The sequence below is a fragment of the Vulpes vulpes genome, unplaced genomic scaffold (assembly GCF_048418805.1).
Source record: "Vulpes vulpes isolate BD-2025 unplaced genomic scaffold, VulVul3 u000000703, whole genome shotgun sequence".
NCBI lineage: Eukaryota > Metazoa > Chordata > Mammalia > Carnivora > Canidae > Vulpes > Vulpes vulpes.
In genome coordinates this window covers 1,008,311-1,279,217 of record NW_027325743.1, presented here as the reverse complement: position 1 = coordinate 1,279,217, position 270,907 = coordinate 1,008,311, and the positions used below count along the sequence as shown (strand labels likewise).

Genomic DNA, 270,907 nt, shown 5'->3' with positions numbered 1-270,907 from the left:
GGGCTCAGAGGGGGCCTCGGGGCGCACGCCCTCCGTGGGGCTCTGGCTCTTGCAGGAGGTGGGCTACTGCCAGGGCATGAGCGAGATCGCGGCCGTCCTCCTCATGTTCCTGCCCGAGGAGGACGCCTTCTGGGCGCTGGCCCAGCTGATGGTGGGCGACCGGCACTCCATGCACGGTAGGGGCCCGCCGGGGAGCTCAGGAGGGCCTCCCCGCAGGCTGCTGCACCGGGGGGCAGGCGGGGACCCCCCAGCTCGCCCCCCCACGGGCAAGGGCCCCGCCTCCCCGGTGGCCTCGGGGTCCCGGAGCCACGGCCACCCGCCCCACCGTCTGCAGGCCAGGCACGCACTCCCGTTGCTCCCCCAGCCTCCCGCCGGGCTGCCGGCTTGTCCCCCAGGCCCCCCTGCCAGCCCACGGCCACACGGGGCCCAGGGGGCAGCGTCTCCCCCTCCCGGGGGCCCCCAGCCTCACTCCCAAGCCCCACAGCAGAGGGCCGTGCACGCCCATCACCCTCCCCTTGGCCTGCACCCGCTGCCCCTCGGGGCTGGGGACCCGCCTGTCCCCGCGGCGGCCCCGCAGGAGAGAGGGTGCTGGGTCAGCCGGGCCCGGTCCTCAGCCCCCAGCCCACGCCCCGCGGGGTCTCTGTGAGGACGAGGGTCCCCGGGCCCCGCGCCCCCGGCCTGGGAGGCAGGCCCTGCCCTCTGGGAAGAGCGGATCCAGCCAGGGCTCCGAGGGCGGTGGGCACACGGGGGTCAGGGCGTGGCGGGGAGGCCCCTGCCCCGACACCCCCCACCCCGCCTGGTGCAGGAGGAGGCCCTGACCGTGGGGGCCTGGGGCCTTCTCAGGCTTCTTCGTCCCGGGCTTCCCGAAGCTCCTCAGGTTCCAGAGACATCACGAGCGGGTCCTCCAAAGAGCTCTCCCGGACCTGAGGAAGCACATGGCGAGTGGGGGCGAGTGGGAGCTCCTGAGGCTCCGTCCCCGGAGCCCGGGGCAGGGGGTGGGGGGCATGGCCCTCCCTCCGAGCTGCCCAGAGTTGGGGTCACGTTCCTCCCCCTGGGGCCCGGGGGCGCCCTCGGGGCTGGGCTGGGCTGCGGGGAGCGCGTCCACCCGGCTCCAGGGGCCGCGGCGTGGGGCCTGAGCACCCCCTGCCCTCCCGCCAGGACGAGGAGCAGATGTCCACCGGCATCTACAGCCCCAAATGGTTTCTCCAGTGCTTCCTCGGCCGGGTGAGGCCCCCCCCCGGGACCCCCGCTCCCGGACCTGCCCCCTGCCCCCGGGGAGGGCCCAGCTCAGCCCCACCCTCCAGACGAGCCAGGCCCGACCCCGGGGTCCTGAGGCTGAGGCTGAGGCTCGCAGCCCAGCCCGTCCTGGAGAAGCCCAGAGGGTCCCTGGACGAGGTCCCGGGGGGCGGCCCGTCTCTGCCTCAGCTTCCCCGGGGGAGGCCGGGTCAGCCCGGGGTGTGGACGGGCCCTCGGCCCATCAGGCGGCCAGCCTGGGGTCCTCTCGAGGCGTGGTGTCTGTCGTCAAGTGCGGGCAGAGTCTGTGCCCCCAGGGGTGCGGGAGGTGCTGGCCGGGGTCGGAACCCGGAGCGGCCGGGAGTCCCTGATCTCCCTGGGAGGAGGGCACGCACGGGGAGGCGGGGGGCGGGGGGGGGCGCTGCGGGGCCTCGTCGCAGGCAGCCGGGGGCCAGATGGCAGGCCTAGCCTAGCCCCAGCCGAGCCCCCCAGGGGCCCTGCTCAGGCCGCTCCTCCCACCCCGCCGTCCCCCTAGACCCCCTTCTCGCTCACCCTGAAGCTGTGGGATGCCTACGTGTTGGATGGGGAGAGGGTGCTCACGGCCATGGCCTATACCATCCTCAAGGTGCACAGGAGTAAGTGAGCCCCCGGGAGCCCAGGTGTGCCGGGGGCGGGGGGCAGGGGCGGTGACCCTGGGCTCTGAGCAGCACCCAGACCTGGGGCGGGGGGACGGCGGGGCAGGCGGGTGCAGCGGGGCTCCCCGAGTGGAGCAGCGGGCAGGGGCCACCCCGGCCAGCGCACTGCCCGCGGCGCTCCTGGGCACAGCGGGACCCCAGCCGCTGGCCTGGGGGCCCCGGGGGCCCCAGGGCGGGGCCCTCTGGGTCTGACTCTCGCCCACCGCCCAGAGCGCCTCCTGAAGCTGCCCCTGGAAGGGCTCCGGGAGTTCCTCCAGGACTCTCTGGCCCAGCCCTGGGCCCTGGAGGACGAGGCCGTGCTGAGACACCTTCGGGCCTCCATGACCCAGCTCCGCAGGATGCGGTGCGACCTGCCCCCGCCAGGTGGGCTCAGGGCCCCGGCCCCTCCCGACTCGGCCTGCTGGGGCCGCCCACAGGGGACAGAGCCCCCGGGGCCCCCGTCCTCATCTCTGGGGCTCTCCTCTTCTGCTCCAGCCTCGGGGACCCCAGGCCAGGGCTGGGCGGGCGGGTACCCACTGCAGGGCCCGGGCAGCAGTGTGGGGGGCTGAGCACAGGGTCAGGCCGGGGGGGGGTCACGCGGGAGCCGTGAGGACCCCCGGGGCCCCCAGCGGGGGACACACAGCCTGCTGGAGACGCTGACCCCGTCGGCCTCTTTCCAGCGGGACCTGAGGAGTTCCCCACGAGGCCCCTGGGCCTGGAGCCAGTGTCCCCGGCGCCCGGGCCTCTCCTCCCTTCTCCGGCCTCTGAGCCACCGCCCAGGCTGGAGGAGCCGGCCTCCCCGGGCCCAGCCGCCCGGCCTGAGCCGCCCGGACCCCCTCCCGGCCAGGCCATCGTCCAACTTGCCCCCCAGCCCCGGCGGTGGAACTCCCTCCCCACCCTCCCGGGGCAACAAGGCGGTGCAGGCAGGCGGCCCCGGGACACGGCGGGCTTCAAGACAGAAAACGGGGTCTCCTTCCATTTGGCACCTGCCTGGGCCACCCCAGAGGCCCCGCGACGGACCGGGCCCTGGAGCACCCCCGGGACTCCCATCACGCGGTCCCCCCAGCCCCCTAGGGATGACGCTGTCGGGCCCAGGACACCCTTCCTGCCCCGCGGCCACTGCAGCTCGTGCCCCTCGCTGGGCAGTGACGGGCACAGCCAGGGCAGAGCCAGGGCGGCGCTGAGCCCGCTGCCCCGAGGCCCCGCACAGGCCCGGGACCCTCTGCCCCCCGCGTCCACGGGGCAGCTCGATGCTCGCGGGCCTCGGGGGCAGAGCGTGGCGGTGAGGGCGGGGGCCCGGAGGCTCCGGCCCGCCGTCACCGTGCCCTGCCTCGTCTCGCTGTGCCTCCCGGAGGGCGGCACCGCCCGCACGGGACACCAGCCCCTGACCCAGAGGGACCTGGGCTGGCCTGGCCCCGGGCTCTGTGGGGGCAGGGGCGACTCGAGCGCCTGCCCCAGGCCCAGCGCTAATGGGATCCAGCGCCCCGGGGCCCTGGCCAGGCCTGCGTTCTGGCCCCGGGCCGAGCGAGCCCTCTCACAGCAGGATGTGGCCTCCTGGGCCCTGGGCGTGCCCCACAGACCCAGGTCGCTGACCTAGGGCAGCCCTGGGGATCCCGGGACACCCCAGGGCAGGGCAGCGGGGGCAGGCCCGTGGGCCCCACCCACACCCCCACCCCCACCCCCACCCACACCAGGAGGCAGGCTCCTCCACGCGCTGGGGCTCCAGCAGTCAGTCACCCGGTCCCAGGGGGCCCGAGGCCGGGGTCCAGCTGCCCTGCGGGGACCCAGCGCAGGAGCCCATGGGCCGCAGGTCCACGTCAGCCCTGCCGCCCCCAGAACCGCCTCTCACCGCCCCGACCTCAGGACACGCGCCCCCACCCGGAGTCGAGTCCGCACAGGCTCCCAGGCGGGGGACTCCAGCACCCGCACCCCTGCGGGATTCCCGCTTTCCTCTAAGGACAGGAAGGTCTCCCAGGGGAAGGCGCGCACCCTCGGCTCTGAGCCCCTGTTTGCTGTTGCAAGTTCAATAAAGTGTTGTTGTGTGAGAGGGCACGGCCGGCTCGTTTCTGCGTCTCCCGGAGCTCTGTGCACGGGGTGCGGAGACACCCCCAGAGAGGAGGAGGGGGCGCCGCCCAGGCCCCGACCAGCCCCTGCGGGGGCGCCGCCAGGCACACACGGCTGACGTCCCCACGTGCCTTCCCGGGGCGGCCAGACGCCAGGGTCAGGACCCCGCAGACTCTACTGCGACTCAGCCTGCGCCCGCGGCCAGGACGGGCCTGGGACAGAGTGACAGCCGGGGAGCCTCAGGTCACCAGGGTCTGTGCTAAGCGCCCTGGGAGGTCTGTGCCCCCTCTGTCCAGGGGGCCTGGGCTGCCCGGGCTCCGGGGCGCTTCCTCCCCTCCCCGCCCCGGGCCTGTGCGCCTGGGGCACAGAGGGCCCGCGGGGCGGTCAGCGTGGCCCCGGAGCGGACGTCAGGACAGCAGGCCCTTGCAGCTCTCACACCTGGGCCACCCTCACCGGGCGGGCTCAGCGTGCACACCCGGTGCTGCTGGATCCCTCGCACCAGAGTGTGGAGGGCACCCTGCACGCCCTGGAGAGTAGGGGCTGGGTGAGCGCGGGGCTCGGCCTGGGGGCAGGCAGCGCAGGGGACCGAGGGACCCCGGCCCCGTCCCCACCCCGACTCCCACACCCACACACACACACAGGCAGCCCCAGGGCTCCCCCCACGGGCAGCCGGCCCCTCAGGAGCTCCCCCCAGGGCGGCCCCGAGGTCTGGCTCCCCGCTGGAGAGGCATCGGGGAGAAGAGAAGCGGCCGGCGCTCGGCGGGGACCCGCTGCCACCCACGGGAATGTGGCCGAGCCGGACCTTCCAGCTCAGCTGACCCCCCGGCGGGACGGGACGGCACGGGACGGCACGGGACGGCACGAGGGGGCCCGGGTCGGCCGGGAGAACCCAGCTAGCCGCCCAGCGCCAGCACCGGAAATGATGGTGCTTCTTCAACCGTTTCGGCGTCAGGACGACGCGGCCCGAGGATCAGATCGCGGCACGGCGACAGACAGGCACACACCCCAAACCCAACAAACGTCGGAATCCCCCGACTGTTGTCAGACAGCAGCCGGACGGTTACAGACGTGACGCTGGGGTCCCCGGTAGGACACACGGAGGACGCTCCAGACCACGGCTGCAGAGGCGCTGGAGGCCCGGGGATGCGCCTGCGGGTGCCCACGGGGAGCGCGGGGCGGCGGGAAGCACCCTACAGAGGGGGGCCCCTCCTGGGAAAGGACGCCGGGTCCCCGCGAAGGCTCCCGATGCTGACAGCTGTCCCCCTCTCCTTCAGCTTCTGGTTCCCCCCCGCCCCATTTTGCTCTTCCTGATTCTCCGTCGGCCTCCGCCCTGCATCCGAGCCACTGACCACACGGGCTTCTTTAGGACGTCGGGTCCCAAAAGGAGGCCGAGCTCTGGCTCCCGGGATCGGGAAGGACCATCGCCGAGGTTTATGCTGATCCCCCCGAGCTCGTGCCTTCCCGGCTCTTCTGTCCTGCAGAACGAGGGGAGGCACGGGCCTTACGGGGAAGGAGGCCCACTCCCACTCGGGCGGGACCGTCCCTCGTGGGGGACCCCGTCATCTGGGCCCGGGAGAGCGAGCGGGGCCATCAAGAACAGGTCGCAGGCTAGACATGGTCCGCTCTGAGGTTTGTCCTGAAGCGAGCACTCCCCTTCCACGTCACGCTGTCTTAGTTCATCCATTTATTATTTGTTAAAGGTTTTACGTTTATGTCCTCTCTACACCCAACACGGAGTTCCAGCTCACAGTCCTGACATCAAGGTCCCCCGACCAGGCCGGCCAGGCACCCCAGGGCCATGTTTCTCATCTCTTTGCTGGCTCGCCTATCTCTGCACCCAGCTGGGACATCGAGTCCACGACGGGGGAGCTTTAGCTACCTCCGAACCCGCAAGAACCCGGAACGTTCTCGCTGTGTCCCCATCCTAGAACGACCTTCGCCGTCGAACAGCAACTCAAATAAATCGGCAGCCAGCCCAATGACTCCTGGTCAAGGAAACGGCCAACTTGTCACGTGTGTGGGCCCCGCTCCCTGGGCTCCCGGGGCTCCCGGGGAGGCTCCGCTTTCTTTAACATCGACCAAGGTCCCAATGACTCCACCGCACCTCGACGCCGGGGCTCAGTTTCTGCCCTGACACGACACAGGCAGCACGTCGGCTTCAGTTACTCCCTGTCAATCAATCAAAGGGAGCCTGGCCGCTCTCGGGGTGGTTGGGGTGGTTGGTAAGAACACGCGACTCTTGTTCTTGGGGCGGAGAGTTCAAGCCCCATGTGGGTGTAGAGATGACAGAAAAATAAAATCTTAAAAAGAAAATCAGTCAGTCGGTCTGGGGGAGACACAGCCCCGGATCCCACAGGGGCAGGGAGCCAGCTGACGGGTCTACGCACACTATTAGAAGCAGCAGAGCACAAAGTCAGAACTTCCAGAAGTCTGCTAGAGGGGGGGACACGCCGGCCTCGACGGTGCTCGGGAGGCGAAGTGGGGGGCGGCCCCTGGAGCGACAGGGTGGGCTCAGGGTCCCCGGGGTCCCAAGGACGGTGGCGCCAACGGTTCCCAGGCCCAGGAGCGGGGACCCCGGCCGAGGGCCGCGGGACTAGGGCCAGCTGTCTGCCCTGTGTGGCCACAAACTGCAAACCCCTGTGCGGTCACGGGGCCGCGTCCCTGGGCCGGGCCAGCAAAGGCCAGAAGTGGGAGGAGACCCTCCCGGGCGGGAGGAGCACGGGTCTCTCCCAGGGCAGCCCCTAAAACTTGGAGGTTTGAAACTCAGTCACTTGTCCGAGATAAAAAGAAAAAAAACAAAACAAAACAAAACTCGGACACAGGCAGGGTGAACGCAGGGTTCTGACAGACAGAAACGGTGGAGACAAGAGGGCTTGATGGCACATCAGAAACTATATGCCAATAGGACAACCTACAAGAAATGGACACCATGACACTATATATAGAAAACTACAAAAATGAACAAACAAAAAAATGTTAGAACCGGTAAATGAATTCAGTAAAGTCACAGGATACATAATTAATGCACAGAATTCTGTTGCATGCCTATACCTCAGTAAGAAGGTAAGAAAAAGAGAAACTAAGACATTAATAAAAATAAATTTAAAATGAAACAAAAAATAATATTATACTTAAGAAAAAACCTAAGGAAACAGCTATAAAAACTTACTCTGAAGACGATGATGGAAAGAAATCGATGACACAAAGAAACGGGAAGAGACACTCCACACTCGTGGACTGAAAGGGTACGAAGTGTCTTCACAACCGAGAGCAGCCCAGACATTCCTATAAACCCTATCAAAATGCCCCCAGCATTTCTCACAGAGCTAAGATAAATGATCTTCAACTTTGCATGGAACCTCAAAAGACCCCAGACAGGCGAAGCAGCCTTGCAAAAGAAAAGCCAAGTAGGAAGCTTCACATCGCTAGATTTCCAGTTATGTCACAAAACTGTTGTGATGAAGACAGTACGGTCCTGGCACGACAACGGACACACAGACCAAGAGAACAGAGCAGACCTCCCAGAAATGAACCCACAACTATGTCGTCGTTTAATCCTTGATAAAGCTGGAAAGAATATCCAGTGGGGAAAAAAAATCTACAAATGGTGTTGGAAAAACTGGATAGACACAAGCCAAAGAATGAAATTTCTAGTTTTTGATTTTACTTTTGTGTGTGGCTAAATTCCTAGAAAATATATAACCTACCAAAACTGACACATAGAGAAATAGAAAATTTGAATAGACCAATTCTCAGCGAAGCTGTTGAGTAATAGAAAAAAAATTCCCAAAACGCAGAAGTCCACGACCAGATGGTTTCATGAGTGAATTCTATGAAACATTTAAAGAAGTATTAAAGCCTAGAAAGAGTATTATGCTAAGCACAATATGCCAACCCTAACCCTGACCCTGACCCTGACCCTGACCCTGACCCTAACCCTGACCCGGAAGCCTCCCCGCGGGTCCTGAGGAGGCCGGGCCCCTGTGGGCGTGGACGCGACCCCCACACGGCTGTTTCCCGTCTGTTGACTACGTGGGACTCCCAGCGCTGAGAGGGCACCTCCGTGGCTTGTTCCTGCTCTCGGGGGAGACGATTTCAGGTCGTCACCCTCGGGGATGACGTCAGCTGCGGGCCTTCCTACGCGGCCTCTCCTCTGTTGACAGACCTTTCCTAAAACCCCCTGTGCTTTTCATGCTTTGTTCTGTCAAATGCGTTTTCTGCGACTCTTGAGGGGATCGTCTCCTTCCTCTTTGTTTTTGTTGTTTTTTTAAAGATTTTATTTATATATCCTTGAGAGACACCGAGAGACGAGAGAGAGAGAGAGAGAGAGAGAGAGAGAGAGAGAGGCAGAGACACGGGCAGAGGGAGAAGAAGGCTCCGTGCAGGGAGCCCGATGTGGGACTCGATCCCGGGACTCCAGGATCACGCCCTGGGCCGAAGGGAAGGCAGGCGCTGAAGCGCTGAGCCCCGCCGCCCCCCTCCGCCCCGGGCCGCCCCATGTCCTTTCTCTGGTTAACGGGATGGATCGTGCTGAGTGATCAGAGGGGCCGCGGGGGGCAGGTGGGCAACGTGGATGAACAAATAGGGAAAGCTACAAGCGTGTGGTTCTAAATAAAGGAATCCCGGAAATTTAGAAAGTACGGCCTGGCAATAGAGTCAGGACCGTGGGGACAACTCGGTACGGGGACAGACGGTGACGCCGCTTCTCGCGGGGAGAGCTGAGCGAGGCACAGAATTGTCAAGTCGCCAGCTGTAGCCCTGAAACTACTGTCCCCTTGGGTGTCGACGGCACTTCAACAGATACCAAGGAAAAGGGGTTTCCGGTGGGAATCCCGGTGGGTCCGTGAAAGGCATTTACACGGTCGTGACGCACACGAAGGCGCCTCTGCAGAGGGGATCCAGATGCTCACGTGTCTTCATGTTAATGTTTAGAAGATGTACTTGGGAGACGGTGCGGGGGGCAGGGGCGGAGGGACAGGGGGAACCTGGAGCGGACTCCTCACCCACCGGAGACCGAGCCCCACCCGAGGCTCCACACCACAACCTGGAGATCCTGGCTTGAGCCAAACTCAAGAGTCGACGTGGAACCGACGGACGGAACCACCCAGGAGCCCCTCAAATGCTCCTAACTGCAACCCCACGCTGTGAACCCTGGGGGGCGGGGGGGGGCATCTGTGACCCCCAGTCTGCCTTGAAGGGCGGGAGGCCTGCAGGGCCCGAGGATGGGAACTGAGGATGCGGGAGGCTGCCTGCATCGCCTTCCCGCCCGGCGTGGGGACAGGACCCTCCCCCGGGACCCTCGGCCACCAGGGTGAGGGCTGAGTGCTGATTGGACCCCGCCTGCCCACAGTGATGATGCGGGACCCCGCTCTGGGCGGAACTGTGGTGCCCCCGGGTTCCACCGCTGCCTGGTGCCCACTCTGCGTCCGCAGACCTTCGGAGGCACCGGTGCTCCGGATCTGGCTCGCAGCGACCCGACTCTCCTGCTCTCCCCAGTAGCCCAGGACTCGTCTCTCCTCAGTACCCCCACGCTCCCACTCTCCCCAGTACCCCGCTACTCCCACTCTCCCCAGTACCCCGCTACTCCCACTCTCCCCAGTACCCCCACCCTCCCACTCTCCCCAGTACCCCCACCCTCCCACTCTCCCCAGTACCCCCACCCTCCCACTCTCCCCAGTACCCCCACCCTCCCACACTCCCCAGTACCCCAGTGCATAAAGAGGAGGCGCCCACACAGCGACAGGTCACAGGTGAGTGGCAGCTGATCCCTGATCCCCGCGGGCCACAGTGGGGCCTGTGGATCCGCGTGGGGGCACAGGCCTCCCGCGCTGGGGTCCACAACACCCCGACCCCCATGCGATGACCGTGAGCAGCTCCCACAGCCCTTCCACAGCCCCACGGGGTGAGAGCGGCCACCCTGCTGCCCCCGTCCAGGGAAGGAGGCTGCAGTCGGAACTCAGGCAGCTCCCCCGGGACCCCCGCTCCCCTGTAAGCCCTCTGCTGTGCAGGCAGCCAAGCCATGACCTTTCCAGCCTGTCCTAGACGCATGGACCCCGACAGGGGTGACTGTCACCCCCCCATCCCGCCCTGCGCCCGCTGGGTCCCCCTGGCCCGTGAGCAGGCTTGCTCTTCAGGCTCCAAAGAACGTGGAGTCCCTCGTGCTCCCCCAGGGCCCCCCTCAGGCTATTCACACATCGCTGCCCTCAGGGTGGGGAGTTCGGTCGCACTCTTGCTGGCATCAGGTTTTAATTTTGATGAAGTCCAGTCCGTCGCTTTCTCCCCTTGGTCGTGTGCTTGTGGAATCTCGGAGAAACCTTCCATTCCCGCCCCCCCCCCCCCAAGCCCGCAGGGACACTCGCTGGCCGGCCCACCCACCACCATCTCTGCGCCGGCCCCGGGCTGGGAGACGTCACCCCCGAGCATCAGGTGGGCAGTTCCCCGGAGCCCCTGGGTCCCCCGCCCGTGTGCTCCTGATACCGGGGTGGGAGCGCTCTGTGACCCCAGCGTGACGGCGTGCCCTGGGACAGTGGCTGGGAAGGTGGACTGTCGGTGGGCGACGGACAGACAGACAGGCAGCGAGGGCCCGTGTGTGATGCCTGTGCCCCTCGGGGCTACGGGGTTGTCTCCGGCTCCGGTCAGACAGAGGGGCGCCCGCCCACGGGGAGCACCCGGACGCATGTGTCCTCGGAAGGTTCTCACGCGCCGTCATCCTTGGATGTGTTTGGATTGCAGCACGATGCAGGAGGACCCGGAGACCCTGCTGGCCTTGCAAAGGGCCAATATCGTGGCCCAGTACCATCAGGTGAGGCCCAGAAGGGACCATAGACACTACACACCCACGACAGGGGGGACCGTACCTGCAAGAGCAGGTGAGGCTCAAGAGGGGATCAGAGCCAAGGATGAGCCAGGTCAGCCCAGGCAAGGACCACAGTCACCAGGAACAAGTGAGACCCTGGGGACGGTCCCGGTGTCAGTAGCAACTAAGGGTCCATCCTGGATCCTCGTCATTGGTAGCGGAGGAGCCCAGGCACCAGGTACAGGTGAGGCCCGGGTGGGGACCAGAGTCACCAGGTCCAGATGAAGACCACAGCTACCAGGTCCAGGTGAGCCCAGGTGGGGACCAGAGTCACCAGGTTCAGGTGAGGCCAAGGTGGGGACCACAGTCGCAGATCCACATGAGGCTCAGGTGGAGACCAGAGTCACCTGGGTGAAGCCCAGTTGGGGACTAGAGTCACCAGGCCTGGGTGAGGGCCAGGTAGGGATCAGAGTCACCAGGTCAAGTGAGGCCCAGGTGGGGACCACAGTCGCCGGGTTCGGGTGAGGCCCAGGGGGGGATCGTCACTGATAGACAGAAGCAGGGGAGGCTGCCAGGCTGCGCCCACTCTGGCGCCCGGCCAATCTCAGAGGGTCGGCGCTCCCTCAGGATCCAGGGGAGGGAGGAGCCCTTCTGCTCCCTCCTGTCTCTGTCCCCACTCCCCTGCTCTGATCGGTCCCCACCACGGAGCCCCCTCTGTTGCAGGCGCCCCAAGCAGGGTCTCCGCAGGACCTGTCACTGTGCAAGGTCGCCGACCACCAGGGCTTTCTGCAGTGAGTCCCCTGGACACCCCTCATCCATCCCAGGGCGGGTGGCCTTTGCAGGAACACCTCTCTGGAGGCTGACCCCCCCGCCCCCAGGTCGGGACCTGGTCCCCTGGAGCCCTCTGAGGGCCATGTCTGCGCTGGGTTGCAGCTGAGACACCCCGGAGGCCGACCCGGGACGTGGGCAGGAAGGGAGCTGGGCCCGGGGGAGGCCCCTGGACACTCAGAGGAGGGGCCCCCACGCCTGCTTTGGGCAGGCCCAGGTGTCAGCCTGCTGCATCCGGGGGTGGTGGTGGGGTGGGGTGTCCAGTCCCTTCAGCAGGGGATCCCGCCCGTGAGGGGCTCTGGGGCCGGGGCGTGCTCTCCGTAGGGGGACGGCCTGGTCTGGGCCGAGTCCGCAGGGGTGCTCTCGCCCACACCCGAAGGCTTTTGCGGGGCTGCAGGTGGATGCCGGGGACCAGGCCAGCGCAGGGAGGGGGGGGGGCCGCAGAGGGAGGCCCCGACCAGGCAGGAGGAGGCAAGAGGAGGAGGGGGCTGCCCTGGGCGGGAAGGAGGGAGGGGACAGCCCAGTGGCCTAGGTCGCAGGGGACGAGGCTGATGGGTCAACAGCCCCACGAGAACCTGACGGACGCTGGAGACCCCAGGTGGGGCCCCCTCGGCCCTGCTCACGGCCCAGTGTCTGCTGGGATGGCTCAGGGGTGGTCGTGCTCAGGGGCTCCGACAGGACGGGAGGTGAAATGGGCCAGGGTGGCAGAGGGGACAGCAGAGAGGGGAGCCCGGGGACAGCAGGGGGACGGCCAGGGGGCAGGGGGAGGCCGGCTGGACGCTGGGCAGTCAGGCCCTGGGGAGGCGGGGGGACCTCAGCGGGACGGTCACGGGGCACCCGGGCCACGCTGACAGCTCTCGGGCTGGTCCATCGAGGAGGGGGGCAGGTCACCCCCTGGGGGCGCCGAGGGGTCCCCGCCCAGCCCACCACCGGCAAACACCCTCCTCAGACCCCCCAGACGCCGCCCCCGCCCGCCCTCAGGCCGCTGGCAGCCCCTGCCCTCCCCGGGGGAGCCCTGCCCTCCCCAGGACGCTGGGTGCAGACGGGGTGTGTGTGTGTGTGTGTGGCTGTGGGGCCCGGGCCTCAGGGCTCTGCGTCTCCTGCCTTCCAGGGACAGGGAGCTGCCCGACCCCAGCCCCCGCGAGGCCAAGGTGAGAGCCCGTCCTGGGCCCCGGGCAGGACGTGGGGGGGAGCTGGGGCCAGCTGTCTGCACCGCGTCCCCCAGGACATCCCCGGGCGTCTCCCCAGTCCCCCGTCCCAGCGCTGCACGGGCCGCCGGGAACGCACCCGAGACCCGGAGCCGCGGTCCGCGGGGGGCCCTGTGCCTTCCTGGCTCCTCCGGGTCCCGCGGGGCACTGGACGCGGCCCGAGCGCCCACCTCCCGCGGCGGGAGCCTCACCTGCGGCCCCCGCCTGTCCTCTCCCAGAAACTCCGCCAGGAGACCCGGCGCGCGGACAAATGGATAAAAATGCTCAAGCGATGGGACCACTACCTCCCCAGCGAGAAGGTGGGGCGCTGGGTGCCCCCGAGGGCTCTCCGTCCTGACGGGGCTGGGGGGCCGCCCTCAGTGTCCTCCTGCCCCGTCCTCGGGGGAGCCCCCTGCCTGGGGAGAGTCTGCTGGGAGCCCGGGCCTCCCTCCCCAGGCCCCGGGACGGCGGTGGGGGAGCGTCAGGTCGGGGCCAGGGTCCCTGCTCCTCGCGGGGGACGGGGGTGGGGGGGGGCCCAGATCCAGGGAGACCCAGCCTCTCTGCAGACACCCTGGAGCCGACGCCGGAACCTTCTAGATGCCTCGTGTTCCCTGGGCTCCAAGGGGCCGCCCTGGGCCCCTCTCACCAGCACTGCCTTCCTCCCCGCAGCTGCGACGCCGGGTCTACAAGGGGGTCCCGCCCCAGGTGCGGGGACAGGTGTGGCTGCGATTGCTGAACGTCGACCAGGTTAAGGCCAGCAATGCCGGGAAATACCAGGTGGGACCCGACCCGTCTACTCCCCGTGGACCCTCGGTCCCCTCCCTGCCCAGGGCTGACCCTCCGTGACCCCTCCCCACCCGGGGCTGAACTCCCGTGTCCCCTCCCCACCCGGGCTGATCCTCCACGTCCCCTCCCTGTCCAGGGCTGACCCTCAGTCCCCTCCCCGCCCACGACAGCTGGGCACAGGCCCTCACGCAGGCCCCGCGGGCACGGTGGGCACTCCCGCCGTCCCCGGCCTCCCAGGGGAAGGGTGGAGGTTCCTGCAGGACACACTCCCGTGGTGGCCCCGGGGCTCCCTGCCCAGGACGGCAGCTGCTGACAGGTCGGGGTCTGTGTCCCTGACGCCGGCTCCTCCTCCCGGGGTCTCCCCGCAGGCAATGAAGGAGGCGGCCCTGGTCTCCTCCCGGGACATCGTGCAGATCGACCTGGACGTCAACCGCACGTTCCGCAGTCACACCATGTTCTGGGACCGCTACGGGGTCGGGTGAGGCTGCTGGGCCAGCGGGGTTCGGGGGTCGGGGGCCCGGCCTGGGAGAGGCCCGGGGGCTTCTGTGCTGGGGACACGGGGTCTCCGAGGCCGGGGGGAGCGACGGCAGCAAACAACACACTGCCACGTGGTAGGGTGCTGGGGATGACCCCCGTGCCCCCAACCCCAGGGTCTCGGGGATGGGGAGGCCGCAGGACGGGGCCTCCAGGGGTCACCGTCTGAGCTGAACCCCAAGGGGGTGAGGGGCGGCCCCGTGAAGAGCAGGGGGCCGGGGTGGGGGCGTGGGGGGCACGAAGGGGACCTGGGGCCAGGGTGCATGGCCGCGGCTGGACCGGGACACGTGGACCCGACGAGGGTCGGACAGGTCAGGGTGACACCCACCCTCCGGTGCTTTATGTACTTCTGAATTCTGGGCATTTTGTTTTAGACAACTTGCACTTGGTGAGCACACACGGCATGACGCCCCCCCCCCCCCCCCCCGACGCCGCCCCGGTCCAGGCAGGCCCTGCGCGGAGCACACGGGGTCCCAGGGGCAGGGGCAGGGGTCACAGCAAACCCCAGACTGGGGTCGCCTTTATCTGTAGACGTCTCCGTGTGCACCTTAGAGAAGGGGGTGCCCTGTGTCCGCAGCCCCCCACGCCATCCCCCTGCATCACCCCCCACACCATCCCCCACAACCCCAGACCCCCACCCCTACACTATCGGTCCCGCCCCCACCGCCACCCCACCCCACCCCCACGAGGACGCGGTGCAGCTGCCCCCTGTGGGACATGCTCAGCCTCCCCGGCCACCTTGGGGTTCTCTGGACGGCCTGCTCCCGTCAGAAGCCCGGGTGTCCCGCAGAGTCCCCAGGGGCCGCGGGGAGGTGGGGAAGGCAGGGAGCCCCCCGACAGGGGCTTGCAGGTGGGTGGAGCATAGGGTGCAGCTACCTGTGTGTGCAGCGGGCGGGGTGTGTGGGAGCCCGGGACCCCAGGGGTGACCTGCAGGGGCGCCAGGGGCGGGGCTGGGGAGACGCCAGGCATGGGTGGCTGGGCTTCCCGGGCGGGCCGCTCGGACCGTCTCCCCACGAGAACTCGGTGCTCCTCCCTGCAGGGAACCTGCTGCCCCCCGGGGCCCCCGCGGCCCTCAGAGCGCGGCCGGGTCAGGCTGACCTGTGACCCCTGGCCCGGGGGGAGCCGGCCTCCAGCAGCCCGGGCCCGGGGGCCGCGGAGCCGGGGTGCAGACTCAGGCCGCCGTGCGGGGGGCATCGGGCGGCTCCTGGCAGCGCTGAGGGGGCCGCACCCCGTACCCCCCCGTGCTCAGATAGTGACCCCAGGGGTTCGCAGCCTGTATCGGGGTCACACCTGCACGACGTTCCCTGCTCTCCTCACGGCGGCTCAGACCTGGAGCCCCGAGATGCTCTGGGATGGGCGGGCCCGGGGTGCCCCCCACAGAGTCCAGCCCAGGGACACCTGGGAAGACCTGGGGGTGCGCTCAGGGCCACGGATGCCCCGGCTGCGTGGGCTCGGGGCAGGGGTCACGTGGGGCTGGTGGTGTTCCCGGGACACGGGGCCGGGCCAGGCCAGGGCAGCGGAGGAGAGGCGTCAGGGGCTGCGGGGACCGGGGCAGGGGGAGCGCTGGCTCCCATGGGGTCGTGCGGGGGGGGGGGGGGGCCGCTCCAGGGCTGCAGGCCCGGGGCGCTGGCGGCGCTGGGGGAACCCGGAGCTGCACACCCCACGGCGGGAGCCGCTCGGAGGCGTCGGACACCCCAGGGTGCACTGAACCCCCGGCACGCTGCACGTGTGAGGTCGCCGCCTGTCCCCGTGCGCAGACCTGACCCCGGAGATCGGCCCCCGCGGAGGGGCCCTGCGGGCCGCGGGGCCTGCGGGGCCGGTGTCGGCACCTCGGCGGCCTCGCTGGGCGGGGGCTGACTGAGCAGAGCCCCCCGCTGTCCCCCCTCCTAGGCAGCGAGCCCTGTTCTGCGTACTGGCAGCGTACTCGGTGTACGACACGGTGAGTGTCCCTGCCCCCGCCTCCTGCCCCGCGGGCGGCCTTGTCCTGAGTGGTGGTGACCAGCGGGACTCACAGTGATGGCCCCGGCTCCACGGCCCCCGAGATGCCGGGGAGGGTCTCTCTCCTCCGGGACGGGCAGGGGGCGGGGTGCAGACCTCCCAGGGGAGGCAGGGCCTGCGTGCCCGAGGGCCGGGGCTGCCCGGGGCCCCCGCGTGCACCGCGGCCGTCCTAGAGCTCGGGTCTGGACCCTGACAGACAGCACTACCGACGAGAGCCCGGGCGGGGAAGGCTCCCACTCCCCCGAAGGGAACGAGGCCGAGGCGCCCAGGAGGCCGCCCCCTTCCACGGCGCATTCCAGAAGGGTCCCCGAGGACCCCAGCTCACACGCTCCCCGGCCCCGCGGGGTGTCCTGGCCCAGCTCCCCTCGTGGGACCTGCCAGGGGCCACAGTCAGGCCCCCCCACCCCCCCGCCGACCTGCCCTCTGGGGGGTCTCCAGACCTGGCGGGTCCCCTACAGCCTGGCACAGCTCACGGAGGCCCCTCCTGCTGGCCTGAGGACGGGGGTCCTGGCACGGCGGCCGCAGGGCTCGGTAGCGGGGCCCGGGGTGCTCGCGCCCCAGCTGGTCCGGGTGGCCCTCACCTGCTCCCCCGCCCTCTGGGAGCCCCCTCCGGGAGCCCGGGCTGGGAGGGAGCCGGGGGAGCCTGACGCCCGCGGGGAGGGCTCAGAGGGGGCCTCGGGGCGCACGCCCTCCGTGGGGCTCTGGCTCTTGCAGGAGGTGGGCTACTGCCAGGGCATGAGCGAGATCGCGGCCGTCCTCCTCATGTTCCTGCCCGAGGAGGACGCCTTCTGGGCGCTGGCCCAGCTGATGGTGGGCGACCGGCACTCCATGCACGGTAGGGGCCCGCCGGGGAGCTCAGGAGGGCCTCCCCGCAGGCTGCTGCACCGGGGGGCAGGCGGGGACCCCCCAGCTCGCCCCCCCACGGGCAAGGGCCCCGCCTCCCCGGTGGCCTCGGGGTCCCGGAGCCACGGCCACCCGCCCCACCGTCTGCAGGCCAGGCACGCACTCCCGTTGCTCCCCCAGCCTCCCGCCGGGCTGCCGGCTTGTCCCCCAGGCCCCCCTGCCAGCCCACGGCCACACGGGGCCCAGGGGGCAGCGTCTCCCCCTCCCGGGGGCCCCCAGCCTCACTCCCAAGCCCCACAGCAGAGGGCCGTGCACGCCCATCACCCTCCCCTTGGCCTGCACCCGCTGCCCCTCGGGGCTGGGGACCCGCCTGTCCCCGCGGCGGCCCCCGCAGGAGAGAGGGTGCTGGGTCAGCCGGGCCCGGTCCTCAGCCCCCAGCCCACGCCCCGCGGGGTCTCTGTGAGGACGAGGGTCCCCGGGCCCCGCGCCCCCGGCCTGGGAGGCAGGCCCTGCCCTCTGGGAAGAGCGGATCCAGCCAGGGCTCCGAGGGCGGTGGGCACACGGGGGTCAGGGCGTGGCGGGGAGGCCCCTGCCCCGACACCCCCCACCCCGCCTGGTGCAGGAGGAGGCCCTGACCGTGGGGGCCTGGGGCCTTCTCAGGCTTCTTCGTCCCGGGCTTCCCGAAGCTCCTCAGGTTCCAGAGACATCACGAGCGGGTCCTCCAAAGAGCTCTCCCGGACCTGAGGAAGCACATGGCGAGTGGGGGCGAGTGGGAGCTCCTGAGGCTCCGTCCCCGGAGCCCGGGGCAGGGGGTGGGGGGCATGGCCCTCCCTCCGAGCTGCCCAGAGTTGGGGTCACGTTCCTCCCCCTGGGGCCCGGGGGCGCCCTCGGGGCTGGGCTGGGCTGCGGGGAGCGCGTCCACCCGGCTCCAGGGGCCGCGGCGTGGGGCCTGAGCACCCCCTGCCCTCCCGCCAGGACGAGGAGCAGATGTCCACCGGCATCTACAGCCCCAAATGGTTTCTCCAGTGCTTCCTCGGCCGGGTGAGGCCCCCCCCCGGGACCCCCGCTCCCGGACCTGCCCCCTGCCCCCGGGGAGGGCCCAGCTCAGCCCCACCCTCCAGACGAGCCAGGCCCGACCCCGGGGTCCTGAGGCTGAGGCTGAGGCTCGCAGCCCAGCCCGTCCTGGAGAAGCCCAGAGGGTCCCTGGACGAGGTCCCGGGGGGCGGCCCGTCTCTGCCTCAGCTTCCCCGGGGGAGGCCGGGTCAGCCCGGGGTGTGGACGGGCCCTCGGCCCATCGGGCGGCCAGCCTGGGGTCCTCTCGAGGCGTGGTGTCTGTCGTCAAGTGCGGGCAGAGTCTGTGCCCCCAGGGGTGCGGGAGGTGCTGGCCGGGGTCGGAACCCGGAGCGGCCGGGAGTCCCTGATCTCCCTGGGAGGAGGGCACGCACGGGGAGGCGGGGGGCGGGGGGGGGGGCGCTGCGGGGCCTCGTCGCAGGCAGCCGGGGGCCAGATGGCAGGCCTAGCCTAGCCCCAGCCGAGCCCCCCAGGGGCCCTGCTCAGGCCGCTCCTCCCACCCCGCCGTCCCCCTAGACCCCCTTCTCGCTCACCCTGAAGCTGTGGGATGCCTACGTGTTGGATGGGGAGAGGGTGCTCACGGCCATGGCCTATACCATCCTCAAGGTGCACAGGAGTAAGTGAGCCCCCGGGAGCCCAGGTGTGCTGGGGGCGGGGGGCAGGGGCGGTGACCCTGGGCTCTGAGCAGCACCCAGACCTGGGGCGGGGGGACGGCGGGGCAGGCGGGTGCAGCGGGGCTCCCCGAGTGGAGCAGCGGGCAGGGGCCACCCCGGCCAGCGCACTGCCCGCGGCGCTCCTGGGCACAGCGGGACCCCAGCCGCTGGCCTGGGGGCCCCGGGGGCCCCAGGGCGGGGCCCTCTGGGTCTGACTCTCGCCCACCGCCCAGAGCGCCTCCTGAAGCTGCCCCTGGAAGGGCTCCGGGAGTTCCTCCAGGACTCTCTGGCCCAGCCCTGGGCCCTGGAGGACGAGGCCGTGCTGAGACACCTTCGGGCCTCCATGACCCAGCTCCGCAGGATGCGGTGCGACCTGCCCCCGCCAGGTGGGCTCAGGGCCCCGGCCCCTCCCGACTCGGCCTGCTGGGGCCGCCCACAGGGGACAGAGCCCCCGGGGCCCCCGTCCTCATCTCTGGGGCTCTCCTCTTCTGCTCCAGCCTCGGGGACCCCAGGCCAGGGCTGGGCGGGCGGGTACCCACTGCAGGGCCCGGGCAGCAGTGTGGGGGGCTGAGCACAGGGTCAGGCCGGGGGGGGGTCACGCGGGAGCCGTGAGGACCCCCGGGGCCCCCAGCGGGGGACACACAGCCTGCTGGAGACGCTGACCCCGTCGGCCTCTTTCCAGCGGGACCTGAGGAGTTCCCCACGAGGCCCCTGGGCCTGGAGCCAGTGTCCCCGGCGCCCGGGCCTCTCCTCCCTTCTCCGGCCTCTGAGCCACCGCCCAGGCTGGAGGAGCCGGCCTCCCCGGGCCCAGCCGCCCGGCCTGAGCCGCCCGGACCCCCTCCCGGCCAGGCCATCGTCCAACTTGCCCCCCAGCCCCGGCGGTGGAACTCCCTCCCCACCCTCCCGGGGCAACAAGGCGGTGCAGGCAGGCGGCCCCGGGACACGGCGGGCTTCAAGACAGAAAACGGGGTCTCCTTCCATTTGGCACCTGCCTGGGCCACCCCAGAGGCCCCGCGACGGACCGGGCCCTGGAGCACCCCCGGGACTCCCATCACGCGGTCCCCCCAGCCCCCTAGGGATGACGCTGTCGGGCCCAGGACACCCTTCCTGCCCCGCGGCCACTGCAGCTCGTGCCCCTCGCTGGGCAGTGACGGGCACAGCCAGGGCAGAGCCAGGGCGGCGCTGAGCCCGCTGCCCCGAGGCCCCGCACAGGCCCGGGACCCTCTGCCCCCCGCGTCCACGGGGCAGCTCGATGCTCGCGGGCCTCGGGGGCAGAGCGTGGCGGTGAGGGCGGGGGCCCGGAGGCTCCGGCCCGCCGTCACCGTGCCCTGCCTCGTCTCGCTGTGCCTCCCGGAGGGCGGCACCGCCCGCACGGGACACCAGCCCCTGACCCAGAGGGACCTGGGCTGGCCTGGCCCCGGGCTCTGTGGGGGCAGGGGCGACTCGAGCGCCTGCCCCAGGCCCAGCGCTAATGGGATCCAGCGCCCCGGGGCCCTGGCCAGGCCTGCGTTCTGGCCCCGGGCCGAGCGAGCCCTCTCACAGCAGGATGTGGCCTCCTGGGCCCTGGGCGTGCCCCACAGACCCAGGTCGCTGACCTAGGGCAGCCCTGGGGATCCCGGGACACCCCAGGGCAGGGCAGCGGGGGCAGGCCCGTGGGCCCCACCCACACCCCCACCCCCACCCCCACCCCCACCCACACCCACACCAGGAGGCAGGCTCCTCCACGCGCTGGGGCTCCAGCAGTCAGTCACCCGGTCCCAGGGGGCCCGAGGCCGGGGTCCAGCTGCCCTGCGGGGACCCAGCGCAGGAGCCCATGGGCCGCAGGTCCACGTCAGCCCTGCCGCCCCCAGAACCGCCTCTCACCGCCCCGACCTCAGGACACGCGCCCCCACCCGGAGTCGAGTCCGCACAGGCTCCCAGGCGGGGGACGACTCCAGCACCCGCACCCCTGTGGGATTCCCGCTTTCCTCTAAGGACAGGAAGGTCTCCCAGGGGAAGGCGCGCACCCTCGGCTCTGAGCCCCTGTTTGCTGTTGCAAGTTCAATAAAGTGTTGTTGTGTGAGAGGGCACGGCCGGCTCGTTTCTGCGTCTCCCGGAGCTCTGTGCACGGGGTGCGGAGACACCCCCAGAGAGGAGGAGGGGGCGCCGCCCAGGCCCCGACCAGCCCCTGCGGGGGCGCCGCCAGGCACACACGGCTGACGTCCCCACGTGCCTTCCCGGGGCGGCCAGACGCCAGGGTCAGGACCCCGCAGACTCTACTGCGACTCAGCCTGCGCCCGCGGCCAGGACGGGCCTGGGACAGAGTGACAGCCGGGGAGCCTCAGGTCACCAGGGTCTGTGCTAAGCGCCCTGGGAGGTCTGTGCCCCCTCTGTCCAGGGGGCCTGGGCTGCCCGGGCTCCGGGGCGCTTCCTCCCCTCCCCGCCCCGGGCCTGTGCGCCTGGGGCACAGAGGGCCCGCGGGGCGGTCAGCGTGGCCCCGGAGCGGACGTCAGGACAGCAGGCCCTTGCAGCTCTCACACCTGGGCCACCCTCACCGGGCGGGCTCAGCGTGCACACCCGGTGCTGCTGGATCCCTCGCACCAGAGTGTGGAGGGCACCCTGCACGCCCTGGAGAGTAGGGGCTGGGTGAGCGCGGGGCTCGGCCTGGGGGCAGGCAGCGCAGGGGACCGAGGGACCCCGGCCCCGTCCCCACCCCGACTCCCACACCCACACACACACACAGGCAGCCCCAGGGCTCCCCCCACGGGCAGCCGGCCCCTCAGGAGCTCCCCCCAGGGCGGCCCCGAGGTCTGGCTCCCCGCTGGAGAGGCATCGGGGAGAAGAGAAGCGGCCGGCGCTCGGCGGGGACCCGCTGCCACCCACGGGAATGTGGCCGAGCCGGACCTTCCAGCTCAGCTGACCCCCCGGCGGGACGGGACGGCACGGGACGGCACGGGACGGCACGAGGGGGCCCGGGTCGGCCGGGAGAACCCAGCTAGCCGCCCAGCGCCAGCACCGGAAATGATGGTGCTTCTTCAACCGTTTCGGCGTCAGGACGACGCGGCCCGAGGATCAGATCGCGGCACGGCGACAGACAGGCACACACCCCAAACCCAACAAACGTCGGAATCCCCCGACTGTTGTCAGACAGCAGCCGGACGGTTACAGACGTGACGCTGGGGTCCCCGGTAGGACACACGGAGGACGCTCCAGACCACGGCTGCAGAGGCGCTGGAGGCCCGGGGATGCGCCTGCGGGTGCCCACGGGGAGCGCGGGGCGGCGGGAAGCACCCTACAGAGGGGGGCCCCTCCTGGGAAAGGACGCCGGGTCCCCGCGAAGGCTCCCGATGCTGACAGCTGTCCCCCTCTCCTTCAGCTTCTGGTTCCCCCCCGCCCCATTTTGCTCTTCCTGATTCTCCGTCGGCCTCCGCCCTGCATCCGAGCCACTGACCACACGGGCTTCTTTAGGACGTCGGGTCCCAAAAGGAGGCCGAGCTCTGGCTCCCGGGATCGGGAAGGACCATCGCCGAGGTTTATGCTGATCCCCCCGAGCTCGTGCCTTCCCGGCTCTTCTGTCCTGCAGAACGAGGGGAGGCACGGGCCTTACGGGGAAGGAGGCCCACTCCCACTCGGGCGGGACCGTCCCTCGTGGGGGACCCCGTCATCTGGGCCCGGGAGAGCGAGCGGGGCCATCAAGAACAGGTCGCAGGCTAGACATGGTCCGCTCTGAGGTTTGTCCTGAAGCGAGCACTCCCCTTCCACGTCACGCTGTCTTAGTTCATCCATTTATTATTTGTTAAAGGTTTTACGTTTATGTCCTCTCTACACCCAACACGGAGTTCCAGCTCACAGTCCTGACATCAAGGTCCCCCGACCAGGCCGGCCAGGCACCCCAGGGCCATGTTTCTCATCTCTTTGCTGGCTCGCCTATCTCTGCACCCAGCTGGGACATCGAGTCCACGACGGGGGAGCTTTAGCTACCTCCGAACCCGCAAGAACCCGGAACGTTCTCGCTGTGTCCCCATCCTAGAACGACCTTCGCCGTCGAACAGCAACTCAAATAAATCGGCAGCCAGCCCAATGACTCCTGGTCAAGGAAACGGCCAACTTGTCACGTGTGTGGGCCCCGCTCCCTGGGCTCCCGGGGCTCCCGGGGAGGCTCCGCTTTCTTTAACATCGACCAAGGTCCCAATGACTCCACCGCACCTCGACGCCGGGGCTCAGTTTCTGCCCTGACCCGACACAGGCAGCATGTCGGCTTCAGTTACTCCCTGTCAATCAATCAAAGGGAGCCTGGCCGCTCTCGGGGTGGTTGGGGTGGTTGGTAAGAACACGCGACTCTTGTTCTTGGGGCGGAGAGTTCAAGCCCCATGTGGGTGTAGAGATGACAGAAAATTAAAATCTTAAAAAGAAAATCAGTCAGTCGGTCTGGGGGAGACACAGCCCCGGATCCCACAGGGGCAGGGAGCCAGCTGACGGGTCTACGCACACTATTAGAAGCAGCAGAGCACAAAGTCAGAACTTCCAGAAGTCTGCTAGAGGGGGGGACACGCCGGCCTCGACGGTGCTCGGGAGGCGAAGTGGGGGGCGGCCCCTGGAGCGACAGGGTGGGCTCAGGGTCCCCGGGGTCCCAAGGACGGTGGCGCCAACGGTTCCCAGGCCCAGGAGCGGGGACCCCGGCCGAGGGCCGCGGGACTAGGGCCAGCTGTCTGCCCTGTGTGGCCACAAACTGCAAACCCCTGTGCGGTCACGGGGCCGCGTCCCTGGGCCGGGCCAGCAAAGGCCAGAAGTGGGAGGAGACCCTCCCGGGCGGGAGGAGCACGGGTCTCTCCCAGGGCAGCCCCTAAAACTTGGAGGTTTGAAACTCAGTCACTTGTCCGAGATAAAAAGAAAAAAAACAAAACAAAACAAAACTCGGACACAGGCAGGGTGAACGCAGGGTTCTGACAGACAGAAACGGTGGAGACAAGAGGGCTTGATGGCACATCAGAAACTATATGCCAATAGGACAACCTACAAGAAATGGACACCATGACACTATATATAGAAAACTACAAAAATGAACAAACAAAAAAATGTTAGAACCGGTAAATGAATTCAGTAAAGTCACAGGATACATAATTAATGCACAGAATTCTGTTGCATGCCTATACCTCAGTAAGAAGGTAAGAAAAAGAGAAACTAAGACATTAATAAAAATAAATTTAAAATGAAACAAAAAATAATATTATACTTAAGAAAAAACCTAAGGAAACAGCTATAAAAACTTACTCTGAAGACGATGATGGAAAGAAATCGATGACACAAAGAAACGGGAAGAGACACTCCACACTCGTGGACTGAAAGGGTACGAAGTGTCTTCACAACCGAGAGCAGCCCAGACATTCCTATAAACCCTATCAAAATGCCCCCAGCATTTCTCACAGAGCTAAGATAAATGATCTTCAACTTTGCATGGAACCTCAAAAGACCCCAGACAGGCGAAGCAGCCTTGCAAAAGAAAAGCCAAGTAGGAAGCTTCACATCGCTAGATTTCCAGTTATGTCACAAAACTGTTGTGATGAAGACAGTACGGTCCTGGCACGACAACGGACACACAGACCAAGAGAACAGAGCAGACCTCCCAGAAATGAACCCACAACTATGTCGTCGTTTAATCCTTGATAAAGCTGGAAAGAATATCCAGTGGGGAAAAAAAATCTACAAATGGTGTTGGAAAAACTGGATAGACACAAGCCAAAGAATGAAATTTCTAGTTTTTGATTTTACTTTTGTGTGTGGCTAAATTCCTAGAAAATATATAACCTACCAAAACTGACACATAGAGAAATAGAAAATTTGAATAGACCAATTCTCAGCGAAGCTGTTGAGTAATAGAAAAAAAATTCCCAAAACGCAGAAGTCCACGACCAGATGGTTTCATGAGTGAATTCTATGAAACATTTAAAGAAGTATTAAAGCCTAGAAAGAGTATTATGCTAAGCACAATATGCCAACCCTAACCCTAACCCTAACCCTGACCCTGACCCTGACCCTAACCCTGACCCGGAAGCCTCCCCGCGGGTCCTGAGGAGGCCGGGCCCCTGTGGGCGTGGACGCGACCCCCACACGGCTGTTTCCCGTCTGTTGACTACGTGGGACTCCCAGCGCTGAGAGGGCACCTCCGTGGCTCGTTCCTGCTCTCGGGGGAGACGATTTCAGGTCGTCACCCTCGGGGATGACGTCAGCTGCGGGCCTTCCTACGCGGCCTCTCCTCTGTTGACAGACCTTTCCTAAAACCCCCTGTGCTTTTCATGCTTTGTTCTGTCAAATGCGTTTTCTGCGACTCTTGAGGGGATCGTCTCCTTCCTCTTTGTTTTTGTTGTTTTTTTAAAGATTTTATTTATATATCCTTGAGAGACACCGAGAGACGAGAGAGAGAGAGAGAGAGAGAGAGAGAGAGAGAGAGAGGCAGAGACACGGGCAGAGGGAGAAGAAGGCTCCGTGCAGGGAGCCCGATGTGGGACTCGATCCCGGGACTCCAGGATCACGCCCTGGGCCGAAGGGAAGGCAGGCGCTGAAGCGCTGAGCCCCGCCGCCCCCCTCCGCCCCGGGCCGCCCCATGTCCTTTCTCTGGTTAACGGGATGGATCGTGCTGAGTGATCAGAGGGGCCGCGGGGGGCAGGTGGGCAACGTGGATGAACAAATAGGGAAAGCTACAAGCGTGTGGTTCTAAATAAAGGAATCCCGGAAATTTAGAAAGTACGGCCTGGCAATAGAGTCAGGACCGTGGGGACAACTCGGTACGGGGACAGACGGTGACGCCGCTTCTCGCGGGGAGAGCTGAGCGAGGCACAGAATTGTCAAGTCGCCAGCTGTAGCCCTGAAACTACTGTCCCCTTGGGTGTCGACGGCACTTCAACAGATACCAAGGAAAAGGGGTTTCCGGTGGGAATCCCGGTGGGTCCGTGAAAGGCATTTACACGGTCGTGACGCACACGAAGGCGCCTCTGCAGAGGGGATCCAGATGCTCACGTGTCTTCATGTTAATGTTTAGAAGATGTACTTGGGAGACGGTGCGGGGGGCAGGGGCGGAGGGACAGGGGGAACCTGGAGCGGACTCCTCACCCACCGGAGACCGAGCCCCACCCGAGGCTCCACGCCACAACCTGGAGATCCTGGCTTGAGCCAAACTCAAGAGTCGACGTGGAACCGACGGACGGAACCACCCAGGAGCCCCTCAAATGCTCCTAACTGCAACCCCACGCTGTGAACCCTGGGGGGCGGGGGGGGGCATCTGTGACCCCCAGTCTGCCTTGAAGGGCGGGAGGCCTGCAGGGCCCGAGGATGGGAACTGAGGATGCGGGAGGCTGCCTGCATCGCCTTCCCGCCCGGCGTGGGGACAGGACCCTCCCCCGGGACCCTCGGCCACCAGGGTGAGGGCTGAGTGCTGATTGGACCCCGCCTGCCCACAGTGATGATGCGGGACCCCGCTCTGGGCGGAACTGTGGTGCCCCCGGGTTCCACCGCTGCCTGGTGCCCACTCTGCGTCCGCAGACCTTCGGAGGCACCGGTGCTCCGGATCTGGCTCGCAGCGACCCGACTCTCCTGCTCTCCCCAGTAGCCCAGGACTCGTCTCTCCTCAGTACCCCCACGCTCCCACTCTCCCCAGTACCCCGCTACTCCCACTCTCCCCAGTACCCCGCTACTCCCACTCTCCCCAGTACCCCCACCCTCCCACTCTCCCCAGTACCCCCACCCTCCCACTCTCCCCAGTACCCCCACCCTCCCACTCTCCCCAGTACCCCCACCCTCCCACACTCCCCAGTACCCCAGTGCATAAAGAGGAGGCGCCCACACAGCGACAGGTCACAGGTGAGTGGCAGCTGATCCCTGATCCCCGCGGGCCACAGTGGGGCCTGTGGATCCGCGTGGGGGCACAGGCCTCCCGTGCTGGGGTCCACAACACCCCGACCCCCATGCGATGACCGTGAGCAGCTCCCACAGCCCTTCCACAGCCCCACGGGGTGAGAGCGGCCACCCTGCTGCCCCCGTCCAGGGAAGGAGGCTGCAGTCGGAACTCAGGCAGCTCCCCCGGGACCCCCGCTCCCCTGTAAGCCCTCTGCTGTGCAGGCAGCCAAGCCATGACCTTTCCAGCCTGTCCTAGACGCATGGACCCCGACAGGGGTGACTGTCACCCCCCCATCCCGCCCTGCGCCCGCTGGGTCCCCCTGGCCCGTGAGCAGGCTTGCTCTTCAGGCTCCAAAGAACGTGGAGTCCCTCGTGCTCCCCCAGGGCCCCCCTCAGGCTATTCACACATCGCTGCCCTCAGGGTGGGGAGTTCGGTCGCACTCTTGCTGGCATCAGGTTTTAATTTTGATGAAGTCCAGTCCGTCGCTTTCTCCCCTTGGTCGTGTGCTTGTGGAATCTCGGAGAAACCTTCCATTCCCGCCCCCCCCCCCCCAAGCCCGCAGGGACACTCGCTGGCCGGCCCACCCACCACCATCTCTGCGCCGGCCCCGGGCTGGGAGACGTCACCCCCGAGCATCAGGTGGGCAGTTCCCCGGAGCCCCTGGGTCCCCCGCCCGTGTGCTCCTGATACCGGGGTGGGAGCGCTCTGTGACCCCAGCGTGACGGCGTGCCCTGGGACAGTGGCTGGGAAGGTGGACTGTCGGTGGGCGACGGACAGACAGACAGGCAGCGAGGGCCCGTGTGTGATGCCTGTGCCCCTCGGGGCTACGGGGTTGTCTCCGGCTCCGGTCAGACAGAGGGGCGCCCGCCCACGGGGAGCACCCGGACGCATGTGTCCTCGGAAGGTTCTCACGCGCCGTCATCCTTGGATGTGTTTGGATTGCAGCACGATGCAGGAGGACCCGGAGACCCTGCTGGCCTTGCAAAGGGCCAATATCGTGGCCCAGTACCATCAGGTGAGGCCCAGAAGGGACCATAGACACTACACACCCACGACAGGGGGGACCGTACCTGCAAGAGCAGGTGAGGCTCAAGAGGGGATCAGAGCCAAGGATGAGCCAGGTCAGCCCAGGCAAGGACCACAGTCACCAGGAACAAGTGAGACCCTGGGGACGGTCCCGGTGTCAGTAGCAACTAAGGGTCCATCCTGGATCCTCGTCATTGGTAGCGGAGGAGCCCAGGCACCAGGTACAGGTGAGGCCCGGGTGGGGACCAGAGTCACCAGGTCCAGATGAAGACCACAGCTACCAGGTCCAGGTGAGCCCAGGTGGGGACCAGAGTCACCAGGTTCAGGTGAGGCCAAGGTGGGGACCACAGTCGCAGATCCACATGAGGCTCAGGTGGAGACCAGAGTCACCTGGGTGAAGCCCAGTTGGGGACTAGAGTCACCAGGCCTGGGTGAGGGCCAGGTAGGGATCAGAGTCACCAGGTCAAGTGAGGCCCAGGTGGGGACCACAGTCGCCGGGTCCGGGTGAGGCCCAGGGGGGGATCGTCACTGATAGACAGAAGCAGGTGAGGCTGCCAGGCTGCGCCCACTCTGGCGCCCGGCCAATCTCAGAGGGTCGGCGCTCCCTCAGGATCCAGGGGAGGGAGGAGCCCTTCTGCTCCCTCCTGTCTCTGTCCCCACTCCCCTGCTCTGATCGGTCCCCACCACGGAGCCCCCCTCTGTTGCAGGCGCCCCAAGCAGGGTCTCCGCAGGACCTGTCACTGTGCAAGGTCGCCGACCACCAGGGCTTTCTGCAGTGAGTCCCCTGGACACCCCTCATCCATCCCAGGGCGGGTGGCCTTTGCAGGAACACCTCTCTGGAGGCTGACCCCCCCGCCCCCAGGTCGGGACCTGGTCCCCTGGAGCCCTCTGAGGGCCATGTCTGCGCTGGGTTGCAGCTGAGACACCCCGGAGGCCGACCCGGGACGTGGGCAGGAAGGGAGCTGGGCCCGGGGGAGGCCCCTGGACACTCAGAGGAGGGGCCCCCACGCCTGCTTTGGGCAGGCCCAGGTGTCAGCCTGCTGCATCCGGGGGTGGTGGTGGGGTGGGGTGTCCAGTCCCTTCAGCAGGGGATCCCGCCCGTGAGGGGCTCTGGGGCCGGGGCGTGCTCTCCGTAGGGGGACGGCCTGGTCTGGGCCGAGTCCGCAGGGGTGCTCTCGCCCACACCCGAAGGCTTTTGCGGGGCTGCAGGTGGATGCCGGGGACCAGGCCAGCGCAGGGAGGGGGGGGGGGCCGCAGAGGGAGGCCCCGACCAGGCAGGAGGAGGCAAGAGGAGGAGGGGGCTGCCCTGGGCGGGAAGGAGGGAGGGGACAGCCCAGTGGCCTAGGTCGCAGGGGACGAGGCTGATGGGTCAACAGCCCCACGAGAACCTGACGGACGCTGGAGACCCCAGGTGGGGCCCCCTCGGCCCTGCTCACGGCCCAGTGTCTGCTGGGATGGCTCAGGGGTGGTCGTGCTCAGGGGCTCCGACAGGACGGGAGGTGAAATGGGCCAGGGTGGCAGAGGGGACAGCAGAGAGGGGAGCCCGGGGACAGCAGGGGGACGGCCAGGGGGCAGGGGGAGGCCGGCTGGACGCTGGGCAGTCAGGCCCTGGGGAGGCGGGGGGACCTCAGCGGGACGGTCACGGGGCACCCGGGCCACGCTGACAGCTCTCGGGCTGGTCCATCGAGGAGGGGGGCAGGTCACCCCCTGGGGGCGCCGAGGGGTCCCCGCCCAGCCCACCACCGGCAAACACCCTCCTCAGACCCCCCAGACGCCGCCCCCGCCCGCCCTCAGGCCGCTGGCAGCCCCTGCCCTCCCCGGGGGAGCCCTGCCCTCCCCAGGACGCTGGGTGCAGACGGGGTGTGTGTGTGTGTGTGTGTGGCTGTGGGGCCCGGGCCTCAGGGCTCTGCGTCTCCTGCCTTCCAGGGACAGGGAGCTGCCCGACCCCAGCCCCCGCGAGGCCAAGGTGAGAGCCCGTCCTGGGCCCCGGGCAGGACGTGGGGGGGAGCTGGGGCCAGCTGTCTGCACCGCGTCCCCCAGGACATCCCCGGGCGTCTCCCCAGTCCCCCGTCCCAGCGCTGCACGGGCCGCCGGGAACGCACCCGAGACCCGGAGCCGCGGTCCGCGGGGGGCCCTGTGCCTTCCTGGCTCCTCCGGGTCCCGCGGGGCACTGGACGCGGCCCGAGCGCCCACCTCCCGCGGCGGGAGCCTCACCTGCGGCCCCCGCCTGTCCTCTCCCAGAAACTCCGCCAGGAGACCCGGCGCGCGGACAAATGGATAAAAATGCTCAAGCGATGGGACCACTACCTCCCCAGCGAGAAGGTGGGGCGCTGGGTGCCCCCGAGGGCTCTCCGTCCCGACGGGGCTGGGGGGCCGCCCTCAGTGTCCTCCTGCCCCGTCCTCGGGGGAGCCCCCTGCCTGGGGAGAGTCTGCTGGGAGCCCGGGCCTCCCTCCCCAGGCCCCGGGACGGCGGTGGGGGAGCGTCAGGTCGGGGCCAGGGTCCCTGCTCCTCGCGGGGGACGGGGGTGGGGGGGGGCCCAGATCCAGGGAGACCCAGCCTCTCTGCAGACACCCTGGAGCCGACGCCGGAACCTTCTAGATGCCTCGTGTTCCCTGGGCTCCAAGGGGCCGCCCTGGGCCCCTCTCACCAGCACTGCCTTCCTCCCCGCAGCTGCGACGCCGGGTGTACAAGGGGGTCCCGCCCCAGGTGCGGGGACAGGTGTGGCTGCGATTGCTGAACGTCGACCAGGTTAAGGCCAGCAATGCCGGGAAATACCAGGTGGGACCCGACCCGTCTACTCCCCGTGGACCCTCGGTCCCCTCCCTGCCCAGGGCTGACCCTCCGTGACCCCTCCCCACCCGGGGCTGAACTCCCGTGTCCCCTCCCCACCCGGGCTGATCCTCCACGTCCCCTCCCTGTCCAGGGCTGACCCTCAGTCCCCTCCCCGCCCACGACAGCTGGGCACAGGCCCTCACGCAGGCCCCGCGGGCACGGTGGGCACTCCCGCCGTCCCCGGCCTCCCAGGGGAAGGGTGGAGGTTCCTGCAGGACACACTCCCGTGGTGGCCCCGGGGCTCCCTGCCCAGGACGGCAGCTGCTGACAGGTCGGGGTCTGTGTCCCTGACGCCGGCTCCTCCTCCCGGGGTCTCCCCGCAGGCAATGAAGGAGGCGGCCCTGGTCTCCTCCCGGGACATCGTGCAGATCGACCTGGACGTCAACCGCACGTTCCGCAGTCACACCATGTTCTGGGACCGCTACGGGGTCGGGTGAGGCTGCTGGGCCAGCGGGGTTCGGGGGTCGGGGGCCCGGCCTGGGAGAGGCCCGGGGGCTTCTGTGCTGGGGACACGGGGTCTCCGAGGCCGGGGGGAGCGACGGCAGCAAACAACACACTGCCACGTGGTAGGGTGCTGGGGATGACCCCCGTGCCCCCAACCCCAGGGTCTCGGGGATGGGGAGGCCGCAGGACGGGGCCTCCAGGGGTCACCGTCTGAGCTGAACCCCAAGGGGGTGAGGGGCGGCCCCGTGAAGAGCAGGGGGCCGGGGTGGGGGCGTGGGGGGCACGAAGGGGACCTGGGGCCAGGGTGCATGGCCGCGGCTGGACCGGGACACGTGGACCCGACGAGGGTCGGACAGGTCAGGGTGACACCCACCCTCCGGTGCTTTATGTACTTCTGAATTCTGGGCATTTTGTTTTAGACAATTTGCACTTGGTGAGCACACACGGCATGACGCCCCCCCCCCCCCCCGACGCCGCCCCGGTCCAGGCAGGCCCTGCGCGGAGCACACGGGGCCCCAGGGGCAGGGGCAGGGGTCACAGCAAACCCCAGACTGGGGTCGCCTTTATCTGTAGACGTCTCCGTGTGCACCTTAGAGAAGGGGGTGCCCTGTGTCCGCAGCCCCCCACGCCATCCCCCTGCATCACCCCCCACACCATCCCCCACAACCCCAGACCCCCACCCCTACACTATCGGTCCCGCCCCCACCGCCACCCCACCCCACCCCCACGAGGACGCGGTGCAGCTGCCCCCTGTGGGACATGCTCAGCCTCCCCGGCCACCTTGGGGTTCTCTGGACGGCCTGCTCCCGTCAGAAGCCCGGGTGTCCCGCAGAGTCCCCAGGGGCCGCGGGGAGGTGGGGAAGGCAGGGAGCCCCCCGACAGGGGCTTGCAGGTGGGTGGAGCATAGGGTGCAGCTACCTGTGTGTGCAGCGGGCGGGGTGTGTGGGAGCCCGGGACCCCAGGGGTGACCTGCAGGGGCGCCAGGGGCGGGGCTGGGGAGACGCCAGGCATGGGTGGCTGGGCTTCCCGGGCGGGCCGCTCGGACCGTCTCCCCACGAGAACTCGGTGCTCCTCCCTGCAGGGAACCTGCTGCCCCCTGGGGCCCCCGCGGCCCTCAGAGCGCGGCCGGGTCAGGCTGACCTGTGACCCCCGGCCCGGGGGGAGCCGGCCTCCAGCAGCCCGGGCCCGGGGGCCGCGGAGCCGGGGTGCAGACTCAGGCCGCCGTGCGGGGGGCATCGGGCGGCTCCTGGCAGCGCTGAGGGGGCCGCACCCCGTACCCCCCCGTGCTCAGATAGTGACCCCAGGGGTTCGCAGCCTGTATCGGGGTCACACCTGCACGACGTTCCCTGCTCTCCTCACGGCGGCTCAGACCTGGAGCCCCGAGATTGCTCTGGGATGGGCGGGCCCGGGGTGCCCCCCACAGAGTCCAGCCCAGGGACACCTGGGAAGACCTGGGGTGCGCTCAGGGCCACGGATGCCCCGGCTGCGTGGGCTCGGGGCAGGGGTCACGTGGGGCTGGTGGTGTTCCCGGGACACGGGGCCGGGCCAGGCCAGGGCAGCGGAGGAGAGGCGTCAGGGGCTGCGGGGACCGGGGCAGGGGGAGCGCTGGCTCCCATGGGGGCGTGCGGGGGGGGGGGGGGGGGGGCCGCTCCAGGGCTGGAGGCCCGGGGCGCTGGCGGCGCTGGGGGAGCCCGGAGCTGCACACCCCACGGCGGGAGCCGCTCGGAGGCGTCGGACACCCCAGGGTGCACTGAACCCCCGGCACGCTGCACGTGTGAGGTCGCCGCCTGTCCCCGTGCGCAGACCTGACCCCGGAGATCGGCCCCCGCGGAGGGGCCCTGCGGGCCGCGGGGCCTGCGGGGCCGGTGTCGGCACCTCGGCGGCCTCGCTGGGCGGGGGCTGACTGAGCAGAGCCCCCCGCTGTCCCCCCTCCTAGGCAGCGAGCCCTGTTCTGCGTACTGGCAGCGTACTCGGTGTACGACACGGTGAGTGTCCCTGCCCCCGCCTCCTGCCCCGCGGGCGGCCTTGTCCTGAGTGGTGGTGACCAGCGGGACTCACAGTTATGGCCCCGGCTCCACGGCCCCCGAGATGCCGGGGAGGGTCTCTCTCCTCCGGGACGGGCAGGGGGCGGGGTGCAGACCTCCCAGGGGAGGCAGGGCCTGCGTGCCCGAGGGCCGGGGCTGCCCGGGGCCCCCGCGTGCACCGCGGCCGTCCTAGAGCTCGGGTCTGGACCCTGACAGACGGCACTACCGACGAGAGCCCGGGCGGGGAAGGCTCCCACTCCCCCGAAGGGAACGAGGCCGAGGCGCCCAGGAGGCCGCCCCCTTCCACGGCGCATTCCAGAAGGGTCCCCGAGGACCCCAGCTCACACGCTCCCCGGCCCCGCGGGGTGTCCTGGCCCAGCTCCCCTCGTGGGACCTGCCAGGGGCCACAGTCAGGCCCCCCCACCCCCCCGCCGACCTGCCCTCTGGGGGGTCTCCAGACCTGGCGGGTCCCCTACAGCCTGGCACAGCTCACGGAGGCCCCTCCTGCTGGCCTGAGGACGGGGGTCCTGGCACGGCGGCCGCAGGGCTCGGTAGCGGGGCCCGGGGTGCTCGCGCCCCAGCTGGTCCGGGTGGCCCTCACCTGCTCCCCCGCCCTCTGGGAGCCCCCTCCGGGAGCCCGGGCTGGGAGGGAGCCGGGGGAGCCTGACGCCCGCGGGGAGGGCTCAGAGGGGGCCTCGGGGCGCACGCCCTCCGTGGGGCTCTGGCTCTTGCAGGAGGTGGGCTACTGCCAGGGCATGAGCGAGATCGCGGCCGTCCTCCTCATGTTCCTGCCCGAGGAGGACGCCTTCTGGGCGCTGGCCCAGCTGATGGTGGGCGACCGGCACTCCATGCACGGTAGGGGCCCGCCGGGGAGCTCAGGAGGGCCTCCCCGCAGGCTGCTGCACCGGGGGGCAGGCGGGGACCCCCCAGCTCGCCCCCCCACGGGCAAGGGCCCCGCCTCCCCGGTGGCCTCGGGGTCCCGGAGCCACGGCCACCCGCCCCACCGTCTGCAGGCCAGGCACGCACTCCCGTTGCTCCCCCAGCCTCCCGCCGGGCTGCCGGCTTGTCCCCCAGGCCCCCCTGCCAGCCCACGGCCACACGGGGCCCAGGGGGCAGCGTCTCCCCCTCCCGGGGGCCCCCAGCCTCACTCCCAAGCCCCACAGCAGAGGGCCGTGCACGCCCATCACCCTCCCCTTGGCCTGCACCCGCTGCCCCTCGGGGCTGGGGACCCGCCTGTCCCCGCGGCGGCCCCCGCAGGAGAGAGGGTGCTGGGTCAGCCGGGCCCGGTCCTCAGCCCCCAGCCCACGCCCCGCGGGGTCTCTGTGAGGACGAGGGTCCCCGGGCCCCGCGCCCCCGGCCTGGGAGGCAGGCCCTGCCCTCTGGGAAGAGCGGATCCAGCCAGGGCTCCGAGGGCGGTGGGCACACGGGGGTCAGGGCGTGGCGGGGAGGCCCCTGCCCCGACACCCCCCACCCCGCCTGGTGCAGGAGGAGGCCCTGACCGTGGGGGCCTGGGGACTTCTCAGGCTTCTTCGTCCCGGGCTTCCCGAAGCTCCTCAGGTTCCAGAGACATCACGAGCGGGTCCTCCAAAGAGCTCTCCCGGACCTGAGGAAGCACATGGCGAGTGGGGGCGAGTGGGAGCTCCTGAGGCTCCGTCCCCGGAGCCCGGGGCAGGGGGTGGGGGGCATGGCCCTCCCTCCGAGCTGCCCAGAGTTGGGGTCACGTTCCTCCCCCTGGGGCCCGGGGGCGCCCTCGGGGCTGGGCTGGGCTGCGGGGAGCGCGTCCACCCGGCTCCAGGGGCCGCGGCGTGGGGCCTGAGCACCCCCTGCCCTCCCGCCAGGACGAGGAGCAGATGTCCACCGGCATCTACAGCCCCAAATGGTTTCTCCAGTGCTTCCTCGGCCGGGTGAGGCCCCCCCCCGGGACCCCCGCTCCCGGACCTGCCCCCTGCCCCCGGGGAGGGCCCAGCTCAGCCCCACCCTCCAGACGAGCCAGGCCCGACCCCGGGGTCCTGAGGCTGAGGCTGAGGCTCGCAGCCCAGCCCGTCCTGGAGAAGCCCAGAGGGTCCCTGGACGAGGTCCCGGGGGGCGGCCCGTCTCTGCCTCAGCTTCCCCGGGGGAGGCCGGGTCAGCCCGGGGTGTGGACGGGCCCTCGGCCCATCGGGCGGCCAGCCTGGGGTCCTCTCGAGGCGTGGTGTCTGTCGTCAAGTGCGGGCAGAGTCTGTGCCCCCAGGGGTGCGGGAGGTGCTGGCCGGGGTCGGAACCCGGAGCGGCCGGGAGTCCCTGATCTCCCTGGGAGGAGGGCACGCACGGGGAGGCGGGGGGCGGGGGGGGGCGCTGCGGGGCCTCGTCGCAGGCAGCCGGGGGCCAGATGGCAGGCCTAGCCTAGCCCCAGCCGAGCCCCCCAGGGGCCCTGCTCAGGCCGCTCCTCCCACCCCGCCGTCCCCCTAGACCCCCTTCTCGCTCACCCTGAAGCTGTGGGATGCCTACGTGTTGGATGGGGAGAGGGTGCTCACGGCCATGGCCTATACCATCCTCAAGGTGCACAGGAGTAAGTGAGCCCCCGGGAGCCCAGGTGTGCCGGGGGCGGGGGGCAGGGGCAGTGACCCTGGGCTCTGAGCAGCACCCAGACCTGGGGCGGGGGGACGGCGGGGCAGGCGGGTGCAGCGGGGCTCCCCGAGTGGAGCAGCGGGCAGGGGCCACCCCGGCCAGCGCACTGCCCGCGGCGCTCCTGGGCACAGCGGGACCCCAGCCGCTGGCCTGGGGGCCCCGGGGGCCCCAGGGCGGGGCCCTCTGGGTCTGACTCTCGCCCACCGCCCAGAGCGCCTCCTGAAGCTGCCCCTGGAAGGGCTCCGGGAGTTCCTCCAGGACTCTCTGGCCCAGCCCTGGGCCCTGGAGGACGAGGCCGTGCTGAGACACCTTCGGGCCTCCATGACCCAGCTCCGCAGGATGCGGTGCGACCTGCCCCCGCCAGGTGGGCTCAGGGCCCCGGCCCCTCCCGACTCGGCCTGCTGGGGCCGCCCACAGGGGACAGAGCCCCCGGGGCCCCCGTCCTCATCTCTGGGGCTCTCCTCTTCTGCTCCAGCCTCGGGGACCCCAGGCCAGGGCTGGGCGGGCGGGTACCCACTGCAGGGCCCGGGCAGCAGTGTGGGGGGCTGAGCACAGGGTCAGGCCGGGGGGGGGTCACGCGGGAGCCGTGAGGACCCCCGGGGCCCCCAGCGGGGGACACACAGCCTGCTGGAGACGCTGACCCCGTCGGCCTCTTTCCAGCGGGACCTGAGGAGTTCCCCACGAGGCCCCTGGGCCTGGAGCCAGTGTCCCCGGCGCCCGGGCCTCTCCTCCCTTCTCCGGCCTCTGAGCCACCGCCCAGGCTGGAGGAGCCGGCCTCCCCGGGCCCAGCCGCCCGGCCTGAGCCGCCCGGACCCCCTCCCGGCCAGGCCATCGTCCAACTTGCCCCCCAGCCCCGGCGGTGGAACTCCCTCCCCACCCTCCCGGGGCAACAAGGCGGTGCAGGCAGGCGGCCCCGGGACACGGCGGGCTTCGAGACAGAAAACGGGGTCTCCTTCCATTTGGCACCTGCCTGGGCCACCCCAGAGGCCCCGCGACGGACCGGGCCCTGGAGCACCCCCGGGACTCCCATCACGCGGTCCCCCCAGCCCCCTAGGGATGACGCTGTCGGGCCCAGGACACCCTTCCTGCCCCGCGGCCACTGCAGCTCGTGCCCCTCGCTGGGCAGTGACGGGCACAGCCAGGGCAGAGCCAGGGCGGCGCTGAGCCCGCTGCCCCGAGGCCCCGCACAGGCCCGGGACCCTCTGCCCCCCGCGTCCACGGGGCAGCTCGATGCTCGCGGGCCTCGGGGGCAGAGCGTGGCGGTGAGGGCGGGGGCCCGGAGGCTCCGGCCCGCCGTCACCGTGCCCTGCCTCGTCTCGCTGTGCCTCCCGGAGGGCGGCACCGCCCGCACGGGACACCAGCCCCTGACCCAGAGGGACCTGGGCTGGCCTGGCCCCGGGCTCTGTGGGGGCAGGGGCGACTCGAGCGCCTGCCCCAGGCCCAGCGCTAATGGGATCCAGCGCCCCGGGGCCCTGGCCAGGCCTGCATTCTGGCCCCGGGCCGAGCGAGCCCTCTCACAGCAGGATGTGGCCTCCTGGGCCCTGGGCGTGCCCCACAGACCCAGGTCGCTGACCTAGGGCAGCCCTGGGGATCCCGGGACACCCCAGGGCAGGGCAGCGGGGGCAGGCCCGTGGGCCCCACCCACACCCCCACCCCCACCCCCACCCACACCCACACGAGGAGGCAGGCTCCTCCACGCGCTGGGGCTCCAGCAGTCAGTCACCCGGTCCCAGGGGGCCCGAGGCCGGGGTCCAGCTGCCCTGCGGGGACCCAGCGCAGGAGCCCATGGGCCGCAGGTCCACGTCAGCCCTGCCGCCCCCAGAACCACCTCTCACCGCCCCGACCTCAGGACACGCGCCCCCACCCGGAGTCGAGTCCGCACAGGCTCCCAGGCGGGGGACGACTCCAGCACCCGCACCCCTGTGGGATTCCCGCTTTCCTCTAAGGACAGGAAGGTCTCCCAGGGGAAGGCGCGCACCCTCGGCTCTGAGCCCCTGTTTGCTGTTGCAAGTTCAATAAAGTGTTGTTGTGTGAGAGGGCACGGCCGGCTCGTTTCTGCGTCTCCCGGAGCTCTGTGCACGGGGTGCGGAGACACCCCCAGAGAGGAGGAGGGGGCGCCGCCCAGGCCCCGACCAGCCCCTGCGGGGGCGCCGCCAGGCACACACGGCTGACGTCCCCACGTGCCTTCCCGGGGCGGCCAGACGCCAGGGTCAGGACCCCGCAGACTCTACTGCGACTCAGCCTGCGCCCGCGGCCAGGACGGGCCTGGGACAGAGTGACAGCCGGGGAGCCTCAGGTCACCAGGGTCTGTGCTAAGCGCCCTGGGAGGTCTGTGCCCCCTCTGTCCAGGGGGCCTGGGCTGCCCGGGCTCCGGGGCGCTTCCTCCCCTCCCCGCCCCGGGCCTGTGCGCCTGGGGCACAGAGGGCCCGCGGGGCGGTCAGCGTGGCCCCGGAGCGGACGTCAGGACAGCAGGCCCTTGCAGCTCTCACACCTGGGCCACCCTCACCGGGCGGGCTCAGCGTGCACACCCGGTGCTGCTGGATCCCTCGCACCAGAGTGTGGAGGGCACCCTGCACGCCCTGGAGAGTAGGGGCTGGGTGAGCGCGGGGCTCGGCCTGGGGGCAGGCAGCGCAGGGGACCGAGGGACCCCGGCCCCGTCCCCACCCCGACTCCCACACACACACACACACACAGGCAGCCCCAGGGCTCCCCCCACGGGCAGCCGGCCCCTCAGGAGCTCCCCCCAGGGCGGCCCCGAGGTCTGGCTCCCCGCTGGAGAGGCATCGGGGAGAAGAGAAGCGGCCGGCGCTCGGCGGGGACCCGCTGCCACCCACGGGAATGTGGCCGAGCCGGACCTTCCAGCTCAGCTGACCCCCCGGCGGGACGGGACGGCACGGGACGGCACGGGACGGCACGAGGGGGCCCGGGTCGGCCGGGAGAACCCAGCTAGCCGCCCAGCGCCAGCACCGGAAATGATGGTGCTTCTTCAACCGTTTCGGCGTCAGGACGACGCGGCCCGAGGATCAGATCGCGGCACGGCGACAGACAGGCACACACCCCAAACCCAACAAACGTCGGAATCCCCCGACTGTTGTCAGACAGCAGCCGGACGGTTACAGACGTGACGCTGGGGTCCCCGGTAGGACACACGGAGGACGCTCCAGACCACGGCTGCAGAGGCGCTGGAGGCCCGGGGATGCGCCTGCGGGTGCCCACGGGGAGCGCGGGGCGGCGGGAAGCACCCTACAGAGGGGGGCCCCTCCTGGGAAAGGACGCCGGGTCCCCGCGAAGGCTCCCGATGCTGACAGCTGTCCCCCTCTCCTTCAGCTTCTGGTTCCCCCCCGCCCCATTTTGCTCTTCCTGATTCTCCGTCGGCCTCCGCCCTGCATCCGAGCCACTGACCACACGGGCTTCTTTAGGACGTCGGGTCCCAAAAGGAGGCCGAGCTCTGGCTCCCGGGATCGGGAAGGACCATCGCCGAGGTTTATGCTGATCCCCCCCGAGCTCGTGCCTTCCCGGCTCTTCTGTCCTGCAGAACGAGGGGAGGCACGGGCCTTACGGGGAAGGAGGCCCACTCCCACTCGGGCGGGACCGTCCCTCGTGGGGGACCCCGTCATCTGGGCCCGGGAGAGCGAGCGGGGCCATCAAGAACAGGTCGCAGGCTAGACATGGTCCGCTCTGAGGTTTGTCCTGAAGCGAGCACTCCCCTTCCACGTCACGCTGTCTTAGTTCATCCATTTATTATTTGTTAAAGGTTTTACGTTTATGTCCTCTCTACACCCAACACGGAGTTCCAGCTCACAGTCCTGACATCAAGGTCCCCCGACCAGGCCGGCCAGGCACCCCAGGGCCATGTTTCTCATCTCTTTGCTGGCTCGCCTATCTCTGCACCCAGCTGGGACATCGAGTCCACGACGGGGGAGCTTTAGCTACCTCCGAACCCGCAAGAACCCGGAACGTTCTCGCTGTGTCCCCATCCTAGAACGACCTTCGCCGTCGAACAGCAACTCAAATAAATCGGCAGCCAGCCCAATGACTCCTGGTCAAGGAAACGGCCAACTTGTCACGTGTGTGGGCCCCGCTCCCTGGGCTCCCGGGGCTCCCGGGGAGGCTCCGCTTTCTTTAACATCGACCAAGGTCCCAATGACTCCACCGCACCTCGACGCCGGGGCTCAGTTTCTGCCCTGACACGACACAGGCAGCACGTCGGCTTCAGTTACTCCCTGTCAATCAATCAAAGGGAGCCTGGCCGCTCTCGGGGTGGTTGGGGTGGTTGGTAAGAACACGCGACTCTTGTTCTTGGGGCGGAGAGTTCAAGCCCCATGTGGGTGTAGAGATGACAGAAAAATAAAATCTTAAAAAGAAAATCAGTCAGTCGGTCTGGGGGAGACACAGCCCCGGATCCCACAGGGGCAGGGAGCCAGCTGACGGGTCTACGCACACTATTAGAAGCAGCAGAGCACAAAGTCAGAACTTCCAGAAGTCTGCTAGAGGGGGGGACACGCCGGCCTCGACGGTGCTCGGGAGGCGAAGTGGGGGGCGGCCCCTGGAGCGACAGGGTGGGCTCAGGGTCCCCGGGGTCCCAAGGACGGTGGCGCCAACGGTTCCCAGGCCCAGGAGCGGGGACCCCGGCCGAGGGCCGCGGGACTAGGGCCAGCTGTCTGCCCTGTGTGGCCACAAACTGCAAACCCCTGTGCGGTCACGGGGCCGTGTCCCTGGGCTGGGCTAGCAAAGGCCAGAAGTCGGAGGAGACCCTCCTGGGCGGGAGGAGCACAGGTCTCCCCCAGGGTAGCCCCTAAAACTTGGAGGTGTGAAACTCAGTCACTTGTCTGAGATAAAAAGAAAAAAAACAAAAAAACAAAACTCAGACAGGCAGGGTTAATGCAGGGTCTGTAGAAGCGGTGGAGGCCCGGGGCCCGGGGGCTCCTCTGTGGAGGCCCCTGCAGACCGGGGCGCGGATGCTCAGCCCCCGGCCCAGGGGACTTGGCGCCCCCACCCACATCCCGCTCTCAGGCTCGGGGGCAGTACAGCACTGCCCGTGGGAGGCAGACCCCGCCTCTGACCCGCAGGTGCATTGCTCCGGAGGCAGGTGCTTCGCCCCCGAGGCAGCTGCGCACCTGACATCAGCGCCGAGGCTCGAGGAGTAGCATGGCGCTGCCCGCGGGAGGCCAGACCCTGCCTCTGATCCGCAGGTGCATCGTCCCCGAGGCAGGTGCGCACCTGAAGTCAGTGCGGCGGCCCCGCCTCCAGACCCCGACTGGACCTCTGGCTGCTGCCAGATTGAGGTACCGCAGAGGCCGCAGAGCTCCAGCTCCGGAAGGAGAGCGGGGTCGAGCTTCCTCTGTACTTTGGGCTTGCTTTATTTTCATTTCTTTTCTTCAATTCTTTTTTATTAATTGCTTGATTTTAGTTTTTATGTATATACCTTACATATTACTTTTGTTTACTTTCATTGTACTTTGAGCTGAAAAAGGACAGCAACAAAGCCTAAAGCCTGCAGCAGAAGGGAAATAATAAAGATGAGAGCAGAAATAGACAATACAGAAACAACAAAACAGTAGAATGGAATAGCGAAACTAAGAGCCGGTTCTTCAAATACTTAATAAAATGGATCAAGCCCTAGCCAGCCTCATCAACAAGAAAAGAGAAGGGACCTTCTCTAAATAAAATCACAAATGAGAGAGGAGAGATCACAATCAACACCAGAAAAATAAGACAATTATAAGGGAATACTATGAAAGATTATATGCTAACAAACTGGGAGACCTGGAAGAAATGGACAAATCCCTAGAAATGTGCAAACGAGCAAAACTGAAATAGGAAGAAATAGAAAATGTGAACAGACCCATAACTAGCAAAGGAATTGAATCAGCAAGGCACCTGGGTGCCTCGGTGGTTGAGCAATTGCTTTGGCTCCAGTCAGGATCCCGGGGTCCTAGGGGATTGAGTCCCACATCAGGCTCCCCACATGGAGCCTGATTTTCTCTCTGCATGTGTCTCTTCCTCTCTCTGTGTCTTTCATGAAAAAATAAATACAATCTTTTTTAAAAAAAGGAAAGAGGACCCAAATAAAATCACAAATAAGAGAAATAACAACAAACACCACAGAAATACCAACGATTATAAGAGAACATTATGAAAAATTATATGCCAACAACTTAGAACCTGGAAGAAATAGATCAATTCCTAGAATTGGATAACATAGCAGAAATGAAAAAGGAAGAAATAAGAAACTGGAACAGACAGATAACCAGCAAAGAAATTGAATCAGCAACCAAAAATCTCCCAAGAAACAAAGTCCAGGACCAGATGGCCTTCCCGGGGCAATTCTACCGGATATCTAAAGAAGAGTTAATATCCATTCTTCTCAAATTATGCTCAAAGCAATCTATACATTTAATGTGATCCCCATCAACATAGCAATGGTATTTTTCACAGAACTGGAACAAATGATCCTAAAATTTGTATAGAACCACGGAAGATGGGCTGCCCTGGATCTCTGCCCCTCTCTCTCTCTCTCTCCCTCTCTCTCTCTCTCTCTCTCTCTCTGTCCCTTCTCTGTGTATTCTCATGAATAAATAAATAAAATCTTTAACAAAACAAAAACAAACCACGGAAGATTGAAAATAGCCAAAGCAGTGTTGAAACAAAACCAAAAAAAAAAAAAAAAAAAAAAAAACCAAAGCTGGGGTTCCAGATTTCAAGTTATATCACCGAGCTCTAGCGATCCAAAGAGTATGGTGCGGGCACAAGAAAGAGAGCCTTAGATCAATAGAATAGAATGGAAAACCGGAACAAGACACACACCTGTAACTCTATGATCAATTAATCTTCAACAAAGCAGGAAAGAATATCCAACAGCAAAAAGTCTCTTCAACAAACGGTGTTGGGAAAACTAGGCAGTCACGTGCAGAAGAATGAAACAGGACCACTTTCTTACACCATGTATGTAAAAAATAAATTCAAAATGGATTAGGGACCTAAATGTGAGACCTAAAACCATAAAAAGAAGAAAAGATAGGCAGCAATGTCTTGGACATGGGCCATTGGATCTTCTTTCAAGACACGCCTCTGAGGCGAGGGAAACAAAAGCAAAAATAAACTATTGGGACTTCATCAAGTTGAAAAGGTTCCGCACAGTGGAGGAAACAACCGTAGTGAAAAGGCAACGTACAAAATGAGAGGAGATATTTGTAAACGACGCATCCGATAAAGAGTTAGTGTCCAAAATAGATAAAGCAAATATAAATCTCAGCATCCTAAACACAAATTACCAACCGAAAATGGGCAGAAAACATGAATGGACATTGTCTCTGACAGGACATCCAGATGGCCACCAGACACACGGAAAGTCACTCAGCATCACTCATCACCAGGGAAATGCAGACCCAAACCACAATGAGATGTCACCTGACAGCCGTCAGAATGGCTAAAATTCACAACACGAGAAACAACAGGTGTTGGTGAGGCTGGGGAGAAGGGGGAGCCCCCTTGCACTCCTGGTGGGAATGCGAACAGGTGCGGCCACTGTGGAGAACGGTGCGGAGGGACCTCAAGAAGTTAAAAGTAGAGCGACCCTACGATCCTGGAATTGCGCAGCAAGGTACTTGCCCCGAGGATACAGAAGTACAGATCCTAAGGGGGACGTGCAGCCCAGTGTCTGCAGCAGCGTCATCAACAGCAGCCGAACAGCGGACCGGGCCCAGGCGTCCACCGACAGATGAGTGGGCACAGACGATGGGGGAAATACAGTCACTGCGACGTCACTCGGTCATCAGAAGGGATGGAATGAAGCCATTGACAACGATGTGGGAGAACCGGAAAGGACTGATGCTAAATGAACTAAGTCAGTCAGAGAAAGACAAATACCATACGATTGCGTTCACGTGTGGATTTTAAGAAACCAATCAAACTGCAAAGGGGCGGGGGGCGGGGGGAGACGAGAGAAGCAAACCAAGAAACACATTTAACCATACAGAATAAAGTAATAAATACCAGAGGAATGGGGGGGGGGGTGGATAGGGAAATGGGATGGGGATGACGGAGGGCACCTGTGACGAGTACCAGGCATTGTAGCCAATGGCTGAATCACTATGTGGTACACTGAAACTATGTTATACTGTGTTAACAAACCAAAACAAGCCTGAAAAAATATGGTCTACATCCTCTATCATTAGGAAGTTACCAATGAGAACAGCAGCGAGATAGTGCTACACACCATTTAGAGATGCTAAAGTCCAAAAAAAAGGATCCCAGTTGCTGGAGGGTTGTATATGACAGGAATGCTCCTTTATGCTGGGGATGTGCATACGGTTGCTTTGGAAGACAGTTTAGCAGTTTTTTCCAAGGCTAAATAAATCTCTCCTGAGGGCCCAACATTCATACTTCTAGTATTTAGACAATTGTTTTGAAAAAACTGTTTCCACGCAAAAACTAGCATGCGAGTATGCGCGGTAGCTCTATTCATCGTAGCTAAAACCTTAAAGAGATCAGGATGTCCTTCAGTACATGAACCCATAAGCAAACTGCGGTGCATCCAAGTGAAGGGTGCCAGGAAGGCCACACCAGCCTGCGAGAAGGGTGCACATGGGGCCGGCTGGGCCCGTGCACACAGTCCTGTATGAATCCATGCGTGTCCCCCGAGTGCCCTCACCGGTCAGGGCTGTGCTGGTCCCTGGAGCCGCCCGGGCAGAATGGGGCCAGGAGCACTCTTCCCAGGTGGGGCAGTGGAAAGAACAATACATAACCTCTGACACCCTCCACAAGCCTTGACTGGGGTTGGGTTGGATTTGAAACAGTAAGTGACCAGGTAAACACTTCATTCTTCTATTAGAGCCTCTATTAGAGGACCAAAGGGCAGAAAACCAATGCTTCAGCTCAAGTCTGGACTCACATGTGACCCTGGGCAAGTCCTGTCCACCCTGGGGGCCCAGGCAGATGGAGGAGAGGAAGAGAGCCAGTTATGTTTAAACTTAACTCTGACCCTGACCCCGACCCCAAACCCCTAACCCCAGACTTTGACCCTAAGCCCAAACCTGAATCTATACCTTATTTCCTAACTACATACCAGAACCATCTGACCTGCATTATCCTACTACGCCATAAGCTGAGCATGCAGCCCTTTGTAATAAGCTGTAATTGTGACAAGCTGCCTTACTTTCTCTGGTGTGGGAGATACCTAGTTCTTGGGTGTTGGCCTTTTTGCCCCCTTCTTTCTTTTTTTTTTTAAGATTTTATTTGTTTACTTGAAACAGGGAGCACAAGTGGACAGAGTGGGAGGCAGAGGGAGAGGGAGAAGCAGGCTTTCCACTGAGCACACAGGCTTTCCATGCAGGGCTCAGTCCCAGGACCCTGCGTTCATGTCCTGAGCCGAAGGCAGATGCTTCACCAACTGAGTCACCCAGGTGCCCCTGCCCCCTTCTTCTTTCACTCTTCAATTCAAACCTCAAGTCATCTATATGTTCAACAGTTCTCAGGACAATAATATTTCTGGTGTTTTGAGATCTTGTATATTTCTTAGTGTTTCTTCTTCATCTTAAATGTTGGTAAAAAATTATTGCAAATTTGAACACATTTCTGAATTTATATGAGAATATTAATAATTCTACTTTTAAAATTAAATATGACATATTTCTGACACACAAAGTATAGAGCACAATTTAATAAGCACACACATTTCATCACTTTGCTTAGAGCTAAGGTTACCTTACACAAAAAAAGTAACCACTACCCTTTTGTAGGTTTATTGATTTCTATAATTGTATGATAATGTTTCCAATATTATAAAACATTCTACATTACATACCTGTTGCTATTTTATAAAGTTTAAAACTTATATACATGGTATCATAATCTAAACCTTACATTTAATCTTTAAAATGTTTTTTAAACATTTTAAACAATAATTTGTAAACATTTGAAAACAATAATTTAATTACAGTTCTTTGGATTGTTAACTCAGTTCAATGGGGACGATAAATGTAACTCATGTCATCGATAAGCATGTTAATCTATATTCATACAAATGACTCCTGTGGTGCAGAAGAATGCTAAAGAGTGTTCTATGATCAATGAATTTTCTTTAAGAAGAGAAAAATCTTTTTGGGGGTTTCATGAAATTTATTCTATTTTCATTTTTAATTAGAAAGAAAGAACAGATAGTTGGGTAACATGATGAAAAAAAGTTATTAAATTTCTCCAGTTGCTCCTTTTTCTTACTTGTATAAACTAAATAAACAGTAAGAAAGGTGTTGGTCCAGTAAAAGAAAACAAAGCAGCTCACCAGTATGAGAATGACGTGAGTAGCCTTGTTTTCAGGAGAGCGTGAAGACTGGATGGTACTGCGAACATTCTGAGCTGCTCTGTGATGTCTGTAAAGGATATTCACCATGTAGATGCTACTACATGTCATCAGAGAGAGAAAGGACAAATCTCGAAGGAATACCGTACTTAGAAATATTGATGATATCTGGCCATCATGTGCACTGCTTTTACAATAAGCAATCTGATACCCAAGTCTATCATCGGTGATATTCCTGTTGGCCACAGTTCGTAAAAGGACCACAGAATAGATGGCCATGTTGATCATCCAGAAGAAAAGTAAGGAGGGTTGAAGGAATGCAGGGATTTTGTATTTGAGCCAGGCCCATTTATGACTACTTGGAGTAATAGTCACTGCCTGAAATGTACTCTGGAGGGCGGTTGTGCACAGAGAAATGCTCCGGGTAACTCTCTGAATATAGAGCACTGTTTTACATCCAGTATCGCCCATCTCCACTCTAATTCCAAAAGATGTAATTATATTTGGAATCCCTCTGAATATGAGCGTCAGAGCATTAGCCAAAGTTAAGTGGGCAAGAATCATATCTACAGGCTTCTTCTTATGAGGAAAAATTAAACATGTGTACATATATAATGTAAATAACAAAGAATTCCCCATGAAACCAATACAAGTTTGAAAGATAAAGAAAATCCCCCAAATTATGTCACTGGAAATCATTGTCTTTCAGTCTCTCTTAGATCTTCAAACCAAGTCCAGTACATCCTATAGACAAATAATTTAATTATGAATATAAATAGTAAAGGTAATTGAGACTGAGGGCTAAGCTATCAAGTTTCAGGGAGTCTTCCTGCAGAATTGGCAACTACGTAGCTATACGAGGGATCATCCAGGTTCTTAAAGAACAGAACTGTCAAGGAACAGAATTCAATTTTTATGAAGACAGAGTATCATATGTTCTGTGCCAATTAATAAAAGTAAAAGCTCATGCTTTCTCTAAAATAAATTAAAATTTTTTAAAAAGAAATGTGTTGTTCAATTTATTTATTAAGTTTTTATTTAAATTCCAGTTAGTTAATATAGAGTGTAGTATTAGTTTCAGGTATACAACACAGTAACCCAACACTTCCATACATCATCCAGTGCACAACATGACAAGTGCACTCCCTAATATTTATTCTGTATTTTACCCATCCTCCTCACCCACCTCTGATAACCATCACTTTGTTCTCTATAGTTAAGAGTTTGTTTCTTGATTTACCTACCTCTCTCCCTTTTTTCCCTTTAGCTTGTTTGTTTTGTTTCTTAAATTCCACATATGAGTGAAATTGTATGGTATTTGTCTTTCTCTGACTTATCTCACTTAGCATAATACTCTCTAGCTCCATCCAGGGCATTGCAACTGGCAAGATTTCATTCTTTTTCTATAACTGAGAAATACATAAATATGAATATGAATGTGAATATATATGCCACTTCTTTATCCATTCATGAGTCAATGAACACTTGGACTGTTATAAACAATGCTGCTGGAAGCATCAGGGTGCATTGTGTCCCTTTGAATCAGTATTTTTGTATCCTTTGGGCAAATACCTAGTAGTGCAATTGCTTGATCGTAGGCAGTTTCATTTTTAACTTTTTGAGGGAACACAACTGGCTCCACAGGTTTGTATTCTCACCAAAATACAAGAGGTTCCCCTTATCTTCACATCCTCACCTATTGTTTCTTGTGTTCTTGATTTTAGACATTCAGACAGATGTGAGATAATGTCTCGTAGTTTTTTTTTTTTAATTTTTATTTACTTATGATAGGGACACAGTAAGAGAGAGAGAGAGAGAGGCAGAGACACAGGCAGAGGGAGAAGCAGGCTCCATGCACTGGGAGCCCGACGTGGGACTCGATCCCGGGTCTCCAGGATCGCGCCCTGGGCCAAAGGCAGGCGCCAAACCGCTGCGCCACCCAGGGATCCCTGTCTCGTAGTTTTGATATGAATTTCCCTGATGATCAGTGACATTGAGCATCTTTTCATGTGTCATGTTGATGAATTCATTTATCAGTTCTAACTCTGAGCATTTTCTGAATTTTATCTTTGGCCTATTGGTTGTTTTATAATATATTGTTTATTTTGCTTAAAATTTGAAATTTATCACTGTAAATGTTCATATTTAAAAGGAAGATAGAACACAACACAATAATATCGTTTTATATATAAAGACACTAGAAAAAGAGGAGCAAATTTACCCTAAGTAGCAGAAGGAAAATGATAATAAAGATTAGGACAGAGAAACAAAACAGAGAGTAAGAATACAATAAATTCTGTAAAACAAAATGTTTGTTCCTTTCAAAGATTGACAAAATTGACTAATCTTAGATGGATTAAGAAAAAAAGAAGATTCAAAGCACTAAAATCAGAAAAGTGGGCACATGACTAACAATATTACAGAAAAAAATATTATGTAAGAATATTATGAAGTTTTATATCAGCAAACTAGATAACTTAGATGAAATTGACAAATTCCTAAAAACATAAAATTTACCAAACCTACTCAAGAAAATATAGAAAATATGGATTCCTGGGTGGCTCAGCAGTTTGGCGCCTGCCTTTGGCCCAGGGTGCCATCCTGGAGTCCCAGGATCGAGTCCCACGTCAGGCTTCCGGCATGGAGCCTGCCTCTCCCTCTGCCTGTGTCTCTGCCTCTCTCTCTCCCTATGTCTATCATAAATAAATAAAATCTTTAAAAAAAGAAAACATAGAAAATAAATCTAAACAGCCCTAAACAAATATAGAGCTTAAATTAGTAGTCAAGAACCTTTCCCTTCAAAAGAGCTCAGGATCACGTGGCTTAACTAGTGAATTTCCAATAAAAAATTTATCCTAATGCCTCTCAAATTCTTCCAAAGAATAGGAGGGAACAGTGCCTAACATATTCCATGAAGTCAGCATTATACTGATATCATAGCCAGACAAAGGCATCACAAGGAAAATAAAAGGGGGGGAACAAAATCCCTTATGAACATAAATGCATAATTCCCCAACAAAATACTAGCAAACTAAATCCAGTATCATATTAAAAGGAGGACATACTATGATCAAGTGAAATTTATCCTAGGAATGCAACGGTGGTTCAACATATAAAATCAAATACTGTAATACAGCACATTAATGGAATAAGGGGAAAATCCATACCATCATTTCAGTGCATTTGGGAGGGAAAAAAAGCATCCTTTCATGATAAAAAAAAAAAAACTCAATATTCTAGGAATAGAGGGTAACTTCCTCAACATGAGAAAGGGCATATATGAAAACCCCAAAAGTAGCACCATACTAAATGGTGCCTGAAAGACTGAAAGCTCCCCTCCTAAGATCAAGCACAAGACAAAGATGCCTGCTTTCACTGCTTCCCTTCGGTATTATCCTGGAATTTTCAATCATAGCAATTAGTTTTAAAAAAAAAAAAATCCTCAAAATGGGCAGGAAAAAGTAAAATTATCATATGGTTTCACTCACATGCCAAATATAAGAAATAGTGCAAGGGACTGTATGGGAAGAAGGGGAAACTGAATGGGGAAAAATTAGAGAGGAAGACAAACCATGAGAGACTCATGTCTGGGAAACAAACCGAGGGTTGCTGGAGGTGGGTGGTGAAGGGGTAACTGGGTGATGGGCATTAAGGATACCCGTGATGGAATGAGCACTGGGTGTTATACACAACTGATGAATTATTGAAAACTCCATCTGAAACTAATGATATACTATATGTCAGGAAATTGAATTTAAATTAAAAAAATAAATTAGTAAAAAAAAAATCAAATAAGTCAATAAAATTAACTATATTCACAACTTAAACTATGACTACCTCAATACTTGTATCAAAATTCCTTGATAAAATTCAAAGTGCATTCAAAATTAAAACAAATGGTAGGAAACCAAGAACAAAATGGTACATGCTTAACTTAGGAAAATAATTATTATCTGGGCCTGTGATCATCCTGCAAAATGACTAAATACTGCAACCTCTCTTTGAACGGGAAAATACCAGGTTGACTCACCATTTTTTGTACCAGAGGAGATGATCTACAAGCTAAGGCAAGAAAATGACTAGTACACATTTTGGAAAGGAAAGAAACCCCACAATTTTCTCATTAGACGGTATCATTTTCTAAGTATAAACTGCAAAGAATCTAGAGTTTAAAAATTACAAATAAGAATTTTACAAGGTAAATGGATAAAAATATCACTATACTATAACCATTTGCATTTATATACCAGAAACAAACTCCTTCTATAAAATAAAGTTTAAGGTTGAGATACTACCTAAACAGTATAAAAATATCAAGTAAGTATAAATAAAAACAAAAGACATGTGAAAGCAGTAAGAGAAAAAGCATATAATTTTTCATGTTCAAAGCCTCAAAGATATAATATGCAAATAACGTCCATGTTTCCACAATGATGCATAAGTATTATAGAATCCAGGTCTGATTCTCAAGATGATTTTTTCACCTGTACAAATGTCTATGATACTCACAATGTCAAAAATAATCAAAGCAATTTTAAAGGAAGAAAAGAATGTAAAGAATTTTTCCATGAAGTATCAAGGTAAATCAGTATGAAGCTACATCATTAAGATATGATGGGTTTGGTGCCAGGAGCACCTTATGAAACAAATTAGAGTTCCCAGCAGTCAATCAACACAGTTTTTTAGTCCCGATACATGTGATCAAGTAAAGAAGTATGGTTTACAACCGTACTGTAGGTTCTTTTCTAAGTATGACCTGAGATATTTCTGATATCATGTCACATAAAATATCATTTTCATATGCACTGAACACCTAATTGTAGAAACAAATCTATTAAATATTTTATAGAATAATTATCTTCAAGAGATTAGACCCAATATATTTTTCTTGAATTTTTTAAAAGCCCAAGTGTAAATAAAAATATTAAAAGATTTTTATGTCTCTAAAATTAAGACATAAAGTGAGTGTGCTAACAAGCCCTAGGGAGGAGGAGTTCTTTGCCACAAACATAACCGCAAATTCTGGTATGCAGAATGTATTTGGATATGTGCATTGTACTCAGGCTAGAAGAAGGAATATTGACTATAAGAGAAACAAAGGAAAAGGGGAAGAAATGCAAAAGGACAACAAATGTACTTCTGGAAATAGGGTATGGTAGTGAAGATCTTGGAAACAGCAGAAATACCGTGATTATTAACAGAAAGGGAGAGTGACAGGGTTGCAGAAGCAGATAAATGGAATAATGAGAAAAATTACATAAAATACTAACCTGGGGGAAAACGATTAGGTACATAATTAAAAGAAATAAAAGACTGTAGAGTATCTTTAAAAACGGCTTAAAAACAAGTGCATACAGGGCACCTGGGTGGTGCAGTTGGTTAAGTGTCCAACTCTTGGTTTTGGCTCAGATCATAACCTCATGGGTCCTGAGTTGGAGCCGGGTCCTGCTCCACACTCAAAGCAGAGTCTACTTAAGACTCTCTTTCCTTCTCCCCCTGCCCCTCTCACACCCCACACTTGCTCACACTCTCTCTCTCTCAAATAAATAAATAAATCCTTAAAAACAACAAAAAGTGCATAAAAGCTGAAGAGAAAGTGCAACCAATAAAAGAAAGCAAGAAATGGGAATAGAAGTAGTAAGTTGGATGAGCTCCAAAGTGTGAAGGACCAGGAAGGAATACGGAGGAAAGGCAAAGACTAGGCTACGCAATCAGTACATGGTATATGTCAATCTATCATCAAGTATACGTAAGACCATGTGCACTAATAATGTTATCTCAATTAAACGTAGAGATTTTTTTTTAATACATGCAATTAAAGAAGAAAGATGGAGATAGCCAGGAAAGCCAAAGGAGAAATTTAAGAATTTAATGAGTGGGGAATTAACTAATATAACAGCAAAAGAAAATAATAGAACAATTTTTAAAAAGTGATATAGTAGGGGCACCTGGGTGGCTCAGCATTTGAGCATCCGCCTTCAGCTCAGGTCGTGATCCCCAAGTCCCTGGATTGAGTCCTGCATCGGGGACCCTGCTCCATGGGGAGCCTGCCTGTCCCTCTGCCTCCCTCTCTCTGTGTCTCATGAGTAAATAGATAAAATCTTTTTTATAAAGTGGTATAGCAAAACCAAAATGCTTATCATACCATAAAAAATTAATACAAAGAAGAAATAAAGGGGAAATTTTAAGAGATAGAAGATCAAGTTTAGATTTGAAAAGAAGAGAATAAAATGAGTAGCAGAGTTCAGGAAAGGACTTAGTATCTCCTTTGCAGCCCTGAGACCCCAGTCACAGCAGCATCCTTACCAAAGCCCGTCTCTGTGGCTCCAGGGCAGGAGGACAACGCTCATGGGCCGTGCTGAAGAGCAATGGCAGGATGTCAGGGTTATGGGGAAGGGGCCGTGTGACTTCATCTCCCCCCTGGGCACTAACTGCTTTGTTATCCAAAATGGAATTGGCCTTGTGTACAGGGACTCAGCCCGGCATGTACAACATGTACACAGGAGCCTGAGCGGGACTCGGTGGTGCCGGGTGTCTCCTGTTAGGGTCATTAAGAGTGTCAGTCACAAGTGCACAATTACCTTCTGATGTAACAGACGGCTCCCAGGTTGGCCTAGTTGTAAATTATTCCTCAGGGTTCCAGAGTAATGATGGGATGCTAATCAGAAGTTCAGTTCTCTCAGCGGACCAAACTATGCGGACACTGGCCACAGTGCAGCATCCCTGAGGCTGGGGTGGTGACTATTCAGAGTTGAATTTCAGGTTTCTGAAATTTCCATATAAAACAAGCATATTGCTTTGTCTTGTTCAGTGACCAAATCAATCCAGTTTTTATTTTAATTCTCAATACAGGGTCAGTGATATAATGTACACAACTTTAAATACAGGAAAAAATCTCTTTTATTTAAATGTTTCTTTTTGAAATAATTATAGATTCACAGGAGGTTATCAGGGCAGAAAAGTCATATTAACCCTTCACCAAGTTTCCCCTAATGATTATTATATCTTTCACAATAGGGTACGATATAGAACAATTTGATGATGATGCAATGTATATGTACAGTATTTGGCTCATGTGTAGGTTCATGTAACCGCTACCTCCCTCAAGATACAAAACTATTCCACCCAGAGATGCCTGAGTGGCTCAGTGGTTGAGTGTCTGCCTTCAGCTCAGGGTGTGACCCCAGGGTTCTGGGATCGAGCCCCACATCGGGCTCCCCGCAGGAGCCTGCTTCTCCCCCTGCCTGTGTCTCTGCCTCTCTCTGTGTGCCTCTCATGAATAAATAAAAATAATAAAAATCTTTACAAAAAAACCTATTCCATCTACATAAATGTTCCCTCTTGCTACTTCTTCATACTCACATTCACCCCACCACCACATATCTGTTTTCCATCACTTTATTTTTGCTATTTCTAGATTGCTATATAAATATCATGTAATTATACAGCATATAATCTTCTGGGATTTGGTTTTTATCACTGAGCATTAGTCTCTGGATCCATCCACGTTGTGCAGGCATCAGTAGCTAAATTCTTTTCACTGTGGAATAAAATTCCTGATATCAGTGGCCCACAGTTCATTTAACGTTTGCCTACTGACAAACTCTATAGTTGTTTTGCAGTATGGCTACCACAAACAGACAACAGTTTTGCATTACTCTGAACAACTGTATACGAATCTTTGTGTAAACATAAGTTTCCATTTCTCCGAAACAAAGCCCAGAAGCACAACTGATGTACTGTGTGATACAGGTATATTCAATGTTTAAAGTAACTGCGAAACTGTTTTCCAGAGTGGCTGGGACATTTACAACCCTACCACAGTGTAGGAGCAATCCAGTTGCTGTACATCCTCCCCAATATTTAGTATGTGGTTATCTTCTTAAAAATTGTGGTACACTACAAATAATGTAAAATCTACCATCTTCACTGTTTATAAGCATATAGCTCAGAGGTGTTAAGTATATTCATGTTGTTGTGCAATGGATCTCCAGAACTTTTCCATCTTTCAAATCTGAAATTCTATGCCCATTAACCAATGCCCTCCTTCTCCCCTTAATCCCAACCATTCTTTCTATTGCTATGAATTTGGCTACTTAAGATACCTCATTAACTGGAATCATATAGTATTTGTCATATTGTGACTGGTTCATAGTACTAGGCTTAATGTCCATTCTGTAGTGTGTGACAGGATTGCCGTTTAAGGTTGAATGACATGCCAGTAGATGTATATACCACACTCTGTATATTCTTCCATCCATTCATGGATTTCTTGTGTTTACCTTTTTTTTTAAAAAAAGATTTTATTTGTTTATTCATGAAAGACATAGAGAGAGAGAGAGGCTGAGCCACAGGCAGAGGGAGAAGCAGGCTCCATGCCAGAAGCCCGACGCGAGACTCGATCCTGGGACTCCAGGATCGCGCCCTGGGCCAAAGGCAGGCGCTAAACTGCTGAGCCACTCAGGGATCCCCTTGTGTTCACCTTTTGTGAATAATGCTGCTATGAACAGGGGTGTGGAAATATCTCAAGACCTGCTTTCAATTCTTTTGGATTATACCCAGAAATGAAATTGATAAATTACATGGTAGTTCTACTTTTGCTTTTTTTGAGGAACTGCCACACGGTTTCCCATAGTGGTTTTCCAGAGCTTCTCATTTTTCCACATCCTTGTCAACACTTGTTGTTTTCTGATCTTTTGATAGTACTCTTCCTAATGGGTGTGGAGTGATATTTAACTGTGGTTTTGATTTGCATTTCTCTAATGATTAGTGATGTTGAGCATCTTTTTGTAAACTTGTTGGTCATTTGTATATCTTCTTTGGAGAAAGGTCTGTTCATATTGTTGGATCATTTTTAAACCAACTTACTTGATTTTTTCCTGTTGAGTTGTAGGAGTTGTCTACATATTCCTTATATTATTAATCCCTTATCACTTTAATGATTTACAAATCTTTTCTCCCATTCTATAGACTTTTTTCACTCTGTCCATTGTGCCCTTTGATGCATGAGTGTTTTAAAGTTTGATGTAGTCCCATTTGTCTTTGCTATTATTGCCTATGCTTTTGGTGTCACGTCCCAGAAATCACTGCCAAATCCAATGTTACGAAGCTTTCCCCTGTGTTTCCTGCTAGGAATTTTGGAGTTTGGGATCTTATATTTAGGTCTTTAATCCAGTTTGAGGTAACTTGCATATGCCATTATCTTATATTTTAGCTATTTTGATAGCTGTGTAGTGATACCTTATCATGGTCTCAATACTTTACTAAAGGGTAGTGACGTTGAACATCTTTTCATGTGCTTATCTGTCATTTGTATATCTTATTCAGTGAAATTTCTCTTTGTGTCTTTCTTTTTGGGTGTCCATTTTATAATTAGATTGTTTTTTAAACATTGAGTTCTCAGGCTTCTTCACATAATCTAGATAGGACTCCTTTGTCAAATAATATAGCATGTAAATATTCTCTCTCAGGATGTAGCTTGTCTTTTTATCTTTTTAACAGAATCTTTCAGAGAAAAAATGATTTTAATTTTTATGAAGTCCAATTTTTCCTATTACAGATCATGCTTTTGGTGCCCTGGGATTTTTCATTTGTTTTGTTTTTAAAGATTTATTTATTTGAGAGAGATGGGGGGGGGGGGTTTGCAAAGGGAGAGAGAGAATCCTCAAGCAGACTCCCAGCTCAGCACAGAGCCTCACACAGGGCTCAATCCCAAGACCCTGAGATCATGACCTGGGCCAAAGTCCAAGGCTTCGCTAACTGAGCCGCCCAGCTGCCCCATTTTTTGTCATGTTTAAGAACTCTTTACCAAGACCCAGGGCACAAGGAATTCCTCCTATTTTATCTTCTAAGAGTTTTATAGTTTTACAGTATACATATGCTTGATATCCATTTTGAGCTTTTTAATAATGTGGGGGGCTTAGGTGGAGTTCTTAGACAGATGGATTACACAAATCTTCATTTCTGAAGTGTGGGGATCATTAATACTCCTGCCTGAATTGGATCAGTGTAGTTTTCCATCAGCTTTAATCACAGAAACTGGTAGTAGTAAAAGTCATCCTAAAGGCTCGCTTGTATTTCAGACACCCTTGGCCTTACTTCCACTGTGTAGTAGCAGCCCAATTTCCCCTTGCTAATTGAGATAAATGATCCCACCCAGTACAGTAGCTCCCAAAAATATCTTCATGTTTACTGAACACTCAAAGGTCTATCCACATTTCTCCTCCCCACACCTCTTTGTCACCAATTTTCTAATCATATTCCTTCCAAATTGCTAACCATCCAGCTAAACCGTTGGCCACAGCCCAAAACCTTGTATATACCCATACTTCTGACTACTTCTTCCAAAGCAAAATGAACAATTAGCTGCACCTGATTGTTCCCACTCAGAAGATTTCCTTTCACCACTGTCCTTCATGGATGTCCCAGAAAGGGACTGTGGTGCCACATTTGTCCACTTTTGAATGGTGCGTGCATATTATCTGTAAACCAGGCTTGAGCTTTCACTTTCCTAGTCAACTAATAGTGCAGACATCCCTAGGAGGCCACAGATGCAGGCTAGGAGAGAGAAGGTAATGTAGCAGGAGTGAGGTCCGTGGGTTTTTGGGTTATGTCTTCGTGTAATTTCCTTGTGCCTTCAGGGCATGTACAAGCCTAATCTTGTATGGACCGCTTCCATTCAACAATGGAATACTGCAGTGCATGCCCGACCCTATGGCTTTATTGGTCAGACGATGTCTAGCTTAATACTGGAAGCTTAGGCTGCATAGTAACTTGGTGGCCCATGGTAGCATTCAGTCTCTACCAAGGCCCAGTAGCAAGCCAAAAGCTGTTCCCCAAAGAGAGATGATAGGGTTTTTGGAGGATAATAGGACTTTCCTCACAAATACTAGGTGTCCACATTGTGACTCACATCCAGAAGGCCTCTACCTACCACTGCTGCTTTGAGAACTACTGGATCTGCTGCATCATACAGCCCAAGTAGCAGAGCAGCTTGCATGACAGCCTGGACCTATTGCAGAGCCTTCTCTCATTTTGAGTCCCACCCAAAACTAGCAGCTTTTCAAGGTCACTCAGTAAATGGACCCAAATGAGGAATATGTTGTCTCCAAAATCCAAGGAGGCCCACTAGGCATTCTGCCTCTTTTTTGCCCTTTAGAAGGAATATCTTGACATGCCTGGTGCCAAGGGACCTCTGAAATTTCACTGAGGAGAAAGGCCTTTGAATTTATCATATTTAGTTCTCACCCTCTGACATGCCAATGTGTTGCCAATAACTCTGGAGTATTTGCTACTTCTTACTCACTAGGTCAATCAATATAATGCCATCAGGACCCATGTGGTGTCCTGTGGAAGGGAAAGGCAATCAAGATCCCTGTGGACCAAATTATGATACATAGTTAGAGAGCAGATATACCTCTGAGGTAGGACAGGGAACGTGTACTTCTGGTCTCGCCAGCTAAAGGAAAAATATTCTGTTGGTCTTTACTAATAGATGTCAAGGTGTGGTAAAGGCATTTTCCAGATCAAAAGCTGCATACCCAGGTATGGGGGATGTGTTAATTTGCTCAGCAATAAAACCACATCTGGAACAACACTTACAATTGGAGATACCATCTAGTTAAGCTTACTAGAATTTACCATCATTTTACAAGATCCTTCTGTTTTCTGCACAGGCCAGATATGTGAATTGAATAACCTAAGAGAGATTCACCACCCACCCCCCAATTTTCCAAGTCCTTTCAAGTCCTTCATGGTGGCATTAATCTCTTCCAGAATGTGGAATTTCTGTTGGTTTACTATTTTCCTAAGTAGAAAGAGTTCTAGTGAATTCTACCCCTCTTCCTTCCCACCGGTATAGCGCTATTCCAGCAGCCAGGGAAGCAACGCGGTTCGGCCAGTTACTGAGTATGTGAATTCAATAAATGTAATTCCGTTACACAAGATCGCTCTGGAAACATACCAGGTGCGCTCGGAGATGCCCTGGCACCAAACTGCCTTGCTCACCTGGTCTCCCTAAGCCCCCGTGCTGACTTGTGGACCACAGTGACATTTTAGGTCTCCTGAAATTAGTGTCAGTTTAGAACCAATGTCCAGTAATCTCCAAATTGGAAATGCTGGAAAACAAAGAACAGATGGAACACATTTTTTTTTGAAAGAGAGTACAAGCAGGGTGGGAGGGGCAGAAGGAGATCAAGAGAGAAAATCCTGGGGATCCCTGGGTGGCTCAGCGGTTTGGTGCCTGCCTTTGGCCCAGGGCGCGATCCTGGAGTCCCGGGATCAAGTCCCACGCCGGGCTCCCTCCTCCTGCTTCTCCCTCCTCCTGTGTCTCTGCCTCTCTCTTTCTCTCTCCGTTTCTATCACAAATAAATAAATGAATCTTAATTTGCATTTCCCTGATGGCAAGTGATGCGGAGCATTTTCTCATGTGCATGTTGGCCATGTCTATGTCTTCCTCTGTGAGATTTCTGTTCGTGTCTTTTGCCCATTTCATGATTGGATTGTTTGTTTCTTTGGTGTTGAGTTTAATAAGTTCTTTATAGATCTTGGAAACTAGCCCTTTATCTGATAGGTCATTTGCAAATATCTTCTCCCATTCTGTAGGTTGTCTTTTAGTTTTGTTGACTGTATCACCTCACACAAGGCAGGAAACCACAAATGCTGGAGAGGATGTGGAGAAAAGGGAACCCTCTTACACTGTTGGTGGGAATGTGAACTGGTGCAGCCACTCTGGAAAACTGTGTGGAGGTTCCTCAAAGGGTTAAAATTAGATCTGCCCTACGACCCAGCAATTGCACTGTTGAGGATTTACCCCAAAGATACAGATGCAATGAAACTCTGGGACACCTGCACCCCGATGTTTCTAGCAGCAATGTCCACAAGAGCCAAACTAGAAGGAGCCTCGGTGTCCATCGAAAGATGATGGATAAAGAAGATGTGGTTTATGTATACAATGGAATATTACTCAGCCATTAGAAATGACAAATACCCACCCTTTGCTTCAACGTGGATGGAACTGGAGGGTATTATGCTGAGTGAAGTAAGTCAATCAGAGAAGGACAAACATTATATGTTCTCATTCATTTGGGGAATATAAATAATAGTGAAAGGGAATATAAGGGAAGGGAGAGGAAATGTGTGGGAGATATCAGAAAGGGAGACAGAACATAAAGACTCCTAACTCTGGGAAATGAACTAGGGGTGGTGGAAGGGGAGGAGGGCGGGGGGTGGGGGTGAATGGGTGACGGGCACTGAGGGGGGCACTTGATGGGATGAGCACTGGGTGTTATTCTGCATGTTGGCAAATTGAACATCAATAAAAAATAAATTTATTATAAAAAAATAAAAATAAAAAATAAATGAATCTTAAAAGAGAGAGAGAGAGAGAGAGAGAGAGAGAGAGAATCCCAAGCAAACTCCATGCGGGGCTCACTCTAACGACCCCGAGGCCATGACCTGAGCTGAAATCAAGAGTCAGACCCTTAGCTGATGGAGTCTACCCAGGCACCTCTGGAACAAATTTTCAGAAAGGCAAGGATTACAGTAACTGTGAATGGTCTTAGAATGATGTTAGAGAAGGTGGCAAAGCAGGCAGCTCCAGGAAAACATCTCCCATTCTAGACAAAAATTGTACTTATTCTGGGGTCTTTTCAAAGGCTTGCAGCCTTCAGGGGAAAGACTGGGCAGCACACTGTGGTTTCTCTCCACTCTCAGCATGTGGTGGCCACTCAATCCTCATCTTCGGCCACATGGCAGACATCCATGTCTGCGTCCCTGACATGTCATGAATGTGATTTTGGGGGGCTAATGTAGACAATATGGATCTTTCCCGACAAGTATCAGGGATTTATATTGTGATTGCTGCTTCTGATCTTGGAGGTACAAGCAGGGAGGTAGACTGCCATTGTTGCAAACCTACTGGCTAAAGAAGCCGCCGGGGAAATTAAGAGACAGGGTTTTATTCCAGCCCCCTTTATTTTTCCTTCTTCTCCCTCTGGGAACTGGACATTTGAGGACTAGGACATTCAGAATGAATTACATATATTATGGCATTTAGGAAATCACCACAAATCCCCAGTGCAACACTGGCTCAGGGACTCTCTGTTTGAATCTCCCACCTGCCAAAGGAGGGAGCATTTAGCTTTCTCACCAACTCACCCAGACATGGGACAAAAGGAAAGAGGAAAGTGAGGCTCGGAGGCTGCCAGCACTCCAAAGTCAAAAACTGAGTTGGGGGCACCTGGGTGGCTCAGTGGTTGAGCGTCTGGTCTGCCTTTGGCTGATGGTGTGATCCTGGGATCCTGGGATCGAGTCCCACATTGGGCTCCCCGTAGGGAGCCTGCTTCACCCTCTGCCTGTGTTTCTGCCACTCTCTGCGTCTCTCATGCATAAATAAAATCTTTTTTTAAAATGAGTCCAACTCTTAATCTTTCATCAAGCAGGCAAGTTTCAGCTATGTTCATGTAAATATTGCTCTCTTCACTACCCACCCTGAGGTCACTCCCCTCAGGGCTGACCGTCTGACCTGCTGTCGGGGACTCAGCCCTCCTCGCCCTTCCCTCAAGTTCCACCCCCTCACCCATGTGCAGGCACATCCTCTCCTCTCCCACAGTGAGAAGCGCTGCTTACAAGCAAGAGAAATTCACTCTAACCACCAAAGCAATGGGGATATACTGAGAGGTGAAGTCATTCCTCATTGTGCCAAAGGGAGAGACAGACACCTGGGAAGACGGAGTCCCGGCTGCTGTGGGAACAGTGGGTGCCACCTCCATGTCCTCTTGTGGCTGCCTTTGGTCACCGCTCAAGACCTGAGTTCCAGGAAGAGAGAAACTGATGGGCCCCGCAGAGGCAGCGGGTCTGCTCCTCGACCCAGTGACTGTGCCCCGGGGCTGGGGTCCTCATACTGGCTCTGGCCTACTGCGGTGAAAAAGATGGGGAAATCATTAGAACGAATGTTCGAGGCACTATCCTCGGAAGGGTGTGTGAGGGCCATGAGGTTCAGAGCAGCCAAGTAAAATGCCCAAGGTCACACAACAAGGAAATGGTGATGTATTATTCTTTCTATGGGTTGCTCCATCAATTTGCCAATATTTTGTTGAGGACTTTTCTGTTCATGGGGGGACACTGGTTTGCAATTTTCTTTTCTTATTAATATCCTTGTCTGGTTTGGCATCACTGGTATCCTGGGTCCATGAGATGATCTCAGAAGTATTCCTGCCTCTATTTTCTAAAAGATTTTCTATAATATTGAATTAAATTATTCCTTAGGTTTTTGATAGAATTTACCAAATGAAAGCCAGCCAGGCCTGGAGTTTTCTTAGTGGGAAAGCTATAAATTCAATTTGTTTCTTATAATTTTGAAATAATCACAAACTGAGAGAAAATCTAGACATACATTTGTGAGAAAGTTGCAAAACTGACACCACATCACCCCTGAAGATTTTGGCATGTATTTCCTACAAACAAGGACTTTTCCCCACACACAAATGCAGTGCATCCTTGAAAATGAGGGAGCTGTCACGGATGTAGAGCTGATACCTGGCCTTCTGGCTTGTACTCAAGTCTCATCTATAATAACACCCTGCAGAGTAAAAGGTACTCCGTGTCTCCTCTCCAGTCCCTGCGTACTTTCCAACACCACAGCCAGCTGTTTGCAGAACATGGAAGGCCCCTCATCTGGATCATCTGACATGTCCTCATGCATAGATTAAAGTCGTGTGTCTTTGGCAAAACATCTTGAGGTAATGCTGTGCCTATGTCCTTGTAGGAGGCACACAAGTTCTCCTTGTACTACTGACAATCACGCACTGAAGCTGGGATCTCCCACAGTCTCCACCGTGATGATACTCTTTCTCCTTTGAAATTACTAAGCATTTTGTAGGGAAACACTTTCCAACTATATAAATACCCCCTTCATCTAGAATTTTCGATGTAATCACTTATGTATCTATATCTGTAATATGATTTCCTATTTTACTGAGTTAGTCCGTTCTCTCACTGTTTCTCTTGACATTCAAACCATCTCAGACTTGACCAACAGGAGGCCCTCCAGGATGGCTCCTGTATCCCTGTAACATGCCTCCACTCTGTGAGCCCCTCCTTGCTTTTTTGGCACAAGATGCTCCAGGCTTCACCTTGTAATTTTCCTAACATGGCCCTGGAATCATGGAGCTCTGGTTCATTTGTAGAAGCCAAGACTGGGATCATTGTTATTGGATGTTATAGAAAGAGACTATCTATCTATTATCTATCTATCATCTATCTATCTATCTATCATCTATCTTCATCATCATGTATTATTTATTATATACCTTATTATACCTTATTGTATACCTCAGTACCAATTTCTAGATAAATGTTGTTGTGGGCAGAAAACAGAGAGTATGAGGCTCACTTCTCTGCAGAACTCCAGACTCCTGTCTCCCCAGGTGCTAGAACTCACTGCTTATCATTTGCTTCCGATCAGCCCCATTCTGCCCAATTTCTCAGCCCTGAAACAGCAGGCACTCTGAGGGGAAGCAGCAGGAAGTCAGACTCACTGAAGTCTTGGGATTCAGGCCCCTCGTTTATTTGTTTTTGTGTGTAAAGCATTTTTATTTAAACTCTTAATATAACAAGGACAACAAAAGAGCAAATGAGGGAGTTTATAGTTTGGGAGTTGATGCTGGTTCATATCAGGGGAAAGTCAGCCAACTGTGGGCACAGGTTTTGAAAATTCTTCAGACCTTGAGACTCAGACACTATGCCCTTTTCATGTCCACTGGAGCCACATAGCTAAAGTGCTGTATGTTCCGTCTTTGTTTCCTTCAGATGCCTCTTCCTATCATATTCCTTGGCTCCATGACAAGCAGGTCCTGCATCCCTCCCGCCTGGGTTATTATTTCTTTTTTTTTAAGATTTATTTATTTATTTGAGAAACAGAGATTGTATCCACAAATAGGGGGTAGGCAGAGGCAGAGGGAGAGAATTTTCAAGCAGATTCCCTACTGAGTGTGGGGCTAGACTCGGGACTCGATCTCAGGACCCCAAGATCATGACCTGAGCCAAAATCACCAGTTGGACACTGAATCGACTGATGGACATTGAATCAGGCTGGAAGCACCCCTCCTGGGTCACTTTCTAACCAAAAACTCCAGGCTGGGTAACTTTGCCATGCGTCAAAATAACACAAACTTATATCCATTTATCCAGAGAAAGGGAAGGAGAGAACATTTCCAATTCAATATCTGAGGCTAGCAAACCTTGATACAAAAGCTTCACAGAGGCATTAAATAAAAGGGAAATGAAAGTCAAATCTATAATCACTAAAGAAAACATTACAAAACTATATGATATAAAATGCTATCAAAGTACCAAACAGTATTAAAGGGTAGTACAGTGTGATCAAACAGACTTATTCTAGAAAAGCAAGATTGATTTAGCATTCAAAAATCTACTTAAGTAACCATATCTATAGAACATATGATCATGTCAGTGGAGGAAGAAACATTACTGTATAAAATTAAAAATCCATTCATGATAAAAAGAAAAAACTATGAATAGAAGTAAATTTCCTTAACCTGTTGATGTGTCTTCAAAACACTCAAACCAAACATCATGCTTAATGGTGAAGTCTAAAAAATCCTTCTCCTTGAGGTTTGGAGCAAAATAAAAATGGCTGCTCACACCATCCCCATTCAATGATGGGCTGGAGATGCCACCCAGACTCAATAAGACAAGAAAGAGAAAAGTAATGAGACTGGAAAGGAGTAAAGATGTCATTAGTTATTGATTACATCATATGAACACTAAAAAAATCCATAGAAGTCTATGAGAAACTACTATGATTAATAATCAGAGTTATTGGACACAATTTTATATTTCTAAACAACAGCAACAATTGGAAACCTAATTATTAAATGACACCATTTATAATTGCTTCAAAAATACCAAACACTTAGGAAAAGATCTAATAAAGTATATGCAAAAATAAAAACCTAAGTGTTTGGAGTGCCTAGGTGGCTCAGTCAGTTAAGTGTCCAACTCTTGATTTTGACTCAGGTCATTGATCTCAGGGTTGTGAGATGAAGCCCCATGTCAGGTTCCCTGCTCAGCACAGAGTCTGCCTAAGATTCTCACTCTCACTCTCCCTCTGCCCCTCCCTCCATCCGCACCCTCTCTCTAAAACAAATAAATAAATGGATAGATGATTGTAAAACATTATTGAGAGACATAAAGAAGACCAAAATAAAGACAGATATGCCTTATCCATGGATTAGAAGACTCTATTATAGGGGCAGCCCGGGTGGCTCAGTGGTTAAATGCCACCTTCAGCCCAGGGTGTGCTCCTGGAGACCCGGGATCAAGTCCCACATCAGGCTCCCTGCATAGAGCCTGCTTCTCCCTCTGCCTGTGTCTATGCCTCTTCCTCTCTCTGTGTCTCTCATGAATAAATAAATAAAATCTTTTAAAAACAAAAGACTCTATTATAAAATGTGAATTCTTCCCCCAAATTATCTATAGAATCTAACAATCCCATTCAAAATTCCAGCAGGTATTGTGGAAGTCAAGTTAATTCAAAAATTTATATGGAAATGCAAGACTAAAATAGCAAATACAATATCAAAGAAGAATAAGAAAGAAGATTTACATTACCAGATATTAAGACTTACTAATTAAAAGCTACAGAAACTCAGACAGTATGATATGAGCATATGATTAAACAAATAAATCAACAAAACAGAATAGTGTTTGGTGAGTACAACCACTTTGGAAAATTATTTAGCAGAATCAGGTAAAACTGATCATATGCAGATTCTACGCTCCACAAGTCCCCCCCTCCTGAGCATGTAACTGTGGCAGGTGGAATGATGGCACCTCAAAGATGGCCACCTAATCCCCAGCATCTGTTTATATATTCTGCTACATGCAAAAAATAATTAAGGTTACAGATAGAATTAAGGTTACCTTATCAGTTGACCTTGAAATGGGGAAATTATCTGGAATTACTCAAGTGGCTCCAATCTAATGAGATGAGTCCATAGAGAAGGAAAGCAGAAGAGTCTGTGAGAAGCACTGGACTCACCATTGCTGGCACTGAAGATAGAGGAAGGTGTCACAAATCAAGACATGTGAGTGGCCTCTGGAGCTGGGAATGGGGGCACCTGGGTGGCACAGTCAGTTGAGCATCTGACTCTTGGCTTTGGCTCAGGTCATGATCTCAGGGTCATGAGGTCAAACTCCGCATTAGGCTCCACACTCAACACAGAGTCTGCTTTGGATTCTCTCTTCCTCTCCATCTGCCCTTCCTACTTATTCTAACAAATAAATAGATGAAGAAGGAAGAAGGAGGAAGGAGAAGAGAAGAAGAAGAAGAAGAGAAGAGAGAAAGGAGAAGAAGAAGAAGAAGAAGAAAGAAAAAGGGGGAGGAAGAAAGAAGGAAGAAGGAGGAGGAGGGAGAAAGAAGGAGGAGGAGGAAGGAAGAAGAAAGAAGAATAAAGAAGAAGGAAGAAGAAGGAAGAAGGAAGAAGAAGAAAAAGAAGAAAAGAAGAAGGGAATGGCCCTCAGCTCATAATCAGCAAGGAGATGGGACCTCAGTCCGACAACTTGTTGAATCCTGCCAACAAGCTGAATGAATAGGAAACAGCTTCTCCCCTGGAGCCTCCAGAAAGAAATACAGCCCTGCTAACCACCTTAAGTCTAGCCTGGTGAAACCTGTATTAAACCTCTGACTCCTTACAGAACTCTAAGAGAACACATCTGTGTTGTTTTAAGCCACCAAGAAATTTGTTACAACAGCCACTGACAATTAATACAACAGAGCAAGCAAAAAACATTACATATTCAACCACAGTCCACCCCTCGGTTCCCGAGTATGCATGCAGATTTGCATATACATGTACACACACCCTTTCCCTAACTAATTATTCCAAAGACTGCACTTCTCATAATGCAACAATCCTTCTTTCAATCACAAAAAACTCATCTTCCTTTGGAAGATGGCTCAGGACTGGATCCAAGTAGATCATACTGCAACAAGATGAAAACCTGGAGGTGCTGTACATGCATCATGGAAGGTGAAAATGTTCAGTTTCATGATCTTGCAACCATGGATTTAACAGTTACCCAGACATCTAACCTAATCAAGTAGGGAAAATAGAGCAATCAGAATAAAAACTCTCTTTCAGAAAAGGAAATGTAAATCCAGTCATCAGTGGTCTGAATAACACATCACGCCCCTCTGGATAGGGAGAAAGTGACGTCCTGCTCAATGGACAGCTTGTCTGGCTGGGTTCCCCCTGCACGGAAGACTTGGCTTCTGCTCCCTTCTGTTCTCTGTGGCCCTACTAAAAGGGTTATTGCCTGGGGACAGCATTCTGAGGGTGGAGGTAACTATCCTGGAGGTGGCCTGGGGACTGAACAGTAAGAGGCTCCTGCGCCAGGGCACCCTTCGCTGACACTGTCCCAAACACTATTTTGATGCCAATTGATTGATTTCCTGAGTCCTGCCATGACTATTGGTCCTATCCCTTTAGTCAGTGGCTTCTGGCCCAGCCTTCTCTCTGCCTCCAAAGCAGTGGGAACAAAGAACTGGGATGGCCAGGTGGCCCCAACCAGTCCGAGGACACTTCTCAGTCCCCAGGCCACCATCCCACCCAGATTTATGGTAGAGCCAGAGGCACAGAGGCCTTCAGCAGCAGCAGGCATACCAAGAGTGGTTTGGGGGGCAGGATCCCCCGATCCTCCAGCCTATCACATCCCGGCTTCCGGAATACCACAGTTTGATGATCCCATCCCTAACGCTGCCATGGGCCAAATAATTCAGCTTTTGCAATTCAAGAAGGTAGACAATTGCTGAATTGTAAGTGGCCCTGGTCCTCTGCACTCTTAAATCTCAGGAGACTTTCCAGCTGGCAACTTCCTGCTGTCCAATCTGCAGGACTGAAACGAAATGCGTCAGTTGTGCACTGCCTCACTGATGGCCTCAGCCATCACGCTAGCCAGCACGCTAACAATGTTGGCTCCTCCCCACAGGTGCTAGGCACCAAGACCCAGTGCCCTTGCTAACAATGAGCAGAGCATGTCCAATCATACAATGAAACACACACCCTGGTTCTTTTAGGAAGCCTATACGGTATAAGCCTATACCCTTTATCCAATTAATTATTACCAAGTTTTCCTTGTTGTAAAGTCCAAAGGGTCCAGTTTAATACTCACATTATCCACATCATCTGTTTTTTAAATGCAGAGAAAAAACACTAGAGGACAGCATGGACAGGGAAATTAGGCAATACCATTGAAACTCAAGTGGTTCTAGGAATAAAGATGCCACTGAATTAGCAGAAGTCTTAAAAGTCTTTTTTTGAGAAAAGATTGTAAAAGACTTAGAGACCACTTTTTCAGCCCCCATTACATTAGAGATAAAGAGGCTGTGGCGCATGGATCCCTGAACCTGCAGCACTGGCCCTTAAGTCCCAGGCTATGAAATGTATTCCCAGATTTTGTTGGAAATGGCCTCTGCATCACCCGGGAAGAGAAGGAAGAGGGAGAGGAACCCAGGAAGAAGCGCGGTCTCTGTGGCACCACCATGACTCTCTTACTTGTCAGGGGGGTCTCCAGCTATGGATGTGGAGGGACTGCAAAGGCGCTGCTGGGGGGATGGGCAGGAAACGCTTCCCTTCCTCCACCTTCAGCCGGGGCCCTAGACCCCTCCGACTGCAGTTCACAGTTGGCCGGGTGCTCTTCTGACGTCTGCAAACACTTGGGGGTAAGCTGCTCTCAGGACTGGGCTCCGTGTTTCTGCCTCCACTCCTCGAATCAACTTCATTAAATTCAAGGAAGGGGTCTGACGTGCAAAGGAAAACACAGAGATGCCTATCACGCCTCCTGGAGAATGTACAGTCGGTCCCTAATGTATCGTATTACCGGTGTTTTTTAAGTGCCCTTGATTATTTTCATTCTATGATCAGTTAAAATAAAAGCACTCCTATGTCATCCCCATACCCGAGGGGTGCGAAGCCTACTCTTCAGGAGCCTGAGGCACCTGGACCATCACACACACAGCGGGCACAAATGGGGGAGCAGCTCCTGGGCACACGCACACTCACACGAACACGCACTCGCACAGGCCCCCGCTTGGGTGCTCTGGCTCCACCAGCAGCCACCGAAGAGCGGGGTACACCCTGCCGGTCGGTGTCCCATAACCACCTAAGAGCTGGGGTACACCCTGCCGGGAGTGTCCCTAACCACCGAGGAGTGGGGTACACCCTGCCGGGAGGTGTCCCTAACCCGCAGAGCCCGGGAGACCCACAGAGCCCGGCTGGCCTCCACAGGCTTCAGAGCGCTTCCCCAGGGACGCAGAGACCCGGAGCAGCCTCCAGGGGCGCAGGGTTCCTTCCCAGCACCTGGAGGCAGGTTTGTGAGAAATTTCCAAAGCCTCCAGAAGTACCGATCCTAATTCTGCATAAAATGCCGCGATCAAGGCCATGTACAAAATGGCAAATGGCCCATGACACCATGTGTGAAATGTCCAGAATAGCTAATCCAGAAAGTAGATGGGTAGTTGCAAGGGAGTGGGAGAGGGGAGGCGACTGCTACCAGGTGAAGGGTTTCCCTGGCCTGATGGAAAAGTTCTGGAACCAGATAGCAGCGATGGTTATACAGCATCCAGAGTATACTTAATGCCACTGAATGGTTAAAATGGTAACATTTATGGTGTGTGTATTTTACCATGTTTTTATGGTAAATTTTTATGATATATATGTATATATCATAAAACTTCCTGGTAGGGGCATAGGTATCCCAGAACCAGCTCATCAGAAGTTATTTTTCCAGGGCATGGAAACCAGTCATCACTGGTTAATTGAAAAAGATGTTTAAAATGGGGCGAGGGGTCCCTAAGAGTGTTACATGTACTGAAAATTGTATTTCTTTTTTTTTTTCAAGGGTAAAAAACATCAGCATATACCAATTTGCCCATTTTGTTCTGCTGATTCAAATCCAGGTGTTGGTGACATCATCCTGCCCTACAAACCTCCTCAGGGCTCTGTTTCAAAGCAGTTTGTGAAGATTTAACAAACGAATCTACCCAAAGTCCTTTGAACTTAGTTACATCCTCCAGTGCCCTAATTTTTTTAAATGTAAAATGAAATCGTCCACATTTCCACATAATACAGTGATGGGACACACAAACTAACGTTGTCAGCAAACCACACGAGGATGGCACAGGTTCTGCACCATGGCATCTGTGTTGTCATTGATCCCCAGGCAACCTAAGAGGTGGAGACTTCTGTTATCCTCCGGGTTCGGGCCGAGTCACCAAAGCTGGGTGGTGAGGGGGCTGCCCAACAGAGACCTGGCCCCTCTCTGTGGCTTGTTCAAAGGGGCTGGGATCCGGCTGGAGAAGACCAGGGCAGACCTCGTGGGATAGGGTCCCCCGGTTAGCAGGCTCCAAGGAGCCTTACAGGGTGGAAGTGGGGGTTGAGCTATTGAGCCCCTCCTCACCCGCTTGGCTGGCTTGTCCCATTTGGGGCCATTATGAATGAAGTGCTATAAATAGTCCCCTGCAGACACATGTTTTCATTTCACTCCAGTGGGTAGATAGGAATGGAATTACTAGGTCATGTTGAAAGTTAAAAAAAAAAGAAAAGAGACAAAGTTTTCCACTAATGGCAATTTCAGTTACTCTAAATCCCCTCCAACACTTGGGTGTCAATCTTCTGAATTTTGGCCATTTTAATATATGTATACAAGTAATTTACTTTAATTTGCATTTTTCTGATGAATTATGATGGTGCCTATGATCTTACATGCTTTTTGGTCATTAGCATATTTTCTTTTTTTAAAGATTGATTTATTTATTTATGATAGACATAGAAGAGAGAGAGAGAGAGGCAGAGACACAGGAGGAGGGAGAAGCAGGCTCCATGCCGAGAGCCCGACGCGGGACTCGATCCCAGAACTCCAGGATCGCGCCCTGGGCCAAAGGCAGGTGCTAAACCACTGAGCCACCCAGGGATCCCCGCATATTCTCTTTAATGAGGTATCTATTCAAATTATTTGCCCACTTCTAATTGGTTAGTGAAAGTCCTTCAGGTATTCTGGATACAATTCCTTTCTCAGCTACATGTACTGCAGGTATTGTTTCCCATTCTGTGGCCTGCCTTTTCGGTTTTTTAATTTTGGTGAAGTCCAGTTCATCAATCTTTTTCTGCTACGGTTAGTGATTTTGGTGTCCCATCTAAGGCATCTTTGCATATTGCAGGGTCAAAGATTTTCTCCTCTCAATGTCTGTAGGATCTAGAACTATCTCCCTTTTTTCCTTGCTGTTGGTAATGTGCATTTTCTTTTTGGCGGGAACTGATTAGCTGGATGATTAACAATTTCGTTGATATTTTCAGTTTTTGGTTCATTTAGCTCCTCCATTTTCTGTTTTACTGTTCTGCTTTAACTTGATTATTTCCTTTCCTTCTACATGCTTTGGGCTTAGTTTACTCTTGTGTTTCTAGCTTCTTAAGGAGGCAATTCAGATCATTGACTGTAAAACTTCCTCCTTTACTTATATAAGATTATAATCTTCCTTCTACACAATCCTTTAACTGTACCCCACAAATTTTGGCATGTTGTCTTTCATTACCACTTAGAAATGTTTTTATTTTCCCTGTGATTTCTTCTTTGGCCCATGAGTTATTTTAAAATGTATTGATTTTCATATATTTGAGGATTTTTCAGATATGCTTTAATTATTGATTCATAAATATCATTATGGTCTGAGAATATACTCTATGATAAATGATTAAATGATTTGAATCTATTTAAATGTACTAAGACTTGTTTTATGGTCTCCCGTGGTGAATTTTTGCATGTGCATGAAAAGAATCTATACTCTGCAGTCGTTGGGTACTGTTTTATAAATGTCAATCATACCAAGTTAGAGGATAGTGCTCATGTCTTGTATGTCCTTGATTTTCTAGCAATCTGTCCTATTAGTTACTGAGAGAATAGCGCAGAAGACCCCAACTCCAGTTAATGGATTCGCCTGTCTCTCCTGGCAGTTACGTCAGTTCTTGCTTCACATATTTGAAACTCTGTTATTAAATGCATATATGATTGGTATGACCTTTTTAATATTATGAAAATATCTTTCTCTTTGGTGAGTCTTCTTTGTCAGCACCTCCAGATTTCCTATGTCTAATGTGTACATAGTATGTCTTTTTTCAATCTTTTCACTTTAATCTGTGTCTTTACCTTTTAACTGGGTTTCTTCCAGACACCATGTATCAGGTCAGTCTGATATCCTCTGTTTACATTTTTGTCACTATCAATAGGGTTAAGTCTGCCATCTTGCTGTTTTCTCTTTGTTCCTTATGTTCTTTGTTATTTTTCCTCTTTTCCTTACTTCCTTTGGATTTCACTCTTCTTTAGTATCTCATGTTTCTCCTCTAATAAGTACAGATTAGCTGTACTTCTGTTTTATTTTTTCAGTGGTTGCCATAAGGCATAAAGTGCACATCTTAACTTATTACTGTCTACTTTCAAATAATATTGTACTACTTCATGGACGACATAAGCACCTCACAACAATGTAATTCCACTTCCCATCCTTTGTGCTATTGTTTTCACAAATTCTACTTCTACATATGTTGCAAACCCCATGATGCAATACTGTTTTTATTTACACAATTACCATTTAAGTAAAATCATTACATTTTTTATTGTCTACAACATTGTTCATTCATTCGTGGAGACCCACATTTCTCCCTAGTGCCATTTTTCTTCAGCTTGAAGAAATTTCTTTAATATTTTTGTAGCTCAAATCTGGAGATACAATCTTTGAATTTTTGTCTGAAAATTTCTTTAATTTGCCCTCATTTTGAAGGATCATTTCTCCAGATACGAGATTCTGGGTTAACAGCTTCCTTCTTTTGGAACATTAAAGATATCACCCTGTTGTGTTTTGGTTTGCATTTTTTCTGACAAGAAGTCATTTATTCTGTCTTTATTTGTCTGTATGAAATGGGTCTTTATTCCTTCGGCTCTCCCCATCCCTGGTTTTTAACAATGTAATTATGATGTACATTGGTCTGGGGTGTGCATGGGTGTGTGCATGCAGAGAAAGAAAGAGAGTATACATGTAGATGTATGTTAATGTGTGTGTGTGTGTTTGTGTGTGTGTAGGCTCAATTCTTAACTATAATTTCTTAAATGGAGTTTCAGCCTTTTCGGTGTTAATTGTGGTATGGAGATTTACTTATTTAAAATTTATGTATGGATGTCGGGGCCTCTGGGTGGCTCAGCAGCTGGGCACTTGCCTTCAGCCCTGGGCGTGACCCCGGGATCCTGGGATCGAGTCCCACATTGGGCTCCCCGCAGGGAGCTTGCTTCTCCCTCTCCCTGTGTCTCTGCCTCTGTGTCTCTCATGAATAAGTAAATAAAATATTTTTTAAAAATGGTTGCAAACATGTCAGGCTACCAGAAAGTTGGGAGGGGATGGCCAGTCCTGGGCCCCTAGTGCCTTGAGGGCCACCAGGTCTCGCATGTGCACAGTATGAATAGGGCCCACCGGCCAGGAGGGCAGTGAGGACAGAACCCGAACCCGAAGGACAAGGGTCCCTGCCTCCAAGCACCAGGACCTGGGACCAGATGGCGTCCGGCATGGCCTGGGGGCCCTGCAGGTGACTCGGGTGAAGGTACAGAGGGAGGTAGAGAATGATTGCTGCTCTCTCCCTGCCAAGTCCTGAGCCACAGCCTCCAGAGGAGTCAAATGAAACCCTTCAAAGCAGCACCGGGACCGTCGGAATCCAGAGCTGAGCAAACTGACCACCTTGCTGCCCTTCCCCGAGGACGTGCAGCCTGGCTTGACAAGCTCTGCATCCTCAGGCTGGTCGTGGGCTACCCGAAGGCGAAGAGCTGCTTTGCAGGTAAGCGGCCGCATGGCTCCAGATCAAGTTACGAGAGGAGCTTGCCCACAAGCTCTAAGCGTTGACCTGTGAGGGAGAAGCGGCACCGCAGTGTTTGGGTCCTGGACACAGGAAGAAGGCCCCACGCTCAGCTCAGGTACAATAGGTGACCCAGACCGCAGGTGTGTCTCTCTGCCCAGCCTGTCATATGGACCCTGGGCTCTGTTCTCTGTGGAAGGAGACGAGCACGGGCTTCCCACCAGGCTCACAGAATGGCAGGTGCAGGGGAGAGGTCCTAGTGGATGGTCTAACTTCTTTCCTTCCTTTGTGATAAATTAAATGTTCCTCCACCTTCCAGAGCTTTGGCTCAGAACAAAGGGCTCATTTTTCTGAAGCTATGAACTGGGCTATTTCTTATCATCTCCCGGAGCACTTGTTCTCCTAAACTTCCTTACCATGTAACGGGCACAGTCTACTCTTCCGTGTCCTACCTGCTAATCCACTGTGTCATTGCTGAGAGCTAGTCCTAACCCATTCCTGTGCTTGGGACCTGTACGCAGTAAACTGGGTGATGCAGCTGAGCACATCCCCTCCATAGCTAGTAAGCAGCCGCACAGGAAGATGGCCCAAGGAAGACTCTGGGCCTGAACAACACGGGACAGACGGTTACAGCTGCTCGAAAAGAAACTCAAAGATGAAATGGGTCTAGTGAACCTTGAAAATACACTGAGAACTATGAAATTACCCAGCTGCAGGGGTAACTGCAAAGCAGCAGCACCTGTGGAGTCTCGTACAGCAGTGCTGTGGACTGTCCATGCAGGGGTCCACTGTGACCCTAGGGGATGGGGTCAGGGCATCGGGGAGGGCTGCTAAATGGGCACCGGCTTTCCTTTTGGGGGTGTGGACAGTATCTTGGATGGAGAGAGAGGTGGTGGTTTCTCAGTTTAAAATGGTTAATTCTGGGCTACGTGAATCCCACAGGGGCTGGGATCCTTTGCGGGGAGGGAGGCAGGGGTCCTTTGCAGGCCTGTCAGCCCTCGAAGACCCTGAATAGGTCCTCTGCTTGCCTCTGCCATTGTCTCCAAGCAGCCTGCCCACGTGTCGCTAGTTCGGGCCTGTCCCCACCTACTGAGCTGTGCTGCAGGCCACTGACAGTGGTAGAGACCTCAGACCCTTGCCCTCACTCTGACCCCCTGCCCAGGATGGCCCAAGCGAAGGGGCACACATGGGCCCTGGGCTGCCCTGGAGAGCAGCCGTCTACCAGTTGTGTGCTGTGAACTGCTTTCGTGGAGAACACCTTGATCCTCAGTTGGTCCCGGCCCTGGTCTGGGCAGAGCTGGGGGCCTGAGTCCTCTCGTAGTACATTAAGAAGATAATTCACCATGACCAAGTGGGATTTATCCCCAGGATGCAAGGTTGGCTCAACACTCGTAAAACAATCAACATGATAGATCATATCAACGAGAAAAAACAAGAGCCATGTGATCCTCTCAATAGATGCAGAGAAAGTATTTGACAAAATACAGCATCCATTCCTGATCGAAACTCTTCAGAGTGTAGGGATAGAGGGAACATTCCTCAGCATCTTAAAAACCATCTACAAAAAGCCCACAGCAAATATCATTCTCAATGGGGAAACACTGGGAGCCTTTCCCCTAAGATCAGGAACACGACAGAGATGTCCACTCTCACCACTGCTATTCGACATAGTACTAGAAGTCCTAGCCTCAACAATCAGGTAACAAAAAGGAATAAAAGGCATTCAAATTGGCAAAGATGTCGTCAGACTCTCCCTCTTTGCAGATGACATGATACTGTACATAGAAAACCCAAAAGACTCCACCCCAAGATTGCCAGAACTCATACAGCAATTTGGCAGTGTGGCAGGATACAAAATCAATGCCCGGAAATCAGTGGCATTTCTATACACTAAGAATGAGACTGAAGAAACAGAAATTAAGGAGTCAACCCCAATTACAATTGCACCCAAAAGTGTAAGATACCTAGGAATAAACCTAACCAAAGAGGTAAAGGATCTATACCCTAAAAATTACAGAACACTTAAAGAAATTGAGGAAGACACCAGGAGATGGAAAAATATTCCATGTTCATGGATTGGAAAAATTAATATGATGAAAATGTCTATGCTATCCATGGCAATTTTCAGGTTCAATGCAATCCCTATCAAAATGCCATGGACTTTCTTCAGAGAGTTAGAACAAATTATTTTAAGATTTATGTGGAATCAGAAAAGACCCCGAATAGCCAGGGGAATATTGAAAAAGAAAACCAGAGTCGGGGGCATCACAATGCCAGATTTCAGGTTGTACTACAAAGCTGTGGTCATCAAGACAGTGTGGTACTGGCACAAAAACAGACACACAGATCAATGGAACAGAATAGAGAACCCAGAAGTGGACCCTCAACTCTATGGTCAACTAATACTCGACAAAACAGGAAAGACTATCCACTGGAAGAAGGACAGTCTCTTCAATAAATGGTGCTGGGAAAATTGGACATACACACGCAGAATAATGAAACTAGACCATTCTCTTACACCAGACACAAAGATAAACTCAAAATGGATAAAAGATCTAAATGTGAGACACGATCCCATCAAAATCCTAGAGGAGGGATCCCTGGGTGGCGCAGCGGTTTGGCGCCTGCCTTTGGCCCAGGGCGCGATCCTGGAGACCCGGGATCGAATCCCACGTTGGGCTCCCGGTGCATGGAGCCTGCTTCTCCCTCTGCCTGTGTCTCTGCCTCTCTTTCTCTCTCTCTGTGACTATCATAAATAAATAAAAATAAAAAAAAAAACAAAAAAAACAAAAACAAAAAAAAAATCCTAGAGGAGAACACAGGCAACACCCTTTTTGAACTTGGCCACAGCAACTTCTTGCAAGATACATCTATGAATGTATCTTGTTGCAAAGGAAACAAAAGCAAAAATGAATTATTGGAACTTAACCAATATAAAAAGCTTCTGCACAGCAAAAGAAATAGGCAACAAAACCAAAAGACAATCTACAGAATGGGAGAAGATATTTGCAAGTGACATAATCAGACAAAGGGCTCATATCCAAGATCTATGAAGAACTTATTAAACTCAACACCCAAGAAACAAACAATCCAATCATGAAATGGGCAGGAGACATGAACAGAAATTTCACCAAAGACACACACATGGCCAACAAGCACATGAGAAAATGCTCCACATCACTTGCCATCAGGAAAATACAAATCAAAACCACAATGAGATCCCACCTCACACCCGTGAGCATGGGGAAAATCAACAAGATAGGAAACAAATGTTGGAGAGGATGTGGAGAAAGGGGAACCCTCTTGCACTGTTGGTGGGAATGTGAACTGGTGCAGCCTCTCTGGAAAACTGTGTGGAGGTTCCTCAAAGAGTTAAGAATAGAACTGCCCTACGACCCACCAATTGCACTGCTGGGGATTTACCCCAAAGATACAGATGCAGTGAAATGCCGGGACACCTGCACCCCGATGTTTATAGCAGCAATGTCCACAATAGCCAAACTGTGGAAGGAGCCTCGGTGTCCGTCGACAGATGAATGGATAAAGGAGATGTGGTCTATGTATACAATGGGATATTCCTCAGCCATTAGAAGGATGAATACCCACCATCTGCTTCAACGTGGACGGAACTGGAGGGTATTATGCTGAGTGAAGTAAGTCAATCAGAGGACAATCATCATATGGTTCCACTCATACGGAGAATATAAAAAATAGTGAAAGGGATTATAGGGGAAAGAGGAGAAAATGAGTGGGAAATATCAGATAGGGTGATGAAACATGAGAGACTCCTAACTCTGGGAAGCGGACAGGGGTAGTGGAAGGGGAGGTGGGCGGGGGGACGGGGTGACTGAGTGATGGGCGCTGAGGGGGGGGCACTTGATGGGATGAGCACTGGATGTTATGCTATATGTTGGCAAATCAAACTCCAATAAAAAAAATATACCAAAAAAAGAGCTAAGCCAAACAGGAACATTAAACATTTGCTTTCAATGACATTTTCTCTTCCTCAGCCACCCTAAAGGACAGCAGGCTGCCCAGCTGACCGACCCATGAATCCAGGAGGAAGTGAGCATGCCTCTCCACAGGTCAATCTAGAACTGTTTTCTGAAGGAGACTTGCTTCTTCGGGTACGGTATGACATTTTCCAAATCTATCTCCTGTCAGTGGTTATGATAATAGCAGAATCGGGGCCTCAGAGATTTTCAAAAAACACTTCATTTCAAATCTTGTTGAATTTGTGCTCCCTTCGGCAGCACATATACAAGTCTTGTTGAATTTATCTTTAATTATCAAGTCAATTTTCTGGTTGGATAAAGTATTCTGTATCTATTCCTTCCATTTTTCAGACAATTCTATAACCAAAGTGCCATGTGGGTGAGAGTCACACAGGGCAGACTCAGAAACCCTTGATGTCCATCCCTGACAGCCACCTGCTAGTTAAAGAGCAGCCACCTCTCCCCACAAGGGTGATGCTGCACGTGTCCTATCTGTTTCAGGAGGTGTGAGACTCAGGGGGAGGGGTGTATGTGTAAATCATACCGTTAGCCATCAAACACAAGAAAGGAAACAAACATACAAAGGAAAAATATCTTTTGTGTATATGGAAATATTAGCAATATTAGCATACCATATTTCACTTTTACTACCTTCGGGCACTTGAACATTTTCTTTCTCTGAAATTTTCTATCTAAATATGATATCTTGGGTAGCCTGGTGGCTCAGCGGTGGAGCGCCGCCTTCAGCCCAGGGCCTGATCCTGGAGACCTGGGATGGAGTCCCACGTCGGGCTCCCTGCATGGAGCCTGCTTCTCCCTCTGCCTGTGTCTCTGCCTCTCTCTTTCTCATGAATAAATAAATTAAATATTTAAATAAATAAGTAAGTAAGTAAGATATATTGCTGGTACCTTAGCAAGGAATCCAGGTTCTGGGTGGCTCAAATGTAACAGATCTTCACCTCCCAAACCAGAAGTACAAAACTTCCACGGACAGTTCAGGAGGAACATGCATCACCACTGGGTGAGTGGCCACAGAAGAGGCTGGGTCTGTTCTTGAGGAAAGAAGGGGTGGCATGATAGATCACTGCAGCTTTATTTGTGTGGTCAGGGCTTATTTATCTATTGAGACAAATCATCACTTTTCTCAGAGTAACTTAAAAGTCAATCTGTGATCTCTCCCCACTCTCAAGCTGAAATAACTACATTTTTAATGCTTCAGATCTTTAAAAAAGAAAGAAAGAAAGGAAGAAAGAAAGAAAAAAGAGGAAAGAAAAGAAAAGAAAAGAAAAGAAAAGAAAAGAAAAGAAAAGAAAAGAAAAGAAAAGAAAAGAAAAGAAAAAAGAAAACAACAACTCCAAAAGGAGTTTTCCAGGGCGAAAAATCCTGATCACTGCTGTGGGCATGAAGAGCCCGGCTCCGAACGCTTGGCAGGAACCGGAGAAACAAAGATACCAGTGACTTTGTCTAGGAAATAAACACGATCCTGGGGTGGGGGTAAGGACACGAGAGAGCCGCGTGGGGCCAGGAGAAAGCAGTGAACTGTGGGCGGAGGCTCCACCTTCCGGCAACTCGGCCGCCGGGCACGAAGCCAGGCACCGCCGCGGGCCTCGCCAGGACCCGCCGCACGCGCTGAACCAAGGACAGAGCATCTCCGAGAAGCGCTAACCTCGGGGCTTCCCTGTTCCAACAGAACAATTACTTACGCCCCCTCTGCACGGGCCAAACCTTGTGCACATCCTGAAGGACGCCTCATCCCCCAGGGCAGTCTCGGGTCCAGGCTCCCAGGCTGTTCCGGGGGCTCCCACGAGGCTCGCAGGGCGGGGGCAGAACCGACACGGCCGCGGCCGCTCCGCGGAGCACAGGACCGGGCGGAGGCCTCCGCGGGGCCTCGGCAGGACGGAGGAGCGGAGCCCTCGGCGTCCGCGGAGCACGTGGGGCCCAGAACCACGGAGCCGGGGGGGGGGGGGGGCGCCTCCGCAGCAGGCGCAGTGGGTCCCGATGCCGCCGCTCTCGTGCCCCAGCTGCACCCCGAGGGGGCCCCGACTTGCGCGGCCGAAGACGGCGTCTGCGCTGGTTCCGCGTCCCGGTAACCGGAGCGACGCCCCCGCACAAGCCGCCGAGCCCACGGGCCGCCCTCGCGCTCCAAGCCCTGCCGGCGGCAGAGGAGACCCGCAGGGCCTGTCCGCAACAGGCGGCCGCGACCCCCACACCCGAACCCCAACACCCGCAGCACGTGGGACCTGCGCTGGAGGGAAACCGGCCCCGGAGGACAGGAATGGAAGGAAAGTCGAGGCGGCCCGCGGGGGTCGGGGCTGTCGGGGGGGGGGGGGGGGGGGGGGCGCCCGCCGGGGACCAGCGCGGACCCGGCACGGACACGCCGGCGTGTGCTCCCGAGAGCTCCGGGTCCCGAGGACGGGGACGGGGACGGGGCGGGAGGACGGGCCGGGCACACCCCTGCGGGAGCGGGGAGAGGCCGGGGCAGCCGCGGGGACAAGCGCGCGGCCTGGCCGGGTGGGGCGCAGGGAGCCGCGGGCGGGGCGCGCCTGCACGGCGGCGGGGGGGGGCCTCACCCCTGCGTCCCCGAGGCCGAGGCCAGGGCTTCCCCCGAGGGCCCGGCTCCAGGGGCGCGCGGCGGCGCCGGCTCAGGCTCCACTCGCGGGGCTGCAGGCCGCGGGGCGCAGGCAGGGCCTCGGCGGGGCGCTCGGGGTCGCACCGCCCGGGGTCTCCTGAGGGCGCTGATCCCGGCGACGCGCCCGCCCTCGGCCCCCGCCCCCGGCTCCAGGCCCGTGTTTCGCAGCGAGGACACGCGCCGCCCCACAGGGACGCGGAGCACGACGCAGAGCCACGGCTCGACCCCCGGGGCGCCCCGGCGCCGAGGAGCGTGGAGGTCGCGGCGGCTTCGGCCTACCTGCAGGCGCGGTCGGCACCGCCACGTCCGGGTCACGCGGGGCCACGCGGGGGGCAGGGCCGGGCCGAGGCCACGGGCGGGCACAGGGGGTCATCCAGGAGGCCGGAGGCAGACGGAGCCGCGGGACGGGCGCGCCACGCGCTCGGGGCCCAGGTGCCGCCACCCGCCAAGCTCGAGGGGAGGCCGCGTGCTCCCTCGCGCCGCCCCCGCGGCGAGGCCTCCGAGCTGCTCCGCCCCGGCCGGAAGCCAGGGCTCCACGGGGCCTCCGGCGCCTCCCCTGCTGCTGCCCCGGAACCGGAACCGGGCAGAGGAGACCTCGCGGGAACTGCCGTCGGGACAGCCTCAGGGGGAAAGGCGGCCTCGCCCGGCCCAGGGCAGCAGGAAGCGCCGAGACTTCCGGGCGGGCCGCCGCCACGCTCAGCCAATGAGAAGCCGCCGCCATCCCCTGCAGCCAATGAGAAGCCGCCGCCACACGCAGCCAGCGAGAAGCCGCCTCCGCCCTCCAATGGGCTTTCCTTCCATACAGCCCCGCCCACCCCCTTCCATATAAAAGAGTTTCCCGCCCGCTGCTGCTCCTGGAGAAACCCGGTTTGCTGGTAAAATAACCGCTTTATCTCGCAAGGTCAACGCTTTCCTGTGAATCCTGCAGCCCTGCCTGGGAAGCGGAGAGCCCAGCTCGGGGACCTTATCTTACCCCTCACGGATCCAGGTGGCGCCTCGCCGCGGAGGCCTGAACACTGTGACCTGCCCTAGGTCACTAAGATCCATCTGTGTGGGCTGCGGGGCCCGGAAGCAGCCAGTGAGGAATTTTGTTCTTCGAAGCCCGTTTCCTGTTTGCTCAGAAGCCAGTTTCCATCAGACGTTGACTTGGGCGTCGCAGACGGTGACCGTCCCGTAGCCGACGCGTGTCCCCAGGAGTGGCCCGGCCGGCCCCGGGCGCTCCCTCCACTGAGCTGCCCGCGTCAGGTGGTGCTTGAGGGAAGTGCAGGTCGTTTCGGGTATTTTCTGCGGAGTTTCATGAATATGCTCTTGCGACGACCTAATGTGAGTCTTCTGTGATCTGCCGGTCACCGTAATGTGTGATCGTGCTACATTACCAGGCCTGTAAAATGTACGGACTAGAAGGAAGAAATCCTGAAAAGATGCCAGACTAATGCTATGTTCATGCATTTTTACTGAAAAGTTGCACTGGCTCATCATTCCATGGTTGAATGGAGGCATCGTTCAAACTTATGACTATTCACGACTCAGAGTATTTTCTGGCAAGAAAAACAATCATTCATTCAACAAGTATTAGTGTTGGAGGTGGTAGGTGCATCACTGAAATCCTGCCCTGCGGAGGCCTCTGTCCTAGAGCAGGTGGGGATGCAGAAGGAACAGCTGGCTTGTTGACGAGACCACCGAGGAAGCGGACGACTTCTATCTACAGAGGAAGTATAAGGTGCACTTGGAAGATGCTGAAAAGAATTTCAACAATGCAGTTTTACCAACACAAATTCAAATTGTTGTGTAAGATTTTTTATATGGAAAATCAGCATAATGTTTTAATAGGCTTATCTATATTTATATATGTAAACATGCAAATTCTTAATATTTAATAGGTTTATTTATTGTGTACTTTTATTGATGAAAACATCTACACATACACAGAATAGAGCAGTGGACTTCACACATGTCACCCAGCTTTGGCAATCATTAGCATTTTGCCGTACTTGTTTCACTGATCTTCAGTTTTCTTTTTGCTGGAGTAATTTCAAAGAAAACCCTAAACACGTCATTTCACCTGGAAAACCATCAGTCACATCTCAAATAAAAAAGGCATTTTCCGGGACTCCTGGGTGATTGTCTGACTCTTGGTTTCAGCTCAGGTCATGGTCTCAGGGTCTTTGGATTGAGGTCAGACTCTGCCCTCAGCAGGGAGTCTGCTTGTCCTTCTCCATGCCCTTCCCCATGCTCTCTCTTGCTCGCTCACTCGCTCTGGCTGTGTCTCAAATAAAATCTTTTAAAAGAAAAGACATTTTCTTTATTTTTTTTTAATTTTTATTTATTTATGATAGTCACAGAGAGAGAGAGAGAGAGGCAGAGACACAGGCAGAGGGAGAAGCAGGCTCCATGCACTGGGAGCCCGACGTGGGACTCGATCCCAGGTCTCCAGGATCGCGCCCTGGGCCAAAGGCAGGCGCCAAACCGCTGTGCCACCCAGGGATCCCTTATTTATTTATTTATTTATTTATTTATTTAAATTTGAAAAGACATTTTACTTGTGGCATTTTCACACCTATGAAAATTCACCATGATTTCTTTCTTTTTTTTTTTTTTTAAAGATTTATTTATTTATTTATTTATTTATTTATTTATTTATTTATTTATGAGAGAGAGAGAGACAGAGGCAGAGACACAGGAGGAGGGAGAAACAGGCTCCATGCTGGGAGCCCGACTCGGGACTCGATCCCAGGACTCCAGGATCGTGCCCTGGGCCAAAGGCAGGCGCTAAACCGCTGAGCCACCCAGGGATCCCCTCACCATGATTTCTTAACGTCAGTTTGTGCCTATTTCAAATTTAAATTTGCCATTTCTGAAAAAGAAAATGTTCTTCCACAGTTGGGTTTTTTTTTTTTTAGTTTATTTATTCATGAGAGACACAGAGAGAGGCAGAAATCCAGGCAGAGGGAGAGGCAGACTTCCTGCGGGGAACCTGATGTGGGACTTGATCCCAGGGCCCCGGGATCATGTGCTGAGCCAAAGGCAGATGCTCAACTACTAAGCCACCCAGGGGTCCCTTGACGGTTGGTTTTATTCCCATCAGGACTCAAACGTGGTGCACACACTGTATTTTGTTCCTGTGCCTCCTAGACCTCTCTCTCAGCCCACCCTCTTCGAGTGGAGGCAGGATCTGTGCTGTCACTGCCACAAGTGACTGAGCGGTGTATCCGTCCCCCAGAATTCCCCAGTTGGGACCTGGCGTCTGTGGACTGCTGTTTCACTAGACCTTCTACCTGCAGAGTAGAAGTTAGCTCTAAATGTTTGACTAGATGCAGGATCCTTTTCAAAAATATTTTAAAAACCAAATATATATTTTTTTAAATGAATGACACGTGATGGTTAATTTTGTGCCAACTTGGCTAGGCCTGTTTAGTCAAACATTGTTCTAGATTTCTCTGTGAAGGTATGTTCTAGATGTGATTAACATTCAGATCATTAGACTTTGAGTAAAGCAGATGCGGCTCTCCAGTGTGATGAGCCTCATGCAGTCGGTTGAAGGTCTTAGTAGAGATGAGACTGACCTCCCTGAGAAAAGGGATTCTGATGGCAGACGACCTTCGGACTCAAGCTGCAGCATGACGTCTCCTGGGTCTCCAGCCTGCGGGAGAGAGGCACGATCCACATATACAGATAGTGATGAAGGATAAAGATAGAGACGCTGTAGATCGAGAGAGATGACATGGGTAGCGCACGTAAATCCTATTGGTTCTGCTTCTCGGGAGAACCCTGACAAGACAGTACTTCTTAAGGGAGAATATTTCAGGAAATACAGCTCCCCAAAATATAAAAAGGGCAACATGAAATGTCAAATTAACAAAAAGTAATGCTGAAAATATTGAAGTTATGCTTGCCTCCAGTTTCTCTCTTCTGTGTTCAAACTGAACTTTGATGAATTTCAGAGGTGAGCTGTTGTTCTTGGATGGAAAAGAGTAGATTGTGGCCGGCTACAGCCAATTTTCCTAGTTAGTTAGTTTACACATCATTTAATATTAATTATGTTCTAGCACATTAAAAACAAACATATTTATTCCTGATAGGGCCCCCACTCAACCTCCACTTTTATGTATTTTTTAATATGTAACCCATTTCTTTTTTGTAAAATTGCACTAATACCTATTTTGGGATGCTGCATAAAGTCTGGCCCAAAATAGCAATAAATGTCAATGGTCATTATCACCAGCATCACCACCGTTTGCTTTGCTCTGAGTCCACATGGAGCTCCTCGCTCCTCGCACGGCAGAGAATGTATTTGCTTCCAGGGTGAGTTTATGAAATGACATTTTAAAAATGGAACTCATTTCCCAGGCCTCACTTAACAGTACTCCCAGCTGATACAGCCCGTCTCCCCCAAAAGCCGACCCTTTGCTTCCCCCGCATTATTCACGGCCCTCTGGGCTGTGTGCAGTGGAGCAGAACAGCTCAAATGAGGTTCGTGCATTAGGGAGAAAGCTGCAGGGCAGTGAAGAAGCCTGTCCACCCCTGGCCCTTCCCAACCCACAAGGGGCCTTCTTTTAACACACCTGAAGTCACCATCCAGTGCTTGTCACAACACATGGTCACGCCAGCACCTGCCTGGCAGCTGCATGACCTTGGGGAAACCTCTTAACCTCTTCAAGTTCCTTTTATTAGTCTGTAAAAGAGGGACACTGTGATTTCGGGGCTCTGTGAGCATCTGCATGCATGAGCGTGAATGAAAGCTCAATAAAGGCAATAAATAGACAGACGGATGGATGGATAGATGGCTGGCTGACTGGAGTGTGTCTCTTGCAGATCCCAACACAGTTCCATATACCTGATCCTGGCCACATCCTTGTGATGTGAGCAGGGAAAGTAAAGTCCCCTTGACAATGAGGCAAACGACGCAAGACCTTGGCAGGATGGAAGTGGGTGTCAGTTTTCACAGTAAAGTGCAGTTTATCCTGGCTACCTCTCACCACAGTGTGAAGTTGAGGACAGGTGTCTTGTGTCAGGTCACTATTTCCTGCACAAATAACATATGGACAATTTCTAAAGAAAAAAATTTCTATCCCACTATGTCAACCTAAATTATCATATACCTTAAATATAGGTTAGTGTAAACTCCAAGCAAATGCATAAACTATCTATAGAGCCCTATGCCGGTGCCTCCAGCTGCCACCAGCGCCCGTGGCAGGGCTCCAGGGGGGACTCGCCCCGCCGGCGGCCCCCCACCCCTTGCTCAGTCCAGGCCAGGCTCCAGGCTCCACTTGCTACTTTCTGTATTTCCTGTGGAAGCAGAGCGGCCAGGGAGACCAGCTGGGGGTGGGACGCAGCAGCCATCCCAGGGGGCTTCTCTCCAAGCAAGGTGCTGAGCTTCGGCTCCCCAGGGGCGGCAAGCAGACGGACCGGGGCAGCCCAGCACCCAGGTGCCCGGCGCATCCGGGCCGAGCCTTGGCTCCCTCCCGCCATCTGCTCACTGCCCTCCCCGCTGCTGGGATGGCGGCCCGGTGTGTGCCCAGGGCAGGGGCGCCTGCAGGCCTCTCGGGGCGCAGCAGCGGGGACAGGGCCGGGAGGCTGCAGGGCAGCGGGCCTGGCCCAGGTGCCACACCCCTCTCCCGGCCCCCCGCAGGCTCCCCGGGACGCACCGGCCTCATCCCCCCTCGGTCTCCCGCTCCCGCAGTGCCTGCCACGTGCCGGACCCCGTGTTGGCTTCAGGGGGGAAGGCTGGGAACCGCTCAGAACCCGGGCTGGCCGGGCTGTGGTGGCCGGAGGCCAGAGGCCAGAGGCTGGAGGCTGGAGGCTGGAGGCCGGAGGCCGGAGGCTGGAGCCTACCCTCGAGGGCTCCGACGCCACAGCAGGGGCAGCAGGCCGTGCTGCACACCCATGAGTCGCCCCCACCCAGTCTGGGCCCTGGGCACTGCCACACATGGGCACAACACGCTTTGTAAAAAACCAGACATGCAGGTCAGTCGAGGTCTTCCTGTTGCAACGATGACCTTGCCTGAGCTTCCAGGTCCACCACGAGGTCAGCTCCGGGGTGCAGAGGGCGAGGGGTCAGGCCAGGGGTCGGCCTGGGGCTGCTCCCCCCACCCCCCCACAGCGGGGGCAGCCCCGGTGAGCAGATACCCCTAAAGCCACACCACCCCGAGCACAGGCCAGCTGCCAGGCCTCCAAGGGGCGCCGGGATGGGGGCTGGTAAGCTCATGGCCCTGTGAGCAGCGCGGGGTGGGGCTGTGCCACAGGAGTGCCAGGCGCCCCCACAGGTGCCCCTGACATGCCTGTGCCCCCCCATCATTCAGGTGCCCCCGACATGCCCTGCAGCCTCATTCAGGAACCCCTGACATCCCCAGAGGCCCGCTCCGCAGTGGGGGTTCCATCGCAGCACGGGGATGTCGGGGGTCACAGCAGGGCCCTGCAGTGTGACTGCATTGCAGATCGGGGCCCTAAGGACATGGGTCAAATGAGGCCGCCGAGGTGCAGCTGTGTCCTCGGAGGCCCTGCTTCCTCCCGTGGCGGCTGCCTGAGGGGACGAGGAGGCACAAGTGGCCGAAGCATCGGGGCCAAGCGAGCAACATGCAACACGGCTGCCCGAGCCGATCCCGGCGACATGGTGGCCTCCGCGTCATCCGACAGCATGACGCACATTCAAGTCCTTGTGACCTCAGGGGAGTGAGATCACTCAGGTCGTCCTCTGAGCACAGGGACATTCAGCTAGAGATTAATAAGAAAAAATACCTAGAAAATTCCACCTTTGGAAATTAAGCCACAATTTCTAAATAGCCCTGGGACAGCAGGAGAACTCATAATGGGAATTAGAAATACTTGGACCCGGGAGATACTGAAAATAAATCAAAACATGCTGTTGCCGCCGCAGCAGCTCTGGAGGAGAAAGCGAGGGTGCGGGCAGCAGGAGAGGACAGAAGCTGCAACTCCACCGCCGGAGCAGCCACCCCCGGGGACGCGAATCCCGAGCCCGCCCTGACGGCCTGGGAGAAACCGAGGCTGGGGGAGCTGAGCTGTGCGCCAGGGCGACCGACGGAGCCGGAAACGGAGAGCAGATTCCTTCCACCGGACGCAGCAAGTGTATCCTTAAGGAAAATAATGTCGAATCGGACAAAATAAAACTTAGGAACTTCTGTTTATCAAAATAGAGAGAAGACTAAGCCACGGAGCAGGTGTTCGCAGAACAAGCCTATGAAGGGCTTCGAGCCGGCCCCGCCAAGGACGCCGACGCTGAGGGCCCTGGCTCCCGGGAGCCCCACGGCAGCTGTGCACCCAAGGGGAACGCGCGGGCCCACACGCACCACCCGCCGCACCTGCCAGGGCCGGGCCGGGAGGCCACCCGCTGGCCACCCGCTGACCACCGGCGGGGCAGGACGCGGCGGGAACCCGCGGCAAACACGGGGTCGGGGCTCACAGGTGCCCATGAGCTGAGCGACGCCCACAGCGAGGGACACAGCCCGGATGGCACTGGCCCGGCGGCTTCAACGGCCCGGGGGCTGGACATGCCTCAGTGAGGGACAGGGCCTGGATGGCACCGGCCCGGAGGCTTTAACGGCCCTGGGGGCTGGACGTGCCCCAGCCCGGCGGCCTCCCCCCTGGGACCTGGAGACCCGGCCCGGTCCCCAGGCAGCCGCCTTCTGCGGGGCTCTCCCCTGGAAGGGCGCGAGTCCATCCCAGGGGCCCCCTCGAGGCCTAAGCACCTCCCAAACACCTGCCCCTAATGGCCCCCCCGCCGGGAGCCTCAGCCTAGGAGTGTGGGCGGCACAAGCTTCGGGCTCCAGAAGCGGCCTGTGTGCCCCACCGGCCCCAGGAAGCTGCGCGTCACCGGGGGCACCACCCTCGGAGGCACTGCGTGCCGGGCACTTGGGGCGGCCGCTCGCGGCTGACGGTCTCGGTCCAGTGCTTGTTCCAGGAGATGCGCACCTGCACGCCCGTCACTCACGCGGTGGGGACATACCGTTCATTCTGCAATGTAAAGTCAACTAAAAGTCAAAGCAGTACACACCAAAAGACGTAGACCTGGACCTACAGGCAGGGACGCTCCTTCACACCAGGGGAGAAAGGCTACAAAGCAGCACACGCGGTAGGACCCCGCGCTTGCCGACACAGCACACGCGCACGGAAACACGCCAACACTCATTTCTTTAAAAATATTTATTGAGTATGTGCTCTGCGCCAACACATAATTTACGTGGAAGACATCTCTACGACTGTACTATCCATGCAGAGTCCCGTCACATGCATCGCCGCCTCCAGGCCCTGCACGGCTTTGGGGCGCCCACCTCCACACGACAGGGAGGGGCCCGGGCAGCAAGGACACATGACACATGATGCGTGAACAGCCACTTTCACAGGAGTACAAGGTGATGCGCGTGCGCCCTGCGAGTTGAGATCTAGACCTAGCTTAGGGACACGGTGCCACCGACTCGGCCACGAGCCAGACTGTGGACACCTGGGGACACAGCCTACTTCTAGAGCACAGACACGGGCAGTGACAGGGGTGAGGGGTCCCCGCCGAGCCCCACGCGGTGCCTGTGGAGGCCCGAGGAAGGGAGCGCGCACGCACACGGGTGTCCCGCCGCCGGGCAGGGGAGCTCGCGGGCCACAGGAACGCGGGCTCACATCCAAGCGCGTCTCCGCCCGGGCTCGTTCCTGCAGCACCTGCTTCCCACAGCTTCGACCGTCGTCTCCAGATGGGAAAGACCTTCTCTCCCACCTGGAAACAGACCAAGCAAATCAGTCATAATAAACCGCTTGAGTGTGACTCACACGCAGCACCTCCTGATGACGACTCAGGATCGCACCCAAGAGCTTCAGGCGGAGAAGTTTCTTAATGACCAACATTAAGACTTTGACATAAAATTAGCACAAAGCAGGTAGGAGACCAGAGGAGAACCGTCCTGTCCCCTCTGCCGTCCTGCACCAGGTGTGGGAACGGCGGCCCGGCCCGCTCTCCACCGGGGCCTCCTGGACACGGGAAGGGTGGCCCTGGGCTGGGCCCCTGCCCTCAGACTCACCTTCCTGCCCCCGTTTCCTGTTCTACCAATAACAGCACCAACTGCCCGCGAGGAGGATGAGAAAGCAGCGCAGGCGCGTGAGGCCGAGGCCGTGGCACCGCGACCGCCACGCCCGTCTCCCAGCACCAGCGCCCACCCGCCCTGCGGCACGAGCCTTACTTTCTGCGATGTGGGGTCTTGTGTGGAAGTGACGGACCAGCTGAGCGCCACGGACATGTGCCTCCTCCACACGGGGTTTCTCTGCAGCACAACCGAGCCTGTGACCACATCTCCCGAGAGCACGGACACGGGCTCGTCCATCATAAACAGCACCTGCCTCCAGTGGGTGGTTCTGCAAGACACGGGGCACGCGTCACCTCTGTGGGGCGGACCCCCAGGCTCTCCCGCGGGGCAGACGCACCAGGCCCACGGCGAGGCCTCTGTGGGCGCCAGGGACTGGGCCACAGCCCAGCGAGCACGCGGCTCTAGGTGCTCCCAGGGCCCAGCACCCTGGCACGGGGCGTCTACCGCATCCCTGCCCGGTCCCTAGGCTGCCAATGCCGAGTTCTAGTTTCCGCAGCGCAGGAAGGTCACTGCCCCTGGGAGTCGGGCTGGAGGGTGAGTGGCAAGTGCGACATCTGGGACAAACGGTCACGCTCCGCACTCTCTGGGTTCTGCAGGCCCTGAGGACACGGCTCCACGGCCTCGGGGTCACGCTCAGCCCTCACGTCCCTCCGGCCCCAGTCGCCGTGAGGGCCCCTGTCCCCGCGTCCCAGAGCGCTGCCCGGGCTCGGCACCTGCCTGCCCCATCCCACGGTGTGCGGGCGCACGACCCCAGGGGCCTGAGTTCCCGCCCTCGACTGGTGACAGCTCGCATCTGTGCGCCGGGACTGGGAAGGGCGGCCGGAGGCCTGGCCCCGCCAGCTCCACGGACGCTCCGGCCAACAGCCTGGCTCCTGTGGTGCAGACAGACGCGAGGCCCCGAGGACCCCCGCTGCAGCCAGTGTTGACCCGAGCAGCGCAGCTGCCCGCCCCGTCCCCGGGCACCTACCGCACAGGCCCGCGGAGGTCCCAGGAAGGCAGCGCTGCCGGGCTGCTGGGTCCAGCTCCGAGGCGGACCGCAGCGCCCGGCTCACCGGAGCAGCGAGCAGCATCAAGATGCTACTGCACAGAAGTGTCCCGGGGGTGGCTGGGGGCTCGGTCCGGGGAGCATATGCCTTGGCTCAGGGATGACCCCGGGGCCTGGGATCGAGTCCCGCATCGGGCTCCCTGCTCAGTGGGGCATCTGCCTCCCCCTCCCCTGCCCCCGCCTCTGCTCATGTGCTCTCTCGCCCACTCTCTCCCTCAAATAAAATCTTTAAAAAAAATTTGTCTCAAGAAACACTGACCTTCCCCAAGAAAGTCTTGGGGAGTTAAAAGCCCCTAAAATTCCATGGGTTGTGCTTGTATTAGACCATGGGAAGCTGAAGCAGCGTCCAGGGCAACTGGGGCAGGCAAAGTGCGCTCCGCCCGTTCATGCAGGGGTCAGAGGGCAGGCAGGGCAGCCCAGGGCAGGGGGGGGTGGGGCACGGTCCGGGTCCCCCGCCCACCGCCCGCACACGCCGCTGCCTCCGCGACGGCCTCGCAGCAGGGGACCTGCACCTGCTCCTCCCGGGGCAGCGGAGCCCCTGCGGGTGCTGCACACTCACGGGTGAAACGGGCCTGTGCTCAGCACCAGCTGCGGCTCGTCCTCCTGCAGGCTCTGGAACCGGACACTGAACCAGGCAGTGAATCCATGCAGCGCGCCGGCCTTCCTGATCTCAAAGTGCAGCTCGCCGCTCGTGGTCTGTTCAGGCAACGATAAGGAAGGGACGCGGCTGCCGTGAGCGCGTGACAGCAGGCGGGAGGGCTCCGGGCAGGAACTAGCAGCTGTCCCCCGCCAGCCCCGCTCAATGCCGCTGCACTGCCGGGCCCACGTCTAGACCAGTAACTGTGGATGCAACTTGCTAGTGTAGCCAAACACAGCAAACCTGCTCCTCGGGAAAGAACCACTAAAGCTGGCAGCACAAATTCACATGCGGCAGATAATCAGAAAAGGTTTCAAGCAACGTGGGCCTCACTCGCCTCATTTTCTGGTCCCATATTTGAGTGGAATCCTATTTCTTCTCATTCTTGGCATAAAGAACCGGGCCTCTCTATACTGCGAAACTAAGTGCAGAGCCAACAGCTTAGCTCCCGGCTGAGCTCCAGGGGGTTCCAGGGACCCGCTCCCAAGCTTTGCACCTCTGAACACACCCTGAAAATGAGCCGCTCCTGAATGCACACGCGCCACCTCGTGGCAACAGGGGGAATGTAAGAGTAAGAATTAAGAATTTTGTCATCCACGGCAGCACAACTTAGAAAAAAAATTTTTAACTTGAAATCCTTGAAGAAACTAGATATAATTTATTAGAATCTCAAGATGCTGAAAATATTAAACATAAATATAAAAATTACTGATGGTGTTAAAGAGGTACATGAAAAAATAATGTAAAAATATAAAATCAGAGCATAAAAAAGACAAGACTCAGAAAATCAAAGGCAAGTTTCCTCAACCTGTTTATTCGCACAGAGTCTGGCACGTGCGCCGTCCACTTAGCCTCCGGGGCTCTCACCTCCAGGTCAGCGATCTGCACGGTTCTCGTGTCCAGCTGCAGGATGGTGCACGGTTCAGACAGACAGTCTTCTGGCTTCAAAATGTGGTTGTACTTGGGCTTCGAAAAAAACTCCTTAATTGCTGAAGATCTAGGGAAAAAGTCAAAGGAGTTGCTCAGAGGCGTGAATCAACAGCTCAGGTTCTGACACACACACTCGCTTTGTCTCCAGCGTGAGCAGGAATTCCACGCCACCGTGTGCGGCACGAGGGCCCCAAGGCAGGGCCGGGGTCCCTGGGGCGGCCCGCTGAGTGTGCGCCGTGTGCGAGGACACCTACGCCCTGCTCGTGGGGCCTGACCACACCAACACCCTTCCCACGGAGGCTGCTCTGTCCACCCCACCGCTGTGGCTCCGGTCACCGCGGCCCCCTCCCGACACGCAGACAGGAGGTCCGTGGGAGCCGAGCGCCGGGTCACCGCACAGACACTTGGTCGTCTCACGGCACAAGCAGGGTGAGGATGGTGACATGTGCACACACGGCCCTGTCTAGGTGGCTCCGGAAGAAATGCTCTGAATTGGCAGGACTGCGGGCCACGGGCCTGATCGGAGCAGCCCCGGCCCTCCGCCCGGCATCCTGCTGCCGTCACCTGCACTGCCGAGGGCTGCACCTGGGTGCAGACGGGGGGGGGGGGGCTGGGGGGCCGGGGCCTCAGGGCTCTGCGTCTCTTGCCTTCCAGGGACAAGGAGCTGCCCGGCCCCAGCCCCCGCGAGGCCAATGTGAGAGCCCGTCCTGGGCCCCGGGCAGGACATGGGGGGGGCTGGGGCCAGCTGTCTGCACCGCGTCCCCCAGGACATCCCCGGGTGTCTCCCCAGTCCCCCGTCCCAGCGCTGCACGGGCTGCCAGGAACGCACCCCAGACCCAGAGCCGCGGTCCGCGGGGGCGCCTTGTGCCTTCCTGGCTCCTCCAGGTCCCATGGGACAGGGTCAGCCCGGGGTGTGGACGGGCCCTCGGCCCATCGGGCGGCCAGCCTGGGGTCCTCTCGAGGCGTGGTGTCGTCAAGTGCAGGCAGAGTCTGTGCCCCCAGGGGTGCGGGAGGTGCTGGCCGGGGTCGGAACCCGGAGCGGCCGGGAGTCCCTGATCTCCCTGGGAGGAGGGCACGCACGGGGAGGCGGGGGGCGGGGGGCGGGGGGCGGGGGGGGGGCGCTGCGGGGCCTCGTCGCAGGCAGCCGGGGGCCAGATGGCAGGCCTAGCCTAGCCCTAGCCGAGCCCCCCAGGGGCCCTGCTCAGGCCGCTCCTCCCACCCCGCCGTCCCCCTAGACCCCCTTCTCGCTCACCCTGAAGCTGTGGGATGCCTACGTGTTGGATGGGGAGAGGGTGCTCACGGCCATGGCCTACACCATCCTCAAGGTGCACAGGAGTAAGTGAGCCCCCGGGAGCCCAGGTGTGCCGGGGGCGGGGGGCAGGGGCGGTGACCCTGGGCTCTGAGCAGCACCCAGACCTGGGGCGGGGGGACGGCGGGGCAGGCGGGTGCAGCGGGGCTCCCCGAGTGGAGCAGCGGGCAGGGGCCACCCCGGCCAGCGCACTGCCCGCGGCGCTCCTGGGCACAGCGGGACCCCAGCCGCTGGCCTGGGGGCCCCGGGGGCCCCAGGGCGGGGCCCTCTGGGTCTGACTCTCGCCCACCACCCAGAGCGCCTCCTGAAGCTGCCCCTGGAAGGGCTCCGGGAGTTCCTCCAGGACTCTCTGGCCCAGCCCTGGGCCCTGGAGGACGAGGCCGTGCTGAGACACCTTCGGGCCTCCATGACCCAGCTCCGCAGGATGCGGTGCGACCTGCCCCCGCCAGGTGGGCTCAGGGCCCCGGCCCCTCCCGACTCGGCCTGCTGGGGCCGCCCACAGGGGACAGAGCCCCCGGGGCCCCCGTCCTCATCTCTGGGGCTCTCCTCTTCTGCTCCAGCCTCGGGGACCCCAGGCCAGGGCTGGGCGGGCGGGTACCCACTGCAGGGCCCGGGCAGCAGTGTGGGGGGCTGAGCACAGGGTCAGGCCGGGGGGCCACGCGGGAGCTGTGAGGACCCCCGGGGCCCCCAGCGGGGGACACACAGCCTGCTGGAGACGCTGACCCCGTCGGCCTCTTTCCAGCGGGACCTGAGGAGTTCCCCACGAGGCCCCTGGGCCTGGAGCCAGTGTCCCCGGCGCCCGGGCCTCTCCTCCCTTCTCCGGCCTCTGAGCCACCGCCCAGGGTGGAGGAGCCAGCCTCCCCGGGCCCAGTCACCCAGCCTGAGCCACCCGGACCCCCTCCCGGCCAGGCCATCGTCAAACCTCCCCCCCAGCGATGGAACTCCCTCCCCACCCTCCCGGTGCAACGTGTCCAGCTGCAGGATGGTGCACGGTTCAGACGTGCAGGCAGGTGCCACCCCAGACATGGTGGGCTTGAAGACAAAAAATGGGGTACAAAAAACCGTATCCTAACTCATACCCTAACCCATACCCTAACCTGTACCCTCACCCTACCCTAACCTCTAACCCGTACCCTAACCTGTACCATAAACCCGTATCCTAACCCGTACCCTAATCCATACCATAACCAGTACCCCAACCCATTCCCTAACCCATACCCTAACCCTAACCTGAACCAGAACTGGAACCCTAACCTGAACCGGAACCCGAACCCTAACCCTAAACCCTATCCCAAACCTGGACCCAAGCCTTATCCTGAAACCGAACCCTAAACCCTAAACCCTATCCCGAACTCAAACCCTATCCCGAACCCTATCTCGAACTCTAACCGTAACCCTAACCCCAAACCCTGAACCCAAACCCGAACCCAAATTCTAAACTGAACTGGAACCCAAACCCGAACTCTAACCGAAACCCGAACCCCTAACCCGACCCCTAACCCCGAACCCAAACTCAAACCCCTAACCCCAACCCTGAACCCGAACCTGAACCCTAACCGAACCCTAACCTGAATCTGAACCCTAAACCAAGCCCGAACCTGAACCCAATCCTGAACCCTAATCCCAAACCGGAACCAGAACCCTAACCCGAGCCCCAATCCGAACCTGAACCCGAACCCTAACCCCGAACCCCTAACCCCTTCCTCTAAGCCTAACCACCACCCTTACCCTCACCACAAATTTCCAAAACTGCGATATGAGATGACAGAGAACCTTAACGGACCAATATCCAGGTTAGAACGTGATGCAGTCATCATCAAACTCCGGAGACATAAAAGACAGGGACAACTGGCTTCTCAGGCGAATTCTATCAAAAGTTTAAAAAAGAAATAATACCTATTCTAGTGAAGCTGTTTTGAAGGTATAAAGAGCATGAACACCTCCAATCTTAAGAGGCCGGCATTACCTTATCTCAAAATTAGACAAAGACCCCACCATAGAGGAGAATTACAGACCAGCATCCCTGATGAACCCGGATGCAAAAATTCTCACCAAGATGGTAGTCAATAGGGTCAACAGTATATTGAGTGGATTATTCACCACAACCAAATGGGATTTATCCCCAGGATGCAAGGTTGGTCCAACATTGATAAAACAATCAACGTGATAGATCACAGCAATAAGAGAAGAAACAAGAACCTTATGATCCTAAAACAAAACAAAACAAAACAAAACCTTATGATCCTCTCAAGGGATGCAGAGAAAGCGTTTGACAAAATACAGCATCCATTCCTGATCAAAACTCTTCAGAGTGTAGGGATAGAGGGAACATTCCTCAACATCTTAAAAGCCATAGCGAAAAGCCCACAGCAAACATCATTCTCAATGGGGAAGCACTGGGAGCCTTTCCCCTAAGATCAGGAACAAGACAGGGATGTCCACTCTCACCACTGCTATTCAACATTGTACTAGAAGTACGAGCCTCAGCAATCAGGCAACAAAAAGAAATAAAAGAAAAAAAAAAGAAATAAAAGGCATTCAAATTGGCAAATAAGAAGTCAAACTCTCCCTCTTCACAGATGACATGACACTGTCCATAGAAAACCCAAAAGACTCCACCCCAGGAATTGCTAGAACTCATACAGCAATTCGGCAGTGTGGCAGGATACACAATCAATGCCCAGAAGTCAGTGGCATTTCTCTACCCTGAGACAATGAGAGTGAAGAAAGGGAAATTAAGGAGTCAATCCCATGTAAAATTGCACCCAAAAGCATAAGATACCTAGGAATAAACCTAACCAAAGAGGTAAAGGATCTGTACCCTAACAACTATAGAATACTTGTGAAAGAAATTGAGGAAGACACAAAGAGATGGAAAAACATTCCGTGCTCATGGATTGGACAAATTAATATTGTGAAAGTGTCAATGCTACCCCGGCAATTAACTCATTTAATTCAATCCCAATCAAAATACCATGGACTTTCTGTTGCATGCGCTGCAGCAACACGATCAGGGTCCTGAGGATAAGGGGATGAGGAAAACAAAAGTAAAGAGATGGGGACAGGAGGGACACTGTGGATGATGTCCAAGCAGTTCCAGCTTTATTCAAGGTTTTACAACATTTTATAGCATGAGCAAAACAAAGCCAAGAAGGTGTTTATTTTTAGCAGGTTTGTGAAACCCTCCAAAGTTCCCCTTTCTCAGCATGCAAGACAGACTCCCAGGTGCCAGAAGACCTTGGTAAATAGATAAGCTTGTTGCTCCAGATGTGCATACTTCAAAGGAATATTAGGTTTGGTAAACAGACCAGCAAGGACAGACAGACCCTTATTTACATTTATGACCAGGTCAGTATAAGTTGTATCTATTGTGTAATGTGGGCGATCACGTACAAGCGAGCCCTGAGAACCATTTCTCAAGCCCTGTCTCAAGCGTCTACCAACTATTTACCCTTTAGGCTCCCGAGCCTTTTGAGTGAATGAGGGACGCAAGTCCGGGCCTGGTTTGGTTCAGTTACTCCAGCTAGTCCGCGGTCGCCCACAATTTTCTTTCTTTTTTTTTAAAGATTTTATTTATTTATTCATGATAAACATAGAGAGAGAGAGGCAGAGACACAGGCAGAGGGAGAAGCAGGCTCCATGCAGGGAGCCCGACACAGGACTTGATCCTGGGACTCCAGGATCACACCCTGGGCCAAAGGCAGGCGCTAAGCCGCTGAGCCACCCAGGGATCCCTACCGTGGACTTTCTTCAGAGCTGAAACAAATCATCTTAAGATTTGTATGGGGGAGCCCTAGTGGCTCAATGGTTTAGCACCATCTTCGGCCCAGGGCATGATCCTGAAGACCTGGGATTGAGTCCCACGTCGCTCCCTGCATGGAGCCTGCTTCTCCCTCTGCCTGTGTCTCTGCCTCTCTCTCTGTCTCTCTCTCACTTTCTCATGAATAAATAAACAAAATCTTAAAAAAATATTTGTGTGGAATCGGAAAGACCCCGAATAGCCAGGGAAATATTGAAAAAGAAAACCAGAGCTGGGGGCATCAGAATGCCAGATTTCAAGTTGTACTACAAAGCTGTGATCACCAAGACACTGCGGTACTGGCACAAAAACAGACAAATAGATCAATGGAACAGAAAAGAGAATCCAGAAATGGGCCTTGATCTCTATGGTCAACTAATATTCAACAAAGTAGGAAAGAATATACACTGGAAAAAGGATAGTCTCTTCAATAAATGGTGCTGGGAAAATTGGACAGCCACGTGCAGAAGAATGAAACTGGACCATTCTCTTACACCAGACACAAAGGTGAACTCAAAATGGATGAAAGATCTAAATGTGAGAGAAGAATCCATTAATATCATAGAGGAGAACACAAGCTAAACAGACTCTTTCAGACCTAAGGACAATTCCAGCCTGAAAACGAAGGGGTGGAGCCTCCTTTACCTTCCAAATGGTCTCAAAAGACAGCTGGGGTAGCAATCCTAATATCAGATAAATTAGGGTTTATACCAAAGACTCTAGTAACAGATGAAGAGGGACACTATATCGTACTTAAAGGATCTGTTCCACAAGAAGAACTAAAAATTATGAATATTTATGCCCCTAATGTGGGACCCGCCAAGTCCGTCAATCAATTAATAACCAAAGTAAAGAGATACTTTATAATAATACACTAATAGTAGACTTCCACATGGCACTCTCAGCCAATGAGGGATATTCTAAGCAGAACATCAACACGGAAACCAGGGCTTTAAATGATACACTGGACCAGATGAATTTCACAGATATATACAGAACGTTCCATCCGAACCCAACTGAATACACATTCTTCCCAAGGGCACATGGAACTTTCTCCAGAATAGACCACATACTGGGTCACAAATCAGGTCTCAATTGATACCATAAGATTGGGATTGTGCCCTGCATATTTTCAGACCACAATGCTTTGAAACTACAACTCAATCAGAAGAAGAAATTTGGAAGAAACTCAGTGTTTGGGCATCCCACTAAAGGAAGAGGGTCAACCAGCAAATTAGACAATTAAAAAAGACTCATGGAAACTAATGAAAATGAAAATACATGATAGTTACCAATATATTTGCAAGAGGAGCAGAATTCATCCTTTCCCCCAATAAACGTGCTTCTTTAAAAACCCTAATTTGCAGAATTTATAGCAATGGAAAAATAAATATAAGATGATTCCGTGATTAACAAAACCTTTGCTTCTCCTGATTTAGAAGAGGAAATAGCCCCTGTCTCCCCTTTCTCTTAGGCTGCCAGGAAGCTAAGAGCCAAGTTCTAATTTGAACATAAGCCAAGTGGCACCTAACGCCTTGGACTATGTTCTCCTCTGTCAAGGTTTTCACTCTCACTCTGTGTTTTCACCAATCCTGATTTTTTAGATCTATAAACCAAACTGCTGTCAGCGTTTGGTTCTGAGAACTGTGCCCTCGCACAGTGTATGAGGGAGTTTGGACGGTAGCGCCGCATTCACTCTGGGATCTGGGTGCCCAGCACCAGACCCCGCCCCCGGCTTTCCCTCTCGGCCCCGCCCCCGGCCCCGCCCCCGCCCCGCCCCCAGCTCCGCCCCGCCCCGCCCCGCGGTCTGCCCCGCCCCTAGCCTCTGCCCCGCCCCTGCGCTCCACCTAGGTCTGCCCCGCCCCTAGCTCCAGCCCCGCCTCTAGGCTCCACCTAGCTCCGTCCCGCCCCTAGGTCCGTCCCAAAGCTAGCCCCGCCCTTGGACTCCCCCAGCTCCAGCTCCGACGCTAGGCTCCGCCCCTAGCCCCGCCCCACCCTGGCCCCGCTCTTAGCCCCGCCCCCGGGCCCCGGCCACGCCCCTCTCCGCAGCCTTCATCCCGCGGGAGCGCCGCCTCTTCTCGCGGGACCGGCGCCGGCGGCACGGCCGTTGCTAGGATGCGGCGAGCATCAGAGAAAGCGGCGGGGCCCGTGCGGACGCGGCTCCCCCGAAACCTCAGCGACCCGGTGGCTGCGTCCCTCGGTCAGGTGGGAGGACAGGTTCTGGCTGCCTCTCCTGGCCCCTCCGCAGACCGGCCTGGCCGCGGGGTCGGGGCTGCCTGGCCGCGGGACGAAGCTCCACCTTCGCTTCAGTCCGTGCAAAGCTCTGTTGTCCGTCTCTGGCTGTTTCTGCGATGTGGGGCTCGGAGCGGCAGCGTGCGGTGGGCGGGGCCGGGAAGGGCTGTGGGCGGGGCCGTGGGCGGGGCCTGGGCGGGGGGCGGAGCCGGGGCGCAGACTCAGGCCGCCGTGCGGGGGGCATCGGGCGGCTCCTGGCAGCGCTGAGGGGGCCGCACCCCGTACCCCGCGTGCTCAGATAGTGACCGCAGGGGTTCGCAGCCTGTATCGGGGTCACACCTGCACGACGTTCCCTGCTCTCCTCACGGCGGCTCAGACCTGGAGCCCCGAGATGCTCTGGGATGGGCGGGGCCGGGGAGAGTTGTGGGCGGGGCCGTGGGCGGGGCCGTGGGCGGGGCCGCGACGGCGGGAGGGCTGTGGGCGGGGCCGGGGCGGGCTGTGGGCGGGGCCGGGGCGGGCTGTGGGCGGGGCCGCGACGGCGGGAGGGCTGTGGGCGGGGCCGGGCGGGGCCGTGGCGCCTCGTCTCCCGGCGCCCCGAGTCTGCCGGGTGGTGGGAAGGAAGCCGCACGCGTGCTGACCCGGTCGGGCGGCAGGACACCGCGGGCGCCCAGGGCGACGGCCCCGGGTGGCAAATGGGCGGCTTCAGAACAGCGTCCTCCGTGGCACCCTCCGCTCCCCACGCTCGTGTCCGAGCCTCCTAAAAAACTTAAAGATGCAACAGGTTTGTTTGGCCCCAGGCAGGACTGGGTCCCCCGGAGCAGTGACGCCGGCCTCGTAGGCCCGTCGGGGACCGTGCCTGGGAGGTGAAGGGGCAGGGCCGTGTGGTCATCACCGGGGCTGTCTTCCCTGCTGAGCAACTCTTAAAGTCTCAGGCGTCCACGTCTGAACGGTCCACGGAAGGATGATGCCACCCGGAGCGGCGGCGCAGTGAGCAGCGAAGCCCCGGGGCCCCCGGCCCAGCCCCGGCCCAGCCCCGGCTCAGCCCGCCCTCCCCCTCCCCCTCCCCCTCCGCGCCGCGCCCGGGGGCTCCTGCTGGCGGAGGCGCCGCGTTGGCGGTGACCGGGCCGCTGCGGGCGGGCGGGGAGCCCTCGCGTACGGGGCTGAGCCGCAGGGTCGGCCGTCGGCCCCTTCCTGTCTCCTAGTAGTGGGTCGTGCCTCCACCGAGGAACATTTGTTTGCAGGGTTCGAGACTGAGCACAGGGGCTTCGTGTACTTTCGCAAGCAAATTCGGTGTGAACGTAGCTCTTCACCGCATCAGGGCACACAGACTGCCAGGTGACGTGTGTGTGACTCCACAGGAAAACGGACACTTACTTCAGACGCTGGCCCGGTTGCCGCTTCCGCCTTCCCGGTGTGAGCCCCCGCGTCTTCCACTACCAGCCCCGATGCGGTTGGGACGGTCCAGTCCCTACGGACGTGCCGCCACAGTCGCGTTTCTATCACAGCTGCGGGTACTGAGCACCTCTTCCTGCGCCTGTTCTCGGCTCAGGGCTGGACGGAGGCGGCTGAGGCGACTGCCCCGGGTGGTCAGGGGCGGTTCTCTTCAGGCGCGCCTCGAGCCTGGCCCGGCGCAGGTGCCGCACCGCTCTCGTGCCTCTCCAGGCTGTGTATGCTCCTTGTTGACTCACTTGTTAAATATTCTACTCGTTTTTATTTTTATTTTTTTAAGATTTTGTTTATTTATTCATGAGAGACAGAGACAGAGAGAGAGGCAGAGACACAGGCAGAGGGAGAGGTGGGCCCGATGCAGGACTTGATGCCAGGACTCCCGGGGTCACGCCCTGGGCCCGAGGCAGACGCTCAACCACTGAGCCACCGGGTGCCCCTGTTTTACTCATTTCTAGTAAAACTCATTTCATTTTCTCACTGAAATTTGAGAGTTTCCTGTATATTCCAGGTACAAGTCCTTGATCAGATACGAGCTTCGCAAAAAATTGTCTACCAGGCTGTGGTTTGTCTTTTTATTCTTCTACTCATGTTGTTTGAAGAGCAGACATTCTTGATTTTGTTGCTGTTTTAGAAGATGACATCTTGGCCGTTGTGCAGGGAAGGTGACCCACCAGAGAGAAACAAAAGCGTTACCTCAGCCTCTCCGGGGGGGGGGGGGGGGGGGGGGGAGGAGCATGTTGCTGGGAGTCCGGGCTTCTTTATGATACTCTCTCTCTAATCAGGCCATTAAGCCCTGTTAATGGGAGAAAATAACCAAAAGGAAAATTTCGGGTGTGTGAGAACCTAAAGAAGTTTCTTGAACTTTTTAAAAATTGAGTTTTTATTCAGTTTTTTTTTCTCATCTCACATTTTTTTTTTTTTTTTTATTGTTTTGGAAGTGTAGAACTTTATTTCAGTTTTTCAATTGGCCGTACTAGAAATTCAGCTATGCTTTTAATTTAACAAAGTCTAGGGTTAAGTATCCTATCCCTCAATTTTGTAAAAAGTATAAGAATTTGACAACAGTTCACTCTGATCTTTCCCTTCCCAGTCATATATTCTTATTGTCTAATACTTCAATTTTCTACTACTATTCTGTTGACAGTATTTGTTCGGGTTAACCCGTATGCTTATAATTTATTTGTTTACCTTTTCTTTTGCACTTCAAAGTTCTGTTGACCCCATTTTCCTCTTCCTTCAAGTATATCCTTTAGAACTTTCTTTAGAGCAGATATCTTTGTGGTAACTATGTATAAATATTTCTATTTTCTATCTTGAAAGAGAATTTTGCTCTATGCACAATTCTAGGTTGATAGCTATCATCTTTTAATTAGTTCATTGTTACCTTGGCTTCTATATTTCGGATGAGAAATCTGCAGTGATTTTGCTTTTCTTTCCTTTGTATTAATATTAGCAATTAATCCAAAGCAGTAGGTGGTATGTCCTTTTTCACTGTGTGCTTTCCAGACCTTCTCTTTGTTATTCTGTAATGTAATTACAGTCATATGGGTTTGATTTATTTATACTTATACCATTGGGTGTATGTTTATGTTATGCTTCTTGGATCTTTGGATCCATACTTTTCATCAGTTTTGTAAAATTCTTGTGCTCGCTTTGGCAGCACATATACTAAAAAAGACTTTTGTAAAATTCTCAACCGTTACTTTAAAAATATTTTCTCTCACTTATCTTTTTGTTTCCTCTGTGATTCAGATTTGACATCTATTAATTAGATCAGGGGCTGACAGACTTTTTCTGGAAAGGGCTTCTCAGGCCACATACAGTCTCTGCTGCATATTCATTGTTATTTTTTTATTTTAAAAGTATAAAACCATTCCGAGCTCACAGAAAGATATACTTAGCAATAGATATGCTAGACTTTTTCTCTTTTGCATGGCCCTTAATCTCTCATATTTTTCATATCCTTATCTGTTTGCTGCATTGTATATCAAATCATTTTATTTATCTTTTAGTTTCCCAATTCTCTCTTCAATTATAGTGCTATATTCATTGAATTCAACAAATATATATTCTTATTCCAGATATTCCATATTTGAGGAAAGCTAGAGAACTTCACTAAGGTTTTTTTTTTTTTCTATGTAAAGATTTGTGCTTAATGTGTTAGCCCCAAACACAGCTTTCCCACTTCACTACTGTTCCAAATTTTAATCCGCCCTGCTCTTGCCACAGAAATACACCTCCAGGCCACTTCCATCCTCCCTTGCTGGCTGCCAGTTTCTACAGGTAGGCTCCCTGATGTACTGGCTCCTCAGAGCTCTGATCCCGCTGCTACCCTTGCAGCCTGGCCCTTGGCTGCCCGAGCCCACTCGGGCCCCAGGTCCTGGGTGCTGTCACAGTCTCCCAAGCCAGAGCTCTAGATTGCTGTACCTCGGGCCCTAGTCAGCTCCAAAATCAACCCACACTTGATTGTTGTGGGAAACAAAAGTCATTGGAGACTTGCTACAGTTTGTGAGAACAAACCTACTACAAAGAGTGCGTACCATCCAGGGTGTGGTTGCTGGGTCGCTGGCAGATCCCTTACAGCTTCTGATCGGTTGTAATACCAGAAATAAAAGTCCTGTGTTAGTCTGTATTCAAAAAGAAAGCTTTTCAAATAAGCCCTTTCACAAGGCATTGTTCATTGGATAGGGAAGCGGTGACAATATATTTTAAAATATTTTTCAATATATTCTTGACAGTAGATTTTTCTCAAATTTATTGTGTTTTGAGGTTCTCGTTTAATGATATTTTTACTTTTCATGGTGTTTTTATTAAAAATTCCCCGGTGCTTTTACCTAATGCCATTACTAAAATAATCAGTATTTAAAAGAAAGTAGTGAGCAACATTGCAGTATGTTATGAACATCACTGTACACCAGCACTGAATTTGATATTTGGTGTAAGAATTTTTTATGTCTAATAAATACATATATTTTTTTGGTTCAGAAAAATGTCTGATCGGGAAGAAGAATTTGGTGCTCAGAATGCTGTTACTGCGTCAGAAGAAAATGATGATGCTTTTGAGACTATCAATGTTCCAGTTTCCTCGGAGGAGCTTCCAGAGTCAGGTCAAGCAGAAGGCAGTGAATCTGAAGTCACACCATCCAGTGAAGGCCACACAACACATGTTAAAGAGGAAAATGACCAGAGCTTCTTGAACAAGGAGCCAGAAGATGAAGAACAACTCATGGAAGAAGTTTTGTTCCCCAAACGAGTTTCATACTCTCGAAGAAATTCTGTAAAGCACAAGTTCACTAAACATGACAATGCAGTGCAGTCAGCCAAACAGTTTTCACATGCTGGATCTCTGGCATTTCTGGATAAGATAAAGGCGATAAAGGAATCTCTGAAAGCATCGATGAAAGATCCTTTAGCAACAGGTATTACTTAGGGAAGACAGGAATCTCTTTTCCTCGTTTTGAAGAATGGTTGCTTTTTCAAATTTATTTTGCTTGAAGATTTGTTTTATATTTGATATTGCGTACTTTTCCTTCCCTTCACCCACCAAACCTCTGTAGCCACTACCACTTAATCTCTTAATTAAGTGTGAAGGTACTCTATTCTATAGTATCTGTTTTCCCTGAATAGATGAACACCATTACATTTTAAGTTGATATTGATCCATCTTTCCTAAATAAAGTAGGTTTTTAAAATGTTTAGGGACCTGGTAAAATGGGCAAATTCTTGAGTACAATTGTCGTTCTTTTGCATACCTCTTTGGAATTACTTGTTCGTAGCTAGATAGAGTTGGAAGGGAACTTGACTCCAGATTTCTTAGTTTCATATCCAGAGTTCATTCCTCATATCTTGTTACTTATATATATTTCCACAATTTTTCTTAGTGTTAACTTTATATTTAGCTTCAGAAAAATTGTTGTCTTGAATTGTTGTTTATTTTATTTTATTTTTATATTGTTTAATTTTAAAGGCATAAGATTCATGGCGTGTAGGAGTTACCACTACATTGTTGATAAAAAAGCCAAAGTGGAGCAGCAAGAAAGTGGTTACATCTAGAACCAGCTTAGTTGGCTGATTAACGGACTGCTACTTCTCTCTCTTGTCCATAAGTTTTGAAATTTTTCATCCATAGGGTGGTGAATATGGGGCCATCTTTTAACAATAATAACAGCAGCTTGTTTGGCTGATGAAATGTAGCTTTTGAATCCAGTGGAGTAGTTTACCATTGTGTGGTGTATCCATACAAGAGAAGAATGAGAAGGAAGGAGAAGAAATTAATTAAGCCCTATTATACCTAACTGAAGCTGTTATCCCTTGTTTTCACTATTCACTATAAATTTGGTCTCCATTTGTTTATTTGTTTTTTAAAGTAACCTCTGTACCCAACATGGGGCTCAAACTCACAACCCCGAGATCAAGAATCACATGCTGTACTGACTGAGCCAGCCAGGCGCCCGTGGGCTCCATTTTTTGGTATTTCTGTGATTGCCGGATAGTAGTTTATAACAAATACTTAGGGATTAGAATAAAGTTGTCTTAGTCCTGTACTTTTTGAGGCTCACAAATTCATACACCTCCCTTTCCCAGAGCTTAGGAAGTCACTGTTATGAAAATGTTAAAATATATTAACCATAGAATTTTGAATCCATAAAACAACTAGAATAGCCTTCTGATGACTTAACATCTATGAAAGTGTTTTCTTTGTTGATAGCTGTGAAAGTAAATTTTAACAATCTCAAAGAACCTTAGCATCAACAGTGCCTGGTTAAATTTCATTCTGAGATTATTGATAAAAGTCTCATTTAGCTTTATGGAAATTGTTATGTGTCAGGCATCTAGAAATATATAAAACTTTTTCAGCCTACAGTTTGTACTCTGCCCTCCATCTTACTTATTGATCTTCTCCATTAAAACTTAAAGTCAGTAGATGTAAGAGAAGAAAGTTTACCCCATTATATTAAACTTTTGAAAAGTTTTTATTATTAATATGTAAGTGTCTTGAATTGCTATTTTATAGAATGGCTAGTGAGCCACGTAATGCCTATTTTTGTGAAAAGTAGATTAGTGTGTAGTTATTCTAAATATTTGTAATTAAGAGTGTTTTTTCTGTTTCTCATTTTAGTAACTGTAGACATAAATCAATTATGGAAAGAAGAATGGATTTAGAGATCTTTTACTTTGAAAATTTCTCTATTGGATTTTCTTTTTTTTTTTTTTTAAAAAAAGACTGTATTTATTTATTCATGAGAGAGAGAGAGAGAGAGAGAGAGAGACAGAGACACAGGCAGAGGGAGAGCAGGCTCCCTGCAGGGAGCCTGATATGGGACTTGATCCCAGGACCCCAGGATCATACCCCAGGCCGAAGGCAGGCACTAAACCACTGAGCCACCCAGGAATCCCCCTCTATTGGATTTTCTTAACTTGATGAGTATGCACTGATTTACTGATGCATGCTATCGATATGTAACCAAAGTGTGCACATCATAAGTTCAGGGACACCTTGTAGGTCTCAGGGTCTCCTGTTCCAGTACTCAGTACACAAAAATGCTTGATTTTCTGAGCTGTTCCCGTATTTATATCTGAGAATATAATACTAGATGCCAATACCAGATTAGTACCAATTAACACCAAATATTGGGAATCTTTAAAAGCAGTTTAGTTTTCCTATTTCTTGTGCTATTCTGACTGAAGAGTTAATTCTAAATGTGCACTGATACCCATAGCAGAGAATGGAAAAAGGATCTGAACTTTAAGCTGGAGTTGGGGTGCAGGTGTTGACCACTGATGCTAATTATTGAGATTCTGGATTAATCTGCAAAATAAAATCTGAATGTCATTTCCTGTAGATATTAAAATGTAACTCTTATCATGGAGGTGCAGTAGGGGAACATGGCAGGGGCAATCTGCCTTCAATATTATTAAAAATTGTCCCATAATTCTCTGTTTATGGACTGTAGGTTGCTGACCCTTGCTTTTGACTATGATTCTTTTCTCTTTTTATCTACAGTAAAAGTTGTGCTTTTTCCTGTGGGCCAGGAAATTATAATGCCTTTTAAAATAGACACCATTGTAAAATACCTCAAGGATCATTTTTCATACCAATTACTTATTCCATCCAATATACTGCAGATAAGATATGCAGGTAAGTTTGGAAGCTAACAAAACCTACCAAGACTTCTTTAGCTTTACCAGTAAATAATCAAGATCTTTGATTTGTTAAAATATATTGTTATCTTCTGTTGGAACATTATATTGTGATTCTGCATTCATTTGACACATTTTTATTGAGGCTATATATATATTTTATTTATTCATGAGAGACAGAGAGGCAGAGACACAGGCAGAGGGAGAAGCAGGCTCCATGCAGGGCCTGACATGGGACTCATTCCCAGGACCCCGGGGTCACGCCCTGGGCTGAAGGCAGCGCCAAACCACTGAGCCACCCGGGCTGCCCCCTATTGAGTATATATTTGTTCTAAATACTTAGCTAAGAACTGAAGATGTAAAGAAACATGAAACAAAATCTTTGTTCTCAAATTGTTTATAGACTAGTCAGAAAGACAATGTATGCAATAGTTACCACATAATGTGTAAATGTTTTTTAATGGAGATAAGCACAAAACACTCTGAGAACAGAGAGGAAGGAAAGTGGGAGATTCTAAAAAGCTTCATTTAATGAAAGTGATAATGCTTGTGCTTAGTCCCAAAGGGGTGAGAAAATCTGGAACTTTGGGGAAGTGATAAGTTTAGAGTGGCTAGAAGTAGATTCTCTGTGAGGACTGGGAGGCAATGAGGTTGAGAGAAGTAGATGAGGAATGAGAATAAGAAGAGGACTAAAAATGGTTTATCTGTCAGACTTTATACACTAAGGTCAATTCACAATCCTATGATGTTCAAGTTTATTTATATTTTGTGGGCAATACTGAGTAACCCACTTTATTGTAGCCTTATGTCATGAGAGGACTTGGTATTTGTAACTGTGATAGAGGGAGTGAGAGCAACATGGCTAAATAAATGTTTCTATAGAATATGTCTGCACAGAGGCTAATATTTTAGTTTAAAAAGTTTTGCTCTTAACTTATAAAATGCCACACACAAAAAAGGTTTCCATGGAGATAACAATACTTTTTTGTGGGAAAATCCTAAACACTAAAAAGAGGGTAAGCCTTACCTATTAAATTCCTCATCAAATCAAAGAAAAAACAATAAGTTCAATTTCAAAATTATTTTTAAAAAACTATTATAATGAATGTGCTACAAATTAAGATGCTCATGCATTCAAACAACTGACTATTAAAGCTTGGATAGGGAAACAACACGAACATTTAAATAATTACTAGTAATAACAATCACGATGGTTAATTTATTAAGACTTACCATGTGCTAGTCCATCTACAAGATATTTTGCGTCATTATCACATTATCATTCAGTCCACACAATAACCCTTTGAGGTAGGTATTTTATTAACTTTTTTTTTGAAGGAAGGAAACTGAAGCTTGAGAAAGTTGTACAAATTCACGCAGCTAATGAGTGACAGGGTCTGAACTTAAATATACGTATGACTCCAAAAAGGATATTTGAAACTGCTTGGCATTAACTATAAGATGAAGTTCCAAATTGGAGAAGAAAGAGCACTTTGAGAATGGAGTAACTAGCCAGTGGTATCTGAGACTGTTCTTTGTACTTCATGACCTTCATTCGCTGTATTGTAAGTGGCGGCATCTCCACTGGGTACCGGGCTTACGTGAGCCACGACAGTAAAAGAGCGGATTCTGTGTCAGCTTCCCTCTAACATAGGTGCTTTCTTCTCGTCCGCGAATTGGAGTTCAAATTTGGTGGGACTAAGCCTACTACACAAGCCAGAGGAGTGAAGAGGGTTCTGGGCGTCTGTATTAGTTTCCTGTGGCTGTTGTAAAAATTAACCACAAGTGTAGTAACGCGTGATTCCTCTTAGAGTCCCGAGTGCCGGCAATTGTAGGCCAGTTTCACTCAAATGAAGCCAACCTGTGGGCAGGGCTGTTCCTCCTCTGGGGGTCCTGGGGAGAATCTGCTCCTTGTCTTCTCCAGCTCCTAGAGTTGTACACCTTGCATGGCCCCTTCCCCCATCTGTAAAGCAAGCAGCAGAGCATCTTCAAATCTCTCTCTGCTTCTGGTTTATCATCTTCTCCTCTGTAGTCAAATCTCCCTTCCATCCTATCTAAGGGCATTTGGAATAAGTTCTGGGGATTAGGACATGGATATATTCTGGAGCCATTATTCAACCTATCACAAAGTCCATATAATATTCATATTAATTTTTTAAGTTAAGAATTTGGGATGTGAAATTGAAACTCAAGGAACTTTGTGCTTTCTTAAACATAGCTAAAGTAGGCTGCGGTATCTGATATTATTTCTAAGAAGGAGGGTAACAAAACCTTTGCTATGTTTAAATTCTTAATTGTAATTTAGGAAGACCATGCATTGGAAGAGTGATATAGATTCTATCAAAACAGCAGCCATTAGCATTATGCATATTTTTTATTCCTTAAAATAGAGAAGTAAAATTTGGGTCAATTTATAGAATAAACCAATAAAAGGAGATAGAACTAAAAAAAGACAAAAAATAACATAAAAATAGAGTGATGTACACTTTTTCCAGCACAGACCTGAGGCTTAACCCCACTTTTTCATGAATTTCTTTATATGAGTTTCTGACTATAGGAACAGAAGGGGAACGATGCAACTCTGAGTATATGCTTTTCTGTACTGGAGAGAGGGATGGGTATGAAAATCAAATTTTCCCTGATAAAGATACGTCCTGTGTTTACATATAACACACAGATTTTTTGGAGAGTCAATGTCTAGAATATGATTTTGCTCATAGAATATGGGTTTTTTTTTGTTTTTGTTTTTAAATAGTTACGGAGTTTCATGGTTATTATGTATTTGTATTTCTGATGAGAAATCCTACGAGAGTTGTAGCTTATAATGCTGAATTCTTGCATCTTAACTTTTCCCATTGTGGAGTTTTCTGTACTAACATTACAGCAAGGAATGAACATCATCAATATTCTATTCAGTACTTAAACTATATGTGTTTATTATATAATCATCTTTGACATTTTCCATCCCCTTGAAATTAGTATGTATAGTTATTTCTTTGCCATACTTCTACGAATGCTTCTTCTTCTAATTTCATGTCATTTTTAGGAAGGATTCTTAAAAATAATGAGACTCTACTGCAATATGGAGCTAAGCCACAGGATATTGTACAGGTAGAAATCTTTTCTACAGATCCGGATCAATTTCCAATCAAAAGAATACATGGATTAACTGATGCCTCTCAAATCATAACTGTCAAAGTACAAACTGGTTAGTTATTTGATGTCTTTTAGATAAAGTATTTTAGAGTCCCTTTGTAGGTGAACTTTCATTCAATCTTGGTTTTACCTCCTTAGGCATTGCTCAGTACCAGGAGGTACCTGTTGAGATTATTAAATCTGACTTTCACAAACCATTTCTTGGTGGATTCAGACATAAAATAACAGGAATAGAATATCATAATGCTGGAACACAAACTGTACCTAAAAAGATTCCTGAAAAAGACAATGTATTTTGTAGAGATACCCAGGTAATATTTTTATTTTTCTATGTAGGTTTTTCAAACTGCAAATCAACAAATGTTCTGTGTACCTCTCTAAAATGGAAATTTTCCCCATTTGCAATGATTTGGATGGTGCTAGAGCATATTAGCTAAGCAAAATAAGCCAGTCAGAGAAAGACAAATACCATTCATTCTTTTTTTAAAAAAATTATGTATTTATTCAGAGAGAGAGAGAGGCAGAGACACAGGAGGAGGGAGAAGCAGGCTCCCTGCAGGAAGCCCGATGTGGGACTCAGGACTCGATTTGGGGTCTCCAGGATCACACCCCAGGCTGCAGGCGGCTAAACCACTGCGCCACCGGGGCTGCCCAATACCATTCATTCTTATGTAGATTTCATTCCTATGTAGAATTTAGGAAACAAAAGAGAGAGACAGAGAAAGAGGCAAATCAAAAAAACAGACTTAACTATAAAGAACAAATTGACAATTTGGGAAGGGAGTGAAGGGAATAGGTAAATAGGTGATTGAGATTACAGAGTACACTTGTCATGATGAGCACCTTGTCATGATGAGCACCGGGTCATGTATAAAAGTGTTCATTCACTATATTGTACACCTGAAACTAATATTACACTGTATGTTAACTAACTGGAATTCAAATAAAAACTTAAAAAAATAAATTAAAATCTTCCAAGGAATTATATGGTAATTCATATAATAACAGAAAATTAAGAACACAGGAAAATGTACTCTTTACTCACTGATATGTCTATATTGTGGATATTTAAATAAATGTTTATGTTTTTATTTTAGACAGTTTTTCTGAGAAAAAAGCTCCAACAAACTACAAATACAACATCCACACAGATGACTAAAATTGGTGTGTATGTATCAAATATGACTGATAAACTGGTGATACCAGGAAAATATTTTTCAGCAGCAGAATACCACGCTCAAAGATTACAGGTGGTAAGAGAATGTTTATTATGAGTAAATACTAAAAATGAAATAAATGAGCCAGTTGTTCTGTGCGTGTCTACATGTGTTTTCTTAAGCCACACCAGCTTATAAAACAACCCACATGAGTGTTCTTAAAGAAAAAATTATTCATAACACATGTTAAAGATGATAAGGAAGACTTTATTTAAGAGGGGCTAGTACAGTGGAGTTTTGTGGAAGGGAAGAGAGATTGGGTTCAACTCTAAATATAAGGAAAAGTGGGAATTTATAGCCAAGGGGTAGGGTACGGGTCAATGGTGGAAAATTACTAAAACATCAGGAGTAAGGGGAGAGTAAAGCATTCTAACAGGGTCTTTCACTGAGTGGTTAGGCATCATCTGGGGGGATATGTTTTAAGATGAGGAACCTGATCAAATGAGGGAGGGATTCTCCTTAAACTTGACTTAGCAGGACTTGGGGAAAATCAAACAATGCGGAGATGATCACAGAAGCCAAGAGTTGAAGCCTAATTGAGAAACTGCTCAGAGGAGCTTGATCAGAGTTTGGTCAAGGAGAGAGTCTTTATCAGTGTGAGTTATGTTTCACAGGTATTAAAGGCAGGTTTTATCTCCATTTTCCCCTCAGTAAAAGGAACCAGAACTCTAAATGCTCCTAGTCCTTTCCTTATGCTTGCAGAGCCCCAGGGATTTGTGTGTTACCTCTGGCCATTATTAGCTTTGTCTTCTCTTTACCTTGGCCTTAATCCTTGGTATAGTAGAGTCACCTACGGAGCTTTCCAGAGTAATTGAGAGCAACAGGATACTAAAGTCTGCTTTCTTTGATATATATTAATATATAGCTCCTCCAACTTCTTTATGTTATTGTTTGCATGGTCTTTTTCTATCCTTTTACTTTCAACCTATTTTGAGTCTTAATCTAGAATGTGTGTTTTATAGACAGCGTATAATTGGATCTTATCTTTTTATGCAGTCTAATAATCTCTACTTTGTGATTGGAATGTCTAATACATTTGTTTTAATGTTATTATTGATAAGATTGGATGGTATCAAACACTTGCTACTTGTTTTCTCTATGTCAGATGTCTCTCTCATCCTCTCTTTTTCCTTTACTGTCTTCTTTTATGTTACATAGGTATTTTCTAATGTACCATTTTAATTCTTTTGTTTTTATTCCATTTAAAACTTTTATTTTCAATAAAATATATGCTTTTTTAAAAAGTATACAATTTAATGATTTTTTTTTTTTACTATAGAAACAGTTACACAACATTTTAGAACATTGTCATCATCCCCAGAAAAAATTCCTGGACCCACCAGCAGTCAGTCCCTATTTCCATCCAATGTTTTCTGCCTTGGGAGACCACTAATCCACTTTCTGCCTCTATCAGTTTAACTATTCTGGATATTTCATATACGTGGAATCATACAATATGTAGTTTTTTGTGATAGGCTTTTAAAAATATATATTTTTGGGGATCCCTGGGTGGCTCAGCAGTTTAGCGCCTGCCTTTGGCCCAGGGCGCGATCCTGGAGTCCCGGGATCGAGTCCCATGTCGGGCTCCCGGCATGGAGCCTGCCTCTCCCTCTCCCTCTGCCTGTGCCTCTGCCTCTCTCTATGTCTATCATAAATAAATAAAATCTTTTAAAAAATAATAAAAATAAAAATAAATATTTTTAAACATAGCATAATGTTTTCAAGACTCATCCGTGTTGTGACATGTATCAATACTTCATTCTATTATATTGCAGAATAATATTCCATTGAATATACTCAATTAGGTATATATTGTATCCATGCCAATGCATATACTGTATGTTGTCTGTTTATGGGTTGATGGACATTTTCATGTGGACATATGTTTTCATTTCTCTTGAGACCATTTTAAAGAACTACCAGACTGTTTTCCAGAGCAGCTGCACCATTTTATGTCCCACGAGCAGGATATGAGGATTCCAGTATCTTCACATCCTCATCAATACTTGTTATTTCTGTGTTTTTCATTATAGCTCTCCTAGTGAGTGTGAAGGGTCGTCTCATTGTGGTTTTGATTTCTATACCCTGATGGCTAATGATATTGAATATCTTTTCATGTGCTTAATAGCAACATTTACATTGGTGCAGACATTTTTGATTATGATGACTTGGGGGAGGTGCTACTGTACTTTAATGAGTAGAGGACAAGGATGCTGCCAAACATCCTGTAAGCATAAAAACTCCACCCCCACTGCAACAGATGATTATCTGGTCCAAAGTATCAACAGTGTCATTGCTGAAATCTGCTTTAGAGAGTCTGTCTCTAGCACAGAAGGTAGCCATTGATGTCTCCACTCAATTTTTTTTTTTTTTTTTTTTTTTTTTTGGTTGTTGTCTTCCTATTCGTAAGTCTGGCTTCCTAAGGGTTGTCCCTGGTTTAGCAAAGCATAATGGTTAGGTAGTGACTGATCAGAGGCTGTGTTCAAGTCCCTTGATCTAGTAAAGCTTCCACTTTTGCTAATGGACTCATGTGTGGATTGGAGGATGCATTCAAAGTTCAGACAAGTTGAGTTTCTGTTCATCTTGGCTTTTACTTTCTGCTGGGTTTTCTTGTATTTGTTCTGCACAAGGCCTCACGGTTAGCCTGGGATATTGAAGGGGGGGCCTTTTCTGCTTGCTCCTAGTATGTGTTTACCCTGTACCTGTGTTCCGCCCAGGCTACCAGGCATGCTGGGGAGGTTATGGTGGCTCCCTACGGCTGTCTCACTTTCCTGATGTCCCTGATTAATTTCTGGCCACTCACCTGTCTGTTGCTTGCTCTGGAAGACCCTTACGGCTGAGTTGCTGGCCATTTTTTTGTTGTTGTTGTTTCTTTTTGGTTTTTTGGATTGAGTTTACTGTTGTTTGTGACATTGCTCAGGGAATATGGAGTTTTTTCCTTGCCTTACCTTAAATCAATTTAGCGGCCTGAAAGTAGACACAGATGAAGCCAGGGATTAGGGGAAGGAGGCTATGAGAGCAACCCTAAGTTGAAATGCCACAGACTGTCAGTGTTCCTACTTGAAGTTTAGTAATTTTTTTCAATAAACATTTATTTGATGTGTGGCTTTGGTCAATTTCCAGAATCCTGAAATGGCTATTTTTTAAATACAATTTTGTCCAGTTTTATCATTCTGGACAGAGTGTTTGCTGAGACTTTGACTTTTCTGATCTGGTAGTCCTGTCCCCAGGCCCAGATAGAATTTTCAAGGACTTATTTTGACAGGACATGACAGGATTTTTACAATTGGAATAAGATTTACAGGCATTCCCTGTCCATTTCGTGTGTGATGCTTGGAAAGTCAGCTGAACACCGCAGCTAGTGCAGGCGTTAAGGGTCTGGAGGAGGTAGGCTGGGCTGGTAGTTTGGAGGTCAAGGAGCCCAAGAACACGAAGGCTTCCCTCCATGCCCCAGTTCATTTGTTACGAGATCACGCATATAACAACTACCGTACTTTCACCACCTGCCAAGATCACTCTCAGCAGCCCTGTGCTTTGACTTGATTGTGTCCTGAGGAACCTGCCTCCGTGAGGAAGCCAGAGAAACCACAACCCATGCAACAGGACTCATTAACTTGAAGGAGGGGAAACCAACCAGGACAATTTGGTTAAGGGTGAAGTTGAAACAGAAATTTGATAAAAAGTAATGCTCTCATATTATTGGACTGGCTGGCATATTTCCTCTCATTTTCCCACACGTATAGAGCACAGTTGAGAGCATGCCATGTGTCAAATTGTGTGTCTTGAATTCTTTACTGAATAGCTTCTGGATTGGGTTAAGCTTAAAGAATACCTACTTAGTTTCTTCCTACCCGAAGGTGCTCAACTGAATTGCGTAGTTTTAACACTTGGCAGTTGAAATGGAAAAGACCGCTTATTAGTGAAGAAAGAAGTAGCGCTGACTAGCAATCCTCCTTCTTCCGTGCTGGGTGTTTCTGGCTGATTCAGACTCAGTGTTAAGGGTCCTCTTGGATTATGACTCAGCTTTGCTGGGTCTCTAGCTCAGGGCATCATTTGAACAGAAGCAGCCCTTGATGATGACAAAGACTCAAGCCTTTTAGGCTAGTGCAACACAAGTACAAGTGTATGAAAAGTTACGGAATCTGTGCCAGACTATGTCAATGCAGTGCTCCTCTCATTGAAAAGTCTTCCTGTGAGAAAAAAAGTAACCAGATTAAATAATGTGATTTACATTGTGGTGCAGGGTTCCTGAGGACAATTGTATCCTGTTAAAAAGGTAAGAAGCAGTCTAGGCCAACAGTAGAATTGTAGGCCACATTATGAGTACCACTGTGAGAATTTAGTTTTTTAAAAAGATTTTATTTATTTATTTGAGAGACAGAGAGCACGAGCAGAAGAACAGGAGGAGAGGGAGAAGCAGACTCCCCCCCCGCCAAGCAGGGAGCCCAACATGGGGCTCCATCTAAAGATCCCAGGATCAGGACCTGAGCCGAAGGCAGATGCTTAGCTGACTGAGAGAGCCACCCAGGCACCCGCCACTATGAGACTTTTAGACAGATTCCTCCCCACTCGATGTCTCTCTAGTGGTGATGGCTGTTAAATCACAAGATGTCCATTGCTCTTTACTACTTTCTTTTTGAGACTCTGAAGAAGCATCTGATTATTAGGGCCAAAGTTTGACTAATATTCAAGATACTAAAATTCTTTGAATTACTGTCTTACCAACTCAAAATTGTCCAGTACACCATATATTTCATGTTATTTATTTTTTCAAAATTAAACAATTTTTATTGAGCTATAATTGATACATAACAGTATTTTTTTTCAGGTATACAATTTGATATTTGTAGTACATGTGAAATGATCATCACAGTAAATCTAGTTACCATCTGTCCCCATACAAGGTTAACTTTTAGGATTTATTCTCATGACAACTTACAGGCATGCTTCATAATATAATTAACTATAGTCACCATGCTGCACGTTACATACCCATTTATTTTATAACCGGAAGATTTTACCTCTTGACTCCATTCATTTCACCTGTGCCCTAACCTTCTTCCCCTCTGGCAACCACCATTCTGTTCTTGACATCTATGATTTTTGTTTGTTCATTTGCTTTGTTTTTAGATCCCACATATTAACTGAAATCACATGGTATTTGTCTTTGACTTATTTTACTTATCAAAATTCCCTATAAGGTCCATCTATATTTTTACAAATGGCAAGATTTCATTCTTTATTATGGCTGAGTAGTATTCCATAGTGTGTATAGATATATTTATAGATATATAGATGTATAGATGTATATCTCGCATCCTTTTTATCCACTCATCCACCAATAGACACTTAGGTTGTTTCCATAGCTTGGCTATTCTAAATAATGTTGCAGTGAACATGGGGGTTCGTGTATCTTTTTGAATTAGTGTTTCTTTCTTTTTCTTTTCTTTTCTTTTTTTTTTTTTTTTTTGGCCAAATACCCAGAGGTGGGGCTGCTGGGTCAAATGGTAGTTTTGTTTTTAATTTTTTGAGAAACCTCTATACTGTTTTCCATTGTGACTATATCAATTTACATTCTCACTACAGGGCACAAGGGTTCCCTTTCCTCCACATTCTCACCAACGCTTGTTACTTCTTATCTTCTTGATAATAGCCATTCTAACAGGTGTGAGGTGATATCTTACTGTAGTTTTGATTTGCATTTTCTAGATGATGAGTGATGTTCAGCATCTTGTCATGTGTCTGTTGGCCATCTATATGCATCTGGGGAAATGTCTATTTGAATCCTCTGTCCATTTTTAAATTAGATTGTTTTCTTGCTTTTGAGTTTTAGGAGTTGTTTATGTATTTTGGATATTAACTGCTTCTCAGATATATGATTGCAAATATTTTCTCCCATTCAGGAGGTTGTCTTTTCATTTTGTTGATGGTTTCCTTTGCTGTGCAGAAGCTTTTTAGTTTGATATAGTCCCACTTGTTTATTTTTGGTTTTGTTACCTTTGCATTTAGAGTCAGATTAAAAAAAAAATCATTGCCAAGACTGATGTCAAGTAGCTTACCACCTATGTTTCCTCCTAGGAGTTTTGTTTGTTTTGGGTCTTACATTCAAGTCTTTAATCCATTTTGAGTTAATTTGTGTGTGTGGTATGAGATAATACCTAGTTTCATTCTTTTGCATTTCAGTTTCCCCATTGTATATTCTTGCCTTCTCTGTCATAAATTAATTGACCATATATGTGGGGGTTTATTTCTGGGTTCTCTATTCTGTCCATTGATCTATATGTCTGTTTTTATGCCAATAGCATACTGTTTTGATTACTCTAGATTTGTAATGTAGTTTGAAATCAGGGAGCATGGTACCTCCAGCTTTGTCCCTTTGGTAACAAAGTTAAGAGGGATGTAGAATGTCTCTTCTTTGAAATTTAGCACGTTGGTTGTAAATCAAGGCTGGTTTTCTCTATCAACGTGACATACGTCCCCCTTGCAAGAATGGTATGTTTCATTCTTAGTTATCTAATTTGAAATAACAAAGTTTCTGGTAGATTATGATTTTAGAGAACTAGATTTCTCAGTAAGTAAGAAAATAGCAGTGACTCCAAGGAGGGGATTGTCAGGATATTTTATAGCTGCAGAATGTCCTTGAAAGAAATATTGTTTCCCATTAACTTCATAACTGACTTTATTAGGGCCTGTTATTCCATCCTGATAGGTTTTTATGTTCTCCGTCCAAACTAATTTTTGCTTTTTTACTGTACAGGGTTTGGATGGTGGCTCTGTGATGTCATATAATTTTTTAATAAGGAAGTAGGGAAAATGGATTAGGTGAGGAGGTGGAAATCTCTACAACACTTTCCAAACTCCAATACAATGATTTTAGAGGAATAAAAAAATATACAGGAACAAAGAATACATGAGAAAAGAGAAGAGTAAATGCCAGTCTATTATTTTAAAGTTGTAAAGAAGACAGAGAAATGTTAGCTTGACTTACTTAAACTGAGGAAGCGAAAATCTAAATGCCTGCCAAGGGGGATGGCATCAGGAACCAAACAGATTTGCCCCATGGAATCCTGGAACATGAATAGGAGGTTCAGAGGGGGTCGAAGTGGGATGTGAGGTGTAAACAGAGCGATTGATTAAAAGCCAGTATAAGGAGTAAATTTCCATTTAATAAGTTCTTCTTTTGCCCACTGATTCCTTTCTACTTGTATTATATTTATTTTATTCTTGGGCTTTTTATAAACATTTTATTTATTCAGAGGGACAGAAGAAGAAAGAGAGAGACAGCATGAGTGGAGGGAGGGGCACAGGGAGAGGGAGAGAGAGAATCTTAAGCAGACTCTGTGTGGAGCGCTGAGCCCAATGCAGGGTTTGATCCCAGGATCCCGAGATCACAACCTGAGTGGAAATCAAGAGTTGGTTGCTCAACCAGCTGTGCCACCCAGGCACCCCTCGAGCTTCTTGATTTCAGTACTTAGTACTTACTTTAAATCTTTTTTGTTTTAACAAGGTTGTATTATGTATGACTATTGATATTTTTGTACTCATTCCTACCATCTCATTTTGGTTTTTATTTGTTCTTCATATCTTGTTTATTTATTCTTTTACTAACCTTTCTTTATCTTTGTTAGTTTGACTGAACTTTTTCGTTCTTTTTTTGTTCTTTCATAATCCAGAAGCAGGTGCCATATTTATTTCTCTTTTTCTAATGGTGCCTCATAAAAAGTTTTAAATTTTTTTATTTCCTAATTTTTTTTAATACCTAAAGCATATTTATTCAGGTTCTATCTTTTCCATGAATAAATCAAGGACTTTAGCAGGCTTTTCTGTTTTTCATTTCTTTGTCCTCCTCCCTCATTCCTCCTATCCAGTGATGATCTGCAATTACAATTATATATATAATTTGCTATATACTTACATTTTCTACATAATTATAACTGCTTACTGTTATATGTGTTTATATTGATATATATGATATTTTTACAAATAAGATATATTTAGCTTGATAACTCTCTTGGAAATTTTTGCTCAATCTTTAAATTTTTCCCTTTTAACTTTTTTAATAAAGATTTTATTTATTTATTCATGAGAGACACACAGAGAGAGGCAGAGACACAGGCAGAGGGAGAAGCAGGCTCCACGGAAGGAGCCTGATGTGGGACTCGATCCCTGATTCCGGAATCAGGCCCTGAGCCAAAGGCAGATGCTCAACTGCTGAGCCACCCAGGCATCCCTTAACTTATTTTTCTTGCTAGAACACATTGTCTAATAATTCTTTTAGAGATTATGCATGGGAGATAAACTATCTTAGTCTTGTTGAATCAACCTCATTCTTGAAGTTTAATTTGTGTGTAGACAGATTTAAACTTATTTTCAAAATTATTTTTCTTTATAACTTTGAAGCTCTATTTGTTTAAAAGTCTGATGCCAATTTCTCATTTCTTTGTTTTCTCTTTCTGGAAGCTTTTAGGATTTTTACTTTACCCTTAGTAATCTTATTGTGATATGCTTGGGATTTGTTCATGAACCCTTTCTATCTGAGTGCTCATGTCTTTCTTTAGTTTGAGGACATGCTCTTTTATTATATTCTGAGTAATTTCTCTAATCAACTTTCTTCATTCTGTCTAGAAATTATATCAGACATATTTTGGAATGTCTGCATTTATCTTCCATGTCTCTTAATTTTCTTTCATTCATTCTCATTTTTATGACTTTTTACTCTTCATTCTAAAAGACTTTCTCACCTAAGTTTCTTGCTTACTAATTTCCTCTTAGGCTCTGCACATTCATGCAGGTCATTTTATAGTCAACTACTTGCTCTCCACCAATATCTATTCTTCTCATTGTGATAAAGCTTTAGCTGGACACCTGGCTGCCCCATTGCAGACTATGTTTCAAAATCTCTTTCGTATATTGGTAATGCCAAATAACTAAGGCCTGAAAATGAAATGTAAAGGGAAGTGATGTATGCCACTTTTTAAAGTCACTGGGTTGCAATTCTTTTTTCTCCCTGTCTACTTTTCAGAAGATGATGAGAAATAGATCAGCCACTAGGGCAGAAGAGTGGGAAGCCATTTGTTGAATATAATAGAGCTTCCTACCAGCCCTAAACTGCTTGCTAATCCCTGGATTATGATGTAAAAGGGTAAAATTTATATATTATTTAAAAGACTGTGATTTGGTGTCATTATTTAATAAGTTTAACAAGTTTATTTATTTATTTTAATTTTATTTATTTATTTATGATAGTCACAGAGATAGAGAGAGAGAGAGAGAGAGGCAGAGACGTAGGCAGGGGGAGAAGCAGGCTCCATGCACCGGGAGCCCGACGTGGGATTCGATCCCGGGTCTCCAGGATCGCGCCCTGGGCCAAAGGCAGGCGCCAAACCGCTGTGCCACCCAGGGATCCCAGTTTAACAAGTTTAATAGCACCCAAGTTAAATGCATTCTAATTGATTTTTTAAAATAAAAAAATTGTTTTTTAAATAGTGATTCAATATCCTTTTCTTTTCCTCCATCTGAAAATGTTAATTCTAGTCTGGTCTTGGCTTTTGTTTTGTTTTGTTTTACTCTAGTACAGTGGTTCTAAACTTTAGCAGACATCAGAAACTTGTAAGATACAGAATCTGTGCCCCACCCAGGATTTCTGATTCAGTAGCTCTGGGGTGGAGCTTGAAAATTTGCATTTCTAACAGTTCTCCAGATGATACTAATAGTGCTGAGTTGACCATCACTCTTTGAGAACCACTATTCTAGTAATTCTGTTTCACACAAAAGTAAACTTTTTTTTGTTGTTGTTGAATGAGGAGCCTTATATTTTGTGGGCTCTTCCCAAATGTTTGGTTATTCTTGGGTGTGTAGGCAGGGTATTGAGATCCCTGATGTCCAGTGTGCTACCCATATTTATTTACTATAGCCTTACGGCAGTGGTTTTAGGAATGGCTAAGCCTTGATTCTGGAAGAGAGCTAGTTTTCTGAAGAAGGAGCTTCTATTCATCCAGGGGGTTGCCAGGGACTCTAACTGTTCTTGCCCAGAGGCAAATACTTCTGTTACTGTTTACCTGAATTGTTTTAGAGATGTCTGTCCCTTTTGTATTTCTCACAGGATGCACTGGTTTGGGGCTTGAAGCAGTCTCACAGACCCTTGTGTGTTTTCTAGTTTACCTTTCCCATGCAGGATAGGCATAGATTCCTTCTCCAATATATTCTTCCTGCCTCCTTTCTTGAGGGAATTCTTCATAGTGTCTGTTCTTTGGAGGACTCCTTTAGTATGATCCAGTATCATTATTGATTTCTGCTTATATGATTTTATATAATTACCAGGGATTAGGATACAGTACAGAGATGTGTCAGTGTATTCCCTGTCCTCAGTTTTGATCTAGCCTCTCCATATTTTATTTTTATTTATGTGTTTGGTAAATAAAAATGTAAACTCAGCTACATTGCAAGTTTCTTGAGGACCTAATACTATACTATAACCTCAGACATATTTATATCTCTCACAATTTAATACATACTTGTCTGCTTGAGTCTCTCTTCTATCCAGCCTGCCTTTGATGGTTTCTACATATAACCCTATCTACTTTGTGTTTAGATAATGAAAGTTTTAAATATGAGCCTAAGCTAATGATGGTTAAAGACAATATTCATAACAATAATATATTCATTGAGGATTTGTAAGGGTGAAGCTAAACTTTATATGCAAAATAAACCAAAATCAAAAAACAAATGAGTAACAGAGGCAAAATCTAGACTAAATTTTACTCCAGAGACTATGCTTTTAAGCATTGTACCTACTGCCTCCTAGGAAGGCATATTTGCTAGATTTCAAAGTCAAATTGCTGATGTGCATTATCCACAGCTTATATGTTCTAATGGGTTTGAGAATCTCTGGCATAGAGCTAAACCTAGACTCGGTACTTTATAAAAGTTACTACATTGGAATAGAAATAATCACCATTGCTTTTTGTTATTATCTGATATAGTTGATGATAAACACTTTTGATTTCCTTTTAATTGAACTATAGGTAATAGTGTTACAGACTTACTATAGACAATGGCATGCTAAAGTCGTAGTAAAGGATTTAAAAAGACAGAAAATGTTAAGGTTGAAGTGGGAAGCAGAGGAAGAACTAAGGAAGATAAGAGAAAAAGAAGAATGGATTAAATTGGACTATTACCGGAGGCATAATCCTCAAACAAAAGAAGATTTTGAAGTTCTTTATAATGCACTGGAACGTAAGTTTGAAACAGCCTTTGTGTACAATAATAATTTTATAATTTTTCACTAGTAGAAAAAAACAGGTTTACTAAAGACAAAAGGAAGATATTATTTCAGGATGATGTCATTTTGGATTAGAGAATTTAAAGAGATGAATAATGTTTTATATTCGGGACAGGAATTAAGGCAGGAATGAAATTGGGAATGCCTTTATATTAACAATGGATAAATAAAATGTGCATACTGCTCTGTAAATTCTGTGGTTTTAGTGTGTTATCTCACTTGATCATCCCTGTGAGGTAAAAAGAAAAAGTATTGTCCAATCTGGGTCTCTGATGGTCTTGGGAAATTGTGAATTCAGAGTTGAACCATTTGGAATCCCTCAGTTCAGCATCCTGTCTCTGATTCTGCTCTTTAGGGAGGGTACGGGTAATATCTTTTAATTACCACCCATTAATGATCAATATAAATGTATATTCTCAACGCAAGTGACTTTTATGCTTTGTTTCTCCCACGAGATGTGTACTAGTAATTGGCACAATTAAAAACTTCAGTTACTTGACCGATCAAGCACTCCCTACTCAGGGCAGTAGATACACTTTTCTTGCAGCCTTTTCCCATTGCCCCCTTCCAATCTCAGCTTAAATGTCACTTACTCAGAGGCTTCTGTGACTAACAGGAGAACTTGGATTCTCCCCAAAGTTTTCATTTATGTCATCACCACAATTTGTAATACATCTTTTTAACATTAATTTTCCCCACTGGACTGTAGGCTCCATGACACAATAACTTTTTCTTTTTTTTGGATGATCTCTCTTTTTCTGTGCTCAGCTCACATGCTCAACAAATACTGATAGAATGAATGATTGTCGATGAAGTGGAAACCCAAAGATGTTGTAATGCAGCATCTCTAGCTTGAGTAACAGAACATATCATTGAATATAATTTTAGGTGTCCGATACTGGGTCTGTTCATATAGCTATACGGTAACATGCTATTTACCAAAAGATGATTCAGTCAAACACTAGGTCTAACAAGCAATATTAATAAATTTATCTCTTTGTAACAAGCAAAATCGAGTGGCTTTAGGAATGTGGCACAGCTGGAGGTGACAGCCCGCTCCCTTGGCTTTGCCTCCACTTTCTCCTAATTGTTGGCCTCTGCAGATACTTTCTGTTTTACTTTAAACTTCACTTCTATTTTCATTTTCTCTCAGAAGAAAACAAAATTTGTTTCTAAGTGTTAAGAGTTAGAACTGTTGGCAAGGTATCTATGAGAGGCCTTGTTCACAAGTATAAAACTACAGTTCTGTTATAGCAGAACTCTACTCAGATAATATTTCAAATTCACATGAACAAACTAAAGGATAATGTTACTTTGTTCGGTTGACAGGTGGTTGTGCAAAACAACAGAAAGTTTGCTGAATGAGGTCCCACCTTTCCTACTTATTGGTGGCTATTAACTTGGACAGGTCACTCACTTCTAAGCTCCAGGTTCTTCATCTACAAAAAGACTTAATGATCTCTGGCAGATTTACCTCACAGGACTTTATAAAAAGAAAATAAGTACTGCATTTATGAAAGTACTTTTTTATAAGTTTTTTTTTAAGAGATTTTATTTATTTATTCATGAGAGACACTGGGAGAGAGGCAGAGACACAGGCAGAGGGAGAAGCAGGCTCCATGCAGGGAGCCCGACGTGGGACTCGATCCCGGGACCTGGGGCCACAACCTGAGCCGAAGGCAGACGCTCAACCACCAAGCCCCCCAGGCGCCCCTATGAATGTACTTTATTTATTTTTTTGAATGTACTTTAAAAGTGCAAAGACTTGTGCATATATGTTACTATTATGTGATAAATAATTTTATACAGATTTTCTATATTAAAATAGAACACATAGTTTGTATGTATAGACATGATTTATGTGGAAGAAAAGGAAATTTCTTACATAAAAGAGGCATTTTTTAAGTTTTCTTCCAGCCCTAAAATTCTAAATTAAAAGTCTCAGAGTAATAATTTTTAGGTTGTTTTGTTGTAGTCTTTGAAACTGCTGCCCTCCTGTGGCTCATGGTGACAATTGCATAGTTTGAATTCTAACTCCTAACAGGAAGTTTAGCTTTTCCTCTGGGTTCTGTCCCTCGTAATAAAGGCAAAATATATCACTTTAGGAAAATGAATTTAACTATGTAAGATAATATAATGTATCAAAGTCAAAGCCGTTTCCAGGAACACTATTTTATTTTCATGTGTGTTTTTTTTTTCCTTTCCTTATGAGAGCAGTATGTTGAAGGTGACTCCTTTCATTGATCCGAATTGTCACTCTTACTTCAGGTTCAGCATAGGAGTCATCGTCTTCAGGAAACTTCTCTTGACAGCATGAATTGGGCCCAGAGCCTCTTTTCCTTGTCCTTGATTCTCTGTAAACATTGCTTCTTGTGATCCCGGGGGGCTCAGCGGGTTAGCGCCTGCCTTGGGCCCAGGTCGTGACCCGGGTCCCGGGATCGAGTCCCACGTCGGGCTCCCCGCATGGAGCCTGCTTCTCCCTCTGCCTGTGTCTCTGCCTCTCTCTCTCTGTGTCTCATGGATAAATAAATAAAATCTTTAAAAAGAAACATTACTTCTTTAACTGTCTACATTTGTGCCAAGGATCCCTGATAAGAGCGAGCCCTGCTCATTATATCTAGTGAGTATCTGTTGAATTGAATCTGCTAACCCTCTGCCTTGTTTTGACTTGTGCTGATGGCAGCTTCCGACTCTTCTCTAATTATTACTTCGTGATCTCAGGGGAGTCCACTGTCATAATCTGGCTCTGGGGATTCGGCCCGAATCTTCCTTGGTTCTCTCCATTCAGGCTTTCAGTCCATGAACGAGAATTTTAAAAAGCATATGCATATAAACTATAGTGGTGGACAAAATCTTGTATGTTTTGCTCTTTCTTTTTTGGAAATTGCAAGTTTATATCTCAGAAATTTTAGAATGTATATAGACTTTAGGACTAGTGCTATCCTTTCACTTTATAGTTGAACTTCAGACCCTGGAAATTGGATGATTTGTCCAAGAAGATAAGTTAAGGAGACAGAATAAATATATTCTTTCAAATGCACTAATCCCTTTAAGATCTTTTTCTTTAAAAATATTGGTGGCTATTGACATCTGTAATGGGCTGATGGCTCCTTCAAAATTCATATATTGAAGTCCTGACCCCAGTACCTCAAAATATGACTGAGTTTGGAGACAGGACCTGTGAAAAAGTAATTCAGAAAAAAAATAAGGTCCTACGTATGAGCCCTAACCAACATAGCTGATGTCCTTAGGAGAGGAGATTAGGACACATACACACAGAAGGTCACGTAAAGACCCTGGAGGATGGTGGCCCTTTAGGCACTGGGAGGGAGGCCCTCAGAAGAACCTGACCCTACCATCACCTTCATCTGGAACTTCTCTCTTCCAGAAGTGTGAGGAGATAGATTCCTGTTGTTTAAGCCTCCCAGTCTATGGCACTTTGTCATGGCAGTCCTAGAAAACTAATTCAGTATTCCAGGGTTTTGTTGTTTTTTTTATTAACATCATCCATGTTTTATGAAAGGGGTCAGAGTCTCTTGTTTTCTTCAATGTCTTTTCTGTATAGGCCTAGAAAGTGTTAATTCAGATAAAAAATAAGTTTTGTCCATCTACTCCTGATTCCTGTGTGTTTCCATTCCTTATCCGTAGTTGGAACGTGGTATTTCTCCGATACCGCATTCCATTCCTTACCATAGATTTACAGGGAGGTTGTTCATCTAATGGAGAATTTTACTGGAATTGAAGCCCATTATTTTCATTTCTAATTAGCTTCGCTGGATTTTTCCCTTTTTAAAAACCATGCTAATAACTTAAGCAAAATGTAAAGTCTGAATATACATGAATATAAGTGAATTTGAGTGCATATATCTCCAGATTCACCCAGGACTTAAGTATTAATCTAGGAGAGCAGTATATTGCTATTTGAGTTTGGCAGGATAGCTTAAGTAATATCCTAGTGGCCTAAATTTATTACTGGTCCCAAAGGCTTCTAATGTAAAACTGGAAGTAAAATAGGTTTACTTACTTATATCATTCAATTTTTATTTGCTTTCTGGGAGCATCTATATAATCCCATGAGATAAATATTCTCAGTTATTATTTCCAGAAGCAAGCAATTTTTCTCTTCTTTCATATAGTGCCTTTGGATATGTGGATTTTGTCCAATTTTTAAAAGTTCTTTGGGTTGAGAAAACTAAAGGATGAACTCATCAATCATAGATTTCCTGGACTTTCATAACATAATTTAGCCCTTAAATTTACAACCCCTTTGCTGGAGACAATTTAGCTTTTAAATTTAAAAATCTTCTTTTCGAATAGACCAAGCTGTACAGTGCCTGAATAATGTATTCCCGGTAAGGGACAGAGTGGATTCTTGTAAAGAATATCACTGACATGTCCTTGGCCTGATCAAGATGATTTCAAATTGATTCAAGTTGAGAGGAGGGAGAAGTAGTTTGATAAAACTGTAAAACTAAATATCATAAAAGTCAGCGGTTATAGCAGAAGAAGGCCAGAAACAACAGAGAGAACACGAGCAAGTGGAAAGGGCGGAAGGAGAGGGAGAGAGAGAATCTCAAGCTGACTCCCCACTGAGCGTGGAGCCCCACACAGGGCTGGATCCCAGGACCCTGAGATTGTGAACTGAGCTGAGATCAAGAGTCAGCCACTCAACTGACTGAGCCACCCAGGTCCCCTAAAATAAATATTATTAATTTTTAAAGATTTTATTTATTTATTCATGAGAGATATCGAGAGAGATGCAGAGACATAGGCAGAGGGAGAAGCAGGCTCCCTGCCAGGGAGCCTGAGGCAGGACTCGATTCTAGGACCCTGGAATCAAGACCTAACCCAAAGGCAGACAGAGCCACACAGGTTCTCTATAGTTAAGAATCTGTTTCCTGGTTTGTCCCCCCCAGTCCTGTTTTTTTCTTTTGTTTCTTAAACTCCACAGGAGTAAGATTATATGGTATTTATCTTTCTCTGACTGACTTCTTTTGCTTAGGTGGCAAAAGCAGCTATTCTCTTGATAGGAGATCAGAGTAGTATGTGTTCATGGCTGCTACAAACCCAAACCATATATTTTTTAATACTGGGGAGAACACGTGCTTACTTGGAGGCTTAATTTATCATCATTTTGGCTGATTTCCTTTGGTTTCTCTTTGTTTGACTCTAATTTTATTGCTTTAAGTTTCTCAGCTTCCATTTTATCCTATTTTTTCATATGTCAGGTGTACAATATGAATGCTTCTATTCATGTTTAATTTTATTTAAATTGACATAAAAATAAAATACTATTTGTTGGGATATGATGGTAAAAATTTTTCTGGAAAGATGTGGGATTTTAAAAACTCAAGTCTTTCATGTTATTCCTCTAGTCTGGAGGCAAGAAGAATTTGCACGCATTAACCAGTCTTTCACTGGAGCTGAAAGGAAAGCTGCTTTGTGTGAACTTCTGGAAAAAGAGACCCAGATAATTGCTTCCATTGGGAGACATAGATATATTGCAAATATGGCAAACCGGGAAGCATTGATACAAACCTTTTTGGATAAGGTTAGTAAAGTAACAATTATTTAAATAAGAATGTACCCTGAGTTTAAAAATGTAGAATAATGAGCTGAAGAAGAGACTTACATTGTACGAATTTGCATGTTTAAATTTTTTCTAATACAGTGTTAGACTTTTAACTGTGGCGTAGACTAACAGTTAACAATTAACATGAAATTAATATGTTCTTAGCTACAAGGTTTCAGGCCATGAAGGAAAAAAAAAAAAAAATACCCCTCCCCTGACCTGCTTTGTGGTATATTAAAAAAGAAAAAAAAAAAAAAGAAAAAAAAAAAAAAAAGCTTTAGCTTTAGGTTGGCTATGGAAGTTCGATGACTTGCAAATCCTGATGAAATGGACAGCTACTGAAGTCACAAAATGTCTGGGCTTGGGATGCCTCATAGTAAAGCAACCTGGGGAAAAGAGCTATCGACTAGTGTTTTTGCTTTTGCTCACCAGGTCATTAACTGACTGGGACTTTCTGACCAAAAGCATATATGATTATTGAAAACCATGAAAACATACAATTAATGGAAAAACTAATTATCTTTTCATGTTGAAACTGCCTGTTTGATACTGATTGCGTAGCCTGTTTCCATAGTGACCAATCTCCTATAAACCTGATCTTTCCAAACAAAAGCCAATCCAGACACAAGACGAAGAGTTCTTCAAGATCTTTGCCTTTAGTGATTCTAGTTGTATGGTTCTTGTTACTTGAGAACATTCATTCTTAAAAACCATATTTTTTGGTACCATAAGTGCCCTACTTTCATTTTACTAATACACCCTCCTGTTTGAATCTCAGATTTTCTTGTGGCTTTAACTACTACCTACAGCCTGGAACTTCCTGCAGGTCCAAGTCAGACCTGTCTTAGGAGCTTCCAGATCACATATCCACTTGCCTATTATTTTTATTGCTCTTTGGGTGTCCCAAGAGTACACCTTAAATTGACATGTAAACATTGAAATTACATCATCTCACCATTCTCTGCCTCCTCATCTCCAAACTGATCCTGTTTTGTAGCACTCACATAATTTATCTTTATGAATGTTTTTATCATCTATCCAGTTGCTTCAGGCAGACACTTGGGCATTATTCTTGACATTCCATCCAGCCACCAGACAGTTTGTTCTTGCTTTACTAATCGTCTCAATTATTTATTTCTTCCTTTTCAAGCCCACTACTATTGCATATTAGGGAAATGGCTCTGCCATAGCACACTTGCACGTATCCAAACAGGCCAGGAAGGCAAAGACTTCAACCACAGCTTATCTGAATCTTGGTGGAATGCCTTATGATCCTACTGGAAAATGAAAGGCTGAGAGGCTTCTGAAGAGGTGTTATGGAGCAGTTCCTTTCTTTTGCTTCCCTGTCCCCTGGGAGGCTGTCATGAGACGGCTCTTGTCTTGTGTGTGTGAGCTTGACAGTGATTTAGTTGAATGTGGATTTCCTTCTCATTTGGATGACTTTACATCTCCAAATTAGGCGCTCAGCCTCCAGTCTCACTTCACAGTTCCCTCCTCTGTCATCCATACCACGGCCATAGTGACCTCCCTACGCACAGCTCTACTCTTGCCCCTCCTTACTGCCCTCAGTAAGGGAGTAGGGATTTCTGATTTCCATAATCAATTCTCCACACACCTCACCTGTCCTGCTGATGTCTCACTGTCATCTCCTCTTGCATACGGTAGCCACACTATGCCGGCTATGCTTGGTTACTTGCATGTCCTCAGAAATCCACGTGCTTTCCATGCCTTTGTATCCAGTGTTGCTTATACATGGAGCATCCTCTCCCTGTTTCCTTACTAGCTAACAATGTACCCTTCAATACAAGCTCAGATGCCCCTTCTTCCAGAAAAGATCTGGTGATCATCGTACTTTAGCCTATACTATATACTCTCATGAGACCTTATTTCACTTCTGCCTTAGTACATAGCGGTCAGTTTTTATTATATCTGTTTACATATGTGAATCATTCCTAGATACTGAGCTTCTTAAGCAAGAGCTATCTTTTATCTCTGTATCCTCATATGCTAGCACAGTGCTTATCACAGAGTGTTACTATATGCCTATGGAAGAAGGCAGGGAGGAAAACAAAGGGACAGAGATAATGGTATGTAATTTCATATTTCAGGTGTTATCAAGAAATTGGACAATGTAGATATTGTCATTTCAAATTCCTGAATATCTTCATTCTAGGAAAGATGAAGGCATAATATTCATACTTCTCCAGAGTCCTATTTCAAACTAAACTTAATCTGTTAGCAAATTTCTTTATCTTGAATCCAGCTTCACCACTGGGAACTGTATTCCTTATGTGTTGGATAGTTAAACTTACCAAGGAGGACGGCATGGACTCAGGGCAGCAGGGACCCAGGGTGAAGGAGCTGAGGGCCTCTGAGGTGCAGGGGACAAGCAAGATGAGTGGCACCTTCCTTATTTGAGGCTGGAACTTCTACAGGAATTTCTACTTAGGCTTTCTCTGATGCTTTGTTTCCTATAAACTATTTTAAATTCTTATTGTAAATATATGGTATCTATTCTTTTTATGCCTTTATGCCCCCCTCCTGCCCTACCACCCCCAGGCCTCATGTTTATCTAACATTGTATCTAAACCTGTTATGAATTATAAAGAGTTCAAAAGTAGATAAAGTCCCAACATATAATATTGACTCTGAAGCCAGCTGATGACCATTGCTCTTTCTCATGAAGTGTAGCACTCTACAAAGGTCTTGAAATCTCATCAAGAAAAGATAAGATGGAGAAATTTTGTTCACAAAAATTTTCGTGAAGAAGAAAGATGAGGTCTTTTTTTGTTTTTGTTTTTGTTTTGTTTTGTAAAAATTGTTAAGTTGTTTAGGTAGAAACTGAGGACCCGAAGGATCCTGGATGTAGGAAGAATTGCCAGGAAGATGGAAATCTTTTGATTTCGTTGCCAGGAGAGAAAAAGATAAAGTAGAATGAGGAGACAGTTGGAAGGCAATGGGGCACAGTGTGGCTCCTTGTGACTTTTTACTTAAATTCCTAAATAAACGAAGTATTAAGGGCAAGATTATTATTTGTTTGGCAAGAGGAGAGGGAACACAAGAAATGATTGGGCCTTAGTGTCCACACTGATTTAGGACAGCACACAAGGGTACAAGACCAGAAGACTGAAGGAAAGAGGGAAAAATTAGCCACAAGAACTTGTAGAAATCAAGGGAAAGGCTTTTTGTGGGTCATAGGTTTTAGAATTTGAGTTCTAAATCCACAGTCACCTTAGCTGATCCTAATCTATTACATAGCCTAATTAGTCTAGTCTTTAAAAATATTGACTAACAGTGACTCTGGCCTACTTTTAATCTGTTATAGTAAGGACGCCTGGGTGGCTCAGCGGTTAAGCATCTGCCTTTGGCTGAGGCGGTGATCCTGGAGTCCTGTCCTGAGCCGGAATTCCTGCAGGGAGCCTGCTTCTCCCTCTGCCTGTGTCTCTGCCTCTCTCTCTGTGTATCTCTCATGAATAAATGAAATCTTTAAAAAAAAAATGAATGAAAGAAAGAAAGAAAGAAAGAAGAAAGAAGAAAGAAAAGAAAGAAAGAAAGAAAGAAAGAAAGAAAGAAAGAAAGAAAGAAAAGAAAAGAAAGAAAAGAAAAGAAAGAAAGAATCCTGAATGGAGAAGCAAGTCTAAAAAACAATAATAATCTGTTATAGTAAATGATCAAATCTTTGTTATTTTAATGCAGATTCATTTAAATCACCTTTTTGTATAGGATGCCATGTGAAGCATCATAGAAAACAACTGAGATAGATTGTATAGTCTTTCTTTGCAAATACTTCTACAATATCTATTCATTTAGGCCTACCTACCTCTGCTCCCCCATACCAGCATTGTCTCTAATATTCAGGAGGAGACAGTGCTGATTTCATAAAACTTGAAGTAACTTTGTTTTGTTTTGTTTTTGATTACTAAGAAAAAGTAGCTTATAATTAATCCCTGAAACTAGACGAGGTCAGAGTTTTTTTTTTTCAAATGTCAAAACTAGCAACCAGAGCTGCTGGTTTATTATGTGGTTTATTGAACTAATATTTTATTTTTTAATCTTCTTATTCCTGATCATAATATTTTCCTGAGTAATAAATGATATTATTTCCAGTTAGTCCAATCAAGGAATTAAACTAATCAGCTATTATGGATTCTATACTAAACCTTCATTCTCCATAAAAGGCTTAACCTAAAGATTTTTTGAAGTATTAGTTAAATAGTTTGTAATTTTAACACATCAAATGTTGCCCTCGGCAGGTTATCAAATGTTAAAAACCCACAAGCTGACCGAGGTGAAAAAAGCAGGTCAAGAAATTTGAATAAAAAACTGTCAGCCAGTTTCTAATGCATCTTGAGTTCTCTTCACCCAAGCTGTGTTCAAGAGACAATTTGAATTTCTGCAAGAGATTTTCCCTAGATTCAAGACCGTTTATTTCTTTGATTCACATACCACTTCTCACAGTCCTTGTTAGCTGTGTCATTTAAATGTTATTTTCTCCCCCATACTCTGGTGGCCAACACCTAATGGGATAGAAAAATGCAACCGATTTTTGCTTCTCTCTGAGCACCATAGTGCACAGGGGTGTCCTCTGTATATGAACAAAACCTCTTTTCTGTGTCAAAGAAAACTTGATCACTACACAGTAGCTTTTGGGGGGTTGGGGTTATTCTTAATTTGTGCCCTTGGGGACCTGAGTATTAATTTAGGAGGAAGAAAGCCCTCTTCTCCCAATGCAGTCATTTCTTCTCTTTTGTGGAAGCCTGCTGCTCTCCAGGTTTTTGTTATCTCTGCACCTTCCCCTCCTTGAAACGTGTCTTCCTGCTGTTCTTCTGTTTCTCTCCTCCGGAGACTGCCCTGTCTCATTTGTTGGCAGCTTAATGGAATTTATTACGCTCCCGTTTTCTGAAGCAATTTAAGAACATGATTGTTGTATATCTCTTATTACAGCCAAAGCATTCAAAGAAAAAAGGAGATAGGAAAGAGAAATAAGCAAAGTTGACACATTTTCCTGTGTCAGAGTAAAAAATAAAATAAAATAAAATAAAATAAAATAAAATAAAATAAAATAAAATAAAAATACCTTAAAGCCTGAAATCAAAGCAGCTTAAACTTGAATGAAGACCAAGTTATCAGTGTTGGCAGAAATACATCCAAGTATTAAAAACAGCTTTGTCAAACAGATTTTAAAATATATCTTTGAGTGCTAGCTAGGGAAACTCAAACTTCAAATCCAGAATTATTTGATTATATCACTCAGTTCACTTTACTCTGGCTAATTCCTGGTTATTCTTCAGGTTTCACCTTAGATACGATTTTCTTTTCATAGCAACCTTTTCATTTACCTGCAGTCATCAAGCATAATCACCCTTTATTTTAGTTACTTATTTTCTTTTCTTTACATGTTATTAGATTTGAGAATTCTTGAAATCAGTATATATATTTACTCTGCCTGGTACACTGACTAATATATAGTAAACATAACAAATATTTGTTGAATGAATGAATGCATACCCTAGGCCCTATCACATATACAGAACTATATGAGCAATTTATTTCTTATAATCTTTCAGGAGAAATAAAATTAACAAACAAAATAACTATATAACAATTTGTATTTAGATTTCATTGCCCTGAGTGATTGAAATAGAGACACTGCATACTCGTGTGTGTTTGTGTTACAAGTACAATAGGACTTCAGGTACTAGCAATTTCCATGGTTCAAAACATAGTGGTTAGGAATTTTTGTGGAAAAGGTAGGGTTTGAGTTAAAAATTGGAGGGTGGGGAGGATTTGACTGTTGAATATATTTGGAAAAAACCCAAGAGATTACTATATCATAGTACATTAGATGGGGTTAAAAACTTGGAGGGGAGGTGGAGTTAAATCAGTCTGTCAGCTAAAATACAATTTAGTAGATGAACTAGGCATTTCATTAAAAGGTAATTATACTTAGATTACTACAAATAAAGTTACCGCCTGCAGAGCAAAAGGTATAGTCCATATTACTGGAAGAAAGGAAATCACATTTGGTAGAACCACCCTGAAGAAAATTGCATGGGAAGATTAAGATATTAGTTAGACTTTAAAATATCACAATATGAAACAGCCTAACATTGCTTATTCCTTAAAACTTTTAAAAGGAGCTTGGAAACAAATATTGAACTTTAGTACACACAGAGGCCCATCCCAAAGGAAGCTATATCGATTTAAAACAATACGTATATTTTTATTTCTAAGTGATAATAATTAAATTACATAATATTTTCCTTTTTTTTTTTTAAGGATTTTATTTATTTAGTTGAGAAGAGTGCAAGAGAGAGAGAGAGAGAGAGAGAGCAAGCACGTGCAGGAGCAAGGGAAGAGGCAGAGGGAGAGGGAGAAGCAGACTCCCTGCTGAGGAGGGGCTAGATCCAAGATCCAAGGACCCTGGGATCAGGACCTGAGCTGCTTAACTGTCTGAGCCACCCAGGGACCCTGACAAGATATTTTCATTGAGCTATTTCCCTTTTATAATCCTTAATAAATTTGAGTTAATTCTACTGGTGTGCTCATTAGCAGTGCATTATTTAATATTAGATTTATGTCTTAAGAATATAAATTAATTATAGGATTGCAGCCTCTCATTTGCTGGATTAAAGCTAGAACTGAGAATCTAAAGTTTCTGATAAAAACTCCTAGCTCTGAACAGCACTTATTTTGTCTTTGATCAGAAAAATGCTACCATTACTTTGAAAGCATATCAAGTATAGTTGTTTTTAGGTGGTAATTTTCAGTTTTTAGTGTAATTAGCTAATATGAAATGTAAAAAAAAATTAATTTAAGGCTGCAACTAAAAGTTCCTCATAAATACTGTCAGTCTAAATACAGCCTTATATTATTTCTCTCTTTGGCTAGTCTGCATTTCTGATGATTTGTTCCCATACATGGGCTTCTGTTTAAACTTTATATCAAATCTAAGATTTAAGTGGCTGCAAGTATGGCATAAATTGGGACTACAGGTCTCCAAAGCAGTTACCATTCAGCTTATTAAAAAAATCCAACATTTGGACAGTTAATAGTTGTGATCAAAATAGCCTTGTTCTAATAGATTAAAAACACAGAAAGGCATCAAGCAGTTTTATACCATGAAGGAGAAGAGAAAATAGTGAGTTTTCACTGGGAAATTTCTAGGTGAATGCATCTTTTCTTAAAATCTCGGTAAGGAAGAGGAGGAGCCCTGTCAAACAGGCTTAATCTTCATTAAAGGTTGCAGTGGTGTCTCTGGTGTGTCACTCGAGCTCTGTCTCCTGGACTCTTAGCCCAGGAGCCCACGGAGGAGCTGCAGGGCCAGTGCGCGCCAGGGTTAACCTTCAGTCCGTGGGGGGCGGCTAGGTTGGGGGGCTCCACGCCAGATTTGAAAACAGGGAGTGAGAGTCTTGGCGTGTCTAGCTTAGATGGGGATCACGGCGCTGCTAAGAGCCAAGGAAAGTCGTCCGACTACGGGCACCTGCTTTGTGAGCAACTGTGAGCCTGTTAGAGATTATGTTGATGGGAAACAAAACCCTGAGTGGCGGATCTCGTGTCGCTCTGTGTGCAGGTCCAGTGCCCTGAGGATTAGAACAGTCGGTTCGCAAACGTCTTCAAGTGGCAAAGCATGATCCAGGCACATTTCTCTAAATCCGTGTAATGGAACCAGCAGATCATGTTTGCCGTCCCCCAAGGACTCATCCGAATGCTCATTAAGTCATTCAGCATCCTAGTTAGTCCAGATTAGTAGCGATTAGTAGCGATTTCTGAGTCCTGTAGAAATGTTTGCACTTCCACAGACTAAAGAGCTCTTCCCTGTTTTTTTCCTATACTGTTTTGCTTTCCCAAGGTCTACAAGTTCTTCAATTAATTTCCTCATGTTTTAGTGATACTTTTATTCGTAATGTACATGATATTAAGTTAGTCTTCAGTAGAAGTAGCAAAGTTATTTTTTAACCTTCAATTAACTGATAATCATAAACATAATATTATTTTTAAGTGTTCAGCTCCAAAGGTATGGAGAACATTTAGTGGCAAAATAATTGAGATGGATACACAGTTCACCATCAGAGCCAGAGAGTTGCAGAACATCTATAAATGCATTATGCTGAAAAATCTCTCTCAAGATGAAAGGCTGGATGTACTACTAACGCTTAAACATACTGTGAAGGTACATTAATTTTCTCGTCATTTGAGATATCACTATCACTATTAATAAAAAAATGAATACTAAAATAAGCTTTATTAATTATAAAGATGATTAATCAATGTTTACATATATGAACTTATTTTGTCAACAGCTATATTATTTTGGTATAATTTGGGGACAATGTGGTTTATGCATTAATATTTATCTAAAAGTTCTCAAAACTATATATTATGATACATAGTAAATATAAATATAGCATAATGAATATTCTAAACATAAATATACCCATATCTATGCAATGGATGCAAATATATAGCATGGGATTAATACTCAGTTTGATAAAACAGCAATTGTCTATATATTTTGACACTTTTCAGTGAAAATTTTATTTTTAGCAGTTTTAAAGCAGCAGTAGGGTATTTTAATTTTTTCTTTATTTTTTGATTTAAGATACTTTTAGTTGAGTAAATGATTCTTGTTGAGAGGTAAGTCTCCATAGATCTCTTGTGTTTCTCCCCATCTTGAGAACAGAGGCATTGACCCAATTAGGCATTGACTGCCTTTGTTTTAAATTGCCGTTTTAAAGATATTTGTGCAGTGACTAACCCTGGAAGATAGAGATAGTTAGGATGAAAGGGAGAAGCAGTAGGTCCAGAGGTCAGAAATAAGCATGATGTCCATGGTGGGCAGTAAAAAGGCTGGACTGGAAAAAAAGAGAGTGCAGGTAGGAAATTCAGTAGAAATCTTCCTAATTGACATATTTAGGAACATTAGCTGGTTAATAATAATAATAATAATAATAATAATAATAAACAAAGGATAGGCTTATAAAAATAAATTGTGCATATCTTAATATGTTTAACCAAGTATATTTACATGTACATTTATTTAATAATATTTTGATGGAGGATTAAGGCCTTTAAGCATGACTCAAATTCTGGATCTATTCACTATGGCTGCATAATCTTAGATAAGTTATTTAATATTTCTGAAAATCAGTTTCATTATTTGTAAAATTAGTTGGGGGATATAGTTGTGTGCATATATATATGTATCTATAAAATACAAGTAAGTATAATTTATATATCTCAGCCCTTAATGAATAATAGGTATTACTTTGATGACAATTACTAAGAGACACCAGTGAACCTTAAACCTCAGTACACATTAGAATTGTCTGTAGAGTTTGAAAGAGAGTGAGATTCACAGAGACAGAGTGAAAGAGAGTATGAGAATAAATGAATAAGGATGATAGCCCCCATTTCAGAGAAATTAAATTAGATCCCCCCATTTCAGAGAAATTAAATTAGATCCCCAAGTGTGAGGGCTATGTTAAAACCTTTAAAAATCCCCCCCCTCCCGTCATTCTAATATGCCTTCAGGGTCAAGGACCCCTGATAGAGATTCTTGCATAAGTTATACCAAATACATATTAAAAAGTACAGGAGAACATTATTTTACGGTCACATTGACTTTGCATTCTGACTCCTTCATTCAAACTGTGTTTCTTTTCACCCTCTCTTGAGCAGTTGGAGCAACTTACTTCTATTTTACTATTCATAAATCCTACCTTAATCACTTAATTCCTAATTGGGGCTTTCTTACTCAACCACACTCATTTTTGTGAGTTTATTTAAAAAGCATTATGAATTATACAAATTTGCAGAAAAAGTATATAAAATATACATATATGTACAATTTAACAGATATGAAATTATCAACCACGTAACCTGTCTCTGACCCAAAATCAGGACATTGCCAACATTGCCAGTATCTGCCTTTATCTTTGTAATGCCAGTTCACCCTCTCATCCCCTAGAAAGAACTACCATGTTGACTTTCACAGTAGTCATTTCCTTGATTTTCTTTATAGTTTTACCAATATATATATATAAATATATATATATTTAATATGGTTTAGTGTTGTTTATTTTTAGATTTTATTTAAATGGAATATACAGTATTATTTCGTGCCTTGCTGCTTTTGCTCAGCAACAGTAATGTGTTAGATTTAAGCTTTTACTATTTATAGCTATAGTTTATTCATTTCCATACATTTGATAATATTCTATCAATATATGTGTTGTATGAATAAGCCATCACTTATTTATGTCATCAATTTATTTATGGGTATTTTGTTGTTTCTAATCTTGAACTGCTGTGAAAAATGATTCTATATGCACATTTCTCTAAAGCACTTTATGGTTAGAATTGGTGGGTTTTAGATTACCCATATCTGAAGCTCTACTAGATAATGTCAAAGTTTTTTCCAAATTAGTTGTGCCAATTTGTATTCCTACCAATTTCTTTTGGAATCTAGTTTTCAGGTTGTTTGGTGATAATTTTGAAAACTAACTTAGTGATGTTAAAAATTCTGTACTGAATATGTTTGTGTTTTATATAGGAACATGAATGTAAACTGACTCAGGAAATTCTAGAATTGATTGACAGAGAAGTTGACCTTATGATGAGAGGGGTCAAACATCATAATCTTGAAGGACTCAGAAAAAGAATTGCAACACTCTTTTTTCATTATATCAAAACACCTCTGTTTAATCCAGAAGTTGCAAGACATCTTAAGGTAATCGACATATTTTTTCTTGTATTCCTTTCTCAGAATTCTAAGATTTGCAACGATCAATTGAAGAACCTTCAAATTTTGCTTTAATGCTTTCCTTGGGGTCCATGTGGAGGACCATCTTATTGGTGAAATCTCTTCTGAATGATTATTATGTCAATAAATTAAACTTGGTCGTTTAACTTCTCTGAACCAAACTGAATATTGCACTGTGTGGAGCGCATGATGATCTCTCACACTCCGTGCTCTTGAATGTTGTTACTTCCACCTGCAATGCTGTCCCCTAACTCCTCAGCTAACTCCTGGTCATTTTCAGACATTTGATTCATGAGTCCCCTCCTTCTAAGGCCTCAGAGAGAGTTAAACTCTTCATTTCTGAGATTCTGCATGTACCTAGTTTGTATTCCCTGACAATACTTCTTGTTTAGTCATGGTTGTTACTGAACAGATCTATGTAGATATCCTGAGAGAACTTCAGATGTAACATGTATTTGAATTAAACTACCTTTTCCAAATCCAACATGTTTAGGCTTCTATGAGGATTTTGCTGTCTAGAGTCAAAATAAGTATCTTACTGTCTTTTTATTAGGCAGAACTATTTAAAACACTTTTAGTAAAGTTTGGGAGTGGTTTACTAAAGAATTCTAAATAGTGTTTTATTTTAATGATTGTATTTAGAGTTATAATTTGTTAAGAAGCTGGTTAAACATCTATTTTGCTTTTTTGATATTAGGTCTCAATATTGGGGCACCTGAGTGGACCAATTGGTTAAGCGTCTGCCTTTGGCTCAGGTCATGATCCTGGGGTCCTGGGATCGAGCCACGCATCAGACTCCCTGCTCAGCAGGAGCCTGCTTCTCCATCTGCCGCCTGCTCATGCTTTCTCTCACTTTCTCTCTCTTGCTATCTCTCTTTCTCTCAAATAGATAAATAAAATCTTTTTTTTTAATCTCAATATTTAGTCAAAACTTTTAGAAAAATATAATTTTTATGTTTTCTTTTTAATAGATTTTTCTTTTTTCTTATTATTTCTTAAAGATTTGCTTACTTTTAGAGAGAGAGAGAGAGAAAGAGAGAGAGTGCATGTGTGCAAGCGAGGGAAGGGACAGAGAAGAGGGAGAGAGAGAATCCCAAGCAGACTCCCCACTGAGCCTAGAGCCTGATGTGGGGCTTCATCTTATGATCCTGAGATCATAACCTGAGCAGAAACCAGGAGTCAGATGCTCAACTGACAGAGCCACCCAGGTGCCCCTCTAATGGATTTTTGAAACTTAATTGTATTGCAAGAGAATATAACAGAAAGTCAGCGGTGCCTGGCTGTCTTAGTCGGTAGAACATGTGACTCTTGATCTCAAGGTTGTAAGTACGAGCTCCACATTGGGTGTAGAGATTGCTTAAAAATAAAATCTTAAAAAAAAAAAAATCTTAAAAAAATAAATATAACAAAAGTCCAAGAGAAAAGTTGCCCATTATATTATTGCTTATTCAAATTGGTGTTTTATTTGCCCAAGCTACCTTCTGGTCCTCTATAGACTTAACTCAACTTTTATATGTTTACGGTAGTAGAATCTAATATTTTACATGTTCACATAATGTGTCATTTTATTCAGTTTTTAAATTTACCTTTGGTAAAATTCACCATTGGGGGTCAGGTTTGACAAATGCAGTCATGTGATCAATAGCACAATCAAGTTAAAGAATAATCTTGCCTCCTTCCTCCAAGTTCCCTCAGGCTGCCACTTTGTAATCAGCACTTCCGGCTCCCTAACCCTTGGCAGTCACTGGTCATATGGTTATACCTAACCCAGTGTGTCATGTAATTGGAATCCTACTATATGTAGCTTTTTGAGACTGGCTTCCTTCATTTAGCATATTGTATTTGATGTTCACCCATGTTTTTGAATGTATTGTTAATTTGTTATAACTGAGTAATATTTTTGTTGTCTGGATATACCAGAGCTTGTTTATCCATTTGTAGTTACAGGACATTGGATTGTTTGTTAGTTTTGGGCTTTTGTGAGTAAAAGCACTATATTAATTGTGAATTTTTGCGTAAATTTATCGTTTGGGGTTAAATAACTAGAAATAAGGATTTTTGAGTCATTTGGTAAATGCATATTTACCATTATAAGACATGGCCAAACTTTTTTTCTGCACTGGCTGTACCATGTTTCATCCCCATCTGTAATGTGTGACACTTCCCATAGTTCTGCATCCTTGAGAGCAGCTGGTATTGCCAGTCTTTAATTTTGGAATTCTAATGAATGTGCAGTAGCATCCCATTATATTTTAATCTGTGATTTCCTAATGAATATAATTTTAAGCATCTTTTCATGCATCTTTTCTGCCAGCCATATGACTTTTTGATGAAGTATATGCACATATCTTTTACCACCACCCCCCTTCTTAACATTGAGTTATTTTCTCATTACTGAATTTTGTAAGATATGTGATTTGCAAATATTTTCCCTCAGTCTTTAGCTTGTCTTCTCATTCTCTTAATGGTATCTTTAACAGAGCAGATGTTTGTTTGTTTTTTATTTCAATGAAGGTAAATTTATACATTTTTGAAATGGATCATGCTTTTGGCATTTATTTTGTACTTAAGAAATCTTTTTGGAAGAATTAATATTGTTAAAATGTTCATACTACCCAAAGTTATCTATACATTTAAAACAATCCCTATCAAATTCCAATGGCATTTTTCACAGAAATAGAAAAAAAAATCCTAAAATTTGTATGGAACCACAAAAGATCCCGTATAGCCAAAGTAATCAAGAGAAAGAACAAAGCTGGAGGCATCATGCTTCCTGATTTCAAACTATATTCCAAAGCTTGAACAGTATGGCACTAGCATAAAAACAAACACATAGATCAATGCCACAAAATAGAAAGCCCAGAAATAAACTCACAAAGGAGCTAAGAACATGCAATGGGGAAAGGATAGTTTCTTTACTAACTGGGTTGAAAATTGGATAGCCACATGGAAAAAAAAAAAAAAAAAAAGATCAACCTTTATCTCACACCACATACAAAAATCAACTCAAAATAGGTTAAAGATGTAAATATAAGGCCTTAATACTACTAGAAGGAAATATAGGGAAAATCTTATTGACATTGACCTTAGCAATAATTTTTTGGTTATGATATCAAAAGCAAAGCTGACAGAAGCAAAAATAGACAAATGGGATTGTATCAAACTGAAAACCTTCTGCACAGAGAAGAAACAATCAACAAAATGAAAGGCAACCTACAGAATGGGAAAAAAATATTTGCAAATCATACATGTGGTGAGTTAATATCCAAAAAAAAGGAACTTATACAACTCCATAGCAAAATAATTTTAACCCAATTTAAAAATGGAAAAAAGACCAAAATAGACGTTTTCTCAAAGAAGACATACAAATGGCCAACATGTACTTGAAAAAATGCTCCACATCACTAATCATCGGGGAAATGCAAATCAATACCACGGTGAGATATCCTCTTACACCCGTCAGAATGACTAGTATCAAAAAGACAAGAAATAACAAGTGTTGGCAAGGATGCGGAGAAGAGGGAACCCTTGTGCTCTGTTCCCTGAAATTTAAATTGGTACAGTCGTTATAGAAAACAGTGTGGCAGTTCCTCAAAAAATTAAAAATAGAACTACTATATGATGCAGTTTCAAGTTTTGCCATTGATCATTGAGCCAATCCAAATTTAGTGTTAAGATAAATGAAATGAGGAAAACACTTAGTCATGTGAATCTAGCTATTGCCTGTGACATGAATGTAGCAAAACACCAAAGATCTCAATTCTTTTAAAAAATAAGGCAGATTTCTTAACATTGTGCCAGGGTAAATGAATGCTGCTTGAATTTGAATTTTGTGTAGAATAGGAAGTTAAGGGAAAACAGGACTTTACAAATAAACCAACTTTTTATCTCATTCTAAGGTAAGTTAGCCCTAGTGCCTCCCGTGGTTGGTGTATTTGGTCTGACTTTTATGGTTTTCTTAACTTCTGTTGTTGTTTTCTACTCTTTAGGTCCCTCAAGACCCGCTGATGTTTTCTAAGAAGGTGGACTTCTGCCGCAGCTGCCGGCTCTACCTGCCCCGCACGGAGTTCGCGGCCTCGGCCGGGCCCGGGCCTCCACCCCACGGGCGCCCGTGTCGCCGCTGCTCCGCCCTGGGCCAGGAGGCCCGGCAGCGACAGTCCTTCCTGAAGCTCAAGTGCTTACTCCGGCGGCTGCACTCTGCAGAAGCCCGTTACGAAGATGACCCCAAAATTGCTTTCCTGATGCAGGTAGGAGCAGTCGGGGTACCAGTCGGGGCAGAGTTTACTGGAAGGTTCCTGCTTTTCCACAGAAGCCTTTGAATATAAGGCTCCTTTTGTTTATGCCTATACCTTGCGAAGCTTGCCCCTCCAGCAGTTTTAGGTTTGTGTATGCAGACCTCATGCTAAAAAGTCACTCCTAGAGTTTTAGCTACTGTGATTTAAATTTAATAAGTTTTTAAGCGGTTACTTCATTTCCCCCATTTCCTTTCTTTTTTCATTAAAAGGACAAATCTTTTTAATAACACTAAGCAAATTGCTTAATCTTTATCAAATATCAATTTCTTCATTTGTAAAAGGATATAAATGACCTACAGTCACCCTGAGATTGAGGGTTAGGATGAAGATAAAGACAGTGTAAATGCATTTGAAAAGCACTGAATACCAGACAGGGAAGGTAAGATTAGCAAATGGGAGGAACCCTGGGAGCTGAAGATGCCCTCGTGACTGCGAAACTGCTCCTGCAGCTGGGCGCAGGGGGCAGAGATTTGGTGAAAAATAAGCTAGAAGAAGCATTGAAAGCTTCACGAATAATGTTCCTCTTTTAAAAAACAAACTAAATTATCTCCCCAAATAATAATCTTAAAGAAATATTATATTTAGAAAAAAAACATTTTTTTTTTCAAACTTGTTTTGACATGTAGCTACAAGACATTCAGTACCTGGTAGAGAACATCTGGGCTTCCCAGTCAGTGCTCAGCGCCTGGAATGATCTCAATGATCTGGTCCTGGTCAGGTGGGATCGGTCTTTGGAATGGTCCCCCTGGAACTGCATTCTTCTTACCAAAGACGAAGGTGTTGCTCATCTCAAGCTAACAAGTATTGAGGAGGTAAGAGAGTGGGACTTTATCTGAGGAAATAATTTAATCCTTGAAAATATTAGAGGGTAACTTTACTGCCTTTTACTGCATTCCATGCATAACTTAAATACTTCCATTGGATTAAGAAACAACATGAATAATAGTAACAAAATCTGTGGATGGTATGTGTGGCTGAGATTAAGATTAAAAAACACAGAAAAGGACAAGATAGGAGATCTGAACATCTTACAGGTATCTAAACTTGATACCACCCTCTGCTAATAACAGCAAGTTCAAGCATGTCATTCCACGGCAAATTCCACGAAGGCGAGGATTTTATTTAGCTTACACCTGTCTGTATATACCACATCAGTGCATGTCACAGACTAGGGGTTTAATAAGTATTTGTTGAATGAATAAATGAAATACCAGATATATATTAATAATCTAGAATCTGCCCTTCTTTGATTAGCCATCATGAGTCTGCCTAGCACACTAAATTCTCAAATTTTGTTGAGAATCGTGTGCATTAAATGACAATCATACTGATGGAGTATGATTCTGAGGCCTGAGGCTCCATTTTTCATTTTCTCTCAACTGACTAGAAGTGGGGAAAGGACTATAAAAATTCAATACCATTTAATTTTAGTAACTTACAAGATGAAATCTGTAAAACATTTTGATGAGCAGAATTGAGTTCATCAGAGAGTTTCACTTACACTGAGCAAGCTTGGGATCCCAAAAGCTGAAGCTGATTCTCTGCCTTCTACTGATTAAATTTCTCAACTATTAATTTCATGCAAAATGTCATTTAAGAGAAAATAAAGAAATGACTTCAAATATAATAGTCATTTTGAATGTTGCTATTTCCTGCTTGTCTTTTTATTGGGGAATGAGAAGGTATAAAAGAGGAGAAACTAGTTAAAATTTTAGCTTTTTAAAATAATTTTCCAGTAGAAGCCAGGCTTAGAAAAATTTCACTCTAGGGATCGAAAGAAAAAGCAGCATGAAATTGAAACTGTGTTAAATATTATATTTAGTAAACTAAGCTGCTTCATAAATATTTAATCACTGGAAGCATAGCCAACACTACAATATTATTTCATCCAGGACCCATAGTGGGATTGCAGTTCATTCCCAAAGCTGATACTCTACTGCTTCAATTAATCCACACACTCCCTTTGTGTATTTAATCAAATTACTGCAGTATCAAATTAAATGTTCTATTCACATGCATTTCTAATTTCAGGCTGCCGATCTTACTGAATTTCTATAAATAGAGCTAAGGTTCTCAACCAGATAATCTAAAAAAATACTGTCTTTTTATTATTTTGGACTAGTATAATCCCTTAAGTATCAATATTCAGCCTCGTTAAAGAATAGGTTATGTCTTGCCACAAGTTAAAACATTTCTAGAGTTTCCTTAATGCACAGAGATATTTGCTTTCTCAGTAAGTAAAAAAATATTCAAATTTTAAAATAATCTTGGCTCCCTGCAGTCATGACACAAGTTATAGGAAAAGCATGGGAAAAGACTGCTGTTCTCTGAACTGGAAATGAGGCAGAGCAGGTTCCTGTGGTGTGCACACTGGTCACAGTAGGAAAACAGTGGATTTAAAGTAAGGAGACCCGACCCAGTATGTCCCCATCTCTGTCACTAACCATCTTGGCTTCATAAATTTGTATAACGGTTAGCTAAAAACATGGAATCAATACAGAGGATCGGAGCAGCCCTGGTTTAATTCTGGCTCTGTTACTTATGAGCTGGGATAAGTTGAGCAAATTTGCAAGTGTCTCAGTGCTCTGATTTTCTCATCTGTAAAAAGAGGATAATAGGAAAAGGGGATAATACGTATTGGATATCTTTCCATATTATTCTTTAAAAGTTGAGGATTGTTCCTTTGCCTTATGTACCATAATGTGCTTGTCTTACCTTTAATGATTAATTTGCTATTCTATAAAGGTGCTTTGAAAACCTATAAAGTTCTGTACATGTAGAATTTACTGTTGCATAACAGAAATATGTCCTTTTTTTTTTTTTTTTTTTTTTTTAGTGAAATGTGGCCTAAGGAGTGGTAGGACATAGATAGTGCAAAGGATGAGTATTTTGACTTAGTAAATATGTCTGTAGAAAGGAAACTTAAGATAAGCCTGAATACTCCTACCTGATACTCTCTGCCAGAGTATCGTTTGCTTTGGCTCCTTTTCTCTTGTTTACCTTTGTTTTGACACTGGAGGGACCTTTAGTGAGGGGTGCCTTCCCTTTAGAAAACTAGTTTTAGGAGAAGGTACGAGTCATGTTTGTGATTTGGTTGAAAAGAAGGGTCAATTAAGATTAATAAAGGAAATAGATGGTATTTATTAATTCAACCAGAATATTTTTTTTTTTTTTTTTTAATGTGCCACATACTGTGCTAAGTGCTTGGAGAAAAACAAGGACGTGTAATGGACACAATTCTTCAGTTTCAGTTGTATTCAAGTTTGGTTGCAAATAACAGACTAAACAACTTATAATGACTTAATCAAATGTGAAGATAGTTTCCATATCAAGCAGGAAGTCCAGATGGTGGCAGTCTGGGGTCTGGATGGTAGTTCCACAGTGCTCCCAGAAACCCAGGCCCTCCGACTTTTTCTTCATCTGTATTTAACTTTTGACTTTCATTCTCATGCTTGTGGACTCTTAGAGATAAAATGGCTGCATCAACTCCTATATTCTCTTAAAAAGCTTTCTTGTAAGCTTTGTCCAATGCTTTCTGTTATATATGCATGTGTGTATAATGGCCTGAAGCTTGTCACATGCTACCCCTAGCTAGAATAAAGGCGGGAAAGCTGAGCACATCACAAAATACAAATTCAGGCCCTTGTGCAAAATCAGGCCTCTACATACCAATGGTAGAGAGAATGAGTATTGGGCTGGCAGCCAGCAGTCTGCCACTCTCATTAGAAAACACGTGGTCTATACCGTGGCAATGCTACATAACAGAAAAAGATCAAGTACTGTTCTAGCTGTGTAGGGACAAGAAGCCTAAACATTAAGAATAGAATTGGAGGGACACCTGGGTGGTCCAGTGGTTGATTATCTGCCTTCAGCCCAGGGCATGACCCCAGGGTCCTGGATCGAGTCCCAGGTAGGGATCCCTGCACGGAGCCTGCTGCTCCCTCTGCCTGGGTTCAGCCTCTCTCTCTCTCTCTGTGTCTCTCATGAATAAATAAATAAAATCTTTAAAAATAAAGAATAAAAATGGAAAGATACAGAGTCTTGATAAAGGCAGAAAGGTTATTTTCTATTTAGAAGACTAGAATGAACTCCTGAGGTGGGAATCTAGGGTGGTAGGAGGAGGAGCAAAGGAAGGTTTATACTGTCAGAATGCCGTCATGATCTTTGTTTTGGACCGTGGAGATAGTACTCATTATAGAAAAAATAACTCAGTCAAAAGTTGGTAATTGTATCAGTGTTAAAGTAGATTTAAAGAGGGAACCAAAGTGACAAGATCATTCATTCAAAAATTTTGTTTTTTGATGGTGTTGACAGATGCTTACATGAAAAAGACTCAGTTTGGGGGGGGGGGGCCTCAGTGGTTGAGCGCCGCCTTCAGCCCAGGGTGTGACCCCGGGGTCCTGGGATCGAGTCCCAGGTCGCTCCCTGCATGGAGCCTGCTGCTCCCTCTGCCTGTGTCTCTGCCTCTCTCTCTCTCTCTGTGTCTCTCATGAATAATAATAATAATAAAGGCTCAGTTTGAACCTTCAAAGGAGTATTCCTTATAATGGAGACACTTTCAAGCAGATAGTGAAATTGAAGGCTGAACGAATTAAATATTACAATTAAAATTCATAAAAGTACTTGCAAGTAAGTAAGGAAGGAGGAATTAATTTGTGTTCAGAGGTCAGAAAGAAAGTCAGGAAAGGCCTCGGGTTTGTAGTGTCCTAGGAGCAGAGCCCTGAAAGATGATGGAGTAGTAGCAGTGTTCTGGGCTGAAAGAATGGGTAAGCAAAGGCTTTCTGGGATAAGAAAGTGTGCATGCAAAAAAAAAAAAAAAAGAAAGTGTGCATGCGTGTGTGTGTGTGTGTGTGTGTGTGTGTTAACCTGGTAAAGTATATCTATGACATTTAATAGAATTTGATTTTTCTTTTCTTTTCAGGGATATGAACCCTTGTTTATTCACAAGATCAAACACAAACATATCCTGGCTAAGAACTACTTTTCTCACATTCCAGTGCTGGCTTCATTTATACTTGATGATGGTGAAATAGATGAGATCAGAAAAAAATATCACTCAGAAACAACTCCTAAGATTATAGTGGCCCAGAGGCCCAGTCCCTAGAAGATCCAGGAGTATCTGAGGATCAGCATTTTTATCCACTGCTAACAGAGGAATACAGAGGCTATACATTATGGAAATAGAATTTTATCTTTTAATTGATTTTAATTGTTTTTTGTTTCTCATGGTATCATAAGTGGTATGAAGACAAAACATCCATATGTAATGCTTTATTGTTAGATAATTAGTGAAAATTGAAATACTGTTTTGTTCCTGAATTATATTTTAAGGTAAAGAGAATATTTTATTTTCCATATTTTCACACTAAAATTTTTAAGAATTTCAAGTGCCCACTATAAAACCAGCAAACAAAAGCTGGTTTAGCTTTTGGCTCAAGTAATTTATTTTAGGTTAAATGTAGTTATAGAAGAATAGTCAGTATGTGGATGAGAGGAAACATAAAATTTTCTTTTTTAAAAATCTATACAGGTAGGATAAAAGATGCTGTTTTTTTTTTTAAGATGCTATGTTTTAATATAGCAGTTTGAATCCTCACTTTTTATTTTCTACTTTTACCTTCAATCCTTCCTAAAATCCTGGTAAAACAACTGGGGTTATTTATAAACAAACAAATGCATTCTATGCTGGAAAACAGGGTAAACAGTAGAATTATCTTCTATCTAGGAGGAAAAACTCTCAGTGAGGCAATGATGACATTCTGTAGGAAGGATAAACTTGGTTAGGCAAACTGTAACAGTCCCTTTCCCCAATAAGCTGAAGGAATTACCTTGACCACATGCATGTCAGAGACCTACAGTGATGAGCGCAGTGTGTGAGTCCATCTGAACAGGGAGTTGATGGCACATTCAAATTAGGAAAATTCAAGAACAGTGTATTTACAAAGGGACTTACTATAAAGTGAGGACAGTATTTAAGGAAACTAAAGGAATAATACAGCAACGCAGGGCCAATATGAGATAAGCTGTTTCTACCTCTAGTCTCAAATAAACCTGGGGAGGGAGAGGTCTGAGAATGCTCAGTGTAAGGGAGATAACTGAGGATCAGAAACCAACTGTCAAGGGATAGTCAACCCTAGGTGGTCTCATGAACTGGAGAAATAAATACTTCATAATTTTACACTCTCCCTTTCTCCAGTCTCCTGCTTGCATTTTCCATTGATAGAACCCAGAAGGAAAGTAGGAGAAATAGAATTTTGTTTTCATAATTCATGCAGTTTCAGGGCAAAGAGTGGAGTAGACAGTGGTGATAGTGGATCTGGATGGCTAAATAGAAGATATTTTGCTAGAAAGAAAGAATTTAAAGTGAAACTCTATAACTCAAGGGGTAGTATTTCTCACCCACGCAACATAATTCGAGAGAGAGAGAGGGGGAGGTGAGGTAATTTTTCTCCTAATTCCAATCAGTAATTAATGAGCTGTTTTCTTCAGTTTTGGGTTTAAGGAATTCAATCTCAGTAATAATATTGGTTCTATATCAATATTTGCCAATATTTCAACAACATCTTTTCTAGGATATCTACAATTATTTTTTATTTAGCAAAAGCATGGCACTTGGTGGTTATTTTTAAAGGAAATAAACATAAAGGAGGGAAGTGGTATGGTGCTGTTATTTTCAGATTTTCATAGACAATTTAGACATTCTGGGACCCTTCTAAATAGTAACTTACCAATAGGGTTACATTGGGGAGCATTCCAATCACTAATGAACAGGTAACAATTTAACACAGACAACAGTGGGTTTGCCCTGGAATGTAAGTGATTTTCACAAAGCAGTTTAGGAGAATGTCCTTGGAGAAGGAAGAGCTGGGGAGGCAAGCTTCAAGGTAGAAATTTTCAGATAGGGACCAATAACGGTCTGTGAGAATTCCTCTATGTACCCTAGGGATGAAGCAACTGACTAGACAGCATTTGCTCCTAGTATGGAAGATTGTGGAATGCAGCTAAGGGGGGTGGACCAGCTAGAGCAATTGAATTCATGTATGGAAAGGGGCAGTACCTTCAGCACTAGGAGAATAACCACTTAGGGGGCAAACAGCTCAACAGCACACAGACTTTCCCCCATATTCTGGGAAATGCCTTTCAGTCCTTCTGGAACTACAGTTCTCATTTTATACAACTATCTAAAAATCCACAGCAGAAGGGGCTAGAAGATGTATCTGGCTACAGGGACATCTGTGGGGGAAAAGTCAGGTTGCTACTCAATAAAGTCCTAACTCTAGCCATCTGGCGAGCAACAGCTTGTTTAGCAGTTGGTTCTCCTGCCTCTGTAGTATCCTCATTCTTCGAGTTTATAACCTGATGACCGTACTTCCCTTGGCCCACTAACAAATGAAGCTATAGAAAGTGTTTCCAGGGCAGCCCCGGTGGCTCAGCGGTTTAGTGTCACCTGCAACCCAGGGCCTGATCCTGGAGACCTGATCGATGGAGTCCTACGTTGGGCTCCCTGCAGGGAGGGAGCCTGCTTCTCCCTCTGCCTGGGTCTTTGCCTCTCTGTGTGTCTCTCATGAATAGATAAGTAAAATCTTTAAAAAAATAAAAATAAAAAAGAGAACGTGTTTCCTTCTTTCACCTTTATGAGGACTGTATTATACAGATAGACACCTAAGCAATACATATAATAGGACAAAATTTTATATCTTCAAATTATAAAAATAAGCTGATAAATAGTCGGTAGATAGAGTTTCAGAAATAAAAAAAAGACCCTTCTGAGGAATGAGAACAAATAGTCACTTATCAAATTTATTGATTCATGTTAAGGATATTTGATAGCACTTTTCATCCTTTGGAAAAAAAATACTGGGAAGAATTGCTATTATACAAGATAAACAATTGCTAAACTACCAAAAGCAATGCATAAATAGCAACAAACAGCAGATTTGGGGCTTTAAAGATGAAGCTAGGGATCTCTGGGTGGCGCAGCGGTTTAGTGCCTGCCTTTGGCCCAGGGTGCGATCCTGGAGACCCGGGATCGAATCCCACGTCGGGCTCCCAGTGCATGGAGCCTGCTTCTCCCTCTGCCTGTGTCTTTGCCTCTTCCTCTCTCTCTCTCTCTCTGTGACTATCATAAATAAATAAAAATTAAAAAAAAAAAAAGATGAAGCTAATCCAGAGATTTGATGGATTAGCTCAAGATTGCTCCCTAGAACTTAGAGGAAAAGGACAAATTAATGAAGTAGGTGACCAAAAATAATGTTTAATAATTTTAATCTGTCAACACTAGAAATAACATGAGTCTGGAATGGAGTAGAAAAGGAGAAACAATTGGTAAAGAGAGATTTAAAGCCAGTTTTCCTAAGCTAGGAAGATATATAACCTTAGTTGTGTAAAGAATCTACCAAGTGCTGGGAAATTTATATAGAGACACATATAGACACAATTTCATGGTATTTCTGGTTAAATGTAGTTATAGAAATTAGTCTGTTCAATACTCAAGAATATTGGACAAATTCTATAAGCATTCAAGTTGGAGAGGAAAAGTTAGCCACAAGAAAATAAAATCAATAGCAACATCATAGATTTATCTTCCCCAAAACTAAATGTCAGAAGGGAGGAACATTTCTATTGAAGGATTTTGAATTTTGCGGGTAAAAAAAAATGACCTAAGAATTTTACTGTGAGGCAAATATTTGTGAAGACATCATAAAGACGTTATTAAACAGAAAGCATATCATGAATTTCTGTGTACCCATTCTGTCCTCCAGCCAATCTTAAAACTGTGGAAATAGGTAAGGGGTTGATATAGGAGAAATAACAGCACTACAGCCTCAAGATCCTTTGCAAATGATCATTTGTATGGTTATGAAACAATGTAATGAAAAAAAATAATTCCTCAAATGAAAATCTACACTGCAAAAAAAAAATCAATCTACAAAAATAATACCCTAGCTACTCCAATAAAATGTCTACTATAGGAAGGTTCAGAGGGATAGAAGTATCCAAGTCTTTTTAATGGAAGAAGGGACAACAGGTAGGCAGGAAAATGGGTATCTAAATATATAGTTTAAAAATTTAAAGGCAACTGCTAGTAGAATGAAGATGGAATTATAAACGCATTTCAGAGAGAAAAGGGGAATGACAAATGAGAACTATTGTGAGATAAAGGGTTTGGGTTTTTGTTTTCTAAGGTTAGCAGAAGGAAGAAGCACATGTAAGAGAAAAACCAGGTTAAAAATATCACAGTGCTTCAATTCAGATAGTTCTCTAGCAAAAGATAGTTATTTTCATGTTGTATCAAGAGTGAACTAAATGCTGTGTACCAGATATACACCCCAAATGAAATGACCTATAGAGTGTTAAAAGTATGATAATTTATAAAATTGTAATAGTCAAATATAAGCAGATAACAAAAAGTGTTGGTGATATTAATTTCAAGGGAGTTACTTTATATTGATAAATTATTATTCACAATATAAATGAATAATTTATCTCTGTTAGATACAAAAATAAGTTTAAAAAAAAAAGTCACTTGAAAAACAATTCTTAGGTTTCTTGAACTTCTACATGTCTTTTGAGCAGAAATGGTAGTTCTTTTTTTCAGACTTATTTTGAAGGTTGTTTGTATAGCAAGCAGTCTTGGAAGATAGGGATAGTATTTAGTGTTCACTATAAATAATTCAGAGTCTCTAAGCCCAGGATTTCCACCCTGCAAAGAATCTCACTGCATGTGCCTATGTCATCCAGACTTTGTATCACCCGGGGGGAATTAGGGCAAAATACTGATATTTTGCCTGCTGCTTTTTCTGTGAACAATAAATTGTGCTTCATCTCTGACCCAGGAGTCTCATGTCTTCCTCTGTTCTCTATGAAATTCTGACAGGCAAATTTGTTAACTTGTAATTGGGTAGCATCTTGGACCCTTCGTAGTTGTTGACCTAGATAACTTTAAAAATGAGAAAAAGAGAAGTCAGTCAAGAGGTAGAAAATGTTTCTTTTCTCCTTCCAGGAGCACTGGGTGACTGATTGCAATTCTTCACCGTCTTGAAATGAGGCAGGATTATGTGACATGCTTTGCCCAATGGATAATGCGGGTACAATTGTCTTGTGTCACAACTGAGCATTGAAAGTACAGAGATTTCTAATTCTATAGATAGTCTTCTAAGGAATAGAAAAAGAGTGAGTACTCCCCAATTCTTGAAGTCAAGACATCCTTGACATCAAAATTTGACAAGGACAGTATGAGAAAGAGGCCGACTTCACAATGATTATAGATGCAAAAATCCTAAACAAAATATTAGCAAATAAAATTTTAAGATATATTAAAAGATTAAAAAATGGCTTTTGCTGGATAGTCTTCGTTTGCTTCTTCAGATCTGCCTTCCACCCTTCTCTGCTTTGCGCCCCGAGAGTCTGCTCTTTAGGCAGAGCATCAATGAATAACATCCTCCAGGTGCATTCGGTCACTGGGAAGCATCAGCAGGCCATTTGAGGTCTGAAAGACAGACCGAGGTTGGGTGTTTATTCCCCTGACTTCTCCAGGGGAAGAAATGATATGCTTTCTGCTTCACGTAGATGTTTTTGATCTATTATTGTCAGTGACTGCATGTATCTGCCTAAGACCGTATGTCTGGTTGTATGGTCAGGCCTTCTACTCTGTAGCTCTCTTTGAATTCTGAGATTCATTCCTTCTCTTGTCTCCTTCAGCTGATGGGTGAATTGCTTTCTTTTATAGCTAGGTTCAAGGTGCTTCATTTTTTCATTTTGATTTCCTTAAACAGTGCCCTTTGCTTTGTAAACAACCCTTTTCTAAATACTTCTCAAATTAACCACTTTGAGTGTGCCTGATAGACTCTGAAAAAACAGTAATTGGTACCAGGAACGATCCAAGCAAACAGACTTTAAAATGGATACTAGGCTTGGGCTGCTCACATATTTGAAGAACATATGGATAACCTCCTTGCCAGGGGGAAATAGGACACTGGTAATACGCAGCATGTGGTAGCATCCTGATTGCTCAAAATATCACAAGTGGTGGCATAGAACGAGGTATATGTGGAGGATAAGCATAGTGAGATCAAATGGCTGAGCCAGTTAGTCACTTTGATGACACAGATTGTGTCATAGGATGTTATTTGTTACATCAGGAAGGGTTCTTAAGGAAAAGGATAAATTGAAAGCCTCGAAGGTCCAACAGGAGGCCCAGATAGAAATTCAGAAGACCTGGGACGCCTGGGTGGCTCAATGGTTGGGCGTCTGCCTTCGGCTCAGGGCCTGACCCTAGGGCCCTGGGATCAAGTCCCGCATCAGGCTCCCTGCAGGGAGCCTGCTTCTCCCTCTGCCTCTCTCACTGTGTGTCTCATGAAAAATAATTAAAATCTTTAAAAAAAAAAGAAATTCAGAAAACCTTTATGACAACTCTATAGAAATTACTTTTCTCCTGTGTTTACATGGCAGATGTGGCTGAGGATTAAGTCTGGAGCCTGTAAGGCTTAACTGATACTGTCAGTTAAGTGTGCCCCCAGGCTAAATCTTATGCTAAGGTGAGGATGTGGTGGGGAAGAACAGCAAGGTAGGGTCTGGTATGAGTTGACCTATATACTGAAAGAGTTGTCAATTTTTATCAAGAGTCAGGGGGACATGTGTAAGAGTTTATTCTAAGACTATTAGGCCAAAAAGGACAAAACAAAAGATTGTATCACGCCAAATTCATGTGCTTGCCTAGAATTCAGGATTTAATCTGTTAGTTTGAGGCCCCAGGAATTGCTAGATATGTTAACTGAAGCCTGGACTCAAAAGTGATGTTTATCAATGAGCTCAAAATCCAAGAACTTCCCTAGAAAACATTACTCAGGAAAATGGATTGAGGTGGAAGGGATATTATATATGACTTTCTCAGATACCTCTTGGAGGTGGCAGTGTTCCACAAGAGGATCTTCACCAAGGCATTAAGAAATGCAGTCATGACTGGATTACCAGCATCCTTGAAAAGTTCTTGGTGGTGGTTCCCTACAGGCTGGAGATGACAGTGGGCATGCTGTAATGGAATTTGATAACCCGATTTGATAGAAATAATGTGATCATGAATGCTAAGAGCCAAGGGGTGAAGTTTAACCATTAGAGAAAAAGAGAGCAGAGTTATAATAAAAATCCCTAGGAGCCAAGTGATTTGACCCTGCAGGGATTTAGAACAAGGATTAAATGATAATCAGATCCACAGGAAAGAAATAGATAGCTGTATTCACTTCCTAGGGCTCCTATAACAAATTACAACAAACTGGGTGGCTTAAAACAACAAGTCATAAAGTTGAATGTACCCAGCGTCATTCCATTGTAAAGTAGAAATTGTACATCCAAGAATAGCCTCCCAGGTTTGGAAGTTACAAGTAAATCGCATGAAGTAGATACTTCAGACTCCCACCGTATAGGATCCTATTGCTTTCCCACTTACCCCTCCACAAACAACTATGGCCTCGTGGAGAGTTCCCCAAGGTCACTTAAATGGAAGAAAATAAAAAGATCTGGTTTACAGAAGGATCCATACACCATAGTGTCAATTGATGGTCTGGTTTAGGGAAAGGCCTGTCCATATGCTTCCACTGTGTCCACTTGGAAGGCCAAGGAAGACACTGATAAGGAATTCTCTCAGAGGGAAGAATTTCACGTGGTGCATCTCATTATCCACTTTTCATGCAATGGGACATAGCTGGTGGTATGGATCTATGGAGATCCATGGCACTGCCTAAGGTTAATCTACTGGAAGGAGACTTAGAATAATATTTAAAAATCAGTGATAAGGACTTTGGGGGAGATGTCTGTGGGTAAGCCTATCCTATTTAGAGCATTCCAGATGGCATCCACTGCAGAGGATTCTGTCAAAAATCAAGTGTTCAAGGTTATTCTCCTGTGTATCTCAATAAACTTCTTTTACTAGATTTTTGGTGTTTGCTCAATGGATTCATTTACAAACTAACCTCAATAGTATGGATAGAGGGGATCCCTGGGTGGCGCAGCGGTTTAGTGCCTGCCTTTGGCCCAGGGCGCGATTCTGGAGATCTGGGATCGAGTCCCACGTCGGGCTCCCGGTGCATGGAGTCTGCTTCTCCCTCTGCCTGTGTCTCTGCCTCTCTCTCTCTCTCTCTCTGTGACTATCATAAATAAATAAATAAATAAATAAATAAATAAATAAATAAATAAATAAATATTAAAAACATAGTATGGATGGAACTTATCTTTGGGTTTAACAACAGAGCTTCACCAAGGCTCTTTTGGCTACCATCATAGCCAGGTGTCTAATTTACCAACAACAGAGGACACTAATTAGCCACAAACTGATAATACTCCCCCAAGGAAACCAACTGGCGATCTGATGGATAGTTGAGTGTATTTGATTTTTTGTTGTTGTTACCAGGGAGAGGGCATTCTCATGAATATAGATATTTAAAATGCATATGGATTTGTCTTCCCTGCTTAGAATATTTCTGTCCACACAATCATTCATGGACCTCCTTATCACCGTGGTGTCATGTTTTACATTACCTTCAACCAAGAATTCACTTCACAGAGGAGGAAGTGAAGCCTTGGGTTCATGTTCACAGAGTTCACTGATCTTACTATGTCTTTACTACCGAGAAATGTCTGGCTTGTTATAATTCTAGAATGACCCACTGGTAGGTCAGTTATGGCATCATCTGAGTGACAGGACCCTGAGTATTGGAGTATTGGAGTGCTGTCTTACAGGTTACCATATACGCCTTAAATCATTGGTCAGTATGTGTTGTCTCCTTCACAGGCAGAATGCATAGGCTGGGGAAAAATGGGCAGAGCTGACTAGCGGGTGTTGCTCTCTCCTATCCTAAAAATACATACATAGACCTGGGAATAAAAGGATAAAGCTGAATGTGGCCCCTTTCATTATTATGCCACATAATCTACATAAACTTATTACTTTTCTTCCTTTCGACCTTGGACTCAATAGATTTGTAGGTCTTAATGCACAAAGAAGAAATTCCTCCAGGGAAAACAGTAATGTCACCACTAAATTAGAATTTGAGACTCACCATGCAATTCTTTAGAGAGCACAAATTGTCCAGTAAGTGTGTCTAAGTGAACAGGTCATAGTTTCTATCTTTTATAAGTTGAGAGTTACCAATACCTGGTTGAGAAAGAACATTTTGACTTTTTTTTTTAATTTTTATTTATTTATGATAGTCACACAGAGAGAGAGAGAGAGAGAGAGAGAGAGGGAGGCAGAGACACAGGCAGAGGGAGAAGCAGGCTCCATGCACCGGGAGTCCGATGTGGGATTCGATCCCGGGTCTCCAGGATCGCGCCCTGGGCCAAAGGCAGGCGCCAAACCGCTGCGCCACCCAGGGATCCCTTGACTTTTGTTTTAAGTTTATTTTATTCTCATCAGATCTCACAAAAGAGGGTCGCCTGGGTGGCTCAGCGGTTGAGCACCTGCCTTTGGACCAGGGTGTGATCCTGGAGTCCCAGGATCGAGTCCCACAACAGGCTCCCTGCATGGAGCCTGCTTCTCCCTCTGCCTGTGTCTCTGCCTCTCTCTCTCTCTCTTTGTGTCTCCCATGAATAAATAAATAAAATCTTTAAAAAAAATCTCACAAAAGACCCTAGCAATTCCAATGATATTCCAGATAGTATGCAATGTGCCTTGTTAGAGGCCAATGGGCATTTTAAGACATCATTCTGCACTCTCAAAACTCACAAAATTTTATAGAACAGTAATATATATTTAGAGGGAGAACTGAAAAAGTTTAGCCAAAAGAGTAATATACTGGATACTCTTTGCTTGAGAAGAAGGTATATCCTGTAGGATGATGTAGTCTGTAGATGTCCATTATATGCAGCTAATTGGTGGTAGCGTTGAGCTCAACTGTGTCCTTACTGACTTTCTGGCTGCTGGATCTGTACATTTCCGACAGAGGGATGTTGAAGTCCCGAGTGATAACAAAATAGTCCTAATTCCTCCCTTCCATCCCTTGTATCATTGTTGTCATTCATTCCACTCACATATATAAGCATATATATGACATATACAAACACACACGAATGTATTATTGCTATTATTTTGAACAAAATGCTATGTTAGATCAATTAGGAATACTGTTGCAGTTAGGTTGTGCTTCTCTATTTGCCTGTCATTCTCTCCAGTGTTGGGGGCAGGGGTTTGTCCTGTGACCTTACTTCTATTATAGATCTAAGAATCACTGTTGATTTTTCAATTAGCTCAGCTTTTTATTTGTTAGGGCAGAGTGGGGACTTCTAAGCCTTCACATGCTGTACCAGAAGCCCCTGGATGCTCTTGGCTTGGAAAGACTTCTTATAATCCTTCTACAAACATAAATTTAATGCACTGCAGATTTTAAAAAACATTTCTTATATTATACATCTAATACACGTGAAATAAGTAAAAGTCAATTTAAAAAAATATCCCATTAAGAATGTTAGTGGGTTTTTCATTGATGGCTTTTATGATATTGAGGAATGTTCCCTCCATCCCTACACTGTGGAAAGTTTTAATCAGGAATGGAGGCTGTGTTTTGTCAAATGCTTATTCTGCATCAGTTGAGAGGATTATATGGTTCTTGTCTTTTATTAATGTGATCTATCACATTGATTGATTTGTGAATGTTGAACCACCCCTGTATCCCAGGAAAAAAATCCCACTTGGTCGTGGTGAATAATCCTCTTAACACACTGTTGGGTCCTATTGGCTAGTGTCTTGGTGAGTATTTTGGCATTCATGCTCATCAGAGAAATTGGTCTGTAATTCTCCTTTTTGATGGAGACTTTGTCTGGTTTGGGGATCAAGGTAACGTTGACCTCATAGAATGAGTTTGAAAGTGTTCCTTCCATTCCTATTTTTTGAAACAGTAGAATAGGTGTTATTTATTCTTTAAATGTTTGGTATAATTCCCCTGGGAAGACATCTGGCCATGGACTCTGGTTTCTTGGGAGAGTTTTGATTACTGCTTCAATTTCCTTCCTAGTTATTGGTCTGTTCAGGTTTTCTATTTCTTCCTGTTTCAGTTTTGGTAGTTTATAAGTTTCCAGAAATGCATCTATTTCTTCCAGATTGCCTAACTTATTGGCATAGTTGCTCATAATATGTTCTTAAAATCATTTGTATTTTCTTGGTATTGGTCATTATTTTTTCTCTTTTATTCATGATTTTATTACTTTGGGTTTTTTTTTTCTTTTGGCTAAGTCTGACTAGGGGTTTATCTATCTTACTAACTCTTTCAAAGAACCAACTCCTAGTTTCATTGATCTATTCTGCTGTTCTTGTGGTTTCTATTTCATTGATTTCTGTTCTATTATTTCTTTTCTGCTTGGTTTAGGCTTTATTTGCTATTCTTTTTCCAGCGCCTTTAGGTGTAAGTTTAGCTTGTGTATTTGAGATTTTTTTCCAAGGCTTGTATTGAAATGTACTTCCCTCTTAGGACCACCTTTGCTGTATCCCAAAGATTTTGAACAGTTGTGCTTTCATTTTCATTAGTTTGCATGAATCTTTTTAATTCTTTAATTTCCTGTTGACCCATTCATTCTTTAGTAGGATACTCTTTAACCTCCATGTGTTTGAATTTCTTCCAAGTTTCCTCTTATGATTCAGCTTAAGTTTCAAAGCATTGTGGTCTGAAAATATGCAGGGGACAATACCAATATTTTGGTATCATTGAGACTTGATTTGTGACTCAGTATGTGATCTATCCTGGAGAAAGTTCCATGTGCAGTCAAGAATAATGTACATTCTGTTGTTTTAGGATGGATTATCCTGTATATATCTGTAAAGCCCATCTGGTCCAGTGTGTCATTCAAAGCCTTAGTTTCTTTTTTTTTTTTTTTTTTAATTAATTTTTATTGGTGTTCAATTTACCAACATACAGAAAAACACCCAGTGCTCATCCCGTCAAGTGTCCACCTCAGTGCCCATCACCCATTCCCCTCCAACACCCGCCCTCCTCCCCTTCCACCACCCCTAGTTCGTTTCCCCGAGTTAGGAGTCTTTATGTTCTGTCTCCCTTCCTGATATTTCCCAACATTTCTTTTCCCTTCCTTTATATTCCCTTTCACTATTATTCATATTCCCCAAATGAATGAGAACATAAACTGTTTTTCCTTCTCCGATTGACTTATTTCACTCAGCATAATACCCTCCAGTTCCATCCACGTTGAAGCAAATGGTGGGTATTTGTCGTTTCTAATTGCTGAGTAATATTCCATTGTATACATAAACCACATCTTCTTTATCCATTCATCTTTCGATGGACACCGAGGCTCCTTCCACAGTTTGGCTATTGTGGCCATTGCTGATAGAAACATCGGGGTGCAGGTGTCCCGACGTTTCATTGCATCTGAATCTTTGGGGTAAATCCCCAACAGTGCAATTGCTGGGTCGTAGGGCAGGTCTATTTTTAACTCTTTGAGGAACCTCCACACAGTTTTCCAGAGTGGCTGCACCAGTTCACATTCCCACCAACAGTGTAAGAGGGTTCCCTTTTCTCCGCATCCTCTCCAACATTTGTTGTTTCCTGCCTTGTTAATTTTCCCCATTCTCACTGGTGTGAGGTGGTATCTCATTGTGGTTTTGATTTGTATTTCCCTGATGGCAAGTGATGCAGAGCATTTTCTCATGTGCTTGTTGGCCATGTCCATGTCTTCCTCTGTGAGATTTCTCTTCATGTCTTTTGCCCATTTCATGATTGGATTGTTTGTTTCTTTGGTGTTGAGTTTAATAAGTTCTTTATAGATTTTGGAAACTAGCCCTTTATCTGATATGTCATTTGCAAATATCTTCTCCCATTCTGTAGGTTGTCTTTTAGTTTTGTTGACTGTATCCTTTGCTGTGCAAAAGCTTCTTATCTTGATGAAGTCCCAATAGTTCATTTTTGCTTTTGTTTCTTTTGCCTTTGTGGATGTATCTTGGAAGAAGTTACTGTGGCCGAGTTCAAAAAGGGTGTTGCCTGTGTTCTCCTCTAGGATTTTGATGGAATCTTGTCTCACATTTAGATCTCTCATCCATTTTGAGTTTATCTTTGTGTATGGTGAAAGAGAGTGGTCCAGTTTCATTCTTCTGCATGCGGATGTCCAATTTTCCCAGCACCATTTATTGAAGAGACTGTCTTTCTTCCAGTGGATAGTCTTTCCTCCTTTATCAAATATTAGATGACCATACATTTCAGGGTCCACTTCTGGGTTCTCTATTCTGTTCCATTGATCTATGTGTCTGTTTTTGTGCCAATACCACACTGTCTTGATGACCACAGCTTTGTAGTACAACCTGAAATCTGGCATTGTGATGCCCCCAGCTATGGTTTTCTTTTTTAAAATTCCCCTGGCTATTCGGGGTCTTTTCTGATTCCACACAAATCTTAAAATAATTTGTTCTAACTCTCTGAAGAAACTCCATGGTATTTTGATAGGGATTGCATTAAACGTGTAAATTGCCCTGGGTAACATTGACATTTTTACAATATTAATTCTGCCAATCCATGAGCATGGAATATTTTTCCATCTCTTTGTGTCTTCCTCAATTTCTTTCAGAAGTGTTCTATAGTTTTTAGGGTATAGATCTTTTACCTCTTTGGTTAGGTTTATTCCTAGGTATCTTATGCTTTTGGGTGCAATTGTAAATGGGATTGACTCCTTAATTTCTCTTTCTTCAGTCTCATTGTTAGTGTATAGAAATGCCATTGATTTCTGGGCATTGATTTTGTATCCTGCCACGCTACCAAATTGCTGTATGAGTTCTAGCAATCTTGGGGTGGAGGCTTTTGGGTTTTCTATGTAGAGTATCATGTCATCGGCGAAGAGGGAGAGTTTGACTTCTTCTTTGCCAATTTGAATGCCTTTAATGTCTTTTTGTTGTCTGATTGCTGAGGCGAGGACTTCCAGAACTATGTTGAACAGCAGTGGTGAGAGTGGACATCCCTGTCTTGTTCCTGATCTTAGGGGAAAGGCTCCCAGTGCTTCCCCATTGAGAATGATATTTGCTGTGGGCTTTTCGTAAATGGCCTTTAAGATGTCGAGGAAAGTTCCCTCTATCCCAACACTCTGAAGGGTTTTGATCAGGAATGGATGCTGTATTTTGTCAAATGCTTTCTCTGCATCTAATGAGAGTATCATATGGTTCTTGGTTTTTCTCTTGCTGATATGATGAATCACATTGATGGTTTTACAAGTGTTGAACCAGCCTTGTGTCCCAGGGATAAATCCTACTTGGTCATGGTGAATAATTTTCTTAATGTGTTGTTGGATCCTATTGGCTAGTATCTTGTTGAGAATTTTTGCATCCATGTTCATCAGGGATATTGGTCTGTAATTCTCCTTTTTGGTGGGGTCTTTGTCTGGTTTCAGAATTAAGGTGATGCTGGCCTCATAGAACGAATTTGGAAGTACTCCATCTCTTTCTATCTTTCCAAACAGCTTTAGTAGAATAGGTATGATTTCTTCTTTAAACGTTTGATAGAATTCCCCTGGGAAGCCATCTGGCCCTGGACTCTTGTGTCTTGGGAGGTTTTTGATGACTGCTTCAATTTCCTCCCTGGTTATTGGCCTGTTCAGGTTTTCTATTTCTTCCTGCTCCAGTTTTGGTAGTTTGTGGCTTTCCAGGAATGCGTCCATTTCTTCTAGATTTCCTAATTTATTGGCGTACAGCTGTTCATAATATGTTTTTAAAATCGTTTGTATTTCCTTGGTGTTGGTAGTGATCTCTCCTTTCTCATTCATGATTTTATTAATTTGAGTCTTCTCTCTCTTCTTTTTAATAAGGTTGGCTAATGGTTTATCTATCTTATTAATTCTTTCAAAGAACCAACTCCTGGTTCTGTTGATCTGTTCCACAGTTCTTTTGGTCTCGATATCATTGAGTTCTGCTCGAATTTTAATTAACTGTCTTCTTCTGCTGGGGGTGGGGTCTATTTGTTGCTTTTTCTCTAGTTCCTTTATGTGTAAGGTGAGCTTTTGAATTTGAGATCTTTCCAGTTTTTGAATGGATGCTTGTATTGCGATGTATTTCCCCCTCAGGACTGCTTTTGCTGCATCCCAAAGATTTTGAACAGTTGTATCTTCATTCTCATTAGTTTCCATGAATCTTTTTAATTCTTCCTTAATTTCCTGGTTGACCTTTTCATCTTTTAGCAGGATGGTCCTTAACCTCCACGTGTTTGTGGTCCTTCCATACTTCTTGTTGTGATTAAGTTCTAATTTCAAGGCATTATGGTCTGAGAATATACAGGGGACTATCCCGATCTTTTGGTATCGGTTCAGACCCGATTTGTGACCCAGTATGTGGTCTATTCTGGAGAAAGTTCCATGTGCACTTGAGAAGAATGTGTATTCAGTTGAGTTTGGATGTAAAGTTCTGTAGATATCTGTGAAATCCATCTGGTCCAGTGTATCATTTAAAGCTCTCGTTTCTTTGGAGATGTTGTGCTTAGAAGACCTATCCAGGGTAGAAAGAGCTAGATTGAAGTCACCAAGTATAAGTGTATTATTATCAAGGTATTTCTTGAGTTTGGTTATTAATTGGTTTAAATATTTGGCAGCTCCCACATTCGGGGCATATATATTGAGGATTGTTAAGTCCTCTTGTTGGATAGATCCTTTGAGTATGAGATAGTGTCCCTCTTCATCTCTCACTATAGTCTTCGGGGTAAATTTTAATTTATCTGATATAAGGATGGCAACCCCTGCTTTCTTTTGAGGACCATTTGAATGGTAAATGGTTCTCCAACCTTTTATTTTCAGGTTGTAGGTGTCCTTCTGTCTAAAATGAGTCTCTTGTAGACAGCAAATAGATGGGTCCTGCTTTTTTATCCAGTCTGAAACCCTGCGCCTTTTGATGGGGTCATTAAGCCCGTTCACGTTCAGAGTTACTATTGATAGATATGAGTTTAGTGTCATCATATCTATTCAGTCCTTGTTTTTGTGGATTGTTCCACTGAACTTCTTCTTAAAGGGGAGTTTTAAGAGTCCCCCTTAAAATTTCTTGCAGAGCTGGTTTGGAGGTTACATATTCTTTCAGTTCCTGCCTGTCTTGGAAGCTCTTTATCTCTCCTTCCATTTTGAATGAAAGCCTTGCTGGATAAAGTATTCTTGGTTGCATGTTCTTTTCATTTAGGACCCTGAATATATCCTGCCATCCCTTTCTGGCCTGCCAGGTCTCTGTGGAGAGGTCTGCTGTTACCCTAATATTTCTCCCCATAAAAGTCAGGGACTTTTTTTCTCTTGCTGCTTTAAGGATCTTCTCCTTATCTTTGGAATTTGCAAGCTTCACTATTAAATGTCGAGGTGTTGAACGGTTTTTGTTGATTTTAGGGGGGGAATCTCTCTATTTCCTGGATCTGAATGCCTGTTTCCCTTCCCAGATTCGGAAAGTTTTCAGCTAGGATTTGTTCAAATACATATTCTGGCCCTCTGGCCCTTTCGGCACCCTCAGGAACCCCAATTAAACGTAGGTTTTTCTTCCTCAAAAGCCTTCGTTTCTTTATTGATGTACTTAGATAATCTGTCCATTGCTGTAAGTGGGGTGTTGAAATCCACTACTATTAATGTATCATCTATTTGTTTCTTTACTTTGGTTATTAATTGGTTGATATAATTAATTGGCTGCTCCCAAATTAGTAGCATAAATATATATAATTGTTAGATCTTCTTGTTGGATAGTATGACATAGTGTCCCTCTTCATCTCTTACTTTGTTTTAAAATCTAATTTGTCAGGAACACGACAGGGATGCCCATTCTCACCACTTTTGCTCAACATAGTACTAGATGACCTAGCCTCAGCAGCCAGACAACAAAAAGAAACAAAAGGCCTTCAAATTGGCAAAGAAGAAGTCCAATTCTCACTCTCTGTAGGTGACATGAGACTGTACGTGGAAAACCTAAAAGATTCCACCGCAAAATTGCTATAACTCATACAACAATTCAGCAATGTGGCAGGATACAAAATCAATGCACAGAAATCAGCTGCATTTCTATACACTGACAATGAGGCTGAAGAAAGAGAAATTAAGGAGTCAATCCCATTTACAACTGCATCCAAAACCATGAGATATCCAGGAATAAACCTAACCAAAGAGGTAAAGGATCTATACTCTAATAACCACAGAACACTTCTGAAAGAAATTGAGGAAGACACAAAAAGATGGAAAAAGATTCCATGCTCATGGATTGGAAAAGTAAATCTTGATATTTGTAAATGATGTATCAGATAAAGGGCTAGTATCCAAGATCTAAAAAGAATTTATTAAACTCAACACCAAGAAACAAATAATCCAGTCAAGAAATGGGCAGAAGAGAGATGCCTGGGTAGCTCAGTGGTTGAGTGTCTGCCTTTGGCTCAGGGCGTGATCCCAGTTCAGGGATCAAGTCCCACATCGGGATCCCTGTGAGGAGGCTGCTTCTGCCTCTGCCTGTGTCTCTGCCTCTCTCTCGGTGTCTCTCATTAAAAAATAAATAAATTCTTAAAACAAACAAACAAACATGAGAGACTCTTAACTCTGGGAAACAAATAGAGGGTCGCTGAAGGGGAGATAGGTGTGGGATGGGGTAACCGGGTGATGGGCATTTAGAGGGCATGTGATGTGAAGAAGACTGAGTGTTATATGCAACTGATGAATTATTGAAAACTACGTCTGAAGCTAATGAAGTACTTTATGTTGGCTCATTGACTTTATGTAAGAAAAATTTAAAAAACAAAAATCATATACCTATACTTCTACTATAGTCTCCGTAAATATTATGCATTTATGTGATCAGGCAAGAAAAATATATACTAAATTATGAACCTCAAATATAAACAGTTGGTGACAATGACAGTGTCTACCTTCCATAGCATTTTATGGGCAGCTGTTGCAAGATGTTTGTGAAATCTGAACTGGATTTGAACTTCTCCTTTCCCACATACAACGTAGAATTAAATCACGATCTCAGCAAATACATGCTAAAAGTGATCTCAGATTCTAGAGACCTGATCTATTTGTAGTGTGTCAAAACTGAAATTGAGAACTTATCAAAAACTGAACTGAGCACTGTTTAATCATTGCTGATTCAAGTGACCTGGTGTGAAGATAAGTGTAGGGTTACAGAAGCAAATTGATACTGAACAGAGTATAAAAGGTTTGTACAGGTCAGAGAACAGATAAATAAAATCTTAAAAAAAAAAAAGAAAAAGGAAGCAGAATTCTGTCTCTTTTGAATAAAAGGAAACCATAAAAATAAGGGATGCCTCATGGATCAAATTAGCAAATATGTTTTTAGCAAATTAGCAAATATCAAATATGTTTTTCTGACTCTGCAATAACGTAATATACTAGAGTTTAACATTTCATGCTAGTATTGGATCTGTGAATTGAATTAGGTGCAAGAACCAGTAATGAAAGGAGACTGGATAATTTTTTCCTAATAGCTCTCTAGATTGTTATCTGCACTTACGGACATGCATTTTCACATGCTGGATATTCCCCTTGTTTTGTTTTTTCTACCTTCTCTCCCATGCCTCAATTTGTTCTAATCTTATTTTATTTGTTGGCCAGACCAACTGTACTTCATTCATACTTCTTTACTCATATATTCAACACATATTTCTCAAGTTTAACATGGACTAGTTATTATACCTTGGGGCCACAATATTAAGTAAAATACCATCCATGCTCTAGAGGAATCCATGTAGATAAATAGACAAATAATTGCAATCTTGCTATGCTTCTTCATCTATAAAGTAAAGTTGGCAATACTTCAGCTTCAGGACTGTTGAAAATTAGGCTGTATCTGTAAAATATATGGGAACAGGAAATATTAAATATTTGTTAAATGAAGGATTAAAGTTTGCTTCCTTTAAGTGTTTTTCAAGACAGTGTAATTTTTTCTTTTATGATTTCATATGCAATATGTTGTTGGGGGACATGCAGAATTAGGCCTGCCCTTTAATGACTGGTTATTTATTTATTTTTTTGTGGCCTACAGGCTTGTTAACTATAAAATAGTGATATGGCTCTCTGGGAATTTGCCTAACAGCCAGTGTATGCTAATTTGATCCATGAGGCATCCCTTATTTTTACGGTCTCCTTTTATTCAAAAGAGACAGAATTCTGCTTCCTTTTTCTTTTTTTTTTTTTTTTTAAGATTTTATTTATCTGTTCATGAGAGAGAGAGAGAGGCAGAGGGAGAGGCAGGCTCCCTGCAGGGTGCCCGATGTGGGACTCGATCCCTGGACCCCAGGGTCACGCCCTGAGCCTAAGGCAGACGCTCAACCACTGAGCCTTCCAGGAGCCCCAGGATTCTGCTTTCTAGAGGTGAATGTTCCAGGTCTATAAAATGTGAACTACTGTGATACTTGGCAGCTATGAGCTTTACACGTGTTATGAACGCGCTATGGCACTTCCTCACAAAAAGCCCATCTTCCCAAGGGCTTTACCTGCAAATTGTTTGCTGGGCTCTCTCCTCCCCTCAGGTTGTTGGCTCCTTACTCATGCTTGTGTTCGGCACCGTCCAGTGGTCTTCCTAACCTGCATTTATCTTTCCTGAATTAGAAGCAGCTAGGCAATCTTAGGAAGACAACAACCCAGCAATTCTCTCTTTTCTAATTTGTAGAACCAGGAGTTCTCCCAAACTTTAGTAGGAGACTGCTTTGGCTTTGATACAAAGAACCGTATATGGTCTTAAATTTTTTAGGCTTTGTAATTTGCAAATATCCTCTTAATGTAAAAGGTTTTAAAATATCAGTTATTAGAATAAAAAATATTATATATTGTGATAGCTCTATTTTCTTTACCTATGTTTAAGTTGATATGAATAAAACCAACTGGAGTTGGCCTCACATTGTAAGAAACCATTTAATTTGCATTATGCACAGCAAGTAGCAGAAAAGACTCTTGAGTTGAAAAAAAGTTTTTAAGTTGCTTTTGAAAAAATAAAGAATTCTTATCTGCTAAACAAAAACCCCAGCTGTTTTATAGTAACAACATATTTTTGTAATTGTTTTCTTTGGAGAAAACTCCAGAGATAACTATTTTTGGAATGAACTTAGTGTCTGCTGTTTTTTCCAGCTTTTAAATTACATTATTATTTGACTAAACTTATCTTGATCTGCCTTTTAAACCATCTTTTCCAAAAATAAATAAATAAATAAATAAATAAATAAATAAATAAATAAATAAATAAAACCATCTTTTCCTTATAAATACCTGTTAGGGAAAAATTTATTGTGTAGGCCAAAATGTCACAATGTTGATTAGGCTCCCTCCAGGTATGCAAGTATGGAAAAAGAAAGCAGCCATGAGTATTTGATAAATCATACCAATACTTTGTTTTAAAAACATCAATATGCTAATTAAAATGCTATGATAAATAGCAAAAACGGTGATGTTATTCTCTTAATAAAATCTGTATTACAGAAGACATAAATTTGACAACCTATGGCTCATAAAAAGAATCCTAAGTCCCCAGATATACCTGTAGTTGCAATTTTTATTTGCCATGATTGAAGTGTACATAAAGAATTTATTTTGGGGATCCCTGGGTGGCGCAGCGGTTTGGCGCCTGCCTTTGGCCCAGGGCGCGATCCTGGAGACCCGGGATCGAATCCCACATCGGGCTCCCGGTGCATGGAGCCTGCTTCTCCCTCCGCCTGTGTCTCTGCCTCTCTCTCTCTCTCTGTGACTATCATAAATAAATAAAAAAAAAAAAAATTAAAAAAAAAAAAAAGAATTTATTTTTATTGCATCATTTTATTGTTGAGGTAAAATTTGTAAACAGTGAAATCCATAGATCTTGTATGTATAATTTAACGGGTTTTGAAAAATGTGTATACCTATATAACCAATAATGTTAGAGAACATTTACATTACCTCCAAAAGTAGTTTTGTGGTCCCATATGGTCAGTTCCTACAGTTCTATGGTCATAGACAATCACCACTCTGACTTGAGTCATCAAAGATTAGCATTGCTAGTTCTTGAGTTTTATGAAGAACTCTTGTACCTGGCTTCTTTTGTGCAATATAATATTTTCAGGATTCACTGATGTTGTTCAATTCATCAGCAATTTGTTAATATTAATTATTGAATGGCATTTTATCTGGTTTATTGCCAGGTTTGGGGGGCTAGTATAAATAAACCACCATGAACTTTCTTTTACCAAGCCATTTTCTGGATATATACTTTCATTTCTATTGAGCAAATACCTAGAATTTGAAATTGTTGGGTCATAGGGTAGGTGTATCTGCAACTTTAGCACAAACTGCTCAAAGGTTTTCCATAATTGGTTATATTATTTTGCATTCCTACCAACAATGTATAAGAACTGTATTTTCTCTGAATCCTCACTAGCAGTTGGTGGTGTAGGTCTTTTTGTCATCTTAATGGATGTGAAATGGCATCTTATTGTAGTTTTAATTTTCATTATCCTGTTGACTAATGAAGAACAATTTTGTGTGTTCTTATTGTGTCATTCTTATACATTCTGTTTGAGTGTGTTTCTTCAAGTGCTTCACCCATTTTTTTAATTGAATTGCCTTTCTTGTTATTTAGTTGTGTTCTTTATACATTAAGGATACAAGTCCTTTGTCAGATACATACATGGTGGATATTTTTTTCTGGTCTATGGCTCTCTGTTTAATTCTATTAGTTGTGTCCTTTCATGAGTAACAGTTTTTACTATGAAATTGTGAAAATCCAATTGATCAGTTATTTCTTTGGTGGTCAGTGGTTTTGTGTCCTAAAAATAGTTTTGCTGTCCCTAACATCTATCATATATTGTTTCTTTCTACTTGCTTTGAATTTTAGCTTTACATTTAGATCCTTGATTTACCTGAATTAATTTCTGCATATTAAGTGAGATTGGGATTGATTAAAGTTTTTAAAAATCATGGATATCTATTGTGCTAGCACTATTTGTTGAAAGGAATTTCCTTTCTCCTTTCTTTTATTCATACTTTCATTGGTTTTTCTGTATCCTTTGCTATCTACTTCATTGATATCTGCTCTTACTTTTATTAATTATTGTTTCTATTTCTTTTGAGTTAATATGCTTGTCTTTCCCAATTTCTTCAAGTGGAAACCTAGACAATCGATTTGAAACCTTTTTCTCATATAAGCGTTTATTTCATGCTGTAAGTTTCCCTCCAAGCAACGCTTTAGCTATAATTCAAGAAATCTAATGTTGTATTTTCAACATCAATTTATTTTATAAAAATGCAAAATAGTCAAATACTATTCTTTGAATAAGTTATTTTCCAAGGTAAATATTCAGTCACATATTTGTTTGTTTTTTTAGATACTTGACTCTGTGACTTGTTATATTCACATATAATCTAATGGCACATTTCAGAGAAGAAAAGTATGAGGCAAGTCTATATTCATATGCAATTATATGCATAAATGCATAATTTGACTTCGGGCATAAAAATGACTTCCTTTAGAATAATATATGAGTATATTACATCAGCTGAATTTATTAGATTTTTTTTAAACAATTCAATATAAGAAGTAAGAGTATTCAAAGTGAAATTTTTTTAGTAGTTTACTCATCTATAAAATCCAAATGATGAATATTCTCAACTTTTAATATCAAATCACTAAAATTGCATCTTTTATTTCTCTCCTTCTCTCTTATTTTGTTCTCTGAATTGTTTTGGTGATGCATTATGAGGGAGGCTAAATATGCCTCAGAAAAGTTCACCTTTTTTGAAAAAGATTGACTATATCCCCAGGAAGGAGTACTAGTCAAGAAACAAAATAATGCATTCTGTGCAATGGTCTGTATTTTTATTTGCCAGTATTGCTCAGAGTAATGTAGCCACATTTCACCTGTCCAGAGCAGAAATGCCAAATAGCATTTCTGACTTCAATATTTATTACCCACAATATATTTGTCTCATATACATGCACATTATCTAAGAGTAATGTGGCTAAGCCCGTAGGTTGAACAGGAAATCAAACTTACAGTTTTATAGGGTTCCCATATATGTCTTTTAGGCTAGAATGTATACATATACCACAGTTAAGGAATTAGAAGGTGTTATAGAAAGGTACTGAGATACATTGAAAGAGACTTGGGTTTTCATCTTGATGCTGCATTTGTGTATGTATTTGGTTTTGGATGAGTAAACTATCTCTCCATCTTTGCAATGAACCATTTTGGCCCCATAAATCTCTATGCTGCCTTCCATCTCCAGAATTTTAGGTCTGTGATACATACAAAACCATATCAGAATTTGGATAGGCTTAGCAGAAAGGTAACATCTGAAATATTTTGTTAGCATTCTTCAGCAGTGGTTGCTAATCCCCTTCCCAAACAGCATCACAAGGGAAATTGCTGTTCATAATCATTTCAGTGAATGCGTTATGGGGTTTATGGAAGAAAGGCATACAAGAGATTCGGATTTCATATATCTGGATATTTGGTTTCCCAGGAGCTTCATACTGTCAAACTAGCCTACACTTGCCTTGTGCTAAGATTTGTTAGTCATTATAATCATTTGGTTTCCAAATTCAGAGAATTAATAAGACTTCTCAAGTGACTATCAACTATATTTTTTTCGTACAGACTTTTAAAGACTTTTTTTCACTTTTAACCCAAAAGGCCAAGAGAAGTCTCTGAAAATTAAATAAATACTATTGATTTCAAAAGACCTTTGCCAATACAATGTTTTGGTTAATAATGCTTTTTATTATATTACATACTATAAATATACTCTTTTCAAAATGTGAGACTACAGATTATAGATTTACCTCACTCAGTTGTGATGGCTACGAAAATAAGCAACTGCCTTGCTGTGGGGAGCACCACTGACTGGCAGCTCCAGTTGCTCTTCAGATATACCACTGAGTTTGCATTGAGGTGCTGCTCTCCTTGGGCAGCTCCCCACTAACGGTGCCAGCCATTCCTGTGAATATGGGGTTCCTCTAACACACAAGTTGGGACTCTATGTTCTCCGAACTGCATTGCACTGAGGCTCTTCCTTCCTCTTCTCCTTTCCAAGGTGTCAGGACTACCTTGTGTTCTGAAGCCTATACTGACAGTTCCTGCTCCTTCTACTGTTTTTCTCTAAAAGGTTTCCTTCTTTTCCCCCTAATAAATGTCTTGCATGTTTAATCTTGTCTTGGCAAAAACATCTTGAAGGAACGGAAGCGACATAAATTTTTGTATAAGTCAGCCCTCGAGTATAATCAAAAAAGCCAATCCTCAGAGTCAATACAATCAGCTAAATTAGACTTCATTTTTGTTGGAAAGCATGGCTCTCTTTTCCAATTTACATAAACATGGTAATATGAATTTTCAGGATATAAGATAAACTATGGACTATACCTCATAAAAGATTACTGAAAGTGGTCAATTCAAGATTAAAATTATATAAAAACTAATATAATTAATATTAATGTAACTAATGTAATAAAGCTTTTGGAAGATTATAAAAGCAATAATAAATTTATATATTATTATGTATTACTTAATTTTAATAATGCATAATATGAATAGCTAAAATTATAATTTATTTATGATGCAGAAGATGCTAAAGTGCATAGTATTCCTTGAGTAAATCAGTATACATGCATAAGTAGACTATGATATTAAGCTTGTAGAAAAAATTTAAAAAGAATGTGAAAAGTCAGAAATAATTCCAGTAATTTTTTAAAATGGTAAGATTAAGCTTTTCCTATGTATTAACAAAAGAAAGAACCATATACTGCTAAAAACTAATTGATCCAGCAGCTACTATTTTTATTGTTTTGTATTACTGATAGAATATGATAAATATTACATAATTTATAAAATAAACTAAGTGAATGTACTTGAAGATTTAATTACATATACATATAATATAAATACATATGTGAAAATGTATATTTTTCATCATATAATTTGACAAAATATATACATATACAAATGTACATGCATATACACAAAATACATATACAAAATATGTATACATGAAATGTATATACATTTCATCATATTTTGACAAGATAGGTTCTTAATTATATTGCCTTCTGTGTAATTATACCAAGTTTAAATGGTATCACATTAAATTTGCATCTGTAGGTTTTATTTGTTATAATTAGAGGGTACGGTCCTTGTTCTTTGGTTGTTTGGAGGTACCTTTCATTCCACCTAATCACTCATTCTGTGGATGATATTGAGAGAAATGGAAAGAAATGTTCATGCTTATATAAAAGATAATCCATATTCAGCCTTTGTTTTCTTTCATATGATCTATTTGCTTTGCTTATATATTCTTTAGTAATTAAGTCTTTTATTTTTTATTTTATTTATGATAGTCACACACACACAGTGAGAGAGAGAGAGAGGCAGAGACATAGGCAGAGGGAGAAGCAGGCTCCATGCACCAAGAGCCCAAAGTAGGATTCGATCCCGGGTCTCCAGGCTCGCGCCCTGGGCCAAAGGCAGGCGCTAAACAGCTGCGCCACCCAGGGATCCCAGTAATTAAGTCTTTAATAATAATTTAAGAATGCCATGATTAAAGTTTATAAAGAAAAATCATCATTCTAATTAACCATGTTCTACAACATACTTGATTTTGTATTATCCTGACAAGTACCAAAATACCCAATTTTTCCATATTTGCCTACAATTAATATAAGACACAGGAAGACAGGACACTTTAAGGTAAATCTGATTTAATTACTCATTAAATGAGGTTCCCCAATAACATTATTTGTAATTGCCCCATAGTTTGTTGCCTTGGAAGTTGTTATCCTTTGGAACAATGTACCATAGAGAGATTCCTAATGGCCAAGGGTATGATTTATGGTGGGAAATGGGATATTGTGAAGGAGATGAAAAATAGAATCGACTTGATGTTAAGAATGCAACTGCATGTTGGGAGTATGAGAAATTAATTCCTTCAAAACTTGGTTTCCTTACACCCCTTAAAAATCCTCCTGTGCCTCTCTCATCCCAAGGCTGTGCATGCGTCAGGCTGAAGATTGCTGACTTTGCATTCCTTTCGCAAGTATTGCTGGCTCTTAACTCTTCTTGTATAAAAATTCTGGAGCTATCACTGGCCTAATTGCTGTAAACATTTGAGCTTGTAAATCCATAGTACAGTCAGAGAAGGCAGGAGGAGAAAAAGAGAAAAAAAATTAAGAGGAAACAAGAAAAAGGAAAGATACAAATCTCTATAGAGGGAAAGAGATCACACACACATACACACAAGGATGAAGAGGGTGCATCAATTAAGAAAATAGATATGATGGTAGTTTTTAAAAGTATCTGGTTAAGGGGGTCCTAGGTGACTCCATTGGCTAAGCATCTGACTCTTAATTTCAGCTCAGGTCATGATCCCAGGGTCATGAGATAAACCCCATGTTGGGCTCTGCACTGGACTTTGTGCTGGGCTTGAAGCTTGCTTAAGATTCTCTCTCTCCTTCTCTAAAAAATAAAATAAGTACTTGGTTAAGATAACAGTTTTGCATTTTTTAAAAGATATTTATTTGTTAAGAGAGAGCAAGGGAAGAGGCAGAAGGACAGAGAAAGAGAATCTCAAGCAGACTCCATGCTGATTGCAGACCCAACCCAGGTCTTGATCTCACAACCCTGAGATCATGACCTGAGCTGAAGTCAAGAGTGGGATGCTTAACCAACTGCCACCGAGGTGCCCCTGAGATAACTCTTTTATATTTTGGTGTAAATATTAGGGTGAGTGGTAACTTCTCTTTGAAATATCCATTGATTCAGTTGTTTCCAAAGAGAGGGTACATTGGAATTGACAAAGGAAGTTTAAAAAATGGAGTCCAATCCTTTTCTAGACGTACTGAAACAGAATTTCTGGGATAGAATTCAGGAGGCACTTGAATATTTGTATGTATTATTATATCGTCACAGGACAACTTCCAGTTCCAGGAAATAGGAAACACCATGTGGGGACACTGAGGGAAGATGACAAAGAAGAGGAAAAAAATTTTTTTTTAAATCCCCAGGAGTTAGAAAATGAAGAAATAATAGAACTTGTATTTGTGGGCATATTTTAGAAGAAGAAACCAAGAAGAGGACTCAAGAAGGGACTGAGGCCTCCCCCGATTTCTGATTTTTGAGGGACAGAGAAGAGAAAAGTTGAATGTGTACGCTAGGGTGCTGGAATGAGGGGGTGAGCAGGGAACAGTGCACAAGGGTCTGGAAGCATAGTAGTCAAAATCAGGAGGAAAGTGTGAGATAAGCTGTGCTAACAGCAGATTTTGTCCATTTCATTAACAGGCCCCAACCTAGGTGGCTCTCAAGAGTCTACGTCTCCTCTTTCTAAGTCTCAGTGTAGAGAGGTCACCTGGATACAGCCCTCCCTTTTTCCCACCTAAAGTCACTGCTTCTCGTATTTTTCTCCATTCTATCCACCTCTCACTCCCAGACACCACCTATCTTCTCATAATTTTCCTTCTCTCTTTTCAGACTTCTTCCCAGTTTCAATCCCCATCCATGTCTGTCTGCTAAGCTTTCTATTTGCATGATGAGTCTTGTTTTTTTCATAATCTACAAAGATCCCTTAATTGGAGAATGCATTGCTCACCGGGAAGAGCATTGGCAATAAGCACTGAGATAGCAAGTACATTTTCCCGTTTATCACTCTAAAAAATGGAAGTAATCAATACCTGAGTGAATATAGATTCCGAAATACTTTCACTAATGAAACTCTGACACCTTCACTTCTTAACCTCTTCCACAATCTACAAGTGCTGGGAAATTCCTGTTATTTAGCCAACTTCTCTCATGTCACAGACCAGGCCTATGCCCACCGTTCCACTATAAATGAGGTTGGAAAATATTTGTACCATTTTTTTTTTTGTATAATAACCTCTCATTTGATACCTAGAAATTGCAGTTAACTTTTTCCCTAGATGTTTATTATTTCTACAGATTCTAGCATAAATTTCAACATTTCTTCACAAAGGGACATGCCACCCCACACTCCCTTTAAGTCCAGCTTTACTGTCTACATGGGAAGTGCCACACAGCAGTTTTCCCCAAGGCCATTCTTGATTTCAGGTGACAAAACACAGGCTACCTGCTGTGGGTATATTGACTCACGCCTGTTATTTCTTCGTGAGTCCAGGTCTGCAATCGCTTCCTCTGTATGTCTCCCTCTTCGGAAACTAAATGTTCAGAAAAGATATCTAAATTGATCTGAGGCTGTTTTCCTCAGCACAAGTGATTTCCCAAAACTCTATGCCACTATTCTTCATTCCAGTTATTAAAATTCATAGCAGCAAACTCTGTGAACATTGGATCCATGTGGGTTGGAGGTAAATTTAGGCCTTAATAGAGGATGTCACTCACAAGGCAAGATAATTTAAAGATGGTCTCTTTGCATTTGAATTTTAAAGTACTACAGCAGGAAGAAAGAAATGTTGCCAGTGTAAATTTATGTATAGATATGGCGTCTGAAAAGTATCTTTAGAATCAACATATGGATCCCAGAGATCCTATAATAAGCTTGGATAAGGAAAGATCACTTATTTTTATCTCAGTTTATTTTTAAAGATGATTTTATACATTTTAATATACCCAGGAGCCAAAACTACATTTCCACAGGAGAAAGACATGTTTGGTGATCCAAAAACTTGAAGCCAAGTACCTGCCCCCAAAAGTTATACGACTATGTCATTTGACCATCTGGGAAAACAATATTAAATGGATAAATTGCAAACAGTGGCCATGATCTGCAAAAGTAATCTTTTTATTGTAGTTGCATCCTGTCTCCCACATGGGATGGGATGGCAGTAACACTACAAAGGTGATTTTGGCACCTATAGGTGTAGAACATCCAGTTAAGTTTAAATGTTTACTTGCTATATATTTTTTGCTAAATCTAGCAACTCTATTATAGTGGTAATTCTTTTTTCTTATGTGCCTCATTTCATTTGGCAGCAGGTAGAGAACTGGAGACTTTCACTAGAACCAGAAAATTTATTTATTATACCTCTATTTTTAATAAATTTTCTTCATTTCCTCCCTAGGCCTTTCATCCTCAATAGCCATAAAGTGCAGCAAAACCAAACCAAACAGAACATGGTGAAATTCATTAATGGTGTTTTAATTTCACTTTTGTCTGTGCTTATCTATATAAATAATGTGCATTATTATAATGATTTTAGCAAGACAAGCTGTTCAGCCTATTTACAAAGCCTTACTAGGGCAGCAGAAGGTGTCCTGCCTCCCAATCTAGATTCCCGGACATTCTCTGTTAAATGTCTTATGTTTTTAAATAAATTTAGAAATCTACGTACTAGTGCTCCTGTTAACTAAGCCAGGGAAGCCAACTCTTCAGGTCAAGGAGGAGCTTCAGCATCCGGTTTCGTATTTATGTGAAATTTGCATCAGGAACCAAGGGGGAAAAGCCTGGGTGAAGGTCGGGGAGACGGAGGGAGGGAATGAGACAGTGCTGGGTGAGGGCTGGGAGGAGCCGAAGCAGCAAGCGTGTCATTTGGGAGAGGTTCTTTAGGAAGGAGAAAGGCACCGGGCCTCTGTGGCCCTGGATACACGCCAGGGAGCAGCTGTGTAAGTGGGGCCGTTGCTTGGGCTCCCAGGCTAACGTGGGTTCCAAATTCTTTTGTCTTTCTGATGTTAATTTTACTTGCCTCCTTCTCATTCTAATCTTTGTCCTACCTTTCTTTCCCCCCTTTGGAACTGATCACTTGTTCACCACACACAGATCTAGATTTCTCTGTGATCACTGGGGGAGACAGTGATTGCCAAGGGAGGATGGGCATGGGATTTCACAGGGCAGCCGTTCAACCAGAGTTCTGTGATATTTTTATCTCTAGCATAATTTATTCTGGCTACAGTATTTGGAAGCAAGTATCTTCAATTTTATTTTTAAGTCTTAAGTTTGATGTGTGATGATATAGTTTCTTTCTTGTAAGTATATCAAAAACATTTCCTATTGGGTTTAAAAGCCAAAATGATCTGCCAAAGCGCCAATGATAGGCAAAATCCGGGCTCTGGAAAAAAATGATTGGGGCTCTCTTTACCCTCCCACGTATTTACTCATTTGGCAGGCCCTTCCCTGACCTCAAATACCCGAGCCTGATTCCCTCATATTGCATTCTGTCTTCCCACCAGGGTACTCTGTCCAGCTTTTCACCTTTTTCTCCTTCCTGTCAATTCTTTTGTTCATTCAGTTATATATTAGTTCATCTTGCAAATAATTATCATCCATCATGCACTTGGCTCTCCTGGGTGCTGAAGTGCTGCAGTGAATGTCCTTGCCCCCACGTGTACATGGGGGTGGGAGACAAATAATGCATAAGTAATATAATGTGTATGTATATAAATATATATAAATATTTAAATATAAAACATAAGTATATAATGTTAGCTGGAGATAGATACCATTAAGAAAAGTCAATCAAAGTATGAAGAGAGAGGTTCTATTAGTTATGCTGTCATGAAAGGCCTATTTGATAGGATGATATTTAAGTAGCAACCTAATTAAAATGAAGGAATAAGCCAGGCAGATAACTAGGGTGGAGAGTTCTGGGCAGAGGGAAGAGCAAGAAAGGCAGTGTGGGAGCAGGTGAGATCCCAGTGGTAGCCAGGGGCCTGGTCATACATGCCTTTAAGGACTTTGGGACTCCTTTATATATATATATATATATATATATATATATATATAAATTTATTTTTTATTGGTGTTCAATTTGCCAACATATAGAATAACGCCCAGTGCTCATCCCATCAAGTGCCCCCCTCAGTGCCCGTCACCCAGTCACCCCCACCCCCCTCACCTCCCCTTCCACCCCCCCTAGTTCATTTGGGACTCCTTTTGGAGTGAAGGACGACTCTGTAGGGTTTTAGATGCAGGAAAATAACAAGGTAAAACTGCTATTGTGAGACACTTAAGTAGCACTTCCCAAACATACCGGTTGTTTCCATGCACCTGAGGCTTTGCACATACTGTTTTGTCTGCCCTCAAATGTTCTCTCTCAACCCATCTCCCTGCCCCCATTGTGTTCTTATGCCACAGCGCTTACACCACATTCCTTTTTTTTTTTTTTTTAAATTTTTTTAATTTATTTATGATAGTCACAGAGAGAGAGAGAGAAAGGCAGAGACACAGGCGGAGGAAGAAGCAGGCTCCATGCACCGGGAGCCTGATGTGGGATTCGATCCCGGGTCTCCAGGATCGTGCCCTGGGCCAAAGGCAGGCGCCAAACCGCTGCACCACCCAGGGATCCCTTGCCACATTCCTTATAAAATGCTCTAATCTTTTTTAGAAGACTATCTCTTTCGATTGTGAAGCTGCAGATGATGTCCTCAGGCATTGTCCCCCGAAGTTAGAACAATGCATGTAGCCCTGCCCTTATCAGAGCGTTGAGTGGATACATCAATGATATGGAGTGGATAAATAAATAATAAACACTTCAGATTCTTGTTTGACTAAGACAGTTCCACATTAAAAAATACCTTTAACTCTGAAGATTGGTTTAATAATATATAGCATGAACTTGGCTTTTATGTATTTTTCTTTTTTTTTTTTTAATTAATTTTTATTGGTGTTCAATTTACCAACATACAGAAAAACACCCAGTGCTCATCCCGTCAAGTGTCCACCTCAGTGCCCATCACCCATTCCCCTCCAACACCCGCCCTCCTCCCCTTCCACCACCCCTAGTTAGCTTTTATGTATTTTTCTAAAAAGTCTCTAAAAGCTAACTAGAGTCAACAGCCTGTTTTACTATGTTTCGTTTTCTAAAATTTTTTTCTTGACACTCTATAGACTTCTGTCAACCAGTGCTATTAAAATAGGAGCCTGCTTAAATGGTATCATTCCTACCTTGTTTTTTCTTGTTGAAATCTGTGGGTGTGCCAGACACTGTGGGTTAGTACTGGACCACAACCCCTCTCTTTCACATGCTCTACTGTTTCCAGAGAGACCAGAAGCACTTTCCCAGAACCCCTTGAGGGTTAGGTTTCCAACAGGTGCTGCGGGGAGTGGGGAGGCACTAGAGCAAAATTAAAAGGCCGCAGGAAGAGAGACAGCCTCCTGCTTCTGGCTATGGTAGTGGGAGATAACTTCAGGTTCCTCCACGGTGGTCTTGGATCCAGCAGCCCCAGGAAGAGCTGCTCCAAGAGTTGGTACAGCACAGAGCCAGCTTCATCTGTAGCCCGGGTGAGGGAGCAGGGCAGCCCCTTCTCAGCTGCAGTGCCTGAATCTCCACCAGGCTTAGCGATGAGTCCAAGTCCCTGGCTCCGGCTCCACGGTGATGAAGGTGGCTTCCTGGTTTTGGGGTAACATCTCATCTCTGCTCTTCCAACAGGTTCCTTATAAATTCCCTGCATTAAATCCCCTTTTGTTGGAAATACTTGAAATAGGTTCTGTGTTCCTCAGTGGATGCTGACTGATAACGGAAGGAGGAGACTGCATTTCTACATTCACAGGTGTTGACCAAAACGTAGGCTGGAAGTCATTCTCCCTACCCTAGTTTCTAAATACATATGCTGTCCAATCATTCAAAATGATGCATTTTTAGGCTCAACAGAATTCTTGTCATTTCCAGGTTTTTGACAGTTTTTTGTTGTTGTTGGTTTGTTTTTACTTAATTAGGAGACAACAAAATCTTCTGTTACCCCACAGAACCCAGCATGGTGCTGACTCAGAATCACATGTACAAAAATATACCTATTGAACTGAAGGTAGGTTCATACAAAAGAAACTATAATCCACAAAGCTAAAAAATATGGATAAATACTTGGATGTATGTCATGATCAGTCTGTATTGGGGGCCTAAGAAAGGGTGGTGATAACCTTGACTTTGCCGGCTTTCGTGTTGTCTGTCGTCTGTGGGAGGACTAAGATGATGTGCAGACTTTACTTGTCTCATTCACATAAATACGCCAGTTTAGTAGGTGAGTGTCTTACTCAGCCATGGAGTTTGAAGTGACCCACCACCTCTTCAGTGAGTGCAGCTCTGCTGATAACTCTCTGGCAGGGGGTGAGGGGGTGGTTGTAGAATGTAAGGAGCATTTGGGTTCTTTGAGAAATACTCAACTACTTTGGAAATGTGCAAAAGCTAATTGTCTAATTAGCAGGCGTCAGCAAAACAGGCATTTTTCCAGGCCAAGCAGATTGTAGATGTAATGGGGTGCAGGGTTAAGGGTGGGGTGGGGGTGGGGGTGTAAAAAGTCTTCAATATAATGAAAAGGAATTTGGACTTGATCTTACTATGAAGTGTTAGCTATATGGCTGAAAAGGGGAGTTTAAAATGTGACCTGCTGACCCTTAGTACTATCCACCTGGGTATTTTTCTTTTTCTTTTTTTTTTTTTAAAGTAAATAATCTAAAAGATAACGTGTATCCACCAGGTAGACATAGCCAGTTACTAGTAATAAATTTGAGGAGTATAATATTAAAAAATTGAATTCACGTGCCAAAAATGGGGCCATTTCAAAAAAAGTTGTAGAGCCAGGATTTCTGAATTCAACCAAGGCTTTCAGATTTTAAAAATTGGTATGTCCAATTTCCTTTGCCTCATTATCTGAAGGACATGTACTATGAATTTTGCAAATGGGAGTCACCATCTGATTTGATAGAAACAGTGATCATCGCTGCAATTTTCCTTCATATCTTAACTAGCTGTAATTTATGGGACATTTGGGAGGAGTACAGAATCTCAGACTGGGATTAGAACAGTGCTAAACAGAAATGGAGAGATGGATAAAAGAGACAGCATGAGAAAAGAATAAAAAAGACAAGTCGATCCACATGTTGTGGAAAGAGCAATGGGGAGAGTGGAAGAAGAGCCTAAAGATCTCAACCTAAAGGGAGTGGGATTTATAGGGTTCTGAGGGTATAGGAAGGAGGACGGGGGCTAAGTGCTTTCAATGCCTTGCTATCCTACAAGCCTGTAACGGGTTTTGACAGCTCTCTAGCAGAAGGGAGCCCTCTGTTACTGGGTTGGTTAGTCACAGTTTTCTATGCTTTATTCAAGCTCAGCCTCCTTTGTTTCTTCTCAGGAGTCTACTGCACAGTTTCAGGGAGGTTTTCCACCTGCCAAAGCTCCAAGCAAGGACAATAGATTTTTATGAAATTCAGAGAGGCATAATAGGGAGGATTACTTTAAAAGACTAGAAAAGTCTGCTGAAACACAGAGATTTCTCCTGGTATATGAGCTGCCTATAACCTCTAATTTCAAGGGTTAGTAATTCTAATGTTAACAAATCACAGTTCTAAGTAGGGAGACTACAGCAGGCTTGTACTAGTGGAAAATTTGGTTTCAAGATGAAGGTATTGCTAGTAATGACAAGATGAGCACTGAAACATTTAAACATGAATCTTTTTGATCTTGATGTGGAAAGCTATTCAGAGTCCCAGCAAATGAGCTGCTTGCTACGTCTTTTTGTTGACACCCAAGTATCCAGATCTGCATTCTATCTAGATCTAATTACTGCGGACTCTGTGAGAAAAGGTGGCTTATCCTTTTTTCACCTCCTTGAGTCTCATCTTGTTCTTTTTTGGGCCTTATTTGGTCAAGATCATGGCAGGATTCTATTTGAATTTATTTTTCTCTTGAAAGCTTCTTTGGAGCACTCTAGTCAATCTCTCTAATTCACTTTTGAATTAATGTGAAGCTTTGTTTAAGCCACAAGAAAGTGATCATTTCAACCTAGGATGTATTTTGAGTGGCAGTAGAATTTATAAAATGTTAGCAATGGGGATTGGATTGATTTTTCTCAGGCAAGGAAGGGAATGTAAAGAAGTTTCTTTTATAATAAAAGCTTAGCTAGAAAAGATTTTTACCAGTGTAGTTGCAGTTCTCTTCCATATGTAATGGTATTTACATCTAAATATTTAAAGAGAGCTACTTTGGGAATTCCACTAATTAGTAGTCAACAATGAATTGCAATTAGATTTATTACCTCCTTTGTGTGACTAGTGCATGCCAGCCGTATGTTTTGTGTGTAAGTCATCACTCCTAATGCGCCTGAAAATGCTTGTTCCCTTTAGTAGATAAAGTGCTAATTTCTTACACCATTAGTATATGCATTCCCAGGATCCTACAACCAGATTTTGGAAAAGCATCCTACATTCTAGCCATCATCAACTAAGCACTATGAATTGTGCTAAGATACAGTTTTCATCTTCATCATTCTCTTCACCTCATCATTTATTTTTTGAGGGTTCCTTGTTTATTACTGTGAATTAGTAATACTTTATGTACTCTATCATCAAACTGTCACAAGTATTCCAGTAGGTGGTGAATTTTAACATTTTGTAGTGGTTCATCTGGACCAATTCACTTTCCAAAGAAGCTGTCAGTGAAATATGATATGTGTGTGTAAATATCCATATTTTATAGAATATATATATTTTTATATATATCCACTTTAGAAGTGCTATTCATATCTAGAAATTGATCAGTTTATAATTTATCCTGGTGTATGGTGTGGAGAAGTATTCAATTTTATCTTTTTACCATTTGTTATTTGGTTGTCTCACACTTATTAGAAGTTCTTTGTCTTTCTGATTTCATATGATGCCTTTATTATATATTGAGATTTCATATTCCTTTTGGTTTATATCCTCATATACTAAATTGTTTCACTCATCTGCCTATTTATTCATCAATACTGTACTGTTTTATTTATAGACTTTATAACATGTTTTATAATTTGGTCTGGTTACCTCTCCCACATTGTTTTTCTTTCACAGGGCTTTCCTTTTCACTCATTTTAACAATTAGGGTAACTAATGAACTTGTAACCTAAGAACAACATGATGGTATTTTATTAAGATTGTTTCAGATTTATAAATTTCAGGAAAATTGACATCTTTATGATGTTGAATACTCTAAGAACTCATCAGTGTCTTTCCATTCATTCTAGTTTACTTTTGTGTTTTTCTAAGAATGCTATAAAAGTTTACTCATATGAGTCTTGCACTTCTCTTTTTTAGTTGATGTTTAGATATATTATTTTTTGTAGAGTAAAATATAATCTGCTCTTCCTTTATTTCTTCTAACTAAATTTTGTTTGTATGCATAAAATCTATGAGTTTCTATATTTTGGTTTTATATTCTGCTACTTTATTTTATTAAGTTAATAACTTTTAGTAGTTTTAATCATGGATTCTTTTGGGATTTCCAGATATTTAGCTGTATCATCTGCAAATAGAGGTGTTTTTGCTTCTTCTTTCCTAATTTTATGTTTATATTTACTACCTCTAATCTGTGTTAACTAATACCCCAATCCATCATTAAATGATTGTAAAGATAGCAGATCATGTCTTTTCTCAAATTTTATCATGAAAACCTCTAGAGATTTTCTGTTATGTGAAGATACTGGCCTTGGGTTGAGGTATGTGAGTGTGTATATCTGCGCATGTGTGTGTGTGTGTCTGTATGTGTGTATGTGTGTGTTGTTAAAGAAAGTACATCAATTCTTGTTTTATTGAGTTTTTTAAATGGAAGTTGAATTTTATCAAATTTTCATTAAAATCATATGATTTCTCCCTACCTCTTTTAATTAATATGATGAATGTATTAATGGTTTCACCTTATATTTTTGCAATAAACTTTAATTGGTCATGATATGTTGTTTATTAATATGTTTTTAAACTCTTCTTGCTAATCATTTATTTAAATTTTTGTGCCAATTTTCTAAAGGGAAATGTCTATAATTTTTGTGGAATTTTTAATATGTTTTGACATAAGTGTTAATCTGTTTCACAAAAAGAACTTGTAACTGTTCCTTTTTTCTTGGGTATAGAATAACTTAAGTAGCTTTGAGGATTACTCACCAGAAAAATCCAATAAAATTCCCTTATGAAGCTGGTTGGGCCTGGTACATTGTAGCTCGGGAGTTATTTTATAATTTTCTTAATCTGTTTATGATAAATCATCGATTTGGACTTTTTATCTCGATTGGGACCAATTTTGCTAAATTTTATTGTCCTGGAAGATTATGAATTTCTATTAGAATTTTAAACTTAATTTTATAGAATAAGTGAAGTTAACCAATCAATTTGATAGCTTTTTGTTTCTAGGTCATATTTTCAATATATCTTTACTTTTAAAATTCATAATAAACTGACATTTTTTAGTCCGTATTAAAGTCATGTATAGTGTTCAAATGTTTTTTTTTCCCCCTGAATCTCACACTGGCTTACTTGATTACATGGTTAACATTTTATTATTATTTTGAACTCATAGTTTGCTGAACTTAACCTACGAGGCATGAATTAAGTCCTCCCAGCAAACATTTTCCACTACTGGGACCCAGAGGGTACCATCAACTGAGACAGTGTGGACCCTTTAAGAAAGGCCTTGTTGCCCCCCTACAGAGAGTGTGCTAAGCAGACAACCTCTAGCTCCTGGCCGCTTTAGTCCTGCTCAGCTGTAAGAAGCTACCACACCTGAGATCACAAAGCAGGTAAAGTGGCCTGGCTATTGTAGCCCAACTCTTGATCCTCTGACAGGCAGTACTCACTCCAGCTCACCCCGCTGGGTTGGCTAGCCTTTGGGAGGCAGTCATGTCTACTCATTTTTACCCCTGACCCATCCTGCCCCCTCTTCCTTTCCTTTACAGGCATTGGTCCCTAATATAAAAGTCTCTCAATCTCTTAACCTCAGCGGTGCTCCTAACGAATCCAACTTGCAAAAGATCACTTTAAGTCAATATATTGGCAAAGATTTTTCATGACCTTGCAATTAACTCAGATATGAATCCCAGGCCCAAATGCAGGAAGAACTGTGGTTAGAAGTCCCAAGAGGAGACTACCATGATTACATTTCCCCCCATTATGAACCATGGTGGACACAGATTTTAAGTTCCCTTTGAAATTTTGCCTCAAGTAGGCATATTTTCTTCTATCCTACACTTTGATGGTTAAGTGTGGTTCTTTGTGGGGATCTCAGGTTTATTTCCCTTTCATCTCATTCTTTCAAAACCAAAGGCCAGGGATCCCTGAGTGGCGCAGCGGTTTGGCGCCTGCCTTTGGCCCAGGGCGCGATCCTGGAGACCCAGGATCGAATCCCACATCGGGCTCCCGGTGCATGGAGCCTGCTTCTCCCTCTGCCTGTGTCTCTGCCTCTCTCTCTCTCTGTGACTATCATAAATAAATAAAAATTAAAAAAAAAAAAAAACCAAAGGCCAGTGTCACTGGCTGCCTCACAGACTGCCATTTAATGCCTCATGCCCTAGGATCTCAGATCTTTAGTTCCCATTTGGCTGAATTTAATCTTGAGAATTTTAAGTGGCCTAAGGGGAGAATGCTTCTCTTCATAGAGGACTTAGATGGTTCTATCAGATGCCTGAAGGAACTGCCAGTCACAAGCAGTGTAAACTGAGTCTTCAGTTTGGGGTGTTGGGACCTCATTGGAGCTCCACATGAGTGTGAGCTTGTGGTTTTGAATTCTCAGGAGGCACTTCCTCTACCCACTCCCTTTTACTAGCAAGGCTGAGATAGAACATTTTCTTACCAGCTCCCTTTGTGTTTATGTTTGCTTGATTTTTGACTTTACCCACTGAGAGTGTTTATCTGGCTACCACTTCCCGCATGATGAGAGGGCTTGGTTTTGTCTTTTCACCTTGTTATGTTTCATTAAACCAAGACTTCAGGGACGGACCCATGTCCTCAGAGGAACTGTAGTGCTAGCACATGCTCAGCTCTCAAGATTTCTGCTTTTTTGCGGTGTGGTTTTGAGCTTCTGAATTTTCTTAGCTTTCTCATTGACCAGGTAGGCATTGAAAGGGTACTTAAAAGGGAAGGTTTTTTTTTTTTTTTCTGGATATTTGTTCTTTTATTATTATGAGGAAATGTTTTAGTTTTAAGGTAATTTAAACTGAGTCATGAGTTCTGAAAAGGAGGCAGTAAAGGAAATAAATGCTAAAAGACATTGATAGAGATTTGAAACTATCTTGACATTAAGGCTTATTATTATTATTATTATTATTATTATTATTATTATTATAGCAGGTTCTGACTGTTCAGCTGTACCAAGAACGTTCCAGGAGAAAAACACGGATTCTGATCCAAAAGGATAGGTATGCAAATTAAGTTCTAAGAAAAATGTTGGTATTTTCTTAAGGAAAAAATGAATTACCCACAATCTGAGATGTGGTCCATCTTCAGGATCTGCGGCTGCAAACATTGCTAACAGCATTGTGCTGGCATGGATGACTGGGAGAAGGTAAAGGTCAGATTATAGGGTAGCTGAATAGTAGAGAAAATCATCTTTCAGATGACAAATTTATAGCTCAGAGAGATTCGATGGTCAGCATATAATCACAACGGATTGCGGTGCTATCTTGTGGCTACTTTGCTATAACAAGAAAATCTAGAAATGAGGTCAAATCAAACCTTATTTCTTTTTTAAAAATTTTTAAGGACAATGTGCACAGTGGATATCCATGCATATCCACAGATATTATTATTATTAGCATGAAAGTTTTCATGATAGTCACAGGCATACAGACCTTGGATGGTGTTTGGAGTGGAGCTGCTAGTGTGTGCAATACAGTGAGCGCTTTGTTTTGTATATACTGTGCTGATTTAGATTATCTCCAAACACAGTTTGGCAGCAGATGCATAGAGTTTACTTTAAGAGCATTACGTTATGAGGATGACTAACAACTATCTTTCGCAAATATTCTTGCTCCCAGGATTCCATTCTGAGTGAACTCTGGGTTAATAGTGAGAGCCAGTCTTGGTTGACTCTGCTCTTTTTTTTGGCTTTTTTCAGCGCTATCTTGCTCCTCACTCTTGCCATATGTCTCAGCAAGTGCTATAATAGGGATGATGGGCGATGTGTGTGTGATATCTTGGCTAAAATGAAAGCCTAGAATATATTCTGCAAAAAGCAACAGTGACAACACTTTGGGCATAAGCAAAGGTGACAGATGTTGTTAGGAGAAGGGCCATATTTTTCATGGATACAGAGCACCTTTCTCTGGGGCCAACATTATGTTCCTTCCCAACACACCATGTGTCAATGACTCCAAATGCTCCTTCTGCCACAGAATAACAGAAGCACTGATCCTTGAGGCTGTAATCACTGTCGCTGTAATTGCTCTTGTTACCGTACGCTTCGTACCATCTAGTGTTTTCCTTCCTGATGGGTAAGAGTGTTCACAGCCACGTAGAGGTTCTGTTCTATGCTGCTTCCAAAATCTTGTGTATATGTGCTGAGTCCCTGATCTCCCACTTCAGGATCACTGGGCTGAACAGGGGCGGCCCTGCGTGATGTAGGTCTTGAAATGGCCCTGACACAAAACCTCTGAATTGGATTATTGTCCATCGTTGCTGCCCTTCTCTAAGGATGAGAGGGCAGCTCTGATTAATTCAGATTCATTTCTTTAGTCTCACTGAGTTTCTTGGAAGGATTTAAATTCCCTTATCTTTTTCTACTAATTTTCCATATATTTTAAATGTTTTTAAGGGAAAGACGATCTATACTGTATTTCAGACTTCGTGCATCCGGCTACACTCACGAGGTGTCCCTTTGTAATGCACCCTGGAGAGGTGTACCTGGCAGAACAAGGCTCGCTGCCCTCAGGACCTGCCTCACCTTCCCTCCTGGCCAACAGACCAGTCGGTAGGTCCACTAAGTCAAGGAGAGTCCTCTGCGCCTTCCAAGAAGTGGACTGTTTTAAGTTTGGGGATTTACGTAATATATTCGTTCTAGCAAGCCCGCTCCCCTGAGCCTTTGGTCCCTTTCCACGCTTTGTCAGGGCAGTTCTGGTAGTGTTAGTCATTTGATGGGAGCCAACACTTTTCCAAGTGTCTAAGAACCTTATCAGCCGTGCTTCAGGACTGGCACTCGTGCCAACACACTAGATTTTGTTTCACAGGAGAGTACCTCCATATTGATAAGTTTTGTTTAATTCAGTTTTGCATTTTGCCACTAATTATTTCATCCGGCATCATTAGCGCCCTTCCCAAGTACACCTTCCTGGTTTTAGCTGGTAAAGCCAAAGCCCAGAGCAACTTTGAGTAAAATCTGAGTAAAAGAAACAGTATAGGGAAGAGAAAGGAGATATGGAAGAGTTAGATCCCTGGTAGTTTCAGGAAGAGTGTTACTAGTATCTCAGCCAGAACGTATTGTTCTCTTCTCTCCATGTCTACGACATGTCGCCTGAACCCCTGTTTCTAATGGGTTTAAAGTTTCTGGGTTACAGGTAGTTGTGTATGTAGTTGTACCCCAACTCAATGGTACATTTTTGGGGAATAGTCAGTCATTCTCCGTTGGACCTCACAGAGTGAACTTATATGTAGTATTTAATAATTTTTTAAAGATGTGTTTGGTGATATGCATCAGGGTTGGCAGGAGAAAACCTATAGCAATTCCTTTCATAAAGATGAAATATTCTCGGGATCCCTGGGTGGCGCAGCGGTTTGGCGCCTGCCTTTGGCCCAGGGCGGGATCCTGGAGACCCGGGATCGAATCCCACATCGGGCTCCCTGCATGGAGCCTTCTTCTCCCTCTGCCTGTCTCTGCCTCTCTCTCTCTCTCTCTCTCTCTCCGTGACTATCATAAAAAAAAAAAGATGAAATAATAAAGTTTACTGAAATAAACTTTAGAGCCATGCCCAGAGAAAAACAAAATGCGCATAGTGAATTTCCTTCTCTAGTGTGGCAGAAAAGAAATAACTGCCACCCAAAGAATATCAGTAGAGTAGAAAACAAACAGGAATGAAGCTTTAACAATATATCAAATGTTTAAGGAGGTTTTTTTTAATTGTTAAAAGGCAGAGGGGAATAACATAAATGAAACCAATTCTCTTCATAATATAAATCTTCCTTAAGGCATGAGGTGAACGCTTTTAATAGTTTGCTTTTTTTCATAGTTGGTTGCTTTTGCAATCTAATTAAAAATTATTCTTTGTACAAATATTCTGTCTGTGATGTTTAATCTACCCATCTCTCAGAGCAAGGTACTGAGGTAGAGAGTTAGTAGACAACTTACCAAAAACCTAAGAGGAGAACTATTACTAAGCCCAAGTGAAAGGAGAGTTCATTGTGTGTTTGCTACAGCAGGCTCACTACTTGATAGGACTCCAGAGCTTGCCACAGCTCTCCAAGCAGTCGTTGAGTCTTGAACAAATTGCTGTGGAATTGCATCTTCCCTCTAGCATCAAGGAGAAACCAGAAGAAGGGCCCCGTGCTCTATCACGTATACCAGGATCAGTGTACTTATTTGGCATGCAATCCATATTTATTGAATAAATCAATATTCTCCTTGTTTTTATGACAATATTCATGTTATATACATGGTTACCATATTATTTAACATTTTATCTCAGTACATTACTGAAATTTCTAATTTGAGTTCAAAATAGAGATATAGTAGGTCGTGGAGATTATCAAAGGTTGGAATAGTTTAGCTTAACTAAACTTAAACATGCTTCTGTTTAGCTGAACGCATTTGAAAAGATCTCTGTAAGGCTCATGAGTATTCTTCAGTGAAGACTCAGTGAAGGATATCTGTTAATAATGACTCAAAAAAAGTGTTCAGATAAAGTCCACATTTTGTCACATTTGGGTTTTACTTTTTTTTTTTTACATTTGGGTTTTAAATTGTTAGGTATATTCTCAGGTCTGCTCTAACCTGAGGACTCGCAGTTAACTCCTTGGTGCTCATCCATCGAGCTCCACAAACCCCAGTTCCCTCTTCTCTCAGGAGGCCTGGCTTTCCCTGCATGGCCCACAGGAGGCCGGTGTGTGTCTCCAGGACGGAACTAAACTTCTCTGTGTTGTGAATAATGGAGGAAGCAAATGATACACAACTGAAACAAGTTTCCTTTTTTTTTTTTTGGTATAGGTTTAAATCATGATGTGACCGTTTTCAGTCCCTCCCTATCATTTTCCCCATTTTATAAGCAGGCATCTCTTTCCAGCTTCTACCTCTCTATGAGAACCTTGTCGACGTAAGGTGCTACGATACGTCTATATACACATTTCCAATCTCCGTCCTAGCCTGGCAGTTTTGGTGCTACTGACCTATTTTATAGATAAGAAAACGAGGTTTAAAGAAGCTCACAGGTGCAACTGGAATCTTTGCTTCTCTCTGGCTCCGTGTTCCTTCCTGAATTCTGAGCCGGCAGACTAGATCCTCGGTGATGAGCGGATGACTGCTTCAGTGGTCACTCTTTTCCACCTTTTGGCTCCAGCTCAGTCCTGTTTATCCCTTTGGATCAATCAGCAGGAGAAGAAGCCTCTTTCTTATATGGGCTTTGGTTTCACTCACATTTGACTCATTTATTTGTTCTCCTTAAAGAACTTTTAAAAAAAAAACTGATGATTTTACTGCTTGAAAGAAGCATATATTCCAGAATAGGGGCAGCTTTGGGTTTCAAATTCTCAGCAGCAATCCTCACCCTCCCTGAGGGAATTTTGGGTTCGTAAGCTGTGAACTTCCAAATTTGAACCCAAGAATCAGGCAGATTTCTCACCTTGTCCTGAGCGACACTCTCTTCCTCCCCTTCCTCCTACCCTGGCGTGGCCCTGCATACCTTACAGCACAGAGGGCAGAGGAGAACTTGGGCTCTCTGGAAGGAGGTGCTTCTGGAAGACGGAAGGGTGGAGCTGAGTCAAGCATGGGTTGCTCTCCCAAATTTGTAATTCATATAAACCATTTAGTCTGCACAGGGGTAGAGTGAGTTGAGGCACAGAGAGGAGCCAATAGTTACTTTAACTGGGCTTTCTTTTCTCATCAGGCAAGGGGAAGCCGTCCTACAGTAAGAGAGCCGATGTAAGAGCTTTGACGGAGCTGTCTATAATCTCAATTTCAAGTATCCTTCTGAGACCACCACCTCCTCTCTGCCCAGCACACTCGCTTTGATACCCTGGCTTCGTAGTAGAACCTACTATTCCTCATCTCGCTTTCCCATCTCCATCTCTCCAGATGGTGTCAGCTAGACTATGATTTTAAATACTAATCCTGAGGTGCCTTCTACATGGCTTATCAAGGGATCTCTGTAAGGTTAAGCCCTGGTTGCCATGACTGTAACCAGCTCTATAATACTGTGACTTAATGTAAGAAACTCTTATACAGTTGAAGCCTTCGCATAATGGGTCAAATACTCAGAAGACTACTTGTACTAAGGAAAACCCATATTTGGGCCAACAACTTCATTGCAGGATTGTTAACCAGTTGGCATTTGAGATAGGTAACCAGAATCAACTTGCTTCCCTTGAGTTGGACATGGGTGACCTTACAGCTTCAATTCAATGCACACTCTTTAGGCTTAGTGGTTGAGGACTAGCAGATTGCCTGAGATTTTTGGCTCTTTGGTCAAAAAGCACCAGTGTTGGGGCATCTGGGTGGCTCAGTCGGTTGGGTGTCTGACTCTTGGTTTCAGCTTAGGTCATGATCTCAGGGTTGTGAGATCGAGCTCTGAGTCCGGCTTTGCACTCAGTGGGAAGTCTGCTTGAGATTTTCTCCCTCTCCCTCTGCCTCTGCCCCCACTCTGTTTTCTCTCTCTCATCAGTCAGTCAATCAATCATCAATCATTTTTTAAAAAAAGCATCAGTGTTTTGGCAGAAAGGATACTCATCTAGCCACTAACTCCCCAGGTGTTTATCTATTGATGAGCATAATGAAGCCTCCAGTTGTGTCTCTAACTTGGTCTGTCCTCATTCATGTTAGCCTCCTGTAGACCACTGATAGAGCCTCAGTGTAGAAGCCTGAATGTCTCATTGTTGGAAATTGGAAGTAAAATCTCTATCGACCTAAGAAGTAACTCTTCTCTCAATGACATATGACCTCATAACTGGAGTTTTAGCTATTTAATATAATAACAAAATAGATAAGAATGTCAGGAGGTGGTGTGAGGAACAAATATATGAACATATTTGTAGAGGAGAGACCCAGGAGGAAGGTTTAAACTTCTAACTTTCCATACCCTAAACTTATATAAATTGACTATATATATATATATATATATATGATTTGTTGAGTCCCTTATTATATGCCAAGTACTTGCATTATTTTATGACCCTTCGTAGGCCTATGAAATAGGGAATATTATTATCTTGTTCAATAGGTGAGAAATCTGAGGCTTCAGATGTTAAATAAAGAACTCGCCCAGGTGATCCAGCGAGTAAGTACCGAAGCCCTATTGGCTCTACCCACTCGTTCCAGAGGTCAGTGGAGATGCTACAGAGATTAGGTGATGGGAAGGGCACCCCTGGGGCTGTGCAAAGAGTCCTTTCACCGCCTCCATTGCCCTGGGCAAAGAGAAGGGTGGATTTAAATCCCCCTCATTTTATTCTCTATCAAACAGCCTCAGGTTACAGGTAGTCTCTATTTTTGATGCTCCAAGGCTCTTGAAGGAAAGGCAGCACTAGGAAAGGGAAGATCATTTTTTTGTTGCTTCTGTTTAGTGTTCGTCTGGGTTTTAGGGCAGTGCCAGATTGACTTATGTTCTTTCTTGGGATGAAAAAAAGAAAACAATTTTTATTTAAAAGGGAAAGATTCTTGAAGTCTGTGGGAAATGAATGGGATTAAAGAAGGTTACTTTTTTTTTTCTCTTTTGACATTTTCTGCTATGTTGACATTTTTCTGTGGTGTTTGGTAGAGGGTGAGACCTTTTCTGTTTTGCTTTATTTATATTTGCCTTAAACCAATCAAGGTCTTTGTTTTAAGCCATTTCCATTTCTTTTCCTTTTCTGCTTTGTAGGGCATGCCTTTCCAAGAAAATACTAAACTGCTTTTATTTGGTTCAAGGTTAAAATACATTTATTGAAAAGATCTATGCTATTTTCCTGTCTTTAAAAAATTTACACTAGAAATAAATGAACATTTCTCTGGTTTAAAGGATTTTAAATATTTAGTTTCTGAAAAAGAGAAAAAAAAAAGACCACAATTATATGAACACTAAAGCCATGTTTATACAATACATGCAATTTTATTGAACTTGATTTTGGTAGGCAGAGTGAATAATTTAGGCCCAAACTCTCCTTTGGTATAAAGAAATATCAACATGCCATTTCATCAGGGAGCCCAAGTGAAGGCTTCCCAGCTCAGACTGTAAGGCTAGCATGCCACATTTTGGGAGTTCTTACATTAGTAAGTTGGTCCTAATGAGGACCATTTATGTAGATAATTGCTTGACTACACAATTTTTCTGGTTTAAGAGTCAGAATCATAGAATGTCAAGAATTAACATGACTATCAGCTGGCTTTAGCCTTCCTATTTTGTTAGATTTTTTTTGTTCTCTTTTTAAAAATAACATTATACATATTATAATAAAGAAAATATCCTGTTTGTTCACCCCCCCCCCCCTTGTATAAAGCCATTGACACCTATTTTAGCTTCCTAGACCTGCCATAACAAGGTGCCACAAACAGGGTGGCTTCAAACAACAAAGATTTTTTTCTGTCACAGTTTAGGAAGCCAAAGTCCAAGTCAAGTTGTCAGCCAGCTCGGTTTCTTCTAGACGTTCTGAGATGGAGGTATCTCTTCCATGTGCCTCTGGTGATTGCTAGCAATCCTTGGTGTTCTTGCCTTGTGGACACACAGCTCCAGTCTCTGCCTCTGTCTTTACATGACATTCTCTCCTGTGAGTTTTTGTCCAAATTTTCCCTCCTTTTTTTTTTTTTTTAAAGATTTTATTTATTTATTCATGAGAGACACACAGAGAGAGAGGCAGAGACACAGGCAGAGGGAGAAGCAGGCTCCATGCAGGGAGCCCGACGTGGGACTTGATCCCAGGACTCCAGGATCACTGCCTGGACCAAAGGCGGGTGCCAAACCGCTGAGCCACCCAGGGATCCCAAATTTCCCTCTTCTTAAAAGGATACCAGTCATTGGGTTAAAGTTCTCTATAATCTAGGGTGGCCTCATTTTAACTAGATTATATCTACAAAGACACTATTTCCACATAAAGTCACACTCACAGGCACTGGGGTCAGGACATCAACATATCTTTTTGGGAGATCCATTCAGCCCACACTGGCTCCACTATGATATGTTAGAAGTAGGAGTCTGGTCCTAGAAGACAGAGTCCATGCTTGAGTGAATAGTCAATGAAATGTTATTTATTCATTAATTCCATCATTGTAAATCTTAAAGGACTGTTCAGAACATTTTATTTTCCTAGAACATTGACTTGAAATGACTCAGCTATAGATTGCTGTATGAAAATCTCATATTGGTTTCATATTATTGATATTTGCTATAATAAGATTTAAAAACTGGTGATTTTGGTGGTCTCGGTAGTTTGTATGCATTAAAAAAAGCGAGTCAGGATGTATGTGTAACACTCTGTGGCCAGAGGAAGGATTTTGAACTTAGCACTTCCCACTCCTCAAATTTGCTTGATGAAATTGAAGGCTAGTCCCCGGAGCAAGCAGGAGAAACAGCTTGGGGTGGGGGCAGACTTGGCACTGAACGTGTTGGGTGACTTCACTCTTGGGCATGAGCAGCCTCACTCTGGAGTCTCATCGCTACGTTCAGTGACGTGCTCATGTGCCTGGATGAGGACTTCTATATACGTGCCCAGGGGACTGTGGAGAGGTCTACAAGAACGGAGGCCTGCATGTTAGGGTCTGCCTCTGGATAACAGGGCAAGAAGAATAGGATGGGAGGCCCCCACTGACACGAAGGCTGGGCCAATAAAAGGCAGAGCAGAGGATTCCCTGCAGGGAACTCACTGAGGAAAGATGAAAATATCTTGAGCCAGACCCCATGTGTCAAGTGGGAATGCTCATGGTCAGACATTGTGAAGTTACTGAGAAACCAGAACTTGCTTGGTGAAGAGAAACAGCTTTGAATTTTCCTACACTGTCACCTAAAACCTCCTTCTGCTGTACATTGGCATGTGTGCCTGTATGTTCGGGAATTGAGGGCAGCTTGCTGGGTTCTCCAGTGGAGAGATTGTCCCCGGGTGTCTGGGGGGAGACTTTGAGCCAGGGAAGGTTCCACTCAAATGAGGTGGTCTGGGTTTGTTCTATCAAGGACAAATCAGGTGTGAATGTTATACTTTGAAAAGCCCTAAAAGTGTATGCAAAATTTCATGTCAATTTTCATGTATTCTCTGAGGACGAAGGTCCATAACTTTCAACAGGTGGCCTTCACGACATGGAGGAGGCTCAACTTACCTCTTCCCAATCTCCTTTGAGTTGACTGAACACATTGAATTTTGTTTCATTTAGGACTTTTGTCATATGTGGGATACGTTCCCTTCTCTTCCTGCCCTCCTTCCACCCATCCTCACTGCCCTGGACGCCTTCTCAGACTGCAGGTCTTGGCTTACGTTTCATCTTTGACTCTCCCATCTCAAGTACGTTCTCTTCTTCCCTATTTTTCTTTGCTCAGCTCCCTGTTTCCTCTAAAACATGCATCAACCAAGCTCAAATCTCATGCACAGCAACTCACAGAGCTGTGTACTCACAAAAAAGGAGGCTCAGGTAATACTGACTTTGGGCCCAATTCACTGACAGATTTCAATGGCTAAGCCTTTCTGGTGTTTTTTTTTTTTTTTTTTTTTTTTTTTTTTTTAAGAGTGATCTATACCTACAAATATTAGTCTGCCTTTCATTCGTAGTTCTAGTTTACCTTTAAATTTCTGAAGTCAGTCAGTCAGATAGGATATGTGAAATCTATTTCTTTGTACCTAACGTGACTTTTTGTTAAAGAGTTTCTTAGCAGCCAGCCCCTTTCACGGGAGTGTCAATAGTGAAGGATTTAACTCTTCATCCAGGGCCAATTCCTTAACTTAGCAAAGTTGTCACTGATGTAATGGCATTTCAATTTAAGCAACAGAAAACTTGCTTTCTACAGATTATTGTTCTTTCATATAAAAATATATTACAATGCATATCAGAGAGGGCTGAGTTAAAGCTTGATTACCCAATGAATATTTCACAAAAAAGATTTTTCTCCAGTCCATTGCTTTAATAAATGTCCACATTTTTCAGCCAAAGAGGTCTCAACTAACTGCACAATTGACCTAGGTTATAGCTCTACCTGTAGACTTCTAGGTTCAATAAAATATATGTTAAAAGCAAGTTTTGTATTTATTTATTTGTGACCTAATTTTCTATAGACATATAAGGAAATACACTTAAAATCTTAAAATATTTTTTCTAACAAAAGTACTGCACAGTCATTGTAGGAAAACTTAAATGTGAATTAAAAAAATAAAGCATGCCCTAATGAAACTGTGATGATGTCCTTCTGGTGAAATATTTGTATCCATTTTTTAATTATTTCCAGAACAAATTTTCAGTGTGTACAATTTTCAACTATAATATGCATGTTTGAACTACATACTGATACTTGATTATTATTAATAAATCAAATGTAGTTTTTCTTTAAGAAGCAGTCTAAATATTAAGATAAAGCACAGATCCAAACAAACTTAAAAAAGAATGAGAAGTAAAACATTCCTAAAAGTATTAACTAGGAAAAAATAAAATAAGCCAACTCAGTCCTCTAGGTGATGTTAATTACATTGTGATTATGTTCAGGCTCCATGAGGACAGAGATTTTTGTTAGTTTCTCTCATTGCTTAATTCTTATGCCCAAAACAGTACTTGTCATATAACAATATTAAGAATCATTTGTCTTTGGCCAAAAAAAAATCATTTGTTGAATGAATTAATCAAGGAAACATAATAAAATTGTGGTTTTTAGGCAGTTTATAGCCCCTTTTAGCAGTATAAATCTAAATAATTGAAATGTATTCATTCAGTACTTTTTGTGTTTGGAGCCCACAAATGTTAATTCTAGTGTAGTTAACCAGTGTTACATTGGTCTCAGGCGTACAATACAGTGATTCAACAGTTTCATACATCACCCAGCGTCACATGACAAGTGCCCTCCTCAGTCCCCATCACCTACGTCACCCACCCCTCACCCACCTCCCCTCTGGGACCCACCAGTTTGTTCTTTATAGTCAAGAGTCAACTCCTTGGTTTGTCTCATTCTTTCTCTCTCTCTTTTTTTCTCTTTTGCTCATTTTTTTTTAATCCTTTGAACTAGTGTTTTTGTATTTTGGGAGTGCTACCCAGTAGCGTGATTACTGGATCTTAGGGTAGTTTTATTTATTTATTTATTTATTTATTTATTTATTTATTTATTTATTTATTTTAAAGATTTTTATTTATTTATTCATGAGAGAGAGAGAGAGAGAGAGAGAGAGAGATCAGAGACACAGGCAGAGGGAGAAGCAGGCTCCATGCACCAGGAGCCTGACGTGGGATTCGATCCTGGGTCTCCAGGATCGCGCCCTGGGCCAAAGGCAGGCGCCAAACCGCTGTGCCACCCAGGGATCCCTGGTAGTTTTATTTTTAATGTTTTCAGGACCCACTATACCATTTTCCACAGTGACTTCACCAGTTTGCGTTCCCACTAACAATGCGAGAGGGTTCCCCTTTATCCACATCCTTGTCAACACTTCTTGTTTCTTGTGTTTCTAATTGTAGCCATTCTGACAGGTGTCAGGGGATATCTCATCATATTATTGATTTGTATCTCCCTGATGATGAGTGATGTTGAGCATCTTTTCCTGTGTCCGTTGGTCATATGCTCGTCTTCTTTGGAGAAATGCCTGCTCATTGTCTTCTGCCAGTTTTTAAATTGGAATATTTGCTTTTTGGGTATGAAGTTGTACAAGTTCTTTAAATAGTTTGGATACTAACCCCTTATCAGATGTGTCATTTGCAAACATCTTCTCCATTCAGTAGGTTGCTTTTTTAGTTTTGTTAATTGTTTCCTTTGCTTTACAGAAGCTTTTTATTTTGATATAGTCCCCATACTTTATTTTTGCTTTTATTTCCCTTGCCTCAGGAGACACATCTAGAAAAATGTTGCTACAGCACAGCTAATGTCAGAGACATTACGGCCTGAGTTCTCTTGTAAGATTTTTCTTTAAAGATTTTATTTATTTATTCATGAGAGACACACAGAGAGAGAGGCAGAGACACAGGCAGGGGGAGAAGCAGGCTCCCTGCAGGGAGCCTGACGCGGGACTCAATCCCAGGACCCCAGGATCACACCTTGGGCCAAACGCAGGTGCTAAACCACTGAGCCACCCAGGGATCCCCTCTTGTAGGATTTTTATGGTTTCAGATCTAACATTTAGGCCTTTAAACCACTTTGAGTTTATTGTGTAAGAAAGTGGTCCATTTTCATTCTTTTGCATAGAGCTAACATGCCAACCCAAAACCATTTGTTGAAGAGACTTTTTCCCATTGGATGTTCTTTCCTGCTTTATTGAAGATTAGTTGACCATATAATTGTGGGTTTCTTTCTGAGTTTTCTATTCTGTGCCATTAATCTATGTGTCTATTTTTGTGCCAGTACCATACTGTTTTAATCACTGCAGCTTTGTAATGTAACTTGAATTGTGATACCTCCAGCTTTCCTTTTCTTTTCCAAAATTTCTTTGGCTATTCTGGGTCTTTTGTGGTTCCATATACATTTTAGGATAGTTTAGTCTGGTTCTGTGAAAAATACTATTGGTATTTGATAGGAATTGCATTTAATCTGCAGATTGTTTTGGGTGCTATAGCCATTTTAATAATATTCCAATCCATGATCATGGAATGTCTTTTCATTTCTTTGTGTTATCTTCAATTTCTTTTCTCAGTGTTTTATCATTTTGGGTTGGTTTATTCCCAGGTATGAAATTATGTGTGTTGCAATTGTAAATGAGATTGTTTTCTTTCTTTTTTTTTTTTTTTTTGTAAATTTATTTTTTATTGGTGTTCAATTTGCCAACATTGTTTTCTTAATTTTTCCTTCTGCTGTTTCATTTTTAGTGTATAGAAATGCAATGGATTTTCATGCATTGATTTTGTATCCTGTGACTTCAGTGAATTCATTTATCAGTTCTAGTAGTTTTTGGTGGAGTCTTTTGGGTTTTCTATATATAGTATCATGTCATCTGCAAATAGTGAAAGTTTTACTTCTTCCTTACCAATTTGGATGCCTTTTATTTCTTTTTTGTTGTCCGATTGCTGTGGCTAGGACTTCCAGTAAAATATTGAAAGTGTTGAGATGGACATCCTTATTTTGTCCCTGACTTTAAGGGGGAAGTTCTCAGTTTTAACCAATGAGTATGATATTAGCTGTGGGGTTTTCACAAATGACCTTTATTATATTGAGGTATGTTCCCCCTACTTTGTAGAAGGCTTTTATCATAAATGGATGTTGTGTTTTGTCAAATGGTTTTGTTCATCTATTGAAATAATCATATTGTTTTTATCCTTTCTTATTGATATGATACATCACATTGGTTTGTGAATATTGAACCACTCTTGCATCCCAGGAATAAACCCCACTTGATCATGGTAAATGATTTTTAAAAATATATTGTTGTTGGATATGGTTTGTTAGTATTTTGTTGAGGATATTTGCATCTGTGTTCACCAGAGATATTGGCCTGTAGTTCTCTTTTTTTGTGGTGTCTTAATCTGGTTTTGGTATCAAGGTGATACTGGCTTCATAGAAAAAAATTTGGAAGTTTTCATTCTCCTATATTTTTGGAATAGTTTTCAAGAAATAGATATCAACTTTTCCTTAAATGTTTGGTAGAATTCACCTGCGAAGCCATCTGGTCCTGGACTTCTGTTTGTTGGGAGTTTTCTGATTGCTGATTCAATCTCCTTACGAGTAATTGATATGTTCCAATTTTCTGGTTTTTTTTTTTCTGCTTCAGTTTTGGGAGGTTATGTATTTCTAGAAATTTATCCATTTCTTATAGGTTGTGTAATTTGTTGGCCTATAGTTTTCCATAATATTCTTATATAATTGTTTGCTATTTCTGTGGTGTTGGTTGCTATTTCTCCTCTCTCTGTGATTTTATTTAGTTGAGTCCTTTCTCTCTCTCTCTCTCTCTCACTCTCTCTCTCTTTCTCAATGAGTCTGGCTAGAGATTTATTAATTTTGTTGATCTTTTCAAAGAACTAGCTCCTGATTTCATTTTTAGGTTCTCATATCACTTATATCGGCTCTAAACTTCATTATTTCCTTCCTTCTGCTGGTTTCATTTGTTCTTTTTCTTTTTTCAGATGTAAAGTTAGGTTGTTTATTTGAAAATTTTCTTGCTTCTTCAGGTAGACCTGTATTGTTATAAATTCCATCTTAGAACACTTTTGCTGCATCCCAACGGTTTTGGACCATTGTGTTTCCATTTTTGTTTATTTTCATGTCCTTTTTGTTCTCTTGGTTGCCCCATTCATTGCTTAGTAACATGTTATTTAACCTCCATGTATTTGTGGTCTTTCCAGATTACTTTCTCGTGGCTGATTTCTAGTTTCATAGCTTTATAGTCAAAGAAGATGCATATTATGATTTAGATCTTTTGAATTTGTTGAATCTTGTTCTGTGGCCTAATATGTGATCTCTTCTGGAGAATGTTCTGTGTGCACTTAAAAAGTATGTGTATTCTGCTGTTCTAGGGATGTAATATTCTGAATATATCTGTTAAATCCATCTGGTCCAGTGTGTCATTGAAAGTCATTTTTTCCTTGTTGATTTTGTTTGAATGATCTGTCCATTGCTGTAAGTGGGCTGCTCATGTGTTGGGTGCATAAATATTTACAATTGTATCCTTTTGGTGGATTGTTCCCTTTATTATTATATAGTACCTTTCTTTGTCTCTTGTTATAGTCTTTGTTTTAGCCTATTTGTCTGATACAAGTATTGCTATTCTGGCTTTCTTTTGACATCCATTTGCATGGTAAATGTTTCTCCATCCCCTCGCTTTCAATCTCCAGGTGTCTTTAGGTATGAAATGAGTCTTTTGTGGGCAGCATATAGATGGGTCTTGTTTTTTCATCTGTCTTTCAATTAGAGTGTTTGGTCCATTTACATTCAAAGTATTTATTGATAGGTATGCATTGCCTGTTTGTTACTTGTTTTTTGTTGTTTTTCTCTGATCCTTTTTCTCCTCTCTTTCATGATATGCTGGTTTTCTCTAGTGATATACTTGGACTCCTTTCTTTTTATTCTTTGCATAAGTGTTTTGATTTGTGGTTAGCATTGGGTTTGTATATAACATCTGCATATGACAGTCTTTATTAAGTTTATGGTTGCTTAAGTTGAAACTCATTCTTTACTTCTTTCCTCCATGACATTTTAGATATATGGTGTCACATTTTGCATCCTTTTATTTTGTGAATCCCTTGACTTATTATTATTATTATTTTTTTTACGGAAAGACTTATTTTTACTGCTTTTGTGTTTCCTACTTTTCATACTCCCATTTATGGTCTTTCTTTTCCCTTCAGAGGTCCCTTTAATATTTCTTGTGGGGCTGCTTTAGTGGTCATAAACTCTGGTGCCTGCTGCTTCCTGCAGGATGCTGTGTGTTTATGATGAATGGCAGGGGAGGAACATGGCACTGGCCAGCTCTTCTGTTCCTGTAGTCCCTTAGTAAACTGAGATCAGCAACCAATTCTCCCTCTTGCAAGCCCCAGGCACCCCCCAAACTCCTGCTCCCAAGCTGCATCTCCACAGTCATTTGCTGCGCTATCCCTTCAAGGGCAAGGGCTCAGCCCTCGTTGACCCCCACCCCACTCTCCCAGAGCCAAGCCCACTGACCTTCAAAGTTCCAGGCTCCAAGTCCTGATGATTGGAAGCACCCATAAATTCGGCCCTTCGGATCTCAAAGCCAAATATCACACAGATTTCTCCTCCCTTTTTTAAGGCTCCCCACTATGCTAGTTTGTTTCTTACTCCTCTCCACACCTGAGGATCCCTCCTTGTGACTGTCAGATACGAGGGGTTTAGGTTCCCACCATGTCCTCGCCTCTTTGATGTGGCTGCTTCCCTACATTTAGTTGTGGAGTTTGTTCAGCCAGTCTTTGGGTCCTTTTCTGGGTTATTTGCTCTGATGCAAGTGTTATCTAGTACCCATAGGATGAGATGAGTTTAAGGTCCTCCTACTCTGACATTTTCCTTGGAAATTAGAAAATAATTCTTAAAACAAGTTTAGAGAAACTCATCGAAGCTCTTTATGTGTAATATTACTCTTAGACCTCATTGTTGTGCACTCTGGGTTAATTTGCTACTCTGCTAATTTAACTGCAGTCTCATTTAGTTTCTCCATCTAGTAGCCTCTGTGTTTGTTTACATTTTCTGATTAGGCTGGATTAAGGTAATTGTTAATATTTCCCTTGTGAACAACTTGAAATGAATATAAACCACTTGGAAAATGCCTTTTCAGAACTTGTTGAACCCAAAGTTCTCTGTCCTGTAGCAGACAATCTGTTAAATTTCCCAAAGTCTTATTTTATGCATCTTCAGCCAAACCTAATGATACAAGTTCAATCTCTATGCAGACTACTGCTTGTCCACTATCCTTATAGCTCTGGTAGTTTCCCTCTCAATTCTAAATTCTTTAGCAACTTGGAAATCCCCATCTTTGCTGCCTTTTCTCCTCTTAGTGTCCACTCCTTGAGTCAGAGTAGAAAAATACCTCCAGGCAGAAGTCCAGGGCTATTTTGAGGCTCATGTTATGTGTTTTCCTTCTCTGAAGAATCATAGTCCTGTACTGCCTGTTGTTCACTACCTGAAAACAGTAACCTCATATGTTTTGGCCAGTTGTGTAGTTTTTACAGCACAAGTGACAACCCTGCTTATACCAGTTGCTCCGTCAAGTCCAAAAATAGAAGTCTTATTTAATTTTTATTATGCCTTCTTCATAAGAAGTGTTCTTCTCTTTTTTTTTGTCCTGACTGAATATACTTTATTTATTTTGATTGAATATATATATATATTCCATTCTCTTTTTGGTGTGATTTGAAATCAAGACTCTATTTCTATTAAATTAATGGCTATTTAAAAAACCAAATACATATGACTGATATTTGAACCTTTATTTTGTAACAAAATCAATAATTAAGGACTGTGTTTAAGATTGCTCCAAGAATGTGGTCATGAAAATTGAAGCATAAATATTAGATAAGGAAGTTCTGAGTTATAATTTCAAATGCTGTTATTTATACCTAGAAAATCTAAAATAATAAATTGAAATTTATTACATCTAATAAGATAGCTTAATAATTTGGCCACAAAATCAAGAGCTCTTCTGTGTACTAAGCCTTATGTATTGGCCCTGAGCAGAGAAGTGACAAACAGCCCAAGGTCCCTTGGTTCCCCTCAACTCTGGCTAATGCAGTTAGGATAATTGAAGTTCTCCAAAGGGAGTTGAAATCCCACCAGGATGAGTAGCCAGAGGTTAGGATTCTAATCCAGGTATCTCAAATAGATGAACAAAAGGGAACTGCTGCTGTGCATAACAACATAACAGGCTGTCATCTTTGTGGAAAATGCTTTCTTCAATATTACATTGCCTCTGATCCCTCCTGCTCCCTTTTGGAGGTGTGTGTATGTGTTTAAAAAATAGTTTCCTGTTGATTATCTTGGAAGGACAAGAAAGATTATCTTCTCTTAACACTGATAGAGATATCTTGGAAGATACTAAACCATGGAGCGGTTAACTGGGATTAACCGTGATTAACTGGGATTGTTCTATTGTCTGTGTGCATAACTACTAGCTATCCCTCAAGATGTAATTTTATTTTATTTTATTTTATTTTATTTTATTTTATTTATTTATTTATTTATTTATTTATTTATTGTTTATTATTTTTTATATTTTTTTAAGATGTAATTTTAAATTGAATAACTACATCTTTGGGAAAAAGTGTCAGAGTATATTATGTCCTATGGATCACATTAGTGAGAGGAGGGAAATGGATCCTAAGAAGAAACATCTGTGAACAAGAAAGGGTAATGTTTTTCTAAAAGGTGGTAGATACTGGCTCTGTTGAGTATAAAGAAGAGATGCTCTTTAAGGAGAAGGAAGAAAGGCAGCTGTCAACTCAGAGGAGCAAGGATAACAACTGGATGGTCACTAACAGAGAGGTGATCTATTAAAAAAGTGACCTTTTTCCTAGGACTGTGGGAAGCCTTTTATTTACTATGTAATTTACATTTTTTCTCCAATATTTTAATTTCTTTAATTTACCCTTCTCGTTTCTGGTATACTTCTGTAGCCTGTGCATTAGCACTGTGAACAGTGACATAATGAGGAATTAAGGAAAGTGCAGTCTTGCCAGCTTGTGGCATTAAAACTGGATCAAGAAGGATGGTAAGTATGAGATCCCTGGGTGCCTCAGGGGTTGAGCATCTGCCTTTGGCCCAGGGTGTGATCCTGGAGTCCCAGGATCGAGTCCCGTGTTGGGCTCCCTGAATGGAGCCTGCTTCTCCCTCTGCCTGTGTCTCTGCCTCTCTCTCTGGGTCTCTCATGAATAAAAAATAAAATCTTTTTTTTTTTTTTTTTTTAAAAAAAGGACAGTAGGTCTCAGTGAAGCAAGGGAAGCCCAGAAAAGCCACAGAGCACTAAGAGGGGGATTTAGGGGAGGACATAAGACAACCCACCACTTATTTGTCAAATACACCAAAGAAAGGCAACACTTGGTACACAGAAGGCTAACAATTGGGTTATATAACAATTTAAAGAAGTTCATGAGTATCTTCTTTAATGTAATTTTAACTTCTGAGCTATGATATGCATATGTAACATCATTAACAACAACAGTAATAGATAACATTTACTGAGTGCTTGCTATTTCTATACTTGGTGTTATACTTGAGTTCTCTCATTTAATCCTCAAAACTGTTTTATGAGGAAGATACTGCTATTTTCTCAGGAGAGGAAGTAGAGTTTTGTTGAGATTAAGAAACTTGGTCTTGCTCCCAAATCTAGTTAATGAATAATCAGCATTCAAATTCAGGTACCTGATTTTAGACCCTATCTGTTTATATACCCTGAAGAAGCCAAATGTATCGAGTACCAATATGTAGAATAAATAATACAGCTTGTAGCATAGCCCCATGGATAGACATCATTACTTCCAGAAATGACCTAACACACTGGAATTTTATATCCTCATGAGGTAAGTAGAAGGAGTATTTTCTGTAGGCAAGGTAAGCTGGGCATTCTATTTTCTGACTGCCTAAACAACAGGAGTAATTCCTTCCAGTTAAAAATATTAAACAAGTTAAGGGCACCTATGAGCATAAAACACTGGGCATGTAAGGTCTAGAAGATAAACACCTGTTGTACCAGGAGTAAGGCCATCTAATGGTTTTTGTCCTGGACAACTCAAGGAAGGACATTTCCCAAAAGTTGTTTTTGAAATACATAATGTTTTGTGGAAAAATGAAGATAATAAATGTTGCATATTAAAATGTTTGTGACAGGTGCATTTAAAGCCTTCTCTAACCTCCTGCCCCTAAGTGTGTTCACATGACAACTTCCATGAATAAATACTTAGTCTGGAGACTATTCTGGAAAGCAGAGGCCCCTGATACATTTGGTAACTATAGTTACAGTTGTCTCTTCTTTTCCTGGAATGTAAAATAATATATCATCATCTCAGAAGTCATTTTAAAAGCCTTAATGAGATAAACACTCATTTTTTCAGGCAATATTCTTATTGTTGAGTGCTAATCATAATTTCCTTCTCTTAATGATAAAAATGATGCCTAGCCATAATGCAGAGGCAAGATGTGAATGCTAATGTCTTACAACTTGAAGGACAAATATATTAATTAAAAAAGGTATTCTAAGGAAAATGTCTTTCTTGTCTTTATTAAAGCAAAATAATTTATTTAATTAATGACTATTTCAGATAATGATTATATTGAGTTTTAATTGGCTTATCCATACAAACTTGGCAAAACATTAATACAAACTGATTTTTAAAAATGTTCACCAAAAATTGAAAGGTTCCTCTCAGCTTGAGAAAGCCATTGTAATACACAGAAGAAATGGGAAATTAATCCAGTAGCTTGGCAATGTGAAGCATCCCCTCAAGCCCTTTGTATCTCTTATGGGAAGGGACTCTTCTCCAGGGTGCAGAAGGAAGGGAGTCAACAAAATTTGTCTCCTTAGTTCTTATTTGTGAGAAGAATTTATGAGGAAATTTAAAATTTTACTCCCTTAGCTATACTAAGAGGCATATCTATAGTAAAATAAAACACCTTTATCCTTTAAGATAGATTTGCCAACGTTTGCTATTATGTCCAAAGTATGGTATTTTCCCCACAAAGAAACAGAGTGCTTGATGTGCCAAGTAGAATTCTTCTCCAACTTATTTTCTACTCCCATTGTCAAGGTCTGTGACCTGGGAGCCCAAGCCACTGTGACTCCTGCCTGAGCTCAGCTTGGGCTGGGAGGCTGATTTGTGTGGGTCTTGATGCTGTCCCTACCTTTTTATCCTATTGTGAACATAATGGATACCAAGAAAATACACTGATAAAGACATAGGAAATGATTTGGCTGCAGGTTTTTATTTCTTAAGCAAAATTTTGTTATTCTGTCCACTTGTACCTCACCTTCAGTATTGACTTCCTTATGAATTCTGAGCCTTCCTATCACAGTAGGAGAACCCCAACTCCAAACACTGGAGAGACTGTGACTGTCAATATGACTCCTTATTCTCTACGTTAACCCTTGTATTTCAGTATCCGATGTGTTTTTTAGATTAAAAATGGCGATTGGGAGACTGTCAATAACCTTTGGTTTCTGCCATTTTTATCAGATTGAGATCTTCAAGGGTTAAAAAAAACCCAAAACTATGAAATGGGCACGTTTCTGGAGTACAAGTCATTAATATTGTTTTGTGAGTGCTGATTGGTCTGAGCCACCTCCATGGTGGTTAAGTGTAGATGCATGGTTGGAGTTGGGGGTTTAGGCACAGAGGAGCTCATTCCTGTTAGTATCCCACCAGGGAAGTAACCAGGGAGAACTAGCCAGGGGATCCAAGTCACAGCCATGTCAGGAGTCAAAGATAAGATGCATAAATGCCAGGTCCACAGTAGCAAGCAAGTTTAAAAATAAAATGAGACCAAAGCCAAGAAGCAAGGTAAAAAGATGACGTGGATTAAAGCAGGAGTTCAAGAACTAGTGAGGAGGACTGCAAATAGCTTTGGGTGTTTCCATCTTGTCACCATGGGCCAGCAGGTAGGTAGCTCACACATGGGTCAGACCAAAGGGAAGAAACAGAGTTGAAATGGCCATTTTTCAAGACACTAGCATGTAAGTAGTTTTCATGGGTGTAACACATAAGCAGGTCTATTGGCTATATATTTCAACAAATTACTAAATAATTATTTATACAGGTGACTTTTCAGTATTTTATTTGAAAATATACATTAATTTACTCTATCAGAGAGTAAGCTGCTTGGAGGCAGCACTGATTCATATTTATTTTATCATCTATCTATCATCTATCTATCTAAAATAGTGTAAGCACCCTTGCAAGGCTGGAGAACTCTTTCTGCCTCTCTCTCTGTATACATATGTCTATACGTATCTATCTTCTACTATCTCTATCTATCTATCTATCTATCTATCTATCATCTATCTATCATCTATCTATATCTCTAGTAAATCTCACCAAAGCTGGAGAAAAACAGAGAGGGAGAGAGAGAGAGAGAGAGAGAGGGAGAAGGGAAAGAGAGGTGAGTGAAAGAGAGAGAGAGACGTACACAAATCGCCCATGTTTTCCTCCCTTTAGTAATGGAGTGAGAAAAAGAGTTGCAAAAGACAGCTGTGCTCTGGGTTGCCTTGAGAAGTCATTTCTCGTCCTTTGGTTGGCTGGAACTGCTGCTCCAACTTTCAGACACAGGCTCCCGTGGACATGTAGTAAATCCAACATTACCTCCATCCCATTACAGGATGCTTACATTCAGGCAGCCCTCCTAGACACCAAAATTCTTAGAAGATTCTTTCCACATCATCTTGAGGCAGCTGCCTCTTCACCTCAGGTCGTGGTAATGAACTTCAGTATTTGGGGTTCTGTACCTAGTTTCAATGTTGGGGATGGCCTACGTCCACACCACCAAGCAAAGCTTTGGACACCAACTGTGTATCCTACAATTCACCTCAGTTCTGATGCTGTTCACTCAGAGATAGCATCAGATCCCACAGGATCTGTCCTGGAAGACTGCTTTCTGCTTCAGATGCCAGTTGCAAATCCCGGTTGTTGGCGGAGCTTCTGACCGACTGCCTGTAAATTAGAAGTTCCCACGACCCTCTCCTTGGTTTTGATTAATTTGCTAGAGCAGCTTTCAGAACTCAGGGAGCCTATTAACTCATTAGATTTCTAGTTTATGACATAGGATATTAAAGGATACAAATCAACGGTCAGTTGGAAAGATAGTAGGGCAAGGTATGGAAAAGTAGGGCAAGGGCAGAGTCCATCCCCTTGCCAGGCACACCACTGTCCCTGAATCTCCCCATGTTCACCATAAGTGAACATAAGTTTATAAGTCCTCTGAACCCTCTCCTTTTGGCTTCTTATAGATGCTTAATTACATGGGCATTATTGGTTAAATCATTGGCAATTGCTGACTAATTCAAACTCCAGCTCCTTCCCTACTCCCTGGAAATCAGGGAGTGACACTGAAATTTCCAGCCGTTAATCACATGGTTGGGTTCCCTGGCAACCAACTCCCATCCCTACGTACTTTCCAAAAGTCACCTCATAAACATAAACCCAGTTGGCTGGAAAGAGGCTTATTATGAATAATAAAGTGTCCATTTAACCTTTATGGCTCTGAATCAATTTCAGAAACTGATGACAAGAGACCAAATATTATAACAAAAGATGCTTCCATTTCCTTTATCCCTCAGGAAATTCCAGAGGTTTTGGGAGAAGTGAGCTAGGAACCATGGATGGAGATCAAGTAAATATACATAAGAAATATATTTTGGACAATTGGGTGTATGTCAAAATGCAAACTGCACACAGAGTAAAACAAAGCAGAAAGATGAGTTTATTGCAAGGGTTTTAACCTGCAAACTGGGAAACTCAAAGCTATGGCAGCTGTGAGTTCTGAGTTGCTCACAAATTTAAAGGGTTTTTATGGGGTAAATATGGAAGTTATTCGGCTTTTTCAGCTGATTGGTTGCCTGGTGGTCTTCTTTATTTGCATTAGGGTAACTGAGTCAGGGGAACAAGGAAATCCAAAGATGATGCGAGCAGACTTGGTGTTTGGGGACTGGTTGGCATCCTCATTTTTTTGAGAAAAGCTGTAAATTTCTGCAATTTATGTTAGGTAAGGTTAAGTTTTCTTTTTCTTTAGTGCATCTGTGTTGGTCAACTCCATTTTGTCCCCAACATAAATGACTCTGTTTTTGTTTTGGTTCTACATATATTTCTTATAAATATCACACTCTGCAAGGTGGTAGGTTCTAATAATACCACCTTCTGCAGCCCTCAAATCTGATCACCTATGGAATTCATATCCTATAGATCTTGGGAATGGGAAAACTAAAATTTGGTGGGTAATTGTAGAGGTGCGGTGGTACTTATATATGGAGTTTTGCCATAATGTTGCCTCTGAACAAGCCTTTCAAGTGTTGGTCCTGATATTTGTAAGTTCTCTATTCTTAAAATACAAGCCATGTGCGCCCAGGATAAGCTTTTGTTGTCAATTCCGGGAAAATAAGATCTTACATGGCATCTGACACTATCTTGTTTATATTATATGTCAGAGTAACACTTTAGCATTTCTTCATGTCACTTAATCCTTATTAGTAACTTATTTATTTAAGTATCATTAGTAGCTAATTCAGTCAATTAACTATGACTTTACAAGATGGCCTTTTGGTAGCTTGTGGGTATAGAAATATGGAATTCACCTAAAGTATGATAAATAAATTCATCTTTTTAATCATTGACACATGATCTTTAATGTCAACAATCTAATAAAGGTCTTAGGGTAGACTCATAAAAATAAGTAAAGATTAGAAAATGAGACCTCTGGGAAAATATTGAAAGTTCATTCAGGAAAACTGAGAACCCTTTTACTGATGATCTTCAGTTTGCTGATAAAATAAGGAGAATGTTCATAAAGAAAAGTTACTGTTCTTCATAAATAATAGAAGGAAGAGTGAATAGAGTATTAATTACTTTATGGGTCCGAAATTTCAACCACTTGGAAACTATTGAGGATTACTTTGGAAATGAAAGAAATTTAGAATTATTCTTTCTGGATTAAGATGGGACAGCTTTCTGATTTGCTGCGACCTGGGACAGGTTAACTAAAGCACACGGACAAAGCAGGTTCACTCTCGGAAACCCTCTGTCATTCTCAGATCGGGCTCTGGGGGTCAGGGTTGAGGCATGGTGCTCGCTAAGCTCCCAGACTCACCGTCGCGTTCAAAATACAGCAAACACTGATGCTTTCGGTTCTCCATCTGGTATCATTCATAAGCTCCAAGTTTATTTACTCATAAATGATAATTCAACTAACAAGCTAATATGCAATATTCTGTGTTATTGGATATTTGCATATACTTTTAATGTATACATTTAAGTAAGAGTTTATATTAGTCTCCATTAAAATAAAGAAGTTAAAGCTCAAAGAATATTTTTTTAAAAATCTATTTAGGGGGTCAGTGGTTGAGCGTCTGCCTTTGGCTCAGGGCGTGACCCCGGGTCCTGGGATTGAGTCCCGCATCAGGCTTCCTGTGAGGAGCCTGCTTCTCCCTCTGCCTGGGTCTCTGTCTCTCTCTGGGTCTCTCAGGAATAAATAAATAAAATCTTTAAAAATCTTTAAAAATAAAAATAAATTTAAAAATCTATTTAGATCTGGAAACATGGAAGGATTTGTAAAATAATATGTATCAAGAATGAAGGTACCTCAAGTCTATAATAATAGGATCATTTCAAGTTTTCTCACGTTCCTAAAATTTAGGATTGCAATCATTCTTTTAATTCAAAAGCATTTGAAAGCTCTCCAAAAATTTAAAAAAATCATTTGGAACAAGACAGAATAATTTACCATTATTATTGTACTTCAGTGTTTTATCAGCCCCAATTCAGAGAATGGCAGACAGCCAAAAGACATCCGTCCTCCGCACAGTCCCTCCTGTGCGTCCTCACTCCACAATTCAATGACTAGTGAAGACTGACATCCAGAAAGGGAGAATTAGAAGAAGGTTCTATATCGAAGAAGCTCTTTAACAATTTTTGGAGCTACATGCTTTCCTATTCTTTAGCTATTTTCTGCTTTCTTCCCATTTTTATTTATTTGTGTATAAACAATGCTCCCAGATATCCTTAAATATTTTGGAAAAATATGAATGGTAGTCTTATCTTTTAAACATCTGAATGTTTAAAACATTTAAACATCTAAACGTCCAACTGAGTTGCTATATTTAATTATATATATTGTGGTTGTATGACTTGAGCTGCTTCCGAATACTACACGGTTGGTTAAGAGTCTACCCTGGTAATTCTAGCAAGGCCCAGGCTTCCCTTGCTCCACTGAGCCCACTCCTGCCTCACTCTCAACTGTATTCTTTAAGGCTCCAGTGTCTTCTCTGTGAAGGCTTCTCAGATGCCCTCACGTGAACTCCATGCTCCTTGCTGGGTTCTTTCACTGGACCTTGTATAGTTGGGGTTAAAGAAGAACTCTCCGAACTAGCTTCTGAGCTCATTAAGTACAGGACTTCTGCACAACGTGGTGTTCTTGGGACCTAACACAGTACTTGGCATTTGGTTGACCAATAAGTGTTTTATGAGTGAATGAATGAGACGTCAAGGAAAGTTATGCATTAATTCCAGGACAGATCTTGAAATCTTAGTAGTGACTTCAGGATGGCCGGGCACCAGTTAGCCTTAGACATTAGTTTAGCTCAAGGCAAGTGTGTTGCTCCACAAAGGAGGCGATCCTACGGACACAGTCCACAAGGTCTACGCCCTGAGTTGTCCCCGCAGCCAAATTGCCCTGGGCCATCTGCTCTCTCACACTTTCCTGGTATATTTTTGAAGGACAGAATGGGTTAATTAAATTGGATTTGTGGAAGAACAGATAGTGGGAAAACCTACTTCTCAAAGAAAACAGTCTAGGATGCCATTAAAAAAAATAACCTGTAGTTAATTATTTAAAACATCTCAAACATTTTGAAAGCGGTTATTCCTCATGAATTATTATCACATATGGAAGAATATATACTGGATGAGAGTCATTCTTTGTTTAATGTTTAGTGTGGGAAAAGATTATTTAGATACAATTTGGAATTATTTAAAATGAAGAAATACATGTTCAGTTTCCCTCGGGATAGTAATTCTTCTGAGCCTTTTTTTTTTTTTTTTAAATGTCAACCTGGTTTCCAACTATCTTTCCTGTGAGCAATTCCTTTATCTTATTCATTGGAATAGGTTTGGTTCCTTTGCACTTCTTTCTGGCAGCTGAAACTTTCTGCTCAGCAGAGCGGCGGTTCCTTCTGTCCTCCCCTAAGCAGATGCATATACGCTCAAAACACATGTTGAACCCAAGAGTCAATTGTTCATATTAGACTGACTCAGAGGAGTGAGGGTGGAGGCCTATGGTAGCTCTACGTAGAATAATTATTTACCTTTACTTAATGTAGTGCTTCTAAGTGATGAAACCACAGCAAGGATTAAAGGGCATGTTAAAGTTCTGTCCCCCAGTGCAAGTTAAGATGGAAATGAGGGTGGAGCTATAGGAAGCTTTAAACCAGCAGTCCAAAGGTCCCAGCTTTCTCCTAGGAGACCGTGTGATGGCAGGCATATCCTGGACTTCTGGCGAAACTTCTTTTCATCAGAAGGATTAATTAAGCATTTGGCTTAGCTCACCACTAAACTATTACCCAGCCCCAAAATTCTACATTTTTTTTAAAGATTTTATTTATTTATTCCTGACAGACACAGAGAAAGAGAGGCAGAGACACAGGTAGAGGGAGAAGCAGGCTCCATGCAGGGAGCCCGATGGGGACTCGATCCCAGGACCCCGTGATCACACCCTGAATCAAAGGCAGACCCTCAACTGCTGAGCCACCCAGGCGTCCCCCAAAATCCTACAATTTCTTTAAAAGGCTTTCCATAGTTTTTCGTAGTTGTGATAAAGCGGGTGTTGAGGAGGAAGAATTTTCTTCTGCCCTTTAAGGTGCTTCTAGTTGGATTAAGAATCAAATTGATGAGACTGATTAACAAGAGAAAGTCAAATTTAGAATCCACGTGAGCATGAAATTCCAAAGATAGTGAAGCACCATGACACTTAGATGAGGTAAGGAGAGGGGAGGGGTCTGAGGACACTAAGGGGGAAGAGAGACCATTAGCAGGAAGGTGAGAGGAGATGTTTAGAAAACAAAGGCCACCCAATTTTGTAGATAAATTTCTTAGGAAAAGAGGAATCTTTGTTAATATTCTCTTCCTGGTATAAACTGGCAGTTGAGGGATCCCTGGGTGGCGCAGCGGTTTGGCGCCTGCCTTTGGCCCAGGGCGCGATCCTAGAGACCCAGGATCGAATCCCACATCAGGCTCCCAGTGCATGGAGCCTGCTTCTCCCTCTGCCTGTATCTCTGCCTCTCTCTCTCTCTCTCTGTGACTATCATAAATAAATAAAAAAAAAATTAAAAAAAAATATACTGGCAGTTGAAAGGGTGGTAAAAAGCTTTCCCTGAATCTGCTGGTTTAGATTGTTTTTCATGCAAAATAATGTTCATGTGAAATGAACCATCTTGGGGTGGGCTGCCCTTGGCCCCCACACAGGTTATGAACTGAGCCTGTTCTGCTTGACCAAAGGCCTCTGTCACCCTAAATGCCCTAAATGCTGGCATTATGACAGCTGGCATCTCTTCATCACACAAACAGTCCTTATCGTTTCAGCTCCATCATGTTTGTGGAGTTACTCTCTTTCATTTACTGATTGATTTCAGGGCACTGTCCCCTTCTAAAATTATGCCTGGCATTTATTATTCAAAGTAAGAGAATTACAAATTTGCTTTCTTAAGACATCAATGTAAATAAGTAATTTATTCTTCCAAAAATGAGACCAAGACAATAGAAATTAGTCCAAAACATGAATGCAAAAAAAGATTAAAATAATGATGCTTGATCTTAAAAATTAACATTTGCTGTGGTCATGAGGAAAGTGCAAGCAAAAAGATGGAGCTGCTTTTCAGAGACTGGGTCTCGGTGCTTCAGAGAATGCTCCTGGATGAGGTCATCCTATGTCCTCCAATTTACAGTACTAAAACCCTATTTTCTTACTCTAGTTACAGGTAAGTTCTATATGATTGAGTCATTTAGAAGGAATTGATTTGTTTACAGTAATGCCAACTGTTAGTTTATGATAAAAAAAAAACAACTAAGAAGTAGACTAACATCCCATGGAGGTGGGCAGCAAATTGTGTTTTTTTTTTTCTTATAAGAAAGTTTATTTACGAAATTAAATCATTATTAGAAGGTTCCTCAGTAATGGTAATGTTACAGGGTGGGGAGTCACACCAATCCGGGGACAATTAAAAGAATAGTGGAGACTGAGGAAGTCTCATCACCAGTCTCTAGTATAAGCCTTTATTTCTAGATGGGAATTAACCAGTCCCTTAGACAGTAATGGAAGCACACTGGCGATTTTTTTTTTAAGATTTTATTTTTTTATTTATTCATGAGAGACACAGAGAGAGAGAGAGACAGAGACAGAGACCCAGGCAGAGGGAGAAGGAGGCTCCATGCAGGGAGCCCAATGTGGGACTCGATCCCGGGACCCCGGGGTCACGCCCTGGGCTGAAGGCAGTGCTAAACCATTGAGCCACCCAGGGATTCCCCCCCACTGGCGAATTTTTACTATTGAATCTGTGTACTTGGAATGTTGTAATCACCATAAACTTTAGTTCTGATGATACTATCTTTCTGATTAAAGATTTTCCAAGATTATAGTTCTCCCAATTTAATTATATTTCAAATGCTTTATTTTATAAGGTACAGGGAGTTGTTTATTGAGATTTCAGAAATACAGTTGTCTGAGCAACCTATTTATAACTCTTCTCCTCTGAGGGGTATTTCTTAAGAAAATGTCAAAGCCAATCATGTTCATGCAGGTTGTAGCTAGTACTTGTTTCTTACCAATGTTCATAAATGTACCTTATTTTGGATCTGCGACCCTTATGCAAGCTTACTGAGTGGACTGAGATTGGCTCTACCAGGCAGAGAGCTTACCTACATAGTGGTTCTCAGGGATTTGCTAAAATTTTGCTAAATGGCAAGCCTTTGTAAACTTCTATTTTATTTTATTTTTTTTAGTTTTCTTCAAGACAGAATTCATTGACAAGGCTCTGTTTGTCTCATGTAACTCATTGTTACATGTGACTCTCAGTTTTAAATATGTAATAAGGGTCAGTAATTGTAAAATACAGTAAAAAAAAATTGAATATAAAGCCAAAGTAAATTTCTTTTTTACTAGGCAGATTGAATCATGGGTAAAATATTGAAACATTTACAGTATCTAAAATGAATTTTTGACTAATCTAACCAAAGTTATTTAGATCTCTTTTTTTATTAAAAAAAGGAAACCTGAAGAAAGTTCAAGTTAGTTACTTGGTTAAAAATATTGATTGTATTCACTGTTTTTTAAAGTTAAAATAAAATTATAAACTTCTGAAGATAGTTTGGTTTAGGAACCATTGTCTCAGGATATGTTCTGAGCAAAAATATATAATGAGCACTCCTTTGGAAGTGATTTTTGTGATCTATTCAAAATACCCATATAGCTTAACTTGATGGCTAATATTGCCAGCAACACTGACTCCCTGTTCCTATTAACACAAAATTTTTATTTGGGAGAGTCGACACTTAAGTTCAAATTTTCAGAAGAGAGTAGAGTTTTAGGAATGAGGAATAAGACAAAACATGTTGAGCATAAATTGTCCTGCATAGTCAAGGTAAGATATGGGCAGCTGGAGACCCTAGATGGACAACAGGATATTAGGTGTGAAAGTACTAAAAACAAGAAAGGGAGTACAGAAAAGTAATGGAGTAATGTCTTCACGCCTATATGGGTCTACATATCCTCATGCATTTTGAGTTCAACTCCCACCTATGCAGTTTAACATGTAGGACCTCTGAAAGTCCTCTTACTCCAAAATATCCCTTCTGACATTCCTCCATAGTTGCCTGAAATTCTCATCATATTTATTTTGGGGGGATAATAGCAAGGATGATCCTGCCCTTTTCTTCTAATCAGCCTATAAGCATCTTGTTAACAAGGATCTGTATCCTATTTCTCTGAACCCTCACACAGTGCATAACAGGTGACCTGTTCATGTGAAGGAAGATGGGGCGTCTTCATTTCTACCTGTTGCGACCTCAGCTCACCTCGCTATTCGAGGGGCACGGAGAAGAGAGAAGTGCAGGCTCCATGGAGGGATACTAGTAAGAGTAGGAATGAGGAACATTGGGCCACACACTGGCCTGGTCTCAATTTTCTCGTTGGAGGAAGATTTCTCATAAAGGTGTTTTGTTGATCGAGTGCCCTTGCACTGATAAGAATCTTGCATCATCTTTAGAAGATGGCGTAATGAGAAAAATGTGGGCTCGGGAGGCAGAAAACAGAATTGATTCCTGGCTGTGGAATCAACAGAATTGATTCCACCCAAGTGGTCTTCTAATAATGTCAATCTGTTTATATCCCATCCCTCATCTTAAAATTCTTGAAAATCTCTCCACAGTTTTCAGGATGGAGTTCAAAATGTACTAGTTTCTCCACAACAGAACAAGCACCTCTCAGCTTCGGTTCCGGATCTATACCATGGGATACGACGGTAACTACCCTAGCCTTGTGGAACCCAGTGTCTTCTCTCACCACCTAATGATTATGTCTGCTACACAAGAGTCCACCTCTTTTACTGCTCCTCATTTCCCTACCATCCCCAACGTACCTGGTCAGGCAGGCCAGGGATCAGCACAGTAATAGTTATTCCTTAAAGCTTGAAAATTACTTACTTAAATAAAAGAAAAATCCTTGCCAGGTTCTGATTTCAAATAACATGAAGGTCAATATCAACTCAGTCCAGAGACAAATTCCAAGTTAGTGTAGCCTGATCTGAAATCTTCTTCTGGGCCCTTAGACTACATGTAGGAAACCAGTTCCCTGTGCCTTTTCACATTTGATATCCATGGGTACACAGCTGAGTATGATTTTCAAGGTGACAATTTACAGAATTACAATAGGGCAGAACATTTCATTGCTGTTACTCCTTAGATTTTTCTGATTAAACAGGAACTGAATTTTCTTGGTTGAAGAATGAAGAGTGGAGCAATGTGGTGGGTTATTTGTTTATCTTGTCCATAATCTAATCTCTGCATGCTGGGTATTATTTCTTTCATAGTGTTCTTCCTCCTTCTGCTATTTTAAACTATCTTTTAATATTTCAACTGATGTTGTATGTTGAACAGATGTCTTGAATTATTTCAGCATGGTGTTCTGAGAAACCTAAGAACAATTAGTTTTAAAAATCATTATTTGTTGCTTTTCCAAAACTTGGTAAAAAAAAAAAAAAAAGTGTTTCCTCTATTTTTTTTTCTTTCCACAGTAGAACTCTTGATTTCATCTTTTGAGGTCAATATGTTGCCTTATATCTATATTAATTCACTGGAGCAAGGCCCTGAGTACATTTGTCATATGTCCAATTTGGTTATAACTAAGCTAATGAGTAACATTTGTTATTAATTACATCAATAAAAACATCATAATCTTATAACTCTGGTTTGAGCCTAATAGAGTAGGAGGTTTGAGGGATAAATATCCACAGGCAATTAATGGACCATTCTTTAGGAAAAAAAAATACTAAGAATCATTTTAATGGCCTCTTTGCATCCTAACCAGACTTCAGTCAAATCAAACCATTTCTGGCTATAAAAAAAAAAATGTAATCGGTTCCTCAAAATTAAATCCAATGAACTTGTCTCTGTAGAAGGTCAAGTAATATACTCTCATGAAAGAAAATGGTTCCTCATTTAATGCATCAGTTATTAAAAAGATGTTCTATTTTCCTGTTTGGGTTCTGTCTGTTTTTTTTATTACTGCATATTAAAGTACCCATCTTGCCAACAAGCAAATGATATGCTAACTGAACATGGCTTGGCTGAAAGTGATGATGGAAGGGCCAGAGAGACCTATCAGCTGCATTATTATGCCTAAGCAGTGGAAAATCACTGAACTACCATCACCTTCTCTAGTTTGTGCTTATATGACTCATAGAAACAACATTAAAATATGGTGGATGATTTCTACTTTTTTAAAAAGAAGACATTCAAAGAATCTTATAGAATCTTAGATTTTGGTGTCTCTTTGTTGGCAGAAGAATCATACAGCCCACATTTTCTTAAGGAATGTAAAAGAGAGGAAGAGAGGAGAAGGGGAAAGGAGGGAAGAGGAGAATGAAAGAGAGAAAGGTAGATAGAAAAGGAAAAGGAGAGAGAGAGTGGGATTAGGTAAAAAGACAGAGAACTAGACACTTTGTCATAACAGAGAATGACGCCATGTTCATTGAAAACATCTTACCAAACGCTGCTGGATACTTGGCATATCTTACGGTGTATAATCCCTTGAGGTATGTTTTATCTTCAGTTTCGAGTTAAAGAAACTACAAAGGCTTACAGGGCTCCAAACAACTTGTCCAAGGCCACAGACTACCAAGTGAACCACTTATCTTTTTGACTTCGAAGCCCATGATCTTTTCACTGGGTAATGCTAGCAAAAGGCACATGGTATCTAGTTTTTGGTAAGGAAAATCCATTCCAGTCTTACTAAAATTAAATTTTAATATATCATCATTACTTTCTAGCCTAATTGAAAAGTTGATTAGGTTTCAGACATGATGAAAATAAAGGAAACAGAGATTGCAATTTCTTGTCAGGTATGTTTGGATGTGCATGTGAGTGTGTGTGTGTGTGTGTGTGTGTGTGTGTGTGTATGTGCATACGTGCGTGCTTATTTCTTCAATGAGCTAAGTCTCTATGTCCTACAGAAAAAGGCCCTCATCAGCTAGAAGCTACAGATACATCTCATCTGGGCTGGTTGGAATGATTCTCTCCCTGTCCTTCCTATTTTGGTTCTTGGATAATAATCTCCAACCCAAGGACAAGAGAAGCTGTAGATGACCAGGAGTGTTATAAAGGTCATTACTTTAAACAAAGCCTCTACTGGCCAAGACAGAAGGTCTCCAGTAAAAGCAGCTGAGCCTAGCTCAGAGGATAGTGCTATAATTAAAAGATTCTAGGACCAGTGAGGATGCTTTGGTTGGTCTGGTTGGTGGCATGTAGGCCCTGAGATTTAGCTTTTTCCTTTTTTAAAAAAAATCGAGATATAGCTCACATACCATAAAATGTACCCTTTTAAAGTAGGCTATCGAGTGTTTTTTTTTTGTATATTCACAATGTTGTGCAGTCATTATCACTCTTGAATTCTAGAATATTTTCATAACCTCAAGAAGAAATCCCATTACTCGTTAGCAATCATTCCTTATTCCCCCCTCCAGTTCTTTGCAAACATAATTCTACTTTCTGCCTCTACAGATTTGCCTGTCTAGCTACAGTTTATTTATTTATTTATTTTTTCTAGCTACAGTTTATATGCAAATAGAAGGCCACACACTTGATGATATTTCCTGTTACTGTTAATATCATTCCCATGTGGGCACTGGACAGTACAGTAGGCTGTTTACCCAGGTGTTAAAGTGACGGACCCAGTGTAATTTCCCCACACCCCATCAAATGTACCCAGCCTCAGTTTCAGCATAGGGATTACATTTCCCCCTGGAGTTTATAAGCTTCCTTTGGACTCCTTGAGTTGTGGATACTAGAAAAATCATTAGGAACTCAATTAAATTTGAGTCTTAACTAGAAATGTTTAGCCTCTAATCTCACACAAGCAAATATTCATTAGACCCATTACTTCTATCTGGTTTTTCTCTAAGTTGTTAAATCTTACTTCTCCAAACATAATTTGTGTACAATTTAAGATCTCCACAAGATCTTCCAATCCCTTGAAATCCATTACCAAAGCCAGAAATCCAAGAATCATTTTAGACCTTTCTTCACGGTTTTATTTTGCTTCCTTTTTTCAGCCTAATAAACCATCATCAGACTCTATAGATTTTAACCACCCACTGCAGTATCTTCCCCACCCCCGCCTTCATCTCTAGATCTCCTACCACTGTGAGAGCTCCTTCAACATGGAGTATGTATGATGACCAGTTTGCAAGTACTTCTTTTCTGGTTTCCCTGCCTCCCATCGTGCCCCACTTCATTATCCCCAGTAGTGCACCCAAGTGGTCTTCTAATAATGTCAATCTGTTTATATCCCATCCCTCATCTTAAAATTCGTGAAAATCTCTCCACGGTTTTCAGGATGGAGTTCAAAATGTACTAGTTTCTCCACAATCTGCCCTTAGGCTCACCTTCCACAATTTTTCACTTGTACCCTTCCCTGCACCCACACTGACTGGCTTATCTACCCCAAATGGGTCACTCATCTTCAGGTTCACTGTCCCTGCACATGTCTTTGCATTATCTTGAATGTTATTATCTATTTTATTCTTTTATTAATCCTTATGTTGTAATCTCCCTTGTCTGGAATGTAGGCCCTTTGTGGAGGGGGACTGTATCATTTGTTCATCTCCACACCAAGTGCTCTGTTCATTACTGTGAAACCTTACACATTTTCCTCACTTTTCTATAATATCAATGCAATTCTCAATATCTACAACCATATTGGATATGTACATATCCATACATATGTATGTATTTTTGTACATAAATGTATCAAAAATACAGATTTACAATTTGTAGCGGCTAGTATAATACCTAAGAAAATGTCCTTAGTATCTATTGAATGGAAAAGAAGGAAAGAGAAATGAAGAAAGAAAATGAAAGAGAAACAGAACCCAAATGCTGCTTTTTTCATGTGCTGCATGAACTCATAGTGGGATACAGCACTTTGCCCTTAAAGCCCACGATGCCAAAAAAGCCTAAGAGAATGAAACAAGTTTTATACTGTTGTTTGGAAAAGTTTTGGAAGACATGAAGGAGAGACTTCATAACGTAAAATACTTGGTAAACATCATAAAAGTCCCTATTTGACCTTTTTGTTTTTCCCCTCTTCTCCAAGAAGACATAGCGATCTTAACATACATGCACATGAAACACAGCATCAAAACATATGAGGCAAAAACTGATAGAATTACAAGGCAAAATAGATTAACCCATTATGAGAGTTGAAGGTTTCAACACTGCTCTATCAGAAATGGACAAATCCAGCAGGCAGAAAATCAATAAGGACATAGCTAAACGCAAAACCCTATCAATCAACTGGACATAGTGGACATCTACAGAGTGCTTCATCAACAGCAGCAGGATATACATTCTTCTCAAAGTCACATGGAGCATTCACCAAGGTAGACAGATTCTAGGCCATAAAATGCACCTTAGCAAATTTAAAAGAATAGATATTACACAATGTCTATCCACTCTCAGATCACAATGGAATTAAACCAGAAATCAATAGCAGAAAGATAGTTGGAAAATCCCCCAAATACTTGGAAATTAAACAACATACTTCTAAATAATGGATGGGTCAAACCAAAAAAACTCAAAAGAAATTTAAAAATATGTTGAAATAAATAAAAATGAACACATAACTTATCAAAATTTGGAGATCCTAAGAAAGCAGCATTTAGAGGGAAATTTATAGCATTGAATGCATATATCAATAAGAAGCAGCTCAATCTATGCCATGGAACTTGGCAAAGATTCCGGACTTAGAGGCACCCATGATTACACAAGATGGGGATGAAATACAGGGCTGAATACAAAAAGAATTAGTTAAAAGCCTCTGTGAGCATCAGTTAGGCCTGATGATCCTTTCTTCCATTTCCTGTAGCTTAACCCTACCAAGAAACTGGACATTTATTTTGTAGAGAGTAAATCTCAAAAACACCTGAATAACATAATATAGGGAAGAGCTGCTGCAATAAAATGGTAAATGATAAACTAACAATAAAGACTATATGTGGAAACTTGAACTCCCACCTCAGTGCTCCTTGCTCTGTGAGCATTCAAAGTCAAGTATAGGCTTTCCCTTCTTCCTGGATAAATCTTACAGAATTCTTCTCTGGAGAAACTGAAGTGTTCCAAAGAAAAGACCTGTGGATACTACCCTAGCAGGAAAGCAAACTCATTCTAGGCAAATTCAAACAAAGAGACATTAATGAAGGAAGTACTTACAGTCTGTGCATGAACGAAGGAGGGATGATGAGTTACCTAGCAACTAGCAACAGTAAGAAGTCATTAGATCCCCAGGGCTGAAGGCACAACCTGAGGAGGGAAATAAAGGCCGGTGAAAAGTAAATCAGTGCAGTGGAGCCCTCTCAGCAGAACCTGAAGTGTGGAGAGTTACAGATACTGCAAGAGACTCTGCTGAAGCAGGTTGGAGAGCGGGGAAAAATGCCCTCAGTCCAGTTATTTAGGGAGCCCTGGTGTGTAGTTCTCAGGGTCAGCCTCAGGGGACACAGAGAAGGACAGAGAAAAATAGAGAAAAGACACGATGGGGTTCAGTGCACAAACAATACCTAGCAAAGATATGACACTTGGAGGTCTAATGAAACCTCTCTGCTCCAATTTCAACACTCCATAAATCTGGTAAAGTGAACTTCCTCGTGGCACTGTAGTACTGCATTCTTAAATATGGTCACTCAGCCAAGGATTGATTACCCAACGGTTCGAAAAGGCCTCCAACTTAAAAGACAGTTGAAAGACAAACCAACCATATAATTAGTCAAAAATCAGAAACTCCAGAGGACAAAAGAAAAAACAGTATATTTAAGTATATTTAAGTCCGCGTTCTCAGAGAATTGATTATATTTCATTCATAAAACAAAAGCCAGAATATTTTTAAACAGCAGCAGAAACAGCAAACACCAAGCTTTCAGAAATGAAAAATATAGTAAAATAAATCAATAAAAGAATTATAAAGTCAGGAAATAATTGAGGAAGTAGAACAAAAAGGCAAAGAAGTTTAAAAGAGGAGAGGACATTGGATGCTAAATCCATGATCTCTAACATCTGACTCATAAGAGTTCCCAAAAGGGTGAACAAAGAAAAATAGAAGGGAGAACATTTTCAAAGAATTTATCCAATAACGTCTGAATCACTGAAGAATGTAGGACTTCAGAGGGAAAGGATCATTAAGAGTCCAATGAAATGAACACAATTTCACACCACCAGGGATAACAGGAATTTGCTAAAAGCCTTTAGAGGTCGAACAAGTTGATATTCAAGGAACTGAGGGCGAAGTGGCATTAGACTTCTCAATAGCAACATTGGAAATTAGATGACAGTGGAAAAGATATCTTCAAAATTATGAGGAAAAATGATTTTTAACTTAGAATTCTATACCCGTCCAAGTGATTTGTCAAGATTAACACTAGGAGACCACACTTTCAGACAAGTCTCAAAAACTTATTTGTTTGTGTTATATCTTAGTTGTTAATGAAGGACGTATGTGTATGCTACCAAATTAACATATTTTACTAAATTGGTGTCTCCAGGTAAGGAGAAAGAGGAAAAGGTAAAGTCCCAGGTTGACAACTATGCTGTTAGGCCTAGAAGGGAGTGTAGGCCTAGGGAGCCTGGATTGAATGAAGAGGAGAGACGTTCCCAGGATGAGTGTCTAAAAAAAAAAAAGAGACTTAATTATCTGGTGTGCCTAATAGTGACTAAGATGGCCTTAACATTTCAGTCAGCTTGACTAAAGTCTAGACAGTTTTCCTTACTACGGGCCCCTTACATACCTTTTCTTAGAGCATTTACTTTAGAAAACTTGCCATTGTAAATTCTTTCTCTGCCCCCTAGATTTGCCAGTTGTACAGTCCAGGAACATCTTTCTCAATGACTTGGGACCTTTGAAATGTAGTCATCAAGTAAGTTAGAGCACCTGTCTCCTGGTGTCCGTGGAAGAGTAGGAGCCTAACTTTGTTAGGTGCCAGTTAACAGGTGTCCTGGTCATAATGATCACTCTCTCAGCTAATGTCCATCAGTTTTTCCCATCAGTTTTTTTAAGTGGTACTTAAAAATCACCACTTTCTGTTCTGGAGAAGTTGAGTTCAACCTATCTCCCCTACTGCAATAGCCCTAAGTAGGCTCCACACCCAGGGTAGATGGACCCCAATGCAAGACTTGAACTCATGACCCTGGGATCAAGACCTGAACAAAAATCAGGAGTTGGATGTCCAAATGACTGAGCCACTCAAGCTCCCCTGTAATAGTTTTAAATTAAGTCTTCCTTCCATGTTTAACCTATCCAGTGCAATTTTTCTTTGATAGTCCCAAAAATAGTATGAAGAGGTGTTTATTCATTATATTGGATAGTCTGGGAGGAACTCATGATAGTGACATAGAAAACTGAAGTAAGAAGAAGTAAGTGATTAGTAAATTCAGTGTTTTCTTGCTGTATCTTTTTCTATTCCTAAGTTTCCTCCCCCAAAGTCTTCTTTCTCTCTTACCTGAGCCACAAACTGCATTTTGCATATGCATTTCTTGTACAATATTTTGTCCCTCCTGGAATGCTGAATCTCAGTCTTCCATAATAAGAAGTCTGTAGGCTTACGTTCTGCCCTTTCATTGTCTTCCTTCCCAATTCGACACAGTATTTAAACTTTCTAGATTTTTAAATTTCATGTCCTGGGTGGGACAGTGCCTTACATTTATCTAGCATTTCATGGCCCACAGAGGGCCCTTATGCACCATCTTATTTGATCCTTTTAACAACCTTGTAAGGTAAGTTTTGGTGCTGGATTCAGAAAAATGTAGGTCAGTACCCTAGATCTAGTTGAATTTTCTAATCTAAGCCTCAGTCTAACGTTACAGTGAAGTGGGTAGTACGTAGCTCATAAGACAGTTGTGAGGATAAAATGAGATCATGCAAATAAATGCTTTGCACAATAGCTGGCATTGTCAGCACTCGGTAAGTCTCTTAATGATTATAGTTATTTTACAAGGGAAGACTATAAAGTTTAGAGTCAAAAGAAGAAAGTCACTATATCATGAAACATACACTTAAATGTGTATATCTTTTGATTCCAAAAGCAATTTATATCGACTATCCATCTCAGGCTGTCTCTCTAAATATATATTTTTAAAGCAGTACCTTCATTAGAATTCATTAACTCATTATTTTAGGTGAGATGTTTAATACATAGGTATCTTTTAAAGAAGAGTGTGGACTACAGTGTGATAGGGAAGGAGATACTGGACCATCAGTAGCAGTGGGGAGGGGGACAGAACAAAAAGGGACCTAACCTCAGGCAGCTGCAAACAGCTGGGAGGCAGGGAGAGGTGGAGGGGCTGAGGTGGGGTCACTAAGAGGAAGAGCAGAGGCATCGTGGTTGCAGTCTGTGGCACCTGAAGACAAACAGCTCGTGCCTGTTCATGCGCATCTGGTACGCCCTTACCATCTGCTGTTCTTGACAGTATTGGAGGAACCAGGCTAAATAATATCCTTGAAAGGAAGAACCACTGGAACAGAAAAGGGTCCTCTAATTTTTAGCCCGGGGTGCAAAGCATGGATTTAATTCAGCCATAGGAGCAAAGAGAAAGGTGAGTTCTGTAACGCATTTTTATTTATCAAATTTTTAAAAGTTTATTCATTTATAATCTCTTCATCCAAAATGGGGCTTGAATGCAGGATTCTGAGATCAAGAGCTGCATGCCCCACCAACCGAGCCAGCGAGGCACCCCTGTAAATGCATTTTTAAAACAGAATTCCTGTGATGAAACAGGCTGTGAGCGGACGTTTCACGGACAACAGCGCAGACCTGGGAACTGAGCTGTCTCCATGACGGCTCTGCCCAAGACCTGCTGTTGTTTTCACTTTTTGATGCCTTTGTTCAAACCATATGGTGTAGAAACAGTACATATTTGTAAACAAATTGACAATGATTCTACATTCCTTCTGCGTATGTGACTTGTTTTCATCTCAGATTTATCACTCTCTTGGAAGAGAAGATGGACTTGGTTTCAGACAACTTGTGCCCTTAGGAAACTCGTAAGATGATTTTTCGGTGTGTTTGTTTTCCTATTTGACAAGTGCTGAACCTCAGCGAAGCAGAATAGGTACGGTGGAGAGCTGTTTCTGGATTTTGTGACGTTGGGTTTTTAGCAATTGAAGGGATCTCTATAGTGAGTGTCAGCATTCATATCCTTCTTAAATTCCTTGAGAAGATTTTGAGATTTTCACTGATTTTGAATTTAATTTTATGATTTTGAGTACTTAGGGTACCCTGACTCTGGGTAGCTTTTGAAGATAAAACAGGCACCTTCGGGGTTATTGAAGGGCAAAGGTGGTACGAGACAGGGAGTGGCTGGGTTAGGTCTTCAGACTTCTCAGACTCTGTAAGCTCTTGGCAGATGTTTGTTTGCTTTGGTTGGTTGGTTGGTTTTGACTGCTGAGCGATTCAAGCTGACTTTGGCCCTGATGACTCTGTGGTAGATTCTACATGCTAGAGCTGGAAGGAGCCACAGAAGTCACTACAGATGAGAAAACTAAGACCCAAGGAGCATAGCTACTTGTTCTGTACCTAGTAAGAGATTTTATTCACTATGTGCATTACCCTAAAAATACCTTCATAACCCACACTTTCGAGTACAAATAATGGCCAGGTGTCCCTTCAGCTTCCCCGTCTCCACAGGCATGCTCAGCCCTGCAGTCTGCCTTCCACCACTGGGCTCATTGCTATCTGAAAGCCATTATTCTTGTACCATTTCCATCCCTTCTTGCATCCTCCTTCTAAAGCCTTCCCACTCTGTACGTTATTCCACAGATGCCAACTGACTAATCTGATAAATTTGTAATCAATCTGCTAACAGAGAAGATGAAAGGCCCAAATTGGAGAAGATTCCTGTAATGTTAACACTTGGCAGAAATTTCGGAGCTGGCCACCATTGTCCTTTCTCCACACATTGTTTGGACTGTTACCACACACCAAGCCTGACCCTAGAAAACTATGCTTTCCTTCCCTATGCTTCAAGCTCTATCCAAAGAGCTCAGGGTTCCTTGCTTTGATCTAGGTTCTAGTTTGGGTACTGCCCCTACTTTTTCCTTTCTTAAGGGATTTTAGTCATAAAATATGTGCGTGAATGATGCCTTTGTCTCTGAAACTCCAGAACTCAAGCATAATCTATATTTCTGTGCTCCCGCTGAAGAGTCCCACTGTGGTTACCTTTTCCCCTGATGTGAGGATTTTCTTTTGATGTACTTATTCAACTATAAATAGACCAGGATATTCAAGGGTTTGCTGGATCAGATTCAAAGTGAGTAGTCCTCAGATGCTTCCTGAAAAAGTTCAAGAAATAGCAGCATAATTAATTAGGGAAATGACAACTGTATGCATGACCAAGTATACAATGCCTTAGGAAAGCATCCTCTTATGAGACTTTATGAAGGGCAAGTAGTACTCAGTGATTAAGAACATGGACCCTGGAACAAGAGAATCCTGGGTTCAGATCCTGGTTGAGTCCATTACTAGCTATGTGACTTTAGGAAGATTATTTAAATTCACTGTGCCTTAGTTTTCCCAATATAAAGTGGAGGATAAAAATAGTGCACATTCCAGAGTTGTAGAAATTATATAACTAAATGCATATAAAGTTACAATAAGAATTATGTATTCTAAAAAAAAAAAAAGAATTACGTATTCTAGGGGCACCTGGGTGGGTCAGTTGATTAAGCATCTGACTCTCGGTTTCAGCTCAGATCATGATCTCAGGGTCGTGAGATCTAGCTTTGCTCGGGGTTCAATGTGGAGTCTACTTGAGATTTTCTTTCCCTTTCTCTCTCTTCCTCTGACCCTCTCCCCCCACCCCCTGTTCACACACTTTCTCTCTCTCTCTCTCTCAAATGACTAAATATTTTTTTTTTCAAATGGCTAAATCTTAAAAAAAAGAATTAGGTACTCTAAACTATAATATCACATATATGATTATATATAGGTATTATACAATAGGTATTATATATAATTATATATAGGTATTCTAAAATATCATATATATAATTCCATGCTTAAAAAAAGCACTTTTGGGTAACTCATTTAGTTCCCACTTTGTTTCAGCTCAACAAACATAAGTTGAGCAGCTGAGTTCTCTCCTGGACTCCGGCGATGTGAAGATTAATAAGACGAGGTCTGCAGTGTTAAGGGTTCAGGGTTCCACTGAGGAAAACAACACCTTGTGCCTCTCTTGATTGATTTGAACCCTCGGAATCATCACTGCCTCTCTGAGCCTTGTAGACAATGAATATGAAGAATCAGATTGATGATGGAAATTCCCTCAAATGATCCACGCACCTCCTGTGAGCACGAGGACCCTGTTTCCCTCTGCACAGCTTCACCTCGGAATGGTTCCTATATACTTTCCCCGTCTGCTATAATTCTCTGAGGTAGGCAGTTTAGAAAATTGATTTTAGTAAGTCCTAATGTTTAACTAGTATGAACAGGAGCACATTTTCATAGAGAGAGATGATTAACTTGATTTCATTTTCACATGACTATCCCGTGATAAGTTGAATTCCTAAAATAAAAACATGTGTCATTTTTCTTCCAAAGGGCAGCTATTAGGTGCTCAGTTAGACTTTTCCCCTAATAGCAGCGCTTCCTCACCCTCAGAGTCGCCGCCCAGATGCCTCAGGAAAAGTCCCTTGGATTAAACAGAAAGTGAATCAGCAAATAATTTTTTAGCAGGATCTGCCACTAAGGTGGCAGTCTCGTCTTTCCTGACACCTGCAAGCTTTGCAACCAGAGGCTTAAGCGGCACAGAGGAAGCAGCAGCCGTAGGTTTCAGGCGTGTGATTAGAGTCTGAGCCCCGGACCCGGAGCAGTTGCTGGTGAGAGAAGCAGGAATGAAGAGAGAGTAGAAGAGGCCTGGTGCACACTGGATGTGGACGCAGGATCTGCCTCTCCGATGATCAAGTCACGTCCCTCAAAGTAGACTGGTGTGTCGTGAGGTCATGGGGAGCAAACGGAATAGATCGGAGGCCCGAGGCCCCGAGGCCCAGCGGTGGCACCAGCTGTCCTGCGGCCACAGGGTCCAAGGGCGAATGCAGTCCGGTGCGTGGAAGCGCTCAGAAATACTGTACTACGGTTTTTGTTTTTACATCATAAGGGTGTTTAGGGTTTTTTTTTATTATTATTATAATGTGGACTCGTAATTCATTAACCAGAGATCCCTTTCCCCAATCAGCGGTGCAGCATTTATTCGGAGGCACAAAACGACAGAGACAATCCTTCATCTCAAAGCTTTTAAGCGATGTAATTGTTAGATAAGGTTCAATTTGTTTGGATAAAAAAGTCTCAGTATGCATTCAAGCAGAAAGGGTATTCGTAGAAAGAATGTAAGCATATTTGTAAAGGGGTATGAGTCATCATTGGTGTCATCTAAGTGAACGACACCACGGGGGGGTGTCCTATCGACAGGGCGGGAAGACGGAGGCTGTGGCTGTGACCCTGGTCTCCCCACCCAGAGGGGCTTTCAAGGAGGCAGCGTCCATCCCAGTGACAGAGGGGAAATGGGGAAGGGAGACATCTGAGAGCGGGAGGGTAGCCAAGCCAACCTTCCGGTGCCATAATAAAGACATTTTTATTTTTAGAGAAGTAGCAGTGGCGAGAGGACGAGGAACGAGGGAAGTACGTAAAGGCTAAGCACGAAGGAAGGAGGAAGAATGCTAATCGTCCGTGATGCCAGGGAATTATTTCACAGAATGCGGTGAACTTATCCATGAGACTTGCTTGTCCTACACGTGCTTTATGTGGGCAGAAAGTTAAATATTATTTTGCATGAACAGCATTGTGGTACTAGTCAGATTGCTTTGATGATTTATTCTCCACTTGGCCAACATAGCCTGGCACGTGAGAAACTGTCCTCTCAGCAGCCATAAATTTTCTAAAAGTTTCATTTCATTTTAGGGAGAAAAATTAAGTGTCCACTCCAACAGTAATAAGAAAGAATAAATCCCATTTTAGGTACAGATTTCTTGCTGTGAGCTTATAAATACAATCTTTACCAGCCTGTTTCTCTCTTTATGGTGAATTAATTTTGAGTCGCGGCTTTGAGGTATGCAGAGTAGGCACAGGCCCATAGAAAGAAAAGCGAAAAAAAGGATTATGTCTCAGACAGTTTCTTTTCCTAAGATCGCCCATAAGCGTCCGTCCTGGCCGATATCCGGCGATGCTTATTAGCAGATTGGTAGGCTGGGGCCGCATCGACGATCCTGCGCGGAAACTGCCACGGCCTTACGGGGACCGTTGGCCTTGTCCTCGGGCTCCTGGCAGCCCAGGGCAAACTTTTATTTCCAGGCATCTGCTCACCCCTTAATTCGTGATTATCATTCCGGGGCAGCCAGGGCCGGGAGCAGCGGCTCTAAATCACCACTTCGGACGAGCATCTAAGTGATGAAACCTCATCGGTGACGGTCGGCTCCGCAGAAGGGTGATTTCTGGCGGTGTCACATCCTTCGCCTGTGATCGAGGAGTCACAAACCAGCAGCATTTCGCTGCAATAACCAACATAATGAATTGTCCTATTGTATTTTCCTTTTCTTTGTTTCCTTCTCAATTTTGGGAACGCTTCAGTCTGGACTCCTAGAGGCGGTTTTTCTCTTATTAACAATAGCACAGACAGTCACATAAATTAGGCTGTAATATTGGATTATCCCTCATTTTATTAGGCATGAAGATATTACATAAAGTGGACTTAAATGCCGAGAATTTAAGGTCACGTTTAACTCCTGAGAACTGCGTGACACTGGCAATAATGTTTCTATTACATTTCAAAGTTTTTTTTTAAAATTTTTGTTTCTGTTTGTTTTTTAAATTTCAAAATTTAAAACTTCAGTGGCAGCATTTTAAAATCTGTTTGCATGCACCGAGGGGTCAGTGCTCCTGGGTCCTTTGCTTGCTGTAGGTCAGGCAGGTCATCTGGAGGAGTTCGGAGGGTTTGGGTAACGGATGATGCTGTTGATGGCCCAGGTGAGGCCCGGCGGCCCCTCCACGGACCTGGAAGGGAGGCCTCCTGGAAATGGTCCCCGGGTGCCCACCGTCCTGATGGCCAGTGACGCCACCAGAGCCAGCGCATCTGTGGACACAGGGTCCGGCCCAGGCCCGGCCTCTCTGAGCGTCACCACACAACAGCTTGGGCCTCAGGACGCCGGAGATGGTCCTTGGGCCTGAGACGCCAGTGACGGTCGACGAGCCGAGGAAGGACCGTGGTATCACCGACCCAGGACTGGGGCAACCTGCGACACTCTATACAGAGTCATGGAGGTGTGTGACCTAACAGAATGGTTAAAATGAAAAACAAATGGAAACCGGCCTAGGAAAACTCTGGAGCAGATAAAACCAGTTTCATCCAACAAACAAAGCTTAATTTAGTCTGTTTTCCAGACTGACTTGACCTGGGTCAGTGTTGCCTCTGCCTCTGGAAACTGTAAGAAAATTTCAAACTGTTTCTGAGACTGATTTGAGGGAACCATTAATCAATTCTTTATCGTTTAAGAAAATTTTAATATTATAAACTCTGAGCTCTCCTGTCTTGCGTTCCTGCCTGTGAACACAGCGTGCACCAAAACCCCAAGAACCGGCCTGTGGCTCGCTACAGTCGGTATGTCTCAAATTCCAAATCCTATTCTGTTCCCCAAGAAACTTCTCTTTTTTGACGACTTGGAGTTTGCCTCTGTTTATATCATTATTTAGGTTGACAGGATGAAAAGTAAAATAGACACTAACTTTTCCTTTTTTTTTTTTTTTAAGATTTTATTTATTTATTCATAAGAGACACAGAGAGAGAGGCAGAGACACAGGCAGAGGGAGAAGCAGGCTCCATGCAGGGAGCCCAGTGTGGGACTCGATCCCAGGACCCCGGGGTCATGGCCTGGGCTGAAGGCCACGCTCAACCACCGGGCCACCCAGGCTGCCCGACACTAACTTTTCCTTTCTAGCTCTGGGTTCGGTTTGGCTCCCTCTTGTTTATGGAACGTGTCCTTCTGGTTAGGATTTTGGTTCTAAAAATCTCCATCCTGTGTAAGGGATACACGCGGGTGTCACTGGATGCCTGTAACCCAGACCCAGGACTGTCAGACCCCAGGGCGCTGTCCTGCTGCTGAGCCCTGGGCTTGGGGGTGGACAAGGAGGGACATCCTGCTCCAGGACAGTGCTACTTTGCCCTCCCGGTCTTTTGGCACAGAACGTGTATTTATACGCTTCCACTAATAAAGTTTAACTCTCTTCGTCTGGTAATTTCTTCTGTTCCTTTATTTAGTGGAAAGAACTTTAGATCTATTTTCCCTACTTTCAACTCATTCCCCCCATTTTCCCACTGGGGCGTAAGTTAAAAAACCGACCACTTTTCTATTTCGGTAGGTTTGTATCTGGAGCAAGTACACAGCGCTTCTATTTCAACTCCATTTTGAGATTTTTTTTTTTTTTTTTTTTTGTGAAAGAGCATTTTTAAAAGAAAAATTTTCCCACTGGAGTAAATGATTTGCCAGCCAGCTGAAAGAGCAAGGAAATTGCTCATGTTAAATCTCAGAACACTCAAAGTTCTAATGTGTCTCTGAAGTTTAGCTCTTAGAACTTCAGGTGGTCTCGAATACCTGAAGCCTAACCGGAAGCGATACTATACAAGCAAAGGCTTCCTACTTCTAGGATTTAAACAGTAATGGACCTAGGAAGCATGCTAGGAATCCATGTTTAGATGCCATCTGTAGGTTAGTATTCACTTTCTTGGGATATGCTCATTAAAAATTCATATTTTACAGTATATGCATGAATAGGTGCCCCCTCGTACATATGCCCATTACACACACACACACACACACACACACACACACACACACACACACAGCCTTTTTTCCAGAATTTTATTTCCTTTACTATACAGGACGCACATGGAATATTGTAAATAAAATCTATCAAGGAGTTAGAATCAACAGTCAGATTAGCTTCTGTATAACCAGCTAACAAACTGCCAACCCTCACCCAAAAGAAGGCTACTAAGTACAGAAGACACTCGCTATGGCTAGAATGAAATGTATATTACAGATTCCATTGCAAAAATACCCTTACGAAGGCCATGCTTCCTTTAGGGTCTACCTTCGAGTTTGAGACTGGTTAATCTCCAACTGTTTTCCCACTTCCTCACCAAAAATAATAAAAGCTTTGATGCCGTGTTTATCAAATACTTAGCACCAGAGAACCTTAATATGAAAAGAGCAATTATGGGAATCATCAGAGAAATTTTCAAAAGACTATTGCACCACAAAAATGGTAGTAGTTACGGGGTAGAATTGTATCGCTTTGTCTCAAATGAACCATGTTCAGAATGAATGAGGAAAGAATACATACTTAGCTTGGAAATAGAAGACAACGGGCTGTTCCTTTCTTCTTGATGTTATTTCTTATTTCATTGACATTACAAGGTAAGTAATATCAAGGTAAGTAACTAATACTTTGCTCATTACTGGTAATACTGTAAGTTTCTACTTCTTTTTTTTTTACATTTTTTTAAAATTTTTATTTTTTGACTTTCTACTTCTTAGTGTGGTCCCCGATTGTGCTTGGGAATAAAGGTCTTCAGAATTAAGACAAGAAAGCAACTGGAAGCTGCTAACATCCTCAAACATAAAAGTATGAAAAGGTGCAAAGAACCTACAGTGTCAGTCAGAGGAAGTTATTACTAACTGAGAGAATATCACAAAACAGGAGACCACCAGCAGAGTTGGCAGCAGGGGAAATTAGGATGTGTCTTTCTGTTCTGGACATCTCCTGGCCGTGTGCTCTCAGGCTTCCTCCTCAAATGCTCCTCCCGGCCCATCTCTTAGAAGCCCTTTCTAACCCAACAGCATCTACCTTCTGTCATCTCAGCGCCCTGCAGGACATAACTTGTCCAATTGCTCTGTTACCAGCAACAAAAATACCTGAGCATCAAATATGTACAAGAAACTAAGGACATAAAAATTACCTGTTCCAGGTACCATGTTTAATGGTGTTAGCATTCCTATTTGTTCCTCCATTAGAAGGGATTTCTGGACAGATTAAAAAGGCAAAACTTTGGGATCTTTTTTTAGGAAATAGATATCTAAAGGTATAGTCTTGTGACTTCCCTTGAATGACACTGTTCATATATATATCTGCTAATTTGATGTAGCTTTATGACTTAGACTTTGAGAACATACACACAAAAAATCAGATGGCTTTATGGTATTCCAGTCACTAGTGTTTTGTTTTTTTTATTATACTGAGTGAAAAATCTGGATTCTCAGGCAGGTTAAAGGAGTCATGGATTAACAAGATATTTTTTCATCCTGCAAATTGTTCCTTAATTTCTGATTTGATGTTCTCACATAAAATATTTGTTCTCCGTTCTAAGGACATACTGACTTCAAATATTTAGCCTGTTCAACTTGACTTCTAAGAATCACCACACATATGCTCATACCTAATTGGAGGTAATTTAAGGACTAATAGGAGATATGACTTAGAACTGGAAGGTGGCAATAAACACTTTCACTTTCAATTCAGCTGGAACTGAAAAAATGGAAAATGTGTATAAATAAACCATTATAAAAAATGATTTACCTTATTTATCATTGAAGTTATGTCTTCAAATATTTGGAATTGAAAATTTTAGAGATCACATGCTTGATTCATGCCCCTTAACTAATTCAACAAGTATATTAACATGATAGCTCTTCTACTGAAGAACATTAATTCCTTTCATTAAATACACTAGCGGATACTGGCAGTCGTTGCTAAAGTCAACTAAAAACATTCCCTTTTGACTATTCATTGCCTGTTCTTATTTTTTTTATAAATTTATTTTTTATTGGTGTTCATTTTGCCAATATATAGCATAACACCCAGTGCTCATCCCATCAAGTGCCCCCCTCAGTGCCCATCACCCAGTCACCCCCACCCCCGGCCCACCTCCCCTTCCACCACCCCTAGTTCGTTTCCCAGAAATGAGCATTTATTCAGCTCTAAATATGATGAAGTGCATGACTGGAGGATGATGTCTGTTTCTTAGTTCTTTTGACTTCAGGATCATTATTGTAACCAAGACTCTCAGTAAAACTCGCACAAGGAACACAAGAGCCGCGAAGGAACGCTTTAGAAAGCAGTTACATGCGGCCTGATAACCTTCATCCAGACAGTTGAATGTGAAATGTGCATGCCTCTTTAATGTGTTGTTCTTGATAACAAGTACCAAACATTTATGAATAAAATCATTATGTTATTTCACTTCTAGACTGTTGCAATCTGCTGTTTCAGGACAACCTAACAAGGGGAAAAATACAGATACATTTTAGTTTGTTTGGATTTCGTTTTTGATTACTTTTTTAAAATTTTTACTTGCTATAGATTTCAGTTTCATTAAGAACCTGTAGTGGATTCTGTAGGGTGCCGCTCAGGTTCCCATTCCAGGAATGAGACTTGAGAGATTTACCTTTTGATGGCTCTTGGCTGCACTATTCCTCAGCCGGAGAGCCACCCACTCAAGGCCACACCCTTTCCCTGAGGCCAGCTACATCAAATCATCAAATGACTAGTTGACTTCTACAGGTATGGGCCTGTGTATCTCACTCCCTTCCCCAAAGGCAGGGCCCCATCCCTGCTCCAGAGCACCCATGTGATTGGGCGAGCCTTATTTGTGACTTCATCCACTTGAACATTCTCTCCACCGTGTCTTCTTACACCCCTTCCTACTCAACTTCCTGCATGCATGCAACACCCTCTTACCTACAGTACCATGCAAGTTTGAAAATCACAGTCATCTTTTGACACCCTAGACCAGTATTTCAAAGAGAAAGTTTAGAGTATAGGATAGAGTGACATTAATAGGCAACAATCACAAAAGTTTTTTCTCCTGGGGGGCAGAGTACACTAGAGCTGTAGAATCCAAGAATTAGTCAATAGAAATCTTCCTGCGATATAACTGATCTACTGCAAACAACAGAGTGTTGTGGAAAGAATGTGGGGCAGGAAGAAGAGGCTTATGGTTCATCCTTCCAAACAGTGTGAGACCCTGGGCAAGGTTGGCTTCTTCCTGAGTGTGTTCTCTAAGGTCCCTTCCAATTACACAGATCTGTGATTTTCCCCAAGCGTATGAAAGAAGTACTACTTATACTTAGCTGTTAAAGATTATTAGGACAGGGACACAGTCCATTAAGTGTCAGACTCTTGATTTCGGCTCAGGTCATGATCTCAGGGTTGTAAGATCGAGCTCCATGTCGGGCTCCACACTGGGCGTGGAGCCTGCTTGGGATTCTCTCTCTCTCTCTCTCTCTCCCTCTGCTCCTCCCCTACTCTAAAAAACAAAGATACAAAAAAAATTATTAGGACAATACTTATTTCTTTATAGATGTCTTCAGCAAGAACTCCAGAGACCACAAAACAGGGTTGAATGACAGATAACCCAAAAGATAACACTATTTTTTTCTAATAAATCAGATTACAGATTAACATAACAATAATTCACTACAGCTGACAAGGTGTCAAAGCAGCTGTAATATTTATGAAGGATTGGCCCTGAGAGGGAGGAGAGTGGTAAGACTATGAGGAGGCATCTGAGAAAATGTCATTTCAACAGGTAGAAAAGTTACTCCCACAGGCGAAAAGAAACACCACACACACACACACACACACACACACACACACACACACAAAAGAAAACTTGTTCTGTCTTTCCTTTTCCACATTTCTTAGTGAGCTGTGTTAACTCCAAATACTTACCACAACCTCTGCTTCCAGCTATTGCAGACTAACTTGTTGCAGACGGTTCTTCCAAGAAAAGCTAGAAAAGTGAAAAGCTGGATTAAAATACACACACACACACACACACACGCACACTATCTGTCTGAAGACATTAGAGATTCCAAGATAATAAGGACTTGGGGTCCAGACAGCGGAAGAGAAGGAAACGTGAGTGTGTGCAGCATCCAGTGCTGCTTTTCTCCTCAGGGCATCTGCCAATTTGTATGTAATAGTTGAGAGGCTGGAAATCTGACCAGAGCTTTAAGACAAAAATGGAATTCAGAGATCGTTATGGAGGAGACAGACCTAGTTAAGAACCCAGGATTTCAACTGTGACTCCTGAAGAATTACTCTTTAATAGTGATGACAAACCAGAAATAGACTGGCTCTCGCACAGGCTAAAGTCTGCTTCAAGCCAGCTCAATTTCAATTTCAGACTGGATTAGGTGAATCTCCCTTATACTAATGGCCTGCTAGAAGCCAAATGTCTCTAGAATTGTTCATACCCCCCTCCCAAAAAAATAGAATTGTTCATACCCTATGTGCAGCATTCATTTGTGAATTTACCAACCTATATGAAACAAGAACAAATGACTAATAGAAAAAAAAAACATAAGATGCTAGTAAAGGTCTTTAGCAATTTCAGCTCTTGGGGTTATCAAATCCCCATCTTTTGTTAACCTGCGAGTACCCTAATTCCCTCATTCTCCCCAAGGCCTCTGATGTATTCAAGGTGATATGAAGTAATTTCACATAATAATTCATGCTAATAAATTAGGAGAACTTTTCTTCCATCTCATTCAACTCTTTGATAAACTTCCATATACTTCTAGGAAAAGAACTAGTTAGTTGTATAAACCCCAAAGAGAAAATAGGAATTTTAGGCTATGTAGGAGACAGGAGTGTTGGTAAAATGGCAATATGTGAGGGCATATTTTTGGGGACAGGAAAGGCACCATGGGAATCTAAGATTGGCTTCATGCAGTCAACTCTTCGGTCTGCCTCCATGAACGTAAATTGTGAGCAAGCATAATTAACCATTGGCTGCTATGCTTTTGTTTCTGCTTGATCTGCACCCTATAGCTACTCTATACTTCAAGCCCCTCTTCAATATTTCATGCAGTTCCATTGTTTTAAAACACTGATGAGGTATGATGTGTTTTCAGTGAAGCAACTCTAAATCTGTCAAATCTGCCACAGTCAATATCAAATCCACCAGGGCAAGATAGTTGCCATAAGAAATGCAGATTACTTTCTGCTGGCTGTGCTTGGGTGAAGATAGACCTTGCCTGAGGAATCTAGGACTCTGACAAGATGAAGGGCACAGGGCTCTTGGTTTTGTTCTTTAGAAAAAAAAGAGAAATGACATAAAATAATATTTCTAAGTCCAGTAAAGGAAAACAAGAGAGCATTTATTTATTTATTTATTTAGTAAGTTATACTGTTGCGAGGTACAATAAAATAAGAGGGACAACAAGAAATTCAGTTGGAAGATTGAATAGTTGGGTCCAATAGAGCTATTGTTCTGTCAGGGTTGACATTACAAATTCCCATCTTTGGGTGTTTATAAAATCCAGTTATACCTAAAACAAAATACACTGGCTCTAGCCAGCAAGCAATTTCAAAAAAAAAAAATTGAATAATAGACCTTAAATCATTTTTAACTCTAGGCCTTGCAAATTGCTCTACCACCAAACCACTCTAAATGTTTCCAATCTCATTTACCTGGTCGTGAACTTGATTTCTTTCAGACACAGTTATGGTATATATAAGTATGACAAAATGCTCTTCAAAGATACTTTAATATGGATAGATGTAGACATTAAGCTTCATTACTACTGTCAAGGGGTATTACCTTTAAAATAGAGTCACCAGTGTGTATCATTTGAATTGAGCAATTTTATTAAATACCTTATAAGTACTGAACTTCATTTAAGTAACAGCATTCTGAAGAGCTGAAATTAAGGTTGTAAATTAAGATTTCAACAGGCAATAATAACCAAGTATAATAGTCCCAGTGCTGACGTAGAGGCCAGCACAATGCTGGTGCTCCAGGGCCAAACTGGATCAATCAACCCTGCCTTTTTCCAGCATTGCTACATAAATGTTGCCAAGTTTTATTGATTTTGTCTGAGAGACAGAGAATAGAAAAAGATGGGGGAAGACACCAGGATGGTTATTGAAGAGATAATAAAAGAAAGAACCAGAAAAATAAAGCGGGGAAACAGAGGAGATGAGCAGACATGGGTGACCCAGAAGTGGACTCATATCAAGATTTATAACATATTCAATGGACATTATGCTGCTCTAAGTGTACCACACATTTCATTGTTACTCATTAATTTACCAAATGATCATCAAACACCTAATATAAGCCAGGAACAACAACCATAATACTATAATGTGGGATAAAAGGAAAGCCACAGAAAACTGAAATACTCGATGACAAAATCACACAGGTCAGACAGGTTTGGAGTTCTAAGGTCTTTATATTGTTTGAGAGGATGATAAAGAAATTTATTGATGAGCTAATAGCTCATCATAGAAAGTTTAACTTACCAACAAAATTGGATTGTGGTGTATGTTCTCTAAATTTGTAGTTGAAAGAGGTGGAATAAAACACCATAATCCAAAGTGGGGGAAAAGCAAGAAAGGAGAAAAAAGAAAGCAACATTAAAAGCAAATTAAGACCACAGAAATAAATACAAAGGTATCAATAAATATCATGGATAGAAAAAGATAAATGCTTCTGTTGAAAAATTGGCAGATTGAACCAGTTAATTTTTTCTGTCTTATTAGTCAGAAGCACATCTAAAACATAATGATCCAGAAGTTCTGAAAACCATAAAATAGGAAAAGATATTCCTAACCGAGCAACAGCTGGTGTACTTATACTAGTACAATACAAAGAAAATTTAAAGGTCAAAGAGCAGAAAAAGATATTCCCAATAAAATGAAAATTAGCATACTTACATTAACATACAGAGAAAGCTGTAAGGCAAAACAAAACAAAACAAAACAAAAAAAACAAAACATGATTAAAGATAAACAAGGGGTGCCTGGGTGGCTTATTAGTTAAGGGTCCGACCGGTGATTTTGGCTCTGCTCATGATCCCAGGGTCCTGGGGACTGGCAATCTGCAACAGAAATTGACAAACGTCCCAAAGCATGATGGGACACTTAGTCATATTTGTCAGTAATTGATGAATCAAGGGTACAAAAAATTCATACCTTTATTAAAAACGTAGACTAATGGTCCCGTGCTTAAGTCGTTGTGTGCTTTCACAAAACATAACTAGTTGCAAGAGACTTTCACAAATGCACTCTGGACAGAAGTAAAAAACAAAAAACAAAACAAAACAAAAAAACCGACCCAAACAGAAATGACAAGACAGCGCCATATCAGACATAATTCTCTTATAATTAATAGTTGTTGGAAAATGGAACTTGGCATGATTTACAATTCAGTCAACACTCACGGAGGCTGGATACCTCAAACATAAGGTGCCTTCTGACCACAAGAAGTGTTTTCATGCTCTGCAAATGGTTTTGTAGTTCGGCTCCGAAGATCAGTTACCGGAGCCAAACTCGGTCTTAACAAACAGACCTTGCACGTATGTACCTTTGAAGAGTCTCTTGCGTCTTTCTGGGCCTAGTCATTCTCAGGCAAGAATAAGAGCTGCAACAAGATTCTCCATAGCGTGCACTTACAGTGATGCACAATCTTCATATACTCTCCAATTGCGTTAAGGCACAAGGAGGGCTTGTGGCAGGGCTCATGGGTGCGGAAGTTCCCGATGCAGGCGATCCCATCCTCAAGTGTCTCCCATTTCATCTCTTTGCTCAGCTTCGCCTCAAGCCCTCCGTCTCAGATGTCACGTCTCTTCTCATTGGGCGTCCAGGTGGCACTCTGCTCTCCTTGCCTGGCACTTGGACAACTTTAATTTCTCCAAATCTCAAACACTTTCGACGTAGAGTGGAAGTCGGAGTATCTAACTGACGGCATTGTTGTGAATTTTAAGTGAGACATATTCAAAAAGCTTTACCCAGAGATATTAATATGCTTCTCTCTTCCTCCCACCCCGACCTTGCACCTCTCACTCCTAATACCCCAGGACTTATCTTTTCACTCATTACCCTTCTGAGCAAGAGAATAGGTAAGAGGATTAAGAGCAAAGGTCTGCATCTGTGCTGTCATATTATATGCTCACCCTAACTCGGGATCTACCCTTCACTCCTTTGGTGTCTCTGCTACGGGTCATAGTCCAGGTAACCTAGACGTCAAGCTTACCAGCCAGGGAAGCCACATTATGCTTTTCTTTCTATGGCCAACGGTGTTGATATTGCATTGTTTTGTGTTCACCGAACACCAGGTCACTGTTATTATCATCATCATTGCAACTGATGACAATAATAAAACAATCTCTTAGGCTTTTGCGAATGATGTCAGCTCTCCTCAGGCTGTTTGGCTGTTTCTGCCCTATTTTCTCAGTTTGATCTAAAACAGATCCCTGAGTTGTCTCTTAGTTGATAATATCTTTCCTAACTCATTTGATTTCAGTCATTTTTCCCCCTCCAGATTTTAAATGATGAACAAGTTCTGTACAGACTCTTCTCAGAACTGATTTAGTTTAGATTCAGTAGCAGTCTTGCAGGATCATGGAGAGACTGCTAAGCTTAATGCCACAATCATCTCAGCTCCTACAGAGTATTCATTTCATTGTCAGCTGGTGGGAACAGGCAATTGCTGTGCTCTAAGGCTGATTCCCTTCAGTAATGAAGCAAGGCACTGGGACATTTTCATTTCTGAATTCCAAGTGAGTACATATTGTCATTTCAGATGCTATTCTAAGAGCTATCATTTGCTGGAGTGCATCTGGTACCACATTTATTTACAGCATTCTAATTTTTCTTTAAAACTTAGGGAATGTGGGAAGAAACTGAGGTATCGATTTTGGATATGTAGAGCTCAGCTAGTAAGATAGGGTCAAGCTGTATCCTCCAAGGGAAAATGCTCAATTTCTCATCATTTCTCATACTGAAGGCAGCATTAGAAGTAATAATTGAAAATAGGTAATGGACAATCAGCCAGAGGGTTTATTTGATAGAAAAGAGATGTCTGAGTCCCAGGGAGAGAAAATCAAGTTGTATGAGAGGCAAAGTGCTACCATGCAGTAAAAATGGGAGATTGTACAACTTTTTACTTTGATTGTGAAACATTTCTTATCCTGCTCTAAATGAGATGGTGAGCACTATTACCTTGTTAGAAAAAATAAAGAAAGGAAAAAGAAAGGGAAGAATTGTGGAAGATAATAATTGTCTTGCCTTGAGACAAAGCCATAAAGCAAAGGAATATTGTAACGCAATATCGAAAAGTGAATTTAATATAATTAAACAACTAACTGAAGATGTAAAAGACAACCACATTTCAGAAATTCAAAAACTCTGGAATTGTCAACAATTGTGTAGGATATTAGATATCCTAGATATCTAGATTAGATAAAAGTAGAATAACATTTTTAAGAGGTTCGAGGGAGAATGTGTAGTCCAGGAGTTTTATATGCTGTCCTTCAATTTTCACAGCTATAGAAAACCCACTTTAACCATGTAAGAATTCAGAGAATATTGCATTCGCAAGTTCTTTCTTCCTGAGAACTATTTTAGAGAACAGTCTTCATCCAATCAGGAGAAAATTTTAGCCAAAATGTTTCTAGTGTGTATTGTTGCATATATTTAATTGTATGTATATCTAAGAGTAAAACAAAGATAAGATTAGAATGTAAATGCCAAATCCTCTGAATAGATAGAAATGTCATAACTAAAAAATGGGAGAGGAAGATATAAAGCCAACAACTGTACAGAATGTACAAGGAAAACATTAAGTACTCACGAATGAAATATAATTTAAACAAACTGGAAAGGTATTCCATTTTCTTAGAAAGGATGAAAAGATCATCAGGATGTTAATTCTATCCAAGGTAGTAATAAGACCCCGATAAAAATACCAGGTTTTTAAAAGAACAGAGTTAGATAAATATATGACGTTCATATAAAAAAATCAATCAAGTTCTGATAGCTTTATTTATTTATTTTTTTAGTTCTGATAGCTTTAAAGGGGAAAACAAGGAAAGAAGAGGGCAACAGGCTGTGAGGAGGCCAGCATGAGAGATTCTAAAACATACTGTGTAGCCTCCAGTTAAAGCAGTGAGGACTGGCACCTAAACGGACTGACGATCCAAAGGAGCACAATGGGAAACCCCCAAAGAGACTCAAATAACCCAAGATCACTTATGCCTCTTAAATCACTGGGGAAAAGATAACTCAACAAATTGTGTTGGGTGAACTGGAGAAATGATGGGAAAAAATTAAGTTGGATCCTTACCTTAAACTACACACAATAATAGACTCCTTGGGGTGCCTGAATGGGTCAGTTAAGCGTCTGACTCTGGGTTTCCACTGGGGTCCTGATCTCAGGGTGGGGAGATGGAGCCCCACGTGGGGCCCTGTGCTCAGGGGGGGAGCCTGCTTCAATGCCCTCTCTCCCTCTGTCCCCGTCACATGCGCATGCTCTCTCACTCTCTAAAATAAATTTTAAAACCTTAAAAAAAAAGAATAAAAAAATCTCCTCTGGTTGATCAGAGATCTCAGTTTTTCAAAAAATGAAAATGAAAAAAAATTATACATGTACCTTAAAAAAAGGAATTCCTCTATTAATTGGAAATGGAAAAACTTTCCTAATTATGACTAAAAAACTTTCCTTGAAAAAAATAAAAATAAATAAAATAAACAAATAAAAAACTTTCCCTGAAATTATTAGGGGAAAGATTGATAAATTCACCCTCAAAAATGTATAAGGCAAAGAAAAAAAACTAAATTGAAATATAAAAGATTTAGAGAGTAAAGGAAAAGAAGATTTGCCTTGCCACTATTGTCTTTCTTCATCTCAATTTGATCTTAAAAGGTTTTGAGTAAAGAGGTTGGATAAAATGATGTCTAAAGTCTCTTTAACCTCAGTATCCTAGAATGCTGGTATGCATGGACTCCCTAAATCAGAGAGAAAAAAGCTTATATTCTTAGAATGAATCTTGGTCTCTTTTTTGTTTTCTGATAACCGGACCGCTTCTGTTTAATCTCTTTGCCCAACCATAAAATACAGGATTATTCCTACTATTGCTTCTTTCTGTGTGGCCCTCACCGACAGCCTTCCCTCTTTATTCCTCTCGATGTCATAGTCCTGCTGTTGGCCCATGAGCAGCTCCTCGGCCTCACGGGTCAGCGTTCCTGTTCCCTCGTGCCTTTTAGCATTGAGGAGCTGTGGACCTTCGGACTGACCAGGCAACAGCTGGTTAAGGCCCCGGGTCTGTGAAGTGCAGGGTCGTACAGCTAATCCAGGGAGCTTTAGTCTTCTGAAAGGTGGTGGGAAAGGACAATATCCAGCAACAGGAAGTTAAGTTCTGTGACCTCTGACTCTGGGTGTATAAAAGGTAGTTTATGATTAGGAAGCGTAAGAAGGTAAAAAGGCACACGTGCAAAGGAAGCAATATTTTTATATGAATTGTTTTTGTCAGTGATGACGACTGTAGTTACAAGAGCTTGAAGGAAAACAGAAGCTAATCGTGATTTTTTTTCTAGATAAGTATACAACGTTTAGCTACTCGTAAAATATTTCTTCCAAAGATGGTTTGAATTCACTTATGATAAAAGACGCGTTTACAAAGAAAAAATCATAATGGTGTATGAGATTGAGGATAATTATACGTAATACCTTGGAGATGAATAGTTTATAAGTTATGTAGTCGTATCAGGCAAAAGTCAAAAAAGAGGACAGAAATATATTGAGCTATGTGTTTCTCCTTGTCATTTAAAAGTAAGCACGTCTTGGGACGTCTGAGTGGCTTCGATGGTTAAGCATCCAACTCTTGATTTTGACTCAGGTCTGGGTTGTGAGATCGAGCCCCGTGTTGGGTTTTGCACTGGGTGTGGAGCCTGCTTAAGATCCTCTCTCCCTCTCACTGTGTCCCTACCCACTCCTTCTCTTAAAAAAAAGAAAGAAAAAAAAAAGAAAGAAAGAAAGAAAAAGTAAGCATATCTTTTTTTTTTTTTAAGTAATAGTTCTATTTTTATTTATTTATTTTTGGGACATCTTTTTAGGAGAGAGACTTTTTTGGTTTTTTTTTTTTTTTCCTGTTGTTAAATTCTTTGAGAGGTTTGTTTATCAGAAGGATCCTTATATAGGAACAGGGAAGGAAACATTAACAGTGGGTCTGTAACTAGTTTCCTCTTTCCTCAGAGCTGCCTGGGGAATATGATTGACCTGAACTCTTCCAAACAATGACTTCTGTAACGTGCAGCTAGCAGACGAAGGAGAGCCTAACGGGAATGCTTTTAGAAGGCTATACATGGTTTAGCTAGCTTGATTCTTATTAATAAATCTGAAATTTATGTAATTCTGTGCCATAGCTGTGATGAAGAATAGGATTTAATTATGTACCTAGAACGGGTCTATGTGATTAATGAAATATATAAGATATCCCAAACTCATTGGTTTTCCTGTGTCTGGCTGACACCCAATAGGTGGCATAACTCTGAAACCAAAGAACGCAGGTGCAGAAAAGGGTCCTCGAAGAGCTGCGGCTGATGTTCAGGGCTTTCGTAGATCCTAATGCTGTCTTTATTATTGCTTTGATTTTTCTTTTTGCTAATAATAAAGCTTGAGGCTGAGGCAGACTCTTATTTTATGGATTGATAATTCGGGCCTTTGTGACTGTGCAGGAATAGTGAACCGTGTAGGCGGCAGCATCTCCCACTTTCTTTCAGGAAGGGCGCTGCTGCGTTCCTATGGACAACCTTCGTAGCTGCTAAAGACCCAACACAGTGCAAGCAAACTGCTTCTAAAAGGACCCAAATAGGCACCCCAGAAAGAGTAAACTATCTTTTAAACAAAATAAATAAATAAATAAAAGGACCCAAATATCCTGGGCACAAAAATGTGGCATTTTGGAGGTTGGGCTCAGTTCAAGGCTAGACTCCCAGGGACCTAGAGCAATGAATCACTAGCATGTTCTACAGACTGTCTTTCAAATACTAACAACCTCCATAATGTTTGTGTCAAGAGCTCTGCAGGGATCCATTCATGACAAAGCTTTCCAGAGAGCGGCTGAAGAGTGTTGATTGAAAGAAAGGTCTTTAAGATGTAGAGACAAGATGTACTGTACAGTGTTGGCAATGTTACCAACTTTAAGAGATTTTTCCTCTTTCTTTTCCTTGGGACTGGATGCAAGACACTTACATGATCTATTCACTATTTATACCTGAACAGCAACCAGCAAATACAAATTCTGCAGACATTCAAATGAAGCTCAGAATCGTTCTTTAACGAGTATTACTTGCTTGTTAGAGTTCCCTTTACATGTGCCTAGTATTTATAAGTTGTTAAGTACGTAGTAATTGTGTCTTCTTCACCTTTTTAAAACTCAAGAACACTTTTCCCTAGTAAGTTTTCCTACTGGGTAACGAAGGTGTGATCCGGTGTGAAAAAAATTTCTTTTTTTGCCCCTGGAGTAGTTCTTATTATAAATTAATGAATGATCTTTTTGTTTGATTGACCTGAATCAGTCCCCTAGAACTTATCACATCAAATTTATATATTTTTTTACTTGTAAATATGAGTATCTGACCCTAGACTCACAGGGAGCTTATCAAGGTGAAGATACCCTTCCATCTGTCCTAGATAAACCTACCAGGAGAAGGCCTCATTGTTAGGAAAGGTAGGGCCAAGGGGACCAGGGGATAAAATAAAATAATTTTAAAAATGGGGGTTGAAAAGGAAAGAGTCTCTTGAGTCATGGCTCTTTAAGTCCAAAATTTTAATTTTTAAGTACAAAATTCATTTGTACATTCTGAATGTACTGATATTTTTTTGGGCAGTATTATCTACATCACACCCAAGGTGGTGCTTTTAATCAAATTCATTCAATTGGCAAAGGTCTGGTTTTGCTTAGCCCGGGACTTTATGCTAAGGATATAAGTAATTAGCAAAATAGGGCTCTTTCCCTTGGGGACACCACAACCTTATGACAGAAACTCAATTGATTATTTCATTATAATTGTGATAGATACCTCATAGGAGCTGAATGCCACGGAAGGCGTAAACAGATGATCTGAGGTAAAGTGAGGTTAAGTAAGGTTTTGTTTGTTTGTTTTTTGTTTGTTTAGAGAGAGAGTTGGCGGGCAGGGCAGAGGAAGAGCGAGACTCCTCAGTAGGCGCCACATGGAGCTTCATCTCATGACCTTGGGATCGTGACCTGAGCCAAAATCAAGCTGGTTGCCTAACCAACTGAGCCACCCAGGTGCCCTTTGGCCTTAATTGCCAAAGACCATACAGTTTAGAACGCAGAGCAGAGCACTGAGAGGGGCACTTGACGGGATGAGCACTGGGTGTTATTCTGTATGTTGGCAAATTGAACACCAATAAAAAATAAATTTATTATTAAAAAAAATAGAACGCAGAGCAGACATTTGAATCCAGGTATAATCTTACTCCGAGGCACCTACCGCCAACTAAATAGTGGCGCAAAATACCATGTGAGCAAAAGGAATGGTATGTTAGGTTTTTATGACTGCTGTAACAAATTACCACAAATTTAGTAGCTTAAAGCCACACAATATATTATTTTATAGTTCTCTAGGTTAGAAGTCCAACCAGGACTCAAGGGCCACAATCAGGGTGTCGACAGGTGTATGTTCCTTGCAGGAGGCTCTCTGGGAAAATCTGTTTCCTTGCAGTTTTCCATCTTTAAGAGGCTGTCCTCATTCTTTGGCTGGTGGCCTCCTTTCTCCATCTTCAAAACCAGAAACGATGAGTCAGGTTCTTCTCACGTCACATCACTCTGATCTACTTTGTGCTTTCCTCTTTTACATGTAAGGACTCTGGTGATCACCTTGAGCTCACTTGGATAATCCAGGATAATGTCTCTATCTTAAAGTCAGTTGATTCACAAACTAAATTCCCCTTTCATATACAAGGTAACATATTCACTGTTTCAGGGATTGAGATGTGGGTCTTTGGGGGCCATTAGCTCAACTACCACAAGGGGGACATTCATTGCGGCCGGAAAGTCGAAGAACCAGACATAGCGCTTGGTGGAACGGTGTGCGATAGACAGGTAAGTGCTGCGGTGTGAGCAGGACCTGCAGAGGTGCTCCAGTTACCAATTTAAGGACTGTGGAGTCCAGAGGAACATGAATCCAAATGCAGTTGGACTCTGATTCAGAGTAGCAGCTAAGACATATCTATAAATAATTGGAAATGTGAAACTTCCGAGATACTGATGATATGGAGCGTTGGTATCTCATCTTTTAGCTGTTGGATGGTAGCATTGCCATGTGGATAGCCCGTGCCTCGCCTCTTGGGCACCCGTGTGACCTGGCTGTGGGCCGATCCTGAGACACCTGGACTGGCTTCCAGTTGGAAAGGGAGAGAGGAGACGGTCTTGGCTGCGGGTGGTGACTGCGGAGTCAGGGTGCTGTGAGCGCAGGGACTCATCCTGCCCCGTGCTTTGGAATTTTCCACAATAAAAAGTCAAAGTTAAAAATAAAGACGTGCCTTTTGTAAAGCTGAATAATATTCTGCTGTGTGAATATAGCACATGTTCTTCATGCATTTATCTGTCAGTGGACGTTCAGGTTGCTTGCAGGTGCGGTGGCATGAATGGCGCCGCAGTGAACACAGGAGGGACAACACCTGAAACCTTGGGGACGCTTGGCTAAGGGAAACGAGGCCATCACAGGCCAGATCCGATGCAGGGCTGTGTAGATGAGGCATCTCGTGTGGTGGAACTCAGACGGGGGAGCAGCGTGGCGGCTGCCAGGGGAAGGTGCAGGTGGGAGTAGCTGCTCGGCACATAAAGTCTTAGCTACTTAGGTCGTAAGGCGTCTGGACGCCTGCAGGACGCACTGCGCTTGGCGTCAGCAACACAGTACTGTGCACTTAGGAACTTAAGAGGGTAGCTCTTATGTCACATAAATTTAAAAAATGAAGTCATGTCACCATTTTGCATCTTTTGATGAAGAACGTAAGTGATGACTCTACCAAGGATCATTCATTTTACGTTAGTTATAATCTTTTCAGGCGTCTTATGTAATCTGGTCAGCCAGTTTACTGTCCAAACAATTCTCATTAAAAAGTTCACCTTTTTACTTTATAGATAATGATCTTACTCCGTGATGATACTATACTTCATAAATTGAATTCGTTGGCAGAGACCTCAAGTTTAATTATCAACCTACCAGTCAATGACCTCTTCATTCCATCTGATAATATTATGCCGTAGGTGACCTCCCTAGGCGAAGATATAAGACCTTTCATCTTAGAGCTTATAAAAATACTGAGTAGATAAAACTGAGGACTGTGGCCTATGAATCATCACACCTGCGTTACAGCCTTGGCTCCGTCTATCAAAATGCATCCTTTTAAGGCCATTCAGTTGACTCATTTTTGGACTAGGGCTAATAATACTCACTTAAAATAGAATTATCTAGATCAGTGAATTTAAAAATGTTTTCATCTGTGACATTAAGCTTTGACTGGGAATTTCAAAGTAAAATTAATTAGTGAAAATAATTTCAATTCTAAGCACATTTGGTCAAATACTTGTGATATATGTTCTTGACATGCTTCACAGTTAAAATACAGACTTTGAAAGTTGGCTGTGTTGTAGGCAATGAGGGCTACTCTAATATGGCTCCTTGCAAAACTTTCCAATTTAAAGTCATTTCTCCCATCTTTTCTTTTATAACAACCCACGGAAGTAAACGAGAACAGCAGAATCTAACATAGGTAACAACTGGGGAAGGGCACAGGGACGTCAAATGAAGACTGCCCCTTCAGGACCTTACTTTATTCTCTGACTTTTCAAATTTTACGTACCCCTTCTAGGACTTTGAGGCTAGGAGGGATACAAAGCATCAAGCTCACAAGTTATTTTGCATCTTTGGAATCAGGTGGTGTAGGTTGTTGGGCCTCACGAGCGTCCCCGGATCTTTCCGCAGGGGCGTTCGGATGGTTTCCTTAAAAGCCTAGAAGGATTTCTCTATAGTTTAACCCCGCCTTAGCGTTCCCACTATTTGTAGTTAAAGCTGTTGTCGCAGGAGTATTCGTCGGACCCATGAGTACAGGAGCAAACTTTAAGGTACGTGAAAGTAGTGGTTACAGATTTGTGGGCCGTTAGTCCCGGGCTCCTGTTTGTGAGCCCGGGGTGTGCAGAAGGGCTCGCTGGATGCACCACAATCTGGGGCTGCAGAGTTACCCAGCGAATGGAATGTTCTCGGGACCATGACCTCCTTACTATGGTTCTCTAGTCAAACAAACGAAGCTGGTAAATACAAGCATCAAACCCAGTGGCCTTCTAGAGTGAGCCCCGAGGGGCTGAGGGCTGAGGAACCTTTTGAACGGAGACCTTGGCAGTGGCTGATGAATTATGTTAATTCTGAAATTCTCTCTGTTTAGTTCACCTCTTGTGGCCCGAGGAATACGGGACTGCTTTGCAAAGCTGGGACCAAGAACAATCTCCATCATAACGTCTAGTTTTGTTGCCTTCAGTATTATCCACATGCCGGAGATTTAATAATTAGGGACTGAACGTCCTACATAAAGTAGGGGGGGGACACAGTGATCTATGGTGATCTCCTATCTCCAAGAAAGTGAACGTGTTACGTTTGACCCGAGTTTTATAATAGTAAATAATGTCTTCACAATAAGTTCTCTAAATGGAGGAATACTGGTTTTGCAAGTAGAAATAACTTCATTTTTTTTTGCTATAAAAGGAATGTGTATATACATTCATTTCAAATAATTCAGAAAATACAAAACATATGAAAGAAAATTAAAAATCATCACAATCTCATCACTAAAAGCCAATTTCTGTATTTTTTCAGACTCTTCAATATATCCACTATTTGTCTTACAGAAATATGATCATATTATATATGCTGTTGTGTGATCTGATGCTGTTTGTGACCAACCCCTGCCCACGGCTGCCCCTTAACCCTACACACACATAACCCTGCACACACCCCACTGGGACCTTTCTATTTCAAAAACGTGCTTATAGACAACCAAAACCTAAAGAAGTTGAATATCATGTCTAATCTGAGGGGTTTCTGTTGGGAGTGGGAGGAGGAAGGGTTACTACTTCCTCCTACCAGAACTACCAGAACTACCAGAACTACCAGAACTACCAGAAGTGTGTATGTTCCCCGAAGGATCACAAAGCTGGGTTAACGTGACAGAGGCACCGAGGCAGAGTCTTGAGGAAAATGTCATTTCAGGGATGACACAGAGTGCAGTCGGACGGGTCCCTGTCGCTGAGAACAATTCTGAATTCCGTCTCACAATTTCAAGTCTACATTTGTATTTTGCTTTAAGACACTTTATTGCTAGGCTAGTTACCAGCAGCTATGCATGAATTTATTAGTTACTGGTTTTTGGGTTTATTAGCAACCGTATCCTTGTTGCTATATAAAAGCTGAATAAGAGGAAGATAAACTATATTTGCTGTTTATTTATGTCAGTGATCAGGGAACATGGGATAGTGGTGCTGAAGGAGGCCCAGACCTGGCGGTGCCCACAAACCCGTCAAGTTCATTGTGATTAGAGGAAGCCTTGAGAGAAGCAGTTACTCTAGCTTTTGCGTTGCAGTGCTTGTAAGCTGCATGTTGCAGGAGCAACCTGTCTACTTTGAGATTGACTAAAACAACAACAACAACAACAACAACAACAACAACAAAACACCAATAATACAAAAAAAAAAACAACCCAGATGTATTCAATGTGATTTTCCCATATCAGACCAGATTTACTGGGGATTTATAGTCTGAATTCTTGTCCTGAGCAAGAGTGTTATCTTGTCGAATGTAATAAGCATCTCCTTTTTGACCTGTGATCATAGGTTAAGGAATGTTAAATATGTACCTAAACATATTAAAGATTTATCTAGTCAAACAGTGTTTAATTCACCATTGGAAGAATTAAAGGCTAGAGAAGTGACCTTTTAAGATCGCATAAATAATTACTGACAGAGCTGTGATAGGAACCTATGACTCTTGACACCTAGGGAGTCTACTGGGCAAGATCAGGTATTAACTCTGTGTTTTTTTTTTTTTTCTGTATTCTGATTCTGTGTTTTATTTTCTGTATTCTGATGCTTTGACATCTGGAGCCCTCTTGACCCTGGAGAGGCTGCACCTTACAGAGCTAGCCAACTTTTAGAGATAGTAAGTAACCTGCTTACCAGCACACTTTTCCGTTGCAAACTAACCAAGCCAGAGCCCACATCCCCGTGCTGGCCTTGCCATGCCTGAATAATCATTAAAAATCCATATATCAAAACACGTAGACTTCCGTTCTGCTACTACCACCGAGTGAGCATTATGTGTGCAGAGATTTTAATCATTGCCTCTGATTCCACTTCATCCCAATACTGTATTGTCTTCAGCCATTCAAGTTATCTAAGAGACGTCAGTACTGCACCCCTGTGAGGGTGTTACACACACACACACACACACACACACAATAGCATTGGTACAAACGATGCACCTATTTCAAACTTTCCTCCCATTCAATTTATCCTTTCCCTTTTCCAGACTCATAGAGAGTTCGGCAAATGCAGTTTGCCACGAGAGCCTCTGGTGAACTGCTGAATTTAATTCAATGTATACAAGGCATGTGGCCTTTTGGCTTTGCTTTGGTAGTCCTGGGCTTCTCACAACAAAGCTCTTGCAACATTCTAGGAAAAAAAAAAAAAAAAGACGTGTCTAAAGTTCACTTTATTCACAAATTACATTCCCATGACCACAAAGAGGTCTATTTCCTATTTTGGGAAATAGGATGAAGACTTTGGGGGAATCAAAAGGATTTGGCAAAGCACTCAGGAATTCTCAGTCGGGGAAAGCTTTTGCATCGGAATTTAGAAAAGTCTCATGTTAAACAAAAGGTATAATTCATAGAAAAATTGCTATCACCTGTTAGATTGGACTATAGGAAATTTCCATTCTGGCAGGTAAAAATGGTTGAATATTTACAATTCCCTATGGTTCAGCCTATTAGTGGAGCAAGTGGGATTTTTCTCTGGCAAGCACTGTTTTGCTTTGTTTTTTAATCAATGTGAGAACTAGAAATATGAGGCTTTAGTAATCAAAGTTAGACTCTTACTCATGTTTAATTATCCTCCTAACCTCCAGATGGAAGCTTACGCTACAGGCACAGGGCCTCTCGCCTCTATAAGTCAAGAAGTGAGGGAGTCAGATCAACATCTTAGGACTAAGAAGATAGAAGCTAACGCTTCGTTTTTCAGAATAGAACTTATTTTCTGCTCTGGTATTACTACTCGATCTTGTCATCGCTAATCTGACAATTAACAAGTTTTCCAGTAGCCTCAGTTGATGGCCTGGTGACTTTATTTTTATATCTTCCTCTAACATTCACAGATGGTGAATCTCATGCTGCTTTCAAGAAAACATGGACTATTAACTGATTGTCGGCGTTTCCTCAATATTTTTCTCCCTGGTATTATATTTCAACAGGGAAGGATTTGCAAAATGGATACTGCAGCTGGTAAATAAAGATTATATTAGTAAAGACCTGTGCATCCTCTGAGGAAAAGGAAGGGATTGAAGTGGAAAAGAGTTTCTGTGGTGTTGATCTTAAAACTAACATTAGCAGAGCGAAGCGCCTGGGAATTTTTTCTGTTTGTCGGCTTCAGGCTTCGGAGTCCGACACCTTGCCTGACTCTCTCCTCTCTCCTGATGTTTGGATAGCCAGGGAGCATCAGTGAACTCCGCTGGGGCCGGTGTATACAGTCCACATAGTGAACAGAGGAGTAGATGGCCCAGGACACTCCCTTGGTCAGTTCTTCAGAAAATAGAGTTTTCTCTGTCCTACCTTTGTGTATCGACTCTTAGTATTGTGTAGTGAATGAACGCGTGCTTTTTGGCTTGGTGTGTTGGAGAGCGAAGACATATTTTCTAAAATCCTCAACAATTAGACATAGAAATAGTATGGTCCTGGACATAATAGCAGTCCCACCATGAAAACCCCTTGGTCATGACAGTGACAGTCTGGCCAACTGTTACCTAAGAACTCATCACAGTCTGAGATAAAGGCCTGAAATGAAGTCAATGGCTTTTCGCAATCTAGTCAGTTATTAAAATAACCAGTGGCGTCAGCCGACAGATTTATTTCTATTATCGGAGGTAGTAATTCCTTGAGGGTTATTTCATAGGAAATAAGGTATTAACAAATGATATGCTGAAACATGTTCAAACTCCGGGCTGATTAAAAAGATTTCAAACTCAGAGCAAGTATGATGGAAATTTGTAACGATTTGTGATATTAAAAACCGGAAGCACCAGCAAGCATAATACAAAGAACGAGGAGAAAACACTCAAGTCTGGAAAAGAAAACATTAGGAGGTCTAAGAAAAGACTGAGCTTCGACAACGGTGGAGACTACAGTGTCTATTTGCTAATACTAATTTGCAATACTAATTTGGTCCTCCAGCCCACGGGCACCGACCTCGTGAATCGCTAGGACACGTTCTAAACCAGTGCTCTCTGGCGTTACTTCACTATCTGCGCTTTGTTTCTAGAGTTCTCTTGGTTGGTTTAGCCCTTTTTATGGTATTATTTCAACCAAGTGATTATTTAATGGCACCCAGTATGGTCTTCCTTTCAGCAAAGTGGTACTCTAGGATCCAGCGTCTGGGAATAGATTAGCATCTGCTGTATCTATTCTAACTACACATAGTTGATAATCTTGTAAAAACTTCTCATTTTAATTGAGGTCTTGTGTCTGCTTAAGAAACCTGTATCGTTTCCCACCAGTTTTGTTTTTTTAAAAAGTAAAAAAATAAAAAATAAAATGTGTCTTACTGTCTGACCTAATAGAAATTAAGCTAGTAAGTTTTTACGTTATTGCAAAGTTGTTAAAATGTGGAGTGTGACTATATTCTCATCTATGTAGACCATTAGTTATTTGCAGGATAGTTCAGAAACGTTAAAAAAGACGGGCTATAAACTGAAAGTACTGTTATAAACTGGTGGTACTGTTGCGCCCTGAACCATCTCATGACTACAGAACGTGCCCCATGGAAAGCGTGCTCTGCAGGTCTGGTGCTGAGGTGCCCGAGGCAAGGAAGCAGAATCAGGGGTTCAGGTATGAGCAACGTGAAAAAAATACATCAGAAGCAGGAGGTAGGAAGGTCCTTCAGATTCTTCTAAAATAAGGAGAAGACTTTAGAAACACCAAACGGACCTGATCCTGGATGATCCCTGGGAATCCAGGACAAAAGAGCTAGTCAGTCCTACTTTAGCTAGAATTAGGCAGCTGCAGTGAACTTCACCTGGTGCTTCAGAGTCCCGGTCCTGGTGGCCTGAGGTTGGTACCGCAGGTGGGGGGGGGGGGGGGTTAGATGCCTTCATCTTTCTCAAACTTGGACACTACCTCAAGTTTGCCTTATAAAGCTCTCTCTTTTGCTGAATGGGCTCAGGGAACAGCCCAAGAGTATTTTATTGAATGCTATTTTCAGGGAGCTTACTTTTATTTTTTAAAAATTGATGGACTGTTTATAGACCAGCTTCAAGCCTGTAAGTTGAGCGCATAGCACAGGGCGTCCCCGAGGGGACGTCTGCTGGCACTAACCTCTCACACGAAGTGTGCTCCCCGCGCTGTCATCAGTGAACCGATGTCAATACGTTGTTACTAATCAAACTGCATAGTTTCTATCGGGGTTAACTCTTCCTATTAGACAGAAAGTTCTACAGTTTTGACAAACCTGTGACGATGTGCACGGGCCGTTGAACTAAGGTAATTGTTCAGGCCAAGTGAATCGAAGACAACTTTAAACTGGCCATATGACGTGACCATAAGATGTTTACATCTCAAGCATCAGTTTGACCTTTTCTTCCTAAATGATACATGGTAGTGAGGCTAATACTAATTTGCAATAAAAAAAGTGTAATACAGGGGAAAGGAGAGAAAATGAGTGGGAAATATCAGGGAGGGAGACAGAACATGAGAGACTCCTAATTCTGGGAAACGAACTGGGGGGGGGGGTGGAAGGAGAGGTGGGCGGGGGTGGGGGTGACTGGGTGACGGGCACTGAGGGGGCACTTGACGGGATGAGCACTGGGTGTTATTCTGTATGTTGGCAAATTGAACACCAATAAAAAATAAATGTATAAAAAAAAGTGTAATACAGAGGAGAGTGTAATATAGATGGTTAGGGGGAAAACAGAAGAAAAAACCTCCCAGTTAGGAAGACGCAGTGCTTGGGTTCCCTCTGACCTGGCCAGAGATCAAGCTACTCCCAGCCGACGCCTTCGTGAGGACGCTCACCAGACCTAGAAGCTGGTGGCCGTGCAATAGAAGCACCGAGAAATGAGTGTTGAGGAAAAAATCTACTTACCAGCCAAGAACTATTCCAGATATTCTTGGGTGCCATGATTACAGACAGCTTACTCTTTATTACTTCAGATAGCTTCCTGACTTAGAATCAAAACTTTACTTAATTCGATACTATTAAATGTGGGTCTTTAAAAAAAACAGTTCAGGAGCAAGAATACAGTTAAGTTCTTTTTTTTTAATTTTTTAATTGTTTTTTAAAATTTTTTGAATTTTTATTTTTTGGTTTATTTTTTATTTCTTGGTTTATTCTGTCCTTGATTTGATTGGCTCAACAGCAGTCCAACTTCATCAATAATTAGTAAAGCAGCCGTTCCTAGATCAACCGTGTTGCGGGTGTTGCGGGTGTTGCGGAAGGTGGCTTTGGTATTGTCTCAGCCGAGGGCGTAATAGCATCCGTTGGTTTCTTTTCTTCCCCATCTAATTCCGCCTTTGGCAACTTCTTCTTTCCATTATGCTTACACCTTGTTTTTATTTAAATGGTACCATTGTCTTGGTTATCTTGGTGGTTATGGTCTTTTCCTGAGGCGTTGTGATGTTTTTCTAGCCGTGTTTTCACTAACACATCTCTTCTGCTGTCTCCTGGAGGCCCTTTCACCTTCACCGGTGAACACCGGCTCTGGGCTGTAACACGAGCTGCAACAGTGTGTGGTGTGTGATCTAGTCACACCTGGGTTTGAGGTAGGGCTGTGTTCTAGGGATCCGCCCCCTGGGAGCCCAACGCTCTTGAGGGACTGTGTGTTAGACGTCCCTGTGTCCTCTCCACCACCACCAACCCCCCTGTTAGTTTTTTCCAAATCGACTCTTATTTTAATTTCTGTTCCCATTTCCAGACTCCTTTGGGAAATTTAAATCATCTTTCTTTCCACACTAGGTTTGTTTAACAACCGCCAATTTGGAATCATCAGCCAACGTTGGTTCTGAGAAGTTCATCTCTTATTTCAGATGATTAATGAAGACAAAGGTTGTTCTTCCCGTCTAGCTCCTATAGAACGATGCTTCTACTTCTCTTATCACCTCCCAGGCAGCCTTGCACATGATTAGTTGTGTTTATTTTCCTTAGGAGATTGTCAGTGTCTCTAGAGTGGAGGCTATGCAGCTTGGCATTTTCCACAGGGACCGGCATAATGCTTTACTTAGTAAATATGTGGGAATTACATTATTATGGATATTTATAGTAAACTGTGCAAAATACCTCTAGAAATCTTGCCATTCAACCTAACACATAGTCTACGTGTTTTCTTCTCAATGTCTTTCAGCTGATATTTACTGCATGTACTTATGCAAATTAATTTGAATTAAAACTGTTTTTATGGTTTGGGATGCAGCATTATGTCTTTTAAAATCCGGGCACACAATGAGTGTTACATTTGTTCTAATCATAACATGAAATTCAATGGAGAAGTTTTTTGTTGTTGTTGTTTTTTAAGTTAATTGGGCATTTCCATCCTGGCGTTTAAGATTCTGATTGCTTTAGTTTCAAGTATTTAAATGCTTTCCCTTGGCATTTTCTAATTATTACATAAAATAACCAAGATATGTAGGAGAACTGTTTCAGCCTTCGCTCTTGTTTTGCCAGGGAATCCGAAGTTATTTTGTTAGCATTGAGAACTTTCTTCATAATTTCCACCCAGTTTTCTGTAATAATATATTCTCCTGCTTTAAAATGGGAGAACAATGACTGTAAAACAATGGAAAACATTAAAAAGCATTAACAAGGAAATAAAAGTTAACTATAATTTATAAATCAGAGAATTATCATTAATGTTTTAGGAATATAGTCTTCCAGTTTTTTTAATAAAATTTTTTGTGTTATCATTTTCTTCCTTCTACTTAAATGCATATATGCAACGTTTTTCAAGTTCTTAAATACTGTACCATAACATTTTCAATATTTTTTTATTGAAGGCAATTTTGACATATCATGATTTTGACGATCTTTGTTTTGGATGTAAAAGACTTTTTCTTATTCAAATCCTTATAAACACCAGTGTATTACTGTCAAACATGCTTTATGATAAATTACTTTTCAATAAATAGGCAGCCTAAAGGGTACACAAGGGAACCCTGACCGTACTTGGACTACCATGATAAGTTCCTAAAGTCCAATTGCCTGTTTCTTTACTATTCAGTCAGTGCCATTGGTAAACCTACAGTCCAGCAGTTTCTAGGCACTGAAATTATGGTTCTTTACCGGAACACCATAACTAGAGAACCAAGATAAAGGACAACTGCTGAGGCATTAGTATGGCCAGAGAGGAAGTGAGCAAATACCGCAGCTTGCGCTGTGCCATGGGGAATGAAGTGCATTTTATTTTATTATTTCTATAGTAATGATAATGTAAATGCTGGTACTGACTTAATGAAAAATTGAGATGTAACTAAATTGGAAAAATGGGGAAAGGAGAAACAGGTATCATGGTGTAAGAGTGCCGGATCAGTTGTATCTGTTAGGATTAGGCTTAGTCGTATATAAAATGAAAATACAAAAGGAGATCGACTTAAACAGATCGTAGGTTTATTTCCCTTCAGGTAAATGAGCTTGAGAGATGGACTACCCAGGTTGAATTGGAAGTTCCATCAAGTACGTGGGGTCCTATCCTTTTTAAATCACTGCTTTGCCATGCTAGTGTGTTGCCTTCTTCCTCAAGGACCCAAGTGGCTTCTGGAGATTTACGGATGACAACTGCATTCCAGGAAGCAGGAAATAGGAAGGGGAGAAAAAAACACTCATACAGGAAAATACTGAATCATGAGTACAGATCAATAAATTATCACAAAGGGAGCTTATCCAAGAAGCCACAACCCAGGTCAAGGAGCAGAATATTACCAGCGTCATAGGAACCTTCCTGTGCTTCCTCGGCTCTGCACACTGTCCTGCTCCCCGGAGATAACCACGGTTCTCACCTCTACCCTTATGGGTTGGCTTTTCCCAGTTTGCGTTTTTACAAATGAAAACATGCAGTATATGTTCTTCTGTGTTTGGATTCGTCCACGCAACATTATTTTCTTGTGAACTGATTCACGGTCTTGTAAGTAACTGCACTTCATTCAAGGACTTGGGCAGTGTCCTTGTATGTTCTTCCAGCTTCCATGTTCCTACTGAGAGTAACCTGTGTTGAAGGTAACCTGCCTTCTTTCTTTTTCTTTAAATTTCTATGTAGTTGCCCTACAGTGTTCTGTTAGTTTCAGGCATATAATCTAGTGATCCAACAATTTTATACATTACTCACTGTTCATCACAATTAGTGTCAACTTACTGTTAATCCTGCTAATTTATTTCGCTCATCACCCCACCCACTTCCTCTGGTAACCACCGGTATGTTCTCTATAGCCAAGTCTCTCTTTTTGGTTGTCTCTTCTTTGTTTATTTGTCTGTTTTATTAAATTCTATGTATGAGTAAAAGCATGTAGTATTTGTCTTTCTCTGACTGACTTATTTGGCATTATATCCTCTGGGTCCATCTATGTTGTTGCAAATGGCAAGATTTCATTCTTTTTTATGGCTGAGTAATATTCCATTGTATACATATGCCCCCTCTTCTTCATCCGTCCATCAGTCAGTGGACACTTGGGTTGCGTCCTTTGTTTGGCTGTTGTAAATAGTGCTACAGGAAACACAGGGGTGGGTATATCCTTTTGAATGAGTGTTTTTGCATTCTTTGGGTAAATAGTGGTGGAATTACTGGCTCATATGGTAGTTCTATTTTTTCATTTTTTTGAGGAACATCCATACTGTTTTCCCTAGTGGCTGTACCAGTTTGCATTCCCACCAGTAGTGCACAAGAGTTCCATTTTCTCCACATTGTCAACAACACTTGTTGTTTCTTGTGTTTCAAGACAGTGAGGTAGGCCAGAGATGTGGGATTTAGCTGTAAAGTTGGTCAAGTTACCTAAACACTCAGATCTTCTTTTTCCATCTTCTAAATAGGAATACTGGTGGTAGATATCTTATAAGGTAGTCATGAAAAATTAAAATAATTCATACAAACACTTGGCTTATAGTAAATGTTATTATATGTTATTCCTATTGCCTAATAAAGTATTTTTTAATAACAAAGAAAGATTTTCACAGTAGTCACTAAATCTTCATCTTCTTTGGCGGCTTATGCCCTGTTTCCTTCTTTGGTTGGTTGGTTGGTTTCTATTTTGAATCGGTGTTACCAGAATTAACTATACTTTCTCCAGATGTACATAAGCTTTTAGCAATTCAATAGAAAGACTTCAGGGTACCTTTGTAGTTTCCACTGTAATTTTACATTTTGCAAAAAGGACAGTAGGAAAATTGAAAATGTGAACTAAATACACTATCCGTTATATACAAAATTTACATGACATGTACATCACTAGATATGTACACCAAACTTTTGTCTCCCTTTCTTTTTCCCACTAGTGGATATAGATTTGCATAAACCTGGCCAGTCCTACCAACTCATATTCAGCCTCCCTTATGTCCAACAGAATGTGTTAAATAACTGAGAGTGTATATGTTCAGTAGCCGAGAAACAAAGAAGACAAGAAAAAATTATACTTCTGTTTTAATCCCTTTTAAACTCTTCTCAACAACTCTAATTATTGGCTCTTCATCTTATTTAAGATAAAATGTGGCATGTCATTCTCTAGGAGGTAAATATATTATTTTTAAGGCCTTGAGCCCTAAAATCTAGAAGAACCAATCCCTGTATTACAATATGAACATCTGCTGATGTCTGGAGTCTCTAGCCTCCAGGGGTTAGCATCACATGGGTTAGCAACATATACCATTTAAGGTCAAATTTTAAAAAAGTATTTACTGCTGGGCTGGTGAGACTGGGGACCTCAAAACGGCCAACCCCAGGCCAGCAACCTCCTGCCAACACCGCCCTGTCTCCCTACCCTAAATGAGCTTACAAAGACCTGTGACCCTGGCCCTAACTGGAATGCGGCCCTGCCCCCATCTTCCCCCAAAAAACTCCTTATAGACCCCCCTGCAGTTGCCCCGGGCCCCGACTTCCCCCGCTCTCTCCCTCCCCTGAGGCCGCCGAACCTCGCCCAACAGCACGTCCCATGAAAAGCCTGTTTTGACCAACTTTTGCCAGGCCTCTCTGTTCCATTTCACTACCGATCGGATTAAACCTGACATTTACATTATGAGGGTTCTTTTTTTTTTGAGAGAAGAAAGAATTCAGAACCAACAAAAGTCTATTAAAGAAAAACACAAGATTTCTTTGAACGTGGAACCCGTGTCTCATAGTATTTCTTATACAGTCCCCATGCAAAAGGTGGCCTCAAGCCCTCAGCTTCCCAGGGCCTCCGAAGCACAGTGTTGCCCTCCCACATTTCCATCTACCTCGGACACACGTTCATAGCCTCCTTGGTAGGAGCCACGTGCCAACCTCACTACATCCCCCTGTATATGTAATATGGTGGCCTGTGTGTTTCATGTAAAATAAATGAATAAAAACCAATTAGCATAACTGGAGGCGACACACTGATTTCTTTATGCTTTATCCTGTCATATTCCAAACAGTCTGTTAACGGTTTGTTAAACTGGTCTGGCCACTACTCTGCTCACCTCCACTTGCCCAGGAGAATGTAGGCAGGGACACTTTGGTTTTACCTGACTCTGATACTTATTAGTGGCAATTTGAACACATTATGTCACGTTGGAGGTCTTCAGTTTATTCATCTGTAAAAGGAAGGTAATGTTTCCTTGCTGTGTTGGCCTCACAGATTTTCAAAAGGATCAAATAAGAACTGATACGAAAAGCTTAAAATATGCCAGTATACAAAAGGAATGTGCTCGTATTAGCCAAGCACTGAGCATGGGCTCACAGGCCGGGAAAGCCTTTAAGCAGAGGGTGGCTGTTAGGGGGTCCTGTGTTAGGTCTGCTCCCTGTTGGCTCTTCTCTTTTAAAATAGCTGGAGTCGGGATCCCTGGGTGGTGCAGCGGTTTAGCACCTGCCTTTGGCCCAGGGCGCGATCCTGGAGACCCGGGATCGAATCCCACATCGGGCTCCCGGTGCATGGAGCCTGCTTCTCCCTCTGCCTATGTCTCTGCCTCTCTTTCTTTCTCTCTCTGTGACTATCATAAATAAATAAAAAAAATAAAAAAAAAATAGCTGGAGTCACCCTGCACCAGCTAACCAGTACACTTGCCTTCCTGATTAGAGGGAAACAAACGGAGCACATGGACAGAAATAAGAGAAAGTAACAAGCCAAACACAGAATTGGAAATCAAACTGATTTTAGTCTGGACTTAAAAATTGTATGTTGTCAACATTTAGCAGAGCCATTCAAAACATGCACCAGGAGTCATTCACTAGCTTTGCCTCAATACGGCTATGTTCTTGCCTCTTGATCTCTCACATTTCTTTTCCTCTCCTATCTTAAATGTTTTTTCTCTGAGATTTTTTTTGTTGTAAGCTTGAATCTCCGCCCATCTCCTCCTTCCCCTAAACGGGCCAGGGCAAACCTGGTCTCTCATCTAATGTCCTCCTTAAAACCAAGTTAATGGCTGACCTAAGTTTTTTTTACTCTGATATAGTTATAAACAGCTTTTTCCAGCAGCAATTCAATGTACTAATGGATCATGAAGCAGAGATAAGAAGTACAGAAAGGGAAAAGACACAGAAGGAGGTATGAAAGTCTGCAACAAGCAAATATTCCGCTGTATATAAGTCTCTCAGTGATGTTTCTCTGCCGATTTTCTAAGCAAACAGGCTAGCTGAAGCCTGCTGAACAACCTAGCCCTGGACTTACATACATTGCTTAGAACTTCACTTTCAAACATATAGAATCACTTCTTCCTTTAGGACTTAGAGCTGTAGAAATGCACATATAACATGTAATGGGCATATTATATAAATAAATTATGTGTGTGTGTGTGTGTGTGTGAGAAGTATTAATGGTGACAAACCTAGTGCTCAACAAATATGTATTGGGCATTTGCTCCAAGCCAGGCACCACGTTAGGTGTTGGAAATAAAGCTATGGATAAGTCAAGTTCAGCTTAGAGTGTAGTTTGCTTATACTTTTTTTTTTTTTGCTTATACTTTTATTAAAGCTTTTGGTTTCTAAGTCAGCTTTTCTGCTTTCCTTGAAGTACTTAGCAGCAAACAGTTAAGGAAAATATACTACAAATATATTTGAATGTAATGCGTTGCTTTCCCAGCAGTTAGGACTTCCTCGTTCACCTCCATGTGATAACTAAATAATACATACATAAATAGTCCTTGAAATACATAAATAGTCCTTGAAACACTGTCTGAACATGTGACCGGTCAAAAAAAGTTAGGAGGTGGGGGAAGGTAAAGATGATGGTCAGAGAACTCTAAGTAACTACTAGCTCTGAAGGTAGCACCGTGCTCCGAGGTAGGGGAGGCGCAGTAAGTTGAAGAGGCTTGGGTGCGAGTCCAGTATCTGCCGTTTTTGTTTGAGCAGATTAGTCTCTCGGGGCCGTCAGTGCTCCCATATCGAGAGGGGAGGATAAATCACGTCCTCCCATGTCACTGGAGGCTGCGTGGATCAAATGGCATAGCATATGCGATCATCATCTTGTGAGTTGTAAAAGTGCTATAAGTATAGTGGTTAGTCAAGCTTTACGCTGAAATAAATCAAAGTAGCAGTAGGTCCACCTTTTGTTAAGAAATTCATACCACCGAATGCCCCAATTCCTTGGAAAATGTGAGATATATTTTTATTTCTCAGAATGCAAACACAAGGGATGTCTGAGATAGGCATATATTGCTTTTATGGGAGGGATAGACGCTTAGTTGTTTGGAAAATGGTCCATGCTGGTGAGTCTGTGCCAGCCCTGCTGTCTCCATGGCAACAAGCTCTGATGTAACAAACAGGGGAACTTGATGGAGAAATCGAAAATAGCTCAGAGATATGGCAATGGGATTTCATAAAGTCACTAGCAAAGTAAGAAAATTGTTTCCACGTAAATAATTCTCTCTTCCATTTCTGTTCCTAAAGTGAAATTCTTCTTTGAAAGTCATTTGTTATTGTGGTTCTTAAATTTTAAATATCCTCTATTCTTTTCTTTCTATTAAAAAGTTGGTTGTCAAAACACGAGAGAGACTCCTAACTCTGGGAAATGAACAAGGGGTGGTGGAAAGGGAGGTGGACAGGGGGTTGGGGTGACTGGGTGATGGGCACTGAGGGGGGCACTTGGCGGGATGAGCACTGGGTGTCATGCTAAATGTTGGCAAATTGAATTCCAAAAAATAAAAAATAAAAAGAAATAAAATAAATAATAAAAAGTTGGTTGTTGCAGAGTGAAGCATTTTTAGTAAAACAAAACTTCACAGGCTTATAATTCCTGACTCACTTAAGGGGACATGTGGTATCTTGTGCCAGATAACATTCTTTGGCCCCAGCTGCGGTCCTAAGAGTAAACTAGTCAGGAATGGGTCTCACTGTCGCTGGCGCTTTGGCCGTCAGGGTCACACTATGGAGGACTGCTAACCGGATTGTACTGCATGCTCTTGCCTGTTCTGGTATTTTCAGTATTTATTGATTAAAACTGAGTAGCAATAATAGTGAACACGTAGTGCTCACATGTCAGCAATATTGTAGGAGGTGTGTGTTTTCATTCATTTTATTGTAATAAATTTATTTATTTATTTATTTATTTAATAATAATTTATTTAATAAATTTATTTATTTAAATTTATTTATTTACTTTATGAAATATGTACTATTATCCGTTATTATTATCTATTACTATTATGTACTATTTTTAATATTATTATTATTAATTATCAAATCACCTAGCCAGTAATGTAAATGCTGCTGTTTGTTTTATTTGGTCTTTATTTGGTTTATTTATTTGGTTTCATACTAGAGGCTCACCATCTCAGAATCATGATAGACCGTACTCCAAGTAGTAAGATATCCCATTTTAATCAGGGATGATGAAACCTTTAATACATAATTAGGCCCAAAGCAAAGGGAATGAGCAATGTTCTTCCTGAATAGGAACGAGGAGGAAGGGAGATACAGAACCTTCTGGTTCAGGCCAAGTCCCTCTCCTGCACTTTGCAATAACATTGGTAGCTGCCATCGATATAAAGCACCTTTTTAGTGTGAGGCAATAGAGTGCGTGTCTTATAAATATTTCTCATTTAATTTTCACAATAGCCTGTTCTGCGGGTGCTATTTTCACCTTACAAGTGAGGAAATGGGGATGAGTGAATCACGCGGCGGGTAGAATTGTCCAATAATTTTTCATTCTTTCAACAGGGGCTTAGAAATTTTAAGCAGTTCATAACGGTGGGTGGTCCAGGGTTTAGATTCCAAGCTCTAGAGAGTGATCAAAAGCAATTTGGAACGTAATCTGCTGCTTCCTCGCACTCTCCTGGGAAGAATCAGACCTAACTCAGACTGGAGAGTGCTCTCCAGGCCAGGTCTTCCAAGGACTGGGAAAAACCCCTACATTTTACAAAAGACCAAGCCGACTTGGTTTGAACAGATGTGCTTGGGTTCCCCTGTCGCTGTGGCGTTCTGGGCTTGTTTGCTCTTTATTAAAAATTAAGATACTGAACTGAACAGTATCTGAATTTTGGGAGCTCAAAATTAGAAGATTCGGGGAAGCTTAAGGCTCATTTCTCTCCCACACAAGCACACACGAATATAAGGGATCCGGCTCTTCTATAGTGTCATCGATTAGAATTGTCTGACTCCAAACAACTAAACACCCCGGATCACTGGATTCTATGAAGTGATTGCACCGGGAAATTTAGCAGCAGTGAAGAGAACCATTAGGGAAAAGCTCCCTGAAAAGAGAAGAGTTTACGTATCAACCGGGATGCGTTAGCGCTGAAGAGTGGAGGAAAAAATTACATTTTTTTGTGATTAGAGAGAGCACTGTCAATAAAGCAGATGGTCACTAAAGTCTGGGTGGGGAGGTTTATCCTCACAAACGGTCCCTCTGCAATGCAACCATCACACTGCGACACATCCTGAGCTGCAAAATGCACGTAGGGTCACCGTCAGCAGGACTTGGGAGGCGCCCCGGGGAGAAACCCTAGGTCCCCACGGGCACCTGGCCCTCCCTGGGGTCGCCCTCCTCTGCTGCTCGTGGACTCGGTCCCTTCAAGGCCACACTTTGGGAGTAACCCCGGCTCAGGACCCACACGTAGGGCCGGCCTGCAGGACTGCTGAACTCGCAGCTGTTTAGGCTCCGTTCGTGTCAGTGGAAGCCTGGAACCGGGCGAGCTGCAGCTGAAGTCAGGGTGGCCGTGGGGTAGTCGAGGCACAGCTCGCTCACCCGGAACTGGCGCAGGTTGGTTCAGGCTGACACGCCGGCTTCACCGACTGAGCGGGCCCGAAGGCCGCAGCTGCGAGCTCTTCCAGGGCTGAGGCGGGTCCAGCGAGTCGCCCTCGGGTCCAGCTCTTGTAGGAGGCCTCCTAGGCTGTCCTCCCACACTGTCCCCCTAGACTGTCCTCCCAGACTGTCATCCCACACTGTCCTCCCAGGCTGTCCCCCTAATCTGTCTTCCCAAACTGTCCTCCCACACTGTCCTCCCAGGGTGTCCTCCTAGACTGTCCTCCCACACTCTCCTCCCACAATGTCCTCCCAAGCTGTCCTCCCAGGCTGTCTCCCTAGACTCTCCCCCTAGACTGTCCTCCCAGGTGTCCTCCCACACTGTCCTCCCAGGCTGTCCCCCCATACTGTCCTCCCACACTGTCCTCCCAGACTGTCCCCCCACACTGTCCTCCCAGATAGTCCTCCCAGACTGTCCTCCCAGGTTGTCCCCCTAGATTGTCCCCCCACACTGTCCTCCCAGACTGCCCTCCCAGACTGTCCCCCTAGACTGTCCTCCCAGACTGTCCTCCCACACTGTCCCTGTCCCCCCACACTGTCCTCCCAGACTGCCCTCCCAGATTGTCCCCCTAGACTGTCCTCCCAGACTGTCCTCCCACACTGTCCCTGTCCCCCCACACTGTCCTCCCAGACTGCCCTCCCAGACTGTCCCCCTAGACTGTCTTCCCAGACTGTCCTCCCACGCTGTACTCCCAGGCTGTCCTCGCACACTGTCCTCCCAGACTGTCCCCCTACACTGTCCTCCCACACTGTCCTCCCAGACTCTCCTCTCAGACTTCCCTGGCTGTCCTAAGGCGCCACCTGTCCTCCGACCCCAGGCTCAGCTGCCTCGGGCTTCTTCTGTGCACCTCAGTCCCCAGGCAGCGGTTGCACACGAGGGGAGCAGGCCGGGCCCAGGGGCTCTGGCTGCTGGTGGCCCTGCGGCCTATGGTCCGCTCTTACCAGGGACCTGAGCCCTTGTGCAGAGCATGCTGTCCCCAGGGGGCAGTGGCCACTTGGCTCCGGGCTGGGCTGCTGCACTGCACCCTGGGCCCCCATGGCTGGGCCCCACTGCTGGGCCGCAGGCCCCCAGGATGCTTCGGGAACGGGCCTGCTCCCAGGGCGGCCTTCCTCCAGAAAATCCCTGTGACCCCTAGGTGCTGTGGGTCCTGGCCCCAGGGGCGTGCTAACAGGGAGGGGCGCAGGAGAACGGGCCCAGGACACAGTCGGAGCTACAAGCCTCGGGGTGGAGTCGTCCTCAGGAGCGCACCCTGGGCAAGTCGACAGCGTTGGCCGCGTGGATCCCACGACCTTCTTTGCCTCGTGTAGACGCCCAACATGCACTTAACTCTCCGGGTTATTCATAGTTTGCAAAACGTTTTTCATGAGTGTCCCCTCACTTAATTTTCGTAATACTCCTGCGGGGTGGGTATTATTATTTTGAAGATGATCTTGTTATTCTGCTGATGATGCCTCGAATGTATTTTTTCTTACGTGTTGTTTCAACAAACATGTAACTTAACGCGACTCCTGTGGTCTGCAGAGTAATGGCCCCAAACACACTGCCCCAAGGACATCGTCATCCCAATCCCTGGAGCCTGGATTTGCTAAGGCAATAGGAAGCAGGACTGCAGGTGGAATTCAGGTTGCCGGATCAGCTACTCGTCCCTTAAAATAGGGAGTTTATTCTGAATTACTGGGGGGGGGGCATTGTAAGCACAGGGAACTTAGAAGGCGAAGAACGGGCGGGAGAGGTCACGGTGGTGCTCTCTGAGAAGGACCTGACCTGCGGGTGCCGGCTTTGAAGACGAAGGAAGGGCCCCAAAGCTAGAGACAAGGCCAGGGAACAGGTTCTCCTCCGGCGCCTCCGGAAGGGAGCATCGTCCTTACTGACACCTTGACTTCAGGCCAATTAAACTTGCCTTCGACCGCTGACCTACCACGTGGAAAGACGTGAGCTTGGCACGGTCTTAAGCCACTGCGTTTGAGGGAATTTATCACAGCAGCCATAAAACACGGATTTTTGCACACAAGTGATCGGTCTAGGTAATTAAAGTATAATAGTGTGTTTGGCAGTTTTAATCCTTTAGATGGAAATATTTGTTAAATACATTTCGCATTTCTCTACTACGTTGAACAGGATACACTGATCACCATTTAGCTTTCGTAATAACTGTGGAGCGTAGTTATGAACATAAAAATTTGGGGCTGTCTAATAGTAGAGATGAACCCCTCGGGCTACTGATGTAGGAGGGGCTGTTGGCATTAATACTAAATAAGCCTAGCCCAGTGTTTTTTCTTTTCTTCTTCTTCTTCTTCTTCTTCTTCTTCTTCTTCTTCTTCTTCTTCTTCTTCTTCTTCTTCTTCTTTTTTTTTTTTTTAACTGCTTGAGTCTCATTTCTGCTTGTCATCTCTTTCTTGCTGCTGCTGGTTTATGAATTTCTGCCAGCCACCCCCAGGAATCCTTATAATCTGCTTAGAGCCAAACTTGTTGAAAAGTAACTTAAAATGACATTTGATTGCATTCAGAACACACGGGCACACACACGTACTTTTCCCTAATGTGCTTGTCTTCTCAGAGGATTGAACATGACATGATGCATCGCCCGTCAGTGTTTATGTATTTAATGGTCACGAGGATCCTGTGGGATAAGTGGGAGACTAACAAATGCATAGTTTCTGGGTTATCTCTGCGTCTGGCCTCCGGGGGAGAACAGTGTTATTTTGACTCAACAGTCTGGAGGTCGGGGCTAGGGGGTCTGCGAGGCTTGCAAGCTTGAGACCCCGGAAAGCCCGTGTGGCTGAAAGGTTTGCAAGAGAACACAAGGCAGGCTGCAGAGGGAGGCAGGCCGCTGATCATGAGTTTGGGTTTTACTCCAAGAGGAGAGAATTAGGAGAAGAAGCAGCAGATCGGAGCAGCAGGTCACTTGCCTGGTGTGTGAGGAACGGAGGGGCCGGGGTGGCCGTGAGCAGGAGGGGGGTGACGGGGCACCCGAGCGAGGAGGCCGCGGGAGGCAGTTGGCTGCGACGGCAGAGGGAGCAGGGGACTGGAGAAGGGGATGGGGTCAAGGGAGACCCTGGAGGCAGAGCATTTTATCAGACCTTAAAGGAAAGGGTCAGTTATTATGTGGGGCGCAGCGTGCAGCGTGGGGGGAGCTCTGGCTGACGGAGACCACGTTTGGCACAGGGAAGGCCGTGACCACCACGGCCGTCCGCCCAGCGGAGTCCCTGCAGCCCTTGAACCGAGGCTGGCTCTCTGCCCCTAAGCCCGAGCCTAGACCAGGTGTGGGGGACGCCGGCCCTCGGGGGTCCTTCCTCTGCCCGTCCCAGTGTGAAGCCCCGACGCCGGCCGCCGCTCGGCCAGGCGGGCACCCCTGCTCGGCCCTGCGCTCACACCTGTAGCCCCGGCCCTCCCAGGAAGGCCTGGAGACCCGACACTAACGTCACAGGACCCTTCACTTACAGGACCCACGGTTGATGGGCCTGATCCGGAGCCCCGAGGTTGCAATGACGCTGTCTGAAGCGTGAGAAAACCCGGGAAACAGACCTACATTCGGTTAAGCAAAATAGGCTTCACATGTTGAATTTCAGTTCATTTGAAAGTCTCCAATTGTTTGAACCAGGAAAGGATCCAGACACCGAGATGATGACCCAAGATTCCTTGAAGTGGACGCCTGGCTCTGAACAGCACCTGCCAAGCTTTCCTAACAAAAGGGACATTTTCTGGCAAATGCTGACATTTATCATCCAAATATACCTTTTCATTTCTTATAGGCATCCCTCAGAGGTAGCCCGATTTTTACACTGGCATAAACTCTGCACATCCAGGAGAAATGTCTTGAGTCCTCCGTCAGGGTTTAAGGCCAGGTGAGCCTCGGGCAGCCCGGGTAGCTCAGCGGTTTAGCGCCGCCTGCGGCCCAGGGCATGACCCCGGGGTCCCTGGATCGAGTCCCACGTTGGGCTCCCTGCACGGAGCCTGCTTCTCCCTCTGCCTGGGTCTCTGCCTCTCTCTCTGGGTCTCTCATGAATAAATAAATAAAATCTTAAAAAAATAATAAGCCCGGGCCTCCAGAATGATAACTGAGGCCGATAAATCATTCCCGACTCCTTGTATTGGAAATAACGAGAACAGTAACTAAAACAATTCGTAGAATTTCTCCTTTCTCTATATTAAAACTATTCTAACAATAGCCAAAAAAAAAAAAAAAAGAATTGCTGCTTTTTAAAAAACGCTAAAAAATGGTAATAGAGAGTAGTCACAAGAGAAAAAACCCTGAACGTCCTTTCTGCATCTCTTTCAAAGAAACTTAGACTGATTTTTTTTTGAACGTA

At 45.4% G+C, this 270,907-nt stretch overlaps 3 protein-coding genes across 9 annotated transcripts; 2 read left to right on the top strand and 1 right to left on the bottom strand.

Moving 5' to 3' along the window:
• The first annotated feature begins 34,393 nt into the window (after positions 1 to 34,393).
• LOC140596730 (USP6 N-terminal-like protein) lies at positions 34,394 to 40,618 on the top strand. The gene is made up of 6 exons (XM_072745221.1): positions 34,394 to 34,482; positions 34,703 to 34,768; positions 35,313 to 35,412; positions 35,683 to 35,835; positions 36,132 to 36,293; positions 40,485 to 40,618. The coding sequence occupies exons 1-6, from the start codon at positions 34,480 to 34,482 to the stop codon at positions 40,616 to 40,618; spliced, it is 618 nt and encodes a 205-aa protein (XP_072601322.1). The 5' UTR covers positions 34,394 to 34,479.
• A 4,801-nt stretch (positions 40,619 to 45,419) lies between these two features.
• Positions 45,420 to 46,695, bottom strand: LOC140596732 (vomeronasal type-1 receptor 1-like). Its single transcript, XM_072745223.1, has one exon. The coding sequence runs from the start codon at positions 46,468 to 46,470 to the stop codon at positions 45,553 to 45,555; it is 918 nt and encodes a 305-aa protein (XP_072601324.1). The 5' UTR covers positions 46,471 to 46,695; the 3' UTR covers positions 45,420 to 45,552.
• Positions 46,696 to 98,147: 51,452 nt separating this feature from the next.
• LOC140596733 (IQ motif and ubiquitin-like domain-containing protein) lies at positions 98,148 to 235,080 on the top strand. 7 transcript variants are annotated; one of them, XM_072745226.1, is made up of 15 exons: positions 98,911 to 99,126; positions 99,587 to 100,012; positions 102,024 to 102,077; positions 102,780 to 103,213; positions 105,799 to 105,933; positions 108,982 to 109,143; positions 109,230 to 109,402; positions 110,189 to 110,344; positions 121,333 to 121,543; positions 126,965 to 127,140; positions 135,164 to 135,334; positions 137,717 to 137,893; positions 141,916 to 142,173; positions 142,848 to 143,033; positions 147,143 to 152,052. In XM_072745226.1, exons 4-15 carry the CDS (start codon positions 102,784 to 102,786, stop codon positions 147,323 to 147,325), a joined length of 2,418 nt encoding a protein of 805 aa, XP_072601327.1. In that variant the 5' UTR covers positions 98,911 to 99,126; positions 99,587 to 100,012; positions 102,024 to 102,077; positions 102,780 to 102,783; the 3' UTR covers positions 147,326 to 152,052. The 7 variants fall into 7 exon arrangements, with proteins under 7 accessions (XP_072601326.1, XP_072601330.1, XP_072601331.1 ...); XM_072745225.1 differs by lacking the exons at positions 98,911 to 99,126; positions 102,024 to 102,077 and adding an exon at positions 98,148 to 98,318 and having other exon boundaries at positions 99,587 to 99,856; XM_072745230.1 differs by lacking the exons at positions 102,024 to 102,077; positions 147,143 to 152,052 and adding an exon at positions 233,613 to 235,080 and having other exon boundaries at positions 98,910 to 99,126; positions 99,587 to 99,856.
• The last annotated feature ends 35,827 nt before the right edge of the window (positions 235,081 to 270,907 follow it).

What these genes read in the sequence shown, in the direction of transcription:
- LOC140596730 (XM_072745221.1), top strand. An exon ending in TCCAGTGCTTCCTCGGCCGG is followed by an intron (nt 34,769 to 35,312) that starts GTGAGGCCCCCC and finishes CCGTCCCCCTAG; the next exon opens with ACCCCCTTCTCGCTCACCCT. An exon ending in CATCCTCAAGGTGCACAGGA is followed by an intron (nt 35,413 to 35,682) that starts GTAAGTGAGCCC and finishes CCCACCGCCCAG; the next exon opens with AGCGCCTCCTGAAGCTGCCC.
- LOC140596732 (XM_072745223.1), bottom strand. Translation starts at nt 46,470, where the DNA reads ATGATTTCCAGTGACATAATTTGGGGGATTTTCTTTATCTTTCAAACT.
- LOC140596733 (XM_072745229.1), top strand. Translation starts at nt 102,784, where the DNA reads ATGTCTGATCGGGAAGAAGAATTTGGTGCTCAGAATGCTGTTACTGCG. An exon ending in CGCTTAAACATACTGTGAAG is followed by an intron (nt 135,335 to 137,716) that starts GTACATTAATTT and finishes TGTTTTATATAG; the next exon opens with GAACATGAATGTAAACTGAC. An exon ending in AGCTAACAAGTATTGAGGAG is followed by an intron (nt 143,034 to 147,142) that starts GTAAGAGAGTGG and finishes TTTTCTTTTCAG; the next exon opens with GGATATGAACCCTTGTTTAT.